Source organism: Perognathus longimembris, chromosome 23 (genome assembly GCF_023159225.1).
Source record: "Perognathus longimembris pacificus isolate PPM17 chromosome 23, ASM2315922v1, whole genome shotgun sequence".
Classification (NCBI taxonomy): domain Eukaryota; kingdom Metazoa; phylum Chordata; class Mammalia; order Rodentia; family Heteromyidae; genus Perognathus; species Perognathus longimembris.
The window spans coordinates 9,742,430-10,029,378 of record NC_063183.1 but is presented as its reverse complement, the minus strand read 5'-3'; the positions used below and the strand labels follow the sequence as shown (position 1 = coordinate 10,029,378).

Below are 286,949 nucleotides of genomic sequence, written 5' to 3'. Positions count from 1 at the left end.
CTGTTTATGTGGTGAATTACGTTGATTGATTTACGGATGTTGAACCATCCTTGTGACTGTGGGATGAAGCCTACTTGGTCATGATGTATGATTTTCTTGATCAGTTTCTGGATCCTGTTAGCTAATATTTTATTAAGGAGCTTTGCGTCTGTGTTCATTAGTGATATTGGTCTGTAGTTCTCTTTTTTTGTTGGGTCTTTGCCTGGTTTGGGAATGAGTATGATATTAGCTTCGTAGAATGAGTTTGGGATTTCTCCCTCTGTTTCTATTTCGCAGAAGCATTTGAGGAGTATTGGTATTAGCTCCTCACTAAAGGTTTTGTAGAATTCGTTGGTGAATCAATCCATCTGGGCCTGGGCTTTTCTTTGTTGGGAGGTTCTTGATTACCTCCTATATCTCACTGTAAGTTATTGGTTTATTTAGTTGATTTATTTCTTCTTGGTTCAGTTTGGGCAGTTTGTACTTCTCTAAGAATTGATCCATTTCTGTAAAATTATTGTTTTTTGCTGAGTAGAGGTTTTAGAAATAGCTCCTTATGATTGTTTGAATATCGTGTGTACTTGTTGTAATTTTTCCAGTGGAGTCCTTGATTTTACGTATATGAGTCTCTTCTCTTCTTTTTTTTGTAAGTCTTGCGAGGGGTCTGTCAATTTTATTTTTTTTCTCAAAGAACCAGCTTTTAGTCATATTTATTTGTTGAATGGTCTTTCTATTTTCAATCAGATTTATCTCTTTAATCTTTGTGATCTCTCCCCTCCTAGTCGTTTTAGATTCTGTCATTTCTTGTTTCTCCAGTTGTTTTAGTTTCATCGTGAGGTTATTCACCTGCTCTGCTTCCATTCTTTTAATGTGAGTGCTGAGGGCAATGATCTTGCCCCTCAGTACTGCCTTAGCTGTGTCCCATAGGTTTCTTTGTGATGTGTTTTCATTGTCATTGTGGCTTATGAATTTGTTGAGTTCATCTTTTTTTATATACATTTTTTTTAATGAACGTTACATGTAAGATTACTTCATTCCTACATCTTTTCAATTGTTTCTTCCTTATATTTGCCCTTTTCCTTTCCTACTTGGCGGGACTTGGCTTTCGGTTCCAGGATCTTTTTGCGGTCTTTGTCCAGTTTCAGCCTGGTGATAACCACCTTGCTGGGGTGAATGCCCACATGGACAGTGGTGCCATTGGCCTTTTCCCGCTGTACCCATTCAATGTGGATGACATACTTCTTCCTGTAAACCTGGACCACTTTACCAATCTGCTGACCTTTATAGTGTCCCCGTACAACCTGCACCTCATCATCCTTTCGGATGAGCATAGACCGCACATTGTACTTCTGTCTCAGCTCTTTGGAAAGAGGAGAAGACATAATCTTCCTGCGAATGTGGGAAGGTGCATTGAAATGCCTTTTCCGGTTCTTGCTTCGGTCAGAAGTGACAAAGGGATTGAACTTCATTTTGGCCCACTCCTGCTTCAGCGATGGCGGAAAAAGGGAAGAGCTGATTTCATCTTTAATTTGGTCTGTGACCCAAGTGTTGGATAGCAGTGTGGGGTTTAGCCTCCAAGAGTGTGTATAGCCTCTGTGGAATCCTTTGTTATTGAGGGTTACCTTTAATCCACTGTGATCAGATATAATACATGGGATGGCGTCAATACTTTTGTATTTGCTGAGGTTCTTTGTGTGGGCTATGACGTGGTCTATTTTGGAATATGATCCGTGGGCTGCTGAGGAGAAGGTGTATTGGGTCTCTGTAGGGTGGAAGATTCTGTATAGGTCTGTCAGATCCACTTGGGATATGGTGTTACTTAGGTCCTCAGCTCCCTTGTTGATCCTCTGGGTGTTGGATCTGTCTCTTGGAGAGAGTGGGGTATTAAGGTCACCCACTATGATTGTGTTTGCGTCTATCTTGTTCTGTAATTCTGTGAGAATTTGCTTGACATATGTAGGGCCTCTTTTGTTCAGTGAGTATACATTATCACCGTGATGTCTTGATTCTGGATTTTTCCTTGTATTAATATGTAGTGTCCTTCTTTGTCTTTTTGAGTTGATTTTAATGAAAAGTCCAGCTTGTCTGAGATCAGGATGGCTACACCTGCCGTTTTAGTAGGTGCGTTTGCTTGGTAGATCTTGCTCCATCCTTTCATTTGGAGCCTGTTTTTGTCCCTTGCTGTAAGGTGGGTCTCTTGTAGGCAGCAGATGTCAACTTTTTGTTTGCGGATCCATCCTGCCAGTCTGCTCCTCTTTATCGGAGAGTTTAAACCATTTATATTTAAAGAGATCAAGGATAAGAGTGTTTTTTCTCCTTCCATTTTCTTGTTGGGCTGTTTTTTCCTCTTTTTTTTTTTTCTTGTCTTTAGTGAGCTGTTCTTTCTGCTGGGCTTTGGCTATTGTAGTTTCTTTCTGTTTCTGTCTGTGTGTCTTTTAGGATCTCTGTTGGGTGGGGCTCCCCTCTTAGAATTCGCTGTAGGGCTGGTTTTTTATTCACATACTCCTTTAGCTCCTCGTTGGTGTGGAAAGATCTGGTTTTCCCTTCGAATGTGAACTCCAATTTTGCTGGATATTTGATCCGAGGTTGCATATTGTTAGCCTGAAGTACTTGGATGGTGTTCTTCCACTCACTTCATGCTTGGTAAGTTTGTGTGGATAGGTCTGCAGTTACTTGAATCCTCTTCCCATTGTAGAAAATTTCTTTCTTCGCTTTGGCTGAATTCAGAATTTGCTCTTTAATCTTGAGATCTGAAGTCTTGAATATTGTGCCTTGGGGTGGCTTTTCTGGGGTCTGGCCTGTCAGGTGTCCTATAGGCTTCGGTTACCTGGATGGGGTCCCCTGTGAGATTGGGGAAGTTTTCTGCAATAACTTTACTGAGAACATGTTTAAGCCCTCTGCTCTGGTATTCAGCTCCTTCTTCTATTCCAATTATGCTCAGATTATATCGCTTGTCTTTGTCCATTAGTTCCTGGATTAGCCTGCCCTGAAGCTTCACCGTTTCTTGAAGTGTGGTCATTTTCTGGTTGTTGTCGGCTGCTTCATCGTCCAGGCGAGAGATTCTGGATTCCATATGGTCAACTCTTTGTGTTGTGGATTCAATTGCGAAGTTTATGGATGTCAGAGAGCTATTTATGGTTGTCAGATCAGCTCTGATCGTGGAAATTTCTTCCTTTAAAGAGTTGTATTTTAAATCTATTTTTTCATGCATTTCGATTCTCAGGATGTTAAGATCTTCTTTAAAGGAGGCTTGCATTGTATCCATTTTTGCTTCCATTTCTTTAAAGAAGGCTTGCATTGTATCCATTTTTGCTTCCATTTCTTTCTTGGCTTCCTGGGTGTTCTTCAAGATTTCCACTCTAAACTCCTGGAATTGTTTTCTGATTTCATTCCTGATGATTTCCATCATTCCTGTTAACATGGCCTCATTTGCTTTTTTATTCTCCATCTCCTCTTCAGTCGTGCTGCTTTTTGGAGCTGGCGAGTTGGCTTGCTCTTTGATGAACTGTGTTATGTTTCTTTGTGATTTGCGCATCTGGAGATCTGTGGATGGCTTCTTGGGTTTGGTTTATAGCTCTGCCCTCCCTCCTGTGTAAGCGCGTCTACCAGAGCAGGCACTGTCGCTGGGGGGCCCGCCCACCTGTGCGCTGTGCGCCCGCTACAACAGGCGCTGGCGCTGTGGCCCCGTCCACTTTAGCGGGGTACGCCTCCCAGAGTGAGCCCTGGGTTGTTGGGTTGTGTTTGCACCCTCCCGCAAGTCCGTTGTGGGGGGCGGTATGTGTGGGGCCCAGTGGGATCAACTGTCTGGGTGCGGATTGGCGCCTTCAAACCTCGCCTCCGCTGTGAGGAGGGCGGCATGATCAGGCCCAGGTGTCCCTGCTGTGCTGGTATTGCCCACCAGCGCCTGTGATTTTAGTTGTAAGAGTCCGCGAGGTCCAGGCGCCTCTGGTGGGGCTTGCACTGCCGGCCGTCCCCCGGCCCCTGTTGGGAAGGGGGCGGATCCTGTGCAGCCTTGGGACTGCTCCGCCCTTCCCCTGCTAAACTGACTTCCAAGCGCCTGATGGGAGCTTCCCACCTGATTCGGGGGTTCTTTGTTCCCTCGGGGTGGGGAGGGGGAGGGAGGGAGATCTAGCTTCTTTGTAGGGTTTGGGTCTCTGATAGCTGGTCTCCCATTGGGTGAGGGGGTATGGGGGACTCACTGTTCCTGGATTGTGTGTGTGTCCCGAGCAGCCGTTGGTCCTTCAGGGGGTGGCGAAGTGTTGTGGTGGCATCCCCGGCTCCCCCCTTCTGCCCCGCTGGGTTCCCCAGCCGCCGTCCGTCCGATCCTGGTGTGACCCGAACTTCTCGTCGCCACCGTGTATGTCTTGGTCCGCAACCTCCCTAGTGACCGTGGGGTCTCCCGCTGCCTGGATTCTGCGCTCCCGGCAGCCTGTCTGCCGATCGCCGGGTTCCCCTTTCCCAGCCTGGCCCTGTTTGGGCCAGGGTCGGCTGGTTGGGGGAGGTTGCCCCGGAGATTCTCGGGCTCCATGTAGGTTTTCAGCTCTTCTTTTTTACTCCTTTGTGTTTTCCTGCGTATCTCCACTGCTTCTGGCTGCCGGTTTTGCTGAGTTCTTGATGGGGTGTTGGGTGTTGGAGTTCCCAGCTCGCTATTCAGTTGGAGCGAGTCGGGGTGCCTCCCTACTTTGACGGTGCCATCTTTCCTCTCCTCCCTGCCTCATTTTTCTTTCCCTCCCCTAGTTCAGATAAGCACATATACAATATTCAGTGTTCCAAAATTATATACAGGGGCTGGGAATGTGGCCTAGAGGTAGAGTGCTTGCCTCGTATACATGAAGCCCTGGGTTCGATTCCCCAGCACCACATATATAGAAAAGGCCAGAAGTGGTGCTGTGGCTCAAGTGGCAGAGTGCTAGCCTTGAGCAAAAAGAAGGCAGGGACGGTGCTCAGGCCCTGAGTTCAAGGCCCAGGACTGGCAAAAAAAAACAAAACAAAACAACAAAATCATATACAGTAACCATGTAGGGTACACCAAAGGAAATTCACCTAGAACATTAAATGTAATGACAATAGAATCCTCCTGTGTCCTTCTCTTAGAGGTGTTTTTGCTTATCCTTGTCTTATATGATTATGTGTACATAGCTGTTGAGCTATTGTGATCCCCTGATAAGTCTATCCTAGACCTTTTTATGTTTGCTTAGTTGTTGTTTGGTTTTAGATACATAATGCAAAGCCACTGACCCAAACATGTAGAATTACCATTTGAAAAGAAGTTTGTTATTTTGCAGACCTGGTCTCTACTGTCATTTCCACCACCCCCCCCCCCACCAACAGTCATATATCAAGGAGACCATGCCCCCTGGTTCTCTGTGTTCTAGGCTTGTCTCTCTCAACATTATTTGTTCAAGCTCTGACCATTTCCCTGCAAATACCAATATTTTATCATTTCTCATCGCTATGTAGTATTCCATTGTGTACAGGTACCACATTTTTTGATCCATTCATCTGTAGTGGGGCATCTGGGTTGCTTCCATATTTTGGCTATTGTGAATTGTGTAGCGATAAACATGGATGTGCAGATGTCTTTATGGTATCCTAGGACCTGTTATTCAGGATAGATACCTAGGAGTGGTATGCCTGGGTCATAGGATATGTCTATGCTGAGCTTTTTGAGGAACCTCCATACTGTTCTCCAAAGTGGTTATACTACTTTGAACTCCCTAGGTGCCAACTTCTGAATTAAATGATCCCATTAAATACTGAGCCCCTCAAGTAAGTTCACATCACAGTTCTGCTGCTTAACCAGGCTGATTGACTTGCTGTAGATTACTGAACCTCTCTGTGCTTCAATGGGCTCGACCCTGCTAAGTGGTGGGCGGGGGGGGCGGCCAGGAGAAGGAACTTTAATAATGCCTTGGCCTGAAGTTGGTGTGAGAATTCCCTTGGCTATGATGGATAAATTATGGAGAACCTATCTCATCTAACATGTATAAAAAATATACCACTTTGGGTTTTCGTTTTGTTTTGTTTTGTTTGCAGTACTGGGATTTTAGCTTAGGGCCTTGCACTTGGCTAGGAGGGAATGCTACAGCTGAACTGTGTCTCTGGGTCTATTCTGTGCTGGTAATTTTTGAGATTAGGGTCGTGCTGTCTATACTGGGCATGCCTGGGGCGTGATCTGCCTATTCCAGGTGTTCATGCATGGCTGAGGTGACAGGCATATGCCACTAAGCCCGGCTTCTTCCACTGAGATGGATTCTTCCAGACTTTTCTTCCCTAACAGACTTGACCTCAGTCTTGCAAGTAGCTATGGTGACAGGTGTGCGTCAGCCAGGTCTGGATTTAGGCTACTATTTTTTAATTGGATTTCCATAGTTCAGTGATAGAAGTGTGGTCAGCAACTCCTGGGTTGGCTCCTGCCACCTCTTCCCCCAGCCAGAAAATGCCTCCCAGAAGGCACTGGACAATGTATCTGTATTTCCTTCATCCCTGTTCTTTCCTTGTTCAGGAAGTAAGATGGATGGACACATGGGCCTTGATAAGGCTGTAGGTTTTCAAGGGTTTTAGATGCCCTCCTACATCTCTGTCCTCATTTCCAGTGCTTCTCCCTTCCTCCCCAGGCTGATTCAACAAGGCAGGGAGGAAAGCTGGCCGTGACAAGTGCCCACAGGGCTCCCACGGGAAGAGTTCACTCCTCACAAGGCAGCAGGTGTCTCTGATGGTCACAAAGGCCCTGCCCATGTCCCAAGCCTTGGTGGCGCAGGAGATGAGGCAGGGGTGATGGGGGGAAGGGGGCTGATGATACAGTTGGCCTCAAGAAGCCTTGAGGGAGTGGACCCTGATTAAAGGACTCTGGAGAGAGTCACAGGGGGACAGCTGCAGCCTTCTTCCTCAAGTGGACACATGCTAGGGCGCTGTTTGGGACATGAGGTGGGGGGGATTGATAAGTTCCCCTTCAAAGGATGGAGGGGGGAAATGCACACCTTTGCTGTTCACCCCAGAGAAAAACCACTCTGTGCCAAGGTGGTTTGCACCTGTTATCCTAGCTACTCACGAGGCTGAGATCCAAGGATCAGGGTTCAAAGCCAGCCTCAGCAGGAAAGTCCATGAGACTCTGATCTCCAATGAACCACCAGAAAACCAGAAGTGGTGCTGTGGCTCAAAGTGATTATGTGCTAACCTTGAGCTGAAAAGCTCACAAACAGCGCCCAAGCCCTGAATTCAAACTGACAAAACTAAACAAACCAGGACAACCATTGCATAAAGCCAGACTAACTTAAAGGTTATAAAAAGAACTTTTTGGAAAGGTAGGCTGACCAAAAAAATAAAGTGTTAAGAGCTCCAGATTCTCAATGAACATAGGGATGATCAGTAGCTGGTGTTTCAAAGACAACCTTTTACTCTATCAGGAAGCTAAGTGGCCACCATACGTACCTTACTTAGATAAGTGGACTGAGAAGGAGATTCACACAGGAGTCTCTTACATCTACCCGTTCACCTCTAGGTGAAGGACAGCCTTCCTTATCAGTGCAACCTGCAGGGCCTTTTTCAAGGTAGGGAGGGAGGCACCAAAACTTTCCCACTTCTAACCAAAATAATGTATAACGAACTGACAGGATGTACTTGGTTAAGTGATTCTATGAGGCCAGCCGGCGGTTAACCTTCATCTTACTGGAGCCTCTCTTTGTCGGCCTCTGAAGTAGCAACAAGTTGTACTGGGAATTCTGACATCAGACTTGGGAATTGAGCCAAGGGCCTGTGTGTGCTAGACACGTGCTCTGCCACTTGAGCCCCGTTCCCAGAATTCCCTCATTGGAAGGAACTGCAAGTCATCTCTAGACACCGAAGATAAGAATTGGAAGCCCTAAATCCCAAGGTGGAACTGAAATAAATCCGCCAACATTCATGAGCCCCTGATCCTGCTCCAGAGGAGCTTGGGATGAAACCACAACCCAGTTGCTTCCATCTTACAGAAGACCCTGCTCGGCTCTGTCTAGACTGCTGAAACCCAGAGAAACTGTGACATGATAGTAAGTACGACTCGCTTTCCAGCAGCTAAGGTCATGATAATATCTCTATGTAGCAAATGATCGCTGGTTGCACTCATAAATATATTAAGCAAAAGAAAAAAAAAAAGAATAGAGAAGACATGGGCTAGGTAAGAAGAGGGAGAGAAGAAAGAGGAGGAGGAGGAGAAGGGAAAAAGAAAGGAAAAGGAGAGGGAGAGGAAGAAGAAGAAAGGTGATTGGTTCATTCCTGAGCTACAACCTGTCAATCAAAACCACACAAATGCTTTGTTTTCCCATTTCCCCCCCCCCCAAGGATAATTTCATGTCTTCTTGCTATCCCCCCACATATACACCCTCACCCCAAAAGACAAATAGTTCTTTGATTGCCAATAAGAAGCTCTGTACAAAAGAGATGTCCCTGGAACTGGGATGAGATATCATACTGGGACAGGAGACAGATGAAGAAATCTTATTCCGTGGGTCTTCACTGAGGTGCTTATAAACCCAGCATTTCAGGGCCTAATTTGTAAGAAAACAGCCCAGCTGAGACCTGATAAAGCACATCACTGGGAGAATGGAAAGAGCAGAGCGCAGCCCCCATCTTGCAGCTGCCGGAGACCCAACTGTGGAGCGCTAAGTGCAGAGAGGAAGGGTTTCTCTCAGCCAAGAAATACTTCTTTTTTTCACTCCCCCACCCCCCACTTCAATGAGTCCAGAGGGAAGAGAAGATGGTTATAATTGGATGCGTTGCAAAATTGCTTTTCATTTACAATTACAGCATGGAGAAAATGAAAAGCAATCGTGCACAAGGCTGGAGCATGATCGCGATGGATAATGGTGCTCTCTGAGATGCCAGCCTCGGAGACCAGGACTCCTCCCCCCCACCCCAATTTCCTGTCCCCCTCCCTTTGTGATGCTTGGCACCTGCCATACCAAAGGCCTGGCCACCTGGCGACAAGGCGGGCCACCAGGAAATTGGAACTACCATCCTGCTTCTGCCTACACTCAAAACGGAGCAAACGCAGTCAGTCCCTACTCAGTGCTTTCTCACATGTCCCAAGTAGCTTTTTCACAGAAATGCCCAAGCCCAGGAATCAAGATGAAAATGATGATCTCCGCGTCCCCTTTCCCCACATCTGCCTCCTTCCCTCTCGGCTCCCAGCCGGTGAATTGGCCACTGCCCCCCAGAACTCTGCCGCTTGCCTGTTACCATGACACCCTGCCTTGATTCTAGAGAGGCTGTGAAGAAAAGCTGTACACAGCCGTGTGCTAAGTGACCGTGACAAGCCATAGGTCTCACAGGGGCCCCCTAAGAATACCTAGAGCTGGAAATCCACCCCATCACCTGTCGATGCCCTGGCTGTCAGAAGGTCGTAGAGCAAAGTGTTGCTCGTCTGTGTGTGTGTATATGTGTGTGTGTGTGTTTGTGTTGGGGGGAGGCAGGCATAAGCAAGTGTACTGAGGCTGCCAGTATATCTCAGCAGTAGAACACTTGCCTGGCATACACAAGGCCCTGAGTTTGAGTCTCAGTAACAAAAGAAAAAACAAAACAGAAACTCCTGCCTGCCACTAATGTAAAAGCATGAAACAATAATAATAAACAACTATGTTACCGGATCTATGTATGTTAAACTTTTATCTTTATTTTAGAAGCCAGTTAAGCAAGCAAGCCAAGCCACTGTGAGGCTCTGAGTTTAAGTTTTGGTAGTGGCACACACACACACACACACACACACACACACACACACACAGAAATTGGGTGAAAGAATGAAGAGCTGCGATTGTCACCTAACATGAGACTCTGCAGAAACTCCTATTTCTATTTCTTTGTTGTCATACCTAAACAGTCTCCACAGACACTTTTCCTAATCTCTCCCAGCATGAACATGTTATTACCACTAGTGTCATGTGCTTCATTTTCTACTGTATTTATTTCTCTGCTTTATTTATTAAAAAAAATAAAAAAGAATGCTTTCTTTTCCCTTTGACAAGTGTGGTGGTTCACTCTGATCATCTCAGCTACCTAAGGGGATCAACTTTTAGGATCAGCTTGGGTTAAAAAAAAGAAAAAGCTTATTATCCCACTGTTGGAGGAAGCATAACAGCTGGGCACAATGGCCTGTAGCTGTCATCCTCAGGGACACTGAGAAGAACAAATAAAAGGATCACAGCCCAGGACAGCCCACCCTCAAAAAAAGGGGGACTTCTGGGTATTCGCTCAAGGGGTAGAGCACCTGCCTAGCAAGCATCAGCCCTGAGTCCAAGCCTCATTACCACCACACACAGAAAAAAGAGGGAAAGCGAATAATACCTCACCTCAACAAACCAGCCAGCCAGGTGCAGTGGCTCACAGCTGCAATCTCAGCTAAACCACAGGAGGAGTGAGGAACCAGGCTAGCTAGGGAGGAGGAAAAAAAGCGTGAGACCCCATCTAAAAAATAACAGAAGCAAGAAGGGCCTATGATGTGACTCAAGTGCTAAGAACAAGGCCAAGGTCAGTCCCCGGGGACCAACATCCTTCCTGGAGATGGAGTGGGACACACACCCCTGCACCCAGCTAAGGGTTGAGATGGGAATCTCGTTAACGTTTCTATACAGGCTGGCCTTGAACTGGTTTCCTTCCATCCTCAGCCTCTCAGGGGACTAGGGTTATAGGTATAAGCCACTAGCAACTCTTTTACTTTATTTATTTCCCTTTCTTTAGTTTTAATACAAGATCTCTCTTTTTCTTAACCCCAGGCCTGCCTTAGACTACAGCCTTCCCATCTCCGCCTGTCTCTAAAGTAGCCAGGGTTATGGGCCTGTATCTCTATGCCTGGCCAGGTTGGCTGTTTAAGTGAGTAACTACTGGAGGATGAAGTTATTCAGTTGGGTCTTAATTTAAAACTTTATTTTGAGAGAGAGAGAGAACTGAGCACTGGTGGCTCATATCTATCATCTTAGCTACTCAGAGGAAGGCTAAGATTTGAGGATGAGGGTTCAAAGCCAGCCCAAGCAGGAAAGTCCATGAGACTCTTACCTCCAATGAACCACCAGAAAAAGAAAGAAAAACAGAAGTGAAGCTGTGGCTCAAAGTGGTAGAGCACTAGCCTTGAGCGGAAAAGCTCAGGGAGTACTCCCGGGGGCCCTAAGTTCAAGCTTCATGACCAATGAGAGACAGAGAGAGAGAGAGAGAAAGAGAGAGAGAGAGAGAGAGAGACTGGGGAGGTGTGGGGACGAAGACTTGACTGTGATAGCACATGCTTATAACTGTAGCACTGGGGAGGTTCAAGCAGGAAGACGGGGTGGCAGGAAGGAAACTCGTCCTCAGTTCAGCCATGCGTCCTGATCTGATCCACAGCACGCAGCTTTTTATGACAGGGCACAGCAGTAGTCAGGTGAGGACGAAGGCAGCAATGCACTTCTTGTCATAGGTCCCCTTGGCTGTGCCCCTCCCCTCAAAATTTCCCATAATGCTTAGAGGTCAGCCTTGCAGGTGGCCATGCCACCTCCCTCCTGCCCTCCTTCCAACTTCAGGTGACCTCAGCCCTCCGTCCGGGTCCTGTGCACACTCAGATGGTGGTTGTTCAGTTGACTGGGTAAGAGGCTTTTCCTCCTTCAGGCTGTGCTTTGCCTGGAGCTATAAAGCATACACACACACACACACACACACACACACACACACACACACACACACACCCTGCTGTTTTCCTCTCGGTACCATTCATTCCTTCTTAGCATCCATAACCACCCAAGGGGACTTCCAGTGTTTTATTTACTTCTTTTCTTTCCTAGGCAGTAAAATCTAGAAGACAGATGCCACATCTTTTGCTCATCTGTGAGTACTCATTGCTTATCAGGCCCTGGCACAGAGCGAGAGATCAAAACTCTCCCCTGTGGGGCCTGGCACCTATCATCCCAGCTCTGAGGGTTGTGGTTCGAAGCCAGCCTGGATAGGAAATTCTGTGAGACTCTTATTTCCAGTTAACTATCAAAAGGCTGGAAATGGAGCTGTGGCTCAAGTAGTTAGTCAAGTAGTCGTAGTTAGACGGGAAAAATGCTAAGGGGCAGCTCCTAGGCCCTGAGTTCAAGCCCCCAGGACCAGCACAAAATAAATAAATAAATAAAATACAAGCTATTTCTGGGGCTTCCGATTCCTATCCCCCCCTCCCCACCACCTCCCACTTTAGCTTCTCCCCAACTCGGGCACCCTATCCCAGTTCTCCCTGCCAGCCCCACCTCCATCCCCAACAGGCGATTAGAAACCAGTGTGGCCCCAGCTCTGTGCACAAGATCCAGCATCCAGGTTTTCCCACCTCCTCTCTTCTGTACCCATTGCTCCGCTCCCTTCCTCCCTCTCCTGCCTGCCAGCTCAGTCCAGGCACTAGAGAGTCTCCATCAACTGTTCCAGGACCTTCTATGGAGGGCCTGGCCTCTGCCACCACTGTATAATAAATCCATTATTCCATATGATGCCTTGTGAATCTGCTTCGCTGCTCAACCCCTGGCTGGTGATACAGACCAGAAGGCCCCCATGACAGGGGCCTGAAGCCTGAGGCTTCGTTAATGATACTTTTTTTTTTTTTAATATATCTTCCAAAGGATGCATTAGCTTAACCAAGGCAACCCTGGGCCTCAGCCCAGCTCTGTGTCCCCCCAGGGCCTTGCAGATGTGGGGTTATCTCAGAGCAGAGGATGAGGGAATGAGAGGGGCAGAGGTGGGGAGGTGTCTGGGTCCCAACACCCCATGTATGTTGGCAAATGTGTGAAGATGGAGCCACCGCTTCGCCCCACACCCCCCACCCCGCTCCCACCACCACAACTTGCACGCCAGCCATCAGACAGCATGACCGCGGCAGAAACTGACTAATTCTCGGCACAGGTGCTCCGCTTGGCTATTGATAGATGGTCTGAAGTCAAAAAATAGAGTCTTCGCTGGCTCTTCCTACACTGGCAGGTGTTTTCTCTCATCCTCCTGTGCTCAGAAATGAACGTGGCTCATAAGACGGTAAAAAATAGCACCTCCTATTTCTCTATAGGAATGCATAGACACAAACAACATTTGGAAAGCGGCGTGTACCCCATGCAAACTTGCTCCTTCTTCGCAAGAGACTTGCTAATGCCTGACGTGTGACTACGGATATTTGTATATTCATCCATTTCACGTGTTCACACATTTTACAATCCCTGATCCTGGGAAAAAGCAGCTCTATGGGGAATATACATTGCTGCTTTCTTCTTCTTTTTTCTTCTTCTTTAAGACTGCTTTACGAAACAAAGGTATCTATTTCCAAATAGCTGTATGTTGTTAAGATGGCCAATATTAGGGATTGGGAGTAAACTATCAGACTGGAGGATACTGGAAAGGCCTCAAAGAAAAATCTGATGTTCTAACTTGATGAACAATTACTGCTCCAAATAGGATTGATTTTTTTTTTTTTTGCCAGTCCTTGGGCTTGAACTCAGGGCCTGAGCATTGTCCTGGCTTCTTTTTGCTCAAGGTTAGCACTCTACCACTTGAACCACACCACCACTTCCGGCCTTTTCTGTTTATGTGGTGCTGAGGAATCAAACCCAGGGCCTCATGCAGGCAAGGCAAGCCCTCTGCCACCAGGCCATATTCCTAGCCCCATCTAATTTTTATACTACATATTTGCCATCTACCTAGATCTCTAACCATTTCTCTTACAGGTAGGCTTTCCTCTTAGTAGGTGAAAATAAATTCTATGGATAATGAGTTATATAGAAGGCAGCCCAAGAAGAAAAGTCAGTGAGACTCTTATCTTAAATTAAGCAGCAAAATGCTGCAAGTGGAGCAGTTAGCCCAGTGGTAGAGCACCAACTTTGAGCAAAAAAGCCAAAGGACAGCATGAGGCCCTGAGTTCCAGCCCCAGTACAGGCACAAAATAAAAACAAAACAATGTACTTTTATTAAAACTGCTATAAAACTTGGGACCTACAAGACATTGTCACAGAAATCACAGATCTTATTGTTCATAAGCAATATTTTAGTGGAATAGCTAATTAAATGGTACAAAGATTTGCTTCCTAAAATCATGGCTTACATTAAAGTCCTAGTTTTAATACAAAAACAAAAGAAAAGAAAGATTACCTTAAAGACTTAGAAGATACAAAATAAAGTATTTCTTAATAGAGATAAAAAAGACAGAAGAAATTTTCTTTAAGAAAGGTAAAAACACAAAATTTTAAATTCTTTTTGATAAATAACAATAATACATAAGGTTTAATCTATATATTTGATCTATATCTATCGTAATGCATGTATAGATACTTGGTAAATAGCAAGTACATTTCTATCTTTCTGTGTATCTATTTCTGTGTGTTAATACTTGGTTTTAATTAGGTAGATTAACACAGAGGTAGATATTGATAAAATCAAGGGGTCTCCATAAAACAACAGTAGAGAATCCTAACAGATAAAGGCATAAATGGGAAAACAGCCAAATCAAATAAGAAAGTAATTCAAAAACAATCTAATAAAAGACAAAATTCACATTGGAAGCAGCTCCCAGCAGAAAGGACACAGTAGAAAATTATAAATTATTTGGAACATAAACTTTAAAAAATCCTCCAGAATACAGATGAGGAAAACAAGCAAAGGAAATCAATTTTCTTCAAAACACAAAAAGGATAAAAGTACAGAATCATATAAAATATTAATCATAAAACCAAGCAAGTTTATTGTGAAGATAAATACAAAGAGGTACATTTCCCTGTCAGTTAGCTGTAATCATAAAACAAGAGAATATAAAAAGACCAAAATGTTTATTGGGAGAGATTAAATAATTTTCCTGCCAAATGGCTAATAATTTCAAAGCTTTTCTTTTAAAAGGCTATATACTACTTTTGCCAGGTGCCCATGGCTCATCCTTGTAATCCTACTTACTCAGGAAGTTGGGAACTGAGGAACACAGCTCAAAGCCCAAGAAGGAAAGTCCATGAAACTCTTATCTTCAATTAACTACTAAAAAGCCAAAAGTGAAGCTGTAGCTCAAGTGGTAGAGCACCGTCCTTGAACAAAAGAAGCTCAAGGATAGTGTCTAAGCCTTGAGTTCAAGACCTGGGCTTGCCAAAAACAAAAACAAAACCACTATCTACTACTTTAAAATATATACAAATAAATATATATATGCATCTATATATTGAAAAAGAGATATTAAGATAAAATAATAAAACAAGCATAGTGATACACACCTATAATCCCAGCACTGGGGAGTCTGAGGCAAGAGGATTGCAAGTTTGAGGATGGACTGAGCTACATAGTGAGACCCTAAAGTAGGTAGGTAGGTAGGTAGGTAGATGGGTGGGTGGATGGGGGCGGGGGGTAGGCAGATAGATAGATGGATAGATGGTGGGACTGGATGGGTGAGTGGGTAGATGGATAGACGGACAGACACGTGGACAGATAGATAGAACTGATGATGATAGATAATAAAATAGAGGAAGATATTCAATCAAGTGTAGACAGAAAAGCTGTGTGCACACACGCACACATGCGTGCAGGCACACACACATGCACATGGAAAATGTAAAAAGGATGTATGGAAATGCACACGGACAGGGTTCTGGAAGCTCTTTCTTCCAGTCAACATCTGGCAATATCCCATTGGTGGCTTGGAATCAGACGGAGTGGTAGTATCAGCAAATACTACTAGTGGAGAGAGGCTTTCCTTTTCTCGTTTATTTTTTCTTTCCTCCTGCCCTGCCTTGCTTTAGGAAACAGCTATCCTCTGGATCTCAAAGTTAGTTCCACACCAAGTTCCCTGTGTTGAGGCCTGGTCCCCAGTGCAAGACTTCTGGGAGGCAGGGGAACCTTTAAGCCTAGCCAGAGGTCGGCACGTCATTGGGTCACTTCCTTTTCCTCTGCCACCTCCCAGCACTTCTGCTCCCTGGTGCCTGGCCTCAGGCCCAAAGCAATCAGCCATGGTTTGAATCCTCCAAAGCCATGGACCAAAATAAGCCTTTTCTTCTTCTAAACTGGTCATCTTGGGTTTTCATAGTAGTCACGGACAGCTGGGTAAGGAAGTTAAGGGGCTGGGTTTTCTTTGGGATTTGTTTTGTTGTTGTTGTTGTTCTTTTGGAGAGCTGGTTTACTCCTCAACTCCTGTGTTTCCCTCTTTCCTTCCCTTCTTCTCAACAGATCCTAGCTTTATGGCCATACCTTGGCCTTGGTGGAACCCTCATTCCTGTCTTTAAAAGTGTTCTTAGGTCTGGGATCATTTTCTTCTCTCAACTTGACTGAACCATGAAGTGCCCAGACGTCATTCTAGATGTTTCTGCAAAAGTATTGGGGTATCCGTATTTGCATGTAAATCGACAGAGTAAAGCGAAGGGACCTTCACCAGGCCTGTGGGGCCCAGATGAAAACAGCTGACTTGAGTCAGAGGGTTCATTTCTAAGGAATTTGCTATATGGATAAACAGCCATTCCCCAGACCCCCCTAGCCGTCAGTCATGCTTCCTTCTGAGACCAAGTGCACCCCAGAGGGGTCTCTTCACTCACTAAAGTGATAGGAGATAATTAAGATGCTATTAGCTAAGCTTGAATTATTCTTGGAGTCTTTTATATTTCTTAATGAGATGAGAGACTTGCACTAATATTATAGGAAAGTAACTTATTTCCTTCATCAAAATAAATAAGCGATTTCTCTCACACATACATCCCAAAAGATGATAAACACTGTCTATATTTGCAGAGTTTATATTTGGGAGAAGGACACATCAGAGAAAACAGGTGGAAATCTGTTCATTGAGGGCAAAAATAATCAAGCATGCTGATTATTATACTCTTGGAAAGCCAAGTTAAGTTTAATAGCCAGTCACCTATATTCTGTGTGATATCCACTGGAAAAACACAAAGATAAACTGCCTATGTGAAGATAAACTAACAATGTGTGTGTATTAAAGCCACACTGAATCCTTATTTATCTTTTTTTTTTTTTCTGGCCAGTCCTGGGGCTTGGACTCAGGGCCTGAGCACTGTCCCTGGCTTCTTTTTGTTCAAGGCTAGCACTCTGCCACTTGAGCCACAGCGCCACTTCTGGCCGTTTTCTGTATATGTGGTGCTGGGGAATCGAACCCAGGGCCTCATGTATACGAGGCAGGCACTCTTGCCACTAGGCCATATCCCCAGACCCTTCTTTTTTTTTTTTTGCCAGTCCAGGTGCTTGGACTCAGGGCCTGAGCACTGTCCCTGGCTTCTTTTTACTCAAGGTTAGCACTCTGCCACTTGAGCCACAGCGCCACTTCTGGCCTTTTCTATATATACGTGGTGCTGAGGAATCGAACCCAGGGCTTCAGATATTCCAGGCAAGCACTTTTGCCACTAGGCCATATTCCCAGCCCCTTATTTGTATTTTTTTGTTTTGTGTGTGGTCGCTTCCTCTGGATTTAATTCAGAGCCCTGAAATGTTAATATTCATTTTTCCATTTGTGCCATTCCAGTCTCCTTCCTATAGAACAATGCAATACAAAGAAAAAAGAGAAAAATCCATCCAAATGTATTTTTATTTAATTCTAGTAATATGTGTTAAGAGACAGTTCAAACAGGGTCCCAGTGGCTCACACCTGCAATCCTGACTATTCAGGATGCTGAGCTCTGAGGAGCATGGCTCGAAGCCAGCGTAGGCAAGAAAGTCTATGAGACTCTTGTCTGTAATTAACCACCAAAAAAAAGCGGGAATTGGCGGTATGGCTCAAAGTGATAAAGCATGAGCCTTGAGCAAATGGAGCTCGGGAGCAGCACCCAGACCCAGAGTTCAAGCCCCAGGACTGGAAAAGAGAGAGAGAGACAGAGACAGAGTTCAAGATGGTGGAGATGGTTTGGAGACTGTCTTTCCCCTCTGCTTCCTATGCCCCATGTTCTCTTTCTCTGTCATATTTCTCTTGTAACAAACTTCCCCATCACCTTCAAATAATAATAATAATAATAGTAATAAATATATTTTAATATATAGCCTGGTATGAAAAATGAAATGGAGAGGAGAAATGTGTGTTTTCTCAGAATGCTGACACGTGCATGTGAAACACTTGGGTTTTAGAGCAGGAACTCAAGCTAATGAAATTACCCATGCAATACCATATCAGATCTATGACTGTCATTTATCCCAACTTTTGCAAGAACCCACTTCAGATGTTTTTGCCAGTTCTGGGGTTTGAACTCAGGGCCTGAGCACCATCCCTGGCTTCTTTTTGCTCAAGGCTAGCACCCTACCACTTGAGCCACAGCACCACTTCTGGCTTTTTCTCTATCTGTGGTGCTAAGGAATCGAACCTGGGGCTTCACGTACACGAGGCGAGCACTCTACCACTAGGCCATGTTCCCATCCCCCACTTCACTCTTAAATACCTCCTCCCAGTATTGCGTGAGCTCTGCTGATTCCTGGGAACTGCCGGGAACCTCTGCGACTCGCCATAAGCTCACCCACTCCACAGGGGAAGCGGATGAAGCCGGGAAGCTGGCCTGCAGCAGGGCCGCGCATCAGCTGGGGACTCAGGGGTGTCTCTCTCTGGCTCGGGAAGCCCATGGCTCTCCAGGACATTGAGCTGAAACTCTAAGCAATGGGGTTCCTTTGTGACAGCTGTGGTTCCATCACACTCACACGCTGCCTTACACCCACGAAAACCAAAAAAGAGAACCATTAAGACCTAATTAAGCAAAATGCCTATGAAAAATCAAGAAAGTCATTGATCCTGGGAAATTTCAAATTCAACCCATTTCTACTGAAAAAAAAAATTTTAGAAAATTCAATATCCATCGCCAACTCTAATTCCTTAAAAATCAAACAAACAAACAAAAAAAAACAGCAATAGAGCTAATGAGAACTGTCTCTGACAAGCAGCTGCCTATTACAGTAGAAATAAGCAACTCCCCAAAGGGCATGATCATGTATTAAACTCATCTGCAGAAACAGGCCAGACAATTTCCAGAGCTCTGAAAGCCACACCGCCCACATCTCCCACTACGATACTGGCAGAAACAAACCCCATGGAGTGGAAAGACCTGGGAGTTCAAAACATCCTCCTGGTGATGAGAGAAACGACGCCTTTCAGAATGCCAATACTGTCCTCCCTCGCTTTGCTCTTGACACAAGGAGCCTAGAACGACCAGAAAACAGACATCGTTTGAGGTGTCATGGCTGTTGCTCTACTCCATAGTGAAAGCATTCTCTCTCCAGTAATAATAATAATAATAATAATAATAATACATGATCTCGTGTGAAGACAGGAAGCAGATACTCTCCTTGTGGGGAATTAGAAACCGCCCTTTGGTTCCCAGACCTGTTCTACCTAAGGATGAGACAACACCTAAGTGCCCTGCTGATCCTACAAGCTAGAAGATGGAGCCCACGGGTCTGCCTCACCCAGCTGCGCCTCAGAGACACCTTCCAACAGACTAGCCTAGCCATCTGATACGAGAGTTAGGCCAAGATTTAAGAAATCCAAGAAAGGATGGCTTGCGTGTTGATAGGGAATCACATCCTGGCCGGCCCCCGTGGCTCACACCTATTATCCTAGCAATTCGGGAGGCTGAGATCTGAGGATCATGGTTTAGAGCCAGCCTGGGCAGGAAAGTCTGTGAGACTTATCTCCAGTAAACTACTCAGAAAAAGCCAGAAGTGGAGCAATGGCTTAAGTGGTAGAGGGCTCACCTTGAGGAAAAAGGAGCTCAGGGACAATCCCCGGGCCCTGAGTTCAAGCCCCAGAACCCAATGCTCAGTCACATCATGGACTGCTGACATTAATGAAATAACTTGTGACATACAGCAGGGTCTTGCCGACCCAAAGTCTCCACGTCCGGGTGGTAAACAGCAGCCCCTATCTGACCATCCAAGATCAAAAGCTCCCCCACCCAACCTGTGGGCAGAGTCGATGAGGCATAACCAGGTCCCGGGAGGTGATGATACACTGACTTGGTTTTCCAGGACCCCCGCTCCCACCGCCACCCTGGTGTCTGCAATAAAAGCCTGACATCTTGGGACCCTACCTTGTGATCCTTCATAAGCATCCATCCCCACTACGGAGTATCTTTACTACACAGCGTTTGCAGGGGGTCAGATGACCCGAGCAGAAGGGATCCGCTACAGGGCCCATTCTTGCCCTGGTATCCCCTCACCACAGTCACCCTTAGGGGACAGCGGGTTGATGGCCCTCCTTTCTGATTTCATTCACTTGCTAGATGGATGACCACAGGCCAGGACTCTACAGACGTGCTGATCTGCTGCGAGCCACAGACACCGAGTCTTACCTGGATGGTAGTACATTTCCTGTCCAACTTCCTCCAACAGGAAACCCACGTTCTTCGCTTGTTGTATGTCTCATCAGATTTTCTTTGTCTATTCCAGCAGAGACATCTGTATCCCCAAAAGGATATCTTATTCACAAAAAAAGGAGCACGTTTAACATATGGTTCAGCACCTTGAATGTTTTGCATTTAACAAAATTGTTTTTGTCAGTGAGAAACTGTGTATGGTTTGGGGTGGGGGTGGGGATGCCATAAAACATTGTTACCTGGGGCTTTTTGCTAACCATGCAGCTTTTGCATAGGGATGTTTATTTAAAATGACAGATTTCATGCTAGGCCCTGGTGGCTCATGCCTGCAATCCTAGCATCTCAGGATGCAGGGGTCCGAGGATCAAGGTTGGAGGCCAGCTGGAACAGACAAGTCCAAGAGACTCTTAGCTCCAATTAACCAACCAAAAAGAGCCGGAAGCAGAGCCGTCTCCACTGGTAAAGTGCCAGCCTTCAGTGAAAAAGCTAAGGGGCAGAAACCCAGATCCCAAGTTCAAGCCCAAATGCCAGCACAAAGAAAAAGAAAAAAAATTACAAATTTCCTTGTCTTATAAGCTGCACCCCATAGCAAGAGCCTACGATAAAATGATATCTTGTATTTCTTTTTACTACTATAAGCAGTATGATCCAATAATCAGAGCTAGATAGAATGTATTCTTCCATCCTGTGCTGCTCTGAAATCGTTTAGGAAAATATCTGAGGTCTACACAGAAGTCTCTTTGTGAACGAGATGTTCAGGGCAATAACCACCCCTCACCCCCCAGGCCCCCACAATTTGGTTTCCTCTAGAAAAGACTCCAAATTAAACACATGGATTACATAGTGGAGCCATCTACACTGGCAGGCAAAAACAGGCAACCCTTAAAACACTGTCAGTCCCAAGGTCAAAGCTCTTTGCAAGGCCAGCTTCTAGGCAAGGGACCTGTGGGGTCACATTGAACCCCCCACTTCTCCACTCAGAAGGACCTGCTGCCTGACTGTTTTACTGTCACCATCTTGGGGGTGGGGAGGAAATCTCAATATTCTTTTGTGTGCCATGTCTGGGGCTTAACCCACTTGAACTACACGGTCACTTTCAGCTTTTTATTGGTTGAATGGAGAGAAGAGTCTCACAGACTTTCCAGACCAAACTGGCTTTGAACTGCAATCCTCAGATCGCAGCTTCCTGTGTGTTGCTAGGATGACAGGTGTGAGCCACCAGTGCCAGGATTCTCGGTCTTTAAAAAAAAAAAAAAAAAAAAAAAAAAACAAGACACCGTGTTTTCATTTTACACCCACAAATCCTAGAGTCCCTTCTGTCCTCTGACTCTTCTCAGAACACATGCTAAGAAGGACCATGCCACAAGGAGAAAAGAATCCTTCCAAAAACAAGGAAAACCCACTTGACAAAGCTAGACTGACTCAAGTATTATTTTCTCCATGGGAGAGCTTCCTAGACGCTCCCTGTAAATCCCTGTAAAAGGTTAATTGCCTAATCCATAAAACCGCTATCGTTTTCTGAAAGGACTCTGTTCCAAAAAGGAGCTGGTAATTGGTTTTCATGCTCGGCTCCATTCCTACTTTTTTTTTTAATACCTCTTTTTTCTGTTAGTGATAAATGGCTTGTCAAAAGTAATATATGTATGTTTGTATATATATGTATGTATGTATATATATATTCTTTAACTTGAAGTCCTTATTTCCAAAAAGAAAAGATTTAATGACAAGATCCTCTCTCTCTCTACCTCCATGAGAAATAATGAGTTAACCAAATACTAAGTCTATCCTCATCGGACTTAGAATGCTTCATTAATATGCAGGTGACTTCATCTTCGGAGAATTAATCAAAGTTACACACACCAACGGATCTCCAATTTTCAGACAATTAATGTAAGTAATGCACGTGACAAGGTCTTCAGGTACTGCGATTTGTGATGGTTCATTTTATATGTCAACTTGACTAGATATTGAGTCAAATGTTATTCTGAATATTTCCATGGCAATGCTTTTGGCAATGTGTCTAATATTAAAAATCAACAGGCTAAACCTCCTTTCTTCTCTCCCTAACTGTGACTGAGCCACATCTGGTCAGCTGAAGGGCTATTGTTTTCACAGTCTCACTTGTTTTGTGTTTTTTTTCCTCATATATTCAGACTCAAAAACATCAATTCCTCCTGGATCTTAATTCTGCCTGGCTTCAGACTAGAACAGCAGCAGCAGCTCTCTTGAGTCTCCAGTCTGGGGACTGGCCTCTCAAATATCTTGTGATTTGTCTATCTCTGTGACTGTGCAGTCAATTCCTTGTGATAAATCTCTATTGGGTATGGTGATGCATGTCTGTAATCCCAGCCTTAGGAGGTAGAGATAGGAGAATCGCAGTTAGAGGCCAGCCCAGGTTAAAAAAAAAATTAGTGAGACAGTCATCTAAATAATAATAATAATCCCACCTACTTGGGAAGAAAAAGTAGGAGGCTTGTGGTCCAAGACTGGCCCTGGGGAAAAGCCTGAAACACTAAGTGAAAAATAAGGCAGAAGGCGGGGTTGAGGTGCAGGAGGAGGAGGAGAACACTTTACGTTGAAAACTTCTTAGCCCAGAACAAAATTAAAACGTGCAGACACACTTTCTATTAAAATTTACTAAAGTCGGCCCAGGAATACAGGAAAGGAAATAAAAACACTGATTTCGTGATGTCAGCAGCATTTCTGGATAATGAGATGTCGAATCACGTTCCTTTTTGCTTACCTGCATTTTCTACTTTCTACTCATGAGAGCGGCAGGCAGGGGATTCTGATGCAGAATGATTAAATTCCCTAGTTGCTTTAGGCCGGGCGCAAACCCGACCCTGGGGCTCCCTCTCGTGGAAGGACGCGGTTCTGCGCGCACACCTGGCGGACACTTGGTAACCATGGTTTACAAAGAGAGGGAAATTCATTCGTAAACTATCCTGCCTATGCAAAACGTTTTTAAAGAAGGAAGAACTGCAAAAGTAAAACATAAATGAATAATGAAAACAAAAACAAAACACCTCCCCCTAGGGAAAAGATGCTGTTGACTTTAGGGACGCTTGGAAAGCTGGCAATTAGCCTTGGAATTATGTTGCAGGCCGAAACTCTTCAGGTTTCCCCCACTCTCCTCCTGTTCTAGGCCTGGGCGGCCAGGGAGGCCGAACGAGGCGGCCGAGGCCTGGGAGCTGCACCGGTGAGAACCTCGCCACCGCGCTCCTTCCGCTCGGCCCCGACCCCTCTTGGACTCGGCCTCGCTCGGCCTGGCTCGGCTCCGCCCCCTCCCGGGCTCTGCCCCGCCCCCTCCAGGATTCCGCCCCTCTAGGTCCCGCCCCTACCCAGACTCGGCTCCGCCCCCTCCAGGACTCCGCCCCGCTCGGCCCCGTCCCCTCCCAGACTCCGCCCCTCCGGCCCCGCTCCCTCCAAGACTCCGCCCCGCTCGGCCCCGCCCCTCCAGGACTCGGCTCCCTCCGGCCCCGCTCGGCTCGGCCTCCCCCGGACTCGGCTCCCTTCGGCTCCCTTCGGCCTTTTCCGCCTGCGTCCGGCCGTGGCCCGGGAAGCGCGGCCCATGGCAGCGGCCCTGCGGGCCCAACGGACGGCCATGGCGCCGCTGCTGGAGTACGAGCGGCAGCTGGTGCTGGAGCTGTTAGATGCGGACGGGCTGGTGGTGTGCGCCCGCGGCCTGGGCGCGGACCGGCTCCTCTACCATTTCCTCCGGTTGCACTGCCACCCGGCCTGCCTGGTGCTGGTGCTCAACACGCAGCCCGCCGAGGAGGTGCGGGGCGGGGGGGGGGGGGGGGGGGGGCTAGTGCTCAGGGGGCGCACGGTGGGGCCCCGGTGGGGCACCGGGGTTCATGAGAAGGCGCGGGTGGGGGGGGCGCCGGAGCACCGGGGACGCAGGAGGGAACTAGGGTACTGGGGCGCTCGGCAGTGCGCGGAGGGGCACTGGGGTGCCCGGGGACATACGAGGGGACTGGGGCACCGGGGGCGCACGCAGGGCGTGTGGCAGGGTGGACGGAGAAGCTGAGCCTGGCTCACGCTGTTCAGGAAGAGCAGGCACCGGGGAGTAGGGCCCGAAGGGAAAGGCACTGGAAGCTGACGGTAGTAGGAATGCGTTGAGGATGGGTGGCCCAGGGGACGGTGGGATGGAGAAGGCACTTGTGCTGGGCTGCAGAGAAGGGACCCAGCTTGGCCTGACAAATAGAATGGTCCTCTAGACAAAGCGAGTGGACAGGTGGAGAATGTCAGCTTGGAAGCGTGACCACAAACTTCAAGAGGGCCCAGACACACACACACACACACATACACACACACTATCTGACCCCTCCTCAGCGTGGGAACTCAGTACCACATGGTACTAAGGCAAGAACGTGAACACCTATTTGAAAACTAAAAGCAAAAACCACTGGAGGTGTGCCTTAAGTGGTACAGTGCCTGCCAAGCAAGAACAAGGCCACGAGTTCAAAACCCAGTACCACCAGAAATAATTCTTGCTGCCAAAGTGCTAATAATGGTGGAAATGCAGTCATCTCCCTGTGTAAACCCCCAAAACAAAACCAAACAAAAGCCCTAGCTAGTTAAGTGCAAAACTGGTTGGTTGATCACTATAAAGTAGTAACTTTGTGTATCGGTCAGTAAGTTCCTTTTAAAAGCCTTGTTATAAGCCACCCTGTGTCCAGCAGCCCGCTCACCAGTTTGATTTGCTTTAGGAATATTTTATCGATCAGCTGAAATTAGAAGGAACTGAACATCTCCCTTGCCGAGTCACCAATGAAATTGCAAGCAACAGTCGCTATGAGGTGTACACACGAGGAGGGGTCATATTTGCAACAAGTCGAATACTTGTGGTTGATTTCTTGACCGACAGAATACCTGCAGATTTAATAACTGGTAAGAATCTGAAATCCTCTTTCTTGTCTATCAATGTGTCCACTTTTATTTTGTCTCTACCTTCTGCTGAAGACTAAGCTAGAAAATCTGTGGGCACCATTGGATATTCGAGTTCAAGGCTTGACATGTCATAGGTGCTCTAGAAATATCTGTGACCTGACTAACTGCTGTGTCGTGTGAGAAGAGGAAGGCATACAGAGTAAAATAGGGAATGTAGCCAAGTAGGGTGGGTCACACCTGTCTTCCCAAGCTGAGACCTGAAGATCATGATCCCAAAGCCAGCTGAGGGAGAAAAAGTCCTAGAGAACCTCCATCTCCAGTGCTGACTGACAAAATGCTGGACTAGAGGCGTGGCTCAAGTGGTAGAGCTCCAGGTTTGGGTGAGGAAAGCTAAACAAGAGCATGAGGCCCTAGGTTCAAGCCCCAGTACCAGCACAAAAATAATACAATAAATAGAATAAGGATGCATGGTACAGTAAAGACATGAAGCAGGACGTAGGCGCTAACCATCATCAAGTGTTCTGTGATATGCACCGTTAGATATGATTTGCTTTCTGGTGACAGCAGCATGCTCTTGGGCATGTGCGCGACGCCTCATCCGTTAGGACATGGGTATTTGCCACCTCCGTTACAACACATGGGACCAACATCAGGTTCATAGACTGTCGCTTGCTATGTGTGTAAGACCCACTCTTCCTCCTTCCCTAAGTTTAAGATCAGCAAATGCTTGTGGTTGTCTGGCGCCTGCTTTTAGAACTTAGCTAGGATTAAAGTGTCTAAAAATAGCCTTTGCACAGTTTCAAACACATTTGGTTGTCTTCCCGTAGTATGACATTAAACCCAGCAGTTTCTTGATCATCTTGAGAAAAAGGTTTTCATTGTAAGAACAATTAATGCAGAAAGGGGATTTATTTTTGTTACAGTTTCCCCAGAGCCGGTATAGGGGCCCTTCCCAGTCAGCTCGCTCAGAACACTGTGTCGCACCTGCCATTAATTGGTCTGTCTTGCTCATTCATAAGCTTCCCTAGTGCAGGGAAGGACTTGGTTGTCCCACACTGAGTAGCCAGTACCTAGGGGCCAATGGACGCCTACTGGCTGGAGCTCCATGACCTGAGAGGCAGGGAAACTGGCCTGGGTACACACACTGCCTAAGCTGACAAGACACTTAGGAAATGATTCTGAATGCATGTACAAATACACACTCTGAGTGGTTCATGGCAAACAGTCTGAGGAAAAACTGTTATTCTTCTGCAGCATTTATCATGTGTGGACCTCGAATCCCAGACCCACCTGACTTTGAATGCAACATCCTTATTTGTGTGTATGCATGTGTGCGCGCGCACTCGTATGTTAGTACTGGGCTTGAACTCGGGGGCTAGATGCTACCCCCTTAGCTTTTTCTCTCATGGCTGGTGCTCTACTGCTTGAGCCACCGCTCCACTTGTGGCTTTTTGGTAGTTAATTGGAGATAAGAGTCTCATATACTTTTCTGCCCAGGATGGCGTCCAAGTCAGTTCTCAGCCTCCTGAGTAGGTAGGATTACAGGTGTGAGCCACCAGTTCACATTCTTAAATCTTTAATCAGAAAAGCCATGCCTCTTAAGGATTAAGCGAAATAAACTAACATAGTTAGCATAGTGCTGGATACGTAGTAAACTTAATAAATAACAACAACAAAAATCACCATTTATCACCAGATAGATCATCCAGATGCACCATTGTCTGCTGTGGTTGGCTGCTATCTCGTGAGCTTGGTTTAGTGTGTATAGTTTAACACTTGGTCTAACATGTCTCTAAATGACCACTAGATGTCAGTACTGCCCAGGCTTTCAGCCCAAGCAAACCTAATGGAGTGGAGAACTGCTAGTTCCTTCCCAGTTCTAAGGTCCCAGCCGTCCATGGAGCTGCCCCTTAGTGATGAAAGAGAACCTCTCTCATCGCCCATCCACTCCAGCTTCGTCCATCGTCCGGTTCCTCCACCAGGACTGACCACAGGACACCTGACCCTCGGCCCTAGCTCTCTTCCCACTAGTACGCTGTCATCAGCTGTATTATTGCAGAACGCCTCAGCAGGGGTTGCTGTGCAGACATCTACTGTGGCCAGCGGAAGCTGACCCTCATATCTAGAGAGAGTGCATAACACCGTGCCCGCACGTTTTTAGAGACCAGTGGTGGATTTGGATCCCCAGTTGCTAGAGCTCAGCTCCACATCCATTAAGCAAGGGTTGCATTCCTAAGGACCCTTGGTGGGCAGGAAGGGTGCAGGCTCAGGAGTGAGCTGCTGAGTTCTGCCAGGGTGGGTTGCACATGCCTTGCCCCTGTCTTCTGTGAGTTCTTCACTCCTCTGCGCCTCGGCAGTGAAACGCAGGAGCAGCCGGTGGCCATGCCCTCTTATGGTCTGGTGGACACACATAGGTAGTCACAGCACAGGAATGTGCAGATATAAAGAGGGTTCTTCAGAACCCAACCTACCCCCCTCCTCCCCAAATCACAACCTGCTGCCAGTGTTTGCTTTTACAAAGGTAGCGTAGAAAGATCATGACTTGGAACATTATCTGTAGTCCTGGGTCTCTCATTTGTGGTGACCTTGCTCAAGGTCACTCATTCTCGTAATGATAGCTACATAGAATTAATCAGGAGTAAATGAAGTACCCAGACTATGAAGGTGGCCAGCCCAGCACCTGGAGAATCCACTCGGTTCTCTGTCTAAAAGGGCCACAGCCTCGAGCTGGATACCAGTGGCTCACTTCTGTAATTCTAGCGACTTCAGGAGGCTGAGATCTGGAGATCATGGTTTGAAGCCAGAAAGTCTATGAGACTCTTTATCTTCAATGAATCACCAAAAAGTCAGAAGTGGAGCTGTAGCTCAAGGGACAGAGAGCCAGCCTTGAGCAAAAAAGCTAACAGGCAATACCCAAGCCCTGAGGTTAAGCCTCAGGACAAGTACCAGAAGAGATTTAGCACCAGCCTTCTTGCCCACATGGCCCCTCTTTCTCTTGGCCCTTGGAACACACTAAGTACTTTACCCATAATACTGTTGGTTGAAAGTTCCACAAGGGTTTGTTTACAGCTGCATCCTCAGACTAGATGGGAACCTGCAGACATCCCAGGAAGCCTGGAATGAGGTGATGGGCATGGGTATGCAGGTGCTGTTATGCGATTTCCATCCTCCCCGCCACCTACCCCCCTCACCAGGCATCCTGGTGTACCGAGCCCACCGGATCATCGAGTCATGTCAGGAAGCCTTCATCCTGCGCCTCTTCCGCCAGAAAAACAAGCGCGGCTTCATTAAAGCTTTCACGGACAATGCCATCGCCTTCGATACCGGCTTTTGTCACGTGGAAAGAGTGATGAGAAATCTTTTTGTGAGGAAGCTGTATCTGTGGCCAAGGTAAGCAACACCAATGTGTGACACATTCTTGTGAGAGGAACAGCACTAACCATAACCATCTGTGTAATGGAATGAGGTGAACTTGGCCATCAGTACGCCTGATCAATGCCAGGCAGGTACACATCCACATGTGAGTTTGTGACTCTTTTGAAAGTAGAGATTTGGGAGTTGCTTTTCCGGTAGCCCATCCAATCTGCAGAGGCACAGCCTGGCTTTTTCTTATGTGTCTGGGGAAATCCAGAGATCTTGAGGCCCACCAATACCAATACTACCGTAAGTGAACTGCAGATTTTTTGACCAAAATCTCCACCTACCCTATTATGTATTATTCATGAGGGAATTTAAAGAATTTGGGTGAATTTCTAAGAAAAAATACAAGGTTTCAGTTTTCTCAGCTGTATAAAGAAAGTACTTTGAGTGGCCAGGTGCTGGTGCTCATGAGGCTCAGAGCTAAGTATCAAGATACAAAGCAAGTACAAGCAGACAAAACAGAGGCACTTTTTTCCAGTCCTGGGGCTTGAACTCAGGGCCTGAACACTGTCCCCTGGCTCCCTTTTGCTCAAGGCTAGCACTCTTGCCACTTGAGCCACAGCCCCACTTCCAGCTTTTTCTATTTATGTGGTTCTGAGGAATCGAACCCAAGGCTTCATGCATGGTAGGCAAGCACTCTGCCACTAAGCCACATTCCCAGCCCCTTTTCCAATTTTTTAAATTGTTATTATAAAGGTGATGTACAGAGGGGTTACAGGTATATAAGTTGGGTAAAGTGTATACCACCAAAGAGCCAGAAGAGGAGGCATAGCTCAAATAGTAGAGGTCCAGCCATGAGCAAGAAAGCCAAGCCAGAATACAAGCCCCAGGACACACACGAGTGGGAGTTGGAGGAAGCATTTTTTTGGAGGTGAGCAAACTTCTGAAGAGTCAGACATGAACACAGCTTTGCAGCCTTGGGGTCTGGCTGGTGCTTGGCTCTTCAAAAGACCAAAACAGCAAGCAATAGGAAAACAGTGAGGCGCCTGTGCCCCCGGAGATGTGGCCCTGTCCGTGTGAGCCACAGGCACTGGGTTCATGGAGGCCCAGGCGCTCCATAAGCCTTACTGATTCTTAACTGCATTTGCAAACCCTTCAGAGCCTTTTAAACTGGGACTGAAAGTACAGGGCTGAGGAGACTCAGAAGACTTGGAAACTCTGTCTCTTTAGGTTCCACGTAGCAGTCAACTCCTTCCTAGAGCAGCACAAACCGGAAGTGGTAGAAATTCACGTTGCCATGACGCCCGCCATGCTGGCCATCCAGACAGCCATCCTGGACATCTTAAACGCCTGTCTGAAGGAGCTGAAATGCCACAACCCGTCGCTTGAAGTGGAAGACTTGTCTTTAGAAAATGCTATCGGGAAGCCTTTCGACAAGGTACCTTCTTTTCCTTTTCCTTTTTTTTTTTTTTTTTGGCCAGTGCTGGGCCTTGGACTCAGAGCCTGAGCACCATCCCTGGCTTCTTCCTGCTCAAGCCTAGCACTCTGCCACCTGAGCCACAGTGCCTCTTCTGGCCGTTTTCCATATATGTGGTGCTGGGGAATCGAACCAAGAGCTTCATGTGTAGGAGGCAAGCACTCTTGCCACTAGGCCATATTCCCAGCCTCCTTTTCCTTTTTGAAGCGAACTTTGTTATGTTGTAAAGATGCAAGTTATAGCTGGCACCTATGAGACTCTCTTCTCTAAGTAACCACCCAAAATCCAGAAGTGGAGGTGTGGCTCAATGGTAGAGCACAGATCTTGAGTGCAAAAGCTAAGGGACAGCACATTAGCCCTGAGTCCAAGCCCCAGTGCTGGCAAAGAAAAAAAGCAAGTTATTTTAATATCTTCAGTGTTTTTAGCAGGCATTTGCTGCAGGTTTAGAGTAAAATTAAAGGTGACTTAAAGTATATAGCTGCTTTGGTTTACTGGAAAGTAATCATTGACGATAACAGATGCGGTTTGGCGAGAAAGCATGAGTCCAGCCCCTGCAGTTAGACTATAAGTGGGCCTCTCTTCTTTCAAGTAGAACAGGAGGACAAGTAACACTTTTGCTCTGAAATGACAACATGTAGGTGGCTACAGGTAGAAGAGTTGTACATAAGAGTGCTTCATCATTGTACAGGAATTTGCAATAAAAATAACTTGGACGACTTTCATTACTGAGAAATGTGAAACTTGCTCTGCCTTGTATTACATTCTTAATTGAGAAAAGGGTAAGACTTCAGTTCAAACCATTTTGGTTCTAACTTTTCACTATAAACCCATATAGGAATACACGTGTCTAATCCTATAATGAATTCTAAATCCAGAAAATGCTAATTTTTTAAAATTCCAGGTAGTAGCTATATGTATCATGTTATATATTTTATATAATTCATGTAATATATGCTATGTAATATTTGTTATATATGGTAACATGCTCCATGTATAATATGTATGACAACTCTATAGTATATGATATATGATATGTGTAATGTATATTTTCTTTTTTTTTTTTTTTTTGGCCAGTCCTGGGGCTTGGACTCAGGGCCTGAGCACTGTCCCTGGCTTCTTTTTGCTCAAGGCTAGCACTCTGCCACTTGAGCCACAGCGCCACTTCTGGCCATTTTCTGTATATGTGGTGCTGGGGAATTGAACCCAGGGCCTCATGTATATGAGGCAGGCACTCTTGCCACTAGGCCATATCCCCAGCCCTGTATATTTTCTATATATGGAACATATTACTGTCTTTAAACTCCAATTCAGTGTATGTCACTGGAGAAAATGCATGCCAATCACACACAAGGAAAAAGTTAACTCTTCATTTATCTGACTCAAAGAATTCATTTCATACATTCTGTTCCTCCAGTTTAAAGCATGTTTTGATTAAATGCATGAGGATTTAAAAAAAAAAAGCTTACATTCTTTTAATAGAATATGTATATCCCTAGGGGAAAAAATAACTTACAACATTTCACACAAGATCTCCTTGTGTCATTCCTTGGGCCCATTAGAGAAAAAGAATTGTTTTAGGTTTTCTTTCAATAATTATATCTAAATGAAACCATAGCTTGCATCTTTTTTTTTAATTAACTTTTGTAGGTCTTCTCAGTTGTATGTCTCAGTCTGTCTTAGCCCCAGCCTCTCCTTGCCCCAGCGTGAACAGTAGTAATGTCTCGTGTCATTTTTACAATTGTCCTGTTTTAGACGAGAAATTCTATGGTCATCCAACGTCACTCCCACTCAGCACTAACTGTTAAATGAGATCCTATGTGACGGTGTTGCTTCTGTTACAAAAACAAGCCACTTTTTGATCAGGCCTTCCCTCCTCTTGGTGATGCCAATATGCAAAAGGACAGCTTGGCTCTGTCTAACCATGAAGATTATAGCAATAAGATAGTGCATTTGAGAAATTAGACATTACTGGAATTTGGTGAACTGTAATCTTCTAGCCATTTCCTTGTGGGATAATATTTGGAGATTTTTACTGTAATAAGTTTTATTCTCATTGTAGACGATCCGCCATTACCTGGACCCTTTGTGGCACCAGCTCGGAGCCAAGACCAAGTCCTTGGTTCAGGACCTGAAGATACTCCGGACCCTGCTGCTGTACCTCTGCCAATATGACTGTGTCACCTTTCTTAACCTTCTCGAATCTCTGAGAGCAACGGAAAAGGCTTTTGGTCAGAATTCAGGTAAGAGAGAAAAATTCCAAAGTAGGGAGGAGCTGGTGGGATTAGGGTTAGATTGGGAGACATCAGGTATCGGGAGGGTGGTCTTCAGCTACATTACATGACAAGATTCAGATCACAGTTCAGCTTCCCTGCACAACCAATAGGTTTTCAACTTCTGTTCCATATAATAATAACAAATATTCATATCCCTCCCAGGCAGTTTTGTTTTGAGAAAAGACTGCAGATAGTGCAGACTGTCTCCAATATGGATATAGACTATGCTCTGGAAGTTTCACTGTTAGAACTTTAAGATTCATTTTTCCCCCAAAGAAACAGCAAGGTCTGGTTTTACCAGTTAGTGTTGAAAACTGAAGAAAATATACACATGCCACTGGCCACCATCTTATTTCCAACCAACTGGACATCTTCAGGATCCTTGGCCCCTAGGGTCTAGTACAATTAATCATTTTTTCCTGCTTCTTCAGCTACAAATACGTGACAATAAATAATTCATTGACAGCTAGTTCCCTTGTCTGCTCCTGCCATGATTTATGCAAAGGCTCCAACAGTGTTTCCCACCCTAGAACTTTCCATCAATGGAAGTGTCAATATGGTGGAAAAACAGTATTATTGAGAGAACGATTGTGACATCTCATCTGTCCCCAAAATGATCTTGGGGGACGCCCCCCTCAGGAGTCCATAGGACCACTAGTTACCAGTGACAGAGACCACAAATCATAAGGAAGTAAGGTGGGATAGTAGTAAAACAAAATGGTACAGGCTGGGGATATAGCCTAGCGGCAAGAGTGCCTGCCTCGGATACACGAAGCCCTAGGTTCGATTCCCCAGCACCACATATACAGAAAAAGGCCAGAAGCGGCGCTGTGGCTCAAGTGGCAGAGTGCTAGCCTTGAGCGGGAAGAAGCCAGGGACAGTGCTCAGGCCCTGAGTCCAAGGCCCAGGACTGGCAAAAAAAAAAAAAAAAAAAAAAAAAAAAAAAATGGTAGGGTCACTTGTTGGCCAGAGTGTTTAATACTTCAATATTAACTGAAGCCTTGGTTTTTCTGCTACTCCTATTAGGTTGGCTGTTTCTTGACTCCAGCACTTCAATGTTTGTAAATGCCCGAGCCAGGGTTTATCATATTCCAGACTCCAAAATGAGCAAAAAAGGCAAAACATCTGAGAAGATGGAGAATAAAGAAGGTCAAGGTATCCTGTACGCTTAAGTCTCTAAATGTGTCTTTATATGTTCTGCATGGAAACACCAAATTATAACTTAAAACCACCTTCTGCCATGGTTAATGTAATGGGTATTATCAGTCACACGTGTTCTTACCTCTGCCTATGAATGTCTTGACAAAGCTTCATTACTATTTGACAAAGGTCATTACTATTTGGGGCACTTACGTCTTAGTAGAACATCATCATCCTTTTGAATTTGTAGGGCTAACACTAGAATGAGGCAACTGTGGGTTTTAGCCCAACATCTTCTAGCAGGTATCAAATATCTCCAGGTAAAGGATGGCTCAGTACTTGCTTTCTGCCTAGTTCAATTAAAGGTCTCTCCCAAAACTTAATGTAAGCCAGGCACTGGTGGCTCATGTCTATAATCCTAGCTACTCAGGAGGCTGAGGTTGAGGATCACAGTGCAAAGCTAGCCAGGGCAAGAAAAGATGTAAGACTCTTCTCTCTAATCACCTAAAAGTCAGAAGTGGAGTTGTGGCTCAAATGGTAGAGCATCAGCCTTGAGCAAAAAAAGCAAAGACAGTGCCCAGGCCCCGAGTTCAAGTACCAGCACCAAAAAAAAAAAAAAAAAGAAAGAAAAAAACTTAATGATGCATTGAAGCACTTACAGAAATCTGTTTGGTTGTCAGCATTTATCCTTTCAGGATTGTGAAATCATTTCAAGCACCTTTTCCCTGTGCTGCGTGCTTCCTTTGTAGAGCTGCTTTAATGGGGCAACACAGGGGCCCTGACACAGAGCTGACTCTTCCATGTCCCCCATGCGGCCATTAGGGCACCACAGCTGGTAGTTGTGTTGGTCAGGTACAAACACAGAGGCCTGTTCAAGAAATCAGATTCTATGTAGCATTATAAAGAAGAAAGATACCAAAAAAAAAAAAAAAAGAAGAAGACGACTAGAGTGATGTTGGTGTTTCCTGCTGTACTAAAGCTTTGGGAAGAGTGTGTGGGCAACTTTCAAATGAAGTTCTGTTATTTCTATGCAGAAACGAAGAAGGAGCTGGTGCTCGAAAGCAATCCCAAGTGGGAAGCCCTCTCGGAAGTGCTGAAAGAGATTGAAGCAGAAAATAAGGAGAGCGAGGCCCTGGGAGGCCCAGGTAGGAAGGGAGGCAATGATAAGCACTTCCAGCATCTTTGAAGCCAGTCTTAACTTGATCAGCTCTTTAATAGCAACTCCCTATGTTTGTTGATAAATCACAGATGAGCACAGAGGTGCCAATGGCAACCACAGCTCTAGCCATTGGATGTGGTTTTCACCACGCGGACTGGTTGCATATTCATGGGGCTTGGCTTGGCGTCTCAGGAGCTGAGTGTGAAGATTCAGCTAATGCTCTCACCAGGCTAAGATAAAGCTAGTGGGTGTTCTGGTTTCTGTCTTCAGCAAGTATCTTTCCCAAGTTGTTCAAATACTGTTGTGGCCCTAGGGGAACCATCTGACTCTTGGACCTGCTGTCCTCAAACCTGGCCACTCTAGTACACTGGCCAGACACAGAAACCTCAGCTACACACTGAAACATGAAACCAGGTGGAGAGGGAAAGACACAACAGGGAAGCAAATTTAAAATTAAAAAAAAACAACAACAAACAAACCTTGAAGCCAGGTACCAGTAGCTATAATCCTAGCTACTTAGGACACTAAAACCTGAGGATCCAGATTTGAAGCCCGCCCAGACAGAAGTGTGTGCAATACTCTTATATCCAGTTAACCAGCAGAAAGCTGGCAGTGGAGGGTTGTTCAAGTGGTAGAACACCAGCTTTTAGTGAAAAAAGCTAAAGTACAGTGCCTAGGCCCCAAGTTCAAGCCCCAGTAGCAGTACACACACAAAAAAAATTTTTAAACAAAACCAAACCTATTGAGTCTTTGTATACCTGCAAAGCAATAGAGGTAGATACTTCGTCCTGTTTGTGAGCACTGGGGCTATTATCTCAGAACCTACAGTGGTGTGACTCAAGATCCAGGGTCCTAGCCTGCAGGACCTGAAAAGAACAAGAAGGAAGGAGGGAAAATCTCTGGCAGATGCTAATGTTGGTAATTTCCCTCCTAAGGTTTCTATTTCACATGGCTAACATGTAGATTGTAATTTCTGCATGCAGATGCAATGGGTTCAAATGATATTTACATTTAGAAAGTTCTTGAGACATGACTGCACTAATGTTGTGGGTCTTGCTTTTCTTCAGTACTAGAGTTTGAATTCAGGGCCTTTTGCCACTTGAGTCACATGCCCCCAGTCATGGTTTTTATAGTTATTTATTATGTATTTTAGTAGCCTCAGAGTTCATCCCTTTCACATAGCTGTGACTGAAGATTCTATGCATTTGTCTATCAGTACGCATAATTTACACATGTATTCAACAATTCTGTTAATTCCATGGGAGAAGATATTCCATATTTCTTCAGGATTTAGTCTGCTCAAGATTTTACAAAGTGCATTTCATTTTTAATGAATTCTTTTAGTCGCCTTGGACAACTTAGACTATGTCCATAGCATTTACCATAGTTCTTAGAGAATTTAATGCTGTGTTTTTTTCTTGCAGAGTCAGTCCTTAGCATTGTCTCTATGCTTCTCTAGCCAATTATCTCCACCTGGGGAATGGAGATTAGTCAGTTCTTTTGTATGATTTAATAGCTCACATTTCACTAATCCATTTGGAATTTATTCCACAGTATAAAATCCTCTGGAAAGGTATTAATTAAAAGGAGCTAATTAATTATAAAGAGATTCTGCGGTGGCTTTACTTGTGAAAGGCTGGGGAGTCCTGACCTGAGCTTTCTAGGAGTCCTTAATCCTGCCTGAGGCCAAGGCATGGGGGCCCAGGGCTCGGCCAGTGTACGCTCTGTGGGTCTCTAACCAGGGCAGGAGGACAGGCTGGGGTTGGGGACTCCTGGGGGCAATGAGTGGAGGATGAGGGGGTGAGTGGAGGATGGGCTGGGGAGGGGGGAGGGGGCAAGATGGAGGACGGGCTGGGGAGAGGGGTGGGGGGCCTGAGGGTGACTGGGGAGAGGAGGGGTGGGAGGGGGGGGGGCGGCAAGGTGGAAGATAGGCACTGGAGGGGTGGGGGATAGGTGGGGGAGCAGGCAGGAGAACAGCCCCCCCTCCCTCCTCGGGCCGAGCCGGGCGCCCCAGCGTATTCTGTCCTCCAGGGCAGGTGCTGATCTGCGCCGCTGACGACCGCACCTGCGCCCAGCTGCGGGGCTACCTGGCGGCCGGCGCCCAGGCCTTCCTGCTGCAGCTCTACCGGAGAACCTTCGAGAAGGACAGCAAGGCCGAGGCGGTGTGGAAGGAGGGCGGTTCAAAGAGAACTCTGAAGTCCAGCAAAAGACCCAGGGGTCCCCCGAAGAGAGGCCAGGCCTCGGCGGGAGACAGGGCGGTCCGGAGGAAGAGGCGCGTGCCGGCCCCGGCGTTGGGGAGCGCGGCGCCGGCGGGGCCCGAGAGCAGCGGGAGCGGGGAGGAGGCCGAGGCTGAGGCCGATGCCGAGCGCGGGGTCGAGGAGAGCGGGGAGGCCGCGGACCTGAGCCCGAGGTCGGACGAGGCCTACGGGGTCCTCCGCGAGCCGCTGGCGGTGCTGCAGCCGCTGCTGGGCAGCGGCGACCCCTACGCGCTGACGCGGACGCTGCAGGAGCTGGAGCCCCGCTACGTGGTGCTCTACGACGCCGAGCTCGCCTTCGTGCGCCAGCTGGAGGTGTTCCGCGCCAGCCGGCCGGGCCGGCCCATGAGGCGAGTCGGGGGCCGGAGCTGGGGCGGACGAGGGTGGGGAGGCCCGTGAGGCCAGGCCGGGGCTGGGCCGACGAGGGTGGGGAGGCCCGTGAGGCCAGGCCGGGGCTGGGCCGACGAGGGTGGGGAGGCCCGTGAGGCCAAGCCGGGGCTGGGGCCGACGAGGGTGGGGAGGCCCGTGAGGCCAGGCCGGGGCTGGGGCCGACGAGGGTGGGGAGGCCCGTGAGGCCAAGCCGGGGCTGGGGCCGACGAGGGTGGGGAGGCCCGTGAGGCCAGGCCGGGGCTGGGCCGACGAGGGTGGGGAGGCCCCTGAGGTGAATCAGGGCCAGGGCGGCCCCGCAAGCCCACCAGGCGGAGCCAGGTAGGCGCCACGGAGCGTGGAGAATCTTGCATAGCTATAACAGACAAATGGCCGTAAACTCTAAACTCTGAGGAGGGACTAAATTACGTCCGCATGGAACCGAAGCATTTGGGGAGTTACTGTACCCACCGCCCCGAGTGCCCAGAAACAACGGGTGAGAAATCGGCGGACTTACCAGCTGCTAAAACAGTGCTCAGAGAATGTGGTGTTCCCACTGCCCCGGGAAATGAACGGCAGGATGCACATCCGGAACTCAGCCTGAACCAAGAGCCGGGCCAGCAGAAGAAGCCTTTGTCGCAGTTGAACGAATGCAGCCCTTGGACCTAGAGCTGATGGGGCTGGGCCAGGAGTGATGCGGGCGCAGGGAGATGGGGCGAAGCTGGTGGTCACCCCCAGTACAGCTGTCATGCCGGCGGGTCAGCCTCATAGACAGCTCGCACACACCGTGAACACAGTAATACACAATTCTGAATCTCAGTGTCAAGAGCAGACAGGGCCTGGGACCAAACCACTCACTGCAGGAAACAGAAGTGGCACATCTGGGTGAGCGGATGTATCTAAACTCATCACACAGTGCTCTTCTCCCTGTGTGCTCTTAAAGAAGTCAGAAAATAAAAGACACCGTTTAAGGGTGGGAAATACCTCCAGTAGGAAAGGTGCTACCGAGGTACTGTTGTTGTGTTGAACTCCTAGCTACAAAACAGGCTTTTTTTTTTTTTTTTTTTCAAAAGAAAACATTAGGGGCTGGGAATATGGCCTAGTGGTAAAGTGCTCACCTCGTATACATGAAACCCTGGGTTCGATTCCTCGGCACCACATATATAGAAAAAAGCTGGAAGCGGAGCTGTGGCTCAAGAGATAGAGTACTAGCCTTGAGCAAAAAGAAGCCAGGGACAGTGCTCAGGCCCTGAGTCCACACTCCAGGACTGGCAACAAAAACAAATTAAAAAAAAAAAAGAAAAGAAAACATTACAAAATTATTTTTTGAGATGCTGAATAGAAATCTAATGTTTTGTTTGTGTACTTAGGTAGAATGTGTGATGGCCCCATTGTGTTAAGACACAAAACAGATCATTGTAAAGACAAGGGTCATGGATTCCAGATGTTTTTCACCAACAGGAATTTAATAAGCTCATATTTTTTACCTCCTATCCAACTTGTTCAGTGATAGTTTGGCAGAGGGGCAAAGACAAAAAAGATGTCTCCTGAGGTTTTGCAAGTGTCTTATTTGTCCATAATGATGAGAAAAGAATTGTTCTCCCCTCCAGTTATAGTCTCGTACTTGCGTAAATCTCTGCCTGTGCCAGCGGGGTTTCAGCAGCCTGCTAGGAAGGAGTACATGGTGGATGGCCTCTTACTCTGCAGCAGATATGCTCTATGTTGCTAGCTTCAGATGCTGTGCTCATCTCTTCAGGAATGGAACCATTGTGCTTCTGCAACCTAAAAGGTGCCTTACCTTTCAGGGTTTACTTCCTTATATATGGGGGTTCAACGGAGGAGCAGCGCTACCTCACCACCCTTCGGAAAGAAAAGGAAGCCTTTGAAAAACTCATCAGGTAATGAGGTGGTCCGCAGGACAGTGTTGGCTACACTGAAGGCCTCGGGCTTCTCTGGCTAGTAGGACTGGACTACCAGTCTGCCCTGGGGGGAAGGCGGCGGGACCTAGTGGGGAGAGAGCACCACAGCCCTCACCATGTCAGAGGGCAGAGGTAAGGTCCCGGCACCCCCATGCTGCTCCTGGTTTATGCAGGTGATCTCTACACATCCGGGCTCACTGACAAGCTATGGGTAAGCCTTGCTTATTATGAGCATAAGAGATGACTTTTTTTTTCTAAACTCTGCATGACAATTGCCTATTTATTATAAATAAGATCTTCCACAAAGTACAAGACCCAATGTCCGATCCCCACTACTGCCAAAGGAGAAAAAGAAAGAAAGGAAAATAGATAGGTCAGATAGTTACACTATTTAGAATCTTAAGATACTTACTTTCCCAGAACACTTGAGGGAACTTGATAGGTGTTTTAAAAAAAAAAAAAATTAGGGCTACATTACCAGAAGACCATTTGCATCGTGGCTGTACTTAGAAGAAAATTAAATGTGAGAATAAGATCATGCGCTCTTGCCAAGACCTCCATGGGTGATGTGGTAAGAACAAAGGCAGCATTATATTTAACCAGAAAGGAATGATTCGGGCAGATTGACGACAGCAGGATTGTTTAACTCAGCTCAAGATCAGCCAATTACAGCTGACCACTGATGATAAAACGTTCCTGGATTTAAAAAAAAAAAAAAAAAAAAAAGCGCTGAGCCCCATGACAGACTCTGCTTTTCCAGGGAAAGACTGAGTCTTTGTGACGTTACTTTTAGGACATTTCATTGCAAGAGAGGACTCACACAGGTACCCATGTGAAGCGACTTCCCATGCAGCACCTCCTTCTGTTACGGTGTTGTACAAGCTATTCATTGACAATCTCAGCACTGAGCAGGCCAACTGGCAGGGAGATCACAAGTTCAAAGCCAGCCTGGGCTACATAGTGGGACCCTGTCTCTGTCTGCCCCTTCCCACATCCCTGTACTCCAATTTAAAAAATAATAATAATTGTAAGTATTAAAGCAAAAATAGAGAATTTAGGTTAAGTGGAAATAGGAATCAGAATTTTTAGTATGAATCACTGGGAATAAATGATGAAGGCAGGGGACAAATTTGATTTACTGGTTAGAGGACTTTTGGAGTTATTTTGGTTTTGCTTTTGTCTCGGTACTAGGGCTTGAACTCAGGACCTGGGTTCTGTCCCTGAGCTTTGTCACTTAAGGCTGGTATTCTACCACTTAAGCCACAGCTCCACTTCCAGCTTTTTGCTGGTTAATTGGAGATAAGACCTTCCTGCCTGGGCTGATTTCAAACCTCTATTCTCAGGTCTCAGCCTCCTTAGTAGCTAGGATTACAGTTGTGAGCTACAAACACCTGGCTTTGTGGAGTTGTATTTTCTCAGAAACTGAAACACTACCTGGAGTGTTTTCATACATTCCCACATGACCAAGATGAGATTGCCAATGTAAGAGAGGACAGAGCAGCAAGAGCTCACCACTGTGAGTTGGAAAGGTGTATCCTGGGTGTGTTTTTTTTTAACAATAGTAGTATAGAGTTTATTGAACACAGTAAAAAATGTTCAGTTGAAGTCATTAGGCAGGTCATGCATTAAATGAGAGACTTAACCTTCCATGAAGCTAAGAAGCCCTTCACTAGTCTGAAATAACACTCTTCACTCTCAGGTTCTCACCCGCCACTTAGCAGATAGCTAAGGCCTTTATGTCTTGCACTCATGACTATTCTTTGGCAGACCACCTACTTGGACAGAACTTTCAATCATTCTAAAGAGGCCAGGAAAGCAAGATTGGGGAATAGATATTTGAAGGCCTAGGTCAGCCCCAAGTCTCTGGTACAGCGAAGGTCAGTCACAGTAAAATATCATGGGAGGATCCAAAACAGAGTCCCATTTATACAGTATAGTTCAGCCCCATACCAAGGACAAACACACCCAACCCAGCCCCTCTTTTCTCCAAGATGGCTCTAAGCCTGACCTCTTAGTACATCCAAGTAAAATATTCAAACAACTGGACATCCAATAGTGCTATCCACCTTCTTCCAGGGATAGGAATGTCTGGAAACAGCATATATATCTGAGAATGGCATTAGAGGTGCTGCGGCCCACAAAGGTCAAATATCTGAGGACAGCTGACTCCCACAACGCCATCTTTTTTACAGTGCTATGAAAAACACACCAAATCCCCTCACCTCCTAAGAGTTCTAATGGCTATGGCAGCCAATCCCAGTCTCTGACATCCTAATGCTTGAGCAAGTCCTCTTGTGGGACACACACCCCCCCCCAACCAAGAGGCTCCAGGGTATCTCAGGAGCAGCCACACTTTTCCACCAGGAATGTGTTCAGGTAGTACACGCTCATCTTGTGTTCATCATCCTGGATCATCAAGGAAAAGAGCCTGACCTTGGTAGGACCACGGGACTGGAAAAGCCAGGAACAAGTGGGTGCCTCCTACTCATAGCACTCAAAGTTGGAGTGGTGGAGCTCACTGTTCAGGGCCAGGCAGATTCTCTGACAGTAAGGGAGGCTGAAAGTCTTGGGTATGGCAATACATTGGCCCCAGACAACTCTGAAGGTTTACTTTGCGATCCTGAAGATGACAGAGCTTATCCGTTGGGAGTGAAACCTGGTCATGGACTTCCTCCTCATGGTGCTTCTGGCCCAGAATCAGCTGTTCCACATTAGGGATAAAGGGTCTCTCCACGTAAGGCAGGTGAAACAGAGGAGGTTGTATATAGTATAAGGGTACAAATAGCACCATTGCATCTCGCTTGACTTGGGTGCAGAAATACTCCCTCAGGATAACATCAGCTACTTCTGTAGATGGGGTCTTTCCCTCTGCTAAGAGTGAGGGCACCACCTCCATCCAATATGCTAGTAAACAATAGATTTCCACTAATGATCCCATCTCTGACTGAGACAACGAGAAGACAATGGGGAAAGAGCCCAGGAGAATTCTTTGGGGGCCTCTTCAATGGTTCTTGAACTCTAGAACAAGCTCCGTGGCATGGGGGGCAATTGGTACCCAGGCCCATAGCTGAATCAAGGAAGTCCCCACAAAAGGAGCTGCCTCAAAATGGAGAAGCCAGTAACTGTGCAGGAACTGGGTGCTTTTAGCTGTTCAGGTAAAGCCATGCCATGTTGCTTGGTAGAAAAAAAATCTCCTTCACTTGGGAAGGCAGAGTGTGAACTGGACAGTCCAGTGGCTCCGAGCAGCCAAAATGCATGTACCAAAGGCATAATGACAAAAGCCCAGGGATAAACCAAGAGCTTCCCTGCCTGAGGACACAAGCTTCCATTGTGCCACTCTCAGAGCTGGGTGTTGATTTTGATTCAGTTTCTAGTAGTAACCTTAGTTTCTCTTTAAAACTGGGGGCATTTTCATGTTGAGCAAGATAAGCTAAGCTCAGAAAGACAAGTACCACTGATATGCCACCACACCTAACTTAAGTGCTTTCGTTCCATAGATCATTTTAGGCATTAGAATTTTAAAAAGAGTAAGCTAAATTAGTTCAGGAAGTGTTTAAACTATGTCTTCCCCCAGGGAAAAGGCTAGCATGGTTGTCCCTGAAGAAAGAGAAGGCAGAGATGAAAGCAACCTGGACCTAATGCGAGGCCAAACAGCCGCGGGCAGTGCGGTCGACACTCGCAAAGCCGGTGAGTCCTGCCGTGGCATCGCTGCCATCTGTCTGTCAGGGCAGCTGCGATTTGCCCAACAAACCTCAAAGCAGAGATGGGCAGGAAAGTGTGTCTGATCCCTAGCTCCAACCCCAGCTCTGCCCTGTAAGTGCTGTGTCCCCCGAAGGGAGTTCTAGACACCCAGCTTACAGAGACTGGTGTCCTCTTGCTTTGTGGAGGGGCAGGGAGGCAGAGATGGAGGAGGGGGATCGTGGTTTGAGGCCAACGTGGGCTAACACAAATTCAGTAGACTGATTCCACCAGAGGCTGGGCACAGTAGTGCACACCTGTGAGCCCAGCCATGGGAGAGCTCAGCTCAGGCTGGCCTGGGCGCAGAGCAAGCCCCAGCCTCCCACACAGCCAGCAAAAAGAAAGGGGGGGACCTGGAGGCCTGGCCCAAATGGTGGAGCGCCTGCTTTGGCAAGCTAGATACCCTGAGTTCAAATCCCAATGATATCAACAATATAACCAGTAGTTCTAAATACTAATAACACTAAAACGTTTGAGGATTAGCGTGCACCACTAAAGTAGCAAAGGCATGAAGTGTGGAGTCCTGCCGCACGCCATCCGGTCCTGCGGCCTGGGCCCCCAGCTCCCTAGCCCGGGGCCTCCAGACCGCACGATGACGCGGCACCCTCCCCGCAGGTGGCCAGGAGCCAGGCACAGAGGCGGCCCGCGTGGTGGTGGACCTGCGCGAGTTCCGCAGCGAGCTGCCCGCGCTCCTGCACCGGCGCGGCCTGGACCTGGAGCCCGTGACCCTGGCGGTGGGCGACTACGTGCTGAGCCCGGAGCTGTGCGTGGAGCGGAAGAGCATCGGCGACCTGGCGGCCTCGCTGGGCAGCGGGCGGCTCTACGCGCAGTGCCAGGCCATGGCGCGCTACTACCGCCGGCCGCTGCTGCTGGTGGAGCTGGACGCGCGCAGGCCCGGCCCGCTGCCCCCCGACGTGGGCTCCCGGCTGGTGCTGCTCACGCTGCACTTCCCGCGGCTGCGGCTGCTCTGGTGCCCGTCCCCGCACGCCGCGGCCGAGCTCCTGGAGGAGCTGAAGCGCGGCCGGGCCCAGCCCGATGCGGCCGCCGCCGCCGCCATCAGCGCCGACTCGGAGCCACTGGCGGACTCGGAGCGCTACAACCCGGGGCCGCAGGACTTCCTGATGCGGATGCCGGGGGTGGGCGCCAAGAACTGCCGCGCACTCATGCGGCAGGTGCGGAGCCTCGCCGAGCTGGCCACCCTCCCGCAGGAGCGGCTGGCCGCCGTCCTGGGCCACGCGGGCAACGCCCGGCAACTGTTCGAGTTCATCCACGCGCCCTACCCGGGCCCGGGGCCCGCCGCGGGGAGACCGAGGACCTGAGTGCGCGCCCCGCGGCCCCGTGAAGGCTGCCCGGCCGGCCAGCTGCACGAGGCTCTGCTCGGTTCCTTCAGGTTCCTCCAGGCCAGGCGCGCTCCTGCACGGCCGGGCCCCTCCCCCCGGCGTTTCTGCCGGGTTAACGTCCCTGGGGGCCTGCCGCACCCCATTTCTGAATGAGCTGTGTCAGGGTGGCGGCAAGTCCTACAGTCTCCCAGATACCCCGTGCTCCCCCTCGCCGTCCACACGGCCTGCTGACCCCAGGAGGAGCCTCTTGACCAATTCTGCGCACATCTCCTCGCTTCGGCGCCTTCCACCTGTATCTGGTTGGATCTTCCTATATTCACTTAAACCGGCACTTAAAGCCGGTGCGTGGCTCACACTTGTAGTCCCAGCTGCTCGGGAGGCTGTCATCCAGGTTCAGAACCAGCCTGAGCAGAAACATCTGCAAGACTAGCCCCAACCACATTGTGTGCACCCTCCTCCATGAGCACATACTGTCATCGGCTGCTGGGCCAGTGCGAGTTGTAAGACATGAAATGAATTTTACCTAATGGCAAAGCCGGATGGTACAGGTAAGGAAGCCCTTACAATTCTGTAACCTCCAAAATCTCACAGCTCTCCAAGCCTTGACAAGGAGCCAGTGAGTCCTAAGACATCATCCCCAGTCCACTGGGGTGTCCCTCATCTGAGACTTGAGCCCGGGCAGCCCACTGTCCTGTCCCCTCTCCACGCCCCTGCCCTGTGCCTGCCCCTTTGAGGATGCAAATAAAGGAATGGCCTAACCAGCACTTGGTCTTCTCCCCTCCAAGTGGAGATGAAATGACTAGAGCAAAATGAAAGACATGATAGACTATATAAATGGAAGACAGAATCTCTAAGAATTCAGAGGCTGTATTTACAAATCCATGGAGAAACTCAACTTGTCATAAACCTTCCATCGCTTTAGGTCACCTTTGAAATGTGTGTACAGGAGACCCATAGCATTTTGATAGTTTGTAAACTTAGATGTATATACATTATTAACTTATCCCCACATGCTTAGTAGTGAACGGCACATGTTCTACCTCAAGAGTTGGCGCAGGTGTCAGCTCCGCTGGCTTGGTCACATAGTTGAAGATTTCATCCCTGTCGGCCATTCTTTCACTTGTCACACAGGACAAATAGAAAGTAACCCTTGTAACCAAATTGTCAGCTCTTTAATGAAAGCTCTTTTAAGAACTTCTCATTCTGGCATCTTGCTTTGTTGGTACTCAGCCCTCCAGGACCCATGCTCCAGTGCATTCCATGAAAGGCAAAGTGTTTGCATGTGTGCCTTCCGCACATCCGCCTGTGGCGTAGCACCCACCAGCGCCAGCCTACCCCACCTCTCATTATCAGGCCACAGTTGCCCCAACCTCAGCTGGCCTTCCTGCCTGTGCCATGGGCACTACCTTCAACTCCAATGTTGGTGCAGCATGTCCTGGAATGATGCCTCTATGCAAATGGGGTTGTGTCAGCCCTCCCGACAGCCCCCTTTAAACTGCCCTCCATGCCCAGGACAGCACACACACAGCACCCCCCAGAAATCTGCTATTCCATTCAAGAGCTGCCAGCTATAGACAGTAGCTCTGTCTCAGTGTGTTTAAGTATGACCACAGATTTCTGATTAACTCTGATCCATCTCACAATCTTCAAGAAAGGACCTGAAGGTACATGCCCTTGCCAGGTGAAAGCTTTCCTTGGTTTTCTAACCATGTTCACTAACTCCGCCTTTTTCTTTAAAAATTGTAACTGTCGGGCTGGGGATATAGCCTAGTGGCAAGAGTGCCTGCCTCGGATACACGAGGCCCTAGGTTCGATTCCCCAGCACCACATATACAGAAAACGGCCAGAAGCGGCGCTGTGGCTCAAGTGGCAGAGTGCTAGCCTTGAGCGGGAAGAAGCCAGGGACAGTGCTCAGGCCCTGAGTCCAAGGCCCAGGACTGGCCAAAAAAAAAAACTGTAACTGTCCAGCTTACAGATGAGCTCATGCTCATCAAGAGAATGCTGTTAGACTAGCATTCTAGTTTACAAGGGAATTTTTTGCATAAAAAAGCTCAACCTATGGGATACTATGACAATTGGTTTTTTTTTGGGGGGGGGGGGAATCGGTTGAACTCAGGGCTTAGGCACTGACTCAGCTTTTTCACTCAAGGGTAGTGCTTTACCACTTTGAGCCACAGCCCCACTTCCAAGAAAATCACTTTTGACTTTTGCTTGTTTCAGTCATACAGCCTCTCAAAGTTACCTAACATGAGGGCTGGGGATATAGCCTAGTGGCAAGAGTGCCTGCCTCGGATACACGAGGCCCTAGGTTCGATTCCCCAGCACCACATATACAGAAAACGGCCAGAAGCGGCGCTGTGGCTCAAGTGGCGGAGTGCTAGCCTTGAGCGGGAAGAAGCCAGGGACAGCGCTCAGGCCCTGAGTCCAAGGCCCAGGACTGGCCAAAAAAAAAAAAAAAAAAAAGTTACCTAACATGAGTCAAGAAGAAATCATTCTCAGTAAGAAGTGACCTGCTGCTGGACGCCAGTGGCTCACCCCTGTAATCCTAGCTACTCAGGCGACAGATCTGAGTATCACGGTTTGCAGCCAGCCCTGACAGGAAAGTCCATGAAATTCTTTTTTTTTTTTTTTTTGGCCAGTCCTGGGCCTTGGACTCAGGGCCTGAGCACCATCCCTGGCTTCTTCCCGCTCAAGGCTAGCACTCTGCCACCTGAGCCACAGCGCCCCTTCTGTCCGTTTTCCATATATGTGGTGCTGGGGAATCAAACTGAGAGCTTCATGTGTAGGAGGCAAGCACTCTTGCCACTAGGCCATATTCCCAACCCCTCCATGAAATTCTTGTCTCCAGTAAATCACCAAAAATCCAGAAGTGGAGCTGTGGCTCAAGTGGTAGAGCGCTAGCCTTATGCAAAAAGAAGCTAAGGGACAGCACGTGCTGTCCAGGACTGGCACATACAAAAATAAAAATAAGCGCATCCTTGGAAAACTCAGGCTTGACTAGATTAAAATGTAGCCAGGCTCCGACGGGAGCTGTTTGTTTTTCTTATCCATTTGCTTTCTTCATTGTGCAACGTGGGCACACGACCACCCAGCTTCACCAGTGGCCTTTCTGGCTGCACCACCACTGGTGGTGTATATGGGAATAGAAGCCCAGATTCGGCTAGGAGGGAGAGAAAAACCCTAATCAGTCTGCCAGGAAGGGAGCTATGTGCACATGCCTAATAAAGCATATATTTATTCAGTACTCAACGTCTTGTGGGGCCAAGCCAAAATAGCAGCACACACCAAAAGCATAGATTACCAGCAATGTATTGGTAAACACTGAAAATTCAGAGGCTGTCATCTTTGCTCTTCATTATGCACCAACATCTGATTAAAGCTGAAATGCCCCTCCTCATGCTGCTTGTTTCACTGCTTCCTGCTTTCTCAGGAATCAGTTCTGTTCTTGTTTTCCCTTCCTGGTTCACACTCCTTCCAACTGGAGAACCCCCAGGCCCTCTTCCCCCATGTCCTTTACAAGAAGTTGGTTCATTGTGTGCAGCAAATACGGCTATAGCCTAGTGCCTTCCGCCTCCTACCACACCTGCCATAGACCCTTGTACCTTTGACATCAAAGTTGGGAGAAATACTGTCTTTTTTAGGTACATATGGAATTGGTTGTAACTAATTGAAACAAATCGGTTTAAAAGTTGGCTTATTCCAGTGATTTAATTATCATCGCTTCTACTTTAAAGTGTAGATCTTGTCCCTTTTTTTTTTTTATTTTTTGGTCAGTCCGGGGCTGTGGACTCAGGGCCTGAGCACTGTCCCTGGCTTCCTTTTGCTCAAGGCTAGCACTCTGCCACTTGAGCCACAGCGCCACTTCTGGCCATTTTCTATATATGTGGTGCTGGGGAATCGAACCCAGGGCTTCATGTATATGAGTCAAGCACTCTTGCCACTAGGCCATATCCCCAGCCCCCCCCCTTTTTTTTTTAATTGGTCATGGGGCTTGAACTGTGGGCCTGGGTGTTGTCCCTGAGCTCTTCAGCTCAAGGTTAGCCCTCTACCACTTGAGCCATAGCATCACTTCCAGTTTTCTGGTGGCTCATTGAAGATAAGAGTCCTATAGACTTTTCCTGCCCAGGCTGGCTTTGAACCCCAATCCTCATATCTCAGCCTTCTGAGTAGCTAGGATAACAGGCCTGAGCCTTCGCCACCCAGCCTTGTCCCTTTGTTTTGTTTTGTTGTTCTTTTGTGCTGGTACTAGGGCTTGAACTAAGGGCCTGGGCACTGTCCCTTAGTGTTTTTGCTCAAGGCTGACACTACCACTTGAGTGAGCCACAGCTCCGCTGGTGGAGATCAAGAATTTCATAGACTTTCCTGCTAAGGGTGGCTTCAAACCTCAGGTCTCAGCTCCCTGCGTAGCTAGGATTACAGGCATGAGCCACCAGTGCCCAGCTCATGGTCCTTTTTAATGAGATATTACTTCTCAAAATGCTTGTATATCTAAATAAAGGCTAGCAGGCTAATGAACCTCTCTTTGCAGACTTCTGGTACGGTTCCCATTACAATATGTAAAAGACCTTTTTATATTTAATTTTTCAGTCATGGGGCTTGTGAACTCAGGGCTTGGGCTCTGTCCCTGAGCTTTTTTTTTTTTTTTTTTGCTCAAGACTGGCACTCTACCACTCTGAGTCACTGCTCCACTTCCAGTTTTCTAGTGGTTAGTTAAAGTCTCACAGGAACTTTTCTGCCCAGGCTGGCTTCAAACCTCGATCCTCAGAGCTCAGCCTCCTGAGTAGCTAGGAGTACAGGCATGAGCCACCATCTCCTGGGTATAAAAGAACTTCTTTCATTTCCTGTGGTACTGAGGCTGGACTTAGATGAGTTTGCTCAGTAGTAAACAGTAGAACCACAATTTGAAATGCCAGAGCCAGTGATGGAACAGGAAACAGGGTAGGAAAGGGAGGGACAGGTTGTAGAACACTAGTGTGTGTCAACTTTCATATAAGTAGCAATAAATATACTACAGAAAACACAAATTAATTTGCTTTCATCCTTGTTTTACAAAATGGTGTCATGAAATACACAACTTTGGAGATGGGCAAAAAGAACACAGAGGCCCTTTCTATGATGCCTTTGATGTTCTAGGTCTTTGGCCCTTTTGCTGGCTGTTAGGAAGCCTGCCTTAAAACTTTAGAACAACAGAAGTTCCAGGCTTGATAGTACATGCTTGTAACCCCAGCAGTCCAGAGGATGAGGCAGGAAGGATTCAGAGTTTGAGGCCCGCCTGGGCTACATAGCAAATGGATAGGCATTCATAACCAGTTTTACTCTTTTTTTTTTTTTTTGGTTAATTTATTTCTGCTACCCTTTAACCAACCAGTGATAAATCTCTGGGTTGTTGATTTTCTTCTTAACAGATATTCTCCAAACATCTCCCTGATTCCCTTATTAACTCGTGATTGGGTTGTTGTTGTTTTTTCCTTTTAATGAGTCATGTTTTCAGCTCTTGGGAACATTATACTTGGCAATAGCCTTGAGCTCTGGTTACTGCAGCTTCGCGATAAATCCATTCCCAGCTTCATACTTCTACAAATAAAGCCTCCTAAAGAAGCCTAAACAGCCTGCATTTAGGGAGAGATAAGAGGAGGTGATAGGAGGAGGGTGGGAAGAAAGGGAGGAGGTAGAAGAGGGAGGGAAGTATGGAGGATGATCTGAGGAGGGAAAGGACAAATGAGAGGGAGGGGGAGGGGGGAGAGGAACTGAATCTCATGGCCTGGGAATGTAAGGCCAGGAGCCATGAGTGCTGTGGAGTAACTCCGCACAAACCTTGGTCCTGTGGGCAGTGGGGCCACATCCCAGGCCTGGGGGTTCCGCAGAGCCCTGGGAAGGATGAGGATCAGGAAAAATAGAGCCAGAGACCAGCAGCAGGTCAAAGGTGATTTTTTTTGTTTTTTGGTTTGTGGGTAATCCAGAAGGGCAGAGAGTTGTCTAAGAGAGAAGTACTTAAAGGAACCAAAGCCCAGTGTTGGGGAAGCAAGGGGTGGAGTTAAAAATAAATGTGGGTTTGCTTGTCTTCCCTTTACACCTACAGAAAAGCTGCCTTTGTACTGATGTACCTCTTCAAGGCCAGCATTTAAGGCACCGAGAGAGGATAATGAGCCCTATTCTGAGGCCCCTCTGCAGGATCTGCGGGCATTGAAGCTGGCTGGGGAACAGCCTAGAGCCCTTCTGTGTGTCCCCCTTTCCTGAGTGCGTGAAGCCAAAGCAGGCCCTGGAGAAGGTCACCTGGGAATGGAAAGCCAGTGGACCCATCCTCAGCCATCTCTCTACCCAACTTGGTGAGGAAGGGTTTTTATTTTGGTCCCACCAAGCTTACTGTAAGTGGGGTGGCTGAGTTGCTATGGTGACTGGGTCTCAAAACAGAACACTTTGCTTCCGTGCATTGAAACAGTCGATACATCATGTCACTCGATCGTGACATGAATTCCAATCGAAACACATGCCACCACCACCCCATGCTCCCACCAGGACTTATGTATAGGAATTTTAAATCACTGCCTGCCCTAGAAGAAATGTAACTTTGGCCTCTTGAGGTTTTTTGGGTTTTTTTGTACCTGGGTCTTCAGGATACACACACACACACACACACACACACACACACACACACACACACTGCTGGCTGGGGGCCTGGAGCTCTTACCTCCAGGCCAGCCCTGTAGCCATTCTGTGGCTCACTGCTCCAGTATGGGCCCAGGCTGAACCCTGTGACTCAACACCCTCTCTGTCATTAACAGAAGGGGGGTGGACAGGTTGCACAGATAACCTAAATCCCAGGCCTTTTGCAAAATCTGAGTCACAGATGTGTGGGAGAGGCTGTCATTCCTGGCCTCGCCAGTAGAAAGCGCCATTGAGTCATGTGCCTGACCCTAGCTGGGTGGGAGTCCAGGGACACCTCAGGATGGCTGTGCCCTGAATGGGGGCATAGCTTCCTCTCTGCCTAACCGTGACGTGAGAAAAAAAAAAAAAAAGAAAGAAAGAAAAACAGATGCCTGACTTGCATCATGACTCATTGTAAACAGAGGATGGGTTCGCTGCTCCTTATCAGAGCACACTCTGAGTGTGCTCCCTGCACACGCTGAGTCAGGGCTGGGGTGGGAAGCCTTGCTGGTCAGAGGGGAACTTCTCCCTTGAGGTAGAGGTGAGTTTGGGGACTGAAATGCCATTAGCGGCCCCATGTGAAACCCTGGGCTTGTGGGTGATGTCAGATCCCCCTATCTCCTCTCCAGATTGAGATGAAAAACCTGGTCATAAACCAGGCACTAGTGGCTCACACCTGTAATCCCGGCAACTCAAGAGGCTGAGATCGCAATTCAAAGTCAGCCCAGGCAGGAGGAGGAAAGTCCTCAGATTCTTATCTCCAACTAATTACCAGAAAACTGAAAGTGGCGCTGTGGATCAAAGAAGTGATAAAGCACTAACCTTGAGTGAAAGAGCTCAGAGATTGTGCCCAGGCCCTGAGTTCAAGCCCCAGGACCAGCAAAAATCAAAATCAAAGAGGCCATACCCACAAGGAGACATATTTGGAAATGGAAATATTTGTTATCTTAGCAGTGATGTGTTTTGTTTTTATATCACAGCCTGTATTTGTCAAAAATCACCAAAGTACACTTTAATCCGAGCAGCTTAGCCAGGTGTGATGTGCCACGCCTATAATTCCCGTAGTTGGGAGGTAGAGGCAGGAAGATTGTTAAGGTTTAGGCCAGTCTGGGCAAAGGTAGCAAGGAGGCCCTGTCTTAACAACAACAAAAAAAAATGTTAAAGATCTGGGTGGGGTATGGCGCCAGAGGAACGCTTGCCTAGCATGCAGGAGTCCCTGAGTTCAGTCCCTTCCTGCCACCTAAATAAGTGTGGTTTGTTGTATGCAAACCAGACTATCATAACCTTTGTTTGGCTTTGCTTTTTTTTTTTTTTTTTTTTTTTGGCCAGTCCTGGGGCTTGGACTCAGGGCCTGAGCACTGTCCCTGGCTTTTTTTTTGCTCAAGGCTAGCACTCTGTCACTTGAGCCACAGCGCCACTTCTGGACTTTTTGTATATATGTGGTGCTGGGGAATTGAACCGGGGCTTCATGTAAACGAGGCAAACGCTCTACCACTAGGCCATATTCCCAGCCGGCTTTGCTTTTGAAATAAGAGTCTCACTCACTTTATAGCCCAGGCTGGCCTGGAACTCGAGGTCTACCCACCTCAGCCTCCTAAATTGCCGAGATTACAGGCGTACACCACCGCGCTGGCTTCACTTATTTTTTTTTTTTAAGAGAAAATAGCTTATGTGTTTTGGGGGAGCAGTGACCCAGGGATGATGCATCATTGCAATTGCTCTGTAAGTCTACTGATCCACTGCTTGCTTTTGGGTGCAAGCACATAAAATGGGGTGACCAGCCTGAGGGAAAGGACCACAGCATCAGGGCATCAAATACCCCCCCTCAGTCTCCCAGCAGGGCATGTTGGTGGGTGAAGGACGCCTTTCCCCCCAACTCCCTCCATACCAGGATGAAAGGATCGAAAGCAGTAGGAAAGGTGAAGCTGGAGGAGGGAGCATTAGGCAGCAAAGAAAAAGCAGCAGCTCCTCTTGACCTGCCCCACCCACCCCCATCCAGCACTGGCCCCATGAAGTCTGTCTCTGGTTCCAACAAGTGCAAGTGGAGTAGAGTCAGTGGTGGGACTGCTCACAAAACCACACTCCTGGGCTGGGAATATGGCCTAGTGGCAAGAGAGCTTGCCTCGTATACATGAAGCCCTAGGTTCGATTCCCCAGCACCACATATATAGAAAAAAACGGCCAGAAGTGGCACTGTGGCTCAAGTGGCAGAGTGCTAGCCTTGAGCGAAAGGAAGCCAGGGACAGTGCTCAGGCCTTGAGTTCAAGGCCCAGGACTGGCAAAAAAAAAAAAAAAAAAAACATACTCCTGGAGTGCTGTAACCCTTGGGACCCAGGGTACAGGCAAGCAGCTTCGATTAGGGGAAGCTGAACATGTATGCTCAGATGGGACGGGGAGGAACATTCAGTGGGCAGAGGGGTTAATGGAAGAAAACAATAGTCAGAAAGGGAGAGTGGCGAGGCTGGTTTTTAATGTCAATAAGCTCAACTGGGTCTATGTACAGACTTGCTCAGTATCGGGGAAAAGTATGTGGGGTTTTTCTTCAGATAAAATACCCATTGTGGGCCAGTAAAGGCCCTTTTTCTTTACTGTGTAGTACTCCCTGCTTCTGCTGGCTAAAACACAGGAAAAGTCTTTAGAGTGTGTGTGTGTGTGTGTGTGTGTGTGTGTGTGTGTGTGCATGCGTGCACACGTGTGCGTGCCTGTGCATGCATGCCAGTCCTGGGCTTGAATTCAGGGCCTGGCCACTGTCCCTGTGCTTTTATGGTCAAGGTTACTACTCTAACCCATTCAGCCACAGCACCATTCCCAGCTTTTTGGTAGTTACTTGGAAATAAGAATCTCATGAACTTTTCTGTTCAACCTGACATTGAACCATAATTCTCTGATCTCAGCCTCCCAAGTAGCTAGGATTACAAGCATGAGCCACCAATGCCTGGCTATTTCTTTCATTTTGTTTTTCATTTTGAGGCTGAACTTATCCCAAAGACCTTTATTTATTATTTTTTATATATGAGTTCATTCATTCATTTTCGCTTGTCCCAGGGCTTGAACGCAGAGCTAGCGCTCTACCACTTGAAGCACAGCTCCATTTCCAGCTTTTTCTGAGTGGTCTATTGGAGATAAGAAACTCACAGACTTTCCTACCTGGGCTGGCTTTGAACCAGTGATCTTTAGATCTCTGCCTCCTCAGTAGCTAGGATGAGCCACTAGCACCTGCCTATAAAGACCTTTGTTATTTCCTTCATATTTTTCTTTCTGTCTCCACAATGGCTAGACTTGGCTGTTTCTGGCATTGTGGTTCAGCAAATAAATTCAATGTGTGTATCACAACAATCTAGAAAACTTGTCATGTTAGCAAAAGGGTTATTTTTGTAGAAGGATTTTTTTTCTCCTCATCTTTTCAGTCACTGTTGGTGTGTGTGTGTGTGTGTGTGTGTGTGTGTGTGTGTGTTTTGACTGTCCAGATATTGTACACACCTTGAAGTTCTGTCCTTACACAGTGGCTGCCTTCACACATAATGGTTATTTATACCCTGTTTCCCAAATTTCTTGTCTTTTATTTGTTTTGGAACTGGGGATCGAACCTAGGACGTTGCACTTGCTAAGCAAGTGCTTTGCCACTGAGCTACATCCCAGCCCTGTTTCCCAAATTTCATCTCTTCTTTTGACATAGCACATAAATACTTATCTTTTAGATCCATGTGCGTACACACTTGTACCAGTACCAGGGTTTGAACGCAGAGCTAATCTTCAGATCCATTGTTTACTATCTAAAATACAAGCCTAAACTGGCTCATGCCTATAATTCTAGCTATTCAGGACACTGAGATCTGGAAGATCACAGTTCAAGGCCAGCCTGGGCAGGAAAGTCTTCAAGATTCCAAGCCACAAGATAAACAGAAAAAAAAGAAGAAGAAAAAGTCAGGCTAGTGGCATGGCTCAAGAGGCTGAGCAAATATGAGGCCCCGAGTTCATAGCCACAGAACTGGCAAAATAAATAAATGAACGCTTACATAAATAAGACAGCCAGGCAGCAATGGCGAATCCTAACTAATCAGGAGGCTGAGATCAGAGGACCATGGTTTGAAGTCAGCCTAGTCAGGAGAGTCTTATCTCCAATTAATCACAGAAAAAAGCCAGAAGTGGAGCTGTGTGATTCAAGTGGCAGAGTGCTAGCCTTGAGCAAAAAGGAAAAAAAGAGGAAAAAAAACCCTCAGGATGGTGCTCAGGCCGTGAGTTCAAGTCCCAGGACCACCCATCAATCAGTCAAATAAATACATAAGACAACAGTAAAGAAGACTGCTTCACTCAACAAGTATTTTCACTTGAAATCCAAGCTCCTCGAAACTATTGCTGGGAAAACCATTCTCATTTTTTCACATGCAATGCTGAAGCACCTACTGTATGCCTCTCAGTACAGTGCAGGCAGAGGTTGGACTTGTGATTGGACTTGTTTTTTTCCCCAGATCTGAAAAAGTAGAGAAAAGCAGAGCTAACCTTTCCTAATTGTAAAAATAGATGTACGGTAGCATATTACTTTTTATTTTTTTTCAAAGCCAACCATTGCCTGAAAGACCTAAACCCACATAGTCTTCTGCTATGCATTACTGCATTCTGGGAAGCTGGGAGCCTGGGTTACTGAAGTTGTAAAGAGATCCTTCTCCATGGCAAAGTGCCAGGCGAGGCCTCATTGCACATTTACTGCCTCGTAGGGCGAGACAGCACTTGGCGTGCCTGGGAGTGGATGGGCCGTTGTCCTCAAGAAAAGCTCGGGGCCCAAGCCCCCCGTGAACCTCCAGGTGGTAGCTGACCACGCCCGACCGTGTCAGGACAGCTGACTGAAATGGAAGCCAATGTGGATCAAAATAAAACCCTCCTCCAGGTAGGTCTTCTTCATTTCCTTCTTAGAGCCATGCTGGTGTCAGCTGTTTACATTGTGGCTGTGACCAGGGCCTCAGAACCATTGGTCTCTGCCTCTATGAGATAAATCTTCAAGCTTCCATCCAGATTCAGGCTCTTCTGGCCCCTTTTAATCTCATTTTCTCTTGTTTCAAATTGATTGATTGATTTTTTCTTAATTAGTCCAGTGGTACTTAGAACTAGAGCAATCACAAGCATGGGTCCATGAAATATACCACTGATCCATGCATGACCTACTTTTATTGGTTTTAAAGAATGCAGAAGGACTGGAAATATGGCTTAGCGGTAGAGTGTTTGCCTAGCATGCATGAAGCTCTGGTTTCGATTCCTCAGCATCACATAAACAGAAAAGGCCAGAAGTGGCGCTGTGGCTCCAGTGGTAAGGTGCTAGCCTTGAGCAAGGAAGCTCAGGGACAGTGCCCAGGCCCTGAGTTCAAGCCCCAGGACTGGCCCAAAAAACACAAAAACCTGGGTGGGGTGGCTTGTGATTGTAAGAGATCAGGAGGATCACAGTTCAAGGCCAGCCTGAGCCAAAAGGGAGAACTATAGCCTGGAAAATAACTAAAGCCAAAGGGGCTGGCAAAGGATATGGATCAAGTGGTAGAGCACCTGCCTAACAAGCACAGGACTCTGAGTCCAAACCCCAGTACTGCCAAATATGATTATTATTAATAGTAATAGTTAAAATATTCATAAGGCCATCCTCCTCTCAGGAAAGCTGGGTTCATGACAATCAATTACAGACCCATGGGCCGCCCTATACCCCTCCTGCCCAGCCCGTCTACTGGCTTAAATAGTCCCTTGCTTTTTTTTGCATGTGACCATAATAATGTTTCAATTCTTGTATGTATCCCAAAAAGGGTTGTATGCACGTAGGTGTATGCATTGTGCTTAGAGTGTATATGAAGAGTAACTTTCGGGGCTCAACCTACACAGGTGAGGCTCATGCAGTTTTTGCCTGGCGTTGGTGCTGGCCGTGGTGTAGGAGCTGGTGCTAGCTCTGGTGTGGTGCTGGCTTTTCCTCTCTTGCCCTTCATCCTGCTCCTCTGGGCTTCTCTAGGGCTTGTGTGTCGATGGTACCATCCACACATTTTCATGTTTACTTGTGCAAACACTGCCCTTGTGTGTATGTCTAAGAATGACACTGTTCACTTAGGGTGTATATAGGCTCCATATTAGGAGTTAGCGCCAAGCTGTCTTTTAAATTGGTTGCCCTAAATTTGCCATCAGTAAGTCAGTTTGTTGATCTCATTTACATTCTCTCTGATATTTGGTATTGTCAAGATTTTTTATTGTTATATTGTTTTATTGTTATTGTTATTGTGATGTTTAGAGGGGTTACAGTTACATAAATCAGGTAAAGAGTACATTTTTTTTGTTTTTTTGCCAGTCCTGGGGCATAGACTCAGGGCCTGAGCACTGTCTCTGGCTTCTTTTGCTCAAGGCTAGCACTCTACCACTTGAACCACAGCGCCACTTCTGGCTTTTTCTATATATGTGGTGCTGAGGAATTGAACCCAGGGTTTCATGTATATGAGGCAAGCACTTTACCACCAGGCCATATTCCCAGCCCCTACATTTCTTTTTGGACATCATCCCTTCCCTCTACCAGTTTTCGCACCCACTCCCCCAACCCCCTAAGTTGTATAGTTTGTTTTCAACAGTGTCTGAGTTCCACTGCTGCATTTAGCATTTGTTTACCCTTTGTCACTGTGTTTCTGTGCTCCCTTACCTTCCCAAAGACAGACAGATAAACAAGCAAGACAAAAAAAGAAAAAAACAACATAGATCTTAGTACTTTCTTCCTTTTCCTCCCTCCCTCACTCCTCCTCCTCTCTCTCTCTCTCTCTCTCTTTGTTTCTTGTATTCTTTTTTTTTTTTTTTTGCCAGTCCTGGGCCTTGGACTCAGGGCCTGAGCACTGTCCCTGGCTTCTTCCCGCTCAAGGCTAGCACTCTGCCACTTGAGCCACAGCGCCGCTTCTGGCCTTTTTCTGTATATGTGGTGCTGGGGAATCGAACCTAGGGCCTCGTGTATCCGAGGCAGGCACTCTTGCCACTAGGCTATATCCCCAGCCCTCTTGTATTCTTATATGAGTACTAGTCCTGGGGCTTGACCTCAAGAGCCTGAGTGCTGTCCCCCAGATTTTTGCTCAAGTGGTAGAGCACTTGAGCCACAGCCCCACTTCTAGCTGTTTTGGTCGTTAATTGGAAATAAGAGTCTAAGAGTTTCATGGACTTTCCTGCCTGGGCTGGCTTTGAACCATGACCCTCAGATCTCAGCCTCCTGAGTGGCTAGGATGACAGGAGTAAGCCACCAACACCGGCTCTACCTCTTCTTGAGTAGGTTTTATTCTCTTATTTTAGTCAATATTTTATTAGCAAAAATCTAAACCACTATGTTTTTGACTTTGATCTTTTCCCATCTCTATATTTTTAATGCTTTTTAACTCCAACCTTGCTCATAAATACTTGCTTTTTTCCCACCTGGAATCTTGCCAGGATTTTGGTTGGTTTCTGTTTTCTAATTCATTTACATCTGCTTTTAGCTTCCTTTTTTTCTACCATCCATTAGTTTGGGTATCTATTTTTAAAATCAATTGCTCAGTGGTTTTTTGTTGTTGTTGTCATTTTTTTTTCCGAAATGCAAAAGAAAGGCTTTAATTGTTGTCATTTTTATTTAATAACTAAACCATTTAAGCTTTCTCTTTCCTCCAAGGAAAGAGAGCAAATTTAGCTAGAAAGAAGACGGGAAAAAAAAAGACCAAACCTATACTTCTCTGTTAGGGATCTGGCTCCACATCGAAAGTGCTGGTTTTCCAGAAAATTCCACTCTGTGCCTCATCTTTTAAGTTTGTTTTCTGTTGAGTAATTGATCAGACAACATGGTGGCTGACCACCATCTTTCTTGCACCCTCCCAAGTCTCTCCTGCTTTCTGAATCAGCCTTGTCTGAGCCTCAGCGGGACTTGTTGGGAATTGTATCCACCTGAGAGAGGCATGCCTATCAACAACAGATAACCTTCTGTGCTGAGTGTGTTTCTCACCCTCTGGCACACCAACCTGCCACCAGAGCCACTTTAACCAACTCAGCCATCTCTCCTCCCCCTGGCCCTGCTGAGATTCATTCAAGGATCATTACAGAGCACTGAAACAACAGGAGGGTTGGCTGGGCACTGTGGCTCATGCCTGCAATCCCAGTTACTCATGAGCCATAGGTAAAAGGATCATGGTCTGAGGCTGGCCCTGGACAGAAGGATGAGAAATTGCCTGAGAGATAAAGTATAAAAAACTAGAGATGTGGCTCAAGAGGTAGAGTGCCTGCCTGGCAAATGTGATGTCCTGAGTTCAAACCCCAGTACTGCAAGTGGAGGAGGAAGAAGAGGAGGAAGAGGGTTGAGTCAGCCCAGGGAAGCTGGGTCCCACGTGCTGACTCCTTCATGATGTGGCCCAGCCCAATGAAATCCTATCCAAAGAGAAAGAAAATATTAAGTTGTCATTGTCAGTGTAGGTTTGAGGGTGGTGATGGGATGGGAAGCTACTCACGGTCTTCATCTGGACCAGGCTAAGTCTGTGTGGGTATGAGTACAGCAGTGCCCTGCGATAACCAGCTTACAGAGAGAAAGGTTGTTGGGGCTCCCGGTGTGGGTGGCTCAGTCTATGACTGCTTGACCCTGTTGCCCTTGGGCCTGTGGTGAGGCAGAGCATCATGGCGGGATCTCATCTCAAGGCCAGGTGCAGAAGAAACAAGAAAAGACTGGGGTCCCACAGCCCACTATCAGAATACACCCCCAATGGCCTAACCCACTCGTTACCCCACCCCCCACAGTTTCCACCACTCCCCACAGGACCAAAGATGGGGGGGTCCTGGGAGCCAGGCGCTTTAACACATGGGGTGGGGGAAACATTCCAGACTTAAGTGGTAGCAGCTTCTGCACCATCTTGACAATGGATGCTCAGGACTAGGCCATGGACAGTCCCTCCTGCCAACATATGTCCAGCCTCTCCGTCTGCTCCCACACAAGCTGCTCTCAGCAGACTGGAGGTATAGGAAGAGGTGAGGAAGAAAAGAAAAGAGCCAGACCCTGGTGGCTCACACCTGCCCTCCTAGCTACTCAGGAGGCTGAGATCTGAGGATCATGGTTCAAAGCCAGCCTATGCAGGAAAGTCCCTGAGACTCTTATCGTCAATGAATCACACACACACACACAAAAAAAAAATATGTAAGTAGTGCAGTAGCTCAAGTGCTGGCCTTGAGCAAAAGGTGCTTAGGGACAGTGCCCAGGCCCTGAGTTCAAGGCACAGGACCCACAAAAAAGAAAGGAAAGGAGGGGAGGGGAGGGCAAGAGAAGGGGAGGGGAGGGGAGGGGAGGGAAGGGGAGGGGAGGGAAGGGGAAGGAAGGGGAGGGGAGGGAAGGGAAGGGAAGGGAAGGGAAGGGAAGGGAAGGGAAGGGAAGGGAAGGGAAGGGAAGGGAAGGGAAGGGAAGGGAAGAGAGGAGAGACTGGGAATGTGGCCTAGTGGTAGAGTGCTTGCCTAGCACTGGGTTCAATTCCTCAGTACCACATAAACAGAAAAGGCAGCAAGAGGCGCTAGGGCTCAAGAGGCCACTGAGGAAGGCATGAAGAGGGCTCTGCTTTATGGATGGGGCTGGGCTGGTAATGGATCCAAATCCCATCTGGCCTGTGGCCTGGCCTAGCTCCCATGGCCACGCCAGCAAGATTCTGTGCCTGGGAGGAGGGCTTCCCCTAAGACAGCGCAACCCAGGGCCAAGAGTGGCAAGAGCAAGAAAGGCAGCAGAAAAACCCACGACATAATACTTACCCCCGGTAACAAGCACAGGCACTCTGGGAATCTGACACTGGTTAACTGGTGGTTCATTGGAGATGAGAGTCTCCTGGACTTTCCCTACCTGGGCTGGCTTTGAACCACAATCCTCATATCTCAGTCTCCTGAGTAGCTAGGGTGACAGCCGTGAACCACCAGCGTCCGGCATGAAATTGATTTTTACAGAACTTTGAAAGCAGTCTGTGGAGTGGCCTGACCAGGTGCTGAGCCAGGGGCAGCTCTTGTTGTAGGACTTTCCCATTGCTCTTATGTTTATCCCGTTTCTCTAGATGCTTCACCTCCCTGGGATGAAAAACGGGCACATAGGTCCATCGTGTCCCCTCCACAGAGATAACCAAGCCATAGAGAGGCCCTGCAAGTCTACCACTGCTCGGGGGCTGCGGTGGAAACCCAACTCTCGGTGCGCATGCTCCTGGCAGTATGGGAGACACAAATCCGAGCACTTGGGCTTTTCCCCCAGGGAGCTTGCAATCTAACCTGAAAGGCCAGAACATTCTGCCATGCGCAGACAGCACCCAGATCCACTCCCAGGGGTGGAGGGGGGCAAGGAGGGAGGACAGCTGGTACTGCCTGACTGGGGCTAACAGGGCCACCACCCTTCCTCCCACAACATGAATGAGAGAGAGAGAGAGAGAGAGAGAGAGAGAGAGAGAGAGAGAGGAAGCTTTCAGAAAGCAGGCCAAATCCCAGAGTCCGACTCACCTCTTATGTGTCCTCCCCACTCCTGAATGAAACGTGCAAGAAAAAAAAAGTGCCACCTTCTCTATGTGGTGCCAGCCCAGTAACCCAAGAGCATCTCTGTAGTGAGTCTGTCTGTCCCTGAGCAAAGACCTCTCGGATCCCCGCTCTATTTATAGGGGCTGTTTGTTTCACTAAGAATAAAACATGAACTCATCCCAGGATGTGCCAGCCAGCGCCTCCAGCTGGGAGGCAGCCCGCAGCTCCTCTTTCCCTGTCCTCCCTCTTGGGGAAGGAATTCCATCATTCAGAGGTGGCCCCTGGGCTCTGCTGTGGTGGGTGTGGGACCTTGACCCAGCCAGGGGGCTGGTTTGGGTTTGTATGTGGTGTTTTCTCAGGCTGGTCTCAGCAGGATTGAGGGTTGGGTTCTGGGGTGATGTTAGAACTGGCCTGTGTTCTCCTTGTCATCCACACCAAGGATTGACAAAAACTAAATATGGTGAGTTCTTTTGTTGTTGTTATTTTTTGTGTGTGCCAGTGCTGGGGTTTGAACTTAGGACCTAGGAACTGTCCCTGAGCTTCTTTTGCTCAAGGCTAGCACTCTACCACTTGAGCCACAGCACCACTTCCAGCTTTTTCTGTATATGTGGTACCGAGGAATTGAACCCAGGGCATCATGCATGCTAGACAAGTACTCTACTACTAGGCCAAACTCCTGGCCCCTACGATGAGGTCTTGTTAGGTGAAACTTCAGTAGACAAGAGAGATGCCCCACACCCCCCATCAGCACTCTGATATCACCTGTAAGAGGGCATGGGAAGGAAGGAGAAACCCCTTTTCTTCTCTGTCCCCTCCAGACCTGGGCTAGCTTATCTCCTGAGGACGTTGCCAGTCCTGAGTGGCTTTTGTGGTGGTGGTGGTGGTGGTAGTGGTGGTGGCTACACTTTGTTTTTTAGGGCACATGATAAACACAGAAGACCATGGCCTACTTAAACGCTAAATCTCTAACCCAGAACTTGTTGCTCCCAAGTCCAGAGAAGCATTGTCTCTGGTGAACTAGTTTGTGCTCCAGGCCTCCCCTGGCTGGCATGCGGTGCTGGTGGCAGACCTGCCCGGCCTGTAGGAGTGTCCTCAATGGGTCCTTGAACTTGGCTGCTTTTGTTTACACATTGTAGCTTTCCCCTCTTCTCCCTTTCCAACGTTAGCCTTGGCAAGATGACCAGGTTTCTTTGAGAAAGAGAAGAACAGTATCCATTCATTTATCTCTCTCCCCATTATCTGCGGGCCCTCTTCTCTAGGCCAGATGCCACCGTGGGGCCTGGGGACGGCATGCAGGGGCAGGGTGTGACTCACAGGGAAAAACTCAGCCTCATTTCTCTCTCCCACTGAAGTCAGCCTGCTGCCCCTGAGCTTCATTCATTTACCCTTCCTGCCCTTAAAATAAGCACGCACACCTGTAATCCTAGCTACTCAGGAGGCTGAGACCTGAGGATCTAGATTCAAAGTCAGCCCAGGCAAGAAAGTCCATGAGACTCATATCTCCAGTTAGCTACCAAAAAGCCAGGCTGGAAGCTGGATCAAGTGGTAGAGAACCAGCCGTGAGTGAAAAAGCTAAGGGACAGCACCCAGGCCCTGATTTAAGCCCCAGTACCAACACACACACACACACACCCCACTTGTACTCAGGGCTTAACATCTGCCTCCCCCTCCCCCTTCTCGTGTAGCACCCTACATTTCCTTCAGAAAACCACTGCTCCCCTGTTCTTGGGGGTCTGTTTGGGCTCGAGTGACTCAGAAGCAACTTGGCCTCCGCATGGAAGTGACTGGCTCAGGGATGGGTAAAAACACCCTGTCTCCACTTCTCTAGTGTGAGGATGTGAAGTTCAGAAACTGCTCCTCCTGCTATGTGTGACCATGGGGAAGATTTTGGAACTTGCCAGAGTTATGGGGGAGGACGACATGGCTTCTGAGGCTGAACCAGCATCAAGAGAAAGCAGAGCCCCAGAACACTGAGTCCTTGTAGTGACCTCGAGCTCCAGGGTCAAACCTCACCTGCAGCCCAATCTATGGCTGGATTTTTTAACGGCCACCACCAATTAAACGTTCTGTATTACATAAGCCATTTACAAGTGGGTTTCCATGCCTGCACCACACCAAACTTGGAGGGCCCGCCTCTGCACCCCCTGTTTCTAGGAGGAAATGAGCCTATTCTAGAACCCAAATAAAAGGGCTCGCCTCCCCCTTCTCCCTTTCAGTGTTTCCATGCCTCCTGTCGCCATGGCGCTGTGACTCTTACAAGAAGGAAAGGGGGGCCCCATCCCAAGCTGCATTGCCACAGTGTGTGTGTGGGGGGGGGGGGAGACAAAGAGCGAGAGGCGGCCCCAACCTGACATTTCAGGCTGCCGATAACAGGGTAAAAATAAACTCACAAGCGCCTGTAGCTGCACCCGGCTCCGCTCGCTCCTCAGGTCTTATCTGTCTCTGCTTTGGGGACAGAAAGGTTCCTTTCAGGTCACTATACAAGCCTTGCTCTTCCTAGCCAGGAGCCAGCTGGAGGAAGTATGCAGGGTTGGGTTTCTTCCTGGTCACCTCTCTCTCTCCCCTGCCACAGTTTCACAGCCGGGGCAGGTGAGGGAGCGCAGACAGCACGAAGAGTGGGGTTTTGAAAGATGAAGGGAGCCACCCAGTGTCCCCCAGCTACTCAGGGCAGATGTGCTCCCACCTCACCCCAGGGCCTTTGTGTTGCTGTTCTGTCTCTGAGCAAGTGGTGGTTCTGACTCTTTTATGGGGTACTGTTCAGGTCCCGGAGAGAAAGGTGTTTGGTCATACCTGGATTAGAAAAGTCAGTAGGTGCCACCTTGCCGGTCACACCTTGACAGAACTTTGTGTCTCCCCACGAGCAATCTGCCACCAAGGAATGGCTGGCTTAACTACAAGTAACCCAGCCTGGATTCTGCCACTGAAGTTCACAAGGGAGCCTTTCATTTCCTCATCTATGTAATGCTGATTGAATCCAGGCACTGTGGTTCATGCCTATAATCCCAGCCAACCTAGTTGGTGAGATGGGTATGACTAATCATTGTTCATGGCTAGCCTGGGCAAAAAGTTAGTGAGCTCCCCATCTCAACCAACAGGTTTGTCAGTGTTGTAACTATCAGCCCATCTACAAATAGGAGGAATACAGTCCAGACCAGTATACCGCCCCCCCCAAAAAAGGAGAGATATATGTGAAAAGGAAGTAAAAACAAAAAAGCAAGAAGGGTAGACCAGCTGACAAGCCAGTAAGAGGCTCAGTACCTCCAAAATGAACTATTAACTTCAATGCTGGTGAAGCTGTATCTCTGTGCTAGATTGTTCCATGGCTTAAATAAGGGCTCATCTGAAATTTGGGGCTGCTTGTTACAATGGAAGCTTTTCCCACGCCGGCATTTGTGCAGTGACATTACCAGCCCTGCAGTCCGGGGAACACGCTGTCTCGAGTTCTTTCTCTCTCTGTGGCCAAGGATTTGCACCGAGCCGTTTCATCAGTTAAGACACTTGTGGTTGCAAGTGACCGAAACCCTGATCCTAACTGGATTACATGAAAGGGGGATTTATTGGCTTGGTGAGTAGCTGTAGAGGCGGCCAAGGGTAGAGTCTGGCTTCAGGCACAGCTGGATCTAGGGGTGGAAAAGATACCATCAGGATTGGGTTTCGCTCTCCTGGTGTCTCAGGCCCATTCCTTGAGGTTGGATCTCTCCCTGAGGTGGCAGAAATGGCCAGCAGAACTCCAGTCTCATCCCCCTGGGTTCAAAGCCAGTGGAGAAAGGACTCAGGGCCCATCCTTGACTCCCGGCCACCATTGTGCATGGACTGGGGTGTCCAGAGGGGACAGGTCCAGATGGTGACAGGGGACCAAAGATGGCTCCCTCCACTTGGATCCCAAGTTGCCAGGAGAGAAATCAGGCTGGGCTGCCAAAGCGAAGATGTTCCACAGCCACCCTTCGCCTGGCCTTGTGCTCAAGGTGGGCTGAAAGTAGCCTACGACGTCAGATCACCTATCTTCACCAAAAATGGAAAACTGTCCAGCCGGGTGGCTCACACTTGTCATCCTTGCTACTCAGGAGGCTGAGATCTGAGGATCATCATTCAAAGCCCGCCCAGGTAGAAAAGTCTGTGAGACTCTTATTGCCAATGAACCATCAGAAAGCTAGAAGGGGAGTTGTTGCTCAAGTGATAGAACACCAGCTTTGAGTGAAAAAGCTAAGGGAGGTCCTGAATTCAAGCCTTAGTTCATACACACACACACGCACACACAAGTCATCCAAGCTTCCTCAGTGCCAGCAGTTGATCAAGTGGCATAAGTGACCTCAGACAGGACCATTCCTGAGCTGGACTCACAGGCTGCGGGATGAAATGGCAGCTCTGCTAACTACTACTCCCTCTGGCCTCCTCTAAGCCTTAGCTCACTATTTGCCTTTTCTTCACAAAGGAACCTGCCATAACCAAAGTCCTTATTTATTTATTTACTTACTTATTTATTGCCAGTCCTGGGCCTAGAACTCAGAGCCTGAGCACTGTCCCTGGCCTCTTTTTGCTCAAGGCTGGCACTCTACCACTTGCGCCACTTCCGGCTTTTTCTATATATGTGGTGCTACGGAATCAAACCCAGGGCTTCATGTATGCAAGGCAAGTATCCTACCATTAGGCCATATTCCCAGACCACAAAAGCCCTTCTTATGGCCCACAGAAAAATGCATATCGCAAAGAGTAGCCCTCTTCCCAGGCACCGGAGGCTCATGCCTAGAATCCTAGCTACTGAGGAAGCTGAGGTCCAAAAATCATGGCTCAAGTCTCTGTGAGACTTTTGTCTCTAATTAACCACTCAAAAACTGGAAGTGGAGCTGTGTCTCAAAGTGGTAGAGTACCAGCCTTGAGCACAAAAGAGCTCAGGGACAGCGCCCAGGCCCTGACTTCAAGCCCCATGACCGACTAAAAAGAAACAACAACAACAACAACAAAAAATGAGTAGCCCTCTTATTAAAGTGTCACTGTTTTGTCTTGCTTTATTTTCAGTCGTGAGGCTTGAACTCTGGGCCTGGGCACCATCCCTAAGCTCTTCAGTTCCAGATTAGCGCTCTACCACTTGAGCCACAACACCACTGGTTTTCTGGTGGTTCATTGGAGATAAGAGTCTCACAGACTTTCCTGCCTGGGCTGGCTTTGAACCATGATCCTCAGATCTCAGCCTCCTGAGTAACCAGGATGACAGGCGTGAGCCACGAGCGCCCTGCTCAGTGGCGGTTTTGCGCTAAGCCTGAGGACTGTTGCTGCTGACATTGAAAGGAAAGTTAGCAAATGTCAGGAGGTGTCAGTGACATCCAGCAACAACTTGACACTTGCTGAAATTAAAATGATTATAAACAAATTAGAGCCCAATGTGTGAGGTAGAAGGATTAGAAATTCCAGATCAAGCTGGGGTAGAAAGAGAAAACCTTATGGGAAAAACAGGATTTTTTTTTTTTTTTATAAGGAAAAGGAGAAAGGTAGAGCTTTCCCCACTCCATGGTTGGCTTGAATGTTTTGGGTTTTTTTTTGTATTAGGGCCTGTTTTGCCTACCATGTCTTATATAAGGTGAGGAACTCTGTGTACCTCCCTCTGGGCCTTCGGTCAACCATTACAAAGGCTCCTTCCACTCCTCCGCTCCTCAGTCCTGCAGGAGAGATGGAAAAGAAGTGGGTGAGGGAACCAGCGGGACTTCTTTTTAAATAATTATGATAATTACGTATGCATCTCCAGGGGGAGGCTCTGGGAATGACTTGTAAAAGACTGGAAAGAATTTCCTCTTTTGATCTCTACTCCCAGGCAGAGAAAATCAAATTAAGAAAGAAAAGCAAGACAGGGTTCTCAGAGGCTGGGTGGGTGGGAGGGTGGACCGGGGTTGAGGCCATCAGAGGGGTCCTGGGATCTGTGGCCCATCTTTTCCTTGGGCTGAACGGCTGAGGGCTAGGGCGCAGGGGAGGTGAGTGGGATGGGGCTGTAATCCCACCCTCCCTCCCCACGTGGCAGCCTCCGCTCTCTGCACATGGATCCGAGGCGATCTGTACCAGCCCTCCTCCAGCCGCCTCAATAGGACCAGCGAGTGTAGGCGTGTGACAAGCTTTGTTTTGTTGTGTGTGTGTGTGTGTTTTTCTTTTCCTTGTTGTCTCTTTTAAAATTTTTTTAATCCTCCCTTTGAGACACTGGGGGAAAATGGGCCTGTCACTTCTCTAAATTTTCTTCCATGGTTGCTAAGCAGCACGCCTCTGCCCTGTTTCCACTTCCCCCTGCTCCTGCTGCCTTTGTGTCCCCCCACCTCCACCCCCACATGCTTACTCCCTTGCTCTGGGGCTCTTCTGCCCTGCTGCCATGTGGAAGTCTGGGAGCAGCGCCCGCTTGCAGGGCCATAGTGGTGAAGCCATGCCCTCATGGTGGCGCAGGTCCCCATGGAGGCTCCCGCCAGGCTGTCCTCAGAGCGTGCGTAGAAGGGCTGGCCAGGATGGATACCTGTAGAGTTGAGGCCTTCTTTCTCTCCCTCCTTGCTTACTTCCTTCTTCCTTTCTTCCTTTTTTTCTTCTTCCCATCCATCCACCCACTTATCCATCTACCCACCACCCGTCCATTCATCAGGCACCTGACATACATCCATCATCCATCCATCCATCCACCCACCCATCTACCCACCTATCCATCCACCCATTCATCCATTATCCATGAATCATCCACCCATTATCTATCAATATCCACTCATACATCCACCCATCCATTCATCTACCCATCTATCACCAACCATCCATCATCCATCCATCATATTATCCACCCATCCACCCATCCATCCACTCATCCATCACCCATCCTTTCATGTACTTATCTATCCATCATCTACACTCATCCACCCATCCACCTTTGCACCTCTCCTCCTCCTTTCTTTCCTGTCCATGAGGACAGATACAGCAGATTCTTCCCTCTGCTTTGTGGGGAAGGCTGAGCAGTAACTGCTCCTGGAGGAGGGTGCCCTGCAGCCTAGGTTAGAAGAACAGGTGCAGTATTGCCAGGGAAGGGAGGAAATAGCTCAAGCAAAGGCACGTCAGCTTGTGCCATGCCATTAAATCAAGCCAAAGCCAGCCCCTGACGAGGTCCAGGTAGATCAGCCTGGAGTGCTATTAAAATGATCTACGCATAAAATACTTGTACTCATTATATCTACAGACTCAGCATGAACTCCTGCCTCTAAAGTTGACCAATCCAATAGGTCAGCCACTAGCCAACCACCTGCATTTACATGAATGTATAGACACATTTATTAAAATTCAGTGGCATTAAAAATGCAGTGCCATTGCAAATGCTGCACCGCTCCAGGTGGTCAGCTCAGATATAGAACAGGTCCATCCGTTTCCATCATCACAGAAAACTCTGCTGGACAGCATTGCCCTTGTAGCAGAGGAAGGCAAGGTATAATCAAGGAGGATCACCCCAGGGTCTTGAGCCAGAATGCAGAGCCCTGGACGTAAGACAGAGGCATCCTGACCTGCAGGTGGAGAGGCCTAAGGTGCCACTTCTGTCTCTGCTCTCCTAATTCTGCGACTTGTGGATATATCACTTCTTTTCTCTGATTATCTCTTGGACAAGAAATCATGAAATCTTTGGGCAATGTGATCACTGGGATTCGTGCAATGATTTATAGATTAAGCCATTTCTTCCAGATGTCCAGGAAAGAGTCTTGGACTTGGGGAGAGAGCAGCTCTCTCCATTGCTGCTCAGCTGGACTGCCATGGGCAGGACACTTAACCTCTCCGGTCTCCATTTTTTTTTTTTTTTTTTTGCCAGTACTGAGACTTGAACTTAGGGCTTAGGCACTGTCCTTGCGTTTCTTTCTGCTCAAGGCTAGCATTCTACCACTTGAGCCACAGTGCCACTTCTGGCTTTTTAGTTTATATGGTACTGAGGAATCCAACCCAGGGCCTCATGCATGCTAGGCAAGCGCTCTATCACTAAGCCACATTCCCAGCCCCATTAAAAAAAGTATTGTTATTATAACGGTGATGTACAGAGGGGTTTACAGTTATGTACATGAGACAAAGAGTACATTTCTTTTTTTATATTGTCACTGCTTCAAACACTTTCTCTGTTTCTGGTCTCCATTTCTGTATCATGAAAGTGGAGGTGGATAGCTGAGAAGGTTTAAATACATTGAGAAAACACCACATAAATTCAGGAAGTTGGAGTACAGAAAGCTATTTCCCATATAGGTCTGTCCAGAAAATTTTTTGTATATGTGCCTATCCTAGGGCTTGAACTTAGGGTCTGGGTGCTATCCCTGAGCTTTTGTGCTTAAGGCTAGCACTCGTCACTTGAGACACAGCCACTTCTGGCTTTTTACATATATGTGATGCTAAGGAATCGAACCCAGGACTTCATGTATACGAGGCAAGCACTCTATCATGAGGCCATATTCCCAGCCCCCACTTCTAGCTTTTTGGTGGTTAATTGGAGTTGAGAGTTTCACAGACATTCCTGCTTGGGCTGGCTTTGAACCCTGATCCTCAGAGCTCATCCTCCTGAGTAGCTAGGATGACAGGCATGAGCCATGAGCCACTGGCACCTAGCTTGGCCAAATAAATAAAATTTTCAATAATCTTCCTCCCACCCAAAATGTCTACCAGGATCAGTTATTGTTACAGGGAGCACGTTGGGGAATTTCCGCTGGACAGGGTTCTCTGAGGAGCATCGTGGATCGCAGAGTGACATTTAATGTTGCCCCAGGGGGGGAAAAATCTGCTCTGAGGGGATGCTGAAAGACAAGGGTCAGATGACAGTGGAGAGAGTCACTGGAGGAGGAAAATGGGAAGAGCTGGGGAAGACGAAGGGAGGGCAGAGAACCGATACTAAGCACATGCAAACCATCTGGCAGAACCACCCTTGCCACGTGCATGGGCCTGGCGTCTCGTCCCCATCACCTCTCAGAGGCTGGAGGAGGAAAATGGGAAGATCTGGGGGAGACGAAGGGAGGGCAGAGAACCGATACTAAGCACATGCAAACCATCTGGCAGAACCACCTTTGCCACGTGCATGGGCCTGGCGTCTCGTCCCCATCACCTCTCAGAGGCTGGGGCCACTGTCCATTTCACCGAAGAGGAAACCAGAAGCTCAAGGGGGTGTGTGATTTATACACATGGAACTATGCAGCAAAGGGTAGAGCTGGGATTTGAACCCAGGGCTGCTGCCTGGATCCAAAGCTTGTATCCTAACTCCGGAGCTTTAAGCCTGCAGCAAAGAAGGAAGAAAGCTGCCTTGTGAGATCTCATATGCCTCCTTCTGGGCCAGTGAGCTCTTTTTAGTGATATGAGATGAGTCCATTTTCCTCCCCCAGTCTCTCCAAAGATGACTGGAGAAATCCCCAAAGCAAGCTAAAAGCAGCCTCTTGTTCTTGTACCTCCCACCCTCAGTCCTCTGGAAAGCAGTAGCATTAAGCAGGCCAGAATTAAGCTCGAGATTTCATGAAATACATCTGAGATTTCACTGGTCTGTCCATTTGTCCTTCTTTCCCTCCCTCCCTCCCTCCCTCCCTCCCTCCCTCCCTTCCTTCCTTCTTTTTCTTCCTTTCCTTCCTTCCTTCCTTCTTTTCCTTTCTTTCCTTCCTTCCTTCCAGCCCTGGAGCTTGCACTCAAGGCCTGGGTGTTGTCCCTGCAGTTCATTTGCTTAAGGCTAGCGCTCCACCACTTAAGCCGTAATGCCATTTCCAGCTTTTTCTGAGTAGTTAATTGAAGGTCAGAGTCTCATGTACTTTTCTGCCCTGGCTGGCTTTGAACCTCGTTCCTCAGATCTCAGCCTTCTGAGTAGCTTGGATAACAGGTGTGAGCCACCAGCACCTGGCTGTTTCTGCTTCTTCAAAGTGAGGCCAGTGGGTCTGGCTGGTGGGGGCAGGGTGTGGAGGCTTTGAGTTCTCAGGATGGGATGTGCGGCGCATGGAGTACAGTGAATCCTGGATTGTGTGGATATTCATTAATTACAGTCAAAAGCAGTGATGTAGACTTATTTTTATTTTTTGGTGGTGCTGGGGTTTGAACTGAGAGCACTGTGCTTGCAAGGCAGGTACTCTATCTCTTGAACCACACCTCCAGACCTGTTTGCCTTTTTTTTAAAAATAGCATCTTGCTAGGCTGGGCTTGGACTGTAATCCTTCTATTCACACCTCCCCTGTAGTTGGGATGACAGGGTGACATTGCTTGAGATGGGATCTTGCAAGCTTTTGTTTCAACCAGAGCTGGCCTCCATCCATGATCCTCCAGATCTCAGCCTCCCGAGAAATTAGGATTACAGACATAGGGCATCATACTTGGTTAAACCCTGCTTCTTTAAGGATATGGAGGCAAAAGTTTGCCTCTGCAGTGATTGGGGCCCAAACAGCAAAGTTCTTATAAGGTCACCAGTACAGTGACATTTAAAAACCTGAAAAGAGAGGGAAACGTAATTGCTATGTACTTCTGACCGCTTTGCAAGCAGTCCTGCTTGTTTGCAGTTAATTAGCTTAACTCAGCCACCAGTACAGAATGGAATCTCTTCACTATTCCAGAGGCAAAGATCAGGAGGTGTGGTTTGGGAGGATTGTGGTTTTGAGGCCAGCCCGGGCACAAAGTTAGCAAGACCTTCATCTCAAAAATAGAGGGGAAAAAAGGGCAGGGTATATGTGTATGTGTGTGTGCGGGCGGGTGATTCAAATGGGAGAGCACCTGTCTACCCAGTGGCAAGGCCTTGAGTTCAAACTTCAGTACCACCGTAAAGAAAACGCAAACCCTTTTGCTCAGCCTATGCAAGCTGTGTGGGACGTGTGCTCTAATCTCGCCTCTAAACACAACCACATGTGTGACGCGCTTTGTTTTCTCGTGGCCTGTCTGGCTGGGAAACAAGGCAACATCTGCTTTGCTTTGGGATTGCATTGGGAGCAAAGGACCTGTCTCAGGAGAGTCCCTTGGACAGAGCCCCCAGCTCCACTTACACTAACCACTCTGGCTCTGGGAGCATCTGACCCGGAACTGGACTTTCCATTGGAAACTCCATTCTCCCTCACTGGAGGACTGAACAGCCTTCTGATCTGGCCTCTGGCAGGGAGGCCCAATGCCCAGCTGGCCCTGAACTCCCTTGTGAGGGCTTAAGTACTGCTCCATCCATTTGAAATCAGCTTCCCTTCCACCGACATGTTTGTTTCTATTAGGAAAACACCCCGAGGAAATGTGACCACAGTCTCTCTTTCCTCCAGGGCAAGAGTGCACAGTAGACAACTCAGTAAATACTTGTTAAATTAATCAGTTCCCAAACTGGGGTGGAGAAGGAGGAGACCGCCTGCTCTTGAGAAAGTGGGGGGTGGGGGCAGTCCCTGAGCATATTTTTGCTCAAGGCTTAGCACTCTATCACTTGAGCCGCAGCTCATTTTCTGGCTTTTTCGATTAATTGGAGGTAAGAGTCTCATAGAATTTCCTATGCAGGCTGGCTTCAAATTTCCATCCTCAGATCTCAGCCTCCTGAGTAGCTAAGATGACAGGCATGAACCACCAGTGCCCAGCTTCCCCTTTTGTGGTTGTTGTTTTGTTTTTGTTGCTTTTGTTGATCATAGGGCTTGAACTCATGGTCTGGGCTCTGTTCCTGAGCTTTTGTGCACAAGGCCAGTGTTCTACCAATTTGAACCACAATGCCAATTCTGGTTTTCTGGTCATCAATTGAACATAAGAGTCTCATGGACTTCACTGTCTGGGCTGGGCTTTGAACCTCGATCCTCAGATTTCAGCCTCCTTAGTAGCTAGGGTTACAGGCCTGAGCCACCGACACCTGGCTTCCATTGTTTTTTGTTTTTAATCATTTTTTATTTTGTTTTTTATTTGAGACAGAGCCTCACCATGTAGCCTGAGTTGGCCTTGAATTTGAGATCCTCCTGCCTCCATGTCCCAAGTGACACACTCTGTGTCACCATGTCTAGCTTTAGAACTATAGTCTACAGTGAGTCTTGAACTTGCAGACAAATGATGCATATTATTTTTAACCTGGAAGGAAGTTTATTAATATTCACCAAGCTCTTGAGGTACCCTGAGAAGAACTCGGAGCCCCTGCCCTGGAGATTGCTCTGGGAATGAATCCTTGCTGTGGAGTTCCCAGCCCTGGTTTTTCTCCACACACAACTGGCCAGTTAATAATGCAGCAAGTTAATAATTAAAGTGAAGATCCAGTGGCCCTTAAAGACGCAGGCTCCTTTGTTCACCTGAAGAATGCAGGCACCGTACAAGTCAGGGGCATCTCCCAGAGCTGGGGTTGGTACAGGCACTTGCTTGGGCCAGTCCCCACTAGACTGCTAACATCTGCGCGCGCACACCAAGACTGTGTAGCCTTTATAGTTCTTCCCGTTTAAATGTGTGTAATCCCACTCCCTTTCTCTCCTAACCCACCATCTTGTAGCACCCCAGGCTCACAGTAAGTGGCCCCAACCATTCCGTTCATAAACTGTGATACTGGAACCGGGCTTGGCTGCGTGATTTTAAGCAAGTTATGGAACCTCTCTGACTCATGGCAGTGTTGTTAAGTTTAGATCAAATGCAAGAACAGATGGGTGAGCTCTGCAGAAAGTTGGAAGAGTCACAACTCAGAGAACTGTGGATCAAGGCACTGTCATGACCAGAGACTGCTAGAAGCCTCTGGAACTGGCTTCTCCCAAGCAGAAAAAATGAGATGGAACTTGTAGACGTAAATAGTATCTTCCTTCCTTCATTATTCCTTTCATCCCTCCCTTGTTCTTTCCCTCCCTCTCTCCCTCCCTCCCTCCCTCCCTTCCTCCCTTCCTTTTTTCCTTCTTTCATCCTTCCCTTCATCCCTCCTTTGTTCCTTCCCTCCCTCCCTCCCTCCCTTCCATCACTTCTTTCCTTTCTTCTATCATTTCCTTCCTTCCTCCCTTCTTTTTCCTTTCTTTCATGCCAGTCTTGAGGCTCAAACTCAGGGCCTGGGCACTGTCCCTGAGCATTTTTGCTCAAGTCTGGTGCTCTGCCACTTGAGTCACCATCCCATTCCTGTTGCAGGCCTGAGCCTTCTTGCCTTGTTCCCACCTTTTCCCTAGATTTACTCAATCTCCCTTCCTGTGTTTGTCAGAATTCTCAGTTGCAAGCAACAGAACCTATTTTAGCTAGGTTGAGTAGTGTCAAGTTGTATTTGATGACTCAGACTCTGCAGCAGGACCAGGCCTTATGCCTGCCTTAGCGCCCACACAGCTAGAAGCAGAACCTGTATCCTAGCTGCAAAGGCCTGAGGTCAGCAGTGTCTACTCTGTGTGAGAGTGTGTGTGTGTGTGTGTGTGTGTGTGAGAGAGAGAGAGAGAGTGTGTGTGTGTGTGTGAGAGAGAGAGAGAGAGAGAGAGAGAGAATGTGTGTGTATGCCAGTCCTGGGACTTGAACTCAGGGCCTGGGTGCCATCCCTGAGCTTCTTTGTGCTCAAGGCTCTACCACTTGAGGCACAGCTCTACTTCCAGCCTTTGCTGAGTAGTTTATTACAGATGAGTCCCACAGACTTTCCTGCCCAGACTGACTTCAAACCATCCTCAGAGCTCAGCCTCCTGAGTAGCAAGGATTATAAGCATGAGCCGCCAGTGCCTGGCCTGATTTCCATTCTTAAGAGCCTTTTTTTTTTTTGCGAATACCAGAGCTTAAACTCAGAGCCTGTGCTCAAGTTCAGTTTGCTCACTTACAGTTAGTGTTGCACCATTGGAACCACACCTCCAGCCCAACTTTTTTGCTGGTTATTTTGGAGATGGAGTCTCACAGAATCCATCTGGCTTTAAACCATGATCCTCCAAATCTCAGACTCCTGAGTATCTAAGATGATCAACATCAGCTGATGATCTAAAATTGGAAAATTTTCCCAGGCAGAGTGGTGGTAAGTAAGAGGTGCAGTCAAAAGCACAAGAACAGGGACTAGGGGTGTGGCTCAAGGGGTAAAGTGCCTGCCTGTCAAAGGCAAGGTCCTGAGTTCAAACCCAAGTACTGCCAATCATACACACAAAGCACAAGGAATTACGGTGCCACCATTTGCCACTCACCCAACCACCCCAGGACTTCCATTATAGTTAGCGCTCCCTCTGTGTTTATGGGGCTCTATGTGCCAATGCATCACCACAGGTGTTCTCTCTCCTTTCCCAAGACCACATAACCCACGGGACACATACTCACCTTCACCGACCACCTCCACCTTCTTTAGTTTTTCCACCCTGGGAACTGGATGTATTCTGCACATCTCACTTCAGAAAAAAGATGTCATTTTCCCTAAAAAGCTGGTGGCGCGGCCTTGGAATAAGACCGCCAGGAAGCCGATGGCCACAAGGGCCCTAGGTTATTCAGCGAGCTCCAGAGAAACTCACAGAACTGCTTCTCACTTCCACATCCTATGAGAGCTGATGGAACAGGACTCATCACCCCAAAAAGTTGCAGCCTCTCTAAGGCAGGCTTTTTTCAAATTGTCCTTGCTCTACATGGACTGTTTCTTAAAATTCTCCCCCTCCTTTTCTCTCCCCTGTCTCTGCCTTGACCCTCTCTTTCAACAGACTAAGTGCCCAGGTCTCCTTTATTGTTTTATCTTTTTTACTTTTGGGTGCCAGTAGTAGGTCTTGAACTCGGGGCTTTGTGCTCTCCCTGGCTTTCTTGGTCAAGGCTAGTGCTTTACTCCTTGAGCCATACCTCCTGATTGGCTTCTTGTTGGTGAATGGATGATAGAATCTCACAGACTTTCCTGCCGCCTCCAAACCTCGATCCTCATATCTCTCAGCCTCCTGACTAGTCGGGATTACAGGCATGAGCCACTGGCGCTGGACAGGACTCATTTACCTGAAGACATCTTTCTTTCCTCCCTCCCCCTTACTCTCTCTTCATTGACATTTCCTATGGCTCATTCTCCTTCAGCCCCTGGCCATCAGCTTGTATCTATTTGTCTGTGGGACGGGCTTCTCTGGGTCCACATTACTCCCGGCCTTTAATCAGCCACTCAGCATCTTTCTGGGGTCTCTAACTCCTTTAAGAATGTTTTGAACATTATGTGCTTCCTTTTCAAAGAAAACACACCCTCATAGCCACATAAAATTGTACATACTGGCTGGGCGCTGGTGGCTCAGACCTATAATCCTAGTTACTCAGGAGGTTGAGATTGGAGGACCATGATTCAAAGCCAGCCCAGTCAGAAAAGCTCATGAGACTCTTATCTACAATTAACCACCCCCCACCCCGGCAAAAAAAAAAAGCCAGAAGTAGCGCTGTGGCTCAAGTGATAGAGTGTTAGCCTTGAGCAAAAAGAATTTATGCACCGTGTTGAGAACAGTGTCTGGCATAGGTTAAATGCTCCCACGTTCCCCGCCATTCTCCTTATTTTAGTCATGTTGTTTATTCTCACCAACCTCATTAATTCAAGATGTAACATGGATCCAGACAGACCTGGCTTATGGATATGTCTCATGGGGTGCAGAGTATTTCTTTTTAAATAAATAAGGTCAGGTGCCATTGGCTCAGGCCTGGAATCCTAGTTTCTCAGGAGGCTGAGATCTGAGCATTAGGTTCAAAACCATCCTGGGCAGAAAAAAATCCAGGGGTTTTAGCCTTCTTCAATGAACTAGCAAAATTCAAACAAACCAACCCAGAAGAATTGTGTCTCAAGTGGTAGAGTGACAGCCTTGACCAAAAAAGCCAAAGGAGAGTGCAAGACCCTGAATTCAAGTGTGCGCGCATGTGCACACACGCACATGCACGCATGCACACACACACACATACACACATTAAAATAATTAGCCAGGCTTGGTGGCCATGCTTGTAATCGTAGCTATCACTCAGAATGATCAAGGTTTGAGGCCATCTCAGACCAAAAATTAGCAAGATCCTGTTTCAACAACAAGCCAGGTGTGGTCCATGTTTGTAATCCCAGCTATGCAAGAGGCAGTAGGTAAGAAGACAGAAGTCTGAGATCATCCCTGGGCAAAAAGTAAGACTTTATCTCAAAACTAAAGCAAAAAGGTCTGAGTGGCATAATTCAAATGGTAGAGCACCTATCTAAGCAAGCATGAGGTTTTAAGTTCAAACTCCAGTATCATCATTAATAATGATAACAATAATATGACAATAATAAATCATTGACAACATCTACAAATTAGGCATGGTAGAGCAAACATGAGGCCCTGAGTTCAGTCCCCAGTATGACCAAAAAGACAAAAAAAGACTATGAGCCAGGTGCCAGTGGCTCAGACTTATAGTCCAGGCTGCTCAGGAGACTGAGATCTGAGGATCGTGTTTCAAAGCCTGCCTAAGCAGGAAAGTCCGTGAGACCCTTATCTCCAGTTAACTCACCAGAAAACCAGAAGTGGTTCTGTGTCTCAAGGTGGTAGAGTGCTACCCTTGAGCAATAAAGCTCAGGGACAGCACCCAGGCCCTGAGTTCAAGCCTTACAATTGACAAAAAAAAAAAAAAAAAAAAAAGACTAGGGGCTCGAGTCCTAACTGGTCTATTTCCTATGTGCTTTAGTCCCATCATCTACAAAACAGCATGAATAACATCTGCCTGGTAGGATCGACAGGCGCATTAAATGAGGTGATGTTTGCAAAGTGCTTAGGACAGAGCTCAGGGCACACAGCGCCCGCCCACTTGCTCAACAGCAGCCATATCCTCCATCCTCCTGGTGGCCTTGGCGGCCCATCTTCCAGCTTGCAGTCTCCGTGCTGTGAGTGCTCCACCAGGATTCTCCGTGGAAAGGAGTGGCTCATGACTCCTCCCCCATCACATCGTCAGCAGCGAGCAAACCTGCACCTGGAGGGTAAAGGGGATGTCTCCATCAGATGCCCTGTGTCCTGCTTGATTCCTCTGCCCCAGGAGGCAGCTTGAAGTCGGATGATATCAAGTTTCTTCCTGTGCTCCTGAAAAATGGACCGGGTCCACCCTCCGATAAAGCAATCTGACCACTCTGGAGCGCAGCAGCTATTAAAATGAAAAGGAGCATATCCCACGAGCCAGCAGTTTCCATTCTGAAAAAAATTCACTTGCTGCCACCTTGGCATGCTTGCCAACAAAATCACAAAGGAAGTGGACATGGCTCTGTTCTTCATCTGAACCATTAAACACTGGCAGCACCTCCTGAGATGCAAGGCAGGCAGGAAGGAGACACCTTGGATCTGTTTGGGGCTTTTATTTTCATCTTGTGGGGAGAGGGGGGACTTTATAGGAGAGCCAACGTGCTGGGTCCAGCTCTGATTTTGATTTTCCCAGCAACATTTGAGGTAGGTACCATTACTAAACTCTATTTGATAGATTAGAAAAATGGAAGTTAAGTCACTTTCCCCAGGTTGACCAATAGAACTGGAGTCAGGAGCCAGGTAGCTAGTTGCCCAAGCAAGTTCTGTTAATGTTCACAAAATAGTAATACAAAATAGTTCAACTCTTCATGTGAAAAAAAATGTATCAACTGAAAGTTGTATAAAGTTCAAAACCTTCCAGGGTGCTCACCAAAGTTTCAAGGCAATTATAGGACAATATACAGCCATAAAAAGGTAGGGTTGGTCTTTATGACCCTCCATAGGTTCATTTCCTAGTGCTCAGCAAGGAACTTTGCACAGTCAGACCTTATCATGCACTAGGAATAAATGAATCGATTTCATGTGACTGATTTCTGCCCTGCTCCGACTGCAGGCTGACTGAGCTATCTCTGTCCAGACCCTATTGCCTCAGGCTCATGGTACGGCAAGGGCAGGAACCGTAGGCTCAGGTTCACAGAGCAGGAAGATGGAGATCAATGAGGCTGAGAACAGACCTGGTGATTCCTGAAAGAGCAAGAAGGAATCATGAAACAACAACAAAAAATCAAGCTAGGCACCAGTGGCTTATGCCTGGAATCCTAGCTACATGGACAGCTCAGATTTGAGAATCTGAGAACAGAAGTTCAAGGCCAGCCCACACAGTAATGTCTGTGAAACTCCATCTCCAAAGTCATCAGCAAAAACAGTGCTGGATACATAGTTCAAGTGGTAGAGTGAACAAGCAAGTGAGTGCAAGTCTCTGAGTTCAACCCCTGCTACAACCAAAAAGCAAAACCGAGGGCTGGGGATATGGCCTAGTGGCAAGAGCGCTTGCCTTGTATACATGAAACCCTTGGTTCGATTCCCCAGCACCACATATACAGAAAATGGCCAGAAGTGGCGCTGCGGCTCAAGTGGCAGAGTGCTAGCCTTGAGCAAAAAGAAGCCAGGGACAGTGCTCAGGCCCTGAGTCCAAGCCCCAGGACTGGCCAAAAAAAAAGCAAAACTGAAGTAAGTCAGGTGCTGGTGGCTCACACCTACAATCTCAGCCACTCAGGAGGCTGAGCTCTGAGGATTGTGGTTCAAAGCCAACCCATGTAGAAAAGTCTGAGACTCAACTCCAATTAGCCCACAAAATTCCAGAATTGGAGGTATGGTTCAAGTGGTAGAGCACCAGAAAAAAAGCTAAGAGACAGCACCCAGGCCCTAGGTTCTGGCCCCAGCAACAGCATGGAAAAATAAATAAATAAAATAAAACTACTCCTTGAAGTAACAAATGGTATACAGTAGCAAGGTTACAGAATGAAAGTCTACACACAAAAATCAGTTGTTTTGGGTCTGGGAATGTGGCCTAGTGGAAGAATGCTTGCCTAGAATTCATGAAGCCTTGGGTTTGATTCCTCAGTACCACATAACAGAAAAAGCTGGAAGTGGTGCTGTGGCTCAAGTGGTAGAGTGCTAGCCTTGAGCAAACAGAAGCCAGGGACAGTGCCTAGGTCCTGAGTTCAAGCCCCAGGACTGGCACACACACACAAAAATCAGTTGTTTTCCAATAGAATAGCCATGTACAGTTGTATCCAAAAATGAAAAAAACAAAACAAGAACCTTTACCATCCTTCAAAAATTTTACTTAGGCCTTGTAACCCTAACAAAATGTGTGCAAAAGTGATACTTGAAAATTATAAAGCATTGATGAGAGAAAAGAGAGAAGATCTGAATAAATGGAAAGCTATACAATATTCATGAACTGGACGACTTGATCTAGTGAAAACATCAGTTCCCCTCAGATTAACTTATTTTACAAATTTAACGCAGTCTCTAAAAGAATTTCATTGATGATTTTTTGTAGAACAAAATGAAAGGCTACATAGGTTCCCCCTGCTATTAAGGCTTAGAATAAAGGAGCCAAAACAGGCAGAAGGGTAGGCATATAGAATCCACTAAAAGAGAGCTAATAAAGAACCACATAAGTGTGCTCCATTGTGTGTGTGTGTGTGTGTGTGTGTGTGTGTGTCTGTCTGTCTGTCTGTCTGGTACTGGGGCTTGAATTTAAGGCCTAGTATGTTGTAGTTCAGCTTTTTTTTTTTCTCTTCTCGAGGCTAGTGCTCTACCACTTTTGAGCCACACCTTGATTTCCGGCTTTAAGGCAGTTCATTGAAGATAAGAATCCCACATCCTCAGATCTCAGCCTCTTGAGTAGCAAGGATTCCAGGTATGAGCCAGCTCAAGTGAGTACTGTGGAATAAATGAGTCACCTGTCAGGCACTGGTGCTCATACCTGTAATCCCAGCTACTCAGAAGACTGAGATATCTGAGGATCACAGTTAAAGCCAGCCTTGGCAGGAAAATCTGTGAGACTCTCATCTCCAATTAGCCACTAGAAAACTGAAAGTGGCGCTGTGGCTCAAGAGGTAGAGCGCTAACCTTGAGCTGAAGAGCTTAGGGACAGTGCCCAGGCCCTGAGTTCAAGCCCCATGACTGACAAAAAAAAAAAAAAAAAGTCACTTTAGTATAGCATTTTCCCTGGTGTGACTTCCAAGATGGAAAAGAGGAGCCCGGACCTCATTCTCGGGGCTCAGGTAACCTCTCTCCCAGACTCTGTGGCCCTGGGCTCCTGGCCATGATGCTCTGCTTCCCTGCAGCAGGGGACTGCTTGGCCCCTTTCTTTTTAACAATTTTTTTGACTTTCAAAGAAGACATTTTATTTTATTTTATTTTATGGGTGTGACATGTTCTCTTGTTCCTTTCTTTTTATTGCACAGAGGGGTTACAGTTACACAAGTCAGGAGACAATGTAGACAATGTGGAGGGCTTCTTAGACTGAGATGAAACCCTATCTGCAGCTCTGTGTGTGTGTGTGTGTGTGTGTGTGTGTGTGTATGCACACATGCATGCTGAGCCTGGGGCTTGAACTCAGGGCCTGAGTGCTATCCCTGAGCTTTTTTTGCTCAAGGCTAGCATGCTACTACTACTTGAGCCACAACTCCACTTCCGGCTTTTTTTTTTTTTTTTTTGCCAGTCCTGGGCCTTGGACTCAGGGCCTGAGCACTGTCCCTGGCTTCTTCCCGCTCAAGGCTAGCACTCTGCCACTTGAGCCACAGCGCCACTTCTGGCCATTTTCTGTATATGTGGTGCTGGGGAATCGAACCTAGGGCCTCGTGTATCCGAGGCAGGCACTCTTGCCACTAGGCTATATCCCCAGCCCTTTCTTCTTCTTTTTTTTTTTTTTTTTGGTGATTAGAGATGAGTCTCTCCGATTTGCCTTCCATGGCTGGCTTTTAATCATGATCCTTAGATCTCAGGCTCCTGAGGAGCCACTAGGATTACAGGCAGAAGCACCAGTTTCCACAGCTTTTTAATTGTGTGAACCTAGTATTTGTGAGCCATCTCCTAGCCTGCCAGACCCCTGTATAGGTTGGGACTGTCTGTGGTCAAGGGTCAGGGCTGGGTAGGTGGTTTGTACTGAGGGAATATGGTTGATGTCTTTCACCTTCTCTGTGCACTCGGTACCAGTGGAAAACACTGACTCCTGTTTTCTCATAGGTTATTCTTCCCTGCCCATCCTTTGGCCTGAATTGTCCATAGAATCTAGCTGAAAGCTAGTGAAAGCTCTGCACCAGGGGTTCCTACTTATAATCCTAACTACCCAGGAGGCTGAGATCTGAGGATTGTGGTGGTTCAGAGCCTTTCCTGAACAGAAAAGTCTGTGAGACTCCATCTCCAACTAACCAGCAAAAAGCTTGGACTGGGGGCTGGGGATATGGCCTAGTGGCAAGAGCGCTTACCTCGTATACATGAGGCCCTGGGTTCAATTCCCCAGCACCACATATACAGAAAATGGCCAGAAGTGGCGCTGTGGCTCAAGTGGCAGAGTGCTAGCCTTGAGTAAGAAGAAGCCAGGGACAGTGCTCAGGCCCTGAGTCCAAGCCCCAGGACTGGCCAAAAAAAAAAAAAAAAAGCTTGGACTGGAGGCATGGTTCGAGTGGGGTAGAGAACCAGTTGTGAGGGAAAAAGTCTAGTGAAAGCACCAGGCACTGAGTTCCAGTCCCAGTACTGCTATAAGAAATGCATTAAAAAAAAAAAAAAACTGGCATCTTGGGCAGGTAGGAGGAGATGGGGGCCTGGACGGTTCTGTCAGTGAGGCAGAACAAGGCAAGAGGCCATTCATTGGTGCCAAGTCAAAGCGCTTGGGCTAGAGCCTCAGCTCTGCCTTTTATCAACCCATCAGGCACCTTATTTGAGTCTCAAATCTCCATTTTACAATGGGGACTCCTGCCTTTGACTGGCAGGACATGCGAGGACTAAGAGCCCTTGGCATCCACCAGGGATGGTGGGACCTTCCGCAGATGGCAGGGGTGATGGTTAACAGTGCATGTGTGCAAGGAGCGCGTGGCATTGGAGACTCCAGGGGTCTTCTCAGCTACTGGAGCTGTCCCCTTTCTGTCTTTGGAAACCACCCTCTGGGGACAGCATCTTTCTGAGAGGACCCAGGGTGACTGTCCGTGTCCCTGGTGGCCTCACCGCATTCCCTGAGAACTGGGTCCCATATTCCGGCCCATAGGATGGTCCAGCCAAGATCGCATCCTTGCTGTCCTTGCATGCCCTGAGATCAGGTTGACACCTGGGCCTGCATGCGGAGGGGGAGGGGATGCCCTGCGATTGGCCAGCAGGCCGGCTGCAGGCGGGGCCTGCACAGGGCCTGCACCTCCTTGTCTGCTCAGCTTTCTGGGTCTCACCCAAGACTCCAGGCTCAGGTCCCTAGCTGATGAAGAAACTGAGGGAGGGGGAGCCATGTGCCTGTGCTGGCAGGGGCACAGAGACCCACTGAACCTCAGCCTGCTGACTTCTGGCCCAGTGCCCGCCTCTGCCCTGCTACAGCAGAGCCCCACAAGCAGATCAGGCCTGGTGCTGGCCGTTCTCTGGCTGTGGGAGCGGCAGCTGTAGAGGCCACCTCTCCCTGCCTCTACCTCCCCATTTGTGAAATGGAATTGTAACATCCACCTCACACACTGTTTCGAGGATGCAATGAGAAAATGCAGGGCATGTGGCTGAGCCCAGAAGATGGCGAACACATGTGGACATTATGCTAAGTCTACCCGTATTGCTTAGTGACAGCTGTTGCGGGCCACTGGGATTGAAGCTGGTATTAAGGCCTTTGTCGCGGCAGACAGCAGGAATGCTGGAGGTGGGACCAGGAGTTGAGTCTTTGGGGACTGAACCCAGGGCCTCAAGCATTTGAGGCGAGTGCTCTACAACTTGCGCCACACCCTCCTTACCTGCCCAGATTGGCTTTGAGCCTTGATCCTCAGATCTCACACTCCAGTGTAGCTGGAATGGCAGGTATGAGCCACTGGCACTGGGTTTGTGTTTTGTTTTTGAGATAGGGTCTCAATAACTCTACCTGGGCTTGACTGGAACTTGAAATTGTCCTGCATCCCAAGTAGCTGGAATTACAGGCATGCCCCTCCAAGCCACTCTGAAACTGAGCCCTTTTGACTAGGAGAATCTCTAGAAGGGGTTCTAGGCTGGAGGCTTTGAACATGGATGGGGGACACTTCATCCCTCATAGTACCAGAAGCCCAGCTGCTGGTATATAAAGGGAGGGACTGGAGATAGGAAACATCCTGTAATGCTCAGTACAGACCCAAAGGATCCGCTTTTTAGGTGGGCAATTTACATGGCATTGGTTCAAAATGTAGGCCTGAATCTTGCCACTTGATAGCCCCAGAATAGTGTCACACTAAGCCCAAGTACTTAATAGTAAGTCAAGTACTTTCTACACATCTGTCACATGTGGATCCTTCATGACCCCCCCTGAGCTAGAGAATTTCACTCCCCCACTTTCCTGATGAGAAAACTGAGACCCGGGGCTGGGGATATAGCCTAGTGGCAAGAGTGCCTGCCTCGGATACACGAGGCCCTAGGTTCGATTCCCCAGCACCACATATACAGAAAACGGCCAGAAGCGGCGCTGTGGCTCAAGTGGCGGAGTGCTAGCCTTGAGCGGGAAGAAGCCAGGGACAGTGCTCAGGCCCTGAGTCCAAGGCCCAGGACTGGCCAAAAAAAAAAAAAAGAAAAAGAAAACTGAGACCCAATGATGACTTGCCCAAGGCCACACATGAACAAGTGACAGAGCTGGAAATGGAGTGCGGTCCCAGTGAATTCGCTGTCCCTGCGGGACTCTGAGCATGTGTCCCTATCTTTAGTGTCGTGTGGTAGTGCACCATGGCTTGACTACTGGTCCCCTCTTTGTGTGCCCAGTGCAGCCCTTGTCTATACTTTCTTATTTCTATGTCTTGGCTAAACATAGATGTACAGATTTTTTTTTTAACCCCTCTGTTGTGGGGTTTGAACTCAGGGCCATGGCGCTATCCCTGAGCTTTTTCACTCAAAGCTAGCATGGTAGCACTTAGAGCCACAGTTCCACTTCCAGTTTTCTGGTGATTAATTGGAGATAAGAATCTCATGGACTTTCCTGTCTGGGATTGGCTTTGAACCGTGATCCTCAGAACTCAGCCTCCTGAATAGCTAGGATGACAGGCATGAGCCACTGGCACCCAGCAATTATATAGATTTCTTTCAGCTCTTTTGGATGTGTATCTAGGATTGTGTAGTAATTCTATTTTTTTGTTGTTGTTGTTCCTTTTTTTTTTTGGCCAGTCCTGGGCCTTGGACTCAGGGCCTGAGCACTGTCCCTGGCTTTTTTTGCTCAAGGCCAGCACTCTGCCACTTGAGCCACAGCGCCACTTCTAGCTGTTTTCTGCATACGTGGTGTTGGGAATTGAACCCAGGGCTTCATGTATATGAGACAAGCACTCTTGCCACTAGGCCCTATCCCCAGCCCCCCCCCTTTTTTTCTTTTTTAACAAGCCTCCATATTATTTTACATACCACATACCCTTTAACAGTGGATAAGTGTTCTGATTTTTTCTATACCCTTGCTGACTTTTAGTATTTTCTTCTGTTGTTTTGTCTGTGCCAGTGGCCAAGCAACATACTACGATTACACCTTACCAATCACCAGTTTTAGGCTGGGAGGTCTGCATACAATCACCCTGGCATGGGTGGGCAAGTACAGTTCTGGGAAGTTTTCAACCTCTTATCCTCAAATGCTGGGCTCATCAGTGGTCCAAAGCTGAAGGCAAGGCCTGTAATGTCTCCAATGTGTCTTCAATTTGTGGCGCTTCTTTAATAAAAGCAGGAGCAGCTCCCCGCTTCTGAATTCCTGTCCATTATGGTTCATTATGGCGGGGGGTGGGGGGAATCTGCAAATCATTGTTGTTCTTGGATTTTCAGGCCAAGTGGCCTTTTCTTCTACCTAGAAGGAAGTGGGGTCCAACCTAATGCCCCGGCCGGGAAATGTGTGCCCAGGAGATTAGCTGCATTGTGTGCACTGCTGGCCACTTTCCACCGGCTTTGTTTATGGGACAGATTGTTTTTGCAAAGTTTGTTTGCTCCGGTAAGTCTCAAGTTCTTGAGGCTGCTGACCCCACTGGCTGGGGAGAGGGACAGATTTACCGGTAGGGGCAGGAAAGATCCACAAAGGAACCAGATCCCCTGGGGAGCTTCAGGGGGCTCCCTAGAAAAGCAAAATGGATGGGGGGGAATGCCTTCTTTGATATGATTTTAATAATTAAATGTGCAATGAGGTGTGGATCTTGTCTTCCAGATGTGGAAATTGGGGGACTTTTGAGGTGTTTTCTTGTCCCCCCCCCCCCACCAATTCTTGCTTTCTGCCAGAAACATCAGATCACTTCACAGACCTAGCATTCACGCACCTGTTTGTTCTAAGTCAGCTAGCAGATGGTGCCGGATGGTGCCAATGGGACACAAGGTGAACTCCCTACTTGGAGGCCGCAAGACTCTTAATCCTCCGGTGGTCTCCACGCTGTGGTGCAGTGATGGAGGGATAGCCTCGTATCTGGCATGCAGCGTGGGTGCCAGCTGTGTATATGTACTCCTCCTCATTGTTCTGGCTCCCCACCCACCCACCCAGCCCACCACATGGTACCCAGCACCCAGCACTTCCTACCAATCCCAAACCTCAAGAATTCAGGCCAGGCGGGGGTGGGGGGTGGGTGGCAAAGAAAGAGACAGAAATAAGAAACACCAGGCTGTGTGTGTGTGTGTGTGTGTGTGTGTGTGTGTGCGCACGCGCCAATACTAGTGCTTGAACTCAAGGCCTAGGCACTGTGCTTTAGCTTTTTCTGTTCATGTCTAACACTCTGCCACTTAAAGCCACAGATCTACTTTCTGCTTTATTTGGAGATCAAGAGTCTTAGGGACTTTCCTACCCAGTCTGGCCTCAAACCATGATCCTCATATCTCTCTGCCTCCTGAGTTGCTAGGATTACAGGTATGAGCCATGGCACCTGGCTCACTCTGAGCTTCTCAGTGTCTCAGCCTCAGCATTCTTACCTGCATGTGGCATGAGGCCACCTTGATGCCTGAGGTTACTGGAGTAGTCGGTGAGGGACTTTGGTAGGAAAGCATAGTCCCAGTTAGCTGTAGCAGCATGCCATAGTGAGCGGGGGTGGGGTGGGATAGCTCAGCGCTAGAATACATGCTTACCACATGTGAGGCCCTGACTCCCATGTCCGACACCACACACACTAACAATACATGGTACCAATGCCAGGCCTTGTGGTAAGTTTGCAGGAAGGTGTGTGACCTTGTTTCTAAGAACTCAAGGTCAGGGATGGGAATATGGCCAAGTGGTAAAGTGCTTGCCTCGTATACATGAAGCCCTGGGTTTAATTCCTCAGTACCACATATATAGAAAAAACCCAGAAGTGGTGCTGTGGATCAAGAGGTAGAGTGCTAGCCTTGAGCAAAAAAAGAAGCCAGAGACACTGCTTCAAGGTCAAACAGGAGCCACCATGGACCCAGTAGCACATAGAATGTGTCCATAGAAAGGAGCAGAGAATAAATGCCTAGACCAACCAGGAGAATCAAGGAGGTCTACCTGGAAGAAGTGACATCTAAATGGAGACTGAAAATGTCACCCTATTCCATCCTACTAAAAGCAAACCAGAGCAAGGCTCTGGGTTCAGTCCCCAGTGCTGCAGATAGATAGATAGATAGATAGATAGATAGATAGATAGATAGATAGATAGATAGATAGATAGATAAATAAATACATACATATATACATACATACATATGTAGACAGACAGATAGATAGATAAGGGGACAGGTAATGTCTGTGTCCCATTTGTACTGCTAGATGCTCAGTGACCATGTGCATCTAGATGCTCATTTAACAATTGAGCACACATTTTATTCAGGATATGTTCCTTGAACCATCCTGAATGAAAGTATGGTATGTGAGTTGTTTGTCCTCAAGGAAGAGCAGGGAAATGGAGGCAGATTCGTCTCCATCATGGCTGGGAAAATGCTTTCAGTTGTAAGTCCTGGGACATATTGGAAACAGATTCCATCCCCACAGAAGCCATGGGGGTGTGTGAAAGTCTGGGCTGGAGTCCCTTGTAGCCACGCCTGTACATCAGTACTTATATATTACCTGGCAGGTCTCTCCACAGGGTACATAGTAGGTGTTCAATGAATGTTCTGTTGGATGGCTGGATGACGAGCTCTCTGGGCTCTGGTGGCTTCCCATGGCCCCACAACCCCCCCCCCACACTCCACATGCCGGCTGGACCTCCTTCGCCCCCATACCCCCAAGGTGACCCCTGAGTGCTTTTCACCCAGCACCCACGGGTTCCCACCAAACACAGCACACCTGCAGATTAGATTTCATTTCCAACGATGCTTGGCCCCTGCTTGGTGCGCACCCTACAGTTTTGTGTGCAAAGCCTGTCCCCTCCTGCCTTCCTAAAGGTGCTAATCCACCACTCCCAGGAGCCCCATGGCTTTCTCCTAACCGCCTGGCTCATGTTTCTTAATCAATAGCCTGACTTTCAGCACCAAGTAAACATAGCTTCCCGTCAGAGGAGGAGGAAGCCTGGGCATGCAGAGAATGAGGTTTTTCCTTCATAGATTAAACCATTGCATCATCAACAAATAACAGCAATCCCTTGAGCAAGGCTCTGCCTGTAATTGCTTCTGAACACAGATTGACTCATAGTTATTATGCATTTGTTGTCAGTGCTGGGGCTTGAACTCAAGGCCCACATTGGCTTGGTTTGCTTGCTTTCCTACTTGAGCCACACCTCTATCTTTCCTCCTCCTCCTCCTCCTCCTCCTCCTCCTCCCCCTCCTCCCCCTCCTCCCCCTCCCCCTCCCCCTCCTCCTTCTCCTCCTCCTTTTGCTGGTTATTTTGGAGACAGTCTCACCAGCTGTTCTGCCCCTATTGGCTTCCAACCATGAGCCTTCTGGATCTAAACCTCCTGAGTAGCTGGGATTACATGTGTGTACCACCATGCCTGGCTAGTCTTGCATTTTTCCAAACGCGCAGCCTCCTCATTGTCAGAATGGAAGGCAGGTGGAAGGAGGAATCATTCTCCTCTGCGGTTCTGGCTATTTCATCCGCACACAGGCCACCGCTGGCTGCTTCCGAGGCAGCTTTCCAGTGTTAAAAAAAAAAATCTAGGGGCTGGGGATATAGCCTAGTGGCAAGAGTGCCTGCCTCGGATACACGAGGCCCTAGGTTCGATTCCCCAGCACCACATATGCAGAAAACGGCCAGAAGCGGCGCTGTGGCTCAAGTGGCAGAGTGCTAGCCTTGAGCGGGAAGAAGCCAGGGACAGTGCTCAGGCCCTGAGTCCAAGGCCAAAAAAAAAAAAAAAATCTAGACTCACTTCCCCCCACTGCACAACAGAGATAACACCTAGGGAGTTGTGGTGGGTGAGGGTCCTGCCCTTTGAGGTCGTTAGATCACAGACTAGGCCTGCCACCCCCACCCGCATTCCAGGGGAGGCCTGAGTGCCCAGTAAAGCCGGCATGGAATTCCCAGAGCCACTACCCCACCACTTCCTTTCCTCTTGTCTCTGCTGACCTCTTGTTCTCCAACACAGGGACAATTTATTCCCCTTCGTCCTCACAGTAGCTTTTTTCCTTCCGTGATTTCATACACATAGAAGACAAAAGACACAGCCAGACATGCCAACGCAGAACAGACATACACAGGTAGAGACAGGCCCACACGCAGTCACATTCATGTAGACACAAGCATATGGAGATGCAGGTATACACACGCACACCTGACACACAAACACAGCCAGCACAGCCTCAAGCAGTCACAGACCACATCAACACACACACACACACACACACACACACACACACACACACACAGAGAAATGAAGAAATACAGACAGGCACAGGCAAATACACTCACATGTACAGATACAAGAGACACACTCAGACAGACAGACACACACACACCAGGTCAACTTGTGTAAACCTTTTATAAGGGTTTGAGGATCTGGAAGATGTTCACAATGCAAGTAACTTACACAGAGTGTGCGAGATCTGCTCTGAAAGCCATCTAGCATCCTTCCCCCCTCTCCCTCCTCCCCTCCCTCGCCCTCCCTCCTCCTCTCTTCCTTCCTTCTTCCCTTCTATCCTCCCCTACTTCCTTTCTTTCTTTTCTTTCTCCCTTCCTTCTTTCCTTCCTTCTTTCCTTCCTTCCTTCCTTCTTCCCTCCCTTCCTTCCTTCCTTCTTTCCTTCCTCCCTTTCTCTCTCTCCCTCTCCCTCTCTCTCTCTCTCCTTCCCTCCTTCCTTCTTTCTCTTTCTCTTTTCTTTCCTCAAAATATTTAGTTCTAACCAAAACCACTGATTCCAGCTTGTCATTTCAGGGTTTGTTCTAACATCGATTTCCTTACTTGAAATTATATTACTTTTTAACGGAAGTATTTTTGCCAGTCCTGAGGCTTGAACTCAGGGCCTGAGCATTGTCTCTGGCTTCTTTTTGCTAAAGGCCAGCACTCTACCACTTGAGCCACAGCACTACTTCTTGCTTTTTCTGTATATATAGTGGTGAGGAATCGAACCTAGGGCTTCACGTATACGAGGCACACACTCTACCACTAGGCCATATTCCCAGTATTTTTAATCGAAGCATTAAAAAAAATTGGTAGTATTGAGGTTTGAACTCAGGACCTTGCACTTGATAGGCAGGCACTTCACCACCTGAGTTACACCTTCAGCCCCTTTTGCTTCAGCCTTTCTTCTTTTGCTGGTCCTGGGGCTTGAATTCAGGGCCTGCATACTGTCCCTGAGCCTCTTTGTGCTCAAGGCTAATGCACTACTACTTGAACCACAGTGCCACTTTTGGCTTTTTCTGAGTAGTTTGTTGGAAATAAGTGTCGCAGGGACTTTCCTGCCCAGGATGGCTTTGAACTGAGACCCCGAGATCTCAGATTACTGAGTAGCTAGGATGACAGACATGAGCCACAAGTACTTGGCTAATTTTTGTTTGTTTTTTAAATGTTTTTTCATACATAACGTTTCACACAGGCTGGCCTGGACTTTGATCCTCCTATTTATGCTTCCCACATAGCTTGATGACAGATATGGATTCAGCTCTTTTATCGGTTGAGATGGGGTCTCATGAACTTTTTGCCCATGTTGGCTTCCAACAGAACCATAGTCCTCCCAGTCTCAGCATCCTGAAGAGCTGCAATTATAGGGGTTAACATTTTTTTTTTTTTTTTTGGCCAGTCCTGGGGCTTGGACTCAGGGCCTGAGCACTGTCCCTGGCTTCTTCTTGCTCAAGGTTAGCACTCTGCCACTTGAGCCACAGCGCCACTTCTGGCCATTTTCTGTATATGTGGTGCTGGGGAATCGAACCCAGGTCTTCATGTATACGAGGCAAGCACTCTTGCCACTAGGCCATATCCCCAGCCCCAGGGTTTAACATTTTGATTCCTTGTGAGAAGTGTCTCTCACACCCTTCTCCCTTAATCCCCTGAGCACGGCCATCATGCGAACACAGCTGTATGAACTAGATGACGCAGTTGGAAATTACACAATAGAGTCCAGCTTCTTCATGCAAGAGCTGTAATCATTCACGTACACACACGCCTGCATGCACACACAATACTTTATCAGCAGTGGGGTGCAAGAGTGTCAGTCCAGACTCTGAAATGTGAGCTCACTGCTGCAGCACATGAGTCAGAACAGATGGGAATGAGACTGTGTTGCAGCAGCATGTGTGAACTGGAAAAGGCCTATTTTTTGCACTAACCCTCTGGGGAAAAGTCTCACACCATGGCCTCTGGCTTTGGCTGTTGGCCTCCCTGCCTGAGACACCTTGCCTTAGCCAGCTGCTGGGCTCTGGATCTCTGAACACACTTCCTGTTCCCCTTCCTTCCCACATCCCATCCCTTATTTCCCTTTTCACAAAGCCAGTGAATTTCCTTCCTTCCTTCCTTCCTTCCTTCCTTCCTTCCTTCCTTCCTTCCTTCCTTCCTTCCTTCCTTCCTTCCTTCCTTCCTTCCTTCTTCCTTCCTTTGAGGTGCCTAGAGTCCTAGAGCTTGAACTCAGGGACTGAGTGCTGTCCCTGAGCTTTTCTGCTCAAGACTAGTACTCTATCACTTGTCATACTCCATTTTTGGTGGTTAGTTGGAGGTAAGAGCCTCACAGACTTTCCTGCTTGGGCTGGCTTTGAACCATGATCTCAGCCTTCTGAGTAGCTGGGATGACAGGTGTGAGCCACCAGCGTGCAGGAGCCCAGTGAATTTGCACCTCCAAGTGGGTGCTAACAGAAACTTTTCACATGTAGATCTTCAAAATCTTCTGTCAGAAAAGTTAAGCTCCGCATCTTTCCTTTATTTTGTTGTCTGAGACAATTAGGTTATTGTTTTCATTTCAGGTTCTTTTTTCCCTGATAGGTTTGCTGTTCTCACAACATTTTGGGTGTGGGGGAATTTTCTGGTTTTCTGTCCTTTCATAACCACAGGGACTTGGTTCATCGTGAAACCTCAAAGAATGTTTCACCAAGAATCCAAATTTTGCCCACTGCCCTCCGGATATGTGCAATCTGAGTGAAGAAGGGCCAGATTTGCCCTCCTGACAGCCTGGGCAGTGTTATTATTCCAAACACAAGTGCCTGAGGCTTCTGAGTTTCTTCCAGAGGAAAATAAATCAGAGTTCTATTTTTTTTTTCTTTTCTGTCTGTCATGGGGCTTGAACTCAGGACCTGGGTGCTGTCACTCAGCTTTTTCACTCAAGGCTAGTGCTCCACCACTCTGAGCCACAGCTCCACTTCTGACTTTTTGATGGTTAATTGAAGATGAGAGTCTCATGTACTCTCCTGTCTAGGGCTGGCTTTGAACTGTGGTCCTCAGATCTCAGCCTCCTGAGTAGCTAAGATTACAGGCATGATATGCTAGTGCCTGGCTGTTATAGGCCTTTTTCTGTTGTTGACAATACCTGAAGCCCAGAGGCCTGTTTGATTGTGATCCTTCCAGGGGAGAAATGGGGACCACTTTCACAGTGGCTTGTGCTAACCATGAATATAAACCCCAAATCCCCACAGTGTGGAGACATCAAGTCAGTGAGCATAAGGCTAGCTCATATTTTCTTAGCTGACACCAGGGAAGGAATGCAGTTGGCAACCACAAACTTCCTGAGGCTCTACATATGATTCCTGGGAGTCCAGGCCTAAGAAATCATGTCAGAGCACAAGACAATGAAGAACTCATGGAGAATTCTGAGAATACTAGCCATTCTTGGAGGGGTTGTTGAGGAAAGTCACTTGGGGTTGGCAAGCCACGGAGAGCTTGTGATGGGCAATATATTGATGATGCCCATGGCTAGGCTGAGAGGTAGTTTCAGCAGCAGGTGTGATAAGAAGAAAGAGCTGATGATAATGGCTACAAAAGTAGGTGGAATTTTCAGTGCCTCTTTTCCTTTGAGTCAGACTCTACCCCCAAGTTTATACTTTACTGGATTCTCTCAATGGCTAAGTGAAGTTGCACTGGTCTCTCCCTCCATTCCCTCCCCCCTCCCTTCCCTTCCTTTCCTTTCCCTTCCCTCTCTTTTCTTTCTTTCCTTTCCCTTCCTTCCTTCCTTCCTTCCTTCCTTCCTTCTTTCTTTCCTTCCTTCCTTCCTTCCTTTCTTCCTTTCCTTTCTCCTTCCTTCCTTCCTTCCTTTCTTCCTTCCTTCCTTCCAGTCCCAGGGCTTGAACTCAAGGCCTGGCCCCGTCCCTGAACTTATTTGCTCAAGTCTGGCACTCTACCATTTGAGCTACAGCTCTACTTACAGCTTTTTGGTATAATTGGAGACAAGTCTCCTGGACTTTCCTGCCCAGGTTGTTGGTTTTACATGGTAATCCTCAGATCTCAGCCTCTTGAGGAACTGGGATTACAAGCATGAGCCACTGTGCCCATCTCCTTGGTTTACTTGGACATCTGAGAAACTGAGGTTCAGGGAGGCAAAGAACCATTCCGCGTTCCGAAGACTGAGACTTCTGCACATTTTTTAGTAAATACCACATACACAATGTGTTCTTGTTGGAAGGGGCATCTTTATAAGCTCTACAGCTCTGGTTTAGCTGAGCCAAGCATTCAGGTGGCCATAGCTGATGCTTTAGCACAAATATGCCTGATGCTAGTCACATGACTCAGAGAAAGAAGGCCGAGGCCCCCAGCTCACATATCTCAGATCAGCTATACAGCAGTGCAAATAGGAGGAGCACAGTCCAATCCAACCTGGATGAGAAAAGCAAAACTCTATTCAAAAAAGAAAAAAATAATAACAGAGGTAGAAAGGGTTAGGGTAGTGGCTCAAGTAGTCGAATGCTTGTCTAGCAAGCACCAGATCCTGGTTCAGATCCTGGTAGTGCCAAAATAAAAAATGGAGACTATATTCTACTCAACCTTCACAGAGTGGGGTCATAGCTATACAGGTGTCTTGGACTTGTGAGGGCATCAGAGTAATGGGGGCGGGGTGGGAGTGGGTTACAGCTTGAGGGCTGCTGCCCACGTTGTTCATTTTGCCAGCTGAGCACAGCAGTATTTGAGTCAGTGATCAAAGAAATGATCGTGTGTGTATACCCCTCCTTCTGTGTCTGTGACCCCTCCATTTCAAATTCCAAAATCCACAGATGCATAACTCCTTTATATAAACGGCATTGTCATTGCATAATAACCTATGAATATACTTCCATATACTCTAAGCCATCTCTAAATTATTTACTATCCAGGTTAACGTAAATGCTATGTAACTAGTTATTAATTATTAGGGAATAATGATGAGAAAATGTCTGTACGTGTTCAATACAGATGTCATTTAAAAAACATGATTAAGGCCAGGTATGGAAGCTCACTTCTGTAATCCCAACTCCTGGGGAGACAGAGATTGGAGGATCATGGATCAAGGCCAACTCAGGCAAAAGTTAGCTGTACTCTGTCTCAAGAAACAAGCTGGGCATGGTTGTAATACCAGTGGTCCCAGCTACTCCTGGGTCAGAGCTAAGGGGCTAGTGATCAGAGGCCCACCTGAGAAAAGTAAAGCATGAGACCCTACCTGAATAACAAACTGAAAAGAGACATGACCGGGGGCATGGCTCAAGTCTGAGGCCCTGGGCTCAATCTTAGTCCATGACAAAAAAAAATGTGGGGGCTGGGGATATAGCCTAGTGGCAAGAGTGCCTGCCTCGGATACACGAGGCCCTAGGTTCGATTCCCCAGCACCACATATACAGAAAACGGCCAGAAGCGGCGCTGTGGCTCAAGTGGCAGAGTGCTAGCCTTGAGCGGGAAGAAGCCAGGGACAGTGCTCAGGCCCTGAGTCCAAGGCCCAGGACTGGCCAAAAAAAAAAAAAAAATGTGGGTTTTTTTGTTTATTTTTTCATCCTTAGTTGGTGGAATGCACAAATATATGACCCTCAGATAGGGAGCAAAGGCTGAATCAGCCAGGAAAAGCTAATGCATGTTATGATCCCATCCCCCACCTTACCCCAATCTGAATGGCTTCACATCACAAAGTATGTGTTGTACCCCCATTACGTTCATGATAGATGGGCCCGAGCACTATTGAATAGGGCACCCACATCTTGTGCCTGGGCCTTCTGCCTTGCTTGATGGACCACCCACTGGTGGGACTCCTAAGGGACAGGAGGGACATGTGCTCTCTTCACTTACATCATCACTAGCCAGACAAAGTTGACCACAAAGTGCCTGAAGCCATTAGACAGCACCGACAATGCCCCCAGACTCGGCAACGTTGGCATGGCCAACTGCATTTCACAGGGAGACTTCAGAAGAGTGTTCAAGGCCAGAGAGCAAATATGGAGCTAAATTTGATTTGTTTGGCTCAAAGCAACCCCCCCCCCAATTTTGTCCATAATGAGGCTGGATGGTGCATGGCATTCAACTTAGTGGTTAGAAGCCTGGAATCTGGGCAGCCTCCAGACCTGCAGCTCTGTCGCTTACCATATGTGTGAGCTGACAAGAGACCACTTTACATGCATCAAAGAGCATCCTCTATGGAGGGGCAGAGAGGAAGGATTCCTGGTCTAGAGTAAAGTTCTTGGAGCCAGGTAGGACAGATAGGGGACAGGGAGAGGCCATGAAGGCTGCACAGGAGTTGGGTCAGCCCTGGGCACAACAGGAATGATGCAGGCTCATTCCCTATAAATTGCTGCCTTCCTCTTGCATCTGTCTAAATATTTGGGCTTTAAGGAACAGGAGGCCAAGGGAAGTTGGTTAAACCACATGCATTAGCTCAGGGGAGGGACTGTCCAGGGCTCTGTGGGTCTGGGCTCAGCCCAGTGACATGGTGATACTGAGGACCCAGGATCTTTTGGCTTCTCTATTCTCTGCCATGCAGGCCCTACCTGAAGATCAGTTTCCATCAGCTGTGGGTAAAGCTTCATTTGTTGCATAGAGAGATGCTGACTTCCTGGGGCTGGCTCTCTCTCTCTCTCTCTCTCTCTCTCTCTCTCTCTCTCTCTCTCTCTCTCTCTCTCTCTCTCTCTGTCTGTCTGTCTCTCCCTCCCTCCCTCCCTCCCTCCCTCCCGCCTTCCCTCCGCCCCCCCCCCATCTCTCTCCTCTGTGCCAATCCTGGAGCTTGAACTCAAGGCCTGTGTGCTGTCCCTGAGCTTTTTTGCTCAAGTCTGGCACTCTACCACTTGAGCTCCATTTTTGGCTTTTTAGTGGTTAATTGGAGATAAAGAGTTTCAGACTTTCCTGGCTTGGAATGGTGATCCTCAGATCTTAACTTCCTGAGTTGTTAGGACTACAGGTGTGAGCCACCAGCACCTAACTGGGGCTGTCTCTTCTCTTTGCCTCTCTCTCTCCCTCCCTCTTCCCCCACCCCCTCTCTGGCATCAACTGGATGAGGTCCACAAGGGGCCAGTGTCTGGGGGTAGAAATGCTTGCTGCTTTGAGCAGAAAATGGAGTGTTATCGAGAATGTTAGGTATCCCATAAGATCATTGGAAAGGGTGAAGAAGAAGAAAAAATGTGGCTAAGCTTCTAGGAAAAATGCCCCAAACCACACTTGCGACTGGGTTGGCTGAACTAACCACCACCCTGCCTTTGCGGCCCTCAAGTGCTGGGTGCCAGGGGCTGCCCCCACTGCTGCCGTCAGCACTGGGCGGCCTCTTCAGCAGGAGCCTGGCTCAGCAACCACTGTCCCCAAAGCAGGCCGCTTCTGCCAGCAGCCCCATCAGTGGAGCAGGATCTGGCCTCCAAGGGACCTGAGCAGCAGGGGATACAGCCCTTGCATTACCATGAGAGTCCTCTTCTTCCTCCCCCTCCGCCTTCCCCCCCTCATCTTCCTCCCCACCCTCCCCCCTTCTGATCAAGACTAGTGCTCTACCACTGGAGTCACAGCTCTACTTCCTGTTTTTTGGTGGTTAAGTAGACATAAGATTGTCATGGAGGGCTGGGGATATGGCCTAGTGGCAAGAGTGCTTGCCTCGTATACATGAAGCCCTAGGTTCAATTCCCCAGCACTACATAGACAGAAAATGTCCAGAAGTGGTGCTGTGGCTCAAGTGGCAGAGTGCTAGCCTTGAGCAAAAAAAAAAAAAAAGAAGCCAGGGACAGTGCTCAGGCTCTGAGTCCAAGGCCCAGGACTGGCAAAAAAAAAAAAAAAAAAAAAGATTGTCATGGACTTTTCTGTCTGGGCGGGCCACAAACCAGGATCCTCAGATCTCAGCCTCTTGGGTAGCTAGAGTGACAGGCATGAGCCCTTGGGGCCCAACAGTGCACCTTTTGCTGTCTACTCTGGGGTCATCCAGGAAGACAGACTACAGATGTGATAGCTGTCCACGACAAGGCTGTCTATCCCAGGCCAAGTACTTGGGTAGAGACAGAAGCTTCCATAGTGGGCTTGGGTTGGCCAGCAGGGAAGGGCAGACATCTGGGGACTCATACATTGCCTAAAATACTCTTCTGCTCCTATTTGGCTCTCTGTTTGGTTCTCTCTGGTGTTTCTGTGTGCTTATTGTTCACATCCTTTCTAGTTTTGGGGTTTCACTATGTAGCCCAGGCTAGCCTTGAATGTTTGTTTGGTTTTTCCTCCATAGCTTCTCAGATGCTGGAGTACTGGGTCTGTATCACCAGGCCTGATTCTTTACACACCTTTGTCTGGCTTCCTACCTTAGACTGTGATCTTCACTCCGGGGCATCTTTAGCTTTTCTGTTTTACAAACCATAGACTTTTGGGGTGAACCGAGATAGTAATTTGTGGGCTTACAGATTGACCTGGGAGAAGCATTCCAAGTCAGCCACTTCACTATGTCAAGTCTTCTCGTCACTTAGGTCCTTGATTTCCTCATCTGTACTGTGATGTGGGGGTGGGGGGGGGAACACACATAATTTCTACTTGGGTTTTATGATGGTTAGTTTGAGGTATCAACTTGACTGGGTTAAGTGATACCCAAAAAGCTAGCATTGTGATATTTCTGGGCATGTTTGGAAAAGAGTGCAGTTTGAGTCAGGTGACCAAGTAAGGAGGAAAAACTTGAAAACCAGAATGGAAGGAAGAGGAAGAAAGGCAAATCTTGAACCCAACACCAGCCTCCTACATCAGAACTCCAGGTTCTCTGATGCACAGGCTCTGATATTTGTACCCATGGTTCTCTTCCCTCCCCTGATCAGGTCTTCATCCTTGGAGTGAGAGTTATACCCTTTGGCTAACTGGTCCTCATGCCTTTGGACTTGCACTGAGCTGTATTACAGATTTCAGACTTGGGCTTAGCTGCGGTGATAAATCCTCTCTGATATCTATATCCTACTGGTTCTGTTTCTCAGGAGAACGCCTGCATTGTTGGATGGAATGAACTAGGCATGGCCAGCACCTGCACCAGTGTCTTGACATCTTAGCTGCCCATTTGGTGTGATCTTCCTCCCTCCCCTCTCCTCCTTGCTCACCTGGTGGACAGAGTGGCCTGTGTCCCTCCAGGGCTCTCATTGCTCTGGCCTACATAGAGCAGGAGTGGACAGGCGTGGAGGGGTCGGTGGCCAGTCTTTGCTAACCTAGACTTGACTTTTCCAGATATGCTAGATTCCTGCAGGCAGAGCCTGATGCAGGTTGAAGGATAAAGTAGAACCCTCAAAGTTCTTGTTTTACAGCAGCTGGCCCAGCCAGTGACCTAGCTCACCCTCCCCTGAAGAACAAGGTGGCCTCACAAGGCAGTGCTGGAATCTGGACTGAAACTCAGACCCAAATTCTGTCTTTTTTTTTCTTCCTTTGCTCTTGGGGTTTGGACTTGGGGCCTAAGCGGTCCCCATCTTTGCTAGTGAGGCTAATACTCTCCCACAGAAAGTGACAGCATCACTTCTGGTTTTCTGGGGGTTAATTGAAGAGAAGCATCTCTTGGACTTTCCTACCCAGGCTTGTTTGGAACTGTGATCCTCAGAGTTCAGCCTCCTGAGTAGCTAGGATTACAAGCATGGGTCACCAGCTCCTGGCTACATTCGGTCTCTTCATGTACACAAAGTATTTGCTGTAATCCTAGCTACTTAGAAAGCTGAGATCTGAGGATCAAGGTTTGAAGGGGCAAAGTTCATGAAAGAGAGAGGGGGGAGGGGAGGGGAAGGGAGGAGGGAGAAAACAGGAAGGAAAAAAGAAAAAAGGTATTTGCTTCATCTCTGGGATTGGGAGAATATTGGTAGTCACTGTGACATACCCACAATAAATGTTAGCTTTTCTTGGTTGATAATAATAATCATGTTAACTTGGGGAAAAGTCACACCTATCTACTTCCTAACCTCATATACATTGTGGTTATGTCCTGTGAGCTACTACAATGGGAATTCTACCAGCAAAATGCCAGCAGGCAAAGAAGGTGCCAGAACAGTGTTTGTCACATCATCTGCGGGACCCTGCACAGGACCTGGCATGGCGTGTGTGTGTGTGTGTGTGTGTGTGTGTGAAGCTCACGTAATGAGGGAGATGTATTTTATTGTCACAATAAAGCACAATACCATTAAATTAAATGCCCCCTCCTTTAAGACGGGGGTGGGGGGGTGGTAGCACATGACCTCCTCCAGTCACCTTCTGAGGATGGGCGCGTGGAGTGGAGGTGCAGAGCCCTGGCCGGGAAGGACGGGGCCTGCGGGACTGGGCTGCCGTGGGGGGGTCGGACATGGGGCATCCCGGTGACCCCAACGCCACCGGCTGGTAACAAGGATGAGACCAGTCACCTAACCTTGCCAAGCTTCCTGTTTCCCTCTCTTCAGGGGCGAGGACGGCAGGACCCACGTCTTGAGGGCCGTCACGTGGAGGAAAGGAACTAGGTTCAGCACCCGGCCCGCCGCGGTGCTGCTCGCCGGCGCGGAGCCTCGGGTTGGGGGGGTGCGGGCCCCGGGCGCGCGCATGCGCACCCGGCCGGCCAGGTGAGGGCCGGGCGGCCGCCTCGCACCTGGGTTCTCTCCCGTCCCTGCCTCGGGGCTGGGTAGGCAGAATGGAGGCCGGGAGGGGGCTCGGGGGAGCTGACCGCCGAAACGTCCAGACCTGACCCGGGGCCGGGTGGGCGGCGTCCGCGGGGCGCGGAGCCAGCGGCAGGCCGGGGTCCGCGTCCGCAGCGCTCGGCCGCGGGGAAGGCGGGGTGGGGTGGGGTGGGGGGGGGAGCGGAGGGAGAGAAGTCTCGCGAGATCTCGCGGCGGCGGCGGTGGCGGCGGCGGCGCTAGCGGCGGCGGCGGGGAGGTGAGCTGAGCTGCGGGCGGCGGTGGCGGCCGTTGGGGGCTGAGGAGGGCGAGGACAGCGGAGGCCGCGGGGCGGCGGGGCGGCGGGGCGGGTGGCAGCCCCGCGTCCTCCGAGGCCACCCCGCCCGTCCCACCGCTGCAGCCCGGTCCGCGCCGTCCCGGGACCGCGCGGGGCTGGGCGGGGCGGCCGGGGCCGCGGGCCGCCGGGGACCGGGTCCCCCCCCTCCCCTCCCGCTTCCCTCCCCGCGGGTCCCCGCGCTCGGGGACGACCCCGGGCCTGCCTCAGTTTCCCCGGGCGGCATGGTGGGCGCTGCCGGACGGCGCTGCGCGACTTGCGGAGCTTTGCTGGGGGCGGGTGGGGGGTCCCGGCGCTCGGAGCTGCGGCGCGGCGCCGGGGCTGCACGGGGAGCCGCGGCGCTCGGCCCGGAGTCGCCGCGCGGGGACGCGGCGGGGCGCGGCTTCCCCGGCCCGCGGGCAGCTGCCCCGCGCCGCTCCCGCGTCCTCCCCAGCCCTGCCCGCACCCCCTTCCCCGGGGTCCCGGAGGGGCTGCAGAGGGTGTGTCCGGGAGCCCGGGAAACGGGGTGCGCCCGGGGTCGCTTCTGGGGTAGAGTTTTTTCCGCGGTTCTTCTTTGGGGGCAGCCTCAGGAAGACACCCCCCCCCCCCGCCTTCCCCTCACTACTGAGGACCCGTCGGTCACCCCCGCGCGGGAGCCGGGACGGCGCCGGGCAGGGTGCGGGGCGCGAGGGCTGGGTGTCAGGCCCGCTGGACGTGGAACGGCCTCCGAGGCTTTTTATTTTTATTTTTTGCCTTAGGCAAAGGGAACTTTTTTAAAGCTTATTATTTTTCTCCTGTAACACGTGATTCCAATTTTTGGAACCATAGTGCTTAAGCTCAACCTCCCCCCCCCCCCTTCCTGGTTAAAACCCCACTTTGCGATCCTGTGAAATGAGCTTCCTAAGTAGTGGACCCTTTCCCCCCACCCCCACCCCGCACCCCTTCCACGCACAGCTGAAGATCAGCGCCTGGCAGGGGCACCGAAGTCCCGCCTTCCGCGCTAGCCGCCGCGGGGACCGGGCTGCTGGTGCCTGCACCTCGTGCACAGTCATGGAGCAGAGATGAAGTCGGACTGTTGCGAACCACTGCATGCCTCATATAAATGAGTCCCTGCAGAGAGCCGTGAAACACCAAGATGTACCACAGACTGTCCTTATTTCTACCCTGTAACACGGCTTTCGCGCCAGAGACTCAGGGACCCCTATGCTCAAGGGCAATGCGGGATTCCTGTTGTACTCAGAATCCATTGTTGGCAAGATGGAAATGGGAGATCTGTGATATATCTCATTTATGCGTACTGTCTCATGCTATTGATACACGTGCTAATGGTAGATGCACTTACTGCGTTATGTCCAGGTCATAGGACCCTGGTGTCAGGAAATGAGAAATAGGTCTTAGGGCTCTGGGTTCTCTTGGAAACTTTCCTTTTCTACTTGCTCTCACGTAATGGGGTAGGAAAGGGGGGGTATTCCCATACTCTTTGGTAAAAGCAGAACGTTTCAGTATTGTGTCCTAAAGTAGTGCTAATTCATAACGGGCCTCATCTGACCTGATATTCAAAAGACTCTTGGGACTCAGGCAAATTTCGATTATACAGATTCATCCCTCCATATGTTTGTTCATTCTAGATCCTGAGCCCCAAACTCTAAATGCTGGTGACATCCCTCTCTCTTTGCTAACTAGTTTTCCTTCAGAACAGTTCTGCCTCCTTGAGAGCCACTCTAAAGAATAACCTGTATGCCAGATGGTGGTGCATATCTTCAGTCCTAGCACTTGGGAGGCAAAGGCTGGAGGATTGAAAGTTCAAGGCCAGCCTGAGCTACATAATGAAAAGGCCATCTTAAAAGAACCACCTACATTGATCTTGTCAAGTATAACAAGAAAAGGGCAGAAAAAATGAACAGCTTTTGTTGGGAAATTATTTAAAAAAAAAAACTCTCTGAAGTGTATGACTTGAAAAAAAAAAGGCTCAAGACAGGACAGTGGCACTTCATCAATGATTCTAGAATGTCATATAAGAGGTAAGGTTGGCACCTGTCTGAAAACTTGTCTGTCTGATGCGTATCCTTGTTAGGAATGTTGACAACTAAGCACTTAAATCACTTCACCATCAACAGCAACAATCCGGGTTTACTAAAATACAAATTGGTGTGATCACTTTCACCTTTTCTGCTTACTGATTCACTTCAGCAAAGTTGGACAACACAGGTGTGCTGAGTGAAAACTAAAGGGTCCGACAAGCGCATGAGATGCTGTGATACAATCACACCACCATTGTTTTTACAGTCCTGGTCTGACTCATTAGAAATCATCTTTTTATCCAAAACTGCTAGTCATTCTACTTAGAGAAAAAGTAAAAAAAAAGTTCAACTGAGACATTTTATAACTACAGTATAACTACTTTCTTCAACTTGCTTAAATGTAGCCAGAAAGTTTATTTGGCCTTTAAAAAAATTAGATAAAAGTTGCTTCTTGCTGTAGAATGTTTATTGTTTGTTGCCTTTTCCTTTTGAAAGGTGCTAAAGAAACTTAACACCTAAGTGAAGACCGAAAAAATAGAGATAGATTTAAAAGGAGATAAGATACATTGAATCCTTTTGAGTTGGAAAGTCATCCAAATTGAAAGGAATTAATTTTACTACTTTGAGCAAGCTGTGTCTTGTCCCAGGGTTAAGTAGGTCCATACTACTTTTTAAAATCATTTTATAAAACAACATCCACTTGTTTTTAAATGGACTGAGTACATATGAATTACAAAGATGTTGGAAATATTCCAGTTTTCAAGTCACGGCTGTACACCGTTGAATGGACCAAGCATGCATGTCTCTATGGAGTTTTACATTTGACACATAGATGTTAACTAAAATGAAAATAATCTAGCATATTTGTATCTCATTTACAGTTCAGGTGTTTTGTTCTTTTTTCTTTTCTTTTTTTGCCAGTCCTGGGGCTTGGGACTCAGGGCCTGTGTACTGTCCCTGGCTCCTTTTTGCTCAAGGCTAGTATTCTACCTCTTGAGCCACAGCGCCACATTGGCTTTTTCTGTTTATGTGGTACTGAGGAATTGAACCCAGGGCTTCATGCATGCTAGGCAAGCACTCTACCACTAAGCCACATTCCCAGTCCTGTTTTGTCCATTTTTAAGATACACATCTGAGCTAGTGGCATCTAAACAGTGGCAATTTGTTTGGCAACTTTCCCTCCTGAGGTGCGTGTAAAGCAGTGTGTTAAAAGTGGTGGCATTTTAAATTCAGTGACACAAGGCATGTATAAAAAGTGTCCTCATATTGAGTAACTTTAACACCATCAACTTTCTGTAAAGGGTGACTTGCAAAATGAAGATGTACACCATCTAAATGCTTTCATCATTCAGAAGATTTCCGTAGAGTTCTTTATCCTGTGTAAATCAACTCAGATAAATCTAAATCTAAGAACCATTTTTTTTTAAGTGTTTAAAGGAGACCCTGCTTGGTGCACTTTTCCATGGCCAGCACACTGGTTAATGAGTCTGAAGTTAAGTTACTCAGGAAAACCAAGCATTTATATGAGTTCGTGTTATTTACCTCTTTGTTTTGCTTTCTTTTTCCATCCTGAAGGCATGTAAATCCACTTAAAATGGAAGGTTTTTCTTAAACGGGACATCCTTAAATTGAATTTCAGTGTTTCATAGTTACTCTTGCTTTAGTAAGAAACATCAAAACCACTTACTGTGTATGTACACAGCTTCGTTGGGTAGCTATTTTGTACTCTCTTCGGAAACCTGTGCACATGTGATCCTGAGAGCAGGTCTCAGGATATAATCTGGTGAAGACCATCTTACACGTCTCCTTCCCCAGGTGGACCTCATCATTGCTTTTCAAAATGCTGATGGTGGTGTGTGCACACCTGTGAGAGGGCACCAGACCAGGCCTGTGGCTTGCAGACTTGTGTTGTCAGGATTGCTAGCCTGCTACTCTAGAGCTCATCACTTGGCTGTCTGGGCTGGAGCCTGAGAATTTGCATGATAGCAAGTTATCGTGGTGGATGCTGCTGCTGCTGCTGCTCCAGGGACAGAAAACTAGTGTCCTCACTGGACCCTCCTGCTTTTTTTTTTTGTTTTTGCCAGTCCTGGGCCTTGGACTCAGGGCCTGAGCACTGTCCCTGGCTTCTTTTTGCTCAAGGCTAGCACTCTGCCACTTGAGCCACATTGCCACTTCTGGTCGTTTTCTATATATGTGGTGCTGGGGAATTGAACCCAGAGCTTCATGTATATGAGGCAAGCACTCTTGCCACTAGGCCACATTCCCAGCCTGACCCTCCTGCTTTAAGTGGCTTCTTTAAAAGTATAAATGTAGCCAGGCACTGACAGCTCACATCTGTCATCCTAGCTCCTCAGGAGGCTGAGATTTGAAGACTGAAGTTCAAAACTAGCCTAGGCAGGGAAGGTCATAAGACTCTTACCTCCAATTAACTACAAAAAAAGCGCCAGAAGTGGATTGGTGGCTCAAGTGGTTAGAGCACTAGCCTTGAGCACAAAATCTCAGGGACAGTGTCCAGGCAGGGTTCAACCAGTATCCCCCCCCCCAAAAAAAAAATAATGTTAGTCACGTGCCTTAGCATAGTAGAGGGGTAAAATATTATATCATGTAATGATGGACACACTGAAATTGCCTGGAAATCCTGAATTTGAACTTAGGGCCTCATATTTGCCAGGTAGACCCTCTACCACTTAAGCTGTGCCCTCAACCCCCTTTAGCCTTTTTAGTTATTTTCAGGGAGGGTAATGAATTTTTGCCCAGGCCAGTCTTGGGACTGCAGCCCTCCTATCTCTGCCTCTCACCTAGCTGAGATTACAGGTGTGAATCACTACCGCAGGTTGAGATAGGACCTTGAACCACAGTCCTCACAATCTCTGCCTCCTGAGTAGTTAGAATTATAGCCTTGAGCCAGCCCACCCAATCTAATTGCAGAGAAAAATATTCTTAAAGTTCATTAAATTTTGACTCTTTGATTATAGGTAGTTCTCTTTTCTTTCTGTGAAGTACTTTAAAAAAGTTTAAAAAGTGTTTTGGTACTGTAAATGTGGCTCTGAGGTAGAGTATATGCCTAACAAGCATGAGTCCTGAGTTCACACCCTAGTACCACCACAAAAGGAAAACAAGATCAAATAATGGTAGTTGGGAGATAGATAGTTGTGGACTTTCCTGGGTTTTAGACATTCTTTTTGGAAGAAGCTAACTGAGAAATAGTAAAGAGGAAAGAGTCAATAAAAAGGTGTTTATCTAGATTAAATATTTATGTGGTTCTAAATTTAAACTGGTACAAAGCATACTTCAGGGTTGTTGTTTTTTTTTTGTTTTTTTGGTTGTAGGGTTGAGTTCTGGGCCTGGGTGCTGTCAGGTAGATCTTCAGCTCAAGGCTAGTGCTCTACCAGTTGAGACATAGTGCCACTTCGAGTTTTCTTGTGGTTAATTGGAGATAAAAGTCTCAAAAACTGTCCTGCCCAGGCTGGCTAGGAACCATGATCCTCAGATCTCAGCCTCCTGAGTAGCTAGGATGACAGGTGTGAATCACTAGCGCCTGGCTTGAGATCTTTTCATATCAGTATATGGAAGGTATATAGCATAATTTTGTAGCAAGTGTTTTTAGACTGAATGTCTGTATTGTGCCAGGTTTACTTAACCAGCCCTCACTGGTGGATATTTGTGTTGTGCCCATCATGAGCGATACCACGGTGAAAACTTTGTATGCACATGGTTCCTACATGTGCAGGTGTGTCTGTACATATGGACCTTGGTCAGCAAGCAGCACATGTCTGATGTTGGCAAATGCTTTGCCCTTGAGAATAGCAGGATTTTGAATCTCTAGATGTCTGTGGAGGCTTTCTCTAGGACCCCAGCATGGACACCACAATCTAATAATTCTCCAGTCTCTTATACAACAGCACAGTGTCTCTGCATAGCCTATTCACATTGTCCCAAATGCTTTAGTGATCTTTAGACTACTTACCAGACCCAGTGCAGTGCAGATGTTTTGTAAATAGTTGTTACATCATATTGTTTAGGGAATGATGAGCAGAGCAAAGAGTCCATATATGCTCAGTACAAATATGACTTAGAACCGTTTTTCTATCTGAGGTTTGTTGAATCTGGGGATACAGACACCTAGATGCAGAGGGTAGCTCTGGTATGTGAGGGTACTTGCCTCTCTCCGGCCTCTCCAGCCCACTATGTTTGCCGGCCTTCCAGTTTGTATCAGCTGATGGGTGAGAGATGCTAACACAGTGTGTGACAAGATGAGCTGGGCTGAGCATCTTGTCATGTGTTTAAAGCCTAGTTGTAGTTTGTTCATTCTTTCTCTCTTCTTTCCTTCCTTCTTTCTCTGTCTTCCTTCTATCTTCCTTTCCTTCTTTCTGAACTGCTTGTGCTCCAGTTTTCTTTTAGATTGCTTTTTTCCTAACCAGTTTCTAGAAATACACAAATTAGAGCTTATCCCTTTGTCATCAGAGTTGCAGTTTTTAATCAGTTTGTTTTCATTTGCCTTCACAATCGAAACCATCAGAATGGAAACCTCTACAATTTTTTCTTTAGGTTTTACGTAGTTTGTACTAATTGTTTATGGTGTCTGAAGTTTGAGTCACTCAAAGGCCTCCAAGATTTTTGGAGTTTGCCCAGGTTTTCTTTTAGTACTTCTGTGGTTTCACTTTCACACTTACATCTTTGGTCCACTGAGAATTTATTCTGGCATTCAGAGTTGTGTGTAGATTCAGCTTTATCTTTTTTCTGCACAGCAAGCTACCATTTACCTTTATTCATTTGTTTCAGAGTCTGTCTGGAGTACACTTTGACTGTCTTGTGAACTGGGCGATTGAGGTACATGTCCAGACTCTGTTCTAGTCCACTGGTCTTTCAGTTCACACAGCAATGCCACATTTTTGTTTTTATAACATACCTTACAACTGGTTTTACCTTGTTCTTTTTTCTTTTCTTGGCAATTCTTGCTGTTTAAATTTTTCCACGTGAATTTTAGAACTCTTGTCTAGTTGGGTGTTTATTTTTTTGGGGGGGAGGGATCAAGAGTATGTTAAAAATATAACACTTCCTTTTTCTATGCCTCAGTTTCCCAGTGTGTAAAAGGAGCAATAGTAAGAATGTTCCTCTATAAGAATGTGGGGAAGATTCAAAGAGAGCACTGAACCCACCCTCTGCGTGTCTCTCCTGTCACCATGTGCAGTTTCCTTTCATTTTCCTACTTCATGTTACCTTGCTCACTTTTAAAAGAAGGAGAAAAACTGATTAGAATTGAAGTTAAAACTAAGCTCTTAATCAGTATGAGCAGATAAAATAATCAATGCATTTTGAAAACAGAGAACAAACTCAGCCTGGCATTCAAGGTCCCTCCTTCTTACTGGCCTTACTACTTGTTCCTCTCTTGCTTGCCCCTAACAGTGATGCTGCCTAGCATTTCCCAGAGTCCCTGTGTTTCCAGTGATACCAGCACACTCTACTTAAGTCTGCCACTTGAGTACTGCCCTTGACCCAGTAAAAGCCAGTACTTGTCCCCTAGACTAGCTTGACTTGGACTTGTATATTGACTGGAAACTGCGATGTGCGAGAGTGTGCTGTACAGTAAAGAATGCCTGGCACCAGCAGCACTCACGTTCCTTATTTGCGGAACAAGGGAATGAGGAATTGACTTTGCCTCTTTACCTTCTCAATCTGGGTAGCTCTCATCTCACCCATTGCCCTGTTAGCCTCTTGAAGACAAAAACTGCCTTTTGCAATCATAGCAGTGATGAGTATCATACATAATAGAGATAGAGGTGGTGAGAGAAAGGTTTGTTTGCTTGCTTTTTAATTATATAAGAGGCCATTTGAAAGTAAATCAATAAACATTTGTTGAGCACGTATGATGTTCCCAGAACTGTCTTAGTGCTGATGTGGCTGTTTCCTGTAACCCTCAGCATCTCAGCATCCTCTTGTTGGGTACTGTTGCATGTGTGAGGGAAACAGACGCCACCCTGCTGCTACATGGGGGAGCTGGGCTTCTGTGCCTGTGCTCCACCCGCCACAATGTCCCCCCACCCCCATGAGTGTCACAGTCCACTCTGTCGTCCTGGACAGTTCAGAAGTTTTCATCATACATTGGTCTTTTTACTTCCCACCTCTCCCATTGTGGGGACTTCTGTTTTGCTCCGATTTATCGTAGACATTGTCTCACTACCCTTGCTGGGCAGGTAGTGGACTTTCTGTGAAAAGTAATTTTTCCTTTTAATTTTTTTTAGGTTCATAATAAAGGTGCTAAAACAGAGAATGTAAGACAAGAATAACAATATTGTTGCTGAGGTAAGTTTTTTTTTTTTAACAGTTTTTAAAGAATCTTGTCCCTCTTTCCTTTTTTATAGCTTGCTTTGTGAAGGTGTAAAAGGGCGACTTTTAGGAGTGTTTGAGTTTACAGGACATAAGGGTGGTGAGGTTGGTGCCAGGAAGGTGGGTAGTGTGACCCAGGCCACGAGCTTTCCCTTTATGAATGTAATTGTTCTGTTGTTGTAGCAACACAGCCCTATGAAGGACACCAGCAGTAGAAACCCACAGCCATTCACAGTTATGTCAGCTTGGGAAATTAGTGAATACTTCTGAAAATAAGGAGTTGAGAGGGGTTGGGAGAACATTTTTCTCACTGAGAAGATACCTGTGATTGTCACGTGTAAGGCACTTGGGCTTTTAAATGGAATGAAAATATTAAAATATGTTGAGTTCTTGGTTTCTCCCATCTTTTGCTTTGATTATAAGTATTTAAGAATTATGGGGCTGAGAATATGGCTCAGTGGTAGAGTGTTTTCCTTGCACGCATGAAGCCCTGGGTTCTATTCCTCAGTACCACATAAACAGAAAGGGCTGAAAGTGGCGCTGTGGCTCAAGTGATAGTGTTAGCTTTGAGCAAAAAGAAGCTAGAGACAGTGCTCAGGCTCTTGAGTTCAAGTCCCAGGACTGGCAAAAAAAAAAAAAAAAAGAAAAAAGGAGAAAGAAAACAATATTAGGGGCTGGGAATATGGCCTAGTGGCAAGAGTGCTTGCCTCATATACATGAAGCCCTGGGTTCGATTCCCCAGCACCACATATATAGAAAACGGCCAGAGAGGGCGCTGTGGCTCAAGTGGCAGAGTGCTAGCCTTGAGCAAAAAGAAGCCAGGGACAGCACTCAGGCCCTGAGTCCAAGGCACAGGACTGGCAAAAAAAAAGAAAACAATATTATTAAACAAGAATTATAAATGTTTGCAAATTACTGATCAGCAACTGTAATGGTTTTGAACACAACTTTTCCTCTGTAAAGATCAATGCCCTTGGGGCTGGGAATATGGCTTAGTGGCAAGAATGCTTGCCTCATGTACATGAAGCCCTAGGTTTGATTCCTCAGCATCACATATATAGAAAAGGCCAGAAATGGTGCTGTGGCTCAAGTTGGCAGAGTGCTAGCCTTGAGCAAAAAAAAGCCAGGGACAGTGCTCAGGCCCTGAGTTTAAGCCCCAGGACTGGCCAAAAAGGAAAAAAAAAAAAAAAAGAAAGAAAAAGGAACAATGCCCTTAAAAAATAAAATTAAAGAAGAGAAGATAACACATTAACTTTATTCGCCGGGCATTTGTGGCTCATGCCTGTAGCCCTAGCAATTCGAAGCCAAGTTGGGCTGGAAAGTCTGTGAGACTCTTATCTCCAGTAAACTACTTAGAAAAAGCCGGAAGAGGCATTGTAGCTCAAGTAGTAGAGTGCTAACCTTGAGAAAAAGAATCTCAGGGATTGCATCCAGGCCCTGAGTTCAAGCCCCAGGACGGCACACACACAAACAAAACCAATGCCCTTTGAGTTGCATACAGTTATAGGGAAACTTATAGAAGCTTTAAAAACAAATTTCTGAACATCTTTCAAACATGGATATGAATTGCTGAATATACAGCATACATGATTCCTAAACTTTGGATGATATAATGTTTTATTGAGTTTTATGAACTCTGCAGTCACTTGTAAACTTGTCTGTATTCCTATTGAATTTTTTCTTTCTAAAGGATATGAACCACCTGTTTGCTCTAGCTTTTATTTCAATCAAACAAAGTTCCATAAGGAGTCACATGAAGCACATACCAACTTTGTCATTGACCGACCATTTGTTCTTTGACTTAATAAAAAAGCAATTAAAATTCACTGTTTTCCTATGTATAAAATACATCTTTTTAGGATATAGATTGCTTTCCTTGGTGCTTCTTTTCTTTCTGCTCCAAGTTCACCTTGCTGACTGAACTCCCTGAGTCAGGGGCACCTCCTCCCATGGGGGTGTTAGTCACCAGTTTTCATCAGCACCAAATACAGCCACACCTGGCGGGAAATGGCAATTCAGATGGGTTTGTAAAGAGATGAATGGCGATGTTTATGGTCATTGTTAAGGCACAATTAAGATTTTAATTTGGAGAAGGAAGCTAGAATGTGATTTTTATGTGCAACTAAATCTGGACATACACAATGATGATGACACTTGGTACCATAACATTTTGTGACATTTTGACTTACACTGTGCCCCATTTATTTTTAGAATCACATAAACCACCACATTTTAGATCTGCCTTTGTTGTTGTTGTTAAGGACAAAGTAAGTAAATATCTACAGCAGGTAGGATACCAGGTCCTCTTTAATCTTATGTTTCATGACATATGGATATGTGACTATTCACAGTTTATTTTAAGGATTTGAAGTTCATTTAAGGATCAAGTAAATGCCTTTCACTCATACTTTTAATCATCATAGAGGGAAATTGAATTTTAGTCATATGATTCAGCATTTGTTAAAAAGAAAACTAGAGAATTAGATTGCCAGCAGTTTTGTAGAATGGCTAAATCTCAGTGGGGGAATCTGCCTCTGAAGCTTTTCTGACTCCTAAACCAGTTTTCCACAGGCAGAGCAAACAGTGGCAGTTGATTGCCTCTGTAAGCTCAAGTGACTTTCGGTGTCCTGTCACGCTTTGTTTTCATTGGAATATGGGGTTGTGAGGAATGCATATACTAGTTTTAACTAGTACTTAGTAACTTGAGTGTAAAGTTTTTAGTTGATTAATTCTCTAGTAATCTTTTGTTTGGTTTGGTTTTTTTCCAGTCCTGGGGCTTGAACTCAGGGCCTCAACACTGTCCCTGGCTTTTTGCTCAAGGCTAGCACCCTATCACTTGAGCCACAGCACCACTTCTGCCTTTTTTCTATATATGTGGTGCTGAGGAATCAAACCCAGGGCTTCATATATACAAGGCGAGACTTTACCACTAGGCCACTTTCGTAGCTCCCCCCCCCCTCGCTTTTTTTTTTCTTTCTTTGTTGTCAGTTGTGGGGCTTGAGTTCAGGGCTTGGGTACTGCCCCTCAACCTTTTTGCTCAAAGCTAGTGCTCTACCACTTTGAGCCACAGCGCCACTTTGGTTTTTCTGGTGGTTAATTGGAGATTACAGTCTCATGAACTTTCCTGCCCCGGCTGGCTTCAAATCACAATCCTCAGATCTCAGCCTCCTGAGTAGCTAGGATTACAGGCATGAGCCACCAGTACCCAGCTAATAATTTTAATTTACTCTTTAATTTGCTTAGCAACTCTATCTTAATTAGTCCAAAAAATGAGGACTAAGCCTCCTTCCAAATTCAGGTTTGAAAGGATATCAATTCATTTCTTCATTGATTGGGCCTAAGTGAATGAGGTCTTCCTGGACTTGGCCTTCAGATACCTTATTGTGGCTAATGGTATACTCTTGTGTTTGTTTTCTGAAATACTAAAGTTCTGGTTCTATGGCAGTACAAGAATTTGCTTATTATCATTTGTTTTTTCTGGCTAGCTCCATTTGCAAAAAAAAAAATTATACTATGTTTAAATGGATTTCACGACTTTCTTACAGATTCAGTGGTTTGGATTTTGTGCATTTGTAAGTATTTTCCTATTTTAGGCATAAAGCTTAATGTTTAGACTGGCAAAGAAAGTGACCAGTGATTGTGATGTTGGGCAGAGGAGAAGTTGAGTGTTCATATGCAGAACTTGTGGCCAAAGACTGCCCAGCTGAAATTGGTTTACACCTGGTGAGTAGGAAGAAGAAACCTTAGGCTGATGTGTAGTCCCGATAATAGATCCCTAGACGAGCCAGCATGTGAGCCTTCCTTCTATAGAATCTTGCGGACTTGGTCTCTCCTGGGGGTATGATTCACTCCAAGTGTAAGAGGAGAGTTTTACAAAGAGGAGGAAGGAGTAGTGGCTTTGGGCCACAAGTTCCCCAATACGCTCTATAGTGAAACTCACTAGGAACCTCTCTGTGCACTGAACTCCCCACCCCCCTGAGAATTTTCCTTTTCCCCTTACCTGAAAGTTTGCCTAGAGTGGCGTGGTAGCAGTTATCTAGAGCTAGGCTAGGGAAGTCTATCCCTGCAGAGTCTAGAGACTGTTGAGATGTCCAGGGTGGGAATGTGACTGAGAACCATCATGTTATTCCCTCCCTTATCACAGGGTCAGGGTGAGCCTCAAGTGTTTGTGTATGTGAAACCTGCTAAGTTTTGTTTTAAATAGATTTCAGTCTATTCTAATGTGCCAAAGTTTTTGAGTTAAAATGTTCTAGCAGCTATCAGTCAAACATCACTTGCTGTCAGTGGGAAAGGATATCCTCCCACATCCTCTGCAGAGCTTAAAACCATCCTACTTCCTCTTTCTTTTACCTGAAGAACTGATTGCTGACACTTGGGAATTATAATCAGATGGCATCAATCTTTATGGAAAGGTTACCAATTATTTCACTGTAAAATATGCATTTCCCCCTAATAGTGAATGTTTCTCTTCATGTGTCTCTCAGTTCAGCTCTTTTAAACTTGCCTCAGGTGAATGAGTGCTTTGTGTCACACCCTGAATTAATACATTTGAAAGAGACTTTATGGATGGCTTTCTTACCTTCAGTTCCATGTCAGAGAAGGATAAAGGAAGGAGTTATTTTGATATGAAATCTTCTCAGGCTCTTTTGATTATTTTGCTGTTTTGGAGGTAGAAAAAGATGCTGATGTCAATTACCTATGCTTTGATTTAAGCTCTAAAATGAGTGTTGTGGTGAACAGTTGGCAAGCAGTGAGGATTTTGTGTGGGGATGTACATTAAGCAATGTGCTATGCCTTTGTTTACATTGCCTCATTGTGTTTTCACAGCTACTAATAGAAGACTGCTGTGGGACTGTGAAATTTGTCCTTGGGTATGTAGCTTAGTATAGGTTAGAAAACCAAAATTGTTGGGGTTGGAGGTGTGGCTCAATTGGTAGAGCGCTAGTCAGTGAGTGAAAGTATCAGGTACTGAGAAGTCCCAGTCTCAGACCAAAAAGAAAAACAAAGTTTTAATCCAGATCTCCAGCTCCAAGATCTGTGCTCTCTTACATATGGGGACAGAGAAAGGGGCTGAGAGAATATTGAAGGTTTCCATTGTTGTAGACAGTTGAACTGTTGAGCAGAACGACAGAAAAGCTATTTAATCATCAGCACCACCACTTCATTCCCAGTGTTCCCCCCACAGCCACTGGAAGTAGACGAGCCTGCCAGGGTGTCTGGCTCACTGTGTTCAATACAACATAGGATTGTTTAATTTAGTAACGCTCTGAGATGAAAGGTTTGTGACTGCCAAGTACAAACAGACCTTCTGCGGGATGTTAATTTGGTTATAGGAGAGAATGCTTGTTTTTCCTTGCTCTGTGTTAAGAAAGAAGCTGGCATATTTCCCCCCGTGAGTAGAAAGGACTTTGATTTGTTTAAATCTGTGAGCAGTCCTGGTAAACATTTTTCTTTGTTAATTCCATCCTGCTACCTGGCAGCTCATTGCAGATTGCATGCTTTTTTATTCTTCTTTGCTCTTTTTGCTTTGAATTTGGTTTTATAGTTGGTGGCTATAGGGATTTATTGTTAGGAAACTAAATCATTCCCCCATTGAACAGACTGTGTGCTTTTATAATAGATTATCCTTTAGAGGTTTTACTGTACAGTCACTTAAAAATATTCTTCTTGATAAATAATTCATGTACCATGAAGTTTACCCTTTAAAAATTATAATTCATTGGTGTCTGGTACTTTCACAGAGTGGTATACCAGTTACTACTGCCTTCATTCCAAAAACTGATCCTTCTGCAAAAGAACTCTATTAGAAGCCCTTCTCCGTTCTCCTCTTGTTCAATCGGGCAGCCACTAGTCTGCTTTCTCTCTGTATGCAGTTACTTCTTCTTAGTAGGCCATTGAAATGCAGTCTTTCAAAAAGAGGCTGTTTGTGTCTAGTTTCTAATGCTTGGCATATTTTTGAGATTCATCCATGTCATAGCAGATATCAGAACTTCATGCACTTTTTATTGGTAAATAGTATTCTGTGGTAGACTTTTGAGTGGTGTCTCCCTGGGGGCTGTTGTGAATTGTGCTTTGGTGAATGTTTGTGTACAAGTTTATAAGCAGATTCATATTTTCATTTACTTGAGGTATAAGCTAGGAGTATAATTAATGGATGATCCAACTTGTTGAGGAACTTCCAAGCTGCTTTCCAAAGTGGCTGCACCATTTTACATTCCCATCAGCAGTGCTCGGGGGTTTTATTCTCCACATACTTGCCAGCACTTTTCCATCTAATTTTGTCAAAGTAATCACCCCTCCTGGGTGCAAAGAAGTGCCTCATTGTGGTTTTAATTTGTATTTCTCAAACAACTAATGCTACTGAGCGTTTTGTGTGTTTATTGGCCACGATGTATCCTCCTAAAATACCTATTCAAATTCTTTGTCCTCTTTAATAGTTGAGCTATCCTTTTGTGTTCAGTTAGAATAGTTCCTTACATTTTCTGGACACACTTCCCTGTCTCATACAGGAATTAAAAAAATAATTCTTCCATTCTGTATATTGTCTTTTCTCTTTCTTGATAATCTTTGATAGAAATAGTTTAAAATGCTTTTGCTGTTGTTTTGAGATAGGTTTTTACTGTGTAGTTGTACCTGGCCTCAAACTTGTGATCCTCCATCATCAGCCTCCTGAATGCTGACATTACAGGTGTCTGCCATCATGCCTAATCATTCTAAATTTTGATGAAGCCCAGTATTCTAATTTTTTTTTGTTTGTACAGTTTCTTCTCTAAACATTTCTGTAAGTTGAAAAGTAGTTGTTTCTTATTTCTGAACATTTCCCAGTCAAAAATGTGTACAAATTTGAATGGGCAGTTGATTAGTTATGCAATGGGTTTTCTTAGAAACATTAAGTTCTTCTGTGCTTTTCTCCAATTCAGTGTTAAATCTTTTAAAATCAGAACAATGCCTTTTGGTATTCTTAGCTCAGAACACCTTGCTCATTCTATAATCATTTGTAGGTGTCTGATGTGCACTGAGCAGTTGGTTGGTTGGGCTTGGGGAAGTAGAGGCGAGTGGAGCATGGTCCAGACCTGAGCTCTCATGCCAGCCTAGGAGCTTCCACAGAGCATCCAGAGAGCTTCAAGTGTCTGTCCCACCATTTGCTGCTGTGTGTTGTGTATGCTGTCACCAGGTACCTGAAGCAGCCTACAGAAGGTTACTGATGTAGTAAAACTTAGAAGGCAGCCTAAAGAAAGCCATTTATCTTTCATTTCGTGAGGTTTTCGGGAAAGAAAAGGTCCTACTTCCTTAAGGAACTCAGCAGGATGGGTGGATGTCTCTGAGCCCAAGCCTAAGCAGTTCCATGTATTCAGAGCATAAAATGTGAGGCGTGGAAGGGCAGTTGTTTGGCTGGCAAGGAAGGTTGGTTGTGGGAAGCTGGGTGTGTCATCTTGGAAGCTAGATTTTGGCCATAGTCATGAGGAGTCCAACAGAGGAGGAGGGTGGTAATATGGTCACTGTAGTTACTAAACTGCAAACCCTGGGGGTTGGAGGGAGGGGGATGGGGACTGGAGATGGGAGATCTGCTGGGCTGTTACACTAGTGCTGGTGGGAGCTGATGAGGACCTGGACCAGGATGCTGCTGACAGAGGTAAGAAGTTGGAGGCTGGAACTATATAGGAGACACTGGGCAAGATGCCTGGCTCTATGTTAAAAGACCCCACACTTGTGAGGATCAGTAGATTTCCTCAAGGAAGTTACAGCTGGAATACATTTCTGTGGAGATCAGGGTGATCCCAGGCACCTTGGGACTAGATTTCAGTCATGTTTGCAGGGTAAGCTCTCCAACAGGAAGGAAAGAGCTTCTGCCAGACATGGTTGCTCTTCTTGCTTAGGCAGGGGTCTTCCAACAAAGACCATGAGTGAAAGCTCCAGCAAAGCCATCTGTGCATGTTTCCTCTGGGAACATGAGGTGGGCTGGGTTATCCTCAGACCTGAAAAGGGAGGGAGAGGGCCAGAATGCCAATGATGGCACAATGCTGGTGGAATGCCCAAGGATAAGCTCCCAAATTGAGGAGGCTAGAATGCAGACTCGGCCGAGCTCCCTTTTAGACCAACTCAGTGTGTACCATACTGGTGTGTGGCTTATTTTTGTGGTTGTCAATGGACTTGACATTTTTCGCTCAAGACAGGGACAGTTTTCTTTGCTGTGACTCTTCAGAGCCTTGCATACTTGCATATGGTAGGTTGTAAGTTGGTATCTATAAGTGAATGCATGCAGACAGTTGGATGGTTAAATACAGACCTAGGAGTTATCATTGTGGGGCTATAGCATTGTCAAGTCTTTGGAGACTTTACTAAGAGATATTTATAAGTTCAGGTATTATGTACACCAGTGTTTTCACGTCCCCATAATGAAATTGTGTCTATTTCTCTTTTTTTTCCTTTTTGCATTACCTAGTATTTAATGCCCAAGCCCTGCCAATAAGTTCTGATTAAAATGGGTTTGTAAGATTAGACTTGTGATAGATAGGGAAGTAAAGGTAATAAAGAAAGGAACTATTTCCTTTTAAGAGTAACTGACTCATAGGATGAAACCATGGCTATGATTTCAGATCTCTCCTGTAAACTCTACTCTCAAGAGATGTTTATAAAACACTCAGGACAATACAGATTGTACTAAGAAAATGTGCCTTGATCAACTCTGAAGATAGAAAGCAAGGAACTTATAAATCAAGTCTGATGTTTCAATGGGAAGGCCCCGGAGTTCACCTTAAAAGTAAGAATTCGGGGGTGACATTGTCCAACAAGAAATGTACTCACGAGGCTGGGAATATGGCCTAGTGGCAAGAGTGCTTGCCCTCGTATACATGAAGCCCTAGGTTTGATTCCTCAGCACCACATATATAGAAAAAGCCAGAAGTGGCGCTGTGGCTCAAGTTGGCAGAGTACTAGCCATGAGCAAAAAGAAGCCAGGGACAGTGCTCAGGCCCTGAGTTCAAGCCCTAAGACTGGCAAAAAAAGAAAAGAAATGTACTCATTATCTGACTATATAACTGTAAACCCTCTGTACACCACCTTTATAACAACAGTAAAAAAATAAAAATTTAAGAAATACACGAAAGAGTAAGAATTCAGGCCACATCAAGGTTTTGTAGGCAAGAATTTTGTACTTTGAATAGCAGATGTTAACAGTTTCATCTTTTATATAAAAATAAAATGAATTACAGATTTCAGATCTGGCATCTTGAGAACTGACTCCTGATGCCTATCTCTTAGTAATCTTGGGACATGAGTCAAGAAAGGGAATTTGACTTTCATTTTTAAATTTTGACATGAATGTCTTTCCAACTGTGTCTCCCATATTCAGATAAACCATAGGGTAGCTTGGATGTGCCCTAATTTTTATATTTAAATTGTAGAAAATCAAAGTTATGTTTATATAAAGTACTGATGTTATGTCCTCACTTGGAAGAGATGTTCCACTTGTTTAAAAAAAAATTTTAAGTACACACTCCCCTACTATGTAACTGTACCCTTTTTGCACAACACCTTGTCAAAAAATTTGTGTTCAATTAATTAATAAATAAAAACAATTTTTAAGGTGAAATACTGTTGTATTACTAAACCCTCCTTTCATTCCACACTGCCGTATGACACAGTTCCATAGTAAGCTGCACATGCAGTCGTTCCGTAGTACCGTGGGGATTGATTCTAGACATCCCTAGCCTGCTCCATTGCCTAATGTAAAATGACATGGTGTCTATAACCTATGCATATCCTCTTGTATTCTGAGATACCTCTTGATTACTTACTATACTACAGCACAGTGTTGTATAAATAAAGGTCTGAGCATATTCAGAAAAATACTTTTTTCAAATATTTTCTTTTTGAATATAATTGTTTTTGTGTTTTGTTGTTGTTGTTGTATGTGTGTGTGTATTGGCAGTGGGACTTGAACTCAGAGCCTGGGTACTTCCCTTAGCTTTTGTGCTCAAGGAAGGCTGGCATGATACTTGAGCCACACCTCCTTTTCTGGCTTTTTAGCTATTAATTGGAGATTAAAAAGTCTCACAGATTTTCCTGCCCAGACTGGCTTTGAACCTTGATCCTCAGATCTCAGCCTCCTGATTAGTTAGGATTATAGGCATGAGCCACCCAGCTCCTGGCTTTCCAATTGTATTTTTTAAGTTTCACTTTATTGCCTACAATAAAGTGGGCAGAGATAAGGACCATTTTTATTTGTTTTTACCAAAGAACTTCTAGTAAATTTGGCTCCACATTCAGGTCAGTGTATTTTAGCAAGTTGCAGTTTCATGGAGTGTTTCTCAGAACTCAATTTATAGCAACTCAGCTTTTTAAGTTACTGCTAGATATACTTCTAGAATTAATTATTTTAAAATAACAGATTATTTTCATTTGAATTGTAGATTAATGCTGTTATTTCAGATAGAGTTTGAGCAAATATCAAGACTGTAAGTCAAGACTATATTCTGCATTTTAACAAATCTCCCAAAGTCTGGGAGAGAGCAAATTTTGGATTTAAGGACATCAAAATCCTAGTTTGAATCCTGAACATAGGTTAGTTGAGTATTACACAGAAAATTTCTGAGTTAAGATTCCAGACAAGTGATATCACTTTTAAAGCAAATTACAGAGTGGGAACTGACTATTGATTTTTAGAGGCACCTTATCAGCTCTGGCTAAAAGTAAAGTGCATCTGATATACTGTGTTTCATTTCTGGAAGTGATTCTATTTTTTAAGAAGTGTTCAGCTTTGTTCTTTCCTAATGAATTCTTTCTTCAAAGGCACTGTCACTCGAAAGAGAAAAGTTCATAGGCTAGACCTCAGAGAGGTAATCAGAGCCTCTGACATAGAAGGTGCTAAGCGCAGGCAGGCCCTGTCAGGAGAGCCTGCAGCCTTCCTACAATTGCTCTCTGCACTGCAAGGTCACTTCTGATGCTCCACCTAACACAAGACTACCTTCATATACACACTCTTTCCATTCATTGATGGATTTGCCAGTGACTGATTACTGTAATTTTTAAAAAGGATCATTAAATAATAGGATATGGTAAGTGCAAGATTTTTTAAATCCCTATCTGCATTTAGCCTACTTCAGGGAAGAATTTAAGTAGGAGATAATCTAGGTGAACTTTGATTGTTTAAGTGTGTGAAGGAAGAAGGCTAAAGGCATTTCTTTTTTAAAAATAATTTAAAATAATATACAGAGGAGTTACAATTACACACATAAGGCAGTGAGTACATTTCTTTTTTTTGTAGAAGTAAATTTTTAATGGCTAGTTAATTATATCACTACATTTTTATTGCAATATAGTACTCATTTAAGCACTTAAAAATGGAAGGTGTACAAAGATTAAATTAAGACACAGTAAATTGACTAAATATTTGGTTTTTATATAAATAAAGGTCATAACCACACTGTTGACATGTAATACTGTTATAATACAACAGTTAAACTTGTGAGTCTACAACAGAAGTCATCTGTAGTTAAACAGGAAACAAAGTTGAAAAAGACCATGTTAAAACAAAACTACTGGGACTAACAGGTTGGGATTGTAAGTAGCAACAAACATATTCACTCAGCTCCTGAGTATTTCAAGTTTTACAGTACACATTAAAAATGATTTCTTCCATCAACACTATAAATTCAAACTGTCGGATGTTTATGCATTTTGCAAATTACACTGATTGAATGCTTATATGTGAGTGGGGGTCAGAACATCTCCCAATTTTTCACATTACCCACATGCTAACACAAACACAACTGTTCCACTTCCTGTGAGTACATTGTTGAACATTGTTACCCCTCCCCCTCGTTTTTCTCCCACTTTCCCTCCCCTGTAGACATTTCTAATGTACTTTTATATTCTTGTAGTTTAAGTAGCTTGTTAATGCTGTCTACCAGTCTTTCTTCATGGGTAGAGGAAATGTAGAAGTGGGTCCCACCAGTTCTAGCTCTTGTGTTAATGAATTTCTGTTTTAATTTGTTTCTCTAAGATAGCAAATAGTATCTACAAATTCTGAAAGAGTGGATTGTGTCTGGTTTGTCAACTTCTTTTCTGGATGCTGTCCATGAGATCCCATTGTATAGGAGGTAAAATAGGGGTTTGGTCAGAGGGAAGTAGAAGGCAGGGCTGGTGGCCCTCCACAAGACTCTGGGAAAACCACTGTTCATGCTTTCATCAGCAAGATACAGAACATTTTTTGGAGGAGAGAAGGATAAATTATTCATTTATGTATCTTGTGCCTTTAAACTAATTATTTCTATGATAAACACTAATAACCATTTAAAAGTAGAATTGCTTTTAAATACTTAAGTCCATTTTAAACATAGTCAGTACAGTCTTGCCATCTTAACAGTCTTTCTCTTGTCACCCTGCCAGCCTATTCTCAGGGTAAAGTAACAAAGCCTCCAGCACATAGCATATAGATTGTTGTGTGAGCCCAACACTGCCTTTGCGTGACTTCTCTCCCATGCTCAGGCAGATTAAGGTGAACTAGAGAATAATAAACCCACTGAGAACTAGTGAACCCCAGGTCCTCAGGGTGAGAGATGAGTCCTTGTTCTCAGGTGGCTGTGGCTTTTCCTTGGGGCCAGGCTTGGGAGATTTCTGCCAAAGGATTCAAGATGCCCCTTGTGCTGCAAGGAAGAGGGGCAGCTCTGTGACCTTGGGCAGATCACTCGACCTGTCTGCAGTGGTGTTGCAAGGTGAGCCAACTGCTGCCACAAGCACGTCTTAGCACAGGGCCAATCACATCATAATTACAGATGTGAGGCCGAGACCAGGACCCTCCAAGTCCAGTGGAATGGCAAGCAGTGATCATTAGACAGCAAAGGTGTCACGAAGAGCCACAGCTGGTTCTGAGCTTGAGTGGAACTCCAGCCACAGCAAGCATGTGGGTGGGAATGTGGTGAACTGCCCTACTTATTATCAGCTGTTGGATCTTGCTGCTTTTTGGAAAAGTATGTATGCATGTAAAATGTATTTACATACATTTTGTTTAGGAAAATCTGCAAAAAAAAAAAAAAAAAAAACCAACCCCCAAACCCTAAAAGATGAAATCAATACTGTAAGGTTTGATTTCTTCTTTTGTTTGGCTTTTGCTTTCTCTATGGGATTAAAGATCTTTTGTTGTTGTTGGTCATGGGACTTGAAATCAAGGCCGGGGCACCTCTGAACTCTTTTTTGCTCAAGGCTAGCTAGCGCTCTACCACTTTGAGCCACTTCTTGTTTTCGGTGATTAATTGGTGATGAGAGTCTCACAGACTTTCCTGCTTGGGTTGGCTTTGAAGCATGATCCTCAGAGCTCAGCCTCTTGAGTAGCTGCCTTACAGGGGTGAGCCACCAGTGCTCAGCTGGGAATAAAGATCTATGCACTGCGCACGCCCTTGCAATCAGGAATGGCATGGTTACTGAACATTTGGAGCATAGCAGTATTTACTGTGGCTATGAATTTGGGTATGAGATGTTCAGAACATGTGACAGTGAATCATTATGTCAGTCAAAATTCACTAAAAGCTTATTGTTGAGTAAAATTATTCCCTTGAGAACCCAAAAGTATTCTCAAGTTCGGAGGCAACTTGAAATTTTTAGAAGAGGAGTAGCATTTCTTAAGGGAGTTTCAGCACATGCCAGCCACAGTTGCTGCTGACAAGGGATGCTTGCTGACTTGAGTGTCCATTGCACAAGTTCACTGGATTCTTTTAGGCAAGAATCACAAGGAAGAGATGATAGTAAAAGGTTTCTGGGGGAGGATGCCCTGAGTAAGTCATAAATTATCTTACAGATCGTGACAAGCGCCACAGACCTTTTGGGTGTCATTCATGTATAAATCAGCTTCTCTCTTGTGTGGCTTAGCATGGAAGTCTCCAGATTTAGTCATAAAGATCATGCTTGGTACAAGTATTATTGTTGATTCCAGCTGTTAGAGAGTTGACTGAAAACTTCCTGGTTGTTATTATTTTGTAAAATCCTTTTGGTCTTTTCTCTAAGCTTTTCACACCCTTTCCTATTTCCAAGCCAGAAGGACCTCTTGGGGCTGACACGTTCTGTTCTTGTAGTGTGTGGAAGTGATTGTTTTTGTCCTGAGCTTACCTCAGCTTCAGGAGCTTCTCATCCTGAAGCTCTGAGCTACCAGGGCATGGTTCTTCAGCCATGTTATCACTGCTATTTATTATTTTACCTTAAATTATGAGAGCCATTGTCCTGGTCTGTCTGTAGCATATTTCCTTTGCTGTTCTTTCGTTGTGCAATGACTGACAGCTTACAAATGATTCTGAGAGAGGACCAAGAGCAGCTTTGTACTTGGATGCTGGCCTTTCTATGAGAAATCCAACAGTACAACATCACTAGACACAGAGTAGAGTATGTGTACAATGAATGTTTACTTGAAGCAATGAGTTGCTTCAGGGTGGCTTGCAGTAGTGATATTTTCATTATTAAGTTGACCAAGCATTTTGTGCTTTAACTTTGGCTAACAATCCAGCCTTCACTTGAAGCAAATAAACAGAGAGGACTATGCAATCCAGGGAGACCAGTTTGTTCAGTTTTCTATCCAACAGTAATTTATTTTACAGTTGTGTTTATATAGAGTAAAGGTCACAGGAAAAGGTATATTTGAAGCAGTTACATCAGTTGCTTAGCTACAGTTGAAGGTCTTCAGTATGCTGATGAAAAGGGACCACTTAAAATGGATATTGTAAAATTCAGGCAGCTCTTTTTAAAGACAGCTTTATTGGGGTATAATTGACGTGCTGTAAACTGCACACTTAAAGCATATGGTTTAATTGGTTCTGACACCTACGAAACCATCACCACACTAAAGAAAATGAACATATCCATCACTTCCCCGGATTTTTTTGTATTATTTTATAAGACTGTTCTAGTCCTCTGCCCTTGTTGCCAGGCAGGTCGCTAGGTCTACTCTCTGTTGCTAGATAGATGAGCTTGCCTCTTCTAAAGTTTGACATAAGTGGAATCTTGTTGTACATAATCATTCCTTTGGCTTTTTTACTCAGCAAGACTATTTTGTGATGTACCCCTAGTTTGAGTAAACCAATAGCTTAGCTGGGCATCTTGGCACATCCCTACAATTCCTGCTACTGTAGAGCCAGAAGCAGGAGGATTGTGAGTTCCAGGCCAGTCTGGGCTGCATTGCAAGACAGTATCTCAAAGCAAAGTGTAAAAGGAAAAAAGGGGGGGGGAGGGAAGGAGTGGGTGCTAGATATGTACCTCAAATGGTAGAGTGCTTACCTTGGAAGTTTGAGTCCATGGGTTCAGTACCCAGTAGTGAAACAACAAAACCCCACCTATTCCTTACTGTACAGAAAGTATTCCAGTGTGTGGATATGTCACATTTTTATGCCTTTTCACTGTGGATGACTATTGGGGTGCTTTTAGATTTCAGCTCTTATAAGTAGAACCAACTGGCACACATCTGTGTGGACATGTGCTCTTTTCCCTTAGGTAGGCCCTAGGATGAGATGCATTATGTGGTGAGCATGCTTAAACTTTTTTTTTAACTGCCAAACTGTTTTCCAAAGGTTTTGTTTTGTTATGTGCTGGTCCTGGGGCTTTCTCAGGGCCTGGGCACTGTCTCTGAACTTTTTTTTGCCCCAGGCTAGTGTCCTACCACAGCTCCACTTCTGACTTTCTGGGTGAAGACAAGAGTCTCATGAACTCTCCTGCCCCAGCTGACTTTGAACTGCAGTCTTCAGATCTCAGCCTCATGAGTAGCTAGGATTACAGGCGTGACCCACCAGTGCCTGATCAATGTTTTTGTTTTTGTTGTTGTTTTTAAGCTTTCCTACCACTAGTGCATGAGAATTTCTGGTACTCCAAGTCTCTGTCATTACTTGGTATGGCCAGTCTTTATAATTTTAAGTCAGCCTAATAGGTACATTGCAGCATCTCAATAAAATTTTAATTGGCATTTTCCTGATGGCTAAGGTGTTGAGCATATTTTCATGTGTTTGCTGTTCCTTGGTAAAATGTTAAATCTTAGGTTTATTATTTTCTGGATACACATTCTTTATCAGATTTATGATTTATAATACTTTTCCCAGTCTATAACTTGTCTTTACATTCTCTTAACACTGTTTCGAAAAGAGCAGGTGTTCATAATTTTGATGATGTTCAGTTTATTCCTTATGCATTGTGCTTTGGGTGTCATATTGAAGGACTCATTCCATCTCTAAGTCTAGGGTTTGCCACCCAGGGTTGTATAGAATTCAGGGCCTCACCAAGCCAGGCACTGTTCTAGCCCTGTGGTATGTCTGTATATGTCTTTGTTCATGTCTTCCTGTATGATGTCCACTCTGTTCCGGCACAGCTGTGATAATGACCATTCTCTCTGTTGAATTGTTTTCGCCCTTCTGTGCCTTTGTCAGAATCAGTCTATTGTGGTCTCTGTTTGGTTCCATTGGCCTATTTTTGCTCTTTATATCAGTACCACATTGTCATTACTGTAGCTTTATAATAAGTCTTGAATATAGAACATTCAGCCTCTACCATTTTTATTTTGCAGTCCTTTTTTTTCTTTTTTTGTTGTACTGACATTTGAACCAAGAGCCTTATGGTTACTAGACAAGTAAGTACTCTGTCACTTGAACCATGCCTCTCCCCTTTCTTTTGTTGCTTGTTGCCCAATTCCAACCTCAGACCTTGATACTCCTCTGTCTCTACCTCCCAGATAGCTAAAATTCTGGGGTTTGTTTTTAAGATAGGATCTCGCTTAATAACTAGTTTGCCTGGGCTGGTCTCAAGCTGTAGCCAGGATTACACAGGTGTGCCATTGTGTTCAGCCTTGAGGAGTTCTTTAGGTTATTCTGGGTTTTTCACATATCCATTTGAAGATTAGAATAAGCTTGTCAGTTCATACAAAATGGCACACTTTGATTTTGAATGTGATACTGAACCAGTAGATCATTTTAGAGAGAACTAATATAACATCAAGTTTTCCACAAACACATTTCTCTCCATTTGTTAGATTTTCTCTCAGCAGTCTCTTAAAGTATATATCTTATACATTTTTCAGTTTTTCTCTTAAATATTTTAGTTTTATTTGCTATTATAACGTCTTTAAAATTTCAGTATAAAATTCTGTTGCTAGCTCCACATGCACTTGCATTTTGTATGTAGATTGTATATTCTGCAGCTTTGCTAAATTCATTCATCAATAGTTTTTTTGTTGTTGTTGTTGTTTTTTGTAGACTCCACTGGCCATAGATAATCATGCTGTTTGAAAATGCTGACAGTGTGACCTCTTCCTTCTGAAATGTGAAGACTTTTCCTCCTAGTGTAACATGGGTGGGATTGGTGAAAGTGGACATCTTACCTTGTCCCCTTCCCTAAAAGCCAACACTTCTGCCTCTCAGGACTGTGTGATAGAAACCAGTATAGGTCATCACGGTTTCTGTGGTCTCCTTTACTGGGATGAGAATGTTCTCTTCTGTTCCTGCTGTGCTGAGTTCGGGGTTTTTGTTTTTGTTTTTGTTTTTGCTAGGGGCTTGAACTCAGGGCCCGGACACTGTCCCCGAACATCTTTTTTTTTTTTTTTCCCAGTCCTGGGCCTTGGACTCAGGGCCTGAGTACTGTCCCTGGCTTCCTTTTTGCTCAAGGCTAGCACTCTGCCACTTGAGCCACAGCGCCACTTGTGGCCGTTTTCTGTATATGTGGTGCTGGGGAATTGAACCCAGGGCCTCATGTATACAAGGCAAGCTCTCTCGCCACTAGGCCATATCCCCAGCCCCAGTCCCCGACCATCTTTGTGCTCAAGGTTAGCACTCTACCACTTGAGCCACAGCGCCACTTCCACCTTTTTCTGAGTAGTTTTATTGGAGGTAAGAGTCCCAGGGGGACTTTTCTGCCATAGCTGGCTTTGAACCACGGTTCTCATATCTCAGTCTCCAGAGTAGCTAGGATAACAGGCATGAGCCACCAGCACCCACCTGACTTTTTGCTTTTTGGGGTTTTGTTTTAACTAAGATATTAGCTTCTGTTATTTTTCTGTGTCTTTCAAGATGATCATATATATGGCTTTTTGTTGTTGTTAATTGTTCGTTAATGTGGTCAATTACATTGTGTTCTGAATGTAATTCAGCCTTGCATTTTTCAGTACAGATTCTACCTAGTTATGGTGTATTATTCTTTTTCTATGTTGTTGGATTTACTTTGTTAATGTTTGAGTAGAATTTGTATTTTCTGGTTTTCATTCTTTTTTTTTTTCCTGTTATCCTTCCTGTATCCTAATTACTCTCTCTGTGTGGGTGTTTACTATTTTGTTTTGTTATGCTAAAATTTTCAAATTGTAAGTGTGAAGTATGGTTCTTCAAGGTTCCTAAACTAGTTTGTTCCTATGACGTAGAAAGGTGTGGAGGCTCTAGGAAGTACACTCAGAAGACGAGTTAAGTTGCAGGTTCTCGTCCTTCCTTAAAATGGGATGAGTACTGTGATAGAGCAAGTGGGGGTCTGCAGAGTGGGGGTGCACAGGGTCCCAGGCTGAGGGTGCACGGGGGTGTGCAGAGTGAGGCATGGTGTGAGGAGAGTGGGAACACCTCTGGAGGAAGCTGATGTTTGATTACTCTGTTGAAATCTACAGAGAAATCAGTGAGATCAAACCCTCAAGATATTAGGTGATGTTGCTTTGTTTCATTTTTTTGTTAATGTGTTTGTTACCCACTGCTGAACCTGTGGCTGCCAGGAAAGCATTCTACCCCTGAGCTACTGCCCCAGCCCTAAAGTGCTATTTCTTAAAGTTCCTCTTCCATTGCCTGAAGATCCCTCTCTTGGTTGCTGTGTTGTGAAGAATGAGTTAGAACATGTCAAAAGTAGTTCCATACACAGCTAATGTTTCCCTGGGTTTAATGGACAAATCTAGTTTTTATTTCTGTTGAGACTGTTTCCGGTGGTCATGGTAACTGTAGTTGTAACAGTATTGGCAGGTGTGCCTGAGACATTGAATAGGAGGAAAATCTGTGGGTGGAGAGAAAGGATTGTTGTGAAGATCTACTTCTGTCTCAAATTGACCTGTGTCAAACTGTTCCCCAGTGCCAGGGCATCAGCACTCTCACCTTCCAGAATGCCTTTTCCTGGGGCCCAGCACCCCATCTTCACCATCTTATTTCTTGGCACATACATACTCCCGGTCCCTTTGCTGCCTTTGCCCAGTGTCTTAGCTCCCCTGCCCCAGCCACTCTGCCCCTCTGCACTCCGCTGGTTTCCACACACTGTACTGTGGTTCTTGTTTGTCCTCCTAACAAATCTTGGAGTCAGGCAATGAGGCTGCTCATCTCATGTCTAGCACCCAGCAGAGCCCTGATTAAAGGTGCTTGAGGAAACCAACTTGGGCCAGAAACGCTGAGTTCAGTGCTGTGTGTTCAGAAAATGATAATGCATTTTTTAAACCAACAAAAGTATTTCTTCTAGGTTCTAGCTTTTTCCAATTTTGTTTTTCTTTGCTTTGTTTTGTTTTGCTTTGTTTTTTGGCTATGGAAACATCTGAGGGACAGGATGAGACAGCCCCCCAATGGAGACAGGAAAGGAGACATGATGGCATTGTGTACCAGCTGCAACAAGAGTCTTGCAGAAGAAAGTCAGGGAACATTCTAGGTGACTTGAAGGATGCATGGCAACTTGCCAGATGGGCAAGGTTGGTTGAGGATGGTGTTGCCCCAAAGGAAATCTCCTGAATTTGTGCTAAGAGGTGCTGAGCTTACTTAAAGTAGGTCTTTTAAAACACAAAATTCTTCTTAATCAGACCCTAGGAAGTATTCAAGAGGTCTTAAACTTTTGAATTCATGGGTGTTCAAGTGTAGTCTATTGGCCCGGTGACCACTTGACTGTGTTAAGGGTGAGTTATTGAGCCTCTCTCCAGACCTTCTGGGGCTGCTGTGCAGATTGAAAGAGCGACTGGAGGGGGCATGGCTCAGAGTTTGCTGTTGAGGAAGCTTGAAGTGAAATCTAGCATGAATTGCATGTTAGCAACAACAGTACTATCGTTGCTCATGATTCTAACTTCTGGCAATTGTGATAACTTGTATGTGAGCGAGAGTACTGTGATTTAAAATACCCCCATGCTTTCCATATTACACATTTTGGTGCTAGAAACCTGTGTAGTAGCTGTTCGCTGTAGCACCTACCATGTGCTCAGCATTGGGCTAGGATTCAATGGAGAAACACACATAGCTTCCTGTCCTTGGACTGCTTCTGGCTGCCGAGAATGGAGATGGAAAGACAAAGTAAATTGATGTCAAATTGGCCTTGTGTACAACTGTCTGCCTGCTGATAGAAGTGGTGCAGCCTCTTGTGTGGCTCATTTGCTGTTTCCGGGGCGGGGGGGGGGGGGCGGTGTCTAGGCATAGGTTAGCAGAGGAGCAGACCACAGAGATGATGAGACAGAAAGCCTTCCTGTGGTGGAGCTGCTAGCCATACAGGGAAGCAGTCACACCTGTGGTAGTTCTGGGGCTGCGGTGGGGAGCCTCTCTTCATCACATCAGGATCAGTGAGATTCCATCATTTGCAGGGCCACCAAGAGAGAGCCAATTACATATCTATATTCTGCTTATAGAGTGAAAGGTTTTTGCTGATCATTTCCTGATAGTAGTTTTTGATCACCTGTAAGGAACAAGGTGAGCACAATTAGGGCAAGAGGTAATTGTGGCTTTTTTGTTTGTTTGTTTTGTTTTTTTTGGCCAGTCCTGGGGCTTGGACTCAGGGCCTGAGCACTGTCCCTGGCTTCTTCTTGCTCAAGGCTATCACTCTGCCACTTGAGCCACAGCGCCACTTCTGGCCATTTTCTGTATATGTGGTGCTGGGGAATCGAACCCAGGGCCTCATGTATACGAGGCAAGCACTCTTGCCACTAGGCCATATCCCCAGCCCCTAATTGTGGCTTTTTTAAACCAAAGGATAAATGCCTCACATTTTGTGGGAGAAAATGTAAGCTTCTCTAGTAATCTGAAAGTTATGTCATTTCATCACTGTTTCTTAGCAATCCCTATACAAATATAGCATTTTTTTTCATACAGGAAGCTGAAAAGGCAGGCTGTTCCAAAGGAAACTGCTGTGGAGTTCCTTCCTTTCTAAACTTTGAGTCCTCTTCCTCACTCTGAAGTTCAAGGGCTTCACTTACGTGTATGAAAATAAACTGACCACCACCTGCCACTTAGTAACAAAGAGAATATCTTAAAGCTGTAAGCAAACAGCTCAGTTTTAAACTTTTGAGATGCTCAAAGCATGTAGTAAAAAGGAAATCAAGTTTCAAAATAGTTTGAGGAAATAAAATAATAAAGCATAAACCAAAGAGACACATTGGATATCTGAATTGTGTACATTTTTCATTTTTAAATTTCAACTATTTAGAGTAGTAAGAGGAGATAAAAATAATACTAAGTAGTTTGGTTATAAAAGTACTCATCAGTATCTGTTCTAGTATGGCTAAGGGCTAGAGCAGTTGCCTACAGCCCCTTGTTGAGATAAGGAAATGTCCATTTTTATGTAGTGTAAAAAAAAATCATGCTTGTTCATATAAACAGCTTTCGGGCACTAAGCTCACTGGGAAATTATGTAAACACTCCTAATTTTCTTTCTTTTCTGCACTTTAAAACCCCTTTATAAAAATAGCATTTGTAGGTTATACAGGGAGGGATTTCTACATTGTATTCTCATCCATCTCTCACTTTTGTGACTCCTCCTTTTCTCATCTCCTTTCCTAGAATACGTACAATGGCTGGAAACTTGGTTTTGTAAGGCATGATGTTTAGAGGGGTGGGAGGGGGGGCGGGAATGGAAGCCCTGCTTAGAAATGAAGCAGAGCTGTGCATGGCAAAACCGCATTCCAGGCTTGCTGTGTCTTTTCCTGCACCCCTAGTGAAGTTTTGTTCCTGAGTCAGAATAGGAGGGAAGAAAGAGACAATAAGGGTCGGTATGGTCTGCCCTTTCATCTCAGAGTCACTTGCGTGATCCTTAGAGCAGGGCTGTGTTTTGTTCACTATGCTACTTTGAGATAATGTTGTGTCTGGAGAAGTATCAGAGGCTGTGCAGTGCCGTGTTAAAGGCACACCAGGCTTTTCTGTAGGCAGGGCTGGGGTAGAGCTAGGCCAACAGCTTTGAAGCTGCAGTGGCTAAGAGAGCTCCCTCTTGGACCGGATATGTGCAGAGGGTAGGCCATGTGGCGTCATTTTTGCTGGCAGAAGCATAAAAGCTGAGCGTCTGGTGGGTTCCAGAGGAGGTGGCTATGGAAGGCGCTCAGAAGGCTTCTAGGACCTCCCTGTCAACAGCTGGCAGTGACAAGGAACAAAGTGCTTTGCTTCTTTGGCCCTGTGTTTCTTGAGTCCTCCATCAGGGTTTCTGATACCTGTCACCTCAGTCCCCTAAATGCTGAGACTCCAAGAAACTCCACCTGTACAGTGTTGTGCCCTACTCTAGCCTTGTACCATCAAGGAATTTAGGCTTGAAATACATACAGTCATAAGTGCGTCTTGCCACCAGGCTCAGCCCAATTTCCTCCCTTTCTGCCTGTTCCCTGGTTCACTTGTGAGTGGCCAAGCACACATTTATCAGGAAGATCGCCTGCTCTACAAAGGATGGGACTACCTCTCACCCATCACTGTCTGCTGTCCCCCTCCCATCTCATCCCATCCCATTTCATTTACACCAAGCCTTCATCATAAACAGTTTTCTTGTCCAAGAATCCTCACCCTATGCTGTGGTTTTTAAGCTCCTGTCATCTTCCCCTCTCTATCATCTAGCTTAGTGACCATTGCCTTCACACACCCTACCACGTCAGAAGACCAGTCTCATCACTGCTTTTAGAAACATGCAGTGTTTTCCCACTTCTGTAACTTACTCATAACATTTTGTGTTGTTTTTTTTTTCTCCTCAGTGCCTGTAAATTAAAGAAATGGAGAGGCAAGAGTAGGATAACGGCATAGCTTCGCAGGTGGGGCTGGGGATAATAGAGAAGAATGGGTTTGCCTTAGAGAAGGGACCTGCTAGAAGGTAGATGTTAAGTGTGCCTGAGTTTTAAGTCAGAAGTTTTATGAAGCCCACTGATCTCAATAGAATAAAATGAAAGCACAGTTTCTCTGCTCAGACTGGTGAGGTGTGTCAGTCACTGAGGTAGCCCCCAAGAAGAAGTGAATAAAGGGTTTGTTGAGAAGACATTGAGAATCCTGTTGAAGGACATGATACGGATTTGGAATGAACCACTATCATTTTCTGGCTTTGTTCCACAGTGCTGTCTGTCAGGACCTGGACAGGGATGTGAAGTTGGGCATTGGTGTTGTTGGAGTGGCCACATGCCACCCCTCAGCTCTACCAAGTTCTTTCTGGGGTAAGAAGGTGATGAGAGTTGGGGAGGACTGGCTAACTCAGGAGAGGTGCCAAGGCCTCAGAGCTTCCACCCTTTCTAGCATTACTTCCTCCTGTTTCTCAGTCCCCTAGCACCACTCTGCCTCCACATTTGGAGCCCTCAGAAGGGAACATGCAAGCTTCTGTGTGCCCATGTTCCTGGCTGCCCACCTAGCCTGCAGATCAGGGATGGGAGGAGGAGAGAGACAGGTGGGGTTATCTTAGGAGGGAAGGACAGGTAGATGCAGACTAGGTGAAGAGCTTTGTGGGCTCCCATGCAAGTCACTTCATTCTATGGTTGCTATGCTTCCCTTCTCAAAGGCCTGGCTTCCCCCAGTTGTGACCTTCTATGCCCTCAGTTGTTTCCTGTCCAGGACAGGTTTGGAGCAGAGTAGTTAGTGTGGTTTAATCAGCACCGAGGTTCTGCCGGCAAGCAGAGAAGCCATGGAGTTTAACCAAGTGGCTATGAGTCACAAGAGATGGCTTCTGGGAGGAGGGAAAGTAAGGGCGGTAGGGTCTATGGCCTGAGTGTTGCTGGATGCAGATTTCAACAAGGGCACTAGAATGTATCCAGAGGCCAGGGGTATGAAGATGGGGTGATGAAGGGTGTACTTAATTTTGGGGCTGATCATAGGGTAAGTAGTTGAAGGAGGGTGGCAGGCTATGGAGAACAACAATAGTGAGAAGAGAAGGTGATGGGATGGTAGGAGGGAGGCTCAGAGCTGAGGATGTGGGGAGGAGGGAGAGAGAGTGGTTTGGCAACACAAGGTGCACACCAGGTCTTGTACCTCTACTCCTGTCCTTTACTCAGCAACTGTGAGCTTACACTGCAATGTGGGCCCAGTGTCTTCATCCCCAGCTCCCTTTGAGGCTGTAGAGGCTCCTCCTCCTCCTCGCAGCAGCAGCAGGAGTTATCTTGCCTACCTTCCTTGCTCGGAGTTCTCTAGGTCTGCACATCTGTCCCATCTGTCCACAGAATTTACTCCTTCCCGCTGCATCCTTACTCATGCACCCCTTTGGACCTACTGGGGCCTGTCTGAAGTGATATCCATTTGCCAAGTGCTCTACCTTATTTTTCTTATCTACTTATTGGAATAATATTACACTAATATTGGTATATTTTATTCTGTATTTATTTATTGCCAGAGTCCAGAAAGATAATTTTTCTCTGAGTTTGTTATACTTTATTTTTAATACTGTATTTTCCCATATACCTAGTACATAACTTGGCAAATTGCAAGTGTTTCTAAATGCTACTTGAATGTGGAATGAATGCACAACTGAGAGAGGGAGGGAAGGAGAGAAAGACAGGAAGAAAGAGAGAGAGGAAAGAAAAGAATGGATTAGAGAACAGAACAGGAGGCACAAAGGAGGAAAGGATATGTTCACATTTGGGGCTTCAGAATTCAAGATCTACCAGAATGCAGGTGGTGTCTGTAGCTGTCACATCTGGAGACTGAAGTGGAGAGAATGGGAAGGTTCCTGTTGTTGAGGAAGTTGAACTTCTGCAACAGTGGGTAATTAGAAGGAATTCCCACTTCCCCAGCTTGAGATTACAGAGAAAACCTGCCAGTGAGGCCAGCATCACTGAGTAATTCAGGAGGATACAGATAGTCAGTAGATGATGGACAAATCAAGGAAGGGCTTGGCTTTACAAAGCACCAGGTGTGAGGTGTTGCCTTCCCTTTAACCAAGCTTGTTCCTCTCCCGTTTTTTTCTGGCAGTTTTAGGCTTAGTAAGTATCTTGATTTTTTTTTTTTTTAGGATAAGAACTATAACACAGGTAAAAAATAAGCTAATGTCAATTCTTTTTGTTGTTGTTGTTTGCTAGTCCTGGGACTTGGACTCAAGCCCTGCGCACTGTCCCTGGCTTCTTTTTGCTCAAGGCTAGCACTCTGCCACTTGAGCCTCAGCACCACTTCTGGCCATTTTCTATATATGTGGTGCTGAGGAATCGAACCCAGGGCTTCATGTATACAAGGCAAGCACTGTTGCCACTAGGCCATATTCCCAGCCCCTAATGTCAGTTCTTAAAAGTCAGCTACTCTGGCTTGGGATGCCAAGAGTCTGTCAATAAAAATAGTTGGTACTGGCTGTTAGTTCCTTTGGTTCTTTGGGATAAAGTACTCGCATTTGCTTTTTTGCACTGTCACAAATTCAAAGTATGATTTATACTGATAAGTTTGTGGTTGGAAACTTTAATATTGCCAAAGTCTTTCCATTTGACATCTGAATATCTCAAATTGAGTTTCTGGTAAATTTATTATTTTAAAGAGCCCTACCAGGCCATAGTACTTTACAAAGTTGGCAGCATATGGTTGATGACATAATTTATTATTCAGACTTAATGTGAGTCTTATAATGTTTTAGTGTATAACTTGTTCATTTGACCCATATGAAGAGCACTTCAGGATAGTTGTCCCTTAGCCCAAACAAACAGAACATGAATTAAGCACTTAGAATACCACTTCCTACATTTATTTAAATTTTAGGTGTGAAGTACCTTCCAGACCATCAGAAGGAGTCCAGCTTCAAATGAGTTTGAATTGGTTTCCTCCCCACAGTGTGGTATGCAATGCTAGGTGCTTGGTGTTCCTGTTGGCTTAGTGCTTTGGTTTGGTTGTCTCCCACCCTCAGCTTTTCACCATTCTTTCCTCTCTCTGGTTGGCTTCAGTTTACTTCTTTCCTCTTCTACCCCCCTTGGACCAAAAGGCTCTAATTGTACTTCAGATCTTAGCTTATTTTCATGACCTGTAGACTCTTTCTTTCTGCCTGTGTTGGCCCCTCTGCCGCTGGAGGCTATGATCACCATGCTTTCTCATCGTGGCTTACTACCCCTTGCTGTAGTCAAATAACCTGTGCCTAGCAATCCTGTAAGGTCCACAGCCTCCTAGAGACCTCTTGTTGGTTGTGCTAATTGTTGCATTTTCAGCACCTAGGATAGATAGTACCTGGCTCTTCACATACTTTCTGAATGAAGGGAGTGAATGGGAGTCCCAAGTTGTTGCCTCCTCATTGCCAACACAGCTGTGACTGCTATGGTTTGCAGCACTGCTGGACACGAGTTGCTGATGAACCGTGGGCCCCTCTGTCTGCCACTCCCCCATCTTCCTTCTGCAGAAGAACCCAGGATCCTGAAGTGTCTGGGCATGGCTTTGTGCACTCTGTCTAGATGTATTTAACTTATGGATCTTGAACTTCTTACAATAAGGTATCAAATTGTGTATTTCTGTCACTTAAAAAATTTAATACAGGGCTGGGGATATGGCCTAGTGGCAAGAGTGCTTGCCTCGTATACATGAGGCCCTGGGTTCAATTCCCCAGCACCACATATACAGAAAACGGCCAGAAGTGGCGCTGTGACTCAAGTGGCAGAGTGCTAGCCTTGAGCAAGAAGAAGCCAGGGACAGTGCTCAGGCCCTGAGTCCAAGCCCCAGGACTGGCAAAAAAAAAAAAAAAAGAATTAATACAATGTATGGAGATATATTTGTGTAGAAGCGGAGCAATAATTCCTTCGTTTTTGCTGTATGGTATCTTAAGATTTTATTCTTCAATTCTATCAATAAAAGTTCTGATTCTGTACTTTGCTGTTAGACAACACTAATGTGAACATTGTAGTGCCTGTTTTCTAATAAATATGTATTTTGACAGCTTCTCCAGAGTTTACCTGAACATTATTATTATTGTTGTTGTTATGTACAGTGCTAGGGATTGAAACCAGGGCCTTGTGCATGCTAAACAAGAGCTCTACCAAGGAGCTATGCTCCTGGCCCTTCCACAATTTGTACCTAGAGGTGGAATTACTGATGCATAAGATATCTGTGTCCTCACCCTAACTCAATGTTACCAGATCGTTTTCCACAGTAGCCTTTGAAATTTCAACCCCTAACAGCTCTATATGTGAGAACGTTCCTCTTGCCTCATGTTGTTGGCAAGCTTTGGTATTGTCAGACTTTTGAAATATATCATTTTTTATGTTTGACTATTGCAGTTTCTTCTTTTGTGTCTGTTCTTTATTTGTATTTTTTCCCATGTATTTTTAGATCTTTATGTATTCAAGATTAATTTCTTATCGATATTTTACATTTTGATATATTTCACATACTTCATATATGTTCTCTGCAAGTGGCTTATCTTTTCATTTTGTGTTATGCTGTACTGTATGACATTTTTATATTTCAGTCAAGTCATACTTATCAGTCTGTGTACTTAGGGTGGGTGTTTTTTGCATCATGCTTTATGCCTCCATACTCTTAAGTATTTTCGGGTCACATAGATCATAATATGTCCTCATCCAAAAAATTTTTCCTGCATTAATCTAATCCACATGGAATTCATTTTTCTGTGTGGTATGAGATGGAGAACAATATTCCATGCAAGTAAACTAATTGCATAAGCCAGCATTACTGATTTCATAGTTTGTCTTTCCCCTCTGATTTGTGATGCTGCTATGTCATGTATTTGGATTGCTCAGTATGCACCGGTCCATTTCACTGGGTTGTAGTATCCCCTGGGTCACTTCTACGCCATCTTAATTGCCATGGCTTTTTACATGTCCACATTATTCATGGCCTGTAGTGAGGGCCTTGAATGGATACTGATGGTGGGATGCTGATTGTGAAGGACATCAGTGAGTGGTTGCACTAGGGAAATTGCTTTTTCTTGGTATTATGTGGGCTTTGTACAGACATCAGGACTGAGGCTGTGATCTTTGGCTGCAAACCAGTGACATTTTCAAAGGGAGCTAAATCTTGAGACATTATTATGTGTTACCTATAAACTTGTGTGTACTTTTTTCCCTGAAGATCTTTCAGTGAACTCTTGTTTTAAACTGTGACTTGTCTAAAATATCACCAGATGCCTCAAATTTCTGCTACATCAGAAAGCCCTGACAGCCAGGTGCTGGTGGCTTACACCTGTAATCTTAGCTACTCAGGAGGCTGAGATCTGAGGATTGCAGTTCAAAGCCAGCCAGGGCAGGGCAGGAAAGTCTGTGGGACTCTTCTCTCCAATTAACCACCATAAAATGGGAAGTGGCACTGTGGCTTAAGTGGTAGAGAGCTAGCCTTGAACTAAATTGCTCAGGGACAGCACCCAGACCCAGAGTTCAAGCCCCACAACTGACAAAGAAAGAAAAAGCTCTGACAGTTGGTTACTGTGAATGTTCTTGCTTCTGTATTACAGTCTTCATGTGAAAACTGGTTCTCAGCATTGCCATTTTCTTTTTCAGTTCACAGGGCTTTTTGTTTTTAAGCTTTAGGCTTATTTTTTTCCCCTTCTACTTTGTACTGAATTGAATCAGAAATGATTGCTATTTTTAAACACCATTATTCTTTTGAAGAAAAGCTTCAGTTTAAAATGTTTGTTGGAACTGCAAGGGGTTTCTGTCAACTGCTCCACTTCAACTAAGAAAGAATGAGTAACAAGATCTTTTTTAGATTTCAGAGAACAAGAGCGATGTCACGATGCTCCAAACTCATGTCGTCGTCTTCTTTATTTTGGTGGCATTTGAACTTTCACTAAGCAGACCTGCGTAAGAGTCAAATAACTTAGAGAAAGTTGTCTAGTCCGCAAGTTATTAAGGCCTTATGAAACCTCTGGTATTTATGTGGTGGTGGTGGCTGGGGGGTGGGGGGGAGGAAGCATTAAAAAAGATGGAGACTGAGAAAACTCCAAAAGTAATTTTGTGTTCAGATTAAAAATCTCTTTATTCCCTACTGGTTCATTATAAAAATGTTACATAATGTTAACAGCATAGGACTAGCATTGTCTAAAGCAGCCTTCTGTGCTGCTGGCCACGTCCTATATGACGTGGCGCCTCTTAGCCACGTGCAGTCACCTGCTGAGCACTTCAAATGTTTGAGACTGTCGTGAGTGTGGGACTGAATTTCTTACTTGATCTAGTCTGATTGGTTTATGTTTAATGGACACATGATAGCTAGCTACTGTGTGGCATGGTGCTTGGTGTATGTCACTGTCTGTCTGTCAGTTTTCTCTACGTTTCCTCTCATTGTCCCTGTGTCATCCCTTTTTTTCTTATCTCTGTTTCTTTGTCAGGCAGTACTCATATACTTACTGTCCCTTCCTGGCCTCACCTGCCAGCCCACCTCTACTCTACCTGACCACTTTAGTCTCTTATTCTCTCTGTTGTGTATGTGTGTATGTGTATGTGTATGTGTGTGTTGCACATTTCATACCCTCTCCTTAATTACATATAAAGCACACTTTCCTTTTCAGTTAATATAGATCCATTTCATTCTTGTCAATTCTGGTATCATTTCAATGGGCTGAAGGTAGCAGCATTTTTTGAAACTTACTGATGGGTAGTAGGTTGTTTTAGCTTTTCCCTATTGATCCTATTTAACCACTACATGTTTTTATTTGTATATGTTGTTCTTTCTTGTGTGCTCTTTGATAAGCTTACAGGAATGTACTGGGTTGATTTATTCAAAACTGTCAAATTTGCCTTCTCATTTGTACTTTGGCACCTATTGGAATTTCCTTCAAATGTCAAATAAAAGGGCTGGGAATGTGGCTTAGTGGTAGAGTGCTTGCCTAGTATGCATGAAGCCCTGGATTCAATTCCTCAGTACCATATAAATAGAAAAGGCTGGAAGTGACACTGTGGCTCAATTGGTAGAATGCTATCCTTGAGCAAAAAGAAAGCAGGGACAGTGCTCAGGCCCTGAGTTCAAGCCCCAGGACTGCAAAAGATAGCACTGGATAGATATATAAATGGACATGTTAAATTGTAAATCCTTTATACAATCTTCTGAAGTTTAAAGCAATAAAAATATGAAAGAAAATTGCAATATAATAGCTGGTGGCTCGTGTCTGTAATCTTAGCTACTCAGGAGGCTAAGATCTGAGGATCAAGGTTCAAAGCCAGCCCAGGCAGGAAAATGTGAGACTTATCTCCAGTTAATCACCAGAAAACCAGAAGTGGTGCTTTGGGTCAAGTGATAGAGCACTAGCCTTGAGCTAGTGCTCAGCACTAGCTCAGCACCCAGGTCTTGAATTCAACCCCCATGACCAGCAAAAAGAAAAAAGTCAAATGAAGACACCTCTCCCTCAGAATCTTTGCTGCAGCCTGAAGGGCCGTGCTACCCTTGGCAGTCTGTGCCAGTACTACCAACAGGGTGACTGCTAGCTATCCAGTGTGCTGAGAAGAAGGAGGAGCTGCGATGGTGTGTCCATGCAGTCTGTTTGGAGAGGTGACAGGCCACAGCTGCGCTGTTTCTGGAGGCCACTGTGACATGTGTGTATGAAATGGCAACACCAGGCCCACCCGTGGCCCAGCCCTCCAGAAGGAACATAAAATGTGTCGTGACAAAGAGAGTGGTCATGCTGGACAGAGGGTATGGCAGGAGGGCCGAGGTTGAGGGCACTAGGTGACAGTGGGCAGATAACACCTCAGTTTTGTCCAGTGAGTAATTTAGAAAAACACTTGTAGAAGTTTTCTGAAAATACTGTCATCAGTTGCCTGATTAAAAAATTTCTTAAGTCTCTTTTCTTTTAAAATAACTCATTCGAGCCAGGCACCCATGGCTGACACCTATAATCCTAGCTACTCTGGAGGCTGGGACCTGGAGGGTAGCAGTTTGAGGCCAACTTAGGCAGAAACATCTGCAAGATTCCATCTCGAATTAACAACAAAACTGGTTATCTAGCTGGGCTAGATAGAGACATGGCTCAAGTGGTAGAACACCAGCTGTGCTTACACACTGAGTCAGGCCCTAAGATCAAGTCTCACTATCAGCAATAAATAAAAATAATATAAAATAATTCATTTAATGAGATTGCGTGCGCTAGTTACTTTTCTCATTTAGCAAATATATTCAAGGATTAAATCTGTTCTATAAAATTTATAATATGCTGAGTGATGCTCTGAGTAATGATTATAGGGTTTTTAATCTTTTAAGTATAACACCAAGAGGACACTGTCAGTATAGTGATATATCTGTAGGAAATAATTAAAATAATGCAGCTTGGGGGAAAAAAAGGGATGCCTTTCACTTCACTAGTTTAGTCCTCTTCAGCACAGATATCAGAAATCATAACTAAATCTTTTATTTTATTATTTTTTTTTGGCAGTCGTGGGGCTTGAACTCAGGACCTGGGCTCTGTCCCTGAACTCTTTTTGCTCAAGGCTAGCACTCTGCCACTTGAGCCACAGTGCCCCTTCTAGTTTTTGAATGGTTAATTGGAGATAAGAGTCTCCCAGGGACTTTTCTGCCTGGAGTGGCTTTGAACCACAGTCCCCGATCTTAGCCTCCTGAGTAGCTAAGATTGCAGGCACGAGCTATTGATACCCAGTTAAATAATTATATTTAAGGGCTAAGTTCAAATTCCTGAGCTGCTCTGACTGAGGAGAAACCAAAGATAATGTAACAAGGAATAAAAAGTACATGGGACAGTTTTACCCATTGATCTAAACTGTGGGAAAATTTTATAGTCTACCAAAATTAATTTGGATGCCAAAGTGTGTGTTGTTGTTGTTGTTGGTGGTGGTGGTGGTGGTGGTGGTGGTGGTGTGTGTGTGTATGTATGTATGTGTGTGTGTGTATGTGTATGTACACGTGTACGAGTACATGTGCATTCATGCTGATCCTGGGGCTTGAATTCAGGCTCTCATGCTCTTGCTTGATTGTTTTCACTTAGTGATTGGCATTGTGCTGTTTGAGCTGTGCCTTCATTTCCTGGGTCCCTAGTTTTAAGAAGTAACTTTAGGAAGAGTGCTTTTCTTGGTAGATATTTCCTTAAAAAGTTTTAGCTTTTACAGATAGCCACGTTATGTTATCAAATGTCTTAGAACCCAAATACTTGTTAAATCCCCAAGTTGGTGAAACAATGGAAAACATAAATATGAATTTCAGTGTCTGTTATTTTAGAGCTAGTCTGTCATGTGCTCATCTTGATGAAATTTCAAGCCCTATTGTCATTATTCATCAGAATATTTTCTGTGTGTGTGTCAGAACAGTTGGTAGGGATGAACTTTTTTAAAATTTTGAAGTTTGAAGTATAATTAGAAAGTCAAGAGAAACTAGAAATGAGGTTTGACATGCAGTTAGAAAAAATTTAAGTAATTGTGCTTTTTGTGTTATTTCGCATAAGAGATACAGGGAACATGGAATATGGTACTTGAAATAATAACACTAACTCTTCCCGTTATTGACACTGATTTATTCAAACCTCTGCCATGCACCACAAGTGGGTTTCTTACACTTCTTCCATCAGCCCATGAAGTAAACACTTCTGTTGCCCTTGTTTTAACTAAAGATCTTGTGGTTGAAAGGTATAAGTGGTGACCTGTTGTACTTGCTGGGGAGTTTGAGAGCTAGATTGTGAGACCAGGCAGCCAGAGAGAGAGCTTTCCTTCTCTCAGTTCCAGAATGCTGTAGGTGACACACATCTGAGTGGGGCATCAACCAGGGGATACAACAATGGCAATGAAGCCAAGAGGCACCGAAAGTATCCTCAGGGCCAAGCATGAAGGCTTAAAGAGGCCAACTAAACCTCCCTCAGTTCTGCTGCCCAAAACTCGGGAGGCTCCAGTGTGAATGATGGTGCAACATCAACTTAGGAGCAATTTTATTAGTTGATTAAGATTTCTCTAGTTGAATTTAGTTCTAGTTTAATCAGTGATTAACATGAATATATAAAAGGCAAACAAGTTTTAGATGAAACAAAGCTGAGTACTGTCAATGACAAGATGAAGGAATGTTCCAAAGATCTTGATTTGAGTTGGAGTACATTTATACATTCCAAGACAGTAATGACACTAAATGTCCCCTCAAGCCTCTGCCAGTTACTTCATTACACTCTCCAGCTCACACACAGCCAAGAGGCGTACCTCTGTGCATGTGGATGAGAGATAACTGCACAATCAGAAATGTCCTAAATATGTGCATACAGACACATACATGAACATAGACACTCTTGCTAAAATGAAACTCTAGACATACACATACATATTCTTCTTTTCTCCTTTTATTGCCACTTAGCAACACAATTTATTTTCCCTATCAGTTTCACATGAACAGCGTTTCCTCATCCTTCTGAGTGATATAATAACGCGTAGATTTATAATCATTTAAACCTATCTTCAGTTGATCATGACTAAAATATTTCTAATTGTTTGTTGTTAGGAACCATACTTTAGTGAATTGTCTCATATAATACTATTATCTTAAATTTATTTGACTTTTTGCATTTTTTATCTGTTGTACAAGTGGGTTTCATTTTGATATACTTGTGTAGGCATGCAGTGTACCTTGATCAGACTTACCCCCTCCGTCATTCTCCATTCCTTCCCCTGCTTTTGAAACCAATCTCCACAAGCGTCATTGTTCTGTTTTCACACATTTGTATAAAGTATTTTGATCCTATTCACCCTCCTTTGTCCTTTCTCTTCCATTAGTGCCCCCACACCAGACAGAACTTATTTTACATTCCTCTCATTCTTTTTTTTTTTTTTTTTTTGGTCAAGGGGCGTGAACTCAGGGCCTTGGTGCTGTCCCTGAGCTCTTTTGCTCAAGGCTAGTGCTCTACCATTTTGAACCATTGCTCCACTTCTAGTTTTTGAGTGGTTCATTGGAGATTGAGTCTCACAGGGACTTTTCTGCCTGGGCTGGCTTTGAACCACAATCCTCAGATCTCTTCCTGAGTAGCTAGAATTACAGCCATGAGCCACCAGCACCTGGCTCCTTTCATTCTTTTTTTTTTTTTTTTTTTGCCAGTCCTGGGGCTTGAACTCAGGGCCCTAGCACTGTCCCTGAGCTTCTTTTGCTCAAGGCAAGTGCTCTACCACTTGAGCCACAGAGCTGCTTCCTGCTTTTTCTGTTTATGTGATACTGAGGAATCGAACCCAGAGCTTCATGAATGCTAGGCAAGCACCTTACCACTATGCCACATTCCCAGCCCTTTCATTCATTTTTAAGTGTATATTGTCTCAAGGATTTTCAGCGTGGTATATCACTCATGCATTTACAGTACTTTAATCAGACTGACCTCTTACTCACATGTTCCTCTTCTCATTCTCTCCTGCCTCTATAATTCAGCAGCTTTCAGTGACAAGCTGTTTGGATTTATTTCTAGGCTTTCTGTTCCATTCGTATCTAGTTTTGTGCCAATACCATGCTGTTTTTGTTTCTATGGCTCTGTGGTATAATTTGAGGTCTTTCAGTCTCCTTTTCAGTGTTTAATAGCTTTCACTGTAGAAGTCTTCCAATTCTTTGCTTAAGTTTATTCCTAGATACTTTGGGGACGGAGGGGAGTGCTGATTATTATGAGTGGAATTGTTCTCTATTTCTCAGCCTGCTCATTGTATATGGAAAAGTTACTGATTATGTGTGTTGCTGGAGGTGTTCATCAGATTTAGGGATTTTGGAATAGAATCTTTAAGGTCTTTTAGGTATAGGATCGCATCATTTCCAAATTGGGAATGGTAAAGATCAGAGCAGAAATTAATGAGATAGAGACTTCAAAACTATAGAAAGAACAAATGAAACTAAAAATGGTTTATTGAAAAGATAATTAAGGTTGATAAACCATTGGCATTCTGACTAAAAAGAGGAGGAAATAACTTAAATAAGATGAAAATGAGGATACCACAACAAATACCAATGAAATCCAGAAGACTATGAGAAGACTATGTTCCAATGAGCCAGAAAATCCAGAAGAAATGGATACATTCTAGATGCACTTAACTTACCAAAATTGAGCCAAGAAGACACAAATCACTGAAATAGAACTATAACAGCATAACAGCAGAGATTAGAGCAGTAAATAGTTTCCCCACAAATAACACTAGGGCTCAAATGGATTTAGTGCCAGATTCTACTAGACCTTTAAGGAAGAACTGCATCAATAATCCTTAGACATTTCTATGATATAGAAAGAGAAGAAAACACTACCAAACCCATTCTATGAAGGCTTTATTGTACTCATTGTGGACAGGGACACAACAACAACAAAAATAGAGAATTATTGACCAACCTCTTTGATGAGTGTAGACACAGAAATTCTCAATAAAATATTCACATAACAAAATTTAACCATCACATCAAAAGGATTATACACTATGATCAAGTTTGTTTTATTACAGGCATGCAAGGTTGGTTCAATATATGTAAATCAATAAATGTAATTCAGCACATAAACAGAACCAGTGACAAGAATGATGATTATTTCAACTGACTCAGAAAGTACCTTTGACAAAATTCAACATCCTTTTTTATGATAAAAGCTCTGAAAAAACTAGGAATAGAAGAAATGTGCCTGTACATAACATCATACTAAACAGGCAAAAACAATAATTCCCTCTAAAGAATAAGCTAAGGAATAAGTCTAATTCTGTTTGTACATACCCTAGTCAGAGGACTCTGTTCTGGGTCTCATAAGGAAGAGATTTTATCAAACTGTCCTTTAATCCAGAATATATGATCGGAATTTTAAGAGTAAAAGTGTATTTTATTTATTTACTGCCAGACCTGGGGCTTTAACTTAGGGCCTGGGCATTGTCCCTGAGCTGCTTGTGCTCAAGGCTAGCACTCTACCACTTGAGCCACAGTGCTACTTCCTGCCTTTTCTGTGTATGGGGTACTGAGGACTCGAACCCAAAGCTTCATGCATGCTAGGCAAGAGTACTCTACCACTAAACCACATTCGCAGGCCTAAAAGTGTATTTTAAAGTAAGAAACATTTGGGATTAACTAGTATGAATGCCACATATGAAGCATTAAAATGTATATTATATTGCTTTGTGAAAAGTTTAGAATTTTAAGAGTGTCTTAATCTAGCGAAATAACATCCATAATAAGCCAGTCTCCATCTTAATAACCTAGAAAAAGTGGATAAACTAAGAAAAATAGAAGGAAATAATAAGAATTAGAGTTGAAATTAAGGGTCAGTGCCCAGGCCCTGAGTTCAAGTCCCAGTACCAACACCAGAAAATAAAGCATCCAGATTGGAAAGGAAGAAGGAAAACTGTCACTGTTTGCATATGACATCTGTTGTATTAAAATCCTTAAAATTTTTAAAAATCACATTAAAGCCAATAAAGTGGTTCAGCAAGGTTGCAGGATGCAAAGTTAATATGCACATTGTGTTGTTTTTATTTGTATAGCAGTGAGCAATTACAAAGAAATTAAAAAGGTTTAAAAAGGCTCATTATAGTAGCATCCAAAACATCAGGTAGCTCAATTCAACCATAGACATATGGTGAGACTTACATACTATAACAAGACAAGTGAAAAGAAATGAAAGGTGACCTAAACAAAATTCCATGTTTGTAGGTTGGAAGACATTATTAAGATGGCAGCATTGTCACATTGATCTAGAGGTTCGACATAATGCCTGCCAAAGTCCCAGTGGCTGATTTTGTAGAAATGGAGACATTAAGGATCATATAGAAATACAGTTTGCCAAACAATTCACTGGTTATGTGAGTACTGAAGAAACTAAATCTCAAGTTGTAGAGCATCTGCCTAGCAATCATGAGGCATGGTGTTCAAATCCCATTAGTGGGGGAAAAAAGACATAAAGAACTGAATTACAACTAGAACTCCTGGTTTCAGTACATTTGTTTAACTTTTGTTTAGTTAGGATATTTCAGACAAATCAGGCTTTGGGCTCGTTCCAGTGTATTTTAAGCTTAAGCTCTGTTTATTGCTAATATCACAATTAAAAAACTAGAAAACAAAAGAGACTTCCCTCTTTCTAGTTTTTCTTTCCCTTTCTTTTTCTCCCTTTTTTCCCTCCTTCCTTCTTTCCTACTTTCCAGAACTTTGAAATAGGAATACAAAGTGTCTTATTTACTAAATAACTAATATTTGTTATCTTTGTATTTGCTAAATGTGAAAGTTGTTTCATTCCAATTTAGAATTCATTTTCTTATCAGTTCTTTAAGAATCATTTATTATAAATGAAATTTGGAAAACAGAGCTATTCAAGCTAAAAGGACTTTGATTGGAGGCGTTTTACTTTGAGAACAAAGAACATCGTTTTAGTTGTGTCTGTTTGTGTAGCATTTTAAAAGCCATGTGTATTTTAAACTTCTGTTAACTCAAAACTATATTTATAGGTGGATCGTAGTGAATATCTCAAAATACGGTTTACTTAAGTTAGTAAGAATGCATCATTTGTGAGGGTCATTGTGTGGTTGGTTTTGTGCTGTGCTCATTTAGTAAATACATTTAAAAACAGGTCATCCCTTACAGGGCACTGGTGACTCTCTTCTGTAAATCCTAGCTACTCAGGAGGCTGAGCTCTAAGGATTGAGGTTCAAAACCAGCCCAAGCAGAAAAATAAGTGACTTTTATCTCCAGTTAACCACCAGAAAAACAGAGTGGAGCTGTGGCTCAGAGTGGTGGAATGCTAGCCTTGAGCAAAAGAGCTCAGGGGCTGCTCCCAGGCCTTAAGTTCAAGCTCCATGACCAACAAAAACCCCAAATCATCCCATTAACATACCTTAGAACCCCAACAATCACTTCTAGCACAGAAGTGCTATTATGTAAGTTTTCTATACATCATTATAGTATATATCATTACTCTTCGGTATGTTCGTAGTACATTTTTGTCATGTATTTAATGGCTATACGTGAAATCTAACTGCTACAAATAATTTTAAAGGCTGATATTTAGAAGCTGTTTATTTGTAAGAATTATATCTTCTCCAAAGACATCCTATTATGTGTAGTCCATGCATAGTGTAGATTTTATTTCTTCCCATGTTTAATTGCAGTAATGATGTGAACACTCTGCTAAATTGTAGCAATGGGTGGAGGGGGTTTTCTTCAGCTGCCAGGAGCTCCTTATAAGCACCGCTGTGTCCCACCTGCCTGCTGGCAGGGCAACTGGAGCCCAGCACCGTGCCTGAGAATACACCCAGCCTTCCGTACCTGTGCTAGTACTTACTAATACATGGGCTGCATGACACCTCCATCTCCCTCTTCCCACTATTCCTCCCCACTCTCCAAGCCTGTCTCTCCTCATTCTTTGTTCCATTGTATTTGTATCTTGGCAAATCTATGTTCTGTTTTTATGGAAGGGGAATATGGGCCCTAAATTGGTAACCTGGTTTTGATACCGCTATCATAATTTTGGTTGCATTCTTTTTTTGTTTTTACACATAGACTGTAGTAATTCGCCTCTTTCCTCTCCCACTCTTTGGACAAATGATTTATTTTATGTTTAAGGGGTTCCACTGAGTCAATGTGATTCTCAACTCTGACTACACATAAGACCCCTCTGCAGTTTACTGACTTACTGCAGTTAAATCTCTAAAGACTCTTCCCTCCCTGTCAGGGTTCAAATCCCAGTATAGAGGGAGAGAGGGTAGGAAGGAGAAAACAAATAGCAGTCTGTTAAAATAGTTTCACATAGACAGCTGATGTGATTTTATTCTTACATTAGTAAATCAACTGTAAACTTTCATAACAGATATTTACAAATTGCTACCAGGAATTTTGGAAGAAGAGCAGATAATGTAAAATAACTAACAGCTGACATCATCGGCATGCCTTAGCAGTGACATACAGTTCTGTTTCCCAAAAGCACATTTGACCCAAAGCTTTCTATTTGTTTGATCACAGGACTTAATGGTAAACACTCTTTCTGATATAGGGAATTATTTTCTGTATGTAGTTAACTTGGTCTTTGAATTTCTTTATCCAACTCCACTGTGTTATTTGTATTCAGAAAGTTCATTAGATTGGCTATTAGCTAGATATTTACTTAACATTTGTGATTCAGGGAGCTTTAAAGGGCAGGGACACTGGCAATAGCAAAGCATTATTGCCAAAACAATTTTTAAATTCAGTATAATCTACCTCTCTATGTTCAGTCAGTTTTATAATAAACCTCTGAAATTTAACGCTGATATCTTTGAGCTTTACTGTTCAGCATTTCTTGTACATAGCAATGATTGTAGCCATGTTATTTCCTAGTATGCCATTCATATTAGTCATTATATCATGTCCAGAGGATAGAAAGTTGCCTTTAGATTTATGTTAAATTCAAAACAAATATTTTAGCCCAATAACTCAGTATCTTCTTAAAATCATGATTCTTGGTGTTAGTCTTGCCTCAGCCAGAAAAAAAATGAGGAAATGAAGATTTTAAGAACTGGAAGTGTGGGCTAGGAATATGGCCTAGTGGCAATAGTGCTTGCCTCATATACTTGAAGCCCTGGGTTTGATTCCCCAGCACCACATATATAGAAAAAAGCCAGAAGTGGTGCTGTGGCTCAAGTGGCAGAGTGCTAGCCTTGAGCAAAAAGAAGCCAGGGACAGTGCTCAGGCTCTGAGTCCAAGCCCAGGACTGACCAAAAAACAAACAACAAAAAAAAAAACATAAGCAAGAACTGGAAGTGTAATGGCTCTTTGGTTTGTGCATTGTCTTTCTTTTTTTCTCTATATGACAGTAGTATCTGACAATGAAGTGATTTGTGAGAATAGAAGTGGTATCCCAGATTGATCCTATTGTGCTGTGCTTTAGGTTAGTGCCAGACAATATGGTGTGCCAGATAATATGGGCTGCGACTATATTATTGATATTTTTAAGGTATTGTTCTGTCAGTTGAGCCAAATTAATGTTTTGTCATTTTTTTGTCCAGTTAGAGCTAAGTGATCATTCCATGCTCATGTCTAAATTATGATCCAGTGAAGAAATCCATTCTGATATAGTTTCTTAACATCTTAATTAGTGATTCCTACACACAGCATCCCAGTTAGAGACTGTTAGAGTGATTTTATGATGAATATTGGATTTCATTTTCAAAAGAGATTGTCAAGCAGCTGCTTAAGTAGATTTTAATATGACAGCTAGCAAATTTTCAGAATATAATCCATACTTCATTAAAAATGTTCATGAATGTTAAATTATTTTTTGAAGATGTAATCTTTTCCATTTGCTTCATTTTGTAAAGATTTGCTTAGCTTATAATTTTCTTAATTTGGAGAGATGAGTGGGAGTTCAAGGCGAGCATCATGTCAAAGCATAATAAGTTGAAAAAATGTTAATATAATTTTGAGAACAAATAATACTGCCATGAAAATATATACATAAGTTTTTTGGTGCTGATTCTGAGGCTTGAACTCAGAGCATGGGCACTATCCCTGATGTTTTATACTCAACGCTAGGGCTCTACCACTTGAGCCACAGCTCCACTTCTGGCTTTTTGGTGATTAATTGGAAATAAGAGTGTCATGAACTTTCCTACTTAGACTGACTTTGAACTTCAGTCCTCAGGTCTCAGCCTCTTGAGTAGCTAAGATTTCAAGCATGAGCCACTGGTGCCTGGCTTATTTTTTAAATCTATGCATAGAGTATCTTTGACATCACTAGCACCAACATTTGGATATGCATCTTTCCATTATAAGGACATGATGGTACTCATATCTTAGAAAAATATGGATATGAACTGATTTGATTTTGTAGAAATAAATAATTTGAAATTGAAGTAAACAGTATTGAAAAACCTAGGAGTTCTATAGTGAAATAAATAATTTTACTTGAAATTTTAACTATTCAATACCACTTTCTGAAGTCTTCAGTACTTGATATTACAGCCTTCTTGGCTTCCTATTTGTATGACTTCATTTATAATCCATTTATCTCCACACTATTCGTGTCTTTCTAAAAGTATGTTGTTTATGAACATATATTTCTGACTTAAAAAAAATAGATTCTAGCCAGGTACTAGTGGCTCAGACCTGTAATCTTACTGTAACCCCAGCCTTTCAAAAGGCTGAGATCTGAGGATCATGGTTTGAAGCCAGCCCAGGCATGGACTCCAATAAACTATTCAGAAAAAGCCAGAAGTGGCACTGTGACTCAAGTATAATGCTAGCCTTGAACCTGAAGAGACTTTGAGACAGCACCCAGACCCTAAGTTCAAGCCCTTGGACTGACAGAAAAAAAAAACTGCCAGTCTCTTTTAATTGCAGTGTTCAGTCCCTTAACATTTAATATCATTACTGATAAGATGGATTAAGACCTTCTGTTTTACAGTTGTTTTTATAACTTTCCCTTTTTTTATTTCTCTGTTCTTCCTTCTTTTGGAGGGTTGAGGATTTTTTAATTCCTCTGTTGGTATTTTACCTAAAACACCCCCAGATCTCAGTGGTTAAAGTAAAGATATGCTTCCTTCTGGTGAATGATATGCGCTACCTGCAAGTACTGTTCCCTTCTCTTTTCACTTTGAGATGCAGCATGATGAGGGATTTTCCACCTGAAATATTGCTAGTTGTTGTAGATGTTGACTAATTTATGTGGCTTAATCTGTAGGTGTTAAGGGACTTTCAAGCCAGCTGCTTCTTTATTTTCATTAGCATTAGTTGACTTTTGTCTCATTTTAACATGCATTGAAATCTTTAGTGCATTAAAGATGAATGCTAATTGACAGTTATAGCTGTCTTTCATTCTTGGGTCAAAAGAATTATGTCTCATCTCTTTCAACTTTTACTCTTAAAGAGTAAGTTAGAGGGGCTGGGGATATAGCCTAGTGGCAAGAGTGCCTGCCTCGGATACACGAGGCCCTAGGTTCGATTCCCCAGCACCACATATACAGAAAATGGCCAGAAGCGGCGCTGTGGCTCAAGTGGCAGAGTGCTAGCCTTGAGCGGGAAGAAGCCAGGGACAGTGCTTGCCCTGAGTCCAAGGCCCAGGACTGGCCAAAAAAAAAAAAAAAAAAAAAAAGAGTAAGTTAGAGTAAATAGATTTTTAGCTGAGGAGTGCATTATTCCCACATGTATTATTCCTATTATTCTAAAAAGGGTAAATGAATTGCTAATGGTCACAGCAGTGAACTAGAAGCCTGCCCTACCACTTCTGTGAAAACTGGAGAACAGTTGGCATGCCATTTATTTACCTATACTTTGTTTTGACAGTCTCTTCAACAGGCCACAAATAAGGCTCGTCTCATACTCCCTGTTGCTAGTCTCTGGACACAATGGATCACATGGGGGCCATAGACACAGAGGATGAACCGGGACCTCTAGCGCATCTTGCACCAAGTCCTCAGAGTGAAGCTGTGGCTCACGAGTTCCAGGAGCTCTCCCTGCAGTCCAGTCAGCACTTACCCCCTCTGAACGAAAGGAAGAATGGTGAGTTCTTCAACAAGTGCAGCTGTGCTTTGATTTAGAGGCTCACCCTCCTCACAAACCCAGGATTCCAATTTGATTATTTTTTTGTCGGTTACAATCAATAGACTGCCATGGAAGAGACCTGGAGGAGCTGGATGGTTCTGAACAGTGGGCAGAATTTTACTTTCCAGTCAGTGCTCTTTAGAAAGCATTTTAGCACAGAAGATCTCATCTGGAGTGGCACTAGGCAGCCACTCCACATGCGATGCCAGGGAGTCAGACTGGGGGTCTGACTTCCCCCTCCTCCCTCCTGCTCTTCTCCAAGCTGTTGGCCCTCATTTAGACTGCTCAGTGATAACTGAGAAGGCAAGAACTTATTGTTTGAGTATTTTTATACTAGTGGGGTCAAGATCTGGCCAGAGGCTCAGGCTTTGTTATCCTTGCATATAATATAGAGTCATTTCTGTTCATTCCTTACTGGCAAAGCAAATGTTGTCACAGAGGCATCCAGCGTTTCCAGAAAACACAATGCTGTCACTTTTTCAAATAGATGAAGAGGGCTGGGAATATGGCTTAGTGGTAAAGTGCTTGCCTCAAATAGATGAAGAAAGATGATAGACACTTACTTTAGTACTAAAATGTAGATATGCTGTTATGTTAACATTGATGACGCTAAGTATACATATTGAAGCAGCAGAATTTCAAGTGGGTTACTGTATGATTCACAGTTCTAATAAGTTTTGCCATCACAAACATAGTTTCTTAATTTCAGTTTAAAGGCCAGAGAAAGGTAACTGTTCCCCTGCAGGTCCTCCTTCCCAGCCCCGGCCCTGTGTACCTTGTGACAAGTTTGGTCCTGAGTGCTTCCTAGTGGTTGTCATTATTGGCTTTATCTTATGTGGGGAAGTGGCTAGAGAGAGTTCCAGGCATTGGCCCTGGGTATGACTTTGTTTTCCCTTTGGTTCCCTTTGTATCTGATCTTGTTGTTAAGCACTGGCTTAAAGCAACATCTTGGCTAAGTTTCCATCAGGGCCTGCAGAAGGCTAAGGCCCACTAGTGATGGTGTTTGCACATTCTGCCAGTAGGAGCCTAGTTTTCCCCTTGAACAGTGGCTGAGACAAAGGACTACATTTACTGAGAAGGGACTAAATATGGTAAGATTTACATAGTACCCATGAGCCAGTAAAAGCCATAGTTAGTGCTCTAAAAGAGTACTATTAGCATAAAATCAGAATATACTACTGCGCACACACACGTCCAGCTGTGTGCAGCAGGGACGAACTCTGGTCATGTTCTTGGTGTTCTCTGTCTCCATGTCTCCCCCATGTATGCTAAGCAGCTACAGGAAATGGTTGGAATTCGGCACATCAGTGTAGCTGTACTTGTGAAGCAAGGCAATGACAGATAGGAGGATTGCTTTTTCTGCTCTTCCAGTTACTTAAAATCATGCTCAAACTCTGCACACAAACCCTTGTGATTAGTATTTACAACAATCTCTCATCAATTTCCCGTGTCTTTCTATCTGCCTCTTTTGTTTGAGTTCCAGAAATTTTTAAGTACATGCATGCTCTGACATGGAAAATTTCATACCTAAATCATAAGTACCATTTACAAAACAGTTGGCTTGTTTTTTTTTAATTTGTTGTGTAGTTATCGCTTGCATAATCTCTACAACATAATCATGTAATTTGTTTTTGATTTGTTATTGCAAGATTTTCTGGGTGTGAATTTTTGCTTTGGAATGTCACCTTTTGGTTTGTTTTCTGGTTTGATAGGTGATTGTTGGCATAGTTTAAGATGTTCTGTGCCCATAGTAAGAGCAACTCAACCTCCTTTACCTGCCTGGTTCTTAGAATTCACTACTCTTCCTTATATCTCCTCAGAGAGAAACACAGGCTCCTTTTTTAAGAAGCAAATTTTAAAAGGCTTCTTTGTAACAAGTAATTTTAAGAATGTAGCCAGGGAATAATTATTTTCTTATTTTATTTTTTGCTCCAGGCTAACACTCCACCATAGCTCCACTTCTGGCTTTTGGTGGTTAATTAGAGATTAGATTCCCAGGAACTTTCCTGCTCAGACTGGCTGGATTGGCTGGATTGGAAGCATGGTGCTCAGATCTCAGCCTCCTGAGGAGCGAGGTTAACAGGCAGCAGCCACCAGCACCAACAAGCACTGATTTATCTTTTGCAAATCTCTTTAATGTCCAGCAACAGAAACACTGCAGTTAATGTTCATGTCTGGTTTTGTATCCCTCTGTGGTGCTATCACAAACTGTGTGCCTTTAGAAAGGGCACACTATACCAATGAGCAAGTAAGAAAGAAAAGGACAAACAAATCTTACTAGTTTGTGTTTTTTTGTTTTGTTTTGTTTTTTTTGCCAGTCCTAGGCTTGGACTCAGGGCCTGAGCACTGTCCCTGGCTTCTTTTTGCTCAAGGCTAGCACTCTGCCACTTGAGCCACAGCGCCACTTCTGGCCATTTTCTATATATGTGGTGCTGGGGAATCGAACCCAGGGCTTCATGTATATGAAGCAAGCACTCTTGACACTAGACCATATTCCCAGCCCGCCAGGGAATAATTAATATATATAATTTTCTACCTTTTTTCTAATTCTCATTACTATGTTTGTATAAACTACAAACTGTGTGTTTTCTCCAAATGCTTCATTGTTCAATGTTAAGCAAGTAATATTGTGTAAGAAATCAATTAGGAGGTAATTCCTTTTTCTAATAAATGATTTCAAGAAATTTGAAGCTAGGTGCCAGTGGCTCAGGCCTGTCACCCTAGCTACTCAGGAAGCTGAGATCTGAGGATCACAGTTCAAAGCCAGCCTGGGCAGGAAAGTCCATGAGACTCTTATCTCCAATCAACTACTCAAAAAATCAGAAGTATCACTGTGGCTCAAGTGGTAGAGTGATAGCCTTGAGCACAAAGAGGTTCAGGGACAACACCCAGGCCCTGAGTTCAAGCTTCAGGAATGGAAAATTAAATAAATAAATAAATAAATAAATAATAATAGATGAATTTGAAATCTTATATTCAGGAACTCTAATTCCAGGTTCATGGTATATTAGCTATTATACATTTAACACATAAAAGCACTTCTGGACAGACACCAAAATTCTGGGTCTTTAGGGAAATGCTTATTAAAGGATATACAGAGTTTCAGTTAGAGGAATAAATTGTCCATGGTTAATAACAATGTATCATATTCATGAAAATTACTAGTAGAGTACATTGGAAGTGTCCTCACCACATAATATGATGTTGTCATGACAAATATATACTGTTTTCATCAATTAGAGCAAATAAAAATGCCAAGTAAAAACATTGAGATTTTTGACAATTATGTGAATGGAGCATTCACTCATATCAAGAAATATAGGGAAAACAAACTTTCTTATTTTAATGATTTTTTAATGTTTGATTTTCAAAGTTTTAAGTCTAATTAGTGTCAAACTTAAGTCATATAAAAATGCAGGGTCTAGCCTTAAGGTTAGTCACTACAAAACAGTGTAGCTGTTGTAGAAGAACCAGATTCAGCTCATCTACTCTTGTTATTCCTAAGCTGTGCTCTTTTCTCCAGGTGACATGGAGGCGTGTGAATCTTGGTAGGTCATCCCCTAGGTTATCATATGCTGTGTGCAGAAAGGAAGTTGACATTTAGAGAGTGACTCCAGGGTTGCCCTGTTGTATATGTATTGAGCTGAGTACTGAATGTAGAGTGGCAGGATACTCCCACGCTGCTGAACATGAAAGACAGCCACAGAGATGAGCTGCAGTTTTTCTTCATGCTGGATGTGACCAGAGCAAATAAGAGATACCAGCAACTCAGAAGAGGCTCAGCCAACTGGGAAGTTAGAGAAATAAGTAGTGTTCATTTTGACATCTTAGTCCTCTCTCTGTTTCAGTAGTGGTATTCCTTGCAATGGTCAGCACTGGGGATGAAAGGGATAAGCCATCTAGTGTTCACTTCTATTGAAGGTTTTTGACTGTTCACTGTGAAGTAACATGGTTTCAGCCTTAATAAGAAGATATTTTGTTGTTGTTTTGGCTAGTACTAGAATTTGAACTCAGGCTTTGTGCTTGCTAGCCAGGTACTTTAGCCAGGTACAGCTAAACCATGCCCTCAAGCCTTTTTACTAGTTATTTTTAAGATAAGGTATCATATTTTCCCCAGGCCAGCCTGGGCCTCAATCCTACCATTTATGCTGCCCATTGTAGCTTGGATCATAGGTGGTGCATATCACCATGCCCAGCCTTTTCTGTTGAGATAGGGTCTCCTGAACCTTTTTTTTTTTTTTTTTTGCCAGTCCTGGGGCTTGAACTCAGGGCCTGGGCGCTGTCCCTGAGCTTCTTTTGCTCAAGGATAGCACTCTACCATTTGAGCCACAGCACCACTTCTGGCTTTTTGTGTTTATGTGATACTGAGGAATCGAACCCAGGGCTTCATGCATGCTAGGCAAGCACTGTACCAATAAGCCACATTCCCAGCCCCTCTCGTGAACTTTTTGTCCAGTCTGTCTTCAAACTGTGACCTTCCTGATTCATCTCTGCCTCCTGAGTAGCTAGGAATGTAGGTGTGAGACATTACACCCAGCTTGGTATTACGAGCTACTGCAGTTAGGAGAATTAGCTTTTGGTCCTGTCTTGGCCTTTTCTCTCTTTCTTTCTTTCTTTCTTTCTTTCTTTCTTTCTTTCTTTCTTTTTTCTTTCCTTCCTTTCTTTCTAAGGTTTCTCATCCATTAAATTTATCACAGTGAATAATTTCAAACTGTCTCTTAAGTGATAACTTACTAGAGAGAAAATAACTTCCTGAAAAGTTTGTTGCACACAAGGTAGCTCTTTGCCCTGGATTCCGTACATGTATTAATAACATTATTTGCAAAAAAAAAAATTCAGAACTTTACCAGCTTGGGGAACTAAGCCAGAGACAACTGCTTGCCTCACACCTTGGAAAATGAATGACCTACATTTTACAGCTGGCCATTTCTTCAAATTTTGCTCTGAAAACACTTTCCTACTCCTCTTTGACCTGTCAGGCTTACTGTTGGTCCATATGTTTGGAAATGCACATTTGTGCCTACGTCTTAGGCAAAACTCAGTTCCTCAGAGTTGCTACAATTGATTGAAGGTTGGCCAAGGAAACAGGAAATATGTTTTTTCTGGAGCTGACAGCCAAACAGAAAACTTGCATAGTATCATAAATGTGAAGGCAATCAATAGGTGCTAAGTAGCCAAGACAGAACTATGGGATTTTAACTTGTTCTTTCTATATAACTAGAAGCAATAGAAAGAAATATTTTGCTGTAAAATGATCTTATATTATTTTTGCTGTTAACACATAGGATCATGATGTATTTAGTGGCTCAAGGACCCCATTGAACATTCTGATGCTTTTTTTTTTTTTTTTTATTGCCAGTCCTGCGGCTTGAACTCAGGGCCTGAGCACTATCCCTGGCTTCTTTTGCTCAAGGCTAGCACCTACCACTTAAGCCACTGTGCCACTTCCTGCTTTTTCTGTATATGTGGTGCTGAGGAATTGTATCCAGGGCTTCATGTATGCTAGGCAAGCACTCTACCACTAGGCCACATTCCCAGCCCTCGTTCTGATGCCTTTTGTCATTTCTCTTGTTGTTTTCAGGAGTTACACTGAAAAAATAAATATTTCTTGAATGTAATTCATCTTAGTAGATTTTTTTTTTTTGGTTGCGGGGGGGGGGGTCCAGTCATGAGGCTTGAGCTCAGCGCCTGGGCACTGTCCCTGAGCTTTTCTGCTCAAGGCTAGAACTCTACCACTTTTAGCCACAGCTCCACTTCCAGTTTTCTGGTGATTAATTGGAGATAAGTGTATTACAGACTTTCCTTCCCAGGCTGACATTGATGGTCCTCAGATCTTAGCCTCCTGAGTAGCTAGGACTACAGAGGTAAGCTACCAGGGCCCAGCTTCTTTGTATTTTTTAATCGACCTGTAGGACATATACTAAACACAATCACAAGGTACAAAAGTGAGTACAAACCTTCTGACAGCTGCATATAAGGTTCTTTCTTAATTGCAGCAGCTCTTGTTCTCTGTGTGACAATTTATCATTGGAACCCTTAAAATTCAAGAAGCCATCTAAGCATTTTAAAGATGACATACTGTCTTCAAAATGGCCTTTACAAAATCTCCCATTCAGTAACATGTTTTTGTTTCCCAAGGTAAATAAAAACCTGGCACATCTCTGTCTTCTTTTCTTCTATGCTGAGTTTCTAATTATCTAGATCATTCTGTTGTTAGTAAGGATTTCGTTTGCTTCTGTGTGTGGCTGAACACCCGAGCAGGGCAGGCTGTGTGGGAGTCGTTTTCCTCCCATCTAGCTGGCAGTGAGTATGATCTCAAAGCCAGTGTGAACACTCTCTAGCTATCTCTGGGGTGGAGGGTGAAAGAAGCTTTAATATAGCAGCTCAAAGCCTTATTCTGAGTAATTATCAGGCTTTAAACAAGGATGGCTTACAGAATAATAGTAATTAACCATTTATTTTGTTGTTGTTGTTGTTGTTGTTGTTGTTTTTGCCAGTCCTGGGGCTTGAACTCGACCTGAGCCCTATCCCTGGCTTCTTTTTGCTCAAGGCTAGCACTCTGCCACTTGAGCCACAGCACTACTTCTGGCTTTTTCTATATATATATATGTGGTGCTGAGGAATCGAACCCAGGGCTTCATGTATACGAGGCAAGCACTTTACCACTAGGCCATATTCCAAGCCCCAGTAATTAACCACTTAAACTTACAAAAATACTTACCTAAATAATTGACAAAGCTATTGTAAGGCCTATAGTCATAGAGGCACATTATTTTCTTATATAGAGATGATTGTCTTAAAATGAGAGTCCACCAAATGAATTTTGCTAGACATCCCAACTGTGGGTAAACAAAGTAATTTGTAAAGGAGCAGTCTTTGCTCTGCCTCAGAAAGCAATCATAGCATATTTAATGTACATGACTAGTTAAGAAATATCACTAGGGGCTGGGAATATGGCCTAGTGGTAAAGTGTTTGCCTTGTATACATGAAGCCCTGGGTTCGATTCCTCAGCACCACATATATAGAAAAAAGCCAGAAGTGGAGCTGTGGCTCAAAAGGTAGAGTACTAGCCCTGAGCAAAAAGAAGCCAGGGACAGTGCTCAGGCCCTGAGTCCACGCCCCAGGACTGGCAACAAAAACAAAACAAAATACAAAAGAAATATCACTAGCCAGGTGCTGGTGGCTCAAGCCTGTAATCCTAGCAACTCAGAAGGCTAAGATCTGGAGGAAGGGAGGATTACTAAAGTATAACTTCCTAGTTACTAGACATCTCAAAACTTCTTGGAATTGAATAATTTACTATCGGTGTCTTTGCTGGGCTGAGGGATCTAGTAAAATTAACTTGTGTCTCTGTTTACTTATGTTTGCCACCTGACCTAACCACAGGGCAAGAGAAACTCTAGGCTTTATCATACCTAAAAAGCAGCCTGTTAACTATGGGGACTGTCCTGGGGAAATGTGACCGATAATTACTTATCCCTTTGTTATCTGGCTTATATTTTAAGACATCACTATTGTACTATTACGACAGAAAACAACAATGTAAATATGTTAGAATGACAAATGTATTAGATATTTATCTGGTTTGTAATGACTAATCACATAAAGTAGTAAGCTGATTTGATACCCAATGTTTTTCTATCTCCTTTAATTGATCTGTACTATTGGCTCTCCTGCCCTCACCTGCTGCCCTCCTATTAACAGGAAGTGTAGTCTTGTGGGAGTCAGGACTCCAGCCTCCTCTGCTGGCTCAGCCTGTGAGCGTGGGTAAGTCTGAGATGCGCTCCGTGGCCATGTGACCATTGCAGTGTCCGTATGGGAGCTTCTGGCCCATGTGTCTTCTTCTGGCTGCTGGTCATTGCATCATGTGCTCTTCATGTCCCTCTCTCACCTTGTGGCACAGAGAAATATGCCTCCATCGCGGTGGCTGATGGAATGTTTGTAGGTCCCAGTTAGTCCTGTTGCTGTTTAAACACAGTCCTTGCGGAATCATTAGACATACATGCCAGCTCTCTCAATTCATCAGACTTCCCTCCATTCTTAAAGGGAAGTAGAAATTGCTTCAATTTATATTACTCTCCAAAATAATGTGTCTAATTTAGAATATGCAATATTTTCCTATTACTGGTTTTCAAGAGTTGGCAGGTATGTGTTGTTTTTATAGTAGCATCAGAGTACCAGTTAAAAAGGCAATATTTCAGCTTTTTTAAAGTCCAAATTGTTTATGTTCTTTTACGGTCATGTATGTTTTTGTTTTCATTAAGAAAATGCTAATGTCTGTATTCACTAGCTTAAAATTTTGACATACAATATCTGTGTTTAATAGAAGCCTAACAAGGAAAGCAATACAGTCTGACCATTTGTCTTTGGTGTCAAGTGCCAGGACAGTCAGTCAGCACACCAGACTCAGTGCTTAGCAAACACCTTGATCCTGACAGCAGGAAGATATTGATCAACACCATCAAGTATTAGAGATAAGAAACATTTGCTGTATCAAATACTCCATTCTCTCAAACTATTAAAAAATTGGTGTTCCAAGGATGCAAATAAGGATATTTTCATTATCATTAGGAATAACATTTGTTGAGTGATCATTACATCTCTTACCTTAAAATAATCTCTAGCTTTTATGCCTCTGGTACAAAGTTGGCATTTCAAAAATGAATTGACTCATAAAATTATTACATAGATCTTTAAAGGTATCTCCCCTGACCTTATCCAGAAAATTTAATTTGGAGTTGGTACTTACAGATGACTGAGAAGAACATAGGACCTTATACATACTAGATGGGTTCTCCACCACTGAGCTGTATCCCTGTATCCCTAATGCCCAATACCTAGTTCAAAGGAGAGGGCTCTCCCAAGGTTGGACTCTATAGGCCTCCTTTCAACCAGCTTCTTCTAGAGAGATAATTGTAGGCTAAGAGATGCAATGGTCATTTGGCTGTTGGGAGAACAACTGAGATAAACCATGAAAAGTGACTAGTGCCCACATGGCTGATGGAAAGCACTTGGCCCCTGCAATGGTTACCCAGCCTTGTGTGCTTGATCCACATGTGCCAAGAAGGTGGCCCCATGCACAGAGGCCACCTTGGCTGAGTCTTGGTTCTGACCTCACCATTACTTGCTGGGATTTTTCTGCCTTTGCCCCCATTTGCTCATCTTCAAATTGGGGGGTCATGCCTCAACAAGTAGGTAAGTTCATCTCTGTTAGGTATTAGTACAGAGCACAGAGTTAGCATTTGAATTGAAATATTTATTTCAATAATTCCAGTAAATTTTGCCCCTATTCCATGAGTATTTCTTTGTACAGAAATCAGACTGACTTAGTATTTCTTAATGTGTCTCATATCCCGTCATAGTATTTGAAGAGCAGCTTATCTGATGAGCTCTGAGCAGGCCTGGCGGTAGGCATGGGTTTCCCATGAAGTTCGTCTCCTATGGGTACTGCCAGTTCCCACAATCCTCACATTCTCTGGGCATCAGTCAGTGTCTACAAGGAAAGATTTTCCAATAGTAAGGCATGTGAAAAGACAAACAGGCCAAACTCAGAGCCCTCTAGGGACTCTGACCTCCAAAACAAGACTCCATTCTGACATTTTCACAGGCTGCTTGAAGGAATTCCAGTAGGGTCATTCCATTTGGTAAACTCCTGAACAGACCCTCCGTCATCAGGGGCTGATTTATAGGTTTCCTTCTTCTCTCCTTGTTCCAGGAAGTTAGAAAGTAGATATGATTGCTGAGACTCCTAAGGCATGAGAGACATATGAGAAGTACTGTACAGAAGACCTGGGATTTGGAAACAATAAAAGTTACCATGTTTCAAGAGATCTCTTATTCTATGTCATTTTCTGCATTCTTTATCGTTTTCATTTTGATTCCGGGAAATTGATGTCATAATCATGTCTCTAATTGTTTTTCTTATTTTTTAGCCCAATCATTTAAGAAATGGGTTAAGTTAATAAATCTTCCTTTAACAAACCAGTGTGTATGTGAAGAATCTGTAGATGTTGCACAGTGACCTCTGGGACGAGAGAGCAGCATCAGCTCCTGTGTCAGGAGTGTTCCCCTGGGGATCTCGGCTGGTAGCGGCTGTCCCACAAAAGGCTTGAGGTCACCAGCGGGGGTGGCCCTGGAAAGTGTTTTCACCCCATCTGGATCCCCTTAAGATAGTTCACTGCATATTATTACACATTTCTTAAAAGAATATAGTGCTAAAAATAAATGGGAAGGGCAGAACCCAAGAGATCTGGAGCCTGAGTAACTTAAGGAAATGAGTGGGTAATTAGGATTTACTTGGATTGTACTTGGCCTTAACTGCTAAGAGCCATCCCAAAGGTGAACAATGTTCCACATGGCAGAGGGCAGGCCTGTTGCGAGATTTTTATGGTTTGTTTGTCGGTGTGTTTTTCTTCAAAGAGGTGATCCTTCGATGAGTCTATAGAGTTCTGTTAAATAGGGGCCCTGCACAGAGTCCTTATTTGACATTTGATTCTCTTGTTGGAATGTAATATGTTTTGAATGAGTTTAAAAATGGAATATAAACAAGTAAATTGATTTATGATCTCAAGCCTCTTAAAATTACTAGTAGAAATGAAACTCATCTTCTAAAAAACAGTCAGAAACCCCAGGCTATTCTAGATTATATTAGGTTTAAAATTAAAAAAAGAAAAGAAACTAAAGCAAAGTAATAAATTGGTCACAAATAGATATTGGAATGTACTAGAGAATTGCATGGCTCTTGATTGATGTTTAAAGTACAGGTAAGATACATATGCTGAAAAATATATACACAGGAAGGTGTTTTTCTCAAGCTAAGAGTAACAGTGGGGGGTTGGGGATTTAGCTCAGTGGAAGAGCACTTGCCTGGAGGCCCTGGGTTTAGTCAGCTCTGAAAAAAAAAAAAAGAATAACAATGGTATTGAGACATTCATAACATGAGAAAATATTACTTTTCAAATATAATTTTAACACAGTCTTCTACATTCATACATCTGCTAATTTCCTTCCGTACCACCCCCCCCAACAAAGAAGTGGAATTTAGTTAAATAACAATCTGCTGATGGGGCATCATTCCATGTTTGCTGTCAGTGGATGTAAGTAGAGGGCCTGCCTAATGGATTAGCAAGTAGTGCCTTCTGCACCCCCATGGAGCAAAAGGCTTACAACCTCAAAACACTCAAAATTTGACTGAGACTTCTGAACCTTGTAGTTAGGAAGATTTTTAAATTCCCATGAGTCAGATCAAGTTAGGACTTTTAAAAAATGAAATTTATAGAAATCTAAGGACATAAATTATTCTCAAAGCCCAGTGGTTATAGAAAGTACTCTGAATTTATTTTATTCCGTGAAGACACACAAATGGTTTATACTGTCTCACATAAATGTCTGTGTTTTATAGATGACTGTAAATATTTCAAGTACCTTTGAGAGTACAGTCTTAATAATTTTATTATTTAGGCCCAGTAGGTTGAATTGATACCATTGTTCAAGTCTGAGTGCCCCTGTTTATTTTCTTTTTTCTTTCTCCACCAAGGGTTTGTCATTTCTTCTTTGTTGCTGTTGGTCATGGGCTTGAACTTGGGACCTGGGTGCTATCTCTGAGCTCTTTTTGCTCAAGGCTAGCACTCTACCACTTTGAGTCATGGAGCCACTTCTGGTTTCCTGGTGGGTAGAGATAAGAGTCTCACAGATTTTCCTTCCCTGGCTGGCTTTGAATGCCATCCTCAGTTATAGGTGTGAGCCACCGCTGCCCAGCCTAACGTGTTCATTTCTACTTCAGAATTTTTTCTGTTTTGAGGCTCTGATACATGTTCTTGATGAACTGACCCCTTCACATTTTGGAGCATTCCTTCCTTGGTGATGGTCTTTCTAAAGGCAACTTTCTCATGCTAATACAGCCATTCTAGATTTCTTCACCTAGTCTGATGTGAGAGACCATCTTCCATGTTTTTTCCCTTAACTCGTCTGTATTTATAAAGTGGTGGAAAGTATATAGCTAGCTCTCTCTTTTTGACATTGTAACCCAATAATCTTATTTTAATTTTCATGTTTCAACATGTCCATTGAAGGGATCTGATGTATTGAAGAACTGTTACTGTGAAACAAATTACTTGAAACCTTAGCAGCTTAGCACAGCAGCACATGTTTCTCATCTCTGTTTCTGTGGGTCAGGGTGCAGGCAGGCTTAGCTGGTTGCCTCTGCCTCAGGGTCTCTCGGGAGTTGGGAGACAGGGTCAGCCAGCTCGGAGCTAGAGAAGGAGCCTCTTCTAAACTTACGTATTCTATTCTTAGCAAGATGCCGTTCCTTGAGGACTCCAGGCATCAGTTCCTTGTTGGAAGCCATCACCTGGACATCCCCAACATGGCAGCTTGCTTGTTTGAAGCCTGTGACAAAGAAGTCTGCTAACAAGGCAAAAACTCTGAGTTTTTTGTGGCATTTCCTCCATGTTGCCATGTTCTGTTGATTAGAAACACATTGTTCAAGGGAAGAAGATTAAGGCCACAAATACCATGAGGAAGGGATCACTGGGGGCTGTGGCTACTGGGGTTACCTACCACAGTTAGGTTCTTCGTCTTGCACTAGATTTTGTTTGTCCAGTCTGTTCCCTCTTAATTCTTTTTTTTCCTTTTGTAAAGATTTCACTTTATATAATGTCTTATTAGCTCCACTTTTTGTTTTTAAGACTTTACTGGTCTTCCCTAAGGTAGGTCTAATATGCTGCTGATCCCACTCAATAAAATGTTTATCTTAAATATTAGGTTTTTTTAATTAAGAAATTCCATTTTGTTCTTTTCTACACTGTCCATTTCTCCCCTCATGCCCTCATTATGGTCATGTTTTCTTTTAAATACCTTTCCATTGCTTTAAGAACTATACGTAGCTCCATTTATTGTCTTTTTATTGATGAATTTGTCTCCCATTAAACAAGTCACATTTTCCTGCTTCTTGTTAAGTAGTCTAGTTTGTTTTTGTTTTTTTAATATACCACTGTGAATGTTACATTACTGAGTGTCTGGATTTTATTTTTGTTGTCTTCCTTTAGAGAATGTTGTGCTTTGGTTGGGTAGAAAGCTAAGTTGCTTTTGGATCACCCCTAAGGCTTTTCCTAAATTTTGCTAGGAAAGCTCTAGAGTAGCATTCATGCCAGAAATGGTGCTTCGACAAGCAGGGCTGACCCTTTTGAACCTCTGCTGAGTGCCCAGAGAGGACTGGGGAGAGTTTGAATTCAAGTGCACTCAGGATAGTTCAGCTTATAGACTCTGGTCATTTCTTCCCAGCCTTGTGATGCTTTACTCCCTGTATGTATAGCCTAGTACAGCAAAGGATCAAGGATGCCTTTAGGTATTTCTGGAACTCCTGATTTGATCTCTGCCCTATGCCCTGCCCTCCCTGGGCTCTCATCTCTGTCTCCTAAGCTCCACAAGCCTACTGGCTCCTCTAGCTTCCTACTCCTCCAACCCAGGGACTGGATATTGCTTCCAAGCAGAAAGCCATTGCCCTTCCCTTAGTAGCCACCCCTCCCCCTTACTGCCTGTTTCCCAGTATGTGCAAGCAGCTATTTCATGTATTTTGTCAAGTTTCTTGTGGGAGGAGAAGTTCAGGACTTACCTCTATCGTCACCAAAACACTGGGTTAGAAACACACATCTGCTCTTGATGTATGTAACTGAGCTTTCAGACTAGACTTGGGACAGCAAAGCCATTTTCTTTTGGATCCACCCAGACCCAGCCTTTCAGGGCACACTGAAGTGTTCTGTACTTCTTGGTCAGTGCAGGAACTGTTTGTTTTACAGACTGAGGCAAGTACCCCTGAGCTTGTGAACCTGACAAAGTGTTCCGCAGGTTGTGAGAAAAACCTCTTGGTTACTAGGAGCTAGTGACAGAATATGCAGTTGATTCAAGAAGGTCCTCCCTCCCTCTCTCTCTCTCTCCCTTCCTCTTTTCCAAAAAAAAAAAAACATTAGGATGAAAGGTTTCTCTGGTTGACAGATCCCTACTTCATTAATAAAGAACTGACTGGGTCAATCAGGCAAGACAACCAACCATTAGGAGATAAGTAAGGCATACTTTTCTTCTCTTATGTATGTTAAATGGGGATTTTCTTGTCAAGAAAATCTAAATTATATTAAGAGATAAACAAGAAATAAAATTATAGATTTACCATAACCATCTTGGTTAAACATCCTGCCATCAGCTCTCTCTGCCCCGTATGTGCACCTCAAAAAAACAACAACAAAAAATGCATTATGCATAAGAAAGTCCTCAAATGAAAGACATCAAATTATTGTTAGCCATTTACATAAGTAATATTCCTATCTTTTCTTTTTGTTTAAGTGTTTGATATAGGATCTTGCTTTGTAGCAAGTAGAAACATACTAACAATCTTTTCCAAAAGAAATTTATTTTTAAGTGTTATACTTTTTTTTTTTTTTGGTCAGTCGTGAGACTTGAACTCTGGGCCTGGGTGCTGTCCCTGAGCCTCTTCAGCTGAAGGCTAGCATTCTACCACTTGAGCCACAGCACCACTTCTGGTTTTCTGGTGGATAACTGGAGATAAAGAATTTCACGGACTTTCCTGCCCCAACTGTCTTTGAACCACAATCCTCAGATCTCAGCCTCCTGAGTAGCTAGGATTATATGCATGAGCCACTGGCACACAGCTGATGTACTTTTTACAAGGTGCTCTTTTCAAATTTTTGGGTTTCCTAAGAATTATAATCAAAAAAAGAATTATAATCATATAATTAAATAGCTAACACTATATTCTGGCCTCAGTTATTCTGTGTCTTCTCACAAAAACACACCACTTTTTCCCTCACTCTCTTTGAAAATGTGACCATCCACAAGTATTTTTCTAGATCCACCTACCAACAAGGCTCTGTCCATGTGTTTCCTGCACACCACATTCTTCTCCTCACTGAACAGTGGTCCTACAACCAAATGGTGGCTAGCCAAGTTAAAGCCCTAATCTACTGGGAGGCAGAGGTTTTCCTCCTCCTAGGCAAAGACCTTTTGCCCATGAGGTAGGTTCCTAATTTTATAACACCTATAAACAGAGGGTCAGGAAGTTTTTTGTTGTTGTTTTTTGTTTTTGTGCTGGTCTTGAACTCAGGGCCTGGCACTATCCCTGAGCTCCTTTTGCTCAAGGCTAGCACTCTACCACTTGAGCCACAGAGCCACTTCTGGCCTTTTCTGTTTATGTGATATGGTGCTGGGGAATAGAACCCAGGGCTTTATGTATAGGAGTCAAGCACTCTTGCCACTAGGCCATATTCCCAGCCCAAACAAGGCCATTTTTTTTTAAGGTAATCTGTGGCTTACCTCTTTTGCATAAAGCAAATAAAAATGACTATGTATAAAACCAAAGCTTAAGTGTAAGATTTTACTTGAACAATATATATTGTTTTTCTTTTAAAGCAAAGTATGTGGCTTGTATTAGACATTCTGACTACTCAGGAGACTGTGGATTGGAGGATCATGGTCCAAGGCCAGTTCCAGACAAAAGGGAGATCCTATCTGAAAAATAACTGAAGTCAAAGGGCTAGAAGTACCACTCAAGTGTAGAGCACTTGACTAGTAAGCACAGGGGCACAGAACTCCAATCCCAGACTCCAATACTGCCAAATAAATAAGACCATACAAATACATACCTTCTAAAGATTAAAGCATTCTATTTAACCACATCCACCATTAAACTAGGCAGGATTGCATATATGTGTGTGTGAGATTATATGTATATATATATATTACAATTATTTATATATACCATATGTATACACTGGTTGAACCTGTATGTACATATCTATACATGTATATGTACATATATAATGAAGTATTCATGTGGGCATGCGTATAAACTAATCCATCTCAGTCATCGTTGCCTTCTTCTTGCACTGCATCCCACTTTGCACTTTTCTCAGAAAACGTGGCTGTGCTAGAACCAAACGCCATGCTGATTTTGAGCACAGAAGCGTGCTCTGCGTTCTGTGTGTGTGTTCACTGTAGCCAGGTAGTTTCTTTGGGTTTTTTGGGTTTTTTTTTGCCAGTCCTGGGGCTTGAATTCAGGGTCTGGGCACTGTTCCTGGCTTCCTTTTGTTCCAGGTTAGCACTCTACCACTTGAACCACAGTGCTACTTCTGGCTTTTTCTGTTTGTGCGGTACTGAGGAGTCGAACCTAAGGCTGAATGCATGTTAGGCAAGCACTCTACCTCTAAGCCACATTTCCAGACCTATTTTTTGTTTTTAAAAGTTATTTTTGGGGCTGGAGATCTCTATGACTTACTGATTGGAGTTCTATCAGAGAGGATCTCCTATGCAATCCTTTTGTGTGTGTGTGTGTGTGTGTGTGTGTGCGCGCACCAGCCTTGGGGCTTGAAGTCAGGGCCTGATACTGACCTTGAACTTCTTTTGCTCAAGACTAGCACTCTACCTCTTGAGCCACAGAGCCACTTCTGGCTTTTTCTGTTTATGTGATACTGAGGAATCGAACCCAGGGCTTCATGCATGCCAGGCAAGCACTCTACCGCTAAGCAACATTCCCAGCTCCAGCCCAGTAGTTTTGAAGGTACTCAACTAAATGAATGAAATAAAAATTTAAAATTCTTGCAGTAAATGAGTAATCCCCTTGTTCTTTTAAATCTTTTAAGCAAATATATTTTTATATTTCCTGGAAAATTGAGAATTTACAATAGATCACTCTCATGGCAATTTTTCTTTGACATTTAAAGAGTGACATAAAAATCTAATGCTATAAATCAGCTCCATCTTTTCTGTGGTTGAATATAAATTAGCATTTTTCCTTTCTTATTTCTCATAATAAGATAAGTGTTTTTGCATGCTTTTTTAAACTCCAGACGTTAGAGCAACTTGTTAATTTTAAGAATTATGAGTAAATTACAGGCATGCACTAATATGTCAGCATGTATCTTCTCAAAATAAATATTCTCCTATATACTGCATATATAGTTATCTTCCTCAAAAAACGTAGTAACAGTAAAATAGTATTTGATATATAGCCCATTTTACTAGTTCTCCACTTAGCCTAATAATGTCCCATATCATTTCTTTAAGCCAAAATTGAATCCATGTCACTCAGTGTGTTAGCTGTTTTACACCTCTAAGTTCTAGTATAGTTCAGTTCTCTTGTTTGTTTTTAGTGTTTCATGGTTGAGCATTTTTGAACAGCTAGTATTTTGTAGATTTGTATGGTCAGTTCACGTTAAACATATTTGGTGAGAATATTACAAATGTACTTCATGTCCATGAATCACATCAGAAGGAACATGACAGTATGACCCACTCTGGGTGAGATTGTGTAATCACTTAATAAAGATGGCACTCCCCTTTCCTCTATTTCTGTGTAAATGTGCTTTTCTTCTTTATTATAATAAGTAATATGTGGGCTGTGCCTTGAAACAATGGCTTTTCTGTGTCCTGGCCATCTTTCATTCATGGCTGGAATGAGTTCTCACCTAAATAAATTATTATAAAGTGACTTGCCAAATGATCTTCCAATTCTGACATTCCTCCTCTGCCAGCTGGCATTCTTCTGGAAAGAAGAGTCACCTCCTCTAAGGACTTAAGAGTGTTTAAGTTTTGAAATTGGCATTGTATTATCCATTGCTGTTATGGTTTTAAATGTACGAATTGTCACAGATATGACAGTGAGAATCCCTTACTTTGAGTCCTTGGACCTATTTCTCTTTTGTATCCTTTTTACCTATTCATGTTCATGTATGGCACAAGATACTTTAGGATCACCTTATACTTTCTTGACCTGGTCTTAAAATTAACTGTTTTTCTAAGAATCTGTGGTTCTTTTATTTAGGAACCAACACTTGAAAGCTAGATCTATTTGTTGCTAATTGGCTATCATTGCTCTTTTAAAAGCTCTGAGTTCCGACCAAGTACAGCCATGCTGTCTTGAAGGAAAGCAAAACCTGATGATTTACTCATCCATATGTGGAGACTGGGAACAGACACATGCACGAGCAGTCTCAACAATGGAGCAGAGTAGAGAGGAGACAATACCCACCCAATACCCAGCCACTTGTGTATTGCGGCAGGGACCCATTGTAGAGGAGAAGGGGTCTTTTTAAATAAATGGTTCTAGATTAAGTATTCAGCGGAAAGACATTTATCTGGAACCTATACCACATACAAAAACCCAAATAGTACAGATGTAGTGGGGCCCAGATGGCGTGACCCTCCCATACTGCACACACTCCTTCTCCATGGGTCTGAGTGTGGTCCAGGAGGCTTCATGAAGGCTTGCTTTCAGGATAAAGCCCAGACACCCCACAACTTGCAGACCCTGTCTAGCCTTTCCCTGTGCCTGTCTGTGCCCTGCTTGGCTCAGCTGTTCCCAGTGCTGTTAATCTTTCCGGGGACTTGGTATCTTTGGACACTCTGTTCTCTTCATGTTCTTCCCGTCCTTCCCTTCCCAGGCTTCTCACCCCACAGCCTTGTTTGTGAGATACCACCTTCACTCCTTTCCCCTTGCCAGATAGACAATTCAATACATCACTGTGGGGATGTCATTCTGAACCATACAGTGCCTGACCTTGGCCTTCTGGGTTAAACCTGAATCTGTGATTCAGGTAAAAATCCATCCTGTATGGATTTTTAGTTCTGGCATACTAGGTCATAAATATTTAGCATTCCCTGTTTTACAGACATTATTTTGTACTTTAACTTCTCCGAATGTTTAACTTGAAATGACAGAGAGTAGTTTTTCTGCACTTAGAACCATATGTTTCAGACTGAGGGGATGGCTTGTGATAGAGCACTTCCCTAGGAAATGCGTAATTGTACACACACGCACACACACATGCACACGCACACACACATGCACACGTACATGCTAGATATAAACGTTGAAATATTTAAATCTTTTATGTGCACAAACACACAGGATGTGGGAAAGGATATGCCACCATCAAAATTAAATTTGGTAGATAGCCACTCCATTTTGTTACACTGTTTCAATGCCAGTATGTGTTATACTGGATGGTCTAAGCCAGCCTCTGTTGGAAGTATCCCTATTTTGAGAACTAATTGTCCTTGCTCCTCCCTCCCTGTTCCTTCACCAGGTCCACAGCCTGCCATCCCTGCCTTCTGTACTGTGGGATTTCAGGCAGACCACCCAGGCCTCCTTCTGAATGAGCTTCCTGCTCATCACCCCTCCCCACACCCCCCTCCCTCCCACTTATACTGAACATTCATCCAAGTTAGAGAGTGGCATGCCTGAAAGGGGAGGAGCCAGTGGATGAGGAGAAAGGAGAGGTCGATGGGAGAGCCTTTCACAGTACAGACTCTGAAAGAGAATTAGATCTTACAAATGTGATTTGAGTGATTTTTCTCAGTTTTCCAAGGAGTAGAATGTGAACCATTTTAGATACTTAGAAGTTAATCCACTGTGTACAGTGAATACCTCTGGATTGACGGCTCAATTCTCTCACAGAGCTCATTGAGAAAAGCAAGGAGACTCAAGACATATGCCTAGGGTAAAAGTTTTCTGTTCACTTCTTCAAAGCCATAGCTGGACAAGTCATCTAAGCTCCCCAGGGCCTCACTGTGGCATGGTGATAGAAGTGTTGAGTGGAGCAGAGCGCAGAACTGTAAACCTGAGGAATAGTGGGTGGGCTTGAGTGGCTTTCTTTGGGCTAATAAAGCGTTTTCTGTGGCTCCTTCACATCTGTACCACTGTTGTGAGCAGGAGGAGAGACCCAGCACCCTCCACTCAGGGACGTCAGAACACCCCCACTGAGCCAGGCACACACATACATTAGTGATAAAAATGAAGACCTTTTAAGTACATTATCTGATTTCAGAGATAGCAGTTTGATTTCCCTTTTGTTTGTTTTTTTTTTGTTTTTGTTTTTGTTTTTTGTTTTTTTTTGGCCAGTCCTGGGCCTTGGACTCAGGGCCTGAGCACTGTCCCTGGCTTCCTTTTTGCTCAAGGCTAGCACTCTGCCACTTGAGCCACAGCGCCACTTCTGGCCGTTTTCTGTATATGTGGTGCTGGGGAATCGAACCCAGGGCCTCATGTATACAAGGCAAGCTCTCTCGCCACTAGGCCATATCCCCAGCCCCTGATTTCCCTTTTATTCTGTGTACAAACAATGTATTTATTCGATTGTTCCTCTCAAATCTATTTTTTACAAAAAAAGTTGTATACAAGCCAGGAGTTTGGCCTAGTGGTACAGTGCTTGCCTAGCATGCATGAAGCCCCGGGTTCAATTCTTTGATACCACATACACAGAAAAAGCCAGAAGTGGCACTGTGGCTCAAGTGGTAGAGTGCTAGCCTTGAGCAAAAGGAATTCAAGGACAGTGCCCAAGCCCTGAGTTCAAGCCCCAGGATTGGCCAAAAAAAAGTTGTATGCCAAATCCATTGAGAAATTATCTAAAAGTATAGTATTTCTCGGTAGTTCATAAAAGGATCAAAACTATGTATTTTCCTTGAAATATGGCACCCTAGAAGACATCTTGAATACAACCTCCACTAAAATTTATTCAGCATACATTGCATACAATGCATTCGCCCACACAACCTCTGGCTGCAGCTCCAGAGCAGAACATCATTCACCCAAGACTAGCCACAAAGCAGCACAAAGTGTAAGATCCTCTTCTCTCTTCTCCATGGCAGGAATGCTGGGAGAGATGTAGCCCTTGGTTCTCCTCAGGCTCTTTGTGTTTGTCACCAGTGAAGCCTTCCCCATTAGTAATGTGCCCAGCTTCTTCCTTATTGAGGCATGGCGTCATCACAGGGAATCTTTCCTTCAGCAGCTTTGTAAGCATACATTGGCTCTGCCAAGTTTCTGTGTAGATCCCCTGAGCTACGTCTGTTTGTGTTCTAATTCCCCAAAGTCTTTCTTGGATTGTTGCTGCTCTGCGCCCTACAGTTTTTCTCACGCTTATTAAATATCTGCTTGGGGTGGTGGGAAAGTTGACTTGATTCATTGCCGTCTCTTTCATAGTGAAGCACCTTTGAATGCATACATACAATCACTATGGAAGCAGACCTGTCATACGCATTTATTAAATGACCTTAATCACATACCATCTGAAGTTGAATGTCTCACGTGACGATAGAACCAAATGACAATGAAGGTGGTCCAGCACTGGGGTCAGAAGCAAGCATGAACCTACTGGAAAGCAATTTATGGGGTGACCCTGGGCTTCTCTTATGAGAGAGAATTAAGTCTTCCCTCCTTCCCCCTGATTCAGTCCAAAGACATGGGGGTGCTGAGTTCATGGCTAGCCGATCACAGTGGGGGCAGCAGAGGCCATGGGCTAGGCTGAGGAGGAACCTGAATGGCTCAGCTGTAGCCACAGCATGGTGTGGTATACAGGGTGGCCATGAGTTGCGTGGTAGAGACTATAGGATTCAGGAAAGGAAACTACCAGTAGCAAAAAGAAATGAGATGAGCCTGTGACATTGAACTTCATTTTCAAGATTTAAAACAGCACGTGAGAAAAAGAATGTTGGCATTTGTTGTTTTCATTATTCCTTCTGCAAAGTAATTAAGAATGTGGACCCTGGGGCTGGGAATGTGGCTAGCAGTAGAGTGCTGGCCTAGCATGCATGAAGCCCTGGGTTCAATTCCTCAGTACCACATACACAGAAAAAGCCAGAAGTGGTGCTGTGGCTCGAAATGTAGCGTGCTAGCCTTGAGCACAAAGAAGCTAGGGACAGTGCCCAGGCCCTGAGTCCCAAGCTCCAGGACTGGCAAAAAAAAAAAAAAAAGTAAACCCTGGAATCTACTTGTGTTGGTATCCTGTCCACCACTTACAAGGTAGGCCACCACTGACAGAGTATTTGATTTTCTATGCCTCAATTTTCCCATCTGCAAATGGGGATAATAAAGTTGACTTCACAAGTCTGCTAGCAAGATAAATGAGATAATACAGTTAAAGTACTTAGATCATAGCACACGATAAGCACTAAATAAATCACTAATGCTATTATTTCATAAAAGGTTAAAATTCTTCTGTAAAAGCATTTTGATATAATTGCTTCTGCTTTCTTTTCTTTCACCAGTAGTAGTACTAGAAGGTCACAGAAATTTTGGCTTTGCTCAAAAATCTATCTAAAGATCAGAATGAAGCCTTGAAATCATGATAGTCTAGAGAATGGAGGCAGTATAGTGATCTGCAGTAGAAAAATTTGAGCTTTGAGGAACTAAGACTTGGTTTAAATCCTAAGACTGCCGCAAGCTTTGTCACGTTGGTCTTGTAGTATAAAATGTTTAAATGTCCATACAACTATAGACATCACAAGATTTTGCCAGGGGTTACATGAAATAATCTTTGCAATATATCTATGTGATCTGCCTAAAAAAATATCCTCAGAAAATGGTGTTTAGGGCCAGGATGTAGCTCAGTGTCAAAGTGTCCTTACAAGTGCAGCGTCCTGGGCTCAATCCCCAGTACCAAAAAAGAAAAGACAAAAAAAAAAAGAAGAAGAAGAAGAAAAGAAAGAAAGAAAATGGTGTTTGTTTGTTTTTTATTACTTGTGTGGAGGCAGGCACATCAGAAGTTGCTTTTTTCTGATACTGAGATTTGAACTCGGCCTGATGCTCTTGTTTGGCATTCTTTAACAAAATCCAGAACACAGGACTAGAGATAATAGCAGAATGTGTGAGCACATGTTTGAGAAGTGTGCTAAAATAAGCTCCTTGCTTTACCTGCACAGGGCGAGGCTACCTGCGCTTTCCAGAGCAGTATGCGTTTAGTGCCTGGCAGCTGGAGAGCAAGGGGCCGGGACAGAATGCTGCTCCACTCCCATCTGTGTGTAAACTGGGAAGCCAGGCTGCTTGATCCCGCAAAGCTGGTCGTGCTGCGTGCATAATTAAGGTGTATTTGTGCATTTCCTTTCAAACAGATGTGCTTTCTTTTTATGTTTTCTTTGCCGGTCCTAGACTTGAACTCAGGGCCTGGGTGCCACTTCCAGTTTTCTGGTGGTTAATTGGAGATAAGAGTCTCACGGACTTTCCTGGCCAGGCTGGCTTTGAACCACGATCCTCAGATCTCTGCCTCTTGAGTAGGTAGGATGACAGGCGTGAGCCACCGGTGCTCGGCCAAGATGTGCTTTCTTTAGAGAACGTTTAAGGGTTGTTCATCACCGATTGGTGGCTCTTATCTGATCTAGGACTTCTTTACAACTCCGTATTAGCAGCTATCTTGTTGCACTTCATTCATTCACTCGTCCGGGTGTGCCTTTAGCGGAAAATGAATATTCTGGGCACTCTGCTACGTGCTGGTGATAAGAAGTGGAATAAATGGGCCGGCATGGCGCACAGCCCAGGCCCCCATCCCTGCCGTTGTGGTGCACCATTTTTGCAAACATCCTTTGGCTACAGCAGGCAGATGTTTGGGGTGTGTGCAGTCAGGCCTGTCTACACATTTGCCTGGCGTTTCCACACTCGGCCATTCCTTCGGGCAGTGCATCCGGACCGCAGCGCATGGCGCCTGGGAAATGAGCTGGGGGCCGTGGCTGGTGGGTTACGTGCCGCCGCCACCGCTCCCCGCTCCCAGTGGCCACGCTTCCCACGCGGGAGACTTTTCCTCTAAAGCGTCATGGCAATGTGACTCTCGGGGACGACTCGCGGCAAGAATGGGAACTGCACCCGGGTCTGAGCTGGGTCCACTTCCCCGCGACGGAGGGAGCTCCGCGCGGCCAGGGCCGGCCGCGGCCGCCGCCACCCCGCTCCTGCAGCAGGCCGGCGGGCCGGGGCGGCGGCCCGGGGATCCGCTGAGACCGCTTCCCTCCCGCGCCCCGCCCTCGCCGGGGCGGCAGCACTAGATGCCTGCCCGGTAGGAAGCGTTTCCGCAGCCCCGCGCCCTGGAGATCACAGCAGCTCTCTCCTCCTGTCAGCCCGGAGGATTTATTTTTAACCGCCTGACTCAGGGCTCGTCCGACGCTCGGGGCTGTCAGGCTGCAGATGGAGGCGCGGGGCGCGCTCCCGGGGACAGGGACGCCGGCGCGGGGCGGGGCCGCGGGGAGGGGCGGGACCCAGCCTCGAGTGTGTGCGCTCGCGCTCTGGGAGGAAGGAGGACGGGCGTGGGAGAGCAGCGGGCGTGGGAGCGCGTGGAGCCGCGGGCGGGCGCGCGTGTGTGTGCAGGTCAGGCCGGAGCCGGAGCGGCATGGCTGCCCCCTGCTACTCCAAGACCTAACTGCCCCGTGGCCGGGGTGAGAGGAGCCGCCCAGGACCCGGAGCCGCGTCCCGAGGGTGCGCCCTGCCGTCCCGCAAGCCCAGCCTGCGCCCGCCGCCGATGCTGCTGTCTCCGAAAGCCTCTCACCATGATCGATAGCTCCAAGAAGCAGCAACAGGGCTTCCCGGAGATTTTCACTGCCGGGGATCTCGAACCTTTCAAAGAGAAGGAATGCCTTGAGGGGAGCCACCAGAAAAGTCTCAAGGAAGGTCAGTCTCTGCGGACAGGGGCTGGACGGCCAAGTTCCTGCCCCCGCCCGCCGGCCGGCATGTCTGTCTGCTCACCGTCTGTGTGTCTGATCTCGGTTCCCGAGTCGCCCTTCCGAAGCCCACGTTCTGGGCAGGGAAAGCCCGAGCCCTGCCGCGCTGTGCCTTCACCGTGCACTAGCGCAGAGAACTCTAGGAATGTCGCAGTAATGATTCAGTAAGGGGCTTGGGAAGCGCGTCCTGATTTCAGTAAAACCTTTCACTCGTTTTGTATGTTTTCTCCTATCATCCCTCATGGTTTTTGGGGTTTGGTTTTTGTTTTGTTTTGTTTTTTTGAGGAGCCATTTCCTTTTCAACATTAGTCAGAACACTGCTTCTTTTAGGTTTGCATACACATAATTCCCGGAAAATTAATTTTTCCTCACCGTATTAGCAGTTTGTATTGTTTAAAGCCAGGAAGGATCTAGCTGCCTTCTTAATTAAATCCTGAATGATGGTCAGTTGCTTGTAACACACACCACATTTTTAATTTTTTTTGTTTTTTGTTTTAAGAGCATATTGCATACTTTTGGGCTTGTTTTTTTTTTTCAACAAAGCAAGCAAAGAATAAGCATGAGAATACTGTTAGTTACTGTCTCCAGCAAGCACGACACAGCACTGACCGACCTAAGAAAATGGCCAAAGGCAGGGTCAGTGCTATGCCTGCCCTGGCACTGCAGGTGGCAAGGCCCCGACGGAATGCCAGAGACCAGGGGCCTGGTTGAAGGACTTAATAAAGGGATCACAATAAGTGTGTTCTAAATTTGAGACCCCTCCCCATGCCTGCTTTCTTTGAACATTGTTTCCAGTTCTATCTTAGGAAGCAAAAACTCCCTGGACTATTTTTCCCTTCTTGGCACCCCTAGCCTTCTCTCTGGCTCTTGTTCATCTTATAAAAAATTCAGAGTGTAAACTCACTGCACCCACCTAAGGACCACTGAGAGCATCTTCCAAAAAGATATTCCTTTTTTTCCTCTCTCATGTTTAGAATATAATGACAGATAGTTGTGGATTTAAACTGTCAGACAGTAGATGGACTTGCTGGAATTGAACTTGTTTGGGGATGGGTAGAACCAAAGGTGCCTGGACAGGAACAAATGACACACAATGAAGTGTCAGTAGCTGCTGCTATGAACTAAACAATATGTTGCTCCTTTTTGTACCCAGCATGCTTTATTGTAGACTCTCATAAAAGTCAATGTCAACCAAGTTTTTAAGATACATTTCTAGAGAGTCACTGGCAGGGGGAGGGAGAACCAAACTTTTTAAATCATTCATTTTATTAAAAACTTTTATCTATGTTTCATTTGAGTCACATTTAAGGGTTAGTTCCCACTAGCTCCATATATTCAAGGCTGTTTTTACGCTACTTGAAAAACCATAAAGGTGGAAGAAAAGGACCGAGGAGCATAGAAAGCAAGGATTAAACACATAAAGATGGGAGCTAGGGGTTTAGTTCAGGGGTAGTGCGCATGCCTGGCACATGCCCAGCCCTAGGTTTGATCCTCGGCACCATGAGTACAAAATGGGGTAGGGGCATGGTCACCAGAACCACAAAGTAGCTTTGATGGCTCCATAATGGGTGGATTCTCCCCCACAGTTCTGAGGTACAGCTTGAGCTGAGTGATACTGTGTGGACGGACTGGGGAGTGAGGTCTCCTCAGATTCAAATCCCAGGTGCACCATTTACTACTTTTGTGTCCCTGCCCATGTTCATTGTTCTGAACCTTACTTTCTTCATCTGTGAAACGAGGCTGAACAGTATCTCCTTCCTGCTGTGCACATGAGATGTCTGCCTTGATGCCAGCTTCTCGTCCTCTTCCTACTCATTTTCTAATCCTGTGTTGCCTCTCATATAAACACTAAAATCCAGTCCCTATACGCTTGCAAAGTAGAGAAAGTAGCCTGTGTTGTTACCATCCTAAAAATTTATAGATCTAAAGAGGTAAGGAAAGAACCTTCATGTTTCAAAAAATACTATACAGAAATGATTGGATGATAAAATGTGTCCATCTTACCACAATTGTGTTGAACTGGGTTTTGATTTATATCTGGCCAAACTGTATTTCTCTTCCTTTTCTGGAATAGATAAGACTGAGGGTAAAAGTGTGGAGGGGAGAGAGAGAGAGAGAGAGAGAGAGAGAGAGAGAGAGAGAGAGGAGAGATCTTCTACCTCAGATTAGAGTTTACTTAGAAAAGAAAAAAATAGAAATTTTGTACAAATCTACTTTTTGTTTGAAGTCAAATGAGAAAGGTTGGTTGGTCATATGAAAAGTTCCTGTGATAAATAGAAGCCCTGCAATTGGCTCTGTCACAGTGGCTGCCTGCAGATGAACAGCAGCGGCCACTCTCATAGACCATCCGATTGCAACATGGGGACAAGGCGCCCTGGGGAGCTTCATCTGTGTTGAGTGTTAGGTTGCACATGCATTGTATTAATTTCTGAAAGGCTGTCAATATGCCAGCAGTTGTGCAAACACCTGTGCTTAGTTTATCACTGGAAGTGCCCTAGAGTTCTAGTGGGTAGTCCTATGCTGTTTTGTCAGAGACAAATACATAAATGACTTAATAATGCCTCATGGAAAAATTCCCGTCAGTCATATATATATCTGATTTTCTACTCATTCTTGACAGGGTTATTTTTTTTTTTTTTTGGCCAGTTCTGAGGCTTGAACTCAGGTCCTGGGCACTGTACCTGATCTTTTGCTCAAGGTTAATTGGAGGTAAGAGTCTCATGCACTTTCCTGCTGAGACTGGGCTGGCTTCCAACCATGATCAGATCTCAGTCTTCTGCGGAGCTAGGGTTATAGGTGTGAGCCACCAGCACCTAGCTTGGATTTTTTTTTTTTAATGAGTGAACGGTAAGTTTCTAGGTGATAGGAGAACAATTTTGGCTCATGTAATTCTAATCACACAGACACCAGCCTGCTCTCTGGAATTGCTGACTTAGTGGCTTCTGAAAGGGACTTGGAGTTACTCTGCCTCTCAGGTGCTTACTTAGGATATTTCTGAATTTGTGTCACTGTGTATAATGCTAGTTAGCTGAAAATATCATGGGGTTGGGGCAAGGAGAAACAGACTGAATAGATTCAGGAATTTTTGGAATACCTCAACAAGAAATGTTAGTAACATGAGAAAGAGAAACATGTTCCCAAACAACCCCACACCCCATCTCACCCAGGGCTTATACATACTAGACAGGCACTGTGCCCAGAGCACCTCCCAGCCACGTGCAGACCACCCATCACTAGTTGTCACTACAGCACGGGAGATGTGTGGATAACAAACTATTACCACAAGTTTGTCCACGCTTACGTGATTTTTCCAGTAAATACTAATTGGAGAACTTAAGTACTTTTTTGCTATAGGCAAGAATAGTAGTAATGGTCACAAATTTTCATGAGCAAATTCAAACTAGAGCATTCTACTTAGATTAGCTTCTTTTGTCATAGCAGCAATGGGGAATCTCAACTTTTAACTTTCAACATGTTCTAATTATGCTCAACACACATAGGATTTAAAATTAATTGCAGACTTACAGTGAAGGAGGGTGTTACAGACCATGCTGACTTGACAATAGAGAAATGATAATTATGAATTTTCAGGAAAAATCAAGTTGAGATTATTTAATATAATTATTTAAATATGAGTCACTATTAAGACAAATGACTCATAATACCAATGCTACAGCATACTTAGGAAAGGAAAAATTGTAATAAGTGGACTTAAAGGATAGAAATTGAAGTCTCATATAAAGAGAGTTCTCTAGTGTTAACAGTAAAGTACCGTAGAAAGAAAACCTCACTGTACATTACTTGGCTAAAAGTCACCAACAGCCTCAAATTCAATGTGTCCCCATTAAAGTACTGCAAACCCTCTGGTGTGATGTGCACTACTGTCTCATAGGCAGCTCTCCTCTGAGAAGTGACTCTACAGTTCAACCCAGAAGTTGGGGGTGAGAAGAAGGTGCAGCTTTTGGGGGACCTGGTTCTCAATTCTGCCCTAGGCTAGTTCAGATGAACAGCGTGGCAATTTGAGGATTGCCTAGGAAACAGGACAGTGTTCCAACATGTATTATTGAGCCATATCTGTAGTAGACTTTGAAGGAAGAAAGTGAATGAAGTATTCTGAGTAGTCCATGCCAGTTCATGGAAATGATCTGTCCACCAGCCACACATGGCTGGCGGGTAGTGGGCATGGCACCAGTCAACCCAGCTATCGATCAGTACAGGAGGCTGAAAGGACAAAAGAGTCCAGGAGTTCACAGGGACACCCCATCTCAAAAAACAAGGTGAGTTGACTGAAATGAAAATGTAAAAATTCACTTCCTCAGGCACATTGGTCACATTTCAGCTGCTCAGTAAATAGCCACATGTGTCCAGCAGATGCCCCCATGGAACATGCCCATACTCCCAGAGCTCTCCAGACAGTCTCCAAAGCCACTGCTCACTCCTTACCCAGGATTTCCAGTGTGCTTGGGAAAAAATCCAGAACCTTCAGGTCAGAGACCCCACTGTGCTGCCCCCTTCCCCCAGCTTTATCCTGTCTCTCAGATTACCTCTCCCTGCGCCTCTGCTCAGGTCCTGTGCACCCACAGCTCCACGCCAGCCTTCTGGAACACCAGTGAGTGGTCCACGTGCACCCTGATCACGTGGTCCCACCTGGACCGCAGGTGTGCAGGCAGAGCCACGCATCTCCTCAGGGAAGGCTGTTTGAGAGGAGAGCCGGCCTCTCTAACCTGGGCTGGCTCATCAGGACACACACAGGGACTGGGGCTGCTGGGGCTGTCCCAGGCCTGCCCCGTCAGAACTCCCCTGTGGCCCTAGAAGTTTGTCAGCCATCTCGCCTCAGTGAGATAACAGACTAATATGACACCAGTCTGTTTTTACTCAAAGCTTTCAGAAAAATCTGCATAAGTTTCAAACACTGGGTTTTTTGTTATTTCCTAATAGTGGCTTTATCAGGTTTGTTAAACAGGCTCCTGAATGGTAGGTAAAAAGGTAAAGCTTAGAATTGCTCCTGTGTCTGCACTTGACTAGTCAGCCCAGGCTACAGTGACAAAATCCCACAGCATCACTAGTCCCACAGTCTGGAGGCTGGAAGTGCATAGAGCTTGGTTTTGGTGAGGGCCCCTTCTCTTCCCACTGATGGCTGTGTGCTCTCTCCATGGCACTCTTGGAGAGCTCTGCTGTCTTTTGTCAGTTCACTCATCCTAGTGGGTGAGGTCCCGCCTCCTGGCCCATGCCACCTTAATGCCAAACACAGCCACATAGGATTTGAGGACACTATTCAATCTATACACCAGTGAATTCTTATTGACACATATAACTTTGTCTATTGGGCTTATGATAAAGAGGAATTCTTATAAAATAGAGAGAATATGAGTAAACAGTGTTAGGATATTTCTTGATAACAGTAACTAATAGATATGGAAAGTATTTCTATGTGCTAAGGTTTTGGGTTTGTTTGGTTTTTTTTTAGGGGTGGAGGTGTTTTGAGCTCAGGACCACATACTTTCTAGTTAGGTGCTCTACCACCTAACCTGAGTTGAAGCCCCAGGACCAGCACCACTACCACTCCTCCCTCCAAAACAAAAACAAAAACAAAACTTGGTGTATTATAATAACTCTCTGTGTTTGATGGATCATGCTATCTCTGCCCATCTATACTTGGGCCCTCGTTTAATAGTCCATTATTATACCACAAGAAGCATACTTTAAATTCATTCCAACTTTTCACAAAAACGAGCCAGGGATTTGTATGAAGGTATGATCAGTTTAAAGAAACATGCCCCATTTTTAGCAGTCTGTTTCCATGGTAACAGAGGCAGCAGCCAACCAGCAAGTTATCAGAGCTCCTGTAAATTTCCAAGGCTGGGTGTTGAAAACATTGTCTTCCTGACCTCATGCTGCAGATTAATGCAGGAAACCCACAGTGAGACAGCCTGGAATGACAGCAGTCTTGTCAGCCTTCAGTTTTTCCTACAGTTTCACTCTTTCCTTGCTAATAGAGGGTAAATGCTGCATTCTAGATTAGGAGACCTCCTTACAGGCAAAGGCCAGCCGCTCCGAATCTATCTCCCCACAAGCTAGCAGCCTGCATAATACTAGTGCAGTGGAATGGAGGTAGCATTTGCTACTTAGGCCCAAGGTTGCTGCAGATTTTTAGTTAGCTTTGATGTTGCTGCTCCATTTTTCACTAAATAGTCATGACGTAAAAATTCCTAGTACAAATCCACCTGTTCTTGTGGTGCCTGAACTCTAGATATTGTGCACACTGCACCACTCTGCTTTTGTCTCAGACAGGAAGCCGTGATGAAGTTGGCTTAGTAGGGCAACTAGCTCTTACTGGCACACCACCATTTGATTTGTGCATCACTTTTTTAAAAATTACTTGAAAAGGAACCTTAGCTTATCTTGGGCACATTAGACCCCCTGAAAATGTTCCCAGAACGCTAATGTTTGCTTGCCCCTGTTAGCCTCTGAAAGAGCATACAATGCTTTCTTTCTCCCCTAACGTGGCACAAATTAATTGTAATGGAGATGAGAAGAACCTGGCATCCATTGCTTTCTCATGAGCTTCACTTTGTCCATAGCCTCTTCTTCCACCCTTCAAGGCAACATCATCAATCACATTTTGTCTCTTACGTCCCATCAAGATCACTTCAAAAATAACTTCAAAGCCACATGCATTGTCCCATGCTTGTAATTGTAGATACTTAGGAGGCAAAGATCAGAAGAATTGTTATTCAAGGCTGATCTGTGCAGTTTGTGAAGCCTTGTATCAACAGCAAAATCTGGGCCTTGTGGTATGTGCCTGCCATCCCTGCTCTGATGAGAGGTGTAAATAGGAGGTCCAGGTTAGCTTGGGCATAAACCTAAAACCCTGTCTCAAAAATGACAGCAAAGGGCTGGGAATATGGCCTAGTGGCAAGAGTGCTTGCCTCCTACACATGAAGCTCTCGGTTCGATTCCCCAGCACCACATATATGGAAAACGGCCAGAAGTGGCGCTGTGGTTCAGGTGGCAGAGTGCTAGCCTTGAGCGGGAAGAAGCCAGAGACAGTGCTCAGGCCCTGAGTCCAAGGCCCAGGACTGGCAAAAAAAAAAAAAAGAAGAAGAAAAGAAAGACAGCAAAAGCAGCTGGCAGAGCAGCTCAAGTGGTGGACTGCCTGCCTAGCAAGTGCAAAGCCCTGGGTCTAGACCCTAATCCTGCCCTCCCCCCCAAAAAAGTGAACAAAATAACCTCAGACCCTAAATTCACAATTTGCCCTCAAATAATCACCTCTCCCCTTTGGGGATTTATCCTTAAATGTGAGTGTGCTTAGGGAGATGAGCAGCAGCATCTTGTCTCAAACACCTGGAAATTTTAAATTGGGTATCTATATGATAGTGATATAAGTTATATTTTAAGGTATTTTCTATTGGCAGTCTTAAGATTTTGTCACTTAAAACCATTTAGGGTTGGTGGGGGGGAATAATTAAAAGATGACTTTTGATACCTCATAGAAGAAAATTTAAAATAAACATGTTGTTACTATTCGTACTAAGAAATGATCGTTCCAGTGTATCGTTGGAAGTCTACTTTCATTGACATAGTGATTCAGATGAAATGTTTGCTTGTATAAAGGTAGAGAAAGTTCAAAACACTTCAATTTAGTTAATACTGCTTTTAATCTGTTGGAGTAAGAAGTAAGTATAAATAAATTTTCAAAAGTCTATGCAGGGGGGGCTGGGGATATAGCCTAGTGGCAAGAGTGCCTGCCTCGGATACACGAGGCCCTAGGTTCGATTCCCCAGCACCACATATACAGAAAACGGCCAGAAGCGGCGCTGTGGCTCAAGTGGCAGACGCTAGCCTTGAGCGGGAAGAAGCCAGGGACAGTGCTCAGGCCCTGAGTCCAAGGCCCAGTACTGGCCAAAAAAAAAAAAAAAAAGTCTATGCAGGGCTGGGAATATGGCCTAGTGGTAGAGTGCTTGCCTCGTAATGCATGAAGCCCTGAGTTCGATTCCTCAGCACCACATATATAGAAAAAGGCAGAAGTGGTGCTGTGGCTCAAGTGGCAGAGTGCTAGCCTTGCGCAAAAAGAAACCAGGGACAGTGCTCAGGCCCTGAGTTCAAGCCCCAGGACTGGCAAAAAAAAAAGTCTATGCTGGCATGTAATAGGAAAAAAACTGATTTCTTAGGAAATAATGAAGACACATTGTCTTGGCAAAGGTCCATAATTACTTAATTTTTTTTCCTGAATGAAATAGATGGAAAGTCATCTGTATCCATGGTCTCTCGCATGGGGCATGATTTCAAAAGACGTTACTGGGAACAGAATTTTCCTCTTAATGGCTGTGCCCAGGCCCGCTCCCACAGAGGTGTTACTCCATCTAGGAATTGGGGATCATGGGATATAGGGAAATGTTCAGTGACCCAGCAGAGGGAACATTGTAGCCATTAAACTGTGTCCCATGTGTATAGACTACAACTGTAATTTGTAAGAACAGTCAGAACTTACGCTTAACTAAAAGACAGGAAAGATACCAAGATAATAACAGCAGTTGGGTTTCTGGGTGATGTTTTTTGGCAGTTCTCTTTCTTTTTTATTATCTCCTACATTTTTATATTTTCTCATTCTATATAATGAATGTGTGTCAATCTTATTATCTATGGAAAAAATGATTTAAGATGCCTTGGTCATAGCCTAGTTAGGAAAGATATATACATGCAAGAAGCAAGTGGTATAAACATTCCCTGGACTCTCTCCACAAGGGGTCCTGAGCACCCCTTGTAAACTGTCCATCTGGAATGCTCAGCTGCCACATTCTCACATGGGGCTCATGATTTCCATGGAGAACATGCTGCCTATATGAAATGGGCTTTTTTTTTTTGCAATGCCCCCCCTTTTTTTTTAGTTTATCAAAATTATGGATGTCTTGGGATAGTTATGTGGATTGCTTTAATTTCTAGGTTTTTACAAGACTTTCTTTGAAGTGACCAAATATGAGCAATTGTAGCATACATTCTGTTGTATTCTATGGCTTATGCCCGGGTTTTGTTGTTGTTTTGTTGTTGTTGTTGTTATTGTTTTGTTGTTGTAAGATGTAAATATTATCGCTGCGTGTTGTGAACTGTCTTCCCTCCTAAGAATTCTGTAGCTTGTATGCAGCTATTTGCAAGACAACCATGGGAGAGTCCCCCTTACAGACCACAGCATGGCAGCTGTGAGTCAGGAGCCCTAAAGCACAGTTCAGCCATTCACTCAGCAGGGCACCAGGAGGTCTCCTCCCAGTATACAGTGCTACTCAGAGGCCAGCACCACGGAGAGAGGAAGGGTGGCTGCCTGGAGGGGGCACCCTTGCCCCGTGCTCTGTCCTACACAGTTCTTTCACTGGGCTGTTTCTAAATTGTCTGCTCTATAATAAAGCAGCAGTCACAAAGTGGCTCCCTGAATTCTGTGAGCCATTCTAGCACATTCTCAAACCTGAGAAGGGTATGGGGGCGGGGTAGGGGGGGAACGTCACAAGTTCGTAGTCTAAGTAGTCTGGGCTGGTGACTGGCATCTGAAATGGAGCAGTCTTGGGAATCTGATCCTAACTCCGTGTGCTTAGAGTCGGAACTGAACTGACTTGTCAGCGGTGCGCTGAGATTGGAAAGCTGGCTGGTGCAGGGCAAGCCCCCAGGGAAGAAGCAGGTAGCAAGGCACACGTCCACCCTGCTGCCCTCACGGTGAGGGTGCCTTTGCACGTGAGCGTGATGCCGTGTCCAGTCATTGGAGGTATGGTGGAGCGGCTGCTCTGCTGTGTGGGGGCTCCTGCAGTGACCACTGGAGGGTGGGAGACACTTCTAGTCTCGTCTGTGTTGACTTGCTATTTATACATCATTTGCCCAGCCAGTGAACTGTGTTGAACACATTTGTCCTGAAAGTGCATTTCCTGCTTTGGGGGATTGTTTTCTGCTTGTTTTGACCCAGAAATTCAGAGGGCTGTTGATGTTTTTGTTACTCTTTCTTTTTGCTGCTTTTCTGTGAGGATCCCATCAGGAGGAAGGAAAGATGCTGCTGCTGACACTTAACTCCCACCTCCACGAGCTGCCTGCCTTTGAGCTGCCATTATCCTCACCCCTCCTTCCCAGGCCTTTTCCTGGGGTTCTGCTTCTGTGCATGACCCATATTAAGTGCCACCAAGCATTAGTGTTTGCATTCCTGTGAGAATGGTGGAGAACTCAACCACTGGGCCCTGCCAGACTCAGCAGCTCACTCCTTGCTTCTGTCTTCATTCCTAAGTAGAGTGGAACACACCGCCCTCAAACTCGCAGAGGCCGATCGTGTGCAGTGCACAGCTGACTCAAACTGTCACCAGACATTTAAATGCCAGAAACGTGCACAGTTCTTTTCAAGCATGATTTTTCCCTTGTTCTGTGTAACGTAATCCTTCATCACTTGCTTCAGCTCTAAATGAGGTGTGGGTGAAGCATTTGGCCCTGTGACCCCCAAAACTAACAGAAGTCACACTTCCATATAAAGGACAATACTCATCCAGCAGGGATAAGGACACTTGAGAGCCATTGTAAAGTGAGTATGGGCCAGTGCTGGGGGCCCTGCACCTCAGGCTCCATGTTCCAGCCAGCTTCCCTACTGTTAAAGTGCCTTTGTTTCTCACTACTAAGAAAAATGCACAGCTATTTTTTAAGCCCATTGATAACCCTTAAGCATAGGCTTAATCCTCCTAGCCTTGCTTTTTATTAGTGGTCTGCTATAAAAACCTAAATGGAAGCTCAAAACTGAACATAGCTAATTAACCAAGGAAGCATTTTCTGCTATCACATCATTTGGAAAAGGCTCGCTTTCTAAATAAGACTGTGAGATGCCATAAGAGAAATCTGCTTGGGAAACCTAGGGAGAATTTGTCTTTCACTCAGTTTGGCAAAACAAAACAGCTATCTGCATTTCATAGTGTATACCTTGCTGTCTCCCTGTTCTAATAATTTACTCTCTTCCATTAAAATAAGATGTCACTTGATTTGTGGCTTTCTTAGAACTTATAGAAGAATAAGATATGGCATTGTATGTGAGTGCAAAAATTACTAAACTTAAATTCCTAATTTAGAAGTTTCATTTCAAATGCTGGGGATGTAGTTCAGTAGTAGAGCTCTTTCCTAACACTCATTAAATGCTGGGTTGGAGCCCCAGCACAAAAGAAAAATAAAAGAATGTTCCTCTCTGATCATTAGTGGTACTGTATGTCATAAGTCTGAATTGTGCATTCTTAGACTTCATGAAAGCTATTTGAAGTTTATCCTGATAGAGTGAGTTCCTCCTAACAAGTCTTTCCTTGAAATAAATTTTACTGGTATCTTATTTTACAAAGAAGCTAAAGGACACCACATGACCTCCCATTTCTGCTCTCTGGAAGAGAGTTCTTTATCAGTAGGTCTTAAAGTGAAAACCTCTTATTTCAATTTATTTGCTTTGCTGCCATGTGAATGTATTTAAGTAGGAAATCCTTAACTTTATAAGTAAAATAAGGTTGTTAGCTACACAAAATATATGCTGAGTAAATTCAGAGTTCATCCAACAGATAGAAATCAGGAAACAATCCCCTTGGCACATTGGACAGTACCAGGCCACGCCCTTGTTTGATTGTGAAATCAGTGTTTAATAGGGCTTGCCTCGCGACACCCTGCTGTTGTCCATCAGCTCCAACAGTCATTATTTTCTCTCCACAGTGCTCCAGCTGAGGCTGCAGCAGAGGAGGACACGAGAACAACTAGTGGACCAGGGCATCATGCCACGTAAGACACTTGAGTGCTCATCTCCTGTGGGCATGTCCCACTCTGGGGCATGTGTCCATTCATGCGGTAACCATGTAGCTAGCAAGAGAGGCCGCCGTCAGCATGGACAATCTTAGAGAACCATGTAGAGTACATTATATGAAGAACACAGTTAATACACCGAAGTTTCTACTTCAAACTTGAGTATTTGTTTTAGTTTTAAAATGATTAAAGTATTCACCCTGCTAATGGATATGAGATTAGCCTTGCAAAAGTAACATGCTGAAGTCAATTCTTGTTATGCTCATTTAATCCAAATTAATTATCTTTGGTAATATACTACAGTCTGTGTAATTAAATGTATCTCAATTATAGGACTAATAATCATTCTATTTATAATTAATAAAATCTTTCTGGCTCAAGTGCAAATATTTCCTAAGTATCCCTTGGGTTCAACCTTTCAAGAGATTTTTGAGTATTTGCCGAAAGTGTTCTCTTTTCCTTTAAACCTTCCCTCCTTTTGGGATGATTTTATATTTCAAAGGGAAGCTAGTTGTTTTAAGTAGGTGTTTAAATGATCTGGATTTTTTTTCTAAAAATTAAATTTTATAACTGTTAAAACACTAGAAAGAAGTTAAAGAGTAAATTTGTGCTTTCCAGTCTTCTAAATCACTACTAGCCCATAAATCACTTACTGATTTATGTTTAAGGAATGCTTTTTCTCAGCAGTAGATTTTTTTTCTTAGCGAAACTTTTATTCTAGACTACTATTAATTATCCAAATAGCTTCCATCAAGAACTACGATAGTCAAAGGCCGCTTTGGTAATCTGCCAGATTCTTCTTCTACCACATTCCTGTCTGTGAACCAAACAAGCCGGATTAGGTGGTGATGTCTAAGACATCATCACTAGTTTCCTCTAATTGCTTTAGAGAACTGGGCCCTAGCCAGAGAGTGCTGCACTCCTGGGAGCCCCTGCAGTGCCCCAAGGCCAAGCTTGAAAATGATGCTTAAGGACTGACTAGCTGAGTCTCAGTAACCCAAGAAGCCTAGTCCTGGTGGACGGCCTATGTATCCCTTCCACTCACCCACTGTCATACATGCAGCCTGCTATAAGACTCTGACACACACAGAAAAAAAATTATTTTACAAAGACAGTCCGTAGAAACAGTGTAGCAGGTATGATTTTGCCAACTACCGCCTACCCTCCTGTTGAGATTCTAGAGTACTTAATAAGTTAGGGGGTTCATATATTGAAGAGTCTCTGTGTCTTTGGAGTGTATGAACCTTTGAAATTTATACTCCTAAATTTCAGTCCCTTTGACCCTCACCTACTTACATGACCTCAAGAAGCCACTGGCCTCTTCGGGCCTTTCATATGTGCTGAGGCTGATTGACACCTACCATACAAGGCTGCTGTGAAGACCAAAGCAGTGTCACTGTGATCACCCAGAGCTAAGCCTGTCATCGGTTAGGAATAAATGGTCCCTCAGATCTGTGCACAGGATGTGTCGCACAGCCTCCTGGGAAAGCTCCTGGGTTACCTCTGAGGCCACATGAGCTTTATCTGAGCGCCTACATGGCATGAAGAGCAAAGGCCTATGAAGGGATGGTTGATCACACAGGCCCTGAGCAATAGAAGCTCGCCCTTGTAGTGGTATCATCCTGTATGCAACTCTATTTTAAATGTATTTGTTTTATTTGCAAATGCATACACTTAATTCTATAACATTTCAAGTTCTGGGTATATCCTAGAGGAATGAATGAATAAATGGACCTCTAGCTATGCACAGTTAAGATTATCAACCTGATGTGGTGTAGTTTTAGACTCCTGTATTTATACTGTGAAACAATTGATTTTTCCCCTCACAGCTTTGAAGAGCCCAGCGGCATTCCATGAACAGATAAAAAGCTTGGAAAGAGCCAGAGTAAGGAAATTTTAAGTGTTTTACTTTTCTATGTTGTTGCATTGTACGTGTGGACAAGTTGTAATTGCACACCTAAGTGTGTCGATAGAGAAACACAGTCTAAATGGTGTGGGTTCTAAGATGGTTTGATGGAGTTTGAAGAAAATGTATCACATATAAATAGGATTAGTTTTAAGCCAGAAATTGGTTTTATACATTGGGGGAGGGGGATAATTACATTTCATCACTTTGTACTCAGGGCCTATGGACAGGTTTTAAAGAGGAAGAAAGTAATTCTGCCTCCCTTACTCTAACAAGAGCAGCAGTAAGGCAATTTCCCTAAGGATGGGAGGAGTAGCTGCAAAAGAGCTCTGCCCTGCTGGCTTGGCTGCTGTGCCCTTTGGGGAAGCCCCATCAGTTACTTGGCGCTGGTGTGTTTGTCTCTCTTTTTTTTTTTTAATCTTGTTTGTTTTGTTTTTGTTGCCAGTCCTGGGGCCGTGGACTCAGGGCCTGAGCACTGTCCCTGGCTTCTTTTTGCTCACTCTACCTCTTGAGCCACAGCACCACTTCTGGCTTTTTTCTATATAGTTTTCTATATAGTGGTGCTGAGGATCGAACCCAAGGCTTCATGTATAGGAGGTGAGCACTTTACCACTAGGCCATATTCCCAGCCCCTGTGTTTGTCTCTTAAAGTGCCATTATGCTCACATATTCCTTTTAGTTTTGTTTTTTGGGGGTATAATGCCTATGATGCATATTCCAAAAATTCCTAACAGTAATTATCACTTTGAATTTTATAGGATACAAGACTTGTTTGTTTGTTTTTTGACAGATGTGGGGCTTGAACTCAGGGCCTGGGCTCTGTCCCTGAGCCTCTTTGTGCTCAAAGCTAGTGTTCTACAGCACCACTTCCCATTTTTGAGTGGTTCATTGGAGATAAGAGTATCACAGGAACTCTTCTGTCCAGGCTGGCTTCAAACTACGATCCTCAGATCTCAGCCTCCTGTGTAGCTAGGATGACAGGTGTGAACCACCGGGTGCCCAGCTAAGACTTGTTTTAAAGCCTTATTGTTAAGAACTAAGTATAGTTCTGATTAAGAAAATGTGAATAAAGATATGACTTCATCAAAGGATATTAATATTTTTAGAAATCCAAAATTAATTTTTGTTGATATAAGCTTAAATGATTAAATTTAGGTTGCTTCAAAAATCATCTTTGACATTTTGAGTTTTTTACTTTCCCAAGTTTTAATGTAAAACTATGAAGTACTTTGTATTAACACACATTTCAAGTCCTTGGAGGATTTTGAAGACAGCAACTGTATTGGATAATAGTTTCCTTAAGAACTACTTTCTAGTCTTTTTCTCAAGCACATGACAAAAAGAATACACAGGTTACTTAATGGATTACCATAGGAACAGAAAACAGCAGTAAATTGTAAATGATTTATTATAAGACTTTCTTTACCTCCTTTTTTAAGACTGAAAACTTTTTGAAACACAAGATTCGGAGTCGACCAGACCGTTCTGAACTTGTCAGGATGCATATTTTAGAAGGTAAAAGTTTTGTTTCTGCTTATTTTGCTGCATTTCCTCAAGAAAATGAGTATAAATTCCATTCTTTTTTTCTGATTCCCATTCTAGTAACTTTTTACCTCACAGGCTGGCATTCTCCAAACCCAAAGACCCCACACTAAAATACTATGTTTGGTACATAAGAAGACTTGACTCTCCAAATAACCAGTTCCTAGGCTGGCTCTTCCCACAGCCTGGCACCACAGGTGCCTTGCCGAGACTGTTCTGGACAGGCTTCATCCAGAGGGTTTTTAAAAAACAAACAATGAGAGACATGGGCCCTGCTCATTAAGTCATAGACCACACTATGTCCACAAGTCTAACCTTAAGCCCCAAGTCCTTCATATCTACTGGGCCTGACCATGATCCTTTGTTGCTTATGATCTGATCTTTACCCACTTTCCCAAAGTCTCCCAGTAACACAACCTCCTCCTGAGGATCCTGGGAGGGACAGCCGCCCTCCCATCCTTGCTGAAGACAGGGTGCAGCCCACATATTCTCTCTCTCCAAGAAGAGCAGTCTTGAAAGTTTCTGCCTCTATCCATTGATGTTGGCTCCCATTGTTTTGCTTTTCTGCTTTAATGAACAGGATGAGGAGCTTGATCCTATGATAGAAAGGCTTGAGGAGATTCAGAAAGAATATGGAAACCTCACAAGCACTTAGAGATAATTGTCAGGTAGAAGTAAGATGTGTGGTCTAAGGGCCTGAATATAGAGTTAGTATTAGAATTAGGTTCGTCTTACAAGATATGGGGTTGTAGCTTACCACAAGGAATAACCCTCAAAGGTTAAACATGTCCAAATGTGAAATCTTCAGGCGGTAAAAACTTTCCCTTTAACAGGGAGCAAGACCTCTGGACCCCTGCCTTTCTGGAACTTGTGTTCTAATGGCAAAAGCTGGTCATAATAAGCAAAAAGGTGAATTTCAAACTGAAGCAGTATTCCATGGGAGAATAAAGAGGCTGCTGCAGTAGAGGAAAGGCACAGGCTGATACTACCTTAGGGTGCTATAAAACAGTTCTAGTATTGGCCTAAACTCCAACATAGGGTCTCCTCTAGCTTGAAGAGCCCATTGTGTGTGCTAGTCCTCCTCACTGCAGGGCAGGGGTAGAGGGTACGAACGTGCCTCGCTCTACTTTGGGTCATGTTCTCAGAAGTCCCTGGATTGAAAAGATTGTCCCAGAGTCTCGCAGAGCAGAGCACCTACCAGCTATCAGCAAAAAGTAATTCAAAGAAGCCAGCCCCCTGGTAAGTAACATGGAAAATGGCTCTTTCTGGGTCCTAGGTCAAAATTTCCTGATGTATGAGGGACAGCATTGTCTAGTAACAGTGTTGTCTGTTTCCAAAATTCCTTTTCTAATTTATCAAAATAATAAAAATAGACTTAACTACAAAAGGAATCAGTGCCTGTAATCCTAGCTAGTCAGGAGGCTAGGACCAGAGGATCGTGGTTCAAAACGAGCCTGGGTTTGGAAAGTCTATGAGACTCTTGCCTCCAATAAATTACTCAGAAAAGGCCAGAAGTGGTGCCTGTGGTTTAAGTGGTAGAGTGCTGGCCTTGAGCAAAATAAAGCTCAGAGTCAGTGCCCAGGCCGAGTTCAAGCCCTAGGACCAGCAAGAAGAAAAGGAAAATAAGGAATAACTTTTAATTCTTGAAGTATCTTAAAACTACTTCCAATTGCATTTTAACATTAAATCAATTTTTATTGGCCTGCATTTAAAAAAACAATTGGTGGGTATCTAAATTATTTTCTGAAGTGTAGCAGACTTTCCTGCCCTGGCTGGCTTCAAACCAGGGTCCTCAGATCTCAGCCTCCTGAGTAGGTAGGATTACAGGCATGAGCCACTAGTGCCTGGCCTGGAGCATTCGTAAATGTTTAGTCCTCTTCAGCAAAGATTGTAGGAGCATATAAGTGTCTAGGCCTGAGTTGAAGATCAGTTAGCCTGAAACTACATGATGGGATGGAGATAGTAGTCCATGTAATGATGAAAACTATGTTTCCTCTTTTAGAAACATTTGCAGAACCCTCCCTGCAGGCTACTCAGATGAAGTTGAAAAGAGCTCGGCTAGCTGATGATCTGAATGAAAAAATTGCTCAAAGACCTGGTCCCATGGAGCTGGTGGAGAAGAACATCCTCCCTGTGGACTCCAGTGTTAAGGAAGCCGTTATAGGCAAGGGTCGGATTGTACGGTCTTTTGAGTGAGAAGGGGAGAGGGAAAAGAGAGGGAGAGGAAAGGAAGGTGGGAAGAAGGGAGGGAGAGGCATGGAAGGACAGAGGGAGGGAGGATGGGCTTCAGATAAATCGTGAAAAAGCCAGCACCAATCATGGGTATTGTTTTCTTGCTCAGAAGTTGCCTGACACATCCAGTGATTCCTAGGACTGTTCCTTCCTCCCACTTAACACCAATTCCCCTTTCACATCTGAGATTTAGGTCTGACTTTTCAATAGCATAGTTCCTGGGATAAATTTCAGTGTTACACTTCTTCATTTCTGTGGCTTAGTATCTTTACAAACCTTTCATATATTTTCATAGACTATTTCTCTTCTCTTTTAGAAAAGAGAAATGGCTTGTTCAGTGTTCCTAGGGGAAGGTGAATAGCACACAGATACAGATGTATTCTGTGAAATGGTCATCTCTGTCCACTTCATCCTTGGCCTTCCCATACTTCCTGGTTTCTCCCTCTGCCTTGTTGCTAAGGATTGAACCACTGAACTACACCCCATCCCCACTGTTTCTCTTTTTTGTTTCTGATGTAAGTTTTTTTTGGGGGGGGGTCATTTAAAAAATAATGGTAGTTATTCTTTCAAAAGGTTACTATCATATTTTAAAACTATTAGTAGTTTCCATTGCTCTTGGGGACTTTTTAAGTATGAGTTTAAAGCTTCAATGATTTATAGCCATGAATTCCAATTTGTACAATCAGCTGTGGTTCCACCAAGGTTTGGAGAAGGGTCCCCAGAGATAAGGTGTGGATCTAACTTGGGGAACCCTGCTATCCTAGTCCTTTTCCCATAACCATGTGGATTTTTTTTTTTTTTGCGCCCATCAGGGCTTGAGCACTGTTTCTGGCTTCTTTTTTTGCTCAAGGCTAGCACTCTGCCACTTGAGTAACAGTGCCACTTTTGGCCTTTTTTATATATGTGGTGCTGAGGAATCAAACCCAGGGCTTTGTGTATACGAGGCAAGCACTCTTGCCCCTAGGCCATATTCCCAGCACCCTGTGTGGCTTTTTAACACTTGGTTCTAGGGCTTGTCGAAGCTTGACCCACATGCTGCCTCAGACCCTTAAAGCTCTTTCAGTCTCTCCTTTTTATGTTACTTCCAACTTTTTGACAAACAGGTCAGCATTGTTCTCCAACCTGAGCCACAAGATATCATTTCTGTCCTCTACACTTTCTTCAACTGGTAGTTGGTTCCAAAGGCTTGGTCTGATTCAGGGTTGATTTTTTTTTTAATTTTTCTCCCCCCATATAAATCACAGGTAGTAGTGTGTGCTTCCATTCAGAAGTACCATGTGTTCTTTTATTTTTTTAAACCAGCTTGTACATTCATATGGGACACATTGCCTCCCCTTCTCCCCTTTATGTGTGGCATTCCTGGACCAGCGTACATTAACAGTCATGTCTCTTCAGGCGCCGGGAAGGAGAGCTATCCCCACAGTCAGGGTGATTTCTCATTTGACGAAGACAGCAGCGATGCATTGTCTCCCGACCAGCCAGCAAGCCAGGAGTCTCAGGGGTCTGCCTCATCGCCAAGTGAGCCAAAAGCCAGGGAGTCGCCATCTCCTGTGACTGCAAACACTCCAGCCCAGGTATGGCCTTGCGCTGCTCTGCTTTTCATTATAGACTGTATCAGGGCCATGTGTTTCCATCAGAAGAAAAATCTGAACATACATGTGATCAAATGCTGTTAAAACTTTTCAGCAGTTTCCTACATATTATTTCTGTTCTACATATGCATTTATTATTCATTTTTGTCCTTCATGGGGCTTGAACTCAGGGCCTAGACACTGTCCCTGAGGCTAGCATTCTACCACTTTGAGCCACAGCTTCTGGTTTTCTGGTGGTTAGAGTTTCACAGAGTTTCCTGCCTGGGCTGGCTTTGAACTGAGATCCTCAGATCTCAGCCTCCTGAGCCACCCATGTACTTTTATCATTTTAGTTGAGTTGAATTAATATACCATATCTCAACTAACCAGTGCCCTATTGGGGGTTATCTAGCACTGTTTACTCTTTTTCACTCTTGTCTATACAATAAGACCACTATTGTATTCTCACATACTTGCTACAAGTCTAGTCAGATATAGGGTAGGTATTATTGGGTGCTTGTCTATTTCTTTGGACAATTGGATATTAAAATGAGTTTTTGGGGCCTAAGGTAGCACTCGATGATCTTTCCTGGAATGTACTACAGATTTCCCCATCCCCATCTTTCCACAAGTAGCCTTATTTCAACCCTGAACATTTCTGTGTTTGTCTCCTTTTGCTGTGCTGGGGATGGATCCCAGGGCCCCACACATGACAGGGAGGTGTTCTAGTTACAAGCCTCAACCTTTAATGTTATAACTAGCATTATAAATGGATTCTAAGACCGAGTTACTTGTTCAGCAAATGTGTACTGAGCTCCTATTATACGGTAGATTGTTGGGAACTGGAAATGCGGTACATGCATAGGAATCTTATGAATCTTATTGGTAATTGCATTGGAAATTCACCTTTCTAATTTTTAATAGTATTCATGTGTCTGTAGGTTTGATAAGACTTCCCAGTGTTGTACGTCATTCGTTGGTTTTCATCTCTCAGTGTTTCTGCCTTCCTGAAATTTTAATAGCATTTGGTTATTTTACAGTGAAAACTACTGGCAGTACTTACTGGGGATGTTCAAGTTCAAGAATATGTTCTTGTGAAGCCTTGGTAGAAATCCTAGGATTTCTGAGTTGTTAAAGGACTTTGACAGTTATCTACTTTTAATCCTTAGCATAGAGGCAGCCTGTGTTTACGTAAGTGTTCAAAGGCTGGAAACCATTTTCCAGCATCATCCTTTTTCCCTCACAAACATGTTTGGCAGGAACTATGCCTTCAGCATCCTCTTTTCCTCTCATTCATCGCTGTGCTTCTATGAAGTCCGTTCATTTACTTCCTGTTTCTCTTTGCCTTTAACAAGAAAATAAGCCAGTTACTAGAGAGAAGAGGCTTTGACCCTTAGTGGTTAGACCTTCTTAGTATGTGTGCGTGTTCAACATCTCATGCGGGCCTGGCACAGAAAGTGCTCAGTGACAGGTGCATTAGGCTCTGTGAGTGCAGACTGACACACACTCCTTGTAGAAGGCTCTGCCCACCTTCCCTAGAGGCGGTGTGAGCTCCAGCAGTTCACACCATCCTGTCCAAGTTCACCAGCAAGCATGACCACTCAGCTCTTCGAGCTGGCCTGCAAGCAGGATGAAGGTTGGGGAGCCGTGCCGACCATCCTGCTGTGCTCTCACATATTTGCTACACCCTGGCATGAGCTTTAAAAATAGTGCTGAAAAGAATGTCAAACATGCAAGCAAATAGCATTTTTTAAACCCAGTTCTACTTAGCATATGGGCTGTCCTCTGCTTCTGTCCACATAGGTCAGGGTGTGAAACGGCAATTAGCATGACCTGAAGCATTTAATCACCTCGCCTGTCTATTAATGGCTTCATTACAACTCTACCTCTGCCTATGTAAATTATATTCTCTCTTTCCCTGGGTTGCCTGTAATATTTAAGCTTTCTACTTAGACTCTTCTAAGTTAACAAGAGGCAGCCCCACCCAGCAGGCTGGCATTTAGAATCTTGAAGGAAAATAGGAATGGTGGTGGTGGGAATATGGCCTAATGGTAGAGTGTTTGCCTTGTATACATGAAGCCCTGGGTTCCATTCCTCAGCACCACATGTATAGAAAAAGCCAGAAGTGGTACTGCAGCTCAGGTGGTAGAGTGCTAGCCTTGAACAAAAGGAAGCCAGGGACAGTGCTCAGGCTCGGAGTCCAAGCCCCGGGACTTGTTAAAAGAAAAGAAGAAAAGGTGAATCTCTCAGGATAGCTCTGAATGATAATCCTCAGATCTCAGCCTCCCAGGTAGCTGGAATACAGGTGTGAGACAACCATGCCTGGCTTTGTTTTCATTTCTCAGTGGCAAACTCTATGGTACAGTGATGTCTTGGGGGGTTTTATTTGTAATCATGTAGAACTATAATTAGGCTTCATTTAGGTAGTTTTTGTACTTTATAGCAATTGTCCAGACTTCTTAGTTGATGTAGATAAAATGTATTTACCTGCTCTATTTCCTTCAAGGAGAAAGGACTTAATACACCATTTATTAGATGCCAAGATTTCCCTCATTTTGTCCCAGTAGCCTGCACCAAATACATGGGTCCAACAAACAAGTGGTTAAGTTATTTAGTGAATGAGATGTTCTTGGAGACCCGTGAATATTTTGAGCAAAAGGCTGGTATATTAAAAGATTTGGTTAGGCTTCTGGGTGGTGATTGGGTCATGAGGGGTGTGATGTCATTAATGGATTAATTCATTGATGAGTTCATAGGTGAATGGACTGTTAAAGCCTCTTCTCCCTACCTGCCTTTCCCAGGTGAGCAATATTCCTTTCACTTCCTCTTCTGCCCTCCCTCTTTTTTTTCTCCTCTCTCCACCCTCTCTCTCTATCCCTTTTCTTTCTCCCTTCCCCTGCCTTCTTTCCCTCTCACTCTCTTTCTCCTCTCCCTCTTCATTTCTATCTTCTCTGTCTTCCCTCCTGTATTTCACCTTTTCCTTCACTCCCTTTCTGTCCTCCTTTGTGTCTTCTCTCTCCCATCTGTCTCCTCTCTTCCCTCTCACTCTTTCCTCTCTCCCTCTTCTCCACTTTATCCTTTCTGTGTGTCTGTCCTCCCTCTTTTCTCTTCCCTCATTCTGTTTCTTTCCTCTCTCTCTACTCTAGTCTCCCCTATCTCTCTCCTCTCTCTGTCTGTCCTCCCTCTTTTCTCTCTTCACTCCCTTTCTTTCCTCCTCTCCCTCTCTCACCCTCTCTGTATCCTCTCTCTCCTCTCCACTTGCTCCTTTCTATGTGCCTGTCCTTCCTCTTTCTCTTTTCTCACCCCCTTTCCCCATCTCTTCCCTCTGTGTTCCTTTCTGTCTTCTCACTCCCCTTCCTTCCCCCTCTCTGCTTTTTGTCCTTTCTGTGTGCCTGTCCTCCCTCTTTTCTCTCTTCCCTCTGTGCTCCTTTCTGTCTTCTTGCTCCCCCCTCCTGCTCTATCCTTTCTGTATGCCTGTCCTCCCTCTTTTCCCTTTCCTCCCCCTCCCTCTCTTCCCTCTGCCCTCCTGTTTTCTCTCCCTCTCTCCCCTCCCTTTGTCTCTTCCCTCTGTCTCTCATTTTACTCCTCTCTCTTCCCACTGTGCTCCTTTCTGTCTCTTCTCTCCCCTCTCTATCCTTTGTGTGCCTGTCCTCCCTCTTTTCTCTCTTCTTTTCCTCGCTGTGCCCTCCTTTGTGTCTTCTCTCTCCCATCTCTGTCTTTCCTCTTTCCCCCTTCTCTACTTTATCCTTTCTGTGTGCCTGTCCTCCCTCTTTTCTCTCTTCCCTCACTCCCTATCTTTCCTCCCTCTGTCTCCCTCTCCCTCTCCCCCTCTATCTCTCCTTGCTCACTCCTCTCTCTTCCTTATCTCCCTCCCTCTGTCCCCTCTCTATCCTTTGTCTGCCCTCCCTTTTTTCTCTTCCCTCACTCCCTTTTTCTCTCCCTTTTCCTATCTTTGTCTTTTCTCTTTCCCACACATCTTCTCTCCTCCTTCCCTGTCTCAGTCCTCTCTCCCCTCTCTTTTTCTTTTGTCCCCCTTTCTCTCTTGTCTCCTCCCTCCTCCTCTCCCATATGTCCCTGTGTGTCTTCTCTCTTTTTTTTTCCTCTTTGTCCCCTCTTCCCTCCTCTCTTCCCCATTTCCCTTCTCTCTGTATGTCTTCTCTCTTTTCCACTGTCCTCTGTCCTCTCATCACCATGTATTGTACTGTGTGGTCACAGGCTTCTAGTAACAAGGCTTAGGGACTGATAGCTCTGAGCCCATGGGCCGGTCTTCCCTTTACCTCAGATGCTGTCACAGCAGGCACGCTGTCCTATGGTAGAGGGTCCCTCAAGTTGGTTGTCTAGGTGTTTTGTCAGAGCAGTGGAAAGCTAATACACAATGACATATGGACAGATGTTTGCGATACTATTACTGCAATTTTGTTTTGTGACTCCACATTTTTCCTACAGGAAATACATAAAAAGAATTGTATACCATTGTAGCCATAAGCATAGTTATATAACTTGTGGAGCCTATAAAGCAACATTTTGTATATAACTGAGGTTGGTATTAAGACAGGATGTTACAACTCAAAGATGTTAATTGTAATCCATGGATTACCTTAGGAAAATAGCTATAGAATCTTAAGCAAAAGAAAAAAGAGAAGAAGGAGCTGGGGATATGGCCTAGTGGCAAAGAGTGCTTGCCTCTTGCTTGCCCTGGGTTCAATTCCCCAGCACCACATATACAGAAAACGGCCAGAAGTGGCGCTGTGGTTCAAGTGGCAGAGTGCTAGCTTTGAACACAAAGAAGCCAGGGACAGTGCTTAGGCGCTGAGTCCAAGCCCCAGGACTGGCAAAAAAGAGAGAGAGAGAGAGAGAGAGAGAGAGAGAGAGAGAGAGAGGCATCAAACACATAGGCAGAAAGACAACCTGAGTTCAGAGGGAAGTACAGTTCAGGCATCCTTACAACCCAGGGCAGTCGGTGGCTCCAGTATATCCCGTGGTAAATTGTTTTCTTCTTTATTGTCAAAGTGAAGTAAAGAGGGGTTACAGTTTCATATGTAAGGCAGTGAGTACAATTCTTATCCAACTTGTTACCTCCTCCCTTATTTCCCCCCCAACTCCCCTCTCCTCCTTTCCCTCTCCCCCCATGAGTTGTACAGTTGGTTTACACCAAATGGTTTTGTAAGTATTGCTTTTGGAATGGTTTGTCTTTTTATCCTTTGTCTCATGATTTTGGTATTCCCTTTCCCTTCCCTAGTTCTAATACACATGTATACAGTATCCAGGGTACTCAGATGAGATACAGTGATAGCAGGGGCAAAACCATGGGAAGAGAATACGAGAGGCAAAAAAAAAGGGTACGGTTTCACATCATGGCATATTGAAAATAATTACAACAGTGATATACCACTTGTTTCCATAACATGGAGTTCATTTCACTTAGCATCATCTTTCGTGTTCATACGGGCATAGCTACTGGGCTCCTGTGATCTTCTGCTATGACTCACCTAAACTGTAGAACTTCTGCACAGCAAAGGACATAGCTTGCAAGATAAACGGAAAGCCCACAGATTGGGAGAAGCTCTTTACCGGCCGTACAACAGACAAAGGCCTCATATCTAAAATACACATAGAACTCAAATTAAATTCCTCCAAAACAAATCCTCAAAGAACCAACAGCCCCCTCAAGAAATGGGCTAAAGACCTAAAAAAAGACTTTCTCTGAAGAGGAAATGAGAACAGCCAATAGACACATGAAGAAGTGCTCTACATCACTGGCCATAAAAGAAATGCAAATCAAAAACACTGAGATTCCATCTCACTCCAGTAAAGAATGGCCATTATCAGGAAAACGAATAATAACAAACGCTGGCGGGGATGTGGCCAAAAGAGAACCCTGGGGATATGGCCTAGTGGCAAGAGTGTTTGCCTCGTATACATGAGGCCCTGGGTTCAATTCCCCAGCACCACATATACAGAAAATGGCCAGAAGTGGCGCTGTGGCTCAAGTGGCAGAGTGCTAGCCTTGAGCAAAAAGAAGCCAGGGACAGTGCTCAGGCCCTGAGTCCAAGCCCCAGGACTGGCCAAAAAAAAAAGAAAAAAGAAAAGGGAACCCTACCTCATTGTTGGTAGGAATGTAAACTTGTTCAACCACTCTGGAAAATGGTATGGCGGTTCCTCAAAAGGCTAAATAAATATAGAGCTCCTCTATGACTCAGCAGCCCCACTTTTGGGCATCTACCCAAAAGATTACAAGCAAGACCACACTAAAGCCACCAGGACAGCACAATTTTTCATTGCTAAAATATAGAACCAACCCATATGCCCCTCAGTAGATGAGTAGATCAGGAAAATGCGGTATATATACACAATGGAATTCTATGCCTCTGTCAGAAAGAATGACACTGCCCCATTTGTTAAGGAAATGGAAGAACTTGGAAAAAAAAAATCATCCTACGTGAAATGAGCCAGACCCAAAGAAACATGGACTCTATGGTTTCCCTCATAGGGAATAATTAGTACATGTTTAGGTTAGTCATAGCAAAAGATCATAAGAGCCCTGTGGTAAATTTTGCAGAAATACATCTTGATACCCCAAAAGAAAAATCTTGAATTAAACCCAAAGCAGAATGTTGATTGTCTCACCCTTTGACTTCAGAAATTACTTCAAAGCTACACTAATCAAAACATTGTGGCACTGGTACAAATACAGACATATAGACCAATAGAACAGAGCAGAGAGCCAAGAAATAAGCCCTCAGATGCACGGTGAAAGAATCTGAGAGGTACCAAACCAGCTAAAGCATCTCATAGGGAAAAGATAGTCTTCCTCCACAAATGATGCTCAACTGCTGTGCAGCCGTGAGAGAGAATGAAGTTGGGCTGTTTTTTCTAGCATCCTACACAAAAAAAGTTAACTTAATGAACAAAGAACTACACATAAGATCTAAAGCTATAAAACTCTTAGGAAAAAAAAAAAACATAAGAAATCACTGCCAAATCCATGTCATGAAAATTTGCCTCAACTATGAGATCAAAGCAACAAAGGTAAAAAAATATTAAATAACTTCCATGTAAAGCATGTTATCAGCAGAGTCAAAAGTCAACCTATAGAATGGGATAGAATATTGGAAAGTCATATATGATAAAGGACAATTATCCACTATATATAAAGAACTCCCACAACTCAACAAAAACCACAGAACTCTATTCAGAAATAGGCAAGATGACTTCAACAGGCATATCACAAAACCACCAACATATAACATGAATGAATCCACTGTATAAATAATGACAAATATTATGACATTATCTATGTTATAATTAATGTAACTGATTATTAAGGAAATACAATTCAAAACCACAGGATACCACCTTATGCCATTATTACTCTTGCTGTCCAAAGAGCAGAAAATAAGTTTTGTGCATGATCCAGCTGGTCTGCTTGTGTTCTCCATCTGAAAGAATGGAAAGCTGCAATTAAGACAGTTGTGTGCCTGTCTGGCTTATAGCAGCAGCATTCAGAGTCAGAGTGCATGGAGCCAAGTGTTCATTGGCGGTGGACAAACGCAGTGTGCGGTAAGCCGGCAGTGGCTCTCACACTCAGGGGAAGACGGTTCCCGCAGGCGCAGTGCCAGGTGAATCGCGACCATTACACCAAACCAGACAGCCCAGCCCCCAAAGTCACTGTCATTCCACTCTGGAGACAGGTCAGCTGTCACTGGAGTTAGGAATGAAGAGGGCAAACATACCTACAGTGATCAAAGGGGTACATTTTATGTACGTAGTACTGTGAATTTTAATGATATACCTTTTAAAGCAGTGATTTATGCAAATCTGTCCTGCTAATCATTGAGGTAGGTAAATCAGCTCAATGTGTCCGCTAGATTTTATGACTGTAAATCAAATGGTTTTTTATGTTGTTCTAAAAGTAAAATGCTTAAACTGAAAATTAGAACAATTAGGGTAGACAAAGCAAGGGTTTTATCCATCTGTCAAACATATAAAACATGTCTTCGGTTTATATCAAACTCATACATTGTTCATTTTGTCTAGGAATTCATGTATGGAAATGTTGATGAATAGCTGCATTTCAATTTCTTGTTTGCCTATAGACATCTTAATCAAAACTCTTACATGCTAAAGTAAAAACAGAATTACTGCAGATTTTAAAACTATAATATACAAAAATCTTTGCATTTTTTCCCCAATATCTCGTTGCCATCCCCAAGATTGTGTAAAGAAAATTGTAATTAAAGAAACAATTCCACCAGGTACCGGTGGCTCACGCCTGTCAGCTACTCAGGAAGCTAAGACGTGAGGACTGTGGTTCGAAGCCAGCCCAGTCAGGAAGTCCCCTTGAGACTCTTATCTCCAATTAACCACCAGAAAACCAGAAGTAGCTGTGGCTCAAGTGGTAGAGCACTGGCCTGGAGCAGAAGAGCTCAGGGACAGCGCCCAGGCCCAGAGTTCAAGCCCCACGAACGATTGACCAAACAAAATGAAAGAAAGTATTTCCCAGAGAAAGGTGCTCATCCTTGGCGTGAGTGCTATTTGGTAGGAGAACCAGCACAGAGCCCGCTCATTTGCTCCAACCTTAACCTTCCATGGAGCAGGACAGTTCGTGTCAATCTCCAGTAAGAGAACTGTTGTGTCCTCTTACGATGTTAACATGGCAGTGAGAATGAACGGGCCTCCTGTCACCTGTGACCTCAGAAGGAATCACAGGCAGTCATGGAACAAGAGTTAAAGTCCACAGCTTTCCTGTTTCTCTCTGGAAACAATTCCCCAGCATTTTGAAAGTCCGTTTTTATAGTATCAAACTTAAGCTCAGGTGATAGCAATGTAAGCATTTGCCTGGGTTCTTTTTAAGACATACTGTGAGACATCGTATCATCTATGGCCTGGATATTCTTCATCTTTTCTGGAAGAATAGTCATTTAAATTGCTAGTATTTAAGTTCTTGTGGTAACCTAAGCCACTAGGAGCATAGCACACCGACATGAGCTAAATGGAAGTCTGGTGGGGGGAACGGGGAGGGGGGGTTGTGTTCAGGTGTGCAGTCCTTGTAACTGAGCTCAAGGCCTTGAGCTTGCCATGCAGATGCTCCACCATTAGCCTGCAGCACCTTTTCATGTTGCTTGTTTCAAGGTAGGTCTTGCTTTTTGCCCAGGCCAGCTGGGTTGTGAGCCTCCAGCTTGTGCTTTCCCCTGTCTCTGGGCAAGACAGGCCAGAGCCCCGATGCCAGCCCACAGATAACAGGCACTCACCCAGCCTCTGCCTGAGATGGAGTCAGGTACTTTTTGCCAACGCTGGCTTCCAGCAGCCATCCCCTGCTCACTAACTCCCAAGTCTCTAGAGTTCACAGGCTTCAGCCACCAAGCATCCCCTTTAAGGCACACTAAAAAGGCAAACTGGGCACCAGTGATGCCTGGAATCCTAGATGCTGGGGAGACTGGGAGTAGAAAGATCATAGTTTAAGGGCAGACCAGGCAGAACAGTTTATAAGACCCCTTCTCAAAGAGCCAGGCTCGCCAGCATGTGACGTGTGCTATCCTACCAGGGGCCATGCAATAAGCAAGACTTTGATAAATAATAAGTAAAAGGGCTTACAAAATATAGCTGGCTGCTATTATCCTAGCTACATGAGAGACAGCAGATGGAATGATTGAGGCTCAAGCCTCAGAAAAAGTTTGCAAGACCCTCAGCTCAGCCAGTAGCTGGGTACTGTAGCACATGAATGTCACCCCAGATATGTGTGAAGCATAAGTAGGAGGCTCAAGGTTCAGACCAGCCTGAGGAAGAAACACAAGGCCCTATTCAAAAGCAAAAAGGGGATGGAGGCATGGCTCAAGTGGTAGAGCAAGTGCAAAAAGCCAGTACTACCCCCAAGGGGGGATAACAATGTGAAAATGAACTCATATACTTCTCTTTACTAGAACTTATGTTTGCATTAAGAGTAGCTGATAACCACTGTTTCAGTTCATTCCAAAGGAGTTGATGAGAACTTCACTTATATGACCAAGGGTGATTTGGCACAGCCTAGAAACAGGCAAAATGTTTGCACAGCTATTACAGTGGATACTGCATCTGCTCTGGATTCACTCTTAGATTCCTTGCACTATCACACCAGTTAGTCAACGAGGGCTAGACTGATAGCATAGCGCACCAGCTCAGAATGTACCTGGAGGGGCTGGGGATATGGCCTAGTGGCAAGAGAGCTTGCTTCGTATACATGAGGCCCTGGGTTCGATTCCCCAGCACCACATATACAGAAACGGCCAGAAGTGGCGCTGTGGCTCAAGTGGTAGAGTGCTAGCATTGAGCAAAAGGAAGCCAGGGACAGTGCTCAGGCCCTGAGTCCAAGGCCCAGGACTGACCAAAAAAAAAAAGAATGTACCTGGAGTACATACATGCATACATAATTCACAATTCTAACATTCCATTCTACTTCAAATAGTTACATAGTAGAGTAGCCAAGGAAATGTTTTTTTCCCTCTGTGATAACTTACCTAGAGATAAGTGCCCTTGTTCCCAAAAAGGATGCAAAGATTTGGGAAGGCCACGTCCTGTGAGTGGACCGGCAGGCATCATCTCCCATGTGGAGTGGAGCACGAGGTTAGCTGGTCTGAGGTTCAGCAAGGGGCCAGGCCTCCCAGGGCTGTTGGAAAGCGGAAGTCGATGGGGGGGGGGGGGGGGGCGGTCATCCCCGGGATGAGTCCTTCATTTCTGCTTGAACTGACACTGAGGACCACCATCTTTCTGAAGGGTTTCATATCATTAGCAATGACTCAAGCTGACATCCATGAAGAAAGCGGAGCTGGGCACATGCAGCTGCACACTCACACAGCTCTAGCAGGGCTGGCGAGTGTGACCTAGCCCAGCAAAGCCACGAGGAAGGTCCATTCATCAATTAAACAAATGTGTTTGTTAAGTAACTAGATGAGCTGCGCTTCATATTTCTTGCTGCTAGCCCTCTGGGTTTTCAGGTCATTTATTTTAAGGAGGGAAAATATGGTTTGCTATTTTAAAACCCAAATACTTCAACAAGAGAACTGATTTTTCTTGTTAGTGTCATAAGCTGGGCTGTGTGGGGAAGTGAAAGTGAAGAAAATGAAGACACTATTCCTTAAAATAAAGCTGGCATTAAGTCACCCAAATCATAGCCTACCACATTCCTCCCACTGACTGCTTAGATGCCACTATTTTCATCTAAAATACGAAGGCAGATTGCCAGTCAGGAATAAGAAAACAGCCAGGTGCCGGTGGCTCACGCCTGTAATCCTAGCTACTCAGGAGGCTGAGATCTAAGGATCATGGTTCAAAGCCAGCCCAGGCAGGAAAGTCCGTGAGACTTATCTCCAATAAACCACCAGAAAACCGGAAGTGGTGCTGTGGCTCAAAGTGGTAGAGCACTAGCCTTGAGCAAAAAAAGCTCAGGGACAGCGCCCAGGCCCCAAGTTCAAGCTCCACAGCCAACATTAAAAAAAAAGAAGAAGAAGACCTAGCAAAGCCTTCCTAGATTGGTCTGTTTCCCTTGGCTCCTCCATTGAGCACCAGCAGCTATGATCTAGAGAGCAGGGTGGGTCCTTTCTGCAGGCAAGGTGGCCCAAAGGAGACTAGCTGGTCTCAGCACAGTGAACCCCTCTGCCCCTCTCCCACACGAGAGGTGGGGGTGTGGTCAAGGAATGCAGTAGGTGGAGGGGGTGACTGCCAGGATGTCACCAGGCCTGGGCTCCGGGGGAGCCCTCAGCTGGCCAGCCAGAAAACCCTACAGATACCATGTATTCCTGTGATTATGGATCTTGGATTTTTTTTCTGCCAAAAAACTGTTTGGTTTAGAGTTGCTCGTTGCCACAGGGTCAAAGACTAAGTAATTAGCTCCTCTGAGGTAAAGCATGATATTCTATCACCTGAGCATCAGACAGTGTATTTTTCTTCTGTAGTTAACCTTTTTTTTTTTTTTTTTTTTTTTTGTCGGTTATGGGGCTTGAACTTGGGGCCTGGGCGCTGTCCCTGAGCTCTTTTGCTCTACCACTTGAGCCACAGCACCACTTCCAGTTTTCTGGTGCCTAACTGGAGATGAGTCTCACGGAACTTTTCTGCCTGGGCTGTGATCAAACTGTGATCCTTAGATCTCAGCCTCCTGAGTAGCTGGGATTACAGGTGTGAGCCACTGATGCCTAGCTAGACATCGTTTTTAATGAGGTCATTTCTTATAATTCCAGTTTCTTTGTTCCTTTTCTGCCTTTTTCACCAGTTTACTTCAGTGACTCCAACAGTTCCTGAATTCTTGAAAACACCTCCCCCTACGGACCAGCCTCCCACGAGGTCCACAGCTCCTGTCCTCCCCACGAACACTGTGTCTGCCTCAAAGCCTGGCCCCGCCCTGGTGAAGGTGGGTACCGGGTGCACTGCACGGCGGGCGGAGGCTGTGAGAGAGGTGTGCACTTATCTGCATGCCCAGTGTCACCCAGAGACTCACTAGACCGGTGCACACACGACATGTCGTCCTGCAGACCAGGACAGTGGCACACAATCTGGCCCACGGGGGCCAGGCTTCAAGAGTCCTCCCACCTGCGTTTCCTAGAGAGGCTTCAAATTTGGGTCCGTTCCCTACATTTCACTTGGTCAGCATCATTCAGTTAGAATAAATCCCAAGGAAGAAGAAAACTCTTCAAGTTCTTAAAATGATATTTAGAACCTCTCACTGAAGTACTGGGGGGGAGGGGCGGCAAACAGGAAAATTCTAATCATCTCAAAGTAGAACTCAGGAGCTGGGCAGGGCCATGAGGTCCCCTCTGCCGGCCCCCACAGCCCGCAGCAAGGGAGGGCCCTCCACGTGAGCCGGCCACTTGCTCCTGAAGTCAGGTTCCATTTGTCACTGAGGGCCAGGGCATTCATGTTTCAATGTATGTCACCATCTTCCACTGCTTGGCACTGGGGCCAGAAATTTCAGAGGGGCAGGTACGTACCCTGTCTGTCTGTGGTCAGCTCTCACCTGGGGCTTCTCCATAGGCTTATCCTTATGCTGTCAGGTCTGGAGGCCAGCTCACTTTCCTCTGCTGACATGGAAAATCCAGCTCTTTCTCTCTTTCTGAGTTTCTACTCTTTGCTGGAGTCTTTCTCAACTGAAGGCTTGGGCTGGGGAGAGAAGCACTGTTTAAGAAGGAGACACTCAAGCTGGGCGCCGGTAGCTCAGAGCTGTCATCCTCGCTACTCAGGAAGCTGAGATATGAGGATCACAGTTTGAAGCCAGCCTGGGCAGAAAAGTCCCTGTGAGACTTTTATCTCCAATGAACCACTCAAAAACCAGAAGTGGTGCTGTGGCTCAAGTGGTAGAGCACTAGCCTTGAGCAAAAAATGGCCCTAAGCTCAAGGCCCACAATGGACACATACACACAAACAGAATGTGACACTCAAGGATTGATTAGGGAAGTCTAGAACAGGCAACACCACAAGGCTGAGTTGGGGAAAGATGCCCACATCAGCCCTGGTGAGTCAGAGCTCACCAGCACCCCCCCCCCCCCGCCACCTCTACCCACTGCGTCACACAGCCATGAAGTGGTGCTGCAGAAGCATCCTGTGAGCACAGAACGGTCACAGCACGCAGAGGCTGGGAGACAGGGTCCCTCCACATCGGCACAGAAGTGTGCGCACAGAGCCGTCACTAGCCATCCTGTCAGTTGCTGTGTCCACAAACCTCACCATCCTCTTGGGTTGCATGTGCCAGCTCAGGCAGCCTAGTAACGCCTGGGTTCTGCTTCTTGTGGTTGTTAGATGATGTTATCATATAAATACTGAAAGATAGAAAATGAGCTGCTAAACTGAAGAACTCAGGAAAAAGTTGTCTGATTATTAATTATGAGGAATATATGATCTCACACTTCATTGTCAAAGTAAAAATGTGGTATTTTGAAAACTCATCAATTCCCATTTATATTACTAAATAAAGCTATTATTTTCCTCAGTGAGTTTTATATTTGTCATAAGAAGCATATTTGTTTTTATACTCCATCAATTTTGAAACACTGCAGTGAACTGTTCTTGTGCCTCCCCTTTGCACATTTAGTGTGCACATAACCTCTCACTAGGAGGCGAGCACCGTGTGCATACAAGCAGCCACAGTGAGCCCACAGGGCTCATCCAGCTTAGAATGCCAACGCCACATGAACCCCAAGGAACAGTACAGTGGGAGATGCTGTGCACACCCAGCCAGAATGCCCCTGGCTTCCTGGCTCTTGCAGGTGCAATGGCTATACTAGTTCCTAGGCACATTGCTTTTAAACTTAGTCACTGAGGTACCCATTACAGTCCGCTGCATGGGGTAACAGCTGTGAAAACGTTGTTATCTTTCTCCCTCAAAAAACAGCAAAGCCATCCCAAGAATCCGAATGATAAACACCGAAGCAAAAAGTGCAAAGACCCCAAGCCACGGGTAAAGAAGTTAAAGTACCACCAGTACATTCCTCCAGACCAGAAGGGGGAGAAGAATGCGCCCCAGATGGACTCCAACTACGCCCGGCTGCTCCAACAGCAGCAGCTCTTCCTGCAGCTGCAGATCCTCAGCCAGCAGCAACAGCAGCACTACAGCTATCAGGCCATCCTGCCTGCGCCCATCAAGTACGGTCTGGGCCTGAGGCAGTGGCGGGGCCGGGGCAGTGGGTGGGGCCCGGGGCAGTGGGCTGGGTGTGGTCCTGTGTTCATGCTCAGTGGTTGCTCACACTTCGCTATCGAAGCTCACAGTAAGGCACTGGAAGTCACTGTGAGGGTGGCTTTATAAGAGATGCCCTTTCGGTCAGCCTTGCAGGAAGGATTTGCCTGTTGAACAGAGGTGGGCCAGGAGTGGGAGTGGCCCAAGAAAGCAAGTACTTGTATGGGAATGGCTCTGAGGGTACCCAGAAGGTACCCGTGGTGGAGAGGATGTGTCTGTCATGCCCAGGTGCTGGATGGTGGGAAAAGCAAAGAAGGGAGAAGTTAGACAGATCTCAACAATGCAAGTCTGGGCTTGGTGGTTCAGACCTGTAATCCCAGCCGTGTAGGAGACAAAGGAGGATTTCAGTCCAGAGCCCACCTGGAAAAAAAGCAAGAGCCTGTCTGAAAAATGATTAAGACATAGAAGACTAGGGGCACGGCTCAAGTGGTAGGCCAGCTGCCTAGCAAGTACAAGGTACCAAGTTCAAACCCTAGTACCACAGTACATTAGTTATCTTTACCAAAATTCCATCACAAAGCCAAAAGCCCTATAGAACCCTAGCAGTAGAATTTACCCACATCATGTAGTCCTTAGATTTGTGGAAGGAGTAAGAGAGGGCTTCATTTAACCTGCCTAGGCCAGATTGGAAGGTCACAGAAGGTTGAGGAAGCATGCCAGCCTTTAGAACTTCCCATCTTCCATCCACATAGCAAATGTAGCAAATGCACCCCCTCAGCTCCCTTCCTCCTTTGTATTTCTCAGGATTTGAGTGAATAGATTAGTGCAGCCTTTAAGAGAAACAAGTTAAATACTGAATCACAGTCACAAGCATTTTAAGTTCTCAACCAAAAGATGTCTGCATAGAATAGTTACATTTGAAGTGTACATTCTCTGGGGGCAGAGTCGCTAAGGAGGCACTCATAGAGCAGGGGTACATACAAGACCTCCATATGCCACACGCCTGCTGCTGAGCTCGGGAAGCATACACGAAGCAAGTGGCTGAAGGCTCCTTAGGAGACAATAAGGCTGAGAAGCCTTATACATTTATAATTCTAACTTGAGGAAAGGAAAACAAAGATAAGTATTTGACATTGTATCCAAACCTCCAGAAGCTTTCTGTGTGTGCTGTTGTTGGAAACAACACCTCCCTCCACTCCCTCCCTCCACTGCGCGGTCAGTGCCCAGCACTCTGCTGGCTCCAGGGCTGCGAGTGTGGAGGGTGCTCCACTGCCCGTTCTGCTCTGCCTCCTATTTGGCTGCTCTGACCTCTGTCAGCACCACACCAGCATGGTACCTGGAGCATAGTGCATGCTAGTAGCACATGGGGCGACTCTCCCAGCCTTGCTGTCCTTCTGTGAGGGTGCCTCGGCACAAACAAGCTCATCTGCAGCGATTCGGTGGGGATCTAGTTTACACTATGGACTCTCCCAATCCGTGCCCAGGGCCCTTTTCTCTTCATAAGCTAGCAAACTGTTAGAAGAAGCAATTCAACCTAGAAACTGTCTAACTATGAACTTTGTTTCTTTTGAAGAAATGACAAAAACAACAACAGTGGGACTTCAACTTTGAACAGCACTACACCCAGCACCCCAAGACAGAGCACCCCCGCACCGGGGAGAAAGCCGGGGCCTCTGCCGTCTAGTCTGGATGACCTAAAGGTGAATCCACATAGAGCCCACTCACTCCTGAGTCCCAAAGCACCTAAGCAGACCTGTCAGACATGGGTAGCACTCGGCCCACAGCACCCCTCACAACACAGAGGCACTTCCTTTTACTCCCTGTTGGTTTTCCCTCCCAGGATGCCCCTAACATGTCAGTTACTGAGCCTGGGACTCGTGCTGGCACTGTGGAAAGCAGCTTTCCTCAGAGGGTGTGGATGGTCTCGGTTATTGTTTGGACATCTCCTGTGCCTGGCTTACGAATTGAGCTTTCTTGTAGGGGTACAGATGTGGGGGAAACAGCCCACAGAGGCCTCCATCATAGCCATGGCTGCAGGCTGGAGACATAGATAAGGGGGGTGGACAGCAGCCTGTGGCTCCACCAGAACCCTATAAACCAAGAGATCTGATTGTTTATGCCACTAGGTATCGGAACTGAAGACAGAACTGAAACTAAGGGGACTGCCAGTGTCGGGCACCAAACCAGACCTCATTGAGCGCCTGAAGCCCTTCCAGGAGGCGAGCAGCGGCCTTGCTGCGGGCAGCATCGTGGCGGTGTCCTCTGCCGCCATCGTCACCAGTAGTCCCGAGGTCACTGTGGCCCTGCCCGTCACAACACTGCCCAACGCCGGGACAGGCCCAGTCCCCATGTTCAAGGCAGAGCTGCCGCCTGCTGTACCCAGCAACCCCACCCCCGCGGACAATGTGCATTCCCCTCTGCCCATCTCGCCCTCACCCTCCGAGCAGTCCAGCCTCAGCACCGACGATGCAGCCATGGCTGACACGCTGACAGAGATCATGACCATGATGTCACCCTCGCAGTTCCTGTGCTCATCTCCCCTGAGAGTGACCAGCCACGAGGACAGCCTGAGCCCCGCCAGCAGCACTCTGTCCACCCTGGAACTGGACGCTGCCGAGAAGGACCGCAAGCTTCAGGAGAAGGAGAAGCAGATCGAAGAGCTCAAGAGGAAGCTGGAGCAGGAGCAGAAGCTCGTGGAGGTTCTCAAGATGCAACTGGAGGTTGAGAAACGAGGACAGCAGCAGCAGCGGCCCCCAGAACCCCAGCCTGGCACGGCCCCACACCCTGCCAGTGTGTCGGACCCCAAGCAGGGCAGCGTGGTTCCCGCCATCAAGGACGAGGCTGTGCTCCCTGACTGCTCCAGCCCTCGGCAGCCCGGCCCTGTGGCCAGCCATGCCGCCAGCCAGCCCAGTTCCGCGGGCGGCCAGACCCTTGTTGCCAAAAAGGCTGTGGTCATCAAGCAGGAGGCCCCCATGGCGGAGCAGCCGAGTATCGTCTCCCAGTTCTATGTGAGCCCCCAGGGACAGCCGCCCGCGGTGGTCGCCCAGCCACAGGCCCTGCTGACCACACAGACCGCCCAGCTGCTGCTCCCGGTGTCCATCCAGGGCTCAGCCGTCACCTCGGTGCAACTCCCCGTGGGTGGCCTCAAGCTCCAGGTGGGATGCGGATCTGCCATGTTGAGTGGCTTTATCCCTTCCCCCTCCCCCAGCCTTTCCAGAAGGTTCCCTCAGTGTGCTCCACCACTGGCAGAAAAAACAGTGTTTACAAGTTTTCCTATAGTGAACACAGACCTTTCTGTTTCAGCTGTTTCCCCTCAGTGTACAGTGTCGGGTGTGGAGACCCTTTTAGAACACCAGTGGCAGCCATTAGCACAGGCCCCGGCATCCACTTCCCCTCTCCCCAGAGGGGTCCCAGTGATAGAGCCCATCTCTGGTTAAGGCCCTTTTGAGCTGGGTCTTCTGACTCCCAGATCTGTTCCTGGAATCCTGGAAGGCACTGATGATGTGAGCTGCCTCACCCACAGCCGGTGACTGGTGCCGAGCTTAGGGCCTGGCCACTATTCCCTTTGTTTTTCTACTCAAGGCCAGTACTCCCACTTGAACCACATGTCCACTTCCAGCTTTTGCTGGCTAATTAAAGATAAAATTCTCAAGGACTTTTCTTTGAACTTCGAGCGTCAGATCTCAGCCTTCCAAATAACTAGGATCACAGGTATGAGTCACCAGCACCTGGCTCCATGCTGTCTCTTTAAAAGATATCTCTCACACACACACACACACACACACACACACACACACACATAGGTGTGTATATCTAAATTTTCATTAGAATAGCAATGTTTAAGGTTATCACAGTAAGTAATTTTTTTTTCTTTTTGCCAGTCCTGAGGCTTGAACTCAGGGCCTGAGCACTGTCCCTGGCTTCTTTTTGCTCAAGGCTAGCACTCTACCACTTGAGCCACAGCACCACTTCTGGCTTTTTCTGTTTATGTGGTGCAGAGGAATCGAACCCAGGGCTTCATTCATGCGAGGCAAGCACTCTGCTGCTAAGCCATATTCCCAGCTCACAAACCCCCATTTTATCCAGGTCTGTGAGGACCCAGCATGTAGCTGGTTATCCCAAGCTATTTGTTGCATGTTGAAATGGGAACCGTGTAGTTGGGGCTCACAAATTTCCTTGTCACTGTGACATGTACAATCCTGTCCTACCATGTGCAGAGCCACTATGCAACCCTGTTCAGTTCCCAATTCTCTGGTGAAAACTTCACCTTGTGCAACTGGAAGGACGTAAAGTTGGCCTTGCTCACATTCACCTGGGAAAGCTTGATTGGTTGGTGCTGACTTAAAAAGAGCAGCAGGATGGGGCTAGGATATGGCCTAGTGGTAGAGTGTTTGCCTCATATATATGAAGCCCTGGGTTCAATTCCCCAGCACAACATATACAGAAAATGAAAACAGCCAGAAATGGTGCTATGGCTCAAGTGGCAGAATGCTAGCCTTGAGCAAAAGAAGCCAGGGACAGTGCTCAGGCCCTGAGTCCAAGCCCCAGACTGGTTAAAAAAAAAAAAAAAAAGCAGGAGCTCAGCACCCATGGCTCACAACTGTAATCTAGCTACTCAGGCAGGAGGCTGAGATCCGGGGTTCGCAGTTCTAAGCCAGCCCAGGCAGGAAAATCCATGACAATCATCTCCAGTTAACCACCAAAAAGCCAGAAGTAGAGCAGTGGCAGTGATTCAGAGTGGTAGAGAGCTAGTCTTGAACAAAAAGCTCAAAGGCCCCAAGTTCAAGCCCCACCACCAACAAAAATAATAAAGAGGAGCAGGAGGTCCTGGTGCGCTATACTCTGTAAAGCCAGAAGAGGGGGCTGTGTGTTCCTAAAGAAAAGATAGTGTGGAGGTGCGGTACAGTGGGAGTGCTGGCATGGTGAGTGAGAGGCCCTGGTGCACTACCCAGCACCAAAAAGATAAAGTTTAACCTGATTTTTTCTTTGGCCAGTTCTGGGCCTTGAACTCAGGGCCTGAGCACTGTCCCTGGCTTCTTTTTGCTCAAGACTCTACCACTTGAGCCACAGCGCCACTTCCGTCTCTTTCTATTTATGTGGTGCTGAAGAATCAACCACATGTGGCATATTGTTTGAGATGAGGGACTTAACGTAGAGTCCTCTTGATCTCTGCCTCTCAAGTAGCTTGTATTATGGTTCTGTACACCATTGCCCTTTTAAGTCATTCCCTTTTACAATATAATAACTAAAGCTGTCTTACAAAGTGAAAAATAATATTAAATCATTCTTCTACCTATATGTATTTCCAAAGAGATGCAAAGGCAGGCAAGCAGGCAGGCAGGCAGTCAGGCCTGCAGGCAGGCAGGCATGTAGCTGGGATGATAGGTTCAAATAACCACATGCTTTAACCTGATTTTTAAACATATGTACATAGCATCCATTGCACCCCATTAATAGGTACTATGTCTGTGTATCAGTTAACTCAGTTCAATTTTTTTAAAAATGGTTAAGAGTCAGATCTATACAAATGAACTGACAGTATAAACATGGTGTCTCATTTCATTTTAGATATGATTGGCAATTTTTGTTCCAACTTCGCTTCTCCCATTGATTTTTTCCTGACTTCTGTTTACCTCCTAGACCCCACAACAAGCAGGAATCCAGCCTCAGATCCCAGCTGCTGCCTTGCCCTCCAGCCTGGCCCCCACTGGGCCTCAGAAGCAAGATGCCTTCCCACAGCACGTGCTCGGCCAGCCCCAGGTCAGTAAGGCCCATGGTGCCACCCAAGAGTGCAGCTGCTCTTCCTCCTGAGCAGACCCAGGCCTGGGGAAACTCCCTATTGCTCCAGTCCCAACATCTAAGAAGCCTCAGACTAGAGGCTGCTGGGCTGCACTGTCGGGTTCTCTGGGATTTAGGGGCTCCTTAGTGCCAAAGACAGCCTGACAGTTAACTCTCTTCTCCAAGTTTCACAAGTATTTTTTAAATGCTCATAGACCACATTGGCTATTTTAAAATACATTTCTTTATAAATTAAATCTGCTGTTCTCTGGGAACAGAAGATGAAGATACTTGGTATTTTTATCTCAAGCTCTCTCTTGCGCTCTCGTGTTCTCTCTTTCTCTCTCTCTCTCTCTCTCTCACACACACACACACACACACACACATACATACACACATATGCATATAAAGAGTTTGCTATCTTATGTATTAAGAGCCAAGAGGGCCTGGTGAGGTGGTTCCTACCTATAATCTCAGCACACAGGGTGAAGCAAAAGATTAGACTTTGGCCAGCCTAGGCTACATAGCAAAATCCTGCCTCCTGCTAAAAAAAAAAAAAAAAATTCAAAACAAAACAGGGCTGGGAATATGGCCTAATGGTAGAGTGTTTGCCTCGTATATGTGAAGCCCTTGGTTCAATTCCTCAGTACCATATATATATACAAAAAGCCAGGAGTGGCGTTGTGGCTCAAGTGGTAAAGTGCTAACCTTGAACAAAAAGAAGCCAGGGACAGTGCTTAGGCCCTTGAGTTCAAGCCCAAGGACTGGCAAAAACAACAACAACAAAAAAAAACCTGGTGGCATACACCTGTAAGCCTATTGCGGTTCAAGGCTAGCCCAGACAAGAAAGTCCATGAGACTCTTATCTCCAATTAACCACAGAAAACTGGAAGTGGAGCCGTGGCTCTAAATGGTAGAGCACTCGCCTTGAGCAAAATTGCTCAAGCTCGATGACCACGAACGACCCGCCAAAAACCAACAACAAAAAACCCAGACTTTTCTGGTTGCACTTTACCACAACTGAGACACTTGGCCTCATGGAAAATTCACCTGTTTCTCGGAGTGTCCGTTTTCTGTGCACAGTCCCTACTCCAATTCTGAGTCTGGCGGCCTCCAAGTGAAACTTTTCTTTCATCCAGTAGGTGGCGATCTGTGTACTCTGCCAGAAAAATCATAAGGCCTCCCAAGCAGGTGTCCTTTGTAAACCTGGAGAATGACTCATGCCACACAGGTTCTACCTTCAGCATAACCTAGTACCCGGGTGTACCTGCCCAGGTGCCAGGAACCTCCACAGCCTGGCCAAGAGCGTGCAGGGAACAGACCCACAGTCATGCAGACCCCGCCCTCCTGCACCCCCAGAGGGGAAGCAGGGAGCCCACAGTGGATGGCTGCCGAGGGTCAAGAAAGCTCAGATTGCTATTTTGGTGTCGTTCCTGTCAGGACAGCAAATGTGTAGTGTTCTTTGGTTTAGAGAGAAGGAAAAAAACACCATATACCTCTGCTCACACAGGAATCTGTTCCTAGAACTCCTCACCAGAGAGACCGTCTGCCCCTTTTAGAGAAGTCTGTTTACCAAAGAGACATTTGTGTGTATTTATGCTGAAAGTATAGGGCACAGGCTTTTTCCCTTTCAGAATATTAGAAGTATAAAGAATATTTGGATGTTTCTGTGAAATGCAGTACTACGTGGACCTGATCTGTGAGCTTGTGACTTAATAGAGCTAAACCAGACACTGCAGCATTCTGAGGAAGAAACTCTCACCTCTGCTGGTAGGTCAGAACAGAAGGCAGGGGCAGGTTTTCAGGAGAGAGCCCGTGTGGGAGGGCTGTGTGGGGCGTGTGTTCAGGTGTGTGCAGGTGTGCAGCACTCCACAGCCTCCCAGGGAGCAACACACAGAACAGAGGCTTGACTTGAGGCATTTCTAGAAAGTACAAATACTGAGGGAGAAAGGTTCTCCTGTGGCCCCCTTCCGTGGGGGGCCAGGGTGCTGGGGGAGGGGGGGTCTGCGTGGACATAGGAAGATGGGGTGGAGAGTGCCTTTGGCACTTCCCAGTCAGGTTGCAAGTGGAGGAGGCTGGGGAGACGAGATCATGAGTGAGGGGTGTGCTCAGAAGTTGAGGCCCAGCCCGGGGCCCCTCAGTTCCTAGGTGCAGCCCCCTTCCTCTCACACTGCCTGAGGTCTTCCAGCAGGGACGGGTCACAAACCTTACCCGCAGTGTTCCCTGGCCCTTTGCTGCTCCAAAACTGGGTTGCCTTCATTGGGAAGAGCAAAGGACAGGTTGACAGAGAAATACTTGTTCCTTCCAGGTTTTTACAGCCTCCGCACCCACTGCAATCCTTCCCTATCAGAGACAGCCTGCCCCACAGCCCTTCATCACTAAGGCCCCCAACAGTGTGCTTCCCGCCAGAGCTGCCCCGCTCGCTCCCCAGCAGAATGGACCCAGAGCCGCCCCACTTCCTCCTCTGCAGAACGGGCCCAGTGTGCCCAGCAAGGTAACCACTATGACTGCGGGCACGGCGCATGCCGGGTGGGTGACCTGACCGCACGGGCACGGCGCACGGGTGACCTGACCGCGGGCACGGTGGGCACGGCGCATGCCGGGTGGGTGACCTGACTGCGGGCACGGCGCACAGGTGACCTGACCACGGGCATGGCGCATGCCAGGTGGGTGACCTGACCGCGGGCACGGCGCATGCCGGGTTCAGTCATCCCAGAACCTGGGCATCAGGCATGGAGAGGCTGCAGTTCACCATGATGGTGACTTGCCCACAGCCTCCTTGTTGGGGTAGCCGGGTGAGCTGTCAGGCTGACGTCCTCCTCTTCTGTTTTTCACAGCCCAGCTCACCCCCTCCTGCCCAGCAATTTGTCGTCCAGCACTCTCTGTTTGGGACCCCTGTCACCAAGACTAAAGACCCACCCCGCTACGAGGAGGCCATCAAGCAGACCCGCAGCGCAGCCCCAGCCCTCCCTGAGGTGAGTGAGGACTGCGCAGCGCGCCCCGGCGCCGTCCGCCTCCCGCAGGTCAGCAGCCAGCCCGCGCTGGGCTGAGTCCTCTCCAGAAACCAACTTGCCTCCATCGGAGCATGGAAACTATACCTAGAACTTGACGCTTGAGCTAGATGTGGAAAACTGAAATGGCATTACGAAGAATATCAGACACTTTTGTGAACTTGCACAACAACCTTCAGCTACCACCTGTTCAGAAATTCGGGGTTTGTTTTCCCTTCACTTTTGCAACTCTTGTAGTTGTGACCTTGTGTTTTAGTTAGGTCCCTCATCTCTTTGTTGTTTTTTTTAAAGAATTATTTACTTGTGGGGCTGGAAATATGGCTTAGTGGTAGAGTGTTTGCCTCGCATACGTGAAGCCTTGGGTTCGATTCCCCAGCACCACATACACAGAAAAAGCCAGAAGTGGCACTGTGGCTCAAGTGATAGAGTGCTAGCCTTGAGAAAAAGGAAGCCAGGGACAGTGCTCAGGCCCTGAGTTCAAGCCCCAGGACTAGCAAAAAAAATAATAATAATAATAATTATTTACTTGTGATATCCTTAAAGATTGCTGTTCTATCCAGGATGGCGATTTTCCTGTTTTCTTCTGTTTTATAAAAGCCTCCGTTCTAAAGCCACCACTTGCCAGGCAGTCAGCCAGGGCTGCACACCTCCAATCTACCTGGCAGGCTCCTCCCAGCACACCGGTCCCTCCAAGCTCGGCAGACTTCACCATGCCGTGTGGCCTCAGGCACCTCCATCTCCTCTGAGCCCTCCCTGTCCCCACAGCCCTCCCAGTAGGGTGGGAGGGGGGAAATGGGGAAGTTCACAGCCACATCCAGCCAGGGGTGCTAGGCAATGGCAGCACGCTCGCCCACTGCCACCCTGCCTCTCAGAGCTCCCACTCACTTGCTTTGTGAGGAAGGCCCACATCTTCCTAGAGGACGCAGGGAATGGCCCTGGTGGCATGGATCCTCAGTGGATCCGGGCAGTACCAGCCCTGCGTCATGGCAGACAGCAATGTCTGCTTGTTGTGCAGCCCCTGCTCCATGTTCTGTCTAGGCATCACTTAGCCAAGGACTGAGGCAGCTTAGTGCAGCCAGCATCTCAGTGCAGCCTCAGGCCCATCACAAACCACAGCCCACCCACGTCAGCCCTACTGCACACCCAGACCTGCCACAAAGAGCTTGGGCCATCAGTACAGCAACAGATGGTGTCTGACGTTCTACATAGCCCTACATTAAACACAGACACGAGCTGAGGGCGGGTACTTAGACAAACAGACCATCTGCACTTGGCAAGAGTAAACATTTCACCAAAGAAACAGATGGCAGAGAAGCACATGAGAAGGTGCCCAGCCATTTAGTCCTCAGGAAATAAAACCACTGTGACATCATTACATACCTCATGACACATCCAGCATTTAAAAACCAGCCGTGTGAAAGTGAGCACCGAGAAATCTCACACTGCTGACGGGAATGTTAAGTGCATGATTAGCCAGGCACCAGTGGCTCACACCCGTAATCCCAGCTACTCAGGAGGCTGAGATCTATTACTGTAAACGTGTAGAAATGGAACAATGAAATCACTTCCTCTATAACATAAGCTAATTAAAGAAGAGTTAGAGTTGCAGGTCTACCCACTCAGCAGCTAGATACTCCATTCTTAAGCTCTTGCCCAAGAGAAAAGAAAGTATATGTTTCTACAAAGACTTGTACTCAAATTTTCATGGCAACCCAATTGGGAACCCAATTGGAAAACCAACAACAGGTGAATGAACAAGTCTAACATTTCCATTCAGTGCACTACTACTTGGCAATAAAAAGGAAAAGACTTGAGGGCTGGGAATGTGGCTTAGCCGTAGAATGCTTGCCTACCATGCATGAAGCCCTGGGTTCAATTCCTCCGTGCCGCACAAAGAGAAAAAGCCAGAAGTGGTGCTGTGGCTCAAGTGGTAGAGTGCTAGCCTTGAGCAAAAGAAGCCAGGGACAGTACCCAGGCCCTGAGTTCAAGCCCCAGGTTTGGGGGGGGGGGACTATACCTAAAGTATACAACATAGGTATATCTCAAAATAATTACACTGAGAAAAAGAATCTAATTCCTCTTGCCTCTGCCAAAGAGAGACCCCGCTGTGGATCCATTTATATAAAACAAGTCTGTGTGGACCGGGCAGGATGACTCGCTCCTGCCTGTAATCCTAGCTACTCAGGAGGCTGAGACTGGGAGGCCTGCCCAAGCAAAAGTTATCGGAACCCATCTCAACCACTAAAACGCTGGGAGCAGTGGCTTACACCTGTTCATCCCAGCTATGTGAGAAGAATAAATAGGAGGTTCGTAGTTCAGACCAGCTAAAATCAAGACCCTATTTGACAAATGATGAAAACAAAATAAGGCAGGAGCATGGCTCAAGCAGTAGAGCACCTGCCTAGCAAGTGTGAGGCCTTGAGTTTAACCCCATACTGCCCAAAACAGCATTAACATGGTGGAAGAAAATAGGCCAATGAGAAGTCTTATAGAGGGCCACAAGGAAACAGGGTTGGGGGGAGACAGACAGATTCATTATACCAAGTCTCGTGGCTGTCAGAACATTAAATGGTGTCATTTACATTACCTCCCGAACAATAAGCTGCCTTTAAAGGTCAAAGCTGGCAAAGGATGCATAGCATAATGGGTACCTAAGTAAACACAGGCACTATTAACAGTACTAGACACCTTTGACAAAGCAGTTCCATGACAGGAAATAAGGGAGCATGGAAGTGCACTGAGCTGACTTCCTGCTCTGCTCTTAGCTTACCTACACGGCTGTGACACTTGGGCTCATTTTCCAGTGACCTTAGTGTTTTCCAGATGACCGATGGTAGAATGGCACGAGCCATGAGCTGTCCCTTGAGGCCCAACTTCCAAGTGCTGGCACTTGTGGGCAGACAGCTAACACTGTGTTCTTCTCCACAGATTTCCACTGCGCACAGCCAGCAGATGGACGACCTCTTCGACATCCTCATAAAGAGTGGAGGTAGGTAATGTCACGCAGGACCCAGCTCAACACAAGTACCCAAGAGCGTCCTTCCAGCTAGGCTGACCTCTGCCCACTGAGAAAGCTAGTTCTAGCAGTTGTTTTCAAATCTGTTACATTTAGGCTGTTGAGAAAACTTGTTGTAAAAGGAAAGAAAGCCACTGATTAGTGGACAAACAGTAAAGCGAAGCTAGGTATCCACAGACACATGCCGGATGATGAGGAAAGGCCATCTTCCTGCCACAGCGTAGATGCAGATGTCGGTGCTGGGTCTGTGTGTCCAGGTCGCTGCGCCCGGCTGGCGCCTCCCAGGGCGGCTTTAGGCCCAGGACAGCAAGTCAAAGAGAGCTAGCAGCCACATAAAGAACAAGAGTATCTTTGCCTCTGCTTACATAGCCTTCAAAGTAAGTATAAAATCTGTGATTATAGCTCAGTGCTAGAGCACTTGCCTGGCATACGTGAGGCCCTGAGTTCAGACTCCAACACTGTAAAAACAGAGGAAAAAATGAACAAACAAAAGTTGTCTGCTGTTTCAAAGTATTTTTAAATGACCCCGATGAAAGAAGTTTTAGTAGACATTTTGTGTTGTTGTGATGTAGTATATCCATTGGTATCGGCAACTTTTATTTTTTCCCCCAGTTCTGGGGTTTGAACTCAGAGCTTAGGCACTGTCCCTGAGCTTTTGCTTAAGGTTAGCACTCTACCACTTGAGCCACTTCCAGCCTTTACTGTTTACATGGTACTGAAGAATTGAACTCAGGGCTTCATGCGTGCTAGGCAAGCACTCTACCACCATGCCACCTTCCCAGCCCCAAGGTACCAGGCACTTTTCAGCAAGGCTGATGTTCTAGTCAGAGACTTAGAACCAGCAGTGACTGTGAAATGTGGGTTTGCTAAAAATGATATTGGCCTTGCAAAATAACTTAAGCTCCTGGTGTATCTCAACTATAGACTTTTTAAGAAGCATTCCATGCTCCAATGTGAGGATTTAAAAAGTAAAATGTAGCCAGCACTGGTAGCTCAGACCTATAATCCTAGCTACTCAGGAGGCTAAGATCTGGGGGCTGGGAATATGGCCTACTGACAAGAGTGCTTGCCACATATACATGAAGCCCTGGGTTCAATTCCTCAGCACCACATATATAAAAAAGGCTGGAAGTGGTGTGGTGGCTCAAGTGGTAGAGAGCTTGCCTTGAGCAAAAAGAAGTGCTCAGGCCCTGTGTTCAAGACCCCGGACTGGCAAAAAAAAAAAAAAAGAACACAAAGAAGGGTAAGATCTGAGGACCCATGGTTTGAAGCCAGCCCAGGCAGTAAAGTCCCTGTGAAACTCTTATTTTCAATTAACCATCAGAAAACCAGAAGTGGAGCTGTGTCTCAAAAGTGGTAGAGCACTAGCCTTGGATAAAAGAGCCCAGATGGTGCCCAGGCCCCAAGTTTAAGCCCTATGACCAACCCCTCCTCCCCCAAAAAAGAGTAAAATATTTTTTGCTAAATCTGGTAAATGTAATAAGACTTTGTAAATGATGAGTACGCATATTATAGCCTACACTTGGAAATTAAAGTGTAAAAGACAATAGCAAATTGTTTTCTAAAAGAACAGGCTGCTCTCTGACACCTGCAGCAAGTAGAACAAGTGTGTCAGCACAAAGCACAAGCCTGGTCACAGGCGGAGGACAGAGGGTAGTGAAGGGCATGTGCCAGTGTGCAGTGCACAACCCACACTCCAAGTTCTTATTCTCGCCTATTGAAGTATCTCAATCACTGAGCTTTCAGACCCTAGTGGGTCCACATAACACAAAGCCAGTTAATCTTCATAAAAGAGAAGGAGGTTGGTTTGTGTCCACATACATGATACAGCAGGGTGTCATTAACTTGCCATTTGACCTAGGAAGGAATAATATAGAATGCATGCTTAAGACACGCACCAAGCCCGGTGCCAGTGGCTCATGCCTGTCATCCCAGCTACTCAGGAGGCTGAGATCGGAGGATTGTAGTTCAAGGCCAACCTGGACAGAAAAATCCCTGTGAGACTCTTTTTTTTTTTTTTTTTTTTTTTTTTTGGCCAGTCCTGGGCCTTGGACTCAGGGCCTGAGCACTGTCCCTGGCTTCTTCCCACTCAAGGCTAGCACTCTGCCACTTGAGCCACAGCGCCACTTCTGGCCGTTTTCTGTATATGTGGTGCTGGGGAATCGAACCTAGGGCCTTGTGTATCCGAGGCAGGCACTCTTGCCACTAGGCTATATCCCCAGCCCCCTGTGAGACTCTTGAATCTCCAATTAACCACTCAAAAACCCAAGTGGAGCTGTGGCTCAAGCTGGTAGAATGCTAGCTTTGAGCAAAAGAGCTCAGGGACAGTGCCCAGACCCTGAGTCCAAGCCCCAGGACTAGCCAGAGGAAGAAAGTACACCAAATCCTCACCAGTGTGTACACATTCAAAACACAAGTCTGGAAACAAGCGGGCAGGCGACTCATCATTTCTTCTTTAGCTTTTGATACTAATCTTACAAAAGTGGGTTACACTGTGATGCTTTACTACTTGCATGTTATGCATTCAGGGGTGCCCTCTGCTCCCCTCCATCACTCTCCTCTGTTTCCATGTGATGGCTTGTTGTGTTTTGTTTTTTTAATCTAGATCCACGTATAAGATAAAAGTTGGTTTCTTTCTGATTGTTGCTGACTTCATTTACCATCCTGCTCTCTCTCCAGTTCCATCCAGTGGCTGGCACACAGCACCCTTTCCTTCTTTGTGCTGAACACCCCCTTGTGTGCCTGTGCCGTTTTTTTTTATCCACTCCTCTCCTGTGGGCACCTAGGTGGGTCCCACAATTCTGTTATAAGATAGGTGTGAGGAGGAATCAAAATAGTTCTGCTAGCCAGGTGTGAGTAAATGCCTTGGCTAACCATGCCCATCGCTTCACACAGAGATCTCGCTCCCTATAAAGGAAGAGCCCTCCCCCATCTCCAAGATGAGGCCGGTGACAGCCAGCATCACCACCATGCCGGTCAGCACCGCCGTGTCCCGGCCGCCACCCCAGGTCCAGATGGCGCCCCCCGTGGCCCTGGAGCCCCTGAGCAGCCTCTCGGCCAGCCTGGAGAACCAGCTGGAAGCCTTTCTGGACGGGACGTTGCCTCCGGGCGGCGACATCACGCCGCTGCCCAGCGCGGGCGAGGACAGGGAGACCTTCTGCCTGATCGAGGACCTGCAGGCTGACCTGCTGGGCCAGCCGGGCGCACTCGAGCACTCTCCGGCCCCCATGGAGACCGCCGACGCCCCCTTCGCCGCGGGCACCCCCTGCCTGTCGCTCGACCTCTCGGACTCCAACCTGGACAGCATGGAGTGGCTGGACATCACCCTGCCCAGCTCGTCCTCGGGCCTCACCCCGCTCAGCGCCACGGCGCCCAGCATGTTCTCCGCCGAGTTTCTGGATCCCCAGGACTTGCCGCTGCCCTGGGACTAGCGTGCTGTCGAGCGTGAAGAGGATGCCCAGAAGCCTGGTGTCAGAGACAGAGCGGTCGTTGCATTGTTGCAATTAAATTAAAATGCATTGTCACGGAAGCGCGCGGCTGGAAGGCGAGAGGGGAACGTTTCTTTGCGCCCGCACTTGAGCTGGGTTTCCCGGTTGAGCACAGCACAGGGCCTGGAGACTCCACGCAGACTCACACTCGAGTCTTTTGTCGAAAGTCCCTGTAGACAGGAGCACGGGGAGGGTGAGGGTGCACAAATGACACTAGGTTCTCCATCATCAACCCCACGTCAGCCCGCGTGCCCCCTGCGCAACCCAAGGCTGCACCGGGGAGGGCGGAGGCCTGCACGCTTCCTAGAGGCCGCCCACCCGCCCGCCCCGAGCCCGGCCCGGCCCAGCCCAGGGTCGCAGGGGCCCGGGCAGCGGAGCCCACGGCCAGCCCCGGACTTTCCGTTCCACTCAGAAACCCATACTATCATTTTTTTGTGTTGTAGTTTACTTTGTGAGTCTTGGAATCTGATTTTAGGTTTCCAAATGTAGTTGCTATGAAATACTGACGTAAAAGAATCCGGTGTAAAAGGCCCAGGTATACTGACGACCCAGAAGGTTCTGCGAGCCGCGTTCGGGGCTGCTGTACCGGGCCCCGCCCTGCAGGAAGGAGCCGCCCGACCGACGCCCTACTGAAAGCGTTGCTGATCCCTTCCAGCGGCCAGACCATCTCAGAGCCGGGGCTCCCCAGCCTGTAACTGGATCCCATCGCCACCCGGCCCCTCCAGCCCAGACTGAAAAACTGGAGCTTTGTCACTTCTCGAGAAGTTTCCAAACGCCAACCGTCACAGGATCCCAGACTGAGCATAACCCACGGCGAGCGGGGCCCCGCACCTCCTCCCGGCCCTTCCGCGTGGCTGGCCCACCGTGGGGATGAATTTGAGTCATTCGCAGCCTGTGTTCTGCCTAAAAGACATCTTATTTTAGAGAAGCCCACTGTGCAGGCGGCGGCGTGGCCTCGCTCATGCGGCCCCCGACACGCGTGGGACGCTGCTGCGCGCAGCTTCACCCCACTGCTGGCCTCGTCTGCACCGCTCCCAACCCGCCATCCCTGGCGGGACCCACCACGGGGGCCGCTCTCCGTGACACCGGGAGCAGAGCCACGCCGCCCGGCCCCACAGCTCGTCCCCCACCGCCTGGGAAGCGAGGTTGAGACCCGAGCCACGCCCTGTGGGGGGTCACGCCCCCGCGGAGCCACGCCCCTGGGGTTACGCCCTGTGGGGGGTCACGCCCCGCGGAGCCACGCCCCACGAGCGCAGCCCTTTAACCCGAGGCCGACTTTGTTAGAATTCTGGTGGCCAGGGCCGTGGCTGGACCCGGACCCCACGGGCCCGCGGTGGAGCCAGGCAGCCCCCGCCTTCCTCCCCGCCAGGCCTCGGCGTGGCGCTGGGGACCGAGGGCAACAATTGCACTACAGCGTCTGGAAGGTCCCTGGAAACCGGGCTCCGCGCCCCCCCCACCCCCCCACCCCGCGTCCCGCGTTCCTGAAAAGTGCACCTACTGTACAGGCCCCGCCACGCACGGCCCTAATCAGAGAGGCTGCGCTTGCTTCCCGGGCGCGGTCGTCCGCAGCCTCTGCGTGGCCCCGGGGGATGCGAGGCCACGGCCCCGGGTGACAGCGCAGCCCCTGGGCAGCCGTCCCGCAGGGCAGGCGGCTCCGGCAGAAGCACCCCGCTGTCAGCCAGGAGCTGGGGCACCTCCGGGGACGGCGCTGGCCGCGGACAGGTCCGTGCACGGGAGGACACAACACTAACCGGAAGGTCGGGGTCACCAAGGCGCACAGCTCCGAGCACCCCGGTTCCGGGAGAGACCCCAGCTCCCTTCAGCCAGAACTGGAAAGACCCGCCATCCTTGCTTCCGGACTCGGCCCTTCTCTCCTGTGCTGTCAGCCCTCTTTCTGCGCTACTTTGATTCGTAAAGTGATGATCCAAGTAGTGGTCAGCAGCCCCACCCCCACCCCACCCCCATGGCGCTGGGCTTCTCCCCGCAGCCCCCACTTCCCACTTCCGGCCGCGATCACCAAGCTGCACTGTTTACAGCCGCGCTGTCCTCCGCGCGCCGGGCGGGCTGGAAGGGGCGGCCCGGGGAGCGCAGGGCCCGGCCATCCCGCGTCCTCCGGTGCTGCCCCGAGGCCCAGGCCGGGCCACGTCACTGGAGAGGCCGCCTGTGGCCGGGCTCCACGCCAACTGCCAGACAAAGCTTTAAGGAAGCGTAGCGCCCCGAACTCGAACCTTACCTCTGCGCCTTGTGCTGCGCGGTCTCGACCCCTGGGAAGCGGGGGAGGCGTTCAGGAAAGGCGTTAGGCTCTACCAAAAGTACTTGACCTCAACCAACCAATAGTAATGCAAAATGCTTTAGCGGAACCAAAGGCATTGCCAAGTATTTGCCAAAAGGAGACACTTTGTATCTACAATTTGAGACTAATGAAATCTCAAAAAAAAAAAAAAAGAAAATCAGTCCCAAAAAGGTATTATCCACATAAGGTTATAATTTCCACAGGTGTAGATATTCTCTTATTATTTTCATGTACAGTAGTGGAGGCTTCTGTTGGTTTAAGAAGAACATACATTCGGTGGCCAAGCAAGTTTCCCTGTCTGGGTAGAGATTGGCTTTCTGTTCTTGCTTGCAGTAGAAACCTCAGCCTGACAGGTGTTTCTCTTGTTTTCATTGTCACATAATGTCTTAGCATCTCACTTCATGGGAAAAAAAGGAGAAAGTATCAATCTACAGAGCCCTGTTCATTGAATAAACAAATCCATGGCAATCGGGGTCCATTCATGTATTGCCTTGTGTTGGGTTTTTGTTGTTGTTGCTTTGTGCCGGTCCTGGGGCTTGAACTCAGGCCCTGGGCACTGTCTCTGAGCTTTTTCGCCCAAGGCTGGCGCTCTACCACTTGAGCCACAGCTCCACTTCCAGCCTTTTTGGTAGTTAATTGGAGATGAGTGTCACGGACTTTCCTGCCTGGGCTGGCTTCAAACTGTGATCCTCAGATCTCAGCCTCCTGAGTAACTAGGATTTACAGGCATGAGCCACCAGCACCCGGCTTGCCTTGTGTTGTTTTTTCAAAAAAGAAAAACCATGATGCCTTTGTGCGTGCTGTTTGCACCCCGACAGCGGTCCCCTATCATGTTTGATGCCATACATTTTGCACATGTACTGTACATAGGTTCTGCATACTGTATTTTTATATGTGTGCACCTTTATCATCAGATCTTTTGTACATAGTAGCAGTATCGTAGCTAGTCGGGAAATGTTTGATATCTCAGCGATTTTGCATTTTTGTGTCTCAAATAAAAGAAACCGTTTTGACAAACTGATTTTTGCAATGCAGAGAAATACCGCGCCCTGTGGCTCAGCCGAGCCCCTGCTCCCCAGTGCCACACTGACACGCACACGTGAACACACGCACCACCACACATGCAGAGCAGGCCTTGTGGCTGTTCATTGTGAAAGTGACCGTAAGTGCTCTTCGGAATTGATGCGATATGCGGTCCTCAGGAGCACTCACCGCCCCATCCCCACACACAGCCCAGGCCCGGAAGCCTTCAGCACCAGGAGCACTCACCGCCCCATCCCCACACACAGCCCAGGCCCGGAAGCCTTCAGCACCAGGAGCACTCACCGCCCCATCCCCACACACAGCCCAGGCCCGGAAGCCTTCAGCACCAGGAGCACTCACCGCCCCATCCCCACACACAGCCCAGGCCCGGAAGCCTTCAGCACCAGGAGCACTCACCGCCCCATCCCCACACACAGCCCAGGCCCGGAAGCCTTCAGCACCAGGGAAGCATGGATTTGGCCAGGCATCTGAAACTCCAGAACCCAGACCAATGGCCTCGGGCTGTCCAGGCTGCCCTGGGGATATCCCCGAGACACAGCTCTGGCAGCCAGAGTCCATGTCCAGTGAGGGTCAGCCCCTGCTTCCACGATAGAGCAGTGCACCTGCACCCTCCCCTGGAGACCTCTCACCCGCCGGCCCCCTGGAGCCCTTTCCTAGGGTTCTAATCCCATCAAGAGGGCCCCCCAGGCCCACCTCCTGATATCACTACACCCAGGATCCAGTGCCACCAGGAATCTGAGACACATGTTCAGGCTGCAGCAACCTCCTATAGACCCGGTGAGTGAAAACCTAGCCTTTGGCTGGGATGCTGGGTGCTACAGTGGGCGATGGCTTAGTTGACACCCATCACAGTTGGGCCTCCACAGTGCCCCCTGCTATGGGCACAACCGCTGGGCACAGATGGTGAAAAGCCACTCAGCAGGCGCCTTTAACCCCAGCCAGAGCCCAAGCTAACCCCTAGCCAGGTGTTCCAAGGCTGGGACCCCTTAAATGAGCCTGACTGGGCCATGCAAATCACCTGTGATGACGCAGAGGCTCAAGAGTGACTGCCAGATGTTGTGAAGCTTGCTTTTAATCCCAGCTCCTTGGGAGGTATAGGGAAGAGGATCATTGGTCCAAAACTAATTGGGGCAAAATCACAAAGCTCTAAAAAATTGCTTGAAGTCAGGGTCTGAGCACTGTCCCTGGCTTCTTTTGCTCAAGGCTAGCACTCTTAACACTTGAGCCACAGCTCCACTTCCAGATTTTTCTGTTTATGTGATACTAAGGAATTGAACTCAGGGCTTCATGCACGCTAGACAAGCACTCTACCACTAAGGCACATTCCCAGCCTCTAAAAAAAAAATGGTTTTAAATTTTTTTTTAAACTAGCTGGCTCATACCTGTAATCAAGGTACTCAAGGGGCTAAGATCCAGAGGATCAAGGTTCAAAGCCAACCAGAGCACAAAAGTCCTCAAGACTCCATCTCCAAGATAGCCAGCAAAAAGCTGGACTAAGCCAGGTGCCGGTGGTTCATGCCTGTAACCCTAGCTACTCAGGAAGCGAGATCTGGGTCATGAGTTCAAAGCCAGCCCAGGCAGGAAAGTCCCCATGAGACTCCTATCTCCAACTAACTACTCAAAAATCAGAAGCAGTGCTGTGGCACAAGTGGTAGAGCACCAGCCTTAAGCACAAAGAGGCTCAGGAACAGCGCCCAGGCCCCGAGTTCAAGCCTCACAACCAAAATAAGTAAATAAAAGTAAATAGCAAATTTAAAGATGCATGAACTTCATAACCCCACAATTCTGTTCAGCATCTTTGAGAGCACAGATATGCACAGGGAACGGAGTTCAGGAGTGGACACGAAAGCCTCGTGTGCAAAGGCAGCACTGGCAAACACTGACACAGCAGTTGGTGAGATACAAAATCCCTTTGCAGTTGCATATGGTTGTAATGAACGCACCATCAACGAAAGAAAACTTACCGTAGCATCAAGAAGAGAAACATTTCGGATGTGTGCTAATAATTCTGCCAAGATGTACAAGGCTTGCACTCAGAGGAGCACAAAACCAACACACAAACAGATGGAAACACAGCCCAGACCCATGGGCAGAAGACTTCTTTTTTTTTTTTAATTGACAGTATTAAGGCTTAAACTCAGGGCCTCCCACCTGCTAGGCGGACACTCCACCCCTAGAACCACGCCCTCAACCCTTTTTGCTCAGGTTATTTTGAGACAGGGTCTTGCTTGTGCTGAGGCCAGCCTAGACCGTGACCCCCCTTACTTGTGCCTCCCTCTGTATCGGCTGCAGCTGTGTGCGTCATGCCCAGAGCCTTCTGTGAGGATGAGGCCTTGCTGAAGATGGTCATCTTGTTCTTGTTTCTGTAGTACTGGGATTTGAACTCGGGGCCTCACACTCTCCAGGCTAGTACTGAGCCAAAACTCACTGTTTTTAAGATAGCAGTGCTCCCTCCCAAACAAACTCATCTACCGATTACACTCCTTATCAAAATCCCAACTGGAGGCTGGGAATATGGCCTAGTGGTAGAGTGCTTGCCTCATATATGTGAAGCCCTGGGTTCGATTCCTCAGCATCACATACATAGAAAAGGCCAGAAGTGGCGCTGTGGCTCAAGTGGCAGAGTGCTAGCCTTGAGCAAAAAAGCCAGGGACAGTGCTCAGGCCCTGAGTCCAAGCCCCAGGACTGGCAAAAAAAAAAATCCCAACTGGCTTCTTTGTTTAAATGGACTAGCGAACCCTAAAACCCATAAAATCTGAAAGATCCAGAAGAGCCACAAAAAGAACCAAGTTGGAGGCCCTGCATTTTCCAGTCGCAAAACCTACTGCACAACTACTTCAAGTGTAACGTTGTCCAGCATGTGACAAAACCCATAGGCCAGGCAAAGCGACTCAGGTCTGTAATCCCAGCTACCCAGGAGGCAGAGATCAGGGGGAATCAGCAAAGCATCTCAATCAACAAGCCAGGTGTGGTTGCTCTGGAAGCTGTAAGTCTTGGTCTCAGGCCAGCTCTGGGCAAGAAAGTCAAGATTCTACTGGAAAAAATAAGGATAAATAAAGGCTTTGGAGACAGCGCCCACAGGGCAAGCATGCGCATCTCAAGGCTTTTCCTCCCACCCCTGAAGGTTGCCAAGACCAGCTGGGCAGGCTGCCTCCCACACCGAGAGCAGCCGGGGGCGGGGCCACCTCCCATACCTAGAGGGAGGAGCTGACACTTCCACAGGTTGCCATCCTTAACCCTGTGCATGCCACTCCACACGGAGCAGACACCCAACAGCAACCAAACCCAACCATGACTCCGGCCTGGGCTTGCAGGACCAGGGTGTGAACACAAGGCCTGGCACTTGGTAGGCAGGAACACTACCGTGTAAGCCAGCCTGCTGGCCCAGCTATCTGGGGGATAGGTTTAGGGTTTTTGCATTTAGGCCTGGACCACAATCCTCCTATTTACACTTCTGGGTAGCTGGGCCCACAGGTGTGCACCACCAAGCCCAGACTTTTTTTCATTGGTTGATTGGGGGGGTTATGTGTCCCGCTAACTTTTTGCCTTGGCTGGCCTTGAACTGCAATCCTTCTCATCTCTTCCTCCCACATAACTGGGATTACAGGCATGAGCTACCATGCCTGGCTTTGTTGACTTTAAAAAAAAAAAAAAAAGAAAAGAAAAAGCCAGAAGATTGCCATTTACATAATAGTGATTTCAAAATGCCAGGTCTAGAAAAAGGGCTCTGCCTACCTATGGAAATAAAATTTCCCTAGCTGTGACAGCGCTGTACTTTCAAAATGTTATATAATATTAATAAACTTCAAGAAAAATAAATGATTCTTTCACACACCAGCTATCTTATCATTCAGGTGAAATGCTCAGAGCCATTTACAAAAAGTGTCAACCTAGGTAGAGGAACCAATTTTGAACACTTATTTGTTGTGTCTGACAAGCTCCTAACAGAAGAACCAAAAGCATTTGTTAGAATTAGCACCAAGGCCGTGGCCACGTTGTCATTCCAAGTATGGGGTAGATTACTTCCTCCGCTTTCCCCAACCCCTCTCAAGTTAAAGATGAGGCACTAAGCCAGGCATGGTGGTGCACACCTATAATCCCTGCCTCTGGAAGGCTGAAGGAGGATGATGAGTTCAAGGGCAATCTGGACTACAAGAAGAGAACTTGCCTTTAATACTATCTGGACTGAGTGCTGATGGCTCCCACCTGTCATCCTAGCTACTCAGGAGGCTGAGATCTGAGGATCGTGGTTCAAAACCAGACTGAGCAGGACAGTCTGTGAGACTCTTACCTCCAATGAACCACCAGAAAACCAGAAGTGGAACTGTGGCTCAAAGTGGTAGAGTGCTAGCCTTGACCTGAAGATCTCAGGGACAGCACCCAGGCCCTGAGTTCAAGCCCCATGACTGAAAAACAAAATAAAACTAGAATCAGCTAAAATGTTTCAAGTGATAGAACACCAGCCTTGAGTAGAAAAGATAGGGGATGGAGCCCAGGTCCTGAGTTCAAGCCCCAGTACTGACTGTACACACAAAAGGAATTGGAGAGTCACAAATCAGATCAAATGGAAATCTCTGTCCCAGCCAGGAGCGCAATGGCCAGCTCGCTCACCAGAGCTCAAGATACGCAGACAGCTCACCTCAGAACAGCTAGAGCCGAGACCCTTGGTGCAACCCCTAAAGACAAAACAATAAAAAAGAAGAGTGCAGCAACCCAGGCACCCTGCGAACAAGCGCAGGTGCAGAGCCAGGAGCAATGTGGCCACATACAACCCACACAGGGCTCTGGAAAAAGACGCCACAAGTGTGTCCACTATCACTGTGGACAGACACGCAGAGCAGCACGAAAACCCTAGGTAAGATAAACTCCCAACGGCTTCACCTTGGAAAAGGAGGCAGAGGAAGAGCCCGAGGAGGGAGCCAGGAGGCCCGGCTACCAACAGCCAGAAAACAGCGACTCCATTCTACACTCCCATGGAGCCGTGGGTGATCCGCCCCACCTTTCCAGAACTTAACCAGGGAAAGAGAGGAGGAGAGGAAGGAAAAGAGGGAGGGAGGGAGTAGGGAGGGAAGGACTTTTTATTATTCATAGCTACTAACTTGGTCTTGGTGCCTCTCTATGAGGCAGGCGATGTGAAGAGATCACACCAATTTCACAAGGTGACACGTGACCCCTACACAAGATCGGGTTTGCTTGGGGGGGGGGGGGGGCTCATCGTCTGCAGGGTGTCTACCAGAGAGGGGATGCGCGTGCGCGCGCACACACACGACATGGTATGAGTACCCAGTTCACTCCCCGGTTCCGTGCCATCACAGTCTTAAGTGAAGGCATTCAGGAGCTGATTGTGCAAGTTCTAGGGCCAAAAGCAGACACAAAGTCCTGGGGCTTGAACTCGGGGCCTGAGCACTGTCCCTGGCTTCTTTTTGCTCAAGGCTAGCACTCTGCCACTTGAGCCTCAGCACCACTTTCGGCTTTTTCTATATATGTGGTGCTGAGTAATGGAATCCAGTGAGTCGAGCACTGTACCACTAGGCCACAGTCCCAGCCTAGACACAAAGATTTCGTGTGGTTCACACCTGTGCAACCCTAGCTCCTCAGGAGGCTGAGCTCTGAGGGTCGAGGGCCGGAGCCAGCCCGTGGGGAACCCGCGAGCCTCCTCTCCCATGAGCCACCAAGAAGCAAAAGCGGAGCTCCACGGTGGAGCACCGGCCCGGAGCAGGCGCCGGGGCTCCGGGGCAAAGGGGAGATGCACACGGGGCGGGCGGGCGGGCGGGGGTTAAACACTCCGGACGGGGTTTTGTGCCTCGCGTTCAGCGCAAGGGCACGCAAGCTGGGGTATTCTTCACGCGTGGGCAGCCGAGTTACACAGACGGAGCAAAGACCCACAGCGCCCCGCGAGGCCCAGCTGCCCGGCCCCCAGCCCCGTGGGGAAGGAAGCGGGCGGAGGGCGGCAGCCGGGGCTGGCGGGGTCCCGGGAGCCCCGCATCGGTGACGGCCCAGAGGCTGAGCCCCTCCACGCCGGGCCCGAGATGCCCAGGTGAGACCGGCTCAGAGGGCGGAGCCTCAAGGCCCCGCCCCGCGCAGCCCCCGCCCGCGCAGCCCCGGCGCAGCCCCGCCCCACACAGCCCCCCCGCCCCGCCCCGCGCAGCGGCCCCCGCCGCCCGCGGCCTCCTCGAGCCCGCCCGCCCTCGTCCGCTCCCGCGTTCCCCCCCCCCCCCCCCCCGCAGCGCGTTACACGGTAATCACAACACCACCACCCCCGAAGGGGGGCCGAACAGCTTCCTTTTGTCTTTTAAAACTGGTCCTGGGGCTCGAACTCGGGGCCTGGGCGCTCCAGGCTCCACCCCCGCCTCTCCCGCGGTTCACCGGACGCCGGACGCCCGCGGGTGGGGTCGTCGGTGCGGGCATGGGGACTCTCGGCCGAGGGCTCGGCCGTCCCTTCAGGGAGGGAGTCGGCGTCTTCCCGGCGGCCGGAGCGGGTCCCGCAGCGACGCGGGGCTCCCGGGCCCGGCGCCCGCCCTCCCCACGCCTCTCCCTCCCTCCGCGGCCGCGGCGCCCACCCCAGCTGGACGGCGAATGATGGTAACTGCCGCCCTTCCTCCGCTGAGAGAGGGGAAACTGAGGCTCGGACACCAGCCGCCCCCGCCGCGCGACCGCCGGCGGGGCTGGGATTCGAACCGGGAGCTCCCGGACGCAGACAAGTGCCTCGCTCACTCCGCACCTCCCCCCGGCCCCGGCTCAGCCCGTGGTGACGACAGCCGCCGCCCGCCCGGGCCCGGGACCCCGAGCTCCCCGCAGGGACACAGGGACGCGGGACTGCGACCGCCCGAGCCGCGCAGGCCGCGCGCGCGCCCGCGGAGCCCCGCCCCTCGCCGCCCTGGGGCGGGGCCGGCGCTCCGCTCGCGCCCGCGGGGCCAGCGCACGGGAGCGGCGCCAGCATAGAGGAGCTCCGGGCCGCTGCCGCAACGCAGGCGCGGTGGCCAAGTGGTAAGGCGTCGGTCTCGTAAACCGAAGATCACGGGTTCGAACCCCGTCCGTGCCTGTTGGGGCCAACACCCTTTCTTCTGCAGTGGGGTGAGTTTTTAGGGGAAGCCTTCTTTTCAGTAGTGGCCGTGGCAGATTAGCGAACCGGCATGATGTAGACAGACATCTTGAGCTGCTGTTTTTCTGCCCTGATGTCTGTCATCCAGGCGGGCGGCGGGCGTTGTGTCCGGAGCCGGGAATCCTTGCCTGGAGGGGCGGGGAGGACTCCGAAGCGAGCACTGGCTCTGGGCCTTCCCCTACCCCCCTGTGAACGGCTGTGCAGTGGGGAGCCTGGCCCCTCAGCCTGAGCGGACACTCAGCGCCTCTGAAGAGGGGGGAGCCCCAGCCTCGGGGTTCCCCTCACACACACTCCTCCAGCTGTGCTCCAGCACCTCCTCCTCAGCCCTGGGCCACCTGTGCCTCCAAAGTGAGGAGAGGGACGAAGCTGCTTGACAGGATTCCTCCTGCAGTTACCCTCCACCGTGGGCCCTAGAACCATCCTCAAAGCCCCCCTCGTCCCCACGCAACAGCCCCCGAAGACAGGCAGATGACAAGAAAGCGGAATTGAGACAGGTAGAGGCTTTGATGGGGCGGACTGCGTCTATTTGCTTCTTTCTGAAGAAGAGCTGCCAAATAGCACCTAGGTTCTTTCCCCATTTACATACATATACACACATATACATATATATACATACATATGTATATATATGCTCCAGACAGTTGTGGTAGCACACACCTGAAACCCTAGCCCTCTGGAAATAGAGACTGTAGACTATATAGAGAGAAATCTCTCAACAAACAATAAACCAACCAACCAGCTCAGAGGTAGACGGCGCACACAAGGCCTATCTGAAATATTCATAGCAAAAAGAAAAAGGAGGTGGGAGCATGGCTCAAGTGGTAGAGCACCTGCCTAGCTCAAAGCTCTGAGACCAAACCCCCAAATCACCACCACCAAAAATAAATAAAAGGTAATTTCCTATATAAACCACATATGCAAACACAACAGAAACCAGCTACATAGAGCTAGGGGTGTGGTAGTGCCCCTGCCTGCCTAGTGAGCGCATGCCCCTGGATTCAAACCTGAGCTCACGCACGCACGCGCACACACTGCACAGAAACAGATTAAAGGGATGAGTTCACGCTTGCCATCTTTTTGTTTCTACACAGGAACCCACAACCCCGTCGCCTCTGGCTGAACCGGGAGGGCGCTACAGCACTGTGGGGCAGGCTTAATGGGGACCCTGTGATCAGAAACTAGAGGGGCAAATGCCGAACTCAACTTGTGTTCACCATGAGTATATAAAGCGGTGTCTGGATTCCTGTAACTTTCATATGCATCTCGGGCCCCAGGGTGGCAACCTTGGTTCGGTGGAGCAGTCTGCCCAGGCCTCCCTGAGAGGTGAGAAGAGAAGGCCAGGAGGTTTCTACACAGGGGATGGGGAGGGGTGGGTGGGGACCCTCATTTCCCTGTGAGGAAATAACCTGGGTGAAGAAGGTGCTTTGCCTAAGAAGTCCATGGCTTTCTGGGAAAAAGGAAATTAAAGTCTCTCAATTCACCACCCTATTATTCAGTCCCTGGGTGGCAGGCAGCCAGGGGCTGCACAGACGCCCGCACCCAGGGCGCCACCTGCTGGCGGCAGGAAGAAACAGCATGTTGAGAGGGATGTCCTGCTCCTCTAAGGGGAACTACAGAGTGCCTCAGGCTGGTGGTATGATCGCTCTGTGCCTCAGTTTCTCTCAATGTTAAGTCACCCACAGACACAGGTTCATTTGCTTCCTCTACCAAGAACTTCTGATAACATTTTAAACATCCACTAGCCAAGACAGTTCTATAAATGGTGACACAGACACTCTGTGGTGCCATAGATAAGGTGGAGGGAGGGGGGGGAGGGAGATCAATGAACACAGTTAATGCCAGAGACATTGATGTCATGAATTTTGTTGTTTCAAGATATATTAAGGTGCCAAGGGCTTATGCCTGTAATCCAAGCTACTTAGGAGGCTGAGAGCTGAAGACTCAGGTTCAAAGCCAACCTAGGCAGGAATGTCTTTGAGACTCTCATCTCCATGGGACATGGAGCTCTGGCTCAAAGTGTTAAAACGCCAGCCTTGAGCAAAAAAGTTCAGAGACAGCGCGCCCAGGCCCTAGAAGCCCAGACACCCCCCCCCCACCCCCAGCTTCCCTCCTGCCTGTAGCATTCATTCACTAGGGATCAAACCCAAGGCCTTGTGCAGGTGAGCGGGCAGGGGGGCCCCCCTCAGCCCCGCCCAGCATCAGACCTCCTCTCCAAAGATAGTGCACACTGTCTCTGTTCACTACCAACAGTGGTAATGGCAGTGCCCCTGTAGCATGTATTCCTAACTGGAACTCTAGCTGGTGTCCTCTTTAGATAAACAAAGACACGCTGGGAGCAGCGGCACATACCTCTAACACCAGCGACATAGGAGGCAGAGATCAGGATGGTACTCCCATCTCCACGGAGAACCCCCAGGTGAAGGGGGAGGTGCCGGTCACCCCAGCCATGTGGGAGGGTCGCAATCAGGAGAATCGGAGCCTCGTTGGACACTGGTGACTCACCCCTGTAATCCTAGCTACTCGGGAGGCTGAGACCTGAGGAGTGAGGTTCAAAGCCAGCCGGGGCAGGGAAGTCTGTGAGACTCTCATCTCCAATGAAGCAGCCAAAGAGCAGGAAGTGGAGCAGAGGCTCTGACACTAGCCTTGAGCTTTTAAAAAGCTCAGGGACCGTGCCCAGGCCTGGAGTTCAAGCCCCAGAACCATCACTCATACACACATACACACACACACACACACACACACACACACACACACACACACACACAGAGAAAGAGAGAAAAGTAAAACTCTGACCTAATGATAAACAAAAACAATAAAGGCAAAGGGCTAAGGGTAGAGCACCTGCCTAACATTATTAGGCTCTGAGTTCAAACATAAAAAAATATCAATAACTATAGATGGATATATGTGTATTTTGGCTTTTTTTTTTTTTTTTTTTTTTTTGCCAGTCCTGGGCCTTGGACTCAGCGCCTGAGCACTGTCCCTGGCTTCTTTTTGCTCAGGGCTAGCACTCTGCCACTTGAGCCACAGCGCCCCTTCTGGCCATTTTCTATATATGTGGTGCTGGGGAATTGAATCCAGAGCTTCATGTATACAAGGCAAGCACTCTTGCCACTAGGCCATATCCCCAGCCCTTGGCTTTGATTTTTTAAAAAATCATTATTATTATTTGAGACAGTTTCTCACTGTGTAGCCCAAGTTGGCTTCTAACTCACCAACATCGTGCTTTAGCCTCCTTAGTGCTGGGATTACAGGAGTGCACCTCCATGCCCATCCCAAGAGACCCTCAACATAGTCACAAAGTCCTCCAGGTGGGGTCCGTGTGTGTGTGTGTGTGTGTGTGTGTGTGTGTGTGTGTGCATAGTCACCATTTGTCTCTAAGATCACAACTTGGGCAAGAAGAAATGAGGCCACTCTCAATCACTACTTTTATGGCAAAAAATGTACAAAGTGAAGCCCAGAAAGAAGAAACAGAGCGAATGGGGAGAGTGGAAGCCCCGGGAGGCCTCTGGGGGCACAGAGGGTGCAGGGCTGGCGTCGTGGGACCTGAAGCCAGGCCCCTGGTGAAGAGCCGGCCCTGTCTGCGGCACGGGCTCTGCCCAGGAGGTGGCCGCTGGGCCGGGGGCTGGCCCCCTCCCCTCCCGGACGACACCACTGGCTCGGAAACTGCCTTAAAAGAATTTTTTTTTTTTAAGTGGGACTGGCTGGTGGAGCAGCCAGTTTGTAGATTTTCCAAGCTAGAAGCCAATTTCAGGTGGCAATGGAAATAAACTTGCACCGTGTGAGCAATCGGCAGTGTGGGGCTCTTCGTTACAGCAGCGAGCCTGCCCTGACCCACTTGCGACACTCTATTCCAACTCATGGTTGTCCTCCATGGCCAAATCGTTGGTCATCTGCATTTTAAAGAAAAGGCAGACATCTGGGTTTGTGTGGTGTGTGTGTAAAATTTCTTGATTTGAAAACATTGGTGTCAGGTGCTGGTGGCTCACGCCTACAATCGACCTAATTCAGGAAGCTGAGCTCTGAGGATCCTGGTTCAAAGCCAGCCGGAGCAAAAACAAAAAGTCTGTAGGACTCATCTCCAGTTAACTGGCAAAACAATGGGAAGTGGAGCCCTTGCTGGAGCGATAGAAGGCCAGCCTTGCATGGAAAAAGCTAAGGGTCAGGCCCAGGCCCTGGGTTCAACGCCCAGTAAAGGCCAAAGTGTTGGCTATTATATCTCATTACTACTCTCTTAAAGGCCCCCGAAGACCAAATGACCGCATCTGAGACTCCACTTTGCCGGTAGGCCACCAGCTGCAACCTCTGGAAGCTTGGAGTCTACCAGCACCTGCTTTGAAGTCGCTGTTAGCGTAGTGCCCAGCTCTGCCCGCCACCCTGGTGAGGCGGGCTCCGAGGGAAGCTCTGACCATGCGCAGGCCGTCGGTTGGCATTTCCACGGGGCCCCGACATCCTGGCACACTCCAGGCACGGGGTTGGAGCTGAGAAGTCACCCACTGTGTGGCCGGGGGAGCAGCCTGGAAACTGAGGAGGGGCAGGGAGCAGCCAGATTGTCGCTAGCAGGCAGGGGGAGTGAGGCTGCTCCATGGTCAGGGGGAGCAGGCGAGATTTACTGAGCATTAACCACGTGCCAGGGCCACACAGCTCAGCTTTCCGCACCCCAACCTTGCCATGGGAGGAACGGAATCTCCAGAGAGCCAGCACCGGCCGGGTCACAGTCTTAACTTGTAAAGCCAGGTTCCTGTGCTCCTGTCATCGCCCTTAGCAGGGCCTAGGTTCTCCCAACCTACCGCAGGCCCCGAGTCTCACCGTGTGTGTGTGTGTGTGTGTCTGTCTGTCTGTCCATATAAAGGTCAGTTGTTCCTGGCCTCCTAGGAAGCTCATCACGAGCATGATGTCACCCCAAATCACTCAGCCCCTCTCTTCATTGTTTTTCTCCTTCGATCTTTTTCTCGCAGCCCTTTCTTGAGCCACGGGGTGCGCATGGCGAGCGCGGTGCCGGGGTGCAGGTGGGCATAGGGGAGCCGGAGCCCTTGGGAGGGGGGTCGGAGCCGAAGCCTGAGGCCTTCCAGTCGCCCTGGCCGGCCAGCAGGGGACAGCACTCCCATCTCCAAGGCCGTAGCGGTGGGGACGCCGGGCCCTGCGAACCCTTGGGCGAGGCCAGCCCGCGTGTGCCCCCGGTGGGGAACCCCAAGGGAGGGGCTGGGCGGGGTCCCCCCAAATCGCCGTGCTTGGCAGCGGGACCTCAGCCCGCGTTTCCAGCCCCGAGCCTGGGGCCGCACGGCTGCCCCGGAGTGACCCGAATTCGGATTCGGGAGGGGAAAGAACAACTTCGTTTGTGGGGTTAGAATTTGGGGGAGACCTTGGGAACAGAGCTGTCCTTGGGACTTCAGACCTAGGGCTGTGGGGGCTTCGGTCATTCCCCGGGGGGGGGGAGGGCGGATGGAGGGGCGGGAGGGGGGCGGGAGGGCTCCGTCACGGGGGCGCCCCGAGACCCCTCCAGGGGGCAGGCGCACCGGGAAGGGTGCTCGTGGGGGAGCCTGGCCACTCTGGACCTGGCTCCCACCCCGCGGGGGGAAGTGGGGTCCCCCTGCCCCTCCCGCTACTTGGAGGACCTCCCCCTCCAGGCTGTACCCTGAAGATCACCGCGGAACTTCTAGGAATTCCCGTGCCGGGAGACTACGGGAGACTACATCTGGCTAGGTTTCCAGGAAGGCCCCCCCCCCCACCCCTTGGCCTCCTCCCGCACCCCCAGATCTCCCAGCCTGCAGGGCAGGGCCGGGAACCACCGCGGACCCCGACCCGCTGGGGCGCTGGGAGCGGGGCGGGGCCCTGAGAGGGGAGGGGCCTCGCTAAAGAACAGGGTTCTAGGGGCGGGGTCTTTTGCGGTGGGCGTGGTTTTGCCGAGGGGTGGAGTCTTGTGGTGGGGCGTGGCCGTGGGGGTATGGTTCCGCGAAGAGGCGTGGTTTGGGGCGTGGCTTTGCGCCGGGCGGGGCCGCGGCTCCGCCGTGGGCGGGGCTTGCGGTGGGCGGGTCGTGTGGTGGGCGGGGCCCGGGGCGGGGCGGGGGCGCGGCTTTGTGGGCCCCTGACGGGAGGCCGGTGCCGCCCGCCGGTCAGCTCCCGGTGCTCTCTGCAGAGGCTCCCACCCCTGCCCCCACCCGGCTCTCGTCTGGGGTCCCCGCCGGCCTGTGGGGCGGGCAGGTGACGCTCCTGCACCCCCCCTCACCCCCCTCCTCGTGTGGATGGAGGCTCCGAGGACCGAGGCGGAGGCTGCAGGGCCCGGGGCGCCCCGCCGGTGCGCGCCCGCCCCGCCCGGGAAGGCGCAGCTCCGGGGCTCCCGGCGCTCCCCGAGGAGGCGGCGGCGGTGAGTCTCCCCGCTCTTCCCGCACGGCGCCCTCTTCCAAGCCCGGGGCAGGGGTCGTGGCAGGTGGGTGCCCGGCGCCCCCGGGGTGGCGAGGGCTTGGGGTGGCTGCCTGGGGGTGGGGAGGCGGCAGCCGCCGGCTGGGGCTCCCCCCGCCCGGCCCTTCCCCAGGCCGGGAGCGGGGCCGGGGCCGCCCCCCACCTCCTCGAGGCGCCGGGCGGTGCGGAGCCAGTACCCCGCCCCCACCCCAAAGACCTTTGGGGAAACTGACTCGCTGGGTGACCCCGATAACACCGAGCGGTGACCCCGATATCCAGGCGGAGCTGAGCGCGGCTCCTGCGGCGCCCGGACCCCGCACGTGCGCGCGGCGCGGCCCGGGGAGCCGGGGAACCGGGGGGGCCGGGGACCGGGGGACAGTCCCCGGAGAGTTCACCGCACCCCGCGTGAAGTTGGGGCCCCTCCCCCGGCCCCGGCGCGGGCGGCCCAGCGCGCCGACCCTGGCTTAGCTGGACGAGACTAAGAATGCACTTCAAAAATGAAAATATAAAGAAACCCCCCAGGTTTTAGGGTACGGATGGGGGGTCTTGGCGCCAGATGACACTAAGAAAAAAAAAATCTAGAGTTCAAGGGGAAAATAAAGGAAGGAGGGCGGCGGCATGTTGGTTCGTGGTTCGGGGAGGCCCCCTCCCCGCCTCCGGCCGCCGGGAGCGGAAGGTCCCGCTCACCTCTGGGGACGTGAGGACATCCACATTAATCATCGGTTCTTAGGAGAAGTTGGGGTGCGGGGGGTGGTAAAATGGGGAGAGGAGAAATGTTCAGGGCAGGATGGCCTCCTCGGAACCCGAAGACTAATTGAGCTTATTAAGATGAAAATAATTCCTCCCAATCTGGACGTGCAACAAATTTGACTTTAATGAGCGACAATTGTAACTTTATTTAGCTGTCCGCGTGAGCTTCACTGTGAAGGCACCTCACACTCCAGGAATGCTTTGCCGAGGGTTTTTTTTTTTGGGGGGGGCGTGGGGGAGCCCCTGGTGTTTTCTGGGAAACTTTCAGGCTTCAGTGTTGGGCTGGATGTGGGAAGCAAAGGACAGGACAATCCCTGGGGTACAAAACCTCGGACACCCCACCCCCCACCCCCTCCTGGCTTTTCAGGGAGAAAAACCACCTTCCTAAGGGAAGAGCCAGTGATCACCCATTTAATTCTTCTGGATTTTCCCTGGTGGTGTGAGCTTGGTGGGGGGAATTCACTTTGGGAGAAAGGAAAGCTCCGAAAGCTGTGGGCCCAGAATCGGGGTTTTGAGGGCGAGATGAGTTTATGTTTTATCCAACTGGCCCACAAAGTCCCGCTTTTGGGGTCACTGATAACACCGAGGGACAGCCTGGCAGCCCCAGGACAGGGGACAGGGGGGCAGGGCAGGTGGTACTGAGGCCCAGACGGTCTAAAGCCTACAAGGCCAAAAGGGACATTTGCTGCTTTGTTAAAGGTTACACTGACTGACCCACTGGGGCTTCGGAGATGGTGTGTGTGTGTGTGTGTGTGTGTGTGTGTGTGTGTGTGTATGTGTGTGTGTTGATGGGTTTTCTGAACCTGCTGTGATTTGGGGGGCCAAAAAGCAAAAGGATACCCTCTCTGTGGTTTATTAAAATGGTTGAGAGGACAGAATGGGGGGGGGTGAAGAATACATGGGCATTGAGTGTTCCAAGCCCCCCAAATAAAATGGCACTGAACTCATAAAGTGTAATGACATTAGATTCTGCTTCACACTTATCAAAGAATCAAGCAGCCCATTGCTGCCTAAATCCATGGGGCATTGAGTGTTCCAAGCCCCCCAAATAAAATGGCACTGAACTCATAAAGTGTAATGACATTAGATTCTGCTTCACACTTATCAAAGAATCAAGCAGCCCATTGCTGCCTAAATCCCATGCTATCTCAGTGTCAAAGACATTTTATGACAAAGCCTGAGCCTGCTGGCTCACGTCTGTAATGCTAGCTATTCAGGAGGCTGAGATCTGAGAATCACGGTTAAAAGCCATGTCCTGGAAAGAATGTGTGACTTTTTTTTTGGCCAATCCTGGGCTTGGACTCAGCGCCTGAGCACTGTCCCTGGCTTCTTTTTGCTCAAGGCTAGCAACTCTACCACTTGAGCCACAGCGCCACTTCTGGCCTTTTTGTATATATGTGGTGCTGAAGAACTGAACTCAGGGCTTCATGTATACGAGGCAAGCACTTTACCACTAGGCCATATTCCCAGCCCCTGTGTGAGATTCGTGTCTCCAGTTAACTAGCAAAAAGGTGGAAGTAGAGCTGTGTCTTAAGTGGTACAGCGCCAGCCTTGAGAGAGAAAGCTAAGAAGAAACAGTGTCCAGGCCCTGAATTCAATCCTTAATACTGTTGGGTATGTGTATGCACAGGTGCACACACACAAAGTGTGGATGTGATCAGGGAAGTCTTTAGGGCAGGATAGTGGGATACACACCCTGCTCCCCAGCACACAAGTACACCTTGTCAGGTTGTATTAATTCACACACACACACACATGCGTGCGCGTACGCACACAGACACACACACACTCCCCATAGGTAGCCGCAGACCCTAAGTTACTTGCAAGCCTAGATTTTACAGAAGTGTTCACAACAAGGAACAAGAGTCTGAACTAGACCAGAAAAGATGTTTGAGCACCGAGTCCTTGATCCCCAGGATGGAGATTGGTGGCACACAGGTGACCGTGGTGCTGCTTTTAGCAAAACCATCCCCACTTCCAAGTCCTTTCTCTGTATTATGAGGAGGAATGAAGCTGCACCATTTTTCGGCAGCCAGGGTGACGGCCAGGCTCGTCTGTGGGAAGTCCTCCCGAGTGCGGTGTGCTTGTGGCGATGTGTGTGAATTACCACCCAGAGCTCACCCTCAAACCCTATCTGCTTTGCTAAGCAAAGCTATCTCCAGCAAATTAGCTTCTAATGACACTCCTACCAACGGGGTGTTTTAGGTGAATTAATAAGGCCAGAACACTGACTGCTGGGGCTCAGACACCCAGTGATCATGAAGATGCCTGAGCGGAATGTTAGAAATGAATGCACGGTTCAGGGTGGAAAAGCAGACAGAATTTAGTGCTAAGTGCAAACCCATTTCTGCCTGGAAGGCAAACACTTCCAAGAACAGGCCTTGGTTTATATTCAAGCCCCGAATCGGTGCATGTAATTAGGAATCCATCGAGCAAACTTTCTCCCCCTGTGAGTCTGCAAACAGGCAAAATAGTATGATGGCGAGATTATAAATCAGGAGCTGGCGGGAGAAATACCCAGCAAAGAGCTCTTCTTTCACACTCCCCCCCCACCCTCCTCCCCACCTCTCTCTAACTCCTCCTTACCCCTCTCCTACCCAAGCAATAAGATGAAAGAAAAAAAGAATTCCACAGAGAACTTTGGCTTTTCTCCTTGCCTTTCCTTATGAAATTTCATTAAACATTTGCTGTTTTTCCATTCCAAAAAAAAAAAAAGTGTGGAATTAGAAGAGGAGGAAAGCAACTTAGTTCTTAGCAAAATATATAAGGGAAAAAACTATTTCCATAGAAAAGAATAAGAGGGAGCGGGGGATGAGTAGTTGCTTCAAAATAAAGCATGCGCAGGAGACCCAACACAATGAAGAACTGGGACGTTCTACTGGGGGTCTTCCTCCATTCCTTGTGCTCCGTCCCTCCTCTAACACAGAGAGTAAAGATTCTGGTAGGTAGATTTCCCTATGGTAGAAAGATCAGCCGCCTTTCAGTCAGACTAAAAACCACAACCCTGGCAAGGAGTTAAAGTATACTCTCCTCTGGAGTCTCACGTCAGAAAATAACCACACAAAACAGAAAATAAAAAAGTTCACACCTATAACTTAGGATTGAGGTTCAAAGCCAACCCAGGCAGGAAAGTCCATGAGAGAATCCATAATCTCCAATTAACCAGCAAAAAGTCAGAAGTGGAGCTGTGACTCAAGTGGTAGAGCACCAGCCTTGAGTGATAGAGCTCAGGGACAGCGCCCAGGCCGAGTGCAAGCTCTAGTATTGGTGTGCGCGTGCACACATGCGCATGCACCCGCGCACACCCACATACACACACCCCTTAAAAAAAAACACCATGGAACAAAGTTACCTCATGCTCGAACTTTCTTCCTCACCCACTGTCCCTAACCCAAGCAAACAAAGTCCTCTTGGCCTCTTAGATTTGAAACCAGATGAAAACAAACCCCAAACAACAATGTGGACACCCACAAATAGGACATAGACCGCCATCCACTTTTAGGCCTAATGCCCAGTTAGCTTCCTCAGGACACAGGCAGATATTAAAGTTTCTAAGGAGCAGACTTTGGGGTCCCCTCTCCTAGGGCCAGACTGAGCCCCCTGCCCCATGAATGGTTTCCATTCAAAGCAACTAGTTGTTCAGACACCACCTTCTCAAATGTCCCCAACTGCAGGGGACATGTGCAGGTATTTAAAATAAAGGTCCTGGTTTTGCACCCCCTTCCTCCTGTAAGACATCAGTTTTCTGGAAACCACAAAGACAGCATTCCCCCCAGTTTCACCACTGTATTGGAAGGAGACTAGCTCTCAAAAAAAAAAAAAATGCAAAGGTGTTGGTGTCATCAGAACGTGCTTTGGGGGTGGGGCAGTTTGGGGTGAGGGCAGTAGCGCCTAGGCTGCCCTTGCCGGTGGCCCTGGGAAGGGGACAGGGCAGGGGCTGGCTTGAGGCTCCGCCCCCCGCACAGTGGGCCCTGAGCGTTTCTGCTCAGAGGCAGCGGTGGCCGTGGCTCTGTGACTGGAGCCGGTGGTCGGGGCACCCGTGGCCCAGCCTGTGGGCGTCTGTAACCCAGCGAGCTTGACCACTGCCAGCCTACGCCCAGGTGGAGCCTCAGTAAGCCACGCCTGGAGCCCAAAGGTGGCCCTGATAGGTGCCTGGAGGCACTTGGGGCGAGTGTTTGGTTCCCCCAGGGTGCCCTCCCCGGAGACCCCCGTGGGACTCAGTAGCCTGGTGACCGCCTGGGTTGTGGGAAGTGAAACAGAGCCCCACTTTCCTCAAGGAGGAGCAAAAGAGGCGAGGCTGTCCCACAGACAAATCTACCCCGGGTGAGCACTCACATAAGGGGTTCTAGAACATTCCGGGGCAGGGCTATGCTTTTGCAGCCAGCCCCCTCTGCTTGCCTAGAGTTGTCACCATCACGTTAGAGTGACCCAGAGAGACGGTCACCCTGTAGGATGCTTGAGTTCTTTTTGCATTTGTTTCCAGCTCTTTCCAGTGGTCTGGCTTCGAGGCAAACCCAGGCTGTGTGGGTGATCGAGGAGGAGCAGACGGAGGGCTGGGTGGGCGACATTCAAGCCACCGCAGGTCAACTGAGGGCAAGGCCTGGGGGTGGGCATTAGGGCTGAGCTGTGCCAGCGAAGGGCTCTGGAGCCTGCCAGACCCTGGCATCGGGCCCGCCCGCGCGGGGAGCTCCGGCCAAACCTGTGGGACTCCCATTTGGCCCCAGTAACCGGACTCCAGCCACCAGACAGGCCTCCTAGGTTCTTGATTCTATCTCGGGATGGCATTAAATGGGCCCAAGCAGGGCACTTGTGGACCACGCTGTGCTTAACCTGGTTCAGAGTTGGGTGAGGACCTGCCCGGGAAAGAGCTCTGGGCTACCTTGCAGGCTTGTCACATGTCACAGAGCAGCGGCTCCCTCCCTCACTGGCCTCACCCAGATCCCCTAAGGGCCCTGCCACTGCCAGCCTCGGGGCCACCCAGCCAGTACCCACGAGCCCACGCAGGTCCTATGCAGGGGAATACACTGGGATGGCTTGTTGTCCTTTTATTTGGGGGAGATAAGACCACTTTTCATGGAAATCAGCCTCTCCCCCCCTCCAGAGATGAGCCCTGATGAGTCAGGGAGAAGGGGCCTTGCCGAGTGAGCAACCTCCTCCTCCCTCCCTCTCCCTCCCTCTCCCTCCCTCTCCCTCCCTCTCCCTCCCTCTCCCTCCTCCTCCTCCTCCTCCTCCTCCTCCTCCTCCTCCTCCTCCTCCTCCTCTTCCTCCTCCTCCTCTCCTCTCTGGTTAACTCTGGGGTCACAGCCCTGGGGTGCTGGCTGCATGGGGCTCCCCCCCCCCCGACAACCTCCAGTGTGCCCCCAGCCTCCTTGAAATGTGTCTCCAAGGAGACCAGCTTTCCCTTGGTGTAGGAAAGAAAGGTCGGTTGTTCAGTGTGGTCAATGATCACCCAGAGGTGTTTTTTTTTTGGGGGGGGGGGAGTGCATTATAAGCCTGTAATCTCAGCTATCCAGGAGTCTGAGATCTCAGGATCATGGTTCAAAGCTAGCCCAGACGGGACAAACTGTGAGACTCCACTAAACTAAGGAGAAAAAAAAAAAAAGCCAGAAGTGGTAGAGTGCTAGCCTTGAGCAGAAGTAGCTCAGAGACAGCACCCAGGCCCTGAGTTCAAGCCCCAGAACCAGCACAACACACACACACACACACACACACACACACACACACACACACACACACACACACACCAGTATAGACTCTTATGGGTCATGTGGCTCTAGGGACTCATCCATGTAGCCAGATTCTGGAACCTCCCACCAGTGAACACCTGTATTAAGCCATGGCACTGAAACATTCTGTCATATACTGCAAAGACACAAGGTTCCCTCAGGCGGAGGGCGGGGGTGCTACACGGATCCGCCGCTCACCCCCAAAGCGTTGACTTATCTCAAGTTGGCTCTAATTTCATGCATTCTTTTTTCTGTCCTCTTTAGTTTGGGCTTGGGGTGCTCCCCAAGCCACCACCTCCTGGAAGCCCGCTGGTTACCGCAGGGAAAATGAGGGACTTTTGGGGGCAGATATGTCTCCACTATCATAATGCCCCTAAAAATCCTTATTGCTCTTGCAGTATTCCTCTGGGGTCCCTGGGCCGGAGAGACAGAAGCTGGCAGAAGGACAGCCATGTCCCCAGCCCGCTGGCCATGCTAGCATGGGGTCCCTGATAGATCCTCCCCCCTCCCCCCCCCCCCCCCCCCGGCCTGAGGAAAGGCTGGTCAGGGAGTGGGCGGGGTGAGGAGAAACAAGAGTTACCTGTTTGGGGAGGGGCCTCTGGGATCCTCACCTTGGCATTGGGCCCTGGAAGGCCCCAAGACAGTGTGCCTCAGTTTCCTCGCCCACCAAGGGAGGGGTGACAGCCTCAAAGAATTCTTGGCTTTCCCTAATGTTGCAATGGGTTCAACTGACTGACAGGTCTGACGGTGTTTGGCAATGGAGAAACCAATGCCTTCCGTGCAGAAGGTTTTAATTCTAATATTTGTTCATACAGAGAGGCAACTCAAACCGCAGCTCAGTCCCTGGGTGTCTCTTGCTGGGTCACCCCAGGGAAAATGACTCAACCTCTCTGAGCCTCTGGTTTCTCAGGCAATGAAATCCATGGGCTTGGTTAGAGGTTTCCCAAGTTTTGTGGACACTCATGTACTGGTGATTTTAAGTAGAACCTACTAAAGATGTCAATTATGATAGTAGACATTTCTTTACACAGCTAATCATTAATTTATAGCAATCGTCAGTTTTTGCATTTAGGATGGGGATACAGAGGAATTTTTTAAATTTTTGGTTGGCCATGGGGCTTGAACTCAGTCTGAGCCTGAGCGCTGTCCCTGAGCTCTTTTGCTCAAGGCTAGTGCTCTAGCACTTTGAGCCACAGCTCCACTTCTGGTTTTCTGGTGGTTCATTGGAGATGAGAGTCTCATGGACTTCCCTGCCCAGGCTGGCTTTGAATCGCGATCCTCAGATCCCAGCCTCCTGAGCAGCTAGGATGACAGGCGTGAACCGCCAGTCTTGGCTTGAGGAATTTTTTTTTAATATTAATTTTTGTAAGTAAAAATTCTTGACTTTATTTTTAAAAGACCATGAAGCAGAAGCGGTACTGGTGGTCCAGAGCTGCAAAGTGTCACAGGTCCACTTGGTAAAGCATTCTTGTTTTTCTTCGGCATTTTCTGCATGGGGCGGGGTGGGGGGGGGGCGGGCAGCGCAGAGGGTGGGCTGCAGTTTAAACCGCGAGGGCCAGCGTGGCAAACCCAGGAGCCATTTCCCCTCCTGGACTCTGATGCTCCCTGCCATGTCCCCTTTCCTAGTGAACCCGTGTGTGGGCCCATGTGAGCCAGCAACCCCCCTTCCTGGCTGGGGCCCCTCTCTGAGCCTCAGCTTTCTCTGAAGCAGGGAGAATACACAAGGGAGGGCAGTGTGACAGCCAGCAAGTTTTAAGGGAGCCTCAGGACAGATCGGGGCAGGGGGAGGGGGGCTCGTCTGAAGGGCCACGCTGCTCTGGGCAGGGTGCCTTCGCCCCACCAGCCCCCCAAGACCAGGACTCAGCAGGGAAACAGCTGTGCCCGGCTCCCAGCTGGCAGAGCCAAGGCGGGTGTCACTTTCTGCTGTGTCATGGGGGGGTGAGGATGGCAGCGGGGGACAGACAGACAGCTGCCGGCCCCACCGTCAGTCCTCAGGACACCCCTTTACCTACCTCTCCACCCACAGGTGCCCACCGGGAGATCCCTAGCTGAGGAAACCTAGATGACCACGGGAGCTCCCCCAACGTTCTAAGCCAGACAGGTGTGAGGGGGCCAGGACTCACGCGGGACAGGGGCGATCATCCTGTTGGGGGCAGAATGCCATGCTGAGAGTCAGCCTAAGGCTGGCACGCACGCGTCTCGGTGACCCATCAACCCCTGGGACCCAATGGCAGGTTGAGAATAGAGAGCTGAGAGCCGGGCTCCGGTGGCTCATCACTGTAATCCCAGCGACTCAGAAGGCCCAGATCTGAGGATCGTGGTCCAAAACTAGCCCGGGCAATCTTATCTCCAATTAACCACCCCCCCCAAAAAAAAATGCCAGAAATGGAGGTGTGAGGTGTGGTTCCTGTGAAAGAGCCCTTGACTTGAGTTAAAAAGCTAAAGGACAGCACCCAGGCCCTGAGTTCAATCCCCACTACTTGCACACACACGGACAGATAGGGAGCGTCAGCCTCCTCCTCCCTCCCCTACTCCCACACCGGAGATCAAACCCAGAGCCTCCTCTACTCCTTGAGCACTTCCATTTGTATTTTGAGACCGATTTCATAACTTTGCCAAGTCTAGCCTCTAAGGGGATACCTCCCTGTCTCTGCCTCCTGAGTAGCTGAGATTATTGGCGGGGACCACCACACCCAAGCTTCCTATGTTTGCAACTGGCTGGTTGTGCAACTTCTGGCTCTTTGTGCCTCAGTTTCCCCATCTGTAGGCACTAAGAGGCTACAGGGACAACGAAATAAACTGACTTAAAGGCCTGAGAACCCTTACCTGGCAGTGACTATTCACTGTATGCTTTAGATAAGATTATATAATAATAATCATCATCACAAACTATTCTAAGACCAAACGCCATAGCCTCAGCTGCTGCGGAGGGTCGGAAACACTGCTGAGACTGTCCCATGCTAGGAGCCGTGGCAGGCCAGGCGTCTGAAGAGCTGTATTGGAAGCCACTCACCCAGTAGTAGGTGCTCAGCTAATGGTTAGGAAGCAGAGCCAATGAACCAGGCGCTGTTGAATCTCCCACTTCAATGATCCCTTTCAGGGAAAGCAGGCCGCTGGCTCAGTGCCAAGCACAGCCACCGAGCTGGACAGCCCCGAGGGTGCGGGCACCAGGGCCACCTCCTGCTTCCACGCCCTGCCGTGGGTTATTCGTTAACAGGCTGCACAGGGAAGTTCAAAGGCACAGCACGGGTTGAGAGGCCCAGGCTGGACTTGGAGCCTGGTTACTCAGCCCAAGAGATCCCTAGGGTTGTCCTCAGAGAGGGTGCAGGCGCCATTAAATTCAAGAACATTCAGTTCCAGGTTCTGGATACTCCTCTCCTGGGATTAAGATTCCTCTCTGCTGTGCCCAGCCCCAAAACCAGAATATTACCCAGATGTAAAGACTCACTCCCCAAACCCCGCAGACATCCGTGACAGCACTGGAAGGGGGCCTTGCCAGTCAGGCTCCCGGGCATCTCAGGTCCGAACCCTCAGAAGCATCGTCTTGCTTTTCCTCTGTGACACCACAACTGCCCACATAGGTGGCACCCACATGTACTGGTATACATGTATGATGTGTGTGTGTGTGTGCGTGTGCATGTGGGGGGGGGTTGTGTGTGCCAGTACTAGGACTTGAACTTGGGGCCTGGGTGCTGCCCCTTAGCTTTTTCCTCTCCAGGCTGGCTCTCTACCCATTCGAGCCACAGCTCCACTTCCAGCTTTTTTGCTGGTTAATTCAAGAGAAGAGTCTCAAGTTAGTCTGTCAGGGCTAGCTTTGAACTGGGATCCTCAGATCTCAGCCTCCTGAGTAGCTGAGATTCCAGGCGTGAGCCACCGGTGTCCAGTTCGGATGCTGCATCTTCAACGACACCAGCCACTGAGCTGGAGGTGCACCTACTGGCCCAGTTTCACTGAAGAGCGCACGACCACCAGGGTCACACGCCAGCCTATGAACAGCTGGGGTTCAAGCCCCAATCCTCTCTTCAAGGGCTGGCCACGTTTGTTTCTGTAAAGGGTCCATGGCAGACTCTTGAAGCTGCTCCTCTAAAGTAGCCATGGACAGTAATACACAAAAGAACAGCCGTGGCTCAGTGTGCCCATAAAACTTTATTTATAAAACTAGGGAGTGGGCCAGAGGTGGCTCACGGGCCACAGTTTGCCTACCCCCATTTCAGAACCAAAGACTGACTTTTGGTGAGGCCGACACGATCTCAGAGCAGGCAGCCAGGGCCTGCAAGAGGCTGGGCTGGCATTTCCTTCCTTCCCCTCGCAGGGGATTCTGAAGCTCTTGGAGCTCATAGTAGAGGCCCGGTGGCTCTTCAGGACATGGCGGGGGAGGGGGGTCACTCTAGTCACTTAGTTGACTACCCCCACTCCCCCTTTCTGGGAATCAACTCTATACCTTGCAGATGCTAAGTTCTGCAACCGAGCCACACCCCCAGCCCTGTGAGTCTTTTGAGGAAAGAAAGGTTGTAGAGAGAAGGCACTTGGTAAAAGAGTAGAAACTGGAGCCAGGCACCGGTAACTCACACCTGTCATCCTAGCTACTCAGGAGGCTCAGATCTGAGGATGGCAGTTCAAAGCCAGCCCAGGCAGGAAAGTCCCCATGAGACTCTTATCCCTAATGAACCACCAGAAAACCAGAAGAGGTGCTGTGGCTCAAGTGGTAGAGCGCTAGCTTTGAGCTGAAGAGCTCAGGGACAGTGCCCAGGCCCAGAGTTCAAGTCCCACGACCGACAAAAATAGAAGAGTAGAAACTGAAAAGAAAAACCTCTTTTTTTTCTTTTTTCCAGTCCTGGGGCATGGACTTAGGGCCACTTCTGGCTTTTTTCTGTTTATGTGGTGCTGTGGAATTGAACCCAAGGCTTCATGCATGCAAGGCAAGCGCTCTACCACAAAGCCACACTCCCAGCCCCCCATAAACTTCTTAAGTCCTAAGATGATAATTAGAAAGGGGGGCGGGTGGGAGCAAGTGTGTGTGTGTGTGTGTGTGTGTGTGTGTGTGTGTGTGTGTGTGTATGTGTGCCTGTGTCCCATTGGCAAGGAAGCAGGCTGGAGTTAAAAACTCTTGCAGAACAGGAAGGAAGGCTGTGTGTGTGTGTGTGTGTGTGTGTGTGTGTGTGTGTGTGCGCACGTGTGCATGTGTGTCACTAGGGATTAGTCTCAGGGCCTCTACTATTTCAGCCACATTCCTGGTCCTTTTGCTTTTAGTTTTTGTTCCCCCTGCCCCCAGGCTAGCCTTGGATGGGGATTTTCCTACCTCTGCCTCCTGACTGGCTGGGATTATAGGCATGCACCACCAAGCCTGGCTGAGGGCAGGCTTTCCGCACAGCGGGAGACACAACTCACTATAAATAGCATTGTGTGTATTCAGAGAGTTGTGCAGCCATCATAACAAAGGAATTTTAGGACATTTTTATCACCTCAGGAAGAAACTCATGTTCTGTGGTGGACATCCTGCCCGCCCCCTCTCCCTCGTCCCTGAGCATTCAGCGTCTACTTTTGTCTCCATGGCTTTGCCTTTTTTGGCCATTTCACAGAAATGGAATCCTACAGTACGTGGGCCTTTAGGTGTGGCCCCTTTCACGTGGTGCAATGATCTCAAGATGTAGCCATGTTGTCGTTTACATCAGGACTTCCTTTTTGGGGCTGAGTAATATTCTATTCTGTGGAAAGACCACATTTTACTTATCCACTTGTCAGTCAATGGACGTATGGGTTGTTTCCGCTCTGGGCCATTATGAGCAATGCAGCTACCCGCATTCCCGGATGCGCTCACGTGGAGATGCTTCCGAGTCTCCTGGGGATGGAGGGGTGGACGTGCTGGGTCACAGGGCAGCTCCAAGATTCACATTTTTGTGGACTTGCCAGAGGCAGGTCTTAAAGGGCCCTTTTCAACTTTGGAGCAGGGAACTTTCCATCCATCACTGCAAGGAGAGGAACCTCTGGAATGTTCAGCCTCGGCCTGGAGTTCCCTCTGCCTTTCTCTAGGTCCCCCTGTCCGCTCCTGAACGTTCCAAAATCACCCCAAGCTTCGGCCCTTATGTAGAGAACCGAGGAACTAGGAAGGAACAAGATCCGTCCTGACCGAGGCAGGGCAAACCCGGTAACTTGTAGGATCACATGTTTGTTTTAAAATGAAGTCTAGAGCCGGTCACTGGTGGCTCACACCTACAATCCTAGCCCCTCAGGAAGCTGAGATCGGAGGACCACAGTTCAAAGCCAGCCTGGGCAGGAAAATTGGCGAGACTCTCACCTCCAATTAACCACCACAAAATTGCAGAGCTGTGGTTCAAAGTGGTAGAGCACTTAGCCTTGAGTCAGAAAGTACTGGGACAGCAGCCAGGCCCTGAGTTCAAGCTCCAAAAGCAACAACAACAAAAAAGAAGTCTAAGATGGTGGCAGCAGGGCGTTAACGCAGACGTGCCTGGGGTGTCTGGGGTGTGGGAACGGGGGCTCTACACCAGAAGGCCAGCCCCACCCTGGGGCCCCCCCATAAAGGGGCCAGCCCCAGGTAGGACCAATTTTAGCACCCTGGGTGCCGGAAGAGACAAACAACCCCCACGCTCCACAACGGAAGGAAGTCCAAGGACCACTGATGGGTACCCATGGCACAAGTTCATGGCATCGGGCTTTCCAGAAATAAAATGGCCCCAGCCCACATGTGGCTCCAAACACTCCAACACTCGCCTTGAGCGTGCCCAGAGCCGGCCATTGTCTCTCGTGGCCCCAATTCTGAGTGGGCTCTGATTGGCCGCCGGGTGACAGACAAGCCGGAGGCCCCCCCCTCCCCCACAGCGCAGGAGCCAGAGCAGGACCAGGAATGCCACAGAGAAGCCGGTGGCGGCTGGCAGCCACCGCGGGCCCTGACGGAGCGGCCTTGGCCTTCCCGAAGGCCGCCCCCCTCCAGCCTCCTGTGCTGACCAAGGCCCCAGGCCCCAGGGAGCTGCAGTCTCCCTTCCATGCCCTCCCCCTAGGGGGACACGCGCACAGGTGCACGGCAGTGCTGCTGGCCTTACGGGGTGTGCAGCACACAGCAAGGCCGGGGGGACAGGGTGAGGGTCTCCTCAGCCTCCCGCTGTCCCTAGGACATTCACTCATTTGTTCCAACACCTGTGACGACTACCAGCTGTGCACACGCCACCCACAAGGCAGATCCAGCCCCTGCCTGCCCCCTCTTTCTCTCTTGTCCCTGCAGGCAGGCAGTAAATAATGTCAGTAAATTATATTGCTCTAAGTGTAGAAACTATTATTGTTGTTCAGTACGCAGGCTCTTGCAATGCAACACGGGCTAGCCCGCGGAAGCTGCCATCCTCCTGCCTCGGCCTCCTCTAAATGCCAGCATTAAAGGTATGTGCCACCGCGCCTGGCGAGAAGAAATTTCGCATACACCGTCCTATTCCATGTTCTAATTAATCTCAAAACTTGAACAATAACACCATCCTCGTGGAAAGAAGCTCAGTATGTAAAAAAAAAAAGGAAGACTAAGGTAGGAAATCAAAGGCCCTTTAAAAATTTTTCTATAACCCAAGCTTTATTTTCTAAGAAACCAATGTGTAGTTGGCACAATCCTCACATATTTCGATTTTTTTTTTCTTCTTTTAGTGCTGGGGTTGACACTCTTGCTTGGCTTCCCCCCCCCCCAAGGATGGTGCTCTACCACTTGAGCCACAGCTCCACTTCTGGGTTTTCGCTGACTCAAGCGCAGCGTCGCATGGACTTCCCTGCTCAGGCTGGTTACGGTGCCTCAAAGCCTCCAGCCACACCCCCTGATTCTTTTGTTCACATTTAGTGTTTTGATACAGGGTCTCGCTGACGTTGCCTGGACTTGTTGTCTCTGAACTCGTGACCCAGCTGCCTTTGCTTCCCCAGTAAAGCTGGGATTATAGGCATGCGTCACTACACCTGGCCCTATCTTCATACATTTTGTAAGCATGACTAAGTGTGTATACCTTCTTTCTTTTTTTCTTTCTTTTTTTGGCTTATGATGATAAAAACAGGTAGGGATTTGGGGTCATGGCTCACCCAGTAGGGTGTCTGCCTCGCAAGCAAGAGGCCCAGTTCAAACCCCAGTACTACCAAAAGAAAAAAAAAAAAACACAAAGAAGATGGTTCTGGGTGATACACTGTACGTGCATGATGAAAACAAGAGGACTTCTAGTGACTTCCGGCCCCCGTGGGTGTGACCTGCACAGGCCCTTCCTTCCTTCAAGAGTAGAATTTCTCTGTCAGAGGACAGGGGCATTCTAGAGGTCTCCAGAGACAGCCTGGTGCTCCCCCAAAAGCTATCACCACCTGGTCCACATGGCACCCAGGAGAGGGTACCCCTTTCCCCCCCCCCACCTTTCCCTACCTCTGAGGCAGAGGTAAGTGGGCTTTGTGCGTGGGGGAGGCCCTGAATCCTTCTTAGTTTGAGTTTTATAAACAGAGGCGGGGGGGGGGGGGGAGGCAGCCAGACCCACAACCTCGGATGGAGTCGCACTGCACTTGCCAGCATTTATTTCTTTCGCGCGGTTAGCACTTAAATATGGTCAAAACATATTCCTTTTTAATTTACACAAACAAATATGTTCCCAGGCTGACACCTCGGATGCCAAGATTTCTGGGAGAAATGGAGTTCTACTGTGACGGCCTCGTCCAGGCGGCCCCGGCCTGGCCAGCCGCGCGGCCTTGCTTCCTCCTCTTTCTCCCTGGGCTGCAGGTGAACTTGCAGGAGATCTCAGCACTTGACCCAGGGCTAGAGGATGGAGAGGCTCCAGCCTCCCATCCCCCTCCCCTCCCTCCCACCACTCAAGCAGCTGCAAAGATGTTTCCAGAACAGAGCAGATGAACTAAGGGAAAAGAATTAGCCTGCACCCGGTGGCTCACGCCTATCATCCTAGCCGCTCAGGAGGCTGAGATCTAAGGGTGGCAGTTCAAGGCCAGCTCGGGGAAGGAAAGTCTGTGAGACTCCTATCACCAGTGAATCGCCAAAAGTGGAGCTGTGGCTCAAGTGGTAGAGCACTAGCCTTGAGTGAAAAGGCTCAGGGACGACGCCCAAGCCCTGAGTTCAAATCCCAGGACCAGAAAAAAGTAATTTTTTTTAAAAAAGAAGAATAAAGGATGGATGCCTCGCCCCTCAGCCTGTGAGAACACAAAACCAAACAACTTGAAACTGTTCCAGGTCAGAGGGCTAAAACGCCTTGTTACTGGGAATCATTGCTTCATTTATCTGGCTGTGTCTGCAATGATATTAAGCCCTTTTAACAAACCGCCCCTTGCTCCTGCTGTACTATGACTTCTACAACTGAGGAAACTTTTCTAAGAGTTTTTCTACAGAAACTTAAACGTTTGAGCTTGTGTGGTCCGGTGCTTTAGCACCTCATTTCCAAGCAAACTTACTTCCTCTAAGAATAGCAGGTGGATGCTAATAAAGAAAACAAGTCTTTTATAGGGTCCCTTGTCTATACCAGGCTCTTTATATACATTTTCTCTAATCCCACCAATTTCCTGGAGAAATAATCATCATGATTCTCGGCTTTACGTATGTGAAGCTTGGACTATGAGGGAACTTTCTAGACATAGTTACTTGTGATTTTTCCCCCCAGCACTGTGGCTTGAACTCAGGGCACTGACCCTGAGGTTTTTTGTTTTTTTTTTATTTGCCAGTCTTGGGTCTTGGACTCAGGGCCTGAGCACTGTCCCTGGCTTCTTTTTGCTCAAGGCTAGCACTCTGCCACTTGAGCCACAGCGCCCTCTCTGGCCGTTTTCTGTATATATGGTGCTGGGGAATCGAACCCAGGGCTTCATGTATATGAGGCAAGCACTCTTGCCACTAGGCCATATATATTCCCAGCCCCACCCTGAGCTTTTTTGATCAAGGCTAGTTTGCAACTTGCATCATGCCTCCATTTCTGCTTTCTGATTAACTAGAGAGTCTCATGAACTTTTCTCTCTGGGCTGGCTTCAAACAGCAATCCTCAAATCTCAGCCTCCTGAGTAGCTAGAATTACAGCATGAGCCACTACCATCTGTCTTGGTGACTCTTTTTATGTTTAAATTTGATCACATAAATTCATTTAAAATTGTCTTTCTTGGGCTGGGAATGTGGCGTAGTGGTAGAGTGTTTGCCTAGCATGCATGAAGCCCTGGGTTCGATTCCTCAGTACCACATCAATAGAAAAAAACAGAAGTGGTGCTGTGGCTCTAGTGATAGAGTGTTAGCCTTGAGCAAAAGAAGCTCAGGGACAGTGCCCAAGCCCCAACTTCAAGCTCCAGGACTGGCAAAAAACAAATCAAAACAAATAAAACCCCTTTATTTCTTGGTTGTGCTGGCCAGGAGTTTGAGCATCCAATAGCCCTATATGGCTGGCAGCTACCACAGCGGATACAGATACAAATAGGTCATTTTGGCCCTTGTAGAAAGTTCCAGAGCTCAGGGTCCTTCCACAGATTTCACTGCTAGAGTTAGACGAGCTAGGATCTTGAGGCCAGGTGATTAGTGGTAACTTGGTACACTTTTTGCAAGGATTCCCATTAATAAAGAAAGAATAACATTAGAATACATGTGGTGGATTACATCTGTAATCTCAGCAACTGAGGAGGCTGAGCTCAGGAGGATTGTGTTTAGAGGTCAGTTGGGGGGGGAGGGGAGATTAACAAAATCCTCTCCTAACAAACCAGAAGTTGTGGTATGTGCCTGTAATCCCAATTGTGGGAGGTGCATAGGTGGGAGGAAGCTCCTGGCAAAATAACGAAACCAAAAAACAAGGGGGGGGCGGGGGGAGGCTGGGAATATGGCTGAGCAGTAGAGTGTTTGCCTCGTATACATGAAGCCCTAGGTTTGATTCCTCAGCACCACATATATAGAAAAAGCCAGAAGTGGTACTGCAGCTCAGGTGGCAGAGTGCTAGCCTTGAGCAAAGAGAAGCCAGGGACAGTGCTCAGGCCCTGAGTTCAAGGCCCAGGACTGGGAGAAAGAAAAAAAAAAGGGCAGGGGCAGGGGGTGGCTGGAGGCATGGCTTAAATTGTAGCATGCCTGGTTGCCCTGAACTCAAGGCCCTGAGTTCAATCCAAGTATGGGGAGGGGAGGGCTTTCCTCAGGAAATAAGTTACAAGTGAATTACGTAAGTTAATGTGAGGGAAGCATGTAGAGGAGAGAGGGGTAGGAGCAGCAGGAATCCCTACCACATCTCATTAGGATTCTCACTTCACCCAGACGCAAAGACAGCATTCAGGAGAGGACGAGACCTTTGCGCACTGGCCAAGCGCCAGTCTACAAGCTACTGCTCACCTCCCTAGGGATAGTGCTGGTTACAAATCTATCTTTTCCTCGCCAGTCCTAAGTGGAAAGGTTTGCAAAAGGGATTGACTGCAGTCTGGAATTGGCTTCCAAATAGCCAGAGAGGAAGGGGAAAGTCAGGGGAAGGCCCACCTCTGTGTGACGGGATGAGCTGAGAGCTGGCAACGGGCATGGCTGGGTACCCCAGGCCATGATGTCTACTGCGCATGCGCGCTTTTAATAGGAATCAATAACAACAACAAACAACTAGAGGGAAGCCCAGCCCACCTCCTCCTGCCTTCCTCCCCTCCCTCCCTCCCGGCAGGCTGCTCTCCCCTCTGCACGGCTGGCATCCCCGGCACGCGCTGGGGCAGCATGCTTGGAACGCATCCTCAAGCATCCTGCTCTGTCTCCGTGGCAACCAGGGAGGCAGGGGAGAAGGAGCAGCCTCCCTCCCAAAGTCTCTCGCCCACTCGAGGGTCAGGCCAGGATGCCAGTGTCACACTGGGACACACGGAGCTGCTCCCGTCGAGGGGATCTTCCTGGAGGATGGGACCCAGACCCTGCGCAGAGCAGCCTCCCTGAACCTTGCCTGGTTTCTCTCAGTGGCCCTGGGGGCTCTGTGGGGGACGCAGAGGTCGCTTTGTGGAGAGAACACAACTGGTTTCGAATTCGGATCCTGCCACCAACAGCAGGATCTCTAGCCTCCTTGAGCCTCAGTTCCCCCGGTGTAAATCGGGGTCACAACTCTTGTTATGGGGGGCACAAGGACAGAAAGGACTTGGCCTCCACCTCTGGAATTAAACTTTGGGGGACCAGAAATGTAACATCAGTAGAGCCTTGGTGCTTCTCCTTAGCTCTGCCAAAGCCCAAACTCGGGAAAAACTCGCAGGAAAGGAAACAGCTCAGAGATTGTGTCAAGAGCCCCCGGATCCCCCTCGTGCTGGTAATTAATGCCGAGAGCGGTCAGCTTTGCCCTGGCCACAGAGATTACTATAAAAAGCCAGCCTGGCTCAGGCCTAATCCTAGCTACTCAGGAGGCTGAGGTCCGAGAGTCACAGTTCAAAGCCAGCCCAGGCAAACAAACCCCAGAGACTTTTATCTCCAGTTAACCAGCAAAAAATAGGAAGTGGAGCTGTGGCTCAAGAGATAGCGTTGGAGTAAAAAAACCTACAGGACAGTGCCAAAGCCCTGAGTTTAAGCCCCAGAACCAACACACATGTGTGAGAACACACACGCGCGTGCACACACACACACAGCTGCCATTTATGCCAGGTACTGGTGGCTCACACCCATAATCCTAGCTACTCAGGAGACTGAGATCTGAGGACTGAGCTTCAAAGCCAGACCAGGCAGGAAAGTCGAGACTCTAATCTCCAGGTAACTACCAAAAGGCCAGAAGTGGAGAGGTTGCTCAAGTGGTAGAGCACTATCCTTGAGCAAAAGAGCTCGGACAGCGCTAGGGCTCCAAGTTCAAGCCCTAGGACCAATACACAAATATACATGCACCAACACACACGCACACACACAGTGCCAGTCCAGACGGCACATCCTGAGTCCGATCTTGGAATGCCAGCAGAGCCCAGGGAACGGGTCTTAGGGAAAGCCTGTGTATTCAAAAGCTGCAATGCAGGCTAACACATGGTGTAAGGAGGACACCTTGGCTACAGCCTGGAGGCTGGGCCCTGAGTTCAGACCCCCCCCCCCCAAGACCCCAGACCCTGGCCGTCCACAAGCCCCTTCTTCTCCCCTGCCCTTCCCTCACCTTCCTTCTCCCTCCAAGCCCAGCATCGGGCTCTGTCCTGAGCCACCAGCAGCTGCCCTTTAGCTGCAACCAGCCGGCCATGAACGTCCCCAGGAGCTCACGGCCAAGTTAAACCCACGTGGTGAAGGGTCAGAGGCGAGACCGCAGAGGGCCACCGCAGCCACCGTGGCACTGTGTGGACGCGCGACGCCTCCGCACGTCCAGCACGTTGCCGGCAGTGTCCTCGAGCGGCTCACCTTCCAGAACCGAGCCTTTGCTGTCGGCACATAACCTGGCCTCGGGGTGTGCTGCGACAGCGGCAGGAAGCAGAGGAAGGTAGCCGTCCCTCAGGCTGAGGGGAGGACGTGCTGGTGAGCAGCCTGCGTGCAACAGGCGGTTCTAGGGACGCCGCCGGGCGGGCTGGCCCTGGGGTTGCCCCGTGTGGTTCCAAGGCAGGCATTCTGCAGCCCTGGGGACGCAGACACTCCCGTGGCGACCCCGTGAGCACCTGGAGCTCAGAGGCGCACGAGGGAGGCGCCTGGCTGAGGAGGACTTGGGTCTCCTCAGAACCTTGAGGCCATCCCTGCCCCAGGCTGAAAGAGCATGCCCATGTGGCCTTCTGGATGATTCCAGAAACTTCTAGTTGACACCAGAAGGACGTTGCCATCCACATCTGCTTCTCTCCCACGCCACCTGCCTCACTGCCTCACTTCCAGGACTGGGTTAAATGGTGTTCCCAGAAAATTCACACCTACCCAGGAGCTAAGAGTCTGGCTCTGGTGGGGACAGGGCATTTGCAGAAGCAATGGGGTAAGTGGAGGCCCCGGTGAGTCTGGGTGGGTTAGAAATGTAGTGCCCAGGGTCCTTTTGAAAGGAGACACCCACAAAGGAGGAGGGTGTGTGTGGGAGGTAGAGCCTGGAGCCTGGCGGCCACAGCCCAAGATAGCCAAGGTTTGTGCAGCCCCCAGGAGCTGGAGAGGCACCCAGGGGCGTCCAGAATGCCGCTGCACCTGCTCTGCCCACGAGGTCTGGAGAGAAACCCCCGCGCCTCCACAGGCTCCCAAACCCACTGCCAGGCCGGCATGGGGAAGTATGTCCTCACCCCTCATGGGGCCAACAAGGGTCAGGAGGCCCCTCCGCCCCCATCCCGCAGCCCTGGGGGCAGCCTGGCACTGGCCTGGAAGGATGCGGGGGGTGCTCTGCACCCCAAGGGGAATGCCAACCAACGCCATACCCAAGCAGAGCCACCTGCTGCTCCCCGCCGCAGGACAAGGTAGGGCTGGATCGGTTCAATGTAACCGAACACTACCACGTTGTGCCAAGATGGGAGTGGAGTGGAAGGCGGGGGGTGAGGGGGTGGGGAGGAGGGGGAAGGAGGGAGGGAGAGGGAGGACTGTATCTCACCTCTCACTCACAAAGCCTGCAGCCCTGCCTGACCCTTGCCCCCTCACCCTCTTCCCAGACAAATACAGATGACGAAAACGCGAATTGAGCCACAGGCCGGATCCCTTTAGAAATCCAGGTATTTGGCGTCAACAGCAGACAGCGGCTGTTTATTCTGAGGCCCAGGAAATAAGATGACTTATCATTAACTAATAAGTCAAAAGGACTTTTTTTTTTTGGAACATCAAAAGCCATTCATAAGCCACCCACCATCCACCCATCCATCTCCCCATCCACCCACCCAACTCCCACTATCACTAACAGCAGCAGCAAAAATGGCTGTGATTCCCTCATCTGGGAGAGATTCTAGCGCTGCACACACACAGCCTCCTGCTGCAGTTTAAGCGTGGCCAGAAACTCCCTGCTGTTCTGCTCGCAGGCAGGGGAGTCCCTTCCTCTACTCCCACACACCGAGGCTGTCCTAGTGATTTGACTTCCACCAGCAGAATGTTCCAGAAGCTTCTGTGCTTGCTGACTGTCAGAATGATGCCTACAGCCAAGCCGTTGTGCTCCAGCCAGCCAGAGCCAGTTGTGGTCAAGAGGGACTGGACAGTCCAGTTCACCTACAGAACCATGAAGAAAGCAAAAAAAGTCACGCTTGGCTGTGTTGAGTTCCTGCATTCTGGGGATTGCTTGTTAAGACGCTGCCTACTCTGCCAGGCCCTGGTAGGAGAGGCTATTTCCCAGGGTCGCTGACCTCCACAATTTATTTCCCAGCATCCTAGCACGCCAGTCACTGCCCGAGGCCGTGGGCATGGTCCCAGGTGACAGACAATCTCAGGATGCCCGAAATGGAGGGACGGGGACAGACAAAACAGCAAACCCATGCACATCCAAGCCACGCTGCTCCTCCAGCTCCGTCAGGTCAAGAAGATGACAGATGCTGGTGAGGACTGCCGGGGGTGGGGGGGAGCCCCTCCTAAGCTGCTGATGGAAGCAGGAAACAGTGCACACTGTGGGAGTCGCTATGAAGGTGCCTTAAGAGCCTTGAACTAGAGACACCCCCTATCTCCCGCTGGACAGCCCCTGGGCTCACACACGCAGGATTAAGGAGTGGAGATCACTTCCACGAGCGCACGTGGGGCTGGTCTCAGCGGTAGCTGGGTCACATATGGTCACCAATCAACTCAAAGGAGGAAAAGGCTGCATTTGCTCATGGCCTCAGATTCTTCCTTTATGGTCTGCGGGCTCCATTGCTTTGGGGACCAAAAGAGGCAGAACAATCATGGCGGCAGACGTGTGGCAGAAGAGGCTGCTCGCCTCATGGCAGCCAGGAAGGAGAGAGGGGGAGGGAATAAGGGAGAGGGAGAGAGGGGCAGGGAGAGAGGAAGAGGAAGGGAAGAAGGAAGGAGAAGGGGAAGAGGGGGAGGGGAGGGGGAAGGAGAGAGGGAAAAGGGGAGAGAAGAGAGAGGGAGGAGAAGGGGAGAAGGGAAAGAAGTGAGAGAGGGTGGACAGAGGAAGGAGAAGCCAGGGACAAGATATTCCCTTCAAAGTCACTCCCTCCATGGCCCACTTTCTCCCTTTGAGGCCCACCTCCCACCTTCCCTCGACATCGACAGTTCATTCCCCTTCGAACCCAGTAACCATTTCAGCGCCTGGGATCCCAGCCCCTCCCCTCCTCTAGTTAACAGCACTGAGGTCCAGGCCTTCAGTGCCTGAGCCTTCAGCGGAATATTTCAGATCACACTACCCTGGGAAGGGAAGCCAGGAAAGGGCGGGCCAGGGGCTGCAGTGGGTGCTCATTGGGTGGCATTGTGTTGCCACTGAGTGTGGTCCACTGAGTGTGTGTGGAGTGAATGAATGGCCGCAGGAGGCAGAGCTTGTGCCCTGTCTCTGCTCACGGGTCCTTGTGGCAGGCAGGGGTCACAAGCTGAACTGGGAGGGAAGGGAAGGTGATCACTAGGGGTTCAGAGCTTGAGAGATTGCAGGGGAAGACAAATGTGGCCTCTGTCCCTGGCCAGGACCTGGAGGGCCTGTGGAGGCCGAGCCCTTGTGACACCATGGTGTGTAAGCTATGGTGACACATGGGACATTGTCCTCCACGTGATGAAGTGACCACGGGCAAAGCTGGACAGCTGGAACTTCAGTGTGGACGCATCCAGGCTGTGCCTGGGCTTGAACTCAGGGCCTCATACTTGCTAGGTAAGTGCTCTACCACTTAGGCTGTACCTCCGGTACCTTTTGCATCAGTGTTTCTTCAGGAAGCATCTCGAGATTTTGCCCAGGTGGGTCTAGAATTGCAGCCCTGCCTCTGGAGTGGCTGGGATTATGGAGTGGCTGGGATTATAGGCGTGCACTACCACATCAAGCCATCTCACAGCTCTGCTTAGCACTTTGCCATCTCTAAAATGACCTTGGAGTTTGTCCATGCAATTCCCTCTAGCTCCCAGGCTGTGTGTCCCCACCCTCTGCCCCCCATCAGGAGACCCCATGGGGACCGTGCTGGCCCTCTAATTTGTCCCATCCACGTGGCAAATGGCTGGTATTCGGTCAGTATTCAACATCTACCTTGAGGAGAGGCAGCCAGGGCTAAGGCATGGACTTAGGTCCCTGTGTTTCCATCCTCTGTCACACATCTCAGAGGAAACTTTGTGGGGGGCGGTTCTCTGCTCCTGCTCTCACCTCCAAGGTTACAGGGGATTGAGACACCTCGTACTCACAGACATATTGAGTGGAAACCACTGAATAACTACTGAAAATAGTAATTCAAAAAAAGAAGATGGAGGAAGGGGCCATAAGCCAAGGAATGCTGGCCATCCTCCCAGCACGTCCAGGCAACCTTACCAGTCTATTTTAGAACACACACACACACACACACACACACACACACACACACACACACACCACGCTTTAAGATAAGGAATCTGAATCTGTGTTTATTCAAGCCACTAAGTCCCTGGAAATGTGTGTCAGCCAGGGGAAACTAAGGTAAGCATATGGGGCAGGGGAGAGGCCCGTAAATCCTGCTGGAACCAACTGGGAGCAGGTGCGGAGGCCCTGATAAAATGCAAACGCTGACCCTCCTGTGCACAAATGACTGGAGATGGCAAACGCAGGGACAGCACCGCATTCGGCCAAGTGTGGGCCAGGCCGGGAATGCGCAGGGGGCACACTCGCCCCAAATCCCGCCCTCCCCCCCCCTGGGGTCTGGGGGATGGTAGTGGTGCAATCAAGGCAGGAAGCCAAGCCCAGGGGCTCCTGGGAGTGTGTGACAACAGAGGCCACTCACTCTGGGGCCGGGTGACATTGGACTTGGGCCAGGGAGTGTGCGTGGAAGGGCCCAGATTCTCACTCCCCATGAACCACTTTCTGGGGGTGATTCCACCTTGTTCCGTTTCCCCTCGCGTGCCTTATCTCAGTCCCAGGCTGTGACCAGGATGAAGGGTGCTCCCCCACCCCCGTGCTGGGCTGCACTGCTGTAGTCCCTCACCCTCTGACCCCCTGGCCTTTAGCACTGGCCTCATTTCGCAATCACGCAGGGCCTCCTCCCTGCCAGGTAGGCGCTCTACTACTTGAGCCACGGCTCGCTAGAAGTCTCACACGTTTGCCTGGGCTGGGCCTGGACCCTGATCTTCCCATCTCGGCTTCTGCCTCTCTAGTAGCTGGGATTACAGGCATGCCCCGTGGCGCTCAGCAGAAAGCCGGAGCACCTTACGGGTGTCCCCCGGGAGCCCGAAGCAGTCCCCGGTACAGGCGGTGGGGGTGCTTCTTGGTTTACAAAATCAGACAGCTAGAGCCGGGGCGCCAACCACCATACGCCCAAATACACACACTTCGACTTTGGGAACACTGAGAACAAGTAACCCAAGACCTTGCCTTCCAGAATGCCAAGTAACTAAGGGCTTTTGGCCTCCTGAGTCATCATCTCACATGACTTCAACTTCAGACCCCTTGAAGGCCAACAGCCCCTTCCCCCCTCCCTTCCCCGCCCCCCCCCCCCCCCCCCGCCCAGTCCTGGCTGTCATTCTACTCTGGCCTTCACAGAAGCAGACGCAAGGCAGCGTTGGTCTTTCTGTCCCTGGCTTGTTTCACTTGGCAAACTTTCCCCGAAGCTCATTGGTGGGGTCACATGTGACAGGGAATGCCTTCCTTTTTGAAGGTTAAATAATATTCCATCATGTGTGTATGTGGGGGGGGGGGCTTTCATGGGTGTGCTTTCCTCTCCACTATTGTGAATCATGCTGCGGTAGACATGAGTATATGGGGTATCTTTTTTAAGATCCCGATTTCAATTTTGGAGCTATATCCAGTCAAGTTGTTGCTAATAGCATGTGGCAATTCTGATTTGGGGAAAATATCTGTACTTATGGTGTTCTATTAGAGCTGTCCTGTTTTACAGTCTCGTGGACAGGACACAAGGGCTGAACTTTTTTTTCCCTTATTTTTTTGTTTTTTGGTGGTACCAGGGACTGAACTCAGTCTCACACTTGATCCACGCTTCCCAACCCATGCCTGTCCTATCACGTACCAACTGGGGTCCAAAGGCCCAGCATTCTCCACCCCCACTTCACGAAGATTACATGGGCTTCAGCCAGGCATGGTGGTGCACACCTGTAATCCCAGCAACTGGGAGGCTGAAGCAGGAAGGTCACAATTTCAAAGCCAGCCCGAGCTATACCATGAGAGCCTATGTAAAAAAAAAAAAATAGCCACCTTGCATGTATTTTCTCCCTCCTAAAGATTTTATTTTCAACTGTTTCCTTTCTTGTGCTGTTTCTGTAAATAAAGTGTGTGTCTGTGTGTGTACACATGTATGTGTACAAATATGTGTGTGCGTACATACCGCCCCACTCCCAGTTTTCTGGTGGTTAATTGGAGATAAGAGTTTCCTGCCCAGACTGGCTTCAAGCCATGATCCTCAGATCTCAGTCTCCTGAGCAGCTGGGATGACAGACGGGAGCCACCGGTGCCCTGCTGATCATGTTTTATTGGGACAGTTTGCTCATGTCCCTGGCTGCCCTGACCTACATTGGCTTAATCACTGGGCGGAGATAAAGTGGCCAAAGACATAAATTTGCCAAGCCCTGTCCTCGCCACTGGAACATGGGGAATTGCGCTCAGGCTCAGGTCGAGCCAGGAACATGCTAGAAGCAACAGAGTAGAGATGACGCGGAGGAGGTGGAGGAGGTAGAGCCAGGGGCGCGGGTGATCCTGACTGACTTGCACAGTTCCGTCCTGGTGGCCCTGGGCCTCCACGGCTGGTTTCTTTTTCAGCAGTATTGGGAGTTTGAACCCAAGGCCCAAGGCTTGCTAGGCACAAATCTCTCTACCATTTGAGCCACAACACCCCACTCTCTTTTGCTTTTGAGTCTGTTGTTTTTTTTCCAGATAGGGTTTTGGCTTCTGCACAGGCCAGCCTTGGACTGAGATCCTCTCAGCTCCATCGCCTGAGTAGCACCTGGGATGATCAGCTTTTTTATCGAGATGGAGTCTCACTAACATTTTGCCGAGGCTGGCCTCAAACAGGGATCCTCCCAGACAATGCCTCTCAAATGTCTGGAATGACCGGCATGAGCCACAAAGCCTAGCCCCCTCTGGGACTCTTCACCCCCAACACACACACACACACACACACACACACACACAATCGCCATGTTGGGACCAGCAGACCAGCACAGGGACTGGGTAAAGCGGACACCAGTAGCAACTGCAACCCAGGCGGGACACTCATCCTAAGAGTGCTGTTTATCAGCAATACAAAGCCAGGACAGGCCCTCCCCAAAAGTGGGGCTCCCAGCAAGTGGAATCAAAGGGGCAGCGGGATGGGAGGGGCTCAAGACTGTCACAGGGCGCCCTGTTCTCACACCAGGCTTTAACCATGGACAGACATCAGACACACACTCTCCCCACACCCCGAACACGAGAGGAGACCCCACTGCTCACCAGGCAGCTCTCTGCAGCTCAGGACCGGAGGCCCAGCCAGCCAGCCAAGCCTCTGTGAGCCTTTGGGCCTTCCATTCTGCTCCCCCACCCAGGGCCAGTTTCAAACCATAGGACTTTTCACTGCCTTGTCAACCTGCCACCGCAGGCCAGGCACTAGGCGTAATTTATCTTATTTCACCATCCTCTGAGCAGCCCAAGGACGGAACACGTATTATTCATTCCCTCAATGGAGAGGTTGGGTAACCTACCCAAGGCCACCCAGCTATTAGAGGAAGGGGGGATACCAGAGAGAGAGCCTAAGGAGCCACACACAGTTCTAAACCACACTTTGTTTTAAGCATGTTAATAAGTTTACAATGTAATGTGCAAATCTGTGACTTCCCCTCCTCTACCTACACAGGCTAGGGTCGCCTTCTCCACCAAAGTAACTTTAAGTCCTTCTGTGAGCTGATGGCGTTTGGATGCAAATATATGCTAATAAGCATAAAGTGGCTCCCCCCCCCCCCTACACACACTGTTAAAACAACGGTGCAAAGAGTAACCTTGTACACACATAAGGGCTCGAAGGCGCCATTTATCAGTGGATTGCTGCTGGGCAGGAGACCAGCTGGGACAGAGGATCTGCTTTTGTCATCTGGGCAGCGATTGCCAAAGGGGACCAGGTTCCAAGCACAGCCGGGAGCTCTGGGGCAGTGAGGTAGGAGGGAGCTGGGGCCAGAGCTCTGACACTGAGGTGGTGGTGGTGGTGGAGGGGCTATCTGTAGGCGGAGCTTGGAATAGCCTCGCCTATGAGGGTGTGGCCAATGGGCCTATCTGGGTGGGGTCTGGCATAGCCCCACCTCTGAGGACACAGTCTATAGGAGCAATGTCTGGGGGGCCAGGCCTGGAAGAGCCATTGAAGGCAGTAAAGCAGATCCTCCCTCTGACTGTCCCCAGGTGTGACCAACCTGTCCCCTCCAGCAGCCCCCTCCAAGACGGATTCTGAACAGTGGTGACAGTGACATACCCAAAGATGGAAAAAGAGCATCAAGATTTGGGAGGCAAAATGGGAAAGGAGACCCCCATTCCCTGTCTTAGAGCCCCAAAAGTTGATCAGAGCTGGAACTGATCCTGCCTCCCGCCACCTCACTGAGCAAGAATATGGAGAGGATGGCTGCCTTTGTGCCCACCCTGCATTTTCTCAGGAGGGCTCTGGAGGCAGCCTGCCCCCCGTGCCATCCCAGGGAAGCCGGCCAGCCTTCACGAGATCAACTCTGTTCTCATCACCATCCTCCAGAAGAGGTCACGGGCCAGCTCACTGCCTGGCCACACCCCATGCTGCACCAAGTCGTGGGGCACAAATGATGAGCAGGACATTTGAACAGGACATGGAAAGCATCCCTCTCAGATTCCCCGCCCGGCTCCTTGTTCATGCACCACAAGTCTCCTAATCAAAGGCATGTATATGTTACATGATTAAATCAATTTCTGACTATGGCCAGCAAGGGCACACTGGAGGGAGAAAGGGGCTGGTTCATACACGCACCGTAGGGGAAGGCCTTGGTTGACATCCCAGCTGCCAGCCTGTTCCTGCCATGTGTGCTTAGTACTATGTTAACTGAAGTGCAAGACATGCCACAGGTATCTTACAACCTAGAACAACCAATGAGCACAGCCCAAGCCTGTCATCAATGGTCTGATTAGAAAATGGAACAGCATGCATGTATTTTGCTGTTACTGTGTTTTTTTGTTTTGTTACTTAAAAAATATATAGAATCAGAATATCCTATAGTGATGTGGGTTGAGCTGTGTCCCCCAAAAGATAGGTTGAATGCCAGGCACGGTAGTACATTCCTGTAATCTAGCACTTGGGAGACTTAGGCTCAAGAGGATGGCAGGTTCCCGGCCAGCCTGGGCCGCATGGCAAGACTGTTCAAAAAAATAGAAAAAAAAATTTTTAAGGAAAGGAAAAGAAAGGAAGGTAAGCAGGCAGACACTAGGTAGCACTAGGCATATTGTCTAGAAACCTGAAGGGCTAGGTAGGGAGGAAAGGCTGAGCAGACCCCCCAAGAAGAGAGTAAGGGGGCGGGGGGAGGACCAGCAGGGCAGGTGGAAGGCTCTGCCCTGCAGAGGGTGGCTGGTGGGCTTCCTTACCCTCTGTCAGGGGGAGGAGAATGTCGGGGAGAGGCGGGGGCGCTCCAGGCTGCTCCCGGGCCCTCGCCGCACAGCGCTCCACACAGAGCAGGTGGACAGATGGACAGATGATGGCTGAACCAGTAGGTGGATGCACGGGTCGATGGTGGGTAGACGGTGGGGTGGGTGATGCTGGGATACTCTAAGGACAGGAAAGGCCCCTCACTGTCCCCAGGTCCACAGTGGGCATGGTAACGCGTGGCAAGGCAGCGGCACTTTACACTCCCGCGGGTCATGAGATGGGCCTTGTGCATTCTCCTCCCACCCAGAATGCTCTTCCCTTTCCTCTGCTCACCCCTTAGGTCATGGTTCCCCCCGCAGCACCCTCAACCACACCACGTTCACCACTGTGGATCCCTGCTCCCCTCTGGGAGCCCAGCGCCAGGCCCTCAGGAAGAGCCAGCAAGCACAGACCCAGCGATCTGATGAGAAACAAGCACGCCCCACTGCACTTGAACAAAACCCCGAGCCACAAAAGAGAGGCCCGCTCAGAAATGAAAAACACAAAAGCCCTAAGCTTACAGTTTGATAGAACAGATGAGTTCCGTATTTACATAGCTCCTCGGGGCATCAGCTCAGCAAATCTGGTCCCCACATCCCCTCTTGGCTGAATGGAAGAGGAGGCTCGGGATAGGCAGCCTGCCCTCCTCAGGATTTCAAGCTACCTGACTGGTCTACAAACCAGCCAGACTCTTTCCTACCCCAGGGCCTTTGTGCAAGCCACCCAGAACAGCTTCCTTTTCAATTAGAAACTTTACCTTTGGCACTCTTTATCTTTGGCACTCGACATGTTGTACAGAACTACGGAAGGACTTCTGTCACACCTACACCAATCCCAGGACCACCTCTCCTGTGTCACATCCTTCCCCCTAGAGTTACCTGAAACCTTGCACCCTCTATAGAAGGCTGCTTGGGCTCTAGAGGGAAGCAATAAGGTGCCACCCCTATGACCAGGGCTGACTTTTATTGTGTGCAGATACTGGAGCTTGAGCTCAGGGACTGGATGCTGTCCCTCAGCTTTTTCACTCAAGGCCGATGGTCCACTGCATGAGCCACAGAGCCACTTCCGGCTTTCTGGTGATTCATTGGAGATAAGAGTCTCACACAGTTTCCTGTCTGGGCTGGCTTGGAACTGTGGTGCTCAGATCTCAGCCTCCTGAGTAGCCAGGATTACAGGTGTGAGCCATCGGAGCCCAGCTCACTGACTGACTCTCTTTTTTTTTTTTTTGGCCAGTCCTGGGCCTTGGACTCAGGGCCTGAGCACTGTCCCTGGCTTCTTTCCGCTCAAGGCTAGCACTCTGCCACTTGAGCCACAGCGCTCTGGCCGTTTTCTGTATATGTGATGCTGGGGAATCGAACCTAGGGCCTCGTGTATCCGAGGCAGGCACTCTTGCCACTAGGCCATATCCCCAGCCCTCACTGACTCTCTTTTAAGACACTGTCAACTCAAGGTTTCCTGACACAGGCCAGAGCGCGGAAGGAGCCGAGGGTGGGTGGGGACTCCATCCTGCCACCTGGCCACCCTGGCACCCACAGACACTGGCCGTGGAGACACTGGGAGAGCAGAGGATCCGGGCACAGCCACTGCAAGTGCACTCCTGCATGCCCAGCCCTCCCTAGCGGTTTCCCCTGTGGTTTTGTGCAGAATGTACAAAGACCGGGCAAGGAGCTCTGTGCTACATGCACACGCCAGGGGACACAGCGCCCCCCTCCCGGCCCCCCTCAGCCCTGCCAGGCCAAGGCTCCTGCATGTCAGGCTGGGGGTGGGGCTTCAGGGGCCTCGCTGCAGATTCCCCCAGGGAGTGTGTTCTGTGAGCCCCCCCCCCCCCCCCCGCCCCGCTGAGGGTGGAGGTATCAGGCCAGGCCTCCTGTGGGCTGTGGCAGGGAGGGGCCCAGGGCCACAGGAGCTGCCGGCCCAGGCTGGGTGTGGTGCGGCTGCATGGCCGGCTCCAGGCCCCACCCGGCCCACGGTCACCCTGACCTCAGGCGGCTGGCGGGAGTCATTCTTTCCGATCCCTTAGGCAGGGCTTTGGCTGTTGGCTGAGGCTTCTAGAAGCTTCCCCAGAGGCCACTTGTGCTAGGCTTCACAGCTGGCTCTCCAGCCAGCTTTTCCCCCAGGTGTGGCAAATCCCCATTCCCTGCCTCCACGGGTCACTCATAACTAGAGCAGACATTCCAGAACATTCCTCCAGCTGCCAGCCAGCAAGCATCAGGTGTGAGACTGCAGAGTGACAAGCCTGAGCCCCCACATCTTCCCTGGGATGAGGCCCAAGGTCAGCCTTCCTGCCCAGTCCCCAGTGACCCCAAGCCAGTCATCTCCCTGAGGGCCACTTTCTCTAGGGGAACTTAGCTGCCACCACAACTTGGGTCTCAATCAAGAACAGCACCTAGCACAGAAAGAGTGACAAGCAAGAGTTCCCTCCTTCCTACCCACAGGCCTGAGCAGTGCCCGCCCTCCCCTCAAAATCCCAGGTCTGAGATGCTGAATAATCTGTTTGGTGGACCCTTGCTGGGGCCAGAACACCCCCCCCCAACTGCCCATCCATCCATCTGCCTACTCAACCACATCTACCCATTTGTCCATCTATCCATCTGTCCATCCTTCTGCACATCCATCTGTCCAGAGAGATGGCGAGGACCTTGGTGAAATAGGAAAGAAGGCTAATTCAGGCACAGAATAACTAGAACCTTCTCGACTGTGGGGGGCCAGGGTAACCCCCCAGCACCTCCTTCAGCCAGTGGCTCAAAGTCTTGGCAACCTTAGCCCCAGGGTGAGCCCCATGGGGTTTCAACCAACCCCAGCTGCCCACAGAAGCACCGAGCCAATGTCAGGCCATCTTTATGGCCAGCAGAAATCAGAAAGTTGCAGAATTTTCTCCGGCAAAGTCATCTATTCACAGGACCTAGGCCCAGGCAGGCTGGCTGGACAGCAGTCCTGGGGGACAGAGCCACATACTTGTCCCCAAGTCCATGCTGGTGAATGGCGCTGTTCCTGCTGACCCTGGCCCACTCTGTCCCGCTCTGTCATGGCCAGCACATAAACGATCCATTTATTCACAGTATACCAGCTGTGTATATATTATATATATATATATACATAATACACACACATATATACATATACATATACATATATAGACACATGCACACACACACACACATATGCCACCTGCCTGTTTGTCACGTGGGAGCCACGGTGGCCACCAGCTCACTTAGCTCAGTATCACAGTGTTTGTGGTAAGAAACTCTCATCTAGCTCCCAAGAACAGGAGGATTAGCCATACTGGCAAGCTGAATGTGACAGAGAAGCGATAAGGTCAGCCTTAAAATGAAAAAGGCAAGGAAGTGGAGGTGTGGCTCAAGCAGTAGAGTGCCAGCCTTGAGCAAAAAAAGCCAAACAAGAACACAAGGCTCAGTTGGGAATGTGGCTTAGTGGTAGAGTGCTTGCCTGGCATGTATGAAGCCCTGCGTTCGAATCCTCAGCACCATATAAACAGGAAAAGCCAGAAGTGGCGCTGTGGCTCAAGTGGTAGAGTGCTAGCCTTGAACAAAAGGAAGCCAGGGGATAGTGCTCAGGCCCTGAGTTCAAGCCTCAGGACTGGCAAAAAAAAAAAAAAGAAAAGAACACAAGGCTTTGAGTCCAAGCCTCAATACAGGCACCACCCCTCCCCCCAAAAAAAGAAATAAAAATTACAAACATTTTGAAAGAGGGAAAGAGAGCCCATTGGCATAACTTTTGTTACAGTGTATCATTCCAATGTTCCATTTGATCATTTGTTATCCTTAGTCTCTTACTACTATTTAACTTAAACTGTCATAGGCAGTGTAGGTGCATGTAGGATGAAACCTACCTACTTAGGGTGCCATGCTATTCAAAGTTTCAGGTGTCCAGGATGCCACCTCCACCAACAAGGAAAGGAAGGACGACCCTCAGTGTAGATGGTGGCGACAGTTGCACAATTCTGCAAGTTTACTACCACTCCCAGAATTGTGCATTGGAGTTTGAATTCAGGGCTTTGCACTTTGTTAGGCAGGCGCTCTACTGTCTGAGCCACACCACCAAGCCTTTTGGCTTTTTTTCTCCCATCATGGGGCTTGAACTCAGGGCCTGAGCACCGTCTCTGAGCTCTTTTGCCCAAAGCTAGCACTCTTCTACCGTGAGCCACAGCTCCACTTCCAGTTTTTGAGTGGTTCTTTGGAGGTAAGAGTCTCACAGGAACTTTTCTGCCCAGACTGGCTTGGAACCTCAATCCTCACATCTCAGCCTCCTTAGTAGCTAGGATGACAGGTGTAAGCCACTTGCAACCTTGGCCCTCCTTTATTCATTCTCCAAGTAGCTTCTCCCATGTTTGCCTGGGCTGGCCTGCAGCTGTTCCTCCTGCTTTCACCTCTGACAGACTCATACCATCTACCCCGAATGATGCATTCTAAACCAGTGGGATTTATGGTTACATAAAGTAGATCTAACAAAGTCGTTTAAGAGAGCTCCTCCTGGGGCAGCTGTGTGTGGGGTGTGGCCAGCTGCCCTCCTAACTGTGGACACGTCCCTAAGGAGAGGGAGGCAGGGCAGCCACGCAGGGAAGGGGTGCTGCTGTTTGGGTGACCAGCTCATCTGGATGCTGTAAGTAAATGGCTCAAGTAGCAGGAACCAACATAGGTGCCAGCCAAGGCAAGGGACAGAGGCGGGGGCGGGGCTGTGCTGCGGGTGGCCCAGCCCCTTCCCCTCATCAGTGTTCCCCTAGGGTCAGAAGGAAGCGGGCATCAAAGCCACAGCCCGCAGTGGTAGTGTGAACAGAGCAGGTCCACTCTACCCATGAAGTACCAGGGGCAGCCAGAGCCACACTCCTGCCAGCTCAAGGACACTGGGCCCTGGCTGTGTAGGTGAGTGGTGATGGGCGCAAACACTAGAGTCAGGCTGCCTGAGTTCAAATCACAGCTGGACCACCGTGGGGCTATTTTACAACACGTCTTACCCCCCCTACACACCAAAAAAAATTGGCCATCCTAGGGACCCAGCCTGTCATTCCTAAGTCCAGCAAGGCATGGAGCATTCTGGGACCCTCACCATCCTAACCAATCCCCTGGATGCAGGCGCAGGCACACAGTGGGTCTGCAGGGCAGGGAGGGACCGATAGGCCAGAAACACCTCACATCTGTCAGGCCAGACTATTAATACCTATCGAGTCTTGTTTTTGTTGTGGGCCGCTGCATCCAGCCTCGTAACTGTGAGAGCACACTGACACCTGTTCTAGGAGACCCATGATGCAGGGGTGGGGCTTTGCCAGATTGTTCTCAGCCATTTGTCTCCCCAGCACCTAGCAGGGCACATGAAACGTGATGCGCAGCTGTTTATGTCATGTTCTAATTCAGGTAACACGAGCTACAGGCTGGCACTGATTTCAAATGCATCCTCCACGTCAATGAGACTGTGCAGCTCTACCACTAGCCCTCAGCGAACAAGGAGAATGAGAAGGACCCCAGAAGGTCTTCCTGCCCTGCTGAGGTGCCTCACCTGCCCTGCCCAGGCCTGGGTAGCACGAGGACTAACGTCAAGTTTCAGTGTTTCATGCAGGCAGCCTGGTTGTACTGGCGTGCCCTCACACTTTCCGTCCTCTCTCTTTGTCGGGGCCAAGAGCCTGGTTCTTGCCACACTAGGTCCCCAGGCCCAGCTTCCACCTGCAGCCCCCAAAGGAAAAGGAATCAGGATGGCTTTGTTACCCTAGACAGGGTACTTGACCTTTCTGACGTCCATTCAAGTGGGGAGCAGGGAGCCATTGGAGCGCAGCAGGTCCCTAGCCGCCCCTCACCCCAGGAAATGGGGGAAAAGGAGGGATCTGCCCATGGCCTCTGGCCGGGCTCTGCTCTGCCAGTGAAGAACTCAAACCCATCCAAGGAAATCAGGAACCTGAGCTGAGGCAGAGGCCCAGAAGTGGTGCCAAGTGCTGGGCAGGCTCCGGTTACAGAAAACAAGTGGAAACCACAGGCCCTGCTGGCCTCAGCGTGGAACGCAGAGAGCTGCCACCATGAAACGGGCAGCCAGGGCACTGTCCAGGTGGACGCTCAGGTCCTGCTTCTGGAGAGGCTGGGATGGAGAATCCACCTCTAGACCTTGAAGCAGGATGCGGTGTGGGCTGGGGCCTGGCCCCTCTCCTCTCTGAGCTTCAGTGACCACAGCCTTGACGTACAAGTCCTCAGAGGGTCGCTCCACAGAAGGTTCAGCACCTCAGCAGCCCCAACCCCACCCCAATAAGAGAAACGGTGAGGGCAGTATTGGGGAGAAGCCCCGGGCACATGACTAACTTGGTTTTACTTTTCTGTGTGTGACAGTCTTGGGGTTTGAACTCAGGGCCTAAGCGCTGTCCCTGAGCTTTCTTGCTCAAGGCTAGCACTCTGTCACTTGAGCTACAGTGCCACTTCCGGCTTTTTGGTGGTAATTGGAGATGTGAGTCTCATGGACTTTCCTGCCTGGGCTGGCTTAGAACTGCAATGCTCAGAATTCAAGTCTCCTGGAGTAGTTAGGATTCTAGGTGTGAGCCACCAACACCTGGCTACTATTATCTTCTTGTGTGTGGTGCTAGGGTTGGAACCCAGGGCCTTACACTTGCTAAACAATCTACTTCTAAGCTACACCTGCAGCTCCTGGGGACATTATTAAGCTCTTACATGGAGCTGGGTTAAAGGTCTGGGTTGAACAGGGAAACGAGAGCTCTTCCAGGGGAGAGGCGAGACCCAGATAAATGCCAATGAACCTGGCATACAGCAGGCGCTGGAGAAATGCTGGTGTTTCCATGACACCCAAACCTGTGTCACATGGCTTTTTGGGAGGCTGACGAAGCTTCCAGATAGTGCTGGGACCCTTCAATGCCACCACGTCATCCATCCACGCATGAGCAATCCCCCAAAGACAGAGAAATCTCAGCTCAGTGCAATACCTTGTGGGCAGAGCCCACCCAGCAAAGCCCCCAGAGGCCCAGCCTAAATGGACATTGGAGTCTCAAGGCTATGCATCAGATCATGGATTCCGCCTGGTCCCAGCAAAGATGGAATTTCAGCAGAGAATGGATGCTGGGGCACCAAGGCTTGGTGGGCCCTGCTCTGAGTGCCTCACCTGGGCCTGACAGGAGGCAGAGGCCCTCCAATTGAGGGGTCAGTAGCAGCCACAAGCAGAGACAATGGGGACCAGGGAAGCAAGCGTGCCCTGGACAGGTTTCCGCACCCCAGACAGAGCCGGAGAGCTGACACAAGCAGACTAACAGAGACCATTGTAAGGTGCCTGGTCCTCCCTGTTCACAGCCTGGGGCCAGGGTTCTACTCGGGGCCCCAGCGCAACTCCTCAGCAGCCTTGGGAGGTAGACACTGCCACAATCTGACCTTGAAGAAACCCAAGGTCAAAGAGCTTCCCAAACTTCTCCAAAGTCACTCAGTCCCAAACTCTCCTCCCACTCAAGACTCTTCAGTGCTGAGATGACAGGTGCGTATCACCACCCTAGGCTAACATCTGCAAAACGAATCACTGTACTTGCGTAACATCACCAAGGCCTCATCCTGGAAGAACCTCTCACCACCCGAACTGAGCAGAAAACGAGGGCTGAAACACCTTAATGGCGCATAGCAAAGCCAACACGGCACAGAGGCCAACAGTAACTTGCACTCAATTCTATCGCCGCTTAATCAGGAGCCAAAAACTTTGCGAGTTAAAATAGAAAGTCACTTGCTTACAATTCTGTGGTGGGAAGTCTGGTGTAGGTGTTCCCAAGGCTGTGTGGTCTTCTTGGAGCACAAACTCGGCATCTCGGCTTTGCCAGACACGGCCTGCTGGTCCCAGGGCCCTCTCCTCCTTCCCGCTCTGCTTCCTTAAACTGGGGCTTCTCTTCCTTCCTCTTCCACACCTGCATCTTCTTATAAGGCCTTTTGTGGTCCAATCATCGGGAACAACGGGGTAATCCAGGGGGGAACATTCCTCACCTCAGCCTTTAATACCAAACAAGTCCCCTTTACCACATAAACAAGCACAGCTACAGGTTGGAAGGATTTGGAGCTCTACCCACCCGAGGTGCTAGGTGAGGCCCACATGCCACACGTCTTTGCACCTCTCACGCTCAGATATCCACACGAGTCACTTGCGTGTCTTGCTGAAATGCAGGTTAACATTCGGGTCTGGCTTTCTAACAAGCACTCAGGTGACACCGATAATACTCATCCAGAGACATTTTGAACAGCGAGAACCTAGAAGGAGGCGGGCAAACACTTTCAGGCAAAAGACCCTGTGGAAAAGATTTCATTCTTACAGGCCTTACCAGTAGTCTCTGATAGCTTAACTTAACCCAATGAGTGGCAAAAAGCACCAAAGAGAGTATGAGCTCATTTTATAAGGCTGAACTTTGAATTACAGGTAGTCTGCCCATGTCCTGTGTTGGGGTTCAGCTTTGGCATTGAGGGGGAAGGGCAATGGAGAGTGCTCCCAAGACGCCGCCCTTCCCCCAGCCCTGGGGGAATGCGGAAGCAGGCCACAATTCTCTGGGTCCGGAACCAGAAGAACTGGCTTTGCGAATAGCCCCCCAACTTTCTCGCCAGCCCATGTGCTCCCCATTCTCACGGGCTATCCTATTATTCTTTTGACTATTTTTTTTAACTATTTAAGAGCTGGGCAAGAAGTATGGTTCAAGTGGTAGAGCACCTGCCTAGCAAGTGTGAAGTACTGAGTTCAAACCTCAGTACCCGCCCCCCCGCCACACACACATAAAGCAAAACCCATTCTGAGTTCACAGTCCATGCAAAACCAGTCCCTCAAATCTAGCCCTAGGACCCCAGTTTATGGACCCTTGTTCTAATACAGCTGCACAGAACATGCCTCTTCTACTCTATTCTACTTACCACCCCTTTCTTTTAGAACAGGCCTAGCATCAGCGGATCAAACATTAGCTGAATGAAAACAAATCATCTCAGCCTTTGTAACTGTGTCACCAAGGGGGTGATGGATTCCATTTCATAGAGGAAAAGCTTAACAGAGTAATTTCTCTGGATTTACGGATGGGAAAACAAGCACAGAAATGGGTTGCGGCGGGGTCAGCGGGGCTCAGAGAAGGAAAAACCACTGGTGTTCCTGAGCAGCCTGAGGCTCCGCCCCTAAGCAAGGAGGACATGCCCCTAATTAACCAGAAGCTCCACCCCTATGCATGTTACAGTTAAAACAGGCTCAGCCCCCAAGGAGTCCTGAGAGCCCGCCCCTAAGGCCCCTAAGGCCCAGTAGGTCACAGCCCCAAGCCATCCAAGCCATCCCTGCCTCAAGCATCCCTCCCCAACCTAGCTGCACTCTCACTTAGTTCCTGCCAGAAAGCTCATGCCTGGGGCCCTTCCTGGCAGCACACTTCTAGCCAGGCCTCAAAAGCTCTCCCTGGTGATGAAAGGTAAGAGTAAATTCTCTTCCTTACTGGGAACACAGACACCATGGCACAACCAACCTGAACAACCAGGCAACAGCTCTACTGGATGGGTGGAGGTCAGAGGATGCTGGCAAAGCTGGCAAAGTCAGCAGCCTGGCAGAGCTGATTCCCTTCAGGGCCCAGTCGTTGATCATAAACATGTGACACGGGAGGGGCTGAAACCACAGGTGCCAAACTGACACTCGTGCTACCATTCACAGGACAGCTGTCTAGTTTTGTGACTTTTTTTAATGGTCCTGGGACTTGAACTCAGGGCCTGGGCTCTGTCCCTGAGCCTCTCTGTGCTCAAGGTTAGTGCTCTACCATGTGAGCCACAGTGTCACTTCTGACTTTTTCTGACTAGTTGGGTCTGGCTTCGGACAGCAATCCTCACATCTTAGCCTCCTGAGTAGCTAGAATTACAGGTGTGAGCCACCAGTGCCCAGCAGTTCATGACTTTTAAAAGCCCTCGGAGACCATGACAACTCCTCAGAGACCCACTGTGACCTGAAAAGCTTGTTGATTTTTTTCAGAGAGCTACCCACCCCAGGACCTTTGCCCTAGCTGTCTCTGCTATTAGTTAGCTCCTGCTGTGACTTCAGGATTCCCTCCCCTCCCCCCATTATAGCATCCTGTTCTTCCCTGGTCACACTGCACTGTCACATTTATTTGCTTAACTACATGATCAATGCCTGTGTGTTTATTGGCTTCCTGCCTGATTACCATAAAATTACCATAAACTTGGGTGCCTGGAAGTAACATGTTTCTCTCTCGAGTTCCCTTAGCAGAGGTGGTTTCTTCCGCAGGGTCTGGATGACAGCCAAGCCCATGCCCCTGTCCTAGGTGCCCGGATCTGCTGACAACCCTTGGCTTTCCCTGGAATGAGATCATAGATGGGCACAGTGTCTGTGCGCGGACACATGGCCTTTCCTTCTGCATCCTGCGTCTCCTACCCCTCTCCTTTCTCTTACAAGGACACCTGGATAATCTTAAGGGCCTTAATTATAATCCTATCTGCAAAACCCCTGTTTCTTCATAATGGTGTACCCGCAGCTGGCTGGAGTTAGGACTTATCTTTGGGGGGATAGGGAGGGGTGCTGTTCTATCTTCCTAAATTAGAAAGCTAGAGAGCAGTCCACTTTCTCCTGTAATGGTGCCCCCCCCCCCAACCTGCTACATGCTCTGCACCCTCTGCGGGGCAAGTTTTGTCCGTGTACCTGGGGGACACCCAAAGTCAGAGGGAGCCAGGACCTCCATCTCCTGAACTTTTCACTGAAGGGGATTGGAAGTTGGCATAGCCCACCAGCTCTGCTCCTCTGTGAGCCCAGAGTCTTTGGAAGGGCACATACTGCAGAAAGCCAGGCAGTCCACTGTCCTGGCACTTGAACCAGCTACCTTGGCTATGAAGTTCCAAGGCTATCCCACCAGGTCTGAAAAGATGAGTACAGGTCACAGAAACCCAGTGCTGAAAGCCTGACACTGGTGGCTTATGCCTGTAATCCAAGCTGCTCAGAAACCCGAGATCCGGGCATCAGAGTTTGAAGCCAGCCTGGGCAGGAAAGTCTGCGAGACTCTTATCTCCAATTAAAGCCAGAAGGGGAGCTATGGCTCATTTGGTAGAACACCAGCCTTGAGTAAAAAAACAACAACTCAGGGCCAATGAGCTAAAGCACCAGTACAAACAGAAAAGAAAAAAAATGTGTTGATGGTATTTTCTGTGAAGGATACCCATTGTCAGCAAGTGGGAAACTTCTGTACTTGGGGCCTATCAAATGCCCAGTAGAGAACACTCAGGCAGAATGTGGTATTAAGAAAAATGATCATCCAAGGGCCAGTTTCCCAACCCCATCACCAAGCTGGACAAGAATCAAGCTAGCCACTTGCTTGGTCACTGGCTGCTGGTTTTCATCAAGTATGAGATATCTCCTTCACATGCTTTTCCCACCCCAAACCCCACCCCCGTGTACTGCATATACAGCTTCCTTTTCAGCCCGTTCCCCCTCAAAAGACAGGCGGTCAAACTCTGTCAGAGTCTTATGACCACTTTGTAAAGGAGACACCTGGGAAGAAGGCCCCAGGCCCGGTCCTCCATTCACAACTTATTCTCAGGCACTTCCTACAGAGTGTGACACCTTAGTAACAGCTGGTTGTTACTGGCTAGCCAGAAAACCACTATATGTTAGCTAGTGCTGTATAACAAATGAGCCTCAAAATGTAGCAACTGAAAAAAAATGCTGATTCTCAGTTTTTATGGGTCAATTCTATGGCTCCTCTGGCTCAGATCTTGCAGTTGTCTGCTAGGTCTGCCGTCATCTGAAGAAGACATTCTTCCACACTGGGCTATGAGGCTAGTGGACTGAGGGCTTCTAGTCCTTGATAGCTATTCACTATTCACCTTGCCATGTGGACCTGGTGGGGGAGAAGGAAGCAGGCAGTTTATTTTCCCCAGAGCAAGAGCGGGCACCCAAAGTAAAAAGCTACTATCTCTTTGCAACCTAATCTCAGAAGTGCCATGCAATTACTTCTGCCATTTTTCTCTTGGTTAGATGAGTTACTAGGACCAGCCCACACTTAAGGGGAGATAATTATACAGGAAGTGAAAACCAGGAAGCAGTGATAGATGGTGGAGGCCATCCTAGAGATTCCCTATCTCAACCTCCTTCCTCAGACTCCCTTGCAGCTACATATGACCATGTGACTACGTTGTAGCCAATAAACTGTAAGCAGATGTATGGGCTGGACTTCTGTGAAGGGACCTTAAAAGATGAAACACAATGTTCTCTCTCTCTCTCTCTCTCTCTCTCTGCAGTGAGAAACAATGGCCAGAGCTGCAGTGGGCACCTGTAACCATGAGGTGATCTTGGAATGGAAGCTAGTTCCAGAAGGTTGACCTCTGATTGCCTGCCTCAGCAGTCATACATGAGTTTTATTATATTCCAAGTCCTGTTTACAGCTGACCCTCACTGAACACATGGGAGTATTATTACCCCACGTACAGAGAAGAAAACTCTAAGGTTCACTGCTACCTAGAATTTATCCAAGGTCAACAACAAGCCAGAGCATGAGGCAGGGCTGGATTTCCGGTATGTTTCTTTACAGATCATATTATTCTTCCCACTGCTTCTGGAGAGGTCTTGAGTGTGCGTGCGTGCATGCATGCATGTGTGCGTATGTGTAGGTCTGGTTGGTCATCTGGAGGTCCTGGCACGTCCCACACAGTTTTGACCATGTGATGTCGCGCAGGAGAATGGCACGTGCTGGCAGCCTGGCAAACCAACAATCCCTTTCCTAGGACAGGATGCAGACCACGGCTGCCATTCACTAGGCTCCCTGTCCTGTTCTCTTAGTCATGTCACCTCTGTGGAAGGAAAGGGAAGCAAGCCTTGCTGTGTGTCACCTCCTAGCTGGTGTAGGAAAGGGCCCTTTGTGCTTCCAGGTGTTGATATGAACCTTTTATTGCCCTGTGTCCCTCTGGCCATGGTAGTTAAGTCATGGTTTTGCTCAAGTCCTTAGTTCCTTCTTATGATCAGTGGCTTTCCTCTCCCCTCTCCTCCTGGTGTCGGGAAGCTGAAAAGAAGGGAAGAAGCTTCTAGAGTCTCAGCTGGAACTGTGTTCCCCATCTTTGCTTGCAGAATTGAGCTGTTTCTCAGCAAGTCAGTCTATTTTTCGCAGCCGAGCTGGTCACCCCATGCCAAGGTTTCTTACCACAAATAGAAAATCTGGAAGGGCCTTCTGGTTTCCTCTGGACTTGGAGATCCACATCCCATCCAACTTTCAGACCCAAAAGGAAAGGCTGGACGGTCCTCCATTCCACTGCTGTGGCTGGCACTCCTGGAGACCCTCTTGGGGGATTCTACGGGCAGCAGCAGCTCCGCACCACCCTTCAGCTCTGGTCTGTGGCACAGCTCTCCAGCACTACCACCATCCACAGGAGCCAGTGTGTTAGGATACATCCTAGCCAGGCAGCCACAGCCCATCCAGAGTGAAATGCCCACACGAAAGCACTGGAAGTTGCCATCGTTGTCCCTGTCCCCTCACTTTCAAATACCTCTGGCCTCCATCATTGGAGAGAGAAACTGGGAGTCTGTCACCTAAGTGTCACAGGCAGGGTGACATTCAACTAAGATGGTGATGAGAGGATGTCAGGCATGTCTAAAACCAATCCAGTCCTTAGAGCTGAAAACAGGTGGAAGAGAAAGAAAAGGATGGTTCCGTAGTCTGCCAGGGACTAAGAGCTGTCAGTGGTTTGTAAGGGCCCACGGCTAAAAGATGCCAAGTTTCCGGAGCCACTCGGAGCCCCAACTTTATGTGAGTGACACCACTCCTTGGAGGAAGTGAGGCCGTGCAGAGCTCAGCTGTGGCCCTCGGGTGGGGTTGCCTTTCAGCATTGCCCTTTTGCAAGCTGTGTCCCTTTGGATGTTACTGAGCTGCTTTAAAAAGCTTTTACCTCCCCTCCTGGGGGAACAAAGGAGATGAGAATACTGGAAACCTCTCAGCCTGAATGCCAAGGGTATGCGAGTGTCAGTCCCTTAACATGAGCGAAAAAGCGACATTCCCCCCCCTCCCCCATAGCCCAAGTTATCCAAACCAAAGATGCTATCGATTTCCAAGATGCCAACTCTTAGCACTAACAAGGGGTGAAGGGACATTTCCCTTGGATTTGTGCCTGGCCCACACACACTTGGCCACAAACAAGGCTGGGTTGTTTCCTGAGACCAGCACCTCCCAAACCTGCATGGGCACAAGAATCCCCCAGGGGCCATGTTCGCAGACAGCTGGGCTCCAACCCTGGGGTTGTGACTCAGGACCGCTGGAGCAGGGCCCGGCACGTGCTTCTGACTAGCACTTACCTGCCGCTGGTGGTGCTGGGGCTCCAAGCTCACTCTGAGAGCCAGGAGCTTCAAAGATGGGGAAAGGGGATGGGGGAAGTGTTTGGGGCCTCTCTGCCCAGTACTTTTCTGCAGCTGGCTTTTTAATCTTTGGTTTTGTTTTGTTTTTGAGACACAGTGTCTTTACGTAGCCCAGGCTGGCTGGCCCTGATCTCAACGCTGTCCTGCCTCAGCTTCCCCAGTGCTGGGAATACAGGTGTGCACTACCATGCCCAACTGGTTTGAATTGTACTTGTTTATGGGATAGTAGGATGTTCAATGTGGACAATGATCAAATCAGGCAACTGGTGTTTCCGCTTGAAGCATTTTTCATTCCCTTGTGCTGGAAAGCTTGGAAGCTGTCTCCCAGCTCTTCCCAGGATATGCAAGGCATGGGTGAGGGGCTGTGAACAGTGGGGCTTCCTCTCTGTAACCACACTGAGGAGCTGGCTTACCAGGTGGGCCATCTGGATTCTGCGACTCAGGACTTGTGCTCTGGGAAGTATCTAGGAAAGGAACTTGGCTGAGCCTTTCAGGCATCCAGATCCTATAACCCCCCTCCCCAGGCCATCCCCTAGGACTTCATGGCTGCCCACAGCATTGAGAAAGGGTTATGTGTATTTGAGTGACAGCTATATGTTGGGGTCTGGCTATACCTAAGAGGCAGGCCCCTTCTCCCGCCCTGGGGCTACTTGGCTGTTAGCCACTCCTAGCTTCTCCCCGGGTCTGGAACCTCCCCCGGAAGAGGGAGCTAAGCCAGCCCCGCCCTCCGTCTGTAAGCACGTGTGCCACCATGGCGCCAGCCGAGCCCAGGGGAGGTGGTTCTGTGGGCCATGATCTCTGCCTATAGAGGAAGTTCTGTGACATCACTATGATGAGCAGCTTGTCAGCCAATCGCTAGTACCTAGTTAGGCAATCCAAGTCCCTCCCCTTCCTGCCGTCATCACTGTAATAAATGCAATTGCCCTCCCCCTGAATAAACGGAAGTCCACCAGATGGCTCCCCGAAATCTCTGTGTCCAGAGTCTGCTTTAACATAAGGGGGGCTTTGGGACGGGTGGTTTCGCCGGCTTGACCCCATCTCTGCTTAGTCTCAATTGGGACACGCTCTGCCCTCCTGCCGGCGGGAGTAGCGCGCAGAGCCAAGTGTCCCCCACAATTAGTGAAGCCCACAGCTATAGTGAGGGATGGGAGGGGGAGCACCTGGCCCCAACCCAGTGCCTCGACTCTGGATATGCATGCTCATCTGGGCATATGACATCTGTCCAGCACTTGAGAGGCTCAGGCAGGAGGATTGTGATTCGAGGCCAGGCTGGGCTCCACAGTGAGGGTGAGCCCAAACTGGGCTTCTTAGCAAGATACTGTCTGGGAAAAAAATATGAATTCTAAAAATCTGGTACAAGGGGGCTGGGGATATGGCCTAGTGGCAAGAGTGCCTGCCTCGGATACACGAGGCCCTAGGTTCGATTCCCCAGCACCACATATACAGAAAACGGCCAGAAGCGGCGCTGTGGCTCAAGTGGCAGAGTGCTAGCCTTGAGCGGGAAGAAGCCAGGGACAGTGCTCAGGCCCTGAGTCCAAGGCCCAGGACTGGCCAAAAAAAAAAAAAAAAAAAAAAAAAATCTGGTACAAGCTTGTATGAACCTCAAATGCAATGGGCCACAGGCATGAAGTTGACCTTCAAATGGGAATAACTGCACCTCTGCTTCAGTGAAGTGTAAAGGGCTCAGAGCAGATGAAGCCCCAGCACACAGTTCCCATAAAGATGCAGGGGAGCGGAGCAGGAAGTGTTCTCAGCAGGGTGAGG

The 286,949-nt window shown here is 47.4% G+C and overlaps 3 protein-coding genes and 1 non-coding gene across 5 annotated transcripts in view; 3 read left to right on the top strand and 1 right to left on the bottom strand.

The window, feature by feature from the left end:
- Positions 1-1,485, bottom strand: part of LOC125340616 (60S ribosomal protein L26-like) — a 2,404-nt gene extending 919 nt beyond the window's left edge. The window contains exon 1 of the mRNA XM_048332342.1: positions 998-1,485. Within this exon, the coding sequence (XP_048188299.1) occupies positions 1,017-1,448 (432 nt within the window). The 5' untranslated portion in view covers positions 1,449-1,485 and the 3' untranslated portion in view covers positions 998-1,016. The remainder of the gene's footprint in view (positions 1-997) is intronic.
- Positions 1,486-23,804: 22,319 nt separating this feature from the next.
- On the top strand, positions 23,805-45,681 carry Ercc4 (ERCC excision repair 4, endonuclease catalytic subunit). The gene is made up of 11 exons (XM_048332594.1): positions 23,805-24,033; positions 24,968-25,148; positions 28,343-28,538; positions 29,739-29,946; positions 32,045-32,225; positions 33,285-33,413; positions 34,433-34,543; positions 36,589-37,162; positions 38,984-39,076; positions 42,672-42,784; positions 43,451-45,681. The coding sequence occupies exons 1-11, from the start codon at positions 23,827-23,829 to the stop codon at positions 44,152-44,154; spliced, it is 2,697 nt and encodes an 898-aa protein (XP_048188551.1). The 5' UTR covers positions 23,805-23,826; the 3' UTR covers positions 44,155-45,681.
- Positions 45,682-100,604: 54,923 nt separating this feature from the next.
- On the top strand, positions 100,605-225,192 carry Mrtfb (myocardin related transcription factor B). Of its 2 annotated transcripts, XM_048333130.1 has the most exons (17): positions 100,605-100,643; positions 108,961-109,021; positions 151,294-151,509; positions 187,733-187,798; positions 189,649-189,704; positions 191,165-191,240; positions 193,270-193,431; positions 194,895-195,073; positions 207,312-207,449; positions 209,424-209,674; positions 211,279-211,405; positions 211,832-212,860; positions 215,346-215,465; positions 217,792-217,977; positions 218,321-218,458; positions 221,423-221,483; positions 224,406-225,192. In XM_048333130.1, exons 3-17 carry the CDS (start codon positions 151,356-151,358, stop codon positions 224,939-224,941), a joined length of 3,279 nt encoding a protein of 1,092 aa, XP_048189087.1. In that variant the 5' UTR covers positions 100,605-100,643; positions 108,961-109,021; positions 151,294-151,355; the 3' UTR covers positions 224,942-225,192. The 2 variants fall into 2 exon arrangements, with proteins under 2 accessions (XP_048189087.1, XP_048189088.1); XM_048333131.1 differs by lacking the exons at positions 100,605-100,643; positions 108,961-109,021; positions 151,294-151,509 and adding an exon at positions 175,624-175,982.
- A 10,113-nt stretch (positions 225,193-235,305) lies between these two features.
- On the top strand, positions 235,306-235,377 carry Trnat-cgu. The gene has a single exon. It is a non-coding gene; the product is annotated as a tRNA-Thr (tRNA).
- The last annotated feature ends 51,572 nt before the right edge of the window (positions 235,378-286,949 follow it).

What these genes read in the sequence shown, in the direction of transcription:
- Ercc4 (XM_048332594.1), top strand. Translation starts at nt 23,827, where the DNA reads ATGGCAGCGGCCCTGCGGGCCCAACGGACGGCCATGGCGCCGCTGCTG. An exon ending in AAGCTGTATCTGTGGCCAAG is followed by an intron (nt 28,539 to 29,738) that starts GTAAGCAACACC and finishes CTGTCTCTTTAG; the next exon opens with GTTCCACGTAGCAGTCAACT. An exon ending in GGTCGACACTCGCAAAGCCG is followed by an intron (nt 42,785 to 43,450) that starts GTGAGTCCTGCC and finishes CCCTCCCCGCAG; the next exon opens with GTGGCCAGGAGCCAGGCACA.
- Mrtfb (XM_048333130.1), top strand. Translation starts at nt 151,356, where the DNA reads ATGGATCACATGGGGGCCATAGACACAGAGGATGAACCGGGACCTCTA. An exon ending in CTGGCCCCGCCCTGGTGAAG is followed by an intron (nt 207,450 to 209,423) that starts GTGGGTACCGGG and finishes CTCAAAAAACAG; the next exon opens with CAAAGCCATCCCAAGAATCC. An exon ending in TGGGTGGCCTCAAGCTCCAG is followed by an intron (nt 212,861 to 215,345) that starts GTGGGATGCGGA and finishes TTTACCTCCTAG; the next exon opens with ACCCCACAACAAGCAGGAAT.